The sequence below is a fragment of the Mesoplodon densirostris genome, chromosome 10, assembly GCF_025265405.1.
Source record: "Mesoplodon densirostris isolate mMesDen1 chromosome 10, mMesDen1 primary haplotype, whole genome shotgun sequence".
NCBI classification, from domain to species: Eukaryota; Metazoa; Chordata; class Mammalia; order Artiodactyla; family Ziphiidae; genus Mesoplodon; species Mesoplodon densirostris.
In genome coordinates, this window is record NC_082670.1 from 71,266,979 (window position 1) to 71,504,755 (window position 237,777).

At 51.0% G+C, this 237,777-nt stretch overlaps 13 protein-coding genes, 1 long non-coding RNA gene, 1 other non-coding gene and 4 pseudogenes across 37 annotated transcripts; 8 read left to right on the forward strand and 11 right to left on the reverse strand.

Annotated features, from left to right (window-relative positions):
* Positions 1-2,948: 2,948 nt before the first annotated feature.
* APEH (acylaminoacyl-peptide hydrolase) lies at positions 2,949-11,780 on the forward strand. Of its 2 annotated transcripts, XM_060110583.1 has the most exons (22): positions 2,949-2,998; positions 3,074-3,206; positions 3,683-3,809; positions 4,190-4,283; positions 4,383-4,458; positions 4,548-4,711; positions 4,878-5,015; positions 5,112-5,203; positions 5,286-5,326; positions 5,411-5,532; positions 6,008-6,068; positions 7,280-7,377; positions 8,018-8,069; positions 8,894-8,982; positions 9,419-9,557; positions 10,051-10,134; positions 10,219-10,299; positions 10,655-10,743; positions 10,837-11,027; positions 11,135-11,237; positions 11,322-11,428; positions 11,519-11,780. In XM_060110583.1, the coding sequence occupies exons 1-22, from the start codon at positions 2,987-2,989 to the stop codon at positions 11,622-11,624; spliced, it is 2,199 nt and encodes a 732-aa protein (XP_059966566.1). In that variant the 5' UTR covers positions 2,949-2,986; the 3' UTR covers positions 11,625-11,780. The 2 variants fall into 2 exon arrangements, with proteins under 2 accessions (XP_059966566.1, XP_059966567.1); XM_060110584.1 differs by lacking the exon at positions 4,878-5,015.
* Positions 11,781-12,234: 454 nt separating this feature from the next.
* On the reverse strand, positions 12,235-16,933 carry MST1 (macrophage stimulating 1). Its single transcript, XM_060110661.1, is given in 17 exon segments — positions 12,235-12,439; positions 12,543-12,682; positions 12,784-12,890; positions 12,971-13,117; positions 13,261-13,338; positions 13,511-13,631; positions 13,722-13,757; positions 13,850-13,986; positions 14,138-14,240; positions 14,647-14,815; positions 14,990-15,108; positions 15,263-15,379; positions 15,460-15,596; positions 15,675-15,789; positions 15,873-15,985; positions 16,065-16,212; positions 16,882-16,933. Coding segments are annotated over 17 exon segments (2,001 nt in total). The 3' UTR covers positions 12,235-12,277.
* On the forward strand, positions 15,283-47,511 carry RNF123 (ring finger protein 123). 7 transcript variants are annotated; one of them, XM_060110653.1, is made up of 40 exons: positions 15,283-15,923; positions 17,449-17,530; positions 19,432-19,549; positions 19,831-19,915; positions 23,275-23,363; positions 23,486-23,580; positions 24,001-24,055; positions 24,168-24,253; positions 24,554-24,640; positions 24,871-24,938; positions 25,130-25,255; positions 25,638-25,752; positions 25,836-25,940; positions 26,364-26,489; positions 26,641-26,733; positions 26,805-26,878; positions 27,680-27,797; positions 27,985-28,084; positions 28,296-28,357; positions 28,535-28,606; positions 28,808-28,928; positions 29,502-29,603; positions 30,930-31,036; positions 31,446-31,644; positions 32,004-32,149; positions 32,454-32,537; positions 33,330-33,437; positions 38,761-38,938; positions 39,860-39,934; positions 40,090-40,177; positions 40,266-40,353; positions 40,442-40,526; positions 41,890-42,029; positions 42,133-42,321; positions 42,413-42,488; positions 42,725-42,809; positions 46,547-46,689; positions 46,842-46,936; positions 47,063-47,148; positions 47,232-47,511. In XM_060110653.1, exons 3-40 carry the CDS (start codon positions 19,468-19,470, stop codon positions 47,350-47,352), a joined length of 3,954 nt encoding a protein of 1,317 aa, XP_059966636.1. In that variant the 5' UTR covers positions 15,283-15,923; positions 17,449-17,530; positions 19,432-19,467; the 3' UTR covers positions 47,353-47,511. The 7 variants fall into 7 exon arrangements, with proteins under 7 accessions (XP_059966636.1, XP_059966637.1, XP_059966635.1 ...); XM_060110650.1 differs by lacking the exons at positions 15,283-15,923; positions 17,449-17,530 and adding exons at positions 17,906-17,966; positions 18,235-18,376; XM_060110654.1 differs by lacking the exon at positions 17,449-17,530.
* On the forward strand, positions 20,574-20,646 carry TRNAE-CUC (transfer RNA glutamic acid (anticodon CUC)). Its single transcript has one exon. It is a non-coding gene; the product is annotated as a tRNA-Glu (tRNA).
* Positions 43,201-45,722, reverse strand: AMIGO3 (adhesion molecule with Ig like domain 3). The gene has a single exon (XM_060110657.1). The coding sequence runs from the start codon at positions 45,706-45,708 to the stop codon at positions 44,182-44,184; it is 1,527 nt and encodes a 508-aa protein (XP_059966640.1). The 5' UTR covers positions 45,709-45,722; the 3' UTR covers positions 43,201-44,181.
* GMPPB (GDP-mannose pyrophosphorylase B) lies at positions 45,739-49,966 on the reverse strand. Of its 2 annotated transcripts, XM_060110659.1 has the most exons (10): positions 49,589-49,966; positions 49,383-49,463; positions 49,243-49,291; positions 48,958-49,100; positions 48,580-48,738; positions 48,415-48,493; positions 48,213-48,340; positions 47,947-48,129; positions 47,771-47,867; positions 45,739-46,405 (listed from the first exon to the last, which is right to left on the reverse strand). In XM_060110659.1, exons 1-10 carry the CDS (start codon positions 49,715-49,717, stop codon positions 46,386-46,388), a joined length of 1,068 nt encoding a protein of 355 aa, XP_059966642.1. In that variant the 5' UTR covers positions 49,718-49,966; the 3' UTR covers positions 45,739-46,385. The 2 variants fall into 2 exon arrangements, with proteins under 2 accessions (XP_059966642.1, XP_059966641.1); XM_060110658.1 differs by lacking the exon at positions 45,739-46,405 and having other exon boundaries at positions 47,486-47,867.
* Positions 49,967-50,309: 343 nt separating this feature from the next.
* Positions 50,310-132,006, reverse strand: IP6K1 (inositol hexakisphosphate kinase 1). 9 transcript variants are annotated; one of them, XM_060109837.1, is made up of 7 exons: positions 131,826-132,006; positions 88,004-88,126; positions 71,317-71,667; positions 58,588-58,798; positions 56,610-56,791; positions 54,313-54,488; positions 50,310-53,756 (listed from the first exon to the last, which is right to left on the reverse strand). In XM_060109837.1, the coding sequence occupies exons 3-7, from the start codon at positions 71,537-71,539 to the stop codon at positions 53,223-53,225; spliced, it is 1,326 nt and encodes a 441-aa protein (XP_059965820.1). In that variant the 5' UTR covers positions 71,540-71,667; positions 88,004-88,126; positions 131,826-132,006; the 3' UTR covers positions 50,310-53,222. The 9 variants fall into 9 exon arrangements, with proteins under 9 accessions (XP_059965820.1, XP_059965821.1, XP_059965822.1 ...); XM_060109838.1 differs by lacking the exon at positions 88,004-88,126 and adding an exon at positions 93,165-93,257; XM_060109839.1 differs by lacking the exons at positions 88,004-88,126; positions 131,826-132,006 and adding exons at positions 93,165-93,257; positions 131,505-131,815.
* LOC132497007 (aminoacyl tRNA synthase complex-interacting multifunctional protein 2-like) lies at positions 66,555-67,284 on the reverse strand (annotated as a pseudogene).
* LOC132497682 (cytochrome c oxidase subunit 2-like) lies at positions 124,777-125,720 on the forward strand (annotated as a pseudogene).
* LOC132497114 (ATP synthase subunit a-like) lies at positions 125,953-126,633 on the forward strand (annotated as a pseudogene).
* A 2,007-nt stretch (positions 132,007-134,013) lies between the features above and the next one.
* CDHR4 (cadherin related family member 4) lies at positions 134,014-141,118 on the reverse strand. Its single transcript, XM_060111154.1, has 19 exons — positions 141,070-141,118; positions 140,533-140,717; positions 140,247-140,409; positions 140,085-140,167; positions 139,467-139,577; positions 138,725-138,828; positions 138,394-138,530; positions 137,930-138,113; positions 137,674-137,827; positions 137,334-137,427; positions 136,855-137,058; positions 136,635-136,774; positions 136,250-136,400; positions 135,949-136,169; positions 135,565-135,707; positions 135,020-135,076; positions 134,831-134,918; positions 134,574-134,601; positions 134,014-134,069 (listed from the first exon to the last, which is right to left on the reverse strand). The coding sequence occupies exons 1-19, from the start codon at positions 141,116-141,118 to the stop codon at positions 134,014-134,016; spliced, it is 2,352 nt and encodes a 783-aa protein (XP_059967137.1).
* A 9,261-nt stretch (positions 141,119-150,379) lies between these two features.
* INKA1 (inka box actin regulator 1) lies at positions 150,380-152,185 on the forward strand. The gene is made up of 2 exons (XM_060110216.1): positions 150,380-150,599; positions 151,344-152,185. Exons 1-2 carry the CDS (start codon positions 150,381-150,383, stop codon positions 152,142-152,144), a joined length of 1,020 nt encoding a protein of 339 aa, XP_059966199.1. The 5' UTR covers position 150,380; the 3' UTR covers positions 152,145-152,185.
* A 203-nt stretch (positions 152,186-152,388) lies between these two features.
* On the reverse strand, positions 152,389-161,251 carry UBA7 (ubiquitin like modifier activating enzyme 7). 6 transcript variants are annotated; one of them, XM_060109512.1, is made up of 24 exons: positions 161,057-161,251; positions 160,804-160,972; positions 160,572-160,688; positions 160,356-160,462; positions 159,948-160,038; positions 159,712-159,847; positions 159,415-159,512; positions 159,175-159,321; positions 158,578-158,760; positions 158,289-158,396; positions 158,052-158,132; positions 157,819-157,974; positions 157,560-157,725; positions 157,275-157,480; positions 157,112-157,176; positions 156,837-157,020; positions 156,669-156,743; positions 156,243-156,426; positions 155,626-155,708; positions 155,259-155,345; positions 154,976-155,167; positions 153,208-153,300; positions 153,032-153,132; positions 152,389-152,574 (listed from the first exon to the last, which is right to left on the reverse strand). In XM_060109512.1, the coding sequence occupies exons 1-24, from the start codon at positions 161,110-161,112 to the stop codon at positions 152,445-152,447; spliced, it is 3,015 nt and encodes a 1,004-aa protein (XP_059965495.1). In that variant the 5' UTR covers positions 161,113-161,251; the 3' UTR covers positions 152,389-152,444. The 6 variants fall into 6 exon arrangements, with proteins under 6 accessions (XP_059965495.1, XP_059965494.1, XP_059965496.1 ...); XM_060109511.1 differs by having other exon boundaries at positions 160,572-160,706; XM_060109513.1 differs by lacking the exon at positions 157,819-157,974 and having other exon boundaries at positions 160,572-160,706.
* Positions 161,252-161,302: 51 nt separating this feature from the next.
* Positions 161,303-163,935, forward strand: LOC132498023 (uncharacterized). Its single transcript, XR_009533653.1, has 4 exons — positions 161,303-161,388; positions 161,900-162,046; positions 162,644-162,759; positions 163,849-163,935. It is a non-coding gene; the product is annotated as an uncharacterized LOC132498023 (long non-coding RNA).
* Positions 163,936-164,767: 832 nt separating this feature from the next.
* On the reverse strand, positions 164,768-191,117 carry TRAIP (TRAF interacting protein). Its single transcript, XM_060109830.1, has 15 exons — positions 190,924-191,117; positions 184,386-184,443; positions 183,827-183,910; positions 181,395-181,434; positions 180,662-180,789; positions 179,346-179,440; positions 178,732-178,845; positions 177,886-177,973; positions 177,046-177,135; positions 176,510-176,598; positions 168,416-168,571; positions 166,139-166,187; positions 165,716-165,865; positions 165,558-165,608; positions 164,768-165,336 (listed from the first exon to the last, which is right to left on the reverse strand). Exons 1-15 carry the CDS (start codon positions 191,019-191,021, stop codon positions 165,211-165,213), a joined length of 1,416 nt encoding a protein of 471 aa, XP_059965813.1. The 5' UTR covers positions 191,022-191,117; the 3' UTR covers positions 164,768-165,210.
* On the forward strand, positions 189,900-190,088 carry LOC132497722 (small nuclear ribonucleoprotein G-like; annotated as a pseudogene).
* A 2,767-nt stretch (positions 191,118-193,884) lies between the features above and the next one.
* On the reverse strand, positions 193,885-196,994 carry CAMKV (CaM kinase like vesicle associated). 2 transcript variants are annotated; one of them, XM_060110408.1, is made up of 11 exons: positions 196,900-196,994; positions 196,659-196,790; positions 196,402-196,476; positions 196,049-196,187; positions 195,785-195,905; positions 195,553-195,628; positions 195,318-195,454; positions 195,079-195,157; positions 194,754-194,841; positions 194,346-194,457; positions 193,885-194,243 (listed from the first exon to the last, which is right to left on the reverse strand). In XM_060110408.1, exons 1-11 carry the CDS (start codon positions 196,992-196,994, stop codon positions 193,885-193,887), a joined length of 1,413 nt encoding a protein of 470 aa, XP_059966391.1. The 2 variants fall into 2 exon arrangements, with proteins under 2 accessions (XP_059966391.1, XP_059966390.1); XM_060110407.1 differs by having other exon boundaries at positions 193,885-194,457.
* An 11,310-nt stretch (positions 196,995-208,304) lies between these two features.
* Positions 208,305-212,059, reverse strand: LOC132497953 (uncharacterized). The gene is given in 2 exon segments (XM_060111484.1): positions 208,305-211,546; positions 211,549-212,059. Coding segments are annotated over 2 exon segments (3,753 nt in total).
* Positions 212,060-221,648: 9,589 nt separating this feature from the next.
* MST1R (macrophage stimulating 1 receptor) lies at positions 221,649-235,831 on the reverse strand. Its single transcript, XM_060110081.1, is given in 21 exon segments — positions 221,649-221,832; positions 223,596-223,732; positions 224,056-224,293; positions 224,556-224,665; positions 224,760-224,941; positions 225,093-225,173; positions 225,451-225,657; positions 225,733-225,834; positions 226,004-226,166; positions 226,247-226,393; positions 226,496-226,708; positions 226,863-226,956; positions 227,052-227,213; positions 227,632-227,768; positions 227,882-228,047; positions 228,404-228,561; positions 229,227-229,397; positions 229,571-229,699; positions 229,774-229,962; positions 232,881-234,182; positions 235,586-235,831. Coding segments are annotated over 21 exon segments (4,518 nt in total).
* Positions 235,832-237,777: the final 1,946 nt, after the last annotated feature.

Here is a 237,777-nt window from a genome sequence, read left to right on the forward strand (position 1 = left end):
CCACCATCCACTTAGTCCTTGGGAAGAGAGGGTGGTCTCAGGGCCCATGATGACTGGGCAGCAGTGGCAGCAACTACGGCCTGTCTTCTGGAGCCTGCGGGGAGTTTTCCAGGCAGATTCTTTACCATGACAACTAGGTCCTGGCCTGTTGGCCCCTCCCTTGCCCTCGTGCCCCCGTCCCCTATTCTGTAAATACTTGTCATTGTGGACTCCGACAGGGTCAGAGGGACAGGCCTGACCAACTGAAACTCCTCAGAGATACCATTTCTGTCTCCCTGGGTACCAGCAGCCCTGCTGCCATGTGCACTGGGGTGGCACTGGAGAGCCATGGAAGTCATGAGATACTGTGTGTGTATGCATGTGAACAAGTGTGTGAGTGTGTATGTGTGTGTGTGTCTGCCTCATTTGGCCTCTGGGATCAAATCAGCTCCTTCTCTCTAAGTGCAGTGCCCTGGAGAGTGGTGGCTGCCCAATGCCTTTCCTCTGCTAGCTTCCATGTCTTGTTTTTGCTTCCCCCTCACTCCTTCCCTGCCTCCCTTTCCTCTCTCCCTTTCTTTCCTTCTCTCCTTCTTTATTTGAGGGGGGAAGAGTGCTGTACAAAGTCAAACAAACAAGTTTACAGTTGTAAGTGCAATGAATGACCCGAGTCCTCCACATGACCTTGTGAATCGTGTGCCGTCCTCCTGTGCTCTGTGAGAACTCGTGGTACTTCAGTGTCCCTCCCCCTGTATTGTAACAAGGTAATTCTGTGGTATCAGAATAAAAGGACTTGATATAAACAACCTACAGACTGTCTCTGGGATGGTTTCTGAAACGGGAAGGCGTAGGCAGAGGAACAAATCCCCAAACTGTGACAGTCCTGTCTTTTCACAGTTAAAGGGAAAAGAGTGAAAAGGCAAAGTTGCAGAAGTACTGGCAAGGCCAGGGCTGAGTTCATACCAATCTGTCCAAAGACAGTGGGCCTCTCCACAAAGGCGCCCCAAGGCAGGTTTAATGCTTGGATCTGGAGGGAGCAGTTAGCTCACCGGGCAGACTGCTGAGGGACTGTGCCTCCACAGCCTTTGAGTGTCCGGGCTGCACAGACAGCTTTCTAGGGCCTGGTTCCCTGGGGAAGCAGGTGAGCAGGTGCTGCCCCCTGGTGTTGCCAACAAGCCCTACACCTGTCTGCCTTGCTGTGTCCACTCCAACCCCCAAACTCTTGGGGGCTGCTAGATCTTAGTCCTTCCCCAGGATGGGAGAGCCTCCTTATCAAAGTTACCCAGAGTTGCTAGAAATTTTTTAAAACACAGATAAATGAAACGAGTATCAGCCTCACCTCTGGCCTTCCCTAAAGTTAGTATCTTGATGCATGTCTTTCCCTCCTGTTTTTTTCTTTTTCATTTTAAACAGAAGCCAGGAGGCACAGTACTTACTGTTTTCTAGCCTCCTGTTTACTTCTACACATTCATTCCAAGTACTTAGATGTTCATCCTCCAGTGCCCGGCCTCAGAGAGCTGCACCATGAGTTTACAGCCAGTCTACTGCACATGCCCTCAAGGACAGGCACCATGTTCCCAGTTTTCCTGTTATAATCAATGCTGTAATGAACATCCTAGTTTCCAACTTTCCACCCAGATTGGTGGCTGGGGCCACTCTTTCTGCTCCCAGTTCTGGCCTTAACAGTCCTGTACACACTGGATGCTCACAAGTTAAGTGGCCTCAGAAAGTGGAAACTGTTTTTAGTTAACTAATCCAATGGAAGGAGAAGCTGCAGGCCAGTCAAGTGGGATCTCAGTCAAAGGCAAAGCAGGGCGCAGGGAGCCAGGGCCCTGAGGTGTGGAAGACCAGCCAGGCTCAGGGTATATGGAGGAGGGGACATCCGTTGCTGCTGGCCTGACTGCTGCCCAGCCTCTCCTGCCCTCTTCTGCCATTGTAACCTGCCCAGTCCAGTGCCACTGTCCTGAGGGAGCCTGCCTGCCCAGGTTTTTCTTTCCACAGGAAGCTCTCTGGTTCTGGGTGGAGCCTGACCCCCCCAGGCCCTCTACACCCAAGAACTTTGGCTGAAGCCTGGGAAGGCAGACAGAGGCCCACACGCTCATGATCCCCAGCAAGGTGCCACTGAGCGGGGCGGGTGAGGGCTGCAGGGGCAGATAGCTTCTGGGGTAGGCCTGGTGGCCGATAAGACCAGGAGACACCCTGTGAACTTTGCACCCGCCCTTTGCCCCACGCCCGGGAGCTCGAGCTCTGCGCCCCCCGCCAGGAGCGCACCTCCGCGTCGGCCTGAGAGCCCCTCCAGAGCAGGGCCTGGCACCGTTTGGTGAATGCTTGCCTCGTAATGGACCAGAAGGACCCGACAGTTAGCCTCCGGGCTGCGGGAGACCCCAGCTGGGGCTGACTTCGGCTTGCACCCTGCCTCTCAGGCCCCCGCCCCTCACCTCTCTTTTCCTCGACTTTACCGTCGCAGGGCTCAGCCTCGTCCTCCCACCCCACCCCCGCGTCTTCGAAGAGTCCTCGGTCCGCAGCCTCTCAGGACCCCCGGATGCTTAGGGCCCACCCCCGTCCGGCCTCATCTGCCTTCCTCCCGTGGGCCCTGTCGTTCTTCACACACCTCGCCCCTCCCTACAGACCCGCTCCTTTATTCCGTTTGCACAGCGCCACCCTCTCTCCTCGGAGACCCCATTCCCTCCCCTCCCCTCCCAGTAATAGGCCGGGGCTTGGCCCACAGAGCTCGCCTCTCTCCAGCCTAGCCCGCCCCGAAAGGCCTGCTCCTTTCCTCCGAGGTCCCTGCTCTTCCCCTCCAGGACTCCTGGGGCCGCAGCTTCAACTTGTTCCTCAGCAGGCCCCACCTCCTTACCATCGAGGCCCCGCCCCTCGGCTAATCGTCCTCGCTCATTCGTCGAAAGTCCCGCCCCTCTCACTGCGCAGCAAGGCCGCGGCGGAGACTGGCTGGCCTCTCACTTCCGGGCGCTTGAACGCCCCGCCCTCGCCCCGGCGGCCCAGAGCCACCATGGAGCGGCAGGTGAGGGAGCGGCCCGCGGTTCCCGTGGTCTTTGCAGCCCGGGCCGGGCCTGACCCTGCTGTGTCCCCTGCGCAGGTGCTGCTGAGCGAGCCCGAAGAGGCGGCGGCGCTGTACCGGGGCCTTAGCCGCCAGCCCGCGCTGAGCGCCGCCTGCCTGGGCCCGGAGGTCACCACGCAGTACGGGGGTTGTTACCGGACGGTGCACACTGGTGTGTGTATGGAGGGGAGTCGGTGGAGAGGAGGGGAGTCGGTGGAGAGGAGGGGGGCGTGGAGGGCTAGCTGCCTGACAGTGCACACGGGTGTGTGGAGAAGGCCGGGCTTGGAGAGTGTGGGTGTGGAACAGTGCATCCACAAGAGGTCTGTGCACACAGGTGTATGGGGGCGGGCTATTTGGGGTATTATGGGATGGTGCCCATGAGTGCAGAGTGTGGGCCTAGGGTCACCCCCGTCATCGTATCCCACACCTGCTCTCAAGATTCTAGGGTGGATGCTAGGAGCAGTAATCGTTTCTCTCCAAGACGTTGTCAGCCTAGGCTCTGGAGGCCTAGACTTGAGAGTTGTGGCCAAGTGTTGCCCATCCTACCCCCCAGAATATCTGGAGGCAGACTGAGGGAGGTGGGGTAGGGGAGGGGGTAGCCTGTGCTGGGACTGGTCAAGTTGAGCAGCCCCATGCCTCTCCTTGCAGAGTGGACCCAGAGGGACCTGGAACGCATGGAGAACATCCGATTCTGCCGCCAGTACCTGGTGTTCCATGATGCGGACTCAGTGGTGTTTGCAGGGCCTGCGGGCAACAGTGTGGAGACCCGGGGCGAGTAAGTTTGAAGGAGGAAGCTTGTAGGCAAGGCCGCAGCCATCTGCAAGCCTTTTATGAATGCCCACCCTGTGCCTTGGTGTGGGTAGGGCCCAGAAGGGAAGCCAGGAGCCAGATCCCTGCCCCTTGGGAGCTCAGGTAGTCTCTAGTGACATGGTCATAAGCATTGGAGGCTTGCTCCAAACTTGGGCTGGGACTAGAGTCCCTGCCCCAGGGAAGGGAGGCAAGGCAGCTGCCGTGGTAGGGCTAGAAGGGCTGCAGGGGCGGTTGTGGGCCAGAGCCTCAAGAATCTTGTCTAAGAGGTTGTGGCCAATAAGGGGAAAGGATGGGCCATCACTGGGTGGGAGGTAATACTGACCTGTTCCCCTGTATCCTCATCAGGCTGCTGAGCAGAGAATCTCCTTCAGGCACCATGAAAGCTGTGCTGCGCAAGGCTGGAGGCCCGGGCGCTGGGGAGGAGAAGCAGTTTTTGGAGGTAAGACTGCATAGGACCACGTGGTGGGTAACTGGGGGCTCAATCCCACAGATAAGGCTCTGTTGGAGGATAGGCAACCTGACTCCCAGATGTCCTTAGGTTTGGGAGAAGAACCGGAAGCTCAAGAGCTTCAACCTGTCAGCGCTGGAGAAACATGGGCTGGTTTATGAGGATGGTGAGGCATCTGGCTGGTGAGCAGGCAGGGCGGACAGGAGGGGCAGCCATAGCCCAGGGCTCCCCCTGATCGGCCTTCCTTGCACCCAGACTGCTTTGGCTGCCTGTCCTGGTCGCACTCGGAGACACACTTATTATACGTGGCAGAGAAGAAGCGCCCCAAGGCTGAGTCCTTCTTTCAGACCAAAGCCTTGGACGTCAGTGGCAGCGATGACGAGGTGGCCAGGCTGAAGAAGCCAGACCAGGCCATTAAGGTGCTCATGGCCATGGCCAGTCCATGAAGGCCCCTCAGGGCAGCGCTGGGGTCCACTATGCTGTCTGCCCACACTGTGCCTATCAGAACCAGGGAGGTACTGGCTTCTAGGGGGCAGGGCCATCTCCTGCAAGACAGGCTGGGCATTGAGTGTCTTATGTTCTCAGGGGGATCAATTTTTATTTTACGAAGATTGGGGAGAAAACTTGGTTTCCAAAAGCACTCCTGTACTCTGTGTGCTGGATGTTGAGAGCGGCAACATCTCTGTGCTTGAGGGGGTCCCTGAGAGTGTGTCCCCTGGACAGGTTAGTGCTGACTTGGCCTACATCACTCCGAAAGTCTGGGGCCCCTGCCTGAGCTACTGTCCCTTGTTCACACCTGCCCTGTGGTCTTGTTTACAGGCATTCTGGGCCCCTGGAGACACAGGTGTTGTGTTCGTGGGCTGGTGGCATGAGCCCTTCCGGCTGGGCATCCGCTTTTGCACCAATCGAAGGTGAGGACAATCGAAGGGGCAGGGCAGGGGGCCTTACAGCTCAGACCGGCCTTGAAGCTGAGTGTCTCTCTGGTGGTTCTAGGTCAGCCCTGTACTATGTAGACCTCATCGAGGGGAAGTGTGGTAAGTGCTGGCACCTACCTGTGCTTCACTGACACACACTGGTCCTGGCAGCCTGCATGATGCTCGCATTTCTGTCTGGTCCAGAGCTCCTCTCGGATGACTCTCTGGCTGTCTCTTCTCCCCGGCTGAGCCCAGACCAATGTCGCATCGTCTACCTGCGGTTCCCATCTCTGGTCCCCCATCAGCAGTGTGGCCAGTTGTGCCTGGTGAGCTGGGGTGGGGGTGGGGGGAGGTCAGCAAGAGGAGGGGATGGCGGATGAGAGCTGGAGGGTCAGCTTCATCTCCCCACGGGCTCCTCAGTGGACCTCCTGTCCTGGGTACAGTGATGGTGTGAGTTCTGCCTTTCCTTCTCTCCAGGCAAGGCCTGGAGGCTGAGAGTGCTGTCATGGGGGCTCTGCACAATCAAAACTCACCACCTTGAGAGCCTCCTCTGTCTACAAGAATGCTCCTCCCTTTGCTTCTCATCTGCACGTGGCCAGGCTCTGCAAGGGGCTGGGATATAATGGGCAGTTACAGAGTCTCAGTCCTTGCAAAAGGGCCCCTAGTGAAAGTCAAAGGCCTCTCCAGACATCTCCAGGTCACCAGAAAGGAGATACATCAGGCCTCTCTCAGGTCCTCCCCTCCCTGCCCTGAGGGCACTGCCAGTCCCCTGGTGAGCCTGACAATTGTGTTCTGTTGCAGTATGACTGGTATACCAGGGTCACCTCTGTGGTGGTGGACGTTGTGCCTCGGCAGCTGGGAGGTAAGGGGTGTCGGCTGGGTGGGTGCCAAGGAGCATGCAGTTCTGTTTTCCTGCCATCTGTTATCCCTGCTCCGGGCCAGCCTCCTCAGCTCTTCCTGCCTGGGTTCCTTCTGAAGCCTCCCTGCTGCTGGGCCAGCCCCAGGTTCAGCCTCCACAGGGGGTGGGGCCATCACCATAGGGAATGGTTCGGATAGAAGGAAGTCAGCTGGACCAAAGCTGAGATCAGAGTGGCCCAAGCTGGCTGAGGCTTGAGATTATTTCATTTGTGCTGCAGCCCATAGATTTATCTTGTTTTTCCAGTGGCTGCTTAAAGCCACTGCTCCTTCAAGGGGTCTCAGAAAGTACACAAGATTGGCAGGTCCTGCCCCAAGGGTGCTCATTCTCCCACTCCCAGCCCCCACACCAGCATTTGTCTAGTCCAAGCCCTTGAGGCAGCAGGGTCTCTGGGACAGTGGCTCTTGGCTGACAAGCTCCAGTCACAGTCTCGGTTGCTCACAACTCTGCTTGGGATCCCAGACTATCCCAAGGACGTGAGGGGTGAGTCTCTTGTTTTCTTAGGCCGCCTGGTCAGTTCCAGGAGTCAAGGACAAGGGATGGCCTCCTTTTCCTGTCTTTGGGTTACAGGGATGCAGCAGTGGGGACCTGGTCTGCATCCTAGCTCTGCCTCTTACTAGCTGTGTGTTCCTGGACAGTATCCTGACCCCCTGAGCTGCCATGTATTTATGTGAGGAGGGGGTGGTTGTTCCTGCCTTCTTTGTAGGATTGTAGTGAGGGGTAAATGAGTGATGATGTTAGAGGGTAGGCTTTATTCAGGCCCGAGTGCCAGGTACTCTGCTAAGTACGGTTAGAGACAGACAGGTGTCTTGGTTACAGCATCCGCTGCCTCCCAGCGGCCCTTAAGAGCAGCTCAGAGGAATGCCAGTGCATTCAGTTTCTCTCAGAAGCTCTTCAGCTCCGCCTCTCCTGGGCCCTCAGAGGCCTCTGCCCCTCCGCCCTCTCTTCAGGCAGCTCCTCATTGCCTAGGGTACCCCCATGTATGTGGCTGTTGTTCTGTCACAGTTCTGGGGCCCCAGGTGAATTCCCCAGCAACCTGGCCTGCCTCATAGTCTGGAGAGAGAGAGAGACACGCGTGCACGCACACACACACAGACACAACACACACACACACCTCTCCACTCTTGGACGTGGCCCCCAGCTCTCTGCCTTTGCAGAGAACTTCTCTGGGATCTACTGCAGCCTTCTGCCTCCGGGATGCTGGTCGGCTGACAGCCAGAGAGTGGTTTTCGACTCAGCTCAGCGCAGCCGGCAGGTGAGGAGCCCTGACTGTGTTGAGAGGCAGCCCTCGACCAACCAGGAGCTGTGGGCCTGGGACATAGCACACACACACTGCCAGGTGGACCGCCCAGCTCACAGGTCTCCCTGGCCCCTTAAGGCCCTGCCTGCCCCTGTCCTGGACTCATTTTTCCTTGAAGGGGCTGGCTGCCCTGGTACCCCACAACAGAGCCCTTGGCCCTTTCTCCTGAGGCAGAGATGCAAAGCCCCCACCACATTTCCATGTGGTGGGCAAGGGGGCTGCCACTGGGGCGGGCCCCTGAACACCATACGGGGAGCTGATGGAGATGGGACAGCAGCTTTCTCCCAGGGATTGGGTGGGGACACCACAGTGTGCCAGACTCCTTTGGGGTTAGATATCGTTTGGTCCTCAGGGTAGCTCTAAGGGGCTCAAAGGCATTCCTTATCTTGCCCAGGGTCACTTAGCAAGTTGTGATGGAACTGGGATTTGAACCCAGGCCTTCAGGCCACTCCCTACTGCACTGAGTACCTATCAACATAGTCACTCACAGCTCTGGCCTTGGCCCAAGGGTCCCCACGAGGGTAGAGAGGAGGTAGGGGCAGGACCCGTAGAGCTCTTGGATGTGGTACCACACGTGGCCTCCTCTCTGCTTCAGGACCTGTTTGCTGTGGACACCCAGATGGGCAGTGTGACCTCTCTGACGGCTGGTGAGCAGGGCTGGCGAGTGGGCCAGCCAGGCCAGGGGAGGGACTGGAGTTCAAGCATGTGGGGCAGCACTCTCGGCCACTCTGCACCACTGACTGTCCCACAGCCTTTACTGACAGTCTTGCGAGGACCCTACCTGTGCAGGACCCTTACCCAGCCCGTAGGCTGCCTCCTGGCTCTGCCCTGCTCCCTGTGTCCTGGCGCTGCCTCAGCACGGCCCCCACCCTACTTCTCAAACTCACAAAATTCTCTCTTGCCAAGATCTGCCAGAGTCATCCTTCCCTCTCCCCAAACCTCAGGCAGAGGCACCTCTGCCAACCGAGGGCGCAGAAGCCCTGGGTTGGCTCCCTCATCTTCCTCTTACCCAGACCTGATGATTCTGCCCCTAAAGTGTTTTTGAGTCCTCCACCTGCCCTGGCTGTACTTACCCCTCCACAAAGCTACCAAAGGATTGTTGCCAAACTGCATCTCATTGTATAGTACCTGCTTAGGAATCTGAATCTCCTTGGACCCCACTGCCTAGAATTAGCACCTCCCCCCCAGTCTCCTGGGCCTAGCTGCCACGTGGGCAGACTGCAGTCATCAGGTGGTGGGTGGATGTGCCCTGTGGTCTTGTGTGTCCCCGCATCTGGCAGTCCCAGGGGACAACCAGCACCTGCTGGATGAATGGACTGAGAAGAAGGCTCACCCAGAGCTGTGACAGTCCCTCTGTGGGCATCCCTTTGCTTCCCAGGGAATAAGGGGCACCTCACTATAAAGCCTCCAGCCTGGGACTCTGGCTCTGCAGTGAGTGGGTGGGAATAGTGGTGGCATCTGCCTTGTCCAGGGGGGTCAGGTGGAAGCTGGAAGCTGCTCACGATTGACCGGGACCTCATGGTGGCACAGTTCTCCACGCCCAGCCTACCCCCATGCCTGGTGAGTGTTGGTGGGCCCCAGGCCAGGAGGCAGGGATTCTGTGCAGGCAGAGTTCCCCAGGTCAGGGAACTGGCCCGAGTCTGACTGTGGCTGGTCAGCATGTGAGAGGCCAAGGTGTGGACCCAGCCCAGTATAGTCCACGAGGGTCTGGCACTATGGGGAGAAACTACTGGGTTAAGGTTTGCTCTGTTCAGAACAGGGTCCCTGGGAAAAGTGCTCAGTCCTCTAGCATAACAGCCTAGAAGCTGGGGAGGGAGGGGTACATATGTGTGGTTATGTGAGTACCTGTGTATATACCAGCTCATGACAGGAGTCCATGCTGGACTCTCTGGAGGTGGGCAAATGGCCCAGTATAATGAGAGCTGCCCACTCTCACACTGGTGGAAAGGCAGGGAGGCAGCCAGGCCACCTGTGACACACTCTTTCCCTTTGGCAGAAAGTTGGGTTCCTGCCTCCTGAGGGGAAGGAGCAGGCGGTATCATGGGTGTCCCTGGAGGAGGCCGAGCCCGTTCCTGAAATCTCCTGGAGCATCCGGGTACTACAGCCACCCCCAGAGCAAGAGCATGTGCAGTATGGTGAGCGGGGCAGGGGCAGAGGGCCACCTCCTCCAAGCTCCCCGGCACACAGTGTTTGTGGTCACCTTTCCCGTCTCCTGTCTCACATTTTGGGATTTTTTGAGATTACCTCTAAGAGGTTTTTTTTACCTCTTGTGGACGGTCAAGGGGAGTAGTGTCCAGGCATCTGAGCACCTACTCTGGGTATCAGAGCTGGGCATCACCAGGCCAGATCGTCTGTGGTGGGATAACAGAGCCCAAAGAAGACAGGCCTATGTAAGGCCTCTGTGACCACACCTCCTCCAGAATGTTGTCCCTGCAGAGACTGGGACTCCCTGACTAGGGCAGAAGGAGCATGAGCGTCCTGGGGTCCATGTGTCACAGTGTGGGCTACCTTGGCCAGGTCTCTTGTTGCAGAGGTCAGCTGCAGACCTGCAGCTACAGCTGAGGCCTTGGCTGGGGAAGCCCCTCGGCAGTAGAACTGGCTCTGCTGATTGCTGCTTTTTCCCTGCAGCTGGCCTTGACTTTGAAGCAATCCTTCTGCAGCCCAGCGACCCTCCAGATAAGACCCAGGTGCCCATGGTGGTCATGCCCCACGGTAGGCAACTGGCCTAAGAGTCCCTGCCCTTCCACAGTCCCTCCTAGCTGGCTCTTTCACCTTCTCTCTGTTTCCTATCTGCAGGGGGACCCCATTCATCCTTTGTCACTGCCTGGATGCTGCTCCCAGCCATGCTTTGCAAGATGGGCTTTGCAGTACTACTAGGTGAGGGAGCAGGGTGCTGCAGCTCTGGTAGAGCTGTGGGGGTGGTGGTGATGGTGTGGGCCTGGTCTGTACAAGCATTGTGGGTACCACCCTAGTCTCCAGGCCTCTGCAGCCTGGACCTGGTAATCACTATCAGAAACTGCCCTGGCCAGTCTCTGGCTCCATGGCATGGTGATAACATGAACTAGCTTGCGACTGCCATGGAAAGGGTGTGTGGTCACTGGGCAGTCTCAAATCTCTTGGCCCCTTCCCCTTGAGTCTGGTGCAGCTAGCCTCAAGGCCTACTTCACATATAGGTGAAAGGGCGCTGGGAAGGTCACTTGACCACCCTGTCTGGTCCCTCCCTGGCCTCCAGTGAACTATCGTGGCTCCACGGGCTTTGGCCAGGACAGCATCCTCTCCCTCCCCGGCAATGTGGGCCACCAGGATGTGAAGGACGTCCAGGTAGCAAGGGCTGGGGCTTCTGGACAGGCTGGGGGTGTGGCTCCATTCAGCTGGGCAGGCAGCTGGCTGCAGCATGATCTGCCCACCCTGTAGTTTGCAGTAGAGCAGGTGCTCCAGGAGGAACACTTTGACGCAGGCCGTGTGGCCCTTATGGGTGGTTCCCATGGTGGCTTCCTGTCCTGCCACCTGATTGGTCAGTACCCGGAGACCTACGGTGCCTGCGTGGTGCGGAACCCTGTGATCAACATTGCCTCCATGATGGGCTCCACTGACATCCCTGACTGGTAGGTGTTCCCAGAGGTCCCCGCCCTTCTCTCCCCTACTCCATACCCTCATGGAGCTCCCGCAGGCCCCAGAGCTCCTGGGCCTGCATCATCTCAGTGTCTTGTAGGTGCGTGGTGGAGGCTGGCTTCCCCTACAGCAGCAACTGCCTGCCAGACCTCAACATGTGGGCTGAGATGCTGCACAAGTCGCCCATCAAGTACACCCCTCAGGTACGCAGCCCTCCCCCTGCCCAGTGCACCACCAATCTGTCCAGGGCCCCGGGCCCTGCTCACCTCCACTCCCCACATACCTAGGTGAAGACACCAGTGTTACTGATGCTGGGCCAGGAGGACCGGCGTGTGCCCTTCAAGCAGGGCATGGAGTATTACCGTGCCCTCAAGGCCCGAAACGTGCCCGTTCGGTGAGTACAGTAAGACAGCCCTGGCAGCTGGTGGGCAGGTGAGCAGGGAAGGATCCTCAATCCTCAAACATTGCTGCCCAACCCTTACAGGCTCCTGCTCTATCCCCAAAGCACCCATGCACTGTCAGAGGTGGAGGTGGAATCAGACAGCTTCATGAATGCTGCGCTCTGGCTGTGCACACACTTGGGCAACTGAAGCCCTACCACTCTGCATGAGCTGGGTGACATATGCCACACTTGGCTCTTGGAGAGCCCCAGGGTCTGGCAGAGCGGCAAGAGGCTTCCTGGGCTCTGGACTTCATGGATGGGTGAGCCGAGGAATGTGGGCTATATACTCATAATAAATGAGGACACAGAGTCTAGTTCCTGCTGGTACTTTGTACCAAGCCACCCCTAACCCCAGCCCCACCCTTGGGGTTCAGAGAGTGTAGGCCCTGGGTATTGTAGCCATAAGGATGGCATCTACTTCCAGCGTGAGAGGGGAGGGGACAGCGAGAGGCTCAGCTGCTGCCTGTCCTGGCCAAGTAGGACTCCACCAGGCTAGTTCCCTCTGCTGCAGCCCCTTCTGTTAGAAACTGCCCTACACCACCCTTCTCCTCCCAACAGTTTATTTAGGGGACTAGTGAGGCCCTGCTCTTCACAGCACCCACAGGCTAAGGTAGTGCTAGGGTCAGATCGCCCAGCCCAAGTTGCGTTGGACCCTCCACTCAGGCGCTAATGAGGAGTTGACAGTTCATTCCCTAGAAGAAAAGGCTAAGAAGCACCCTGCACAGGCATAAAGAGGAAAGGTGGCTTTATGTCTGACAGAAAGCTTCGTCCTCCCCAAGGCCCACAGGATTGAGGCTGGGACTAGCCCAGCCTCATGACCTTGTGAATCCAGTCCACAAACACAGAGACACGCATGAAGATGGATGGCCAGCGGGGCCGTGCACACACTCGGTTGGGGATTATAATTCCCTCCAGGACCCAGCAGTCGTGAGTAAAGCAGGCAAGTGGGCCCCCGTAGTCACCCTGGTAGGTGCAAGAACTGGTGAGGGCCTGGACCATGGTAGAGACTAGCCCCCTTGGGGGTGAAGCAGTACATTTTCAGCTTGCCAGGGGCCCTGCCACTGACCTCACAGGCTCCAACAGGGGCCAACAGTCCTTCAGTGCACATCTCACTCTCGCGTACGCGACCTCGGTGCTTGATGTTACACTCCCGGTTGGAGATGACATTGAGGGAGGCTATGTTCAGGACCTTGTTGTCCCCTGTACCTACAGTGAAGAGAATGGGAAGAAGGATAGGGTCTGTGGGTAGGATCCAAGGCTGGGCCTCTTGGCCTGGAGCAGTCCATGCCCCTGCAGTGTACTCTTACCTTTGGTCTCGCCCCAGCCTGCGATCTCACACTTGGTGCCTGGAGGTACCACATACCACTCAGGGGGCAGGCAGATCAGGGCCACATGCTGGTTCAGGGTCACAGGTCTTCAGCAAGAATGATGGCATTCAGGGTCTGAGGCCACAAGGCCCAGCCCCACCTCACACCCTCTTGACTTGTCACACACCTCTCCAGCTTGAGCAGAACAAGCTGGGAGCCAGAGGGCCCACAGACCATCTTGGCCATTGAGATGCGCTGCAGGCCTGGCTCCCCGGGCTGTGGGTCCTGGAGCAGGGTGCCTAGCCACACCTCATAGCCAGTGAGAGGCCCATGGCTGAGAGAGAAGCTCTGTTACATCAGTCGAGACTCATAGTCTGCTGCGCAACACTCACCCATTGGCTTGCCTAGGGAAGGTGGCTAAGGGGGAGAGGAAGGCAGGGGGTTGGGGCTGGGTCCCCAAACCCAAGGAAGGCTCACCAAGAGGAGAAGCACTGCCGGGCAGTCAGAACCCACTGCTCCTTCACTAGGGAGCCTCCACAGAAGTGCTGGCCCTGCCTGGAGGAGTGCAGGTTAGGAAACGGTCCTGAGACACAGAGACACAGGCTGGACCTGCCATGTCTTGGCTAGGATCTGTGAGGCTGGGGCAGGTTCCCGCCTCCCTACTGGCACAAGCACAGAGGATGTAGCATCAGCCCCTGTCTTGAAGAATCTGGCGGTTGTGCCTCACCGGTTGCGCAAGCTGACTGTCCAGGGTGAGTTCCCAGGCTGGCCGCCCACCACACGCAGCTTGGAGCGCCATGGGTCCAGGTGGGTCACTCTCTTGCCACACTTCTCAAACAGCACCTGGTCTGGGGGATAGAATGTGCTGGATGAAACCCCGGACTGGATGGAGATGGCGGGTAAAGGGACCACGACGCATACCTGGCCCAAGTCCGTACCTGGGGGCTCCAGGATGGACGGCGGTTGGTCATCATCTGAAAGACCCAAGTTCAACCGCGTTAAGGGAGTCAGCCTTTGGTGGTGGAGGCTAGGGGCGGGGCCCCGGGGCTGTGTCGCAGGTGCTCACCGCAGCCCCGCAGTGCACAGTAGTCGAACGTAGTCCCCGGATCTGTGGTGTAGCACCAGGGCCCGTGACTATCCCCGTCTGGGTTCCTGCAGAAGTTCTCCTCCAGTGGTGCGTGTGGGGCGGAGGTGGGCGTGAACCTAGGCGGGAGGGGGAGCAAAATCAAAGCAGGGTAATCCCAAGCCCTCGCAAGCCTCCAGTTGGAGAGCCGAGGCATGCTGCCCTAGGGTTTGTCGCGGGCGGGGCCTGTGGCCTCGGTCTGGGAGGCGCCAGGCGCGCTGGCGGACTTACTGCGGCTTGTGCGGCGTCCCCTCGGACCAGCGCTGACATCGGACGCCCTTTCGGGTCTTGCTGACTGAGCCGCGGTACAGTTCCCCCGCGCCGTGATAGCAGTCTGCAGCGGGCGGGCGGGCGGACGGGGGCGACCGTCAGCCGGTTCTCGCCCCAGCCCTCCGGCTCCGTGCGTCCAGCCCCAGCTCAGGCCTTACCCTCGGGCCGCACGTCGTCGGTGCAGCGCCGGATCTGGTAGCAGAAGGCCACGCGCATGCCAGGCCGCGATGTGAAGCACCAGGGCGCCTCCGATCCGTCGGGGTTCCGACAGAAGTTCTCCCGAAGGTCCCTGAGCAAGCACGCAGCTCAGCCCAGATAGGTCCCAGGTCATGGGCTGGCCAGCCCGCCTGGACGGGAGCCCAGCCTCCAGCTCCTCCCCAAGCCCCGCCTTCTTTCAAGCCCCGCCCGAGGCCCCCCTCAGGTCCCACCCGCTGGAGTACTAGGCTCCCAGCGGCGGCCAGCCAACTCACTTGCACGCATACTTTTCCGGCGCAAAGCGATGCTGATGCGGATGCTGCGCGTCCCAACGCTGGCAGGGCACGCCCGCGGCGGTGGTGTTGACCGTGCCCCGGTAGCCCTCGCCTTTCCCGCGGAAGCAATTGAGCGTCGTGGCCTCCCGGCGCGGCTGTGCCTCGGACCCTTGGATGGACCGAGGCCGGTCGGAGCCCGAGTGGGAGGTGAGACCGGGGCTGGGGCGGAGCCCCACTGTCGTTGGGCCACCACCGGGTCACGCCCAGTCCCTCCTCTAGTCCCAGCCAGGCCACGCCCCCACGTGTCCCAGGTGCCCTCCCAGGCCCCGCCCTCGCGCTCTACCGCAGCGGGGGAGGTCGCAGAACTCTCGCTTCATCTGGGGGTCCGCGGTATAGCACCAGGGCCGCTCCGAGCCGTCCGGATTCCGGCAATAGTTGTCGTCCAGACTTTTGTCCAGGAACCTAGAGGCGGTAGTCGGGCGTGAACAAGAGCCTGGGACTCAGGCCCTGTCTGGCCCCAACCAACTATGTGCTGCCTTACATCGCCCCGCCCCTGGAGTGCTGGGCCCTCCCCTTGCCCGCCCTCCTCCTGCCGGGCCCGCCCATGCGTACTTGCGGGGCTCGAAGGGGTGAGGGTGCGGGTGCTGCAGGTCCCAGCGCTGACACTCGCGTCCTGACTCCGTGCGGTCCACTGAGCCGCGGTAATCCTCGCCATTGCACCAAAGGCAAGCGGCTGGAGACAAAGGGCCGATGGGTTCGTGGACGGGCGTGGGCATGCTCCTCCCGCCCCAGGCTTGACCCGGAGCTGCTTACCCTCCTGGCAGGACTTAATGCCGCAGCTCTGGAAGCGCACGGCAGGGTCTGTTGTGTAGCACCAGGGACCTCCGGGGTCCCTATCCGGGTTGCGGCAGAAGTTGTCCTCCAAGCCATTGCGAAGTGTGGGTGTGTACCTGTGAGAGTAGCAATACAGTGCGTACTGGGGGCAGGCACCAGGCCGGCAGGGACAGAGGGGAGCCGCAGTCTCTCACTTGTGGTCATTGGGGAACCTGTGGCTCCAGCGCTGGCAGGGTAGGCCACCTATGGTGATGGCCACGGTGCCCCGGTACTCGACCCCATTGTCCATGATGCAAGTCCGAACATAGACTGGGAGCAAAAGACCAAGGATCAACAAGGCCTGAGACCCCAGCAGCCCTCTCCCCAGCCCGCCCTTCTCCGCAGCCACTCACTTTTCTTTTGGAAGAGATCGCAGCGCCTGGAACGCTGCAGCCGTGTATGAGGTGAGTTCTGGGTCCATGGCAGCAACTGGCAACCATGGCTGCTCACATTGTAGTGGAAGGCCCTGGGAGGAGGAGCCACAGGGTAACTCAGTGCCCAGCTTCCCCTACCTCCAGTGTTATCTAGGTCCTTTGGCCACTCACCTGCAGTCCAGTAGGGGCCCACAAAGCCCTGCACATTCCTCAGCATTTGCCACATCTTCTTGCCAAGGCCTGGGCCCCACTGTGTGTAGCAGGTGTTGCAGCTCCGTACCCCGGAGCACCTGGAAGTCATTCAAGGGCGAGCGCTGCCCTGCAGGGTGGGCATGCGTGTCAGCACATATATATCAGCACGTGGACACTTTATTCATTCAGGGGATCAAACTACAAGGCCTCTGGAGTGGACGCTGTCAGCCCATTCAAGGGTCAGACCTCTGTACTGAGTGGGAGAAGCAGGCCCAGACATGATAATTATCACTAGTGCACCTGTTTAGTGGGCAAGGCACTAGGCTCAGCTGTAAAACATATACTCTGAGAGCAGTGGGTGATGGTGCTTGCCCCATGGAGCTTATCCCATCTCATTTCTCAGATGAGAATGAGAAGGCTCAGAGCTATCTTATTAACCATGCAGAGGCCCAACCCAAGCATTCTGACTCGAAGTCTAGGCTCTCACTAGCATAAGGGCATATGCTAAGTTAAAGAATTAGATCTGGCTCATAAGGGGTAATTGCCTGCACGTGTGCCTGCAACTGTGTGGTCCTAAAACTGCCCCAATGCTACAGCAGACGTTTTAAGGCAGGCCTGAATAGGCAATGTGTTTATGTGTTCCTGGGGCTGCCCAGCTCTGTGAAAGAAGCCAAGGTCACTCGCTGCTCCATGCCCAATAGGAAAGTAAGTTCCTGGCTCAAAGAGCGGAATGGGCCTGGGGCCGACCCCTTTCTGAACGCAGATGGGGATCAGGGCTGAGGGGAAGGGCACTCACCAGGGGCCCCTGAGAACCCCGTCAGAAGCAGCAGGAGTGGGAGCCACCCCATCCTCCTGGCTGGAGGCTGCACTGTGACCCACCACAGCCCCATCCAGGAAGTTGTGAAACCTGTCCCTACGGGATTGGGTGGCTCTGTCTCCACACCCCCACTCTAGACTTGCTGGGGCCTGACCTGAGACCCAGTGGCAGGAATGGGGGTGGCGCCAGGCCTCAGGCCCTATAGGTGAGGTACAAGGGTCCTCACTCTGGCACAGTTAGTCCCCCGAGAGGCCTCCCTATGTAGTGGGCAGTGTTGGAAAGGTTCAGTGGGGACACTTGAGGTGTTCTGGGGTGGGGCCCCACTGCCCCCCTCCCTTAGCCCCATCCCCTCCCCCTCCCCCTCCCCGCACCCTAGGCTGCTTGAAAGGGAAGGGCAGTGTGGACATGGTTGCTGCCAGAGGCCTAGGTTCCAGCCCGGTGGTGATATTAAACTTTTCTGAGCGTCAGCTTTCCCCTGTAAAGTGGAGAACATTCCCTGCCCCAGCCTCAAGCAGCCTGCCCCTTTTGCTGTCTTATCGGCCCCAGCTGGAGGCAGGTCTGCCCACGCCCCCGTCAGCAGAGCCCAGAGAGTCTCCCTCGCCCCGCCAGAGGTGCCATCCCAGGGAAGGTGAGTGAGGCCACCCTTCTGGCCTGAATGGAGGTGAGGGTGACAGGTGGCGGGGACCCTGGGAGGAACGGCCTTTCAGACATCCTAGGGGACCTGTGGGCCGGACCTCCAAGTACGGGTAGGAGTTGAGATAGGTGGCCAAGGTCTCTCCCAGGACACAGCGTTACGACATGGCTGGGCCAGGAGCTCCTCCTGCGCAGGCGGGGGTCGGAGGCAGTGGGGCAGTGGGGCGAGGAGGGGGTCGGGAACGTCCCGGCTGTAGGCCGCGTAGGGAGCCCCCCCCCCCACGCTGGAGGCTGTGGAGGGGGCCCCCTGGCGGAGGTCGGGCACGGGTCGATGCGCGTGCGCGGCGGCCGCGCGGTTTGGCCCTGGACAGGCGCCGTAGCTGAGAGCTGGGCGGATGTTGTGAGCCCGGACGCGGCGGCCGAGGCTGGGGGTGAGTGTGAGGGGCGGCGGGGCTCCGAGAGGGGCGGGTGCCCGCGGCTCCCCTTGCGGTCCCAGCCCGTCTAGTGTGAGGGCGCTCGCCGCGCGAGGGGTCGCAGCGAGGGGTGCCAGACTCCGGGCCGGAGCTGGCCTGGAGGATCCTCCGGAGCTTGGGGCCGGGCAGAGGCGACTGGGGGAAACAAGCGCTGCCCTCGCGTCCTTGGGATCCGAGATGGGGTCGGTTCGTTTACAAGCCTTGAACTCTCGGCGGGGCTGAACAGGATCGACGTGGCAGGGAGCCCCCGAGAAAAGTCAAGCACCGCCTCTCACCTGGGTCCTCAGCACCTGACACCCGGAGTGGATGTCTGGAAGGTTTGCTCATCAGTTGAGTGACAGCGTCTAATCTGTCCTGCACCTGCTCTGGTGTGAGAGGGCTGGTGGTGGGCGGCAGGGCGGGGAGTCACCTTTCTGAGGGGCAGGCGTGGTGCCGCCTGGGAGTGGGCAAGAGTGTGTGGCGGGAGCAGAGGACCTGTTTGGGGTGAGATAAGAGAAAGTTCTGTCTAAGGCAGTGCTGGAGGGCCAGCCTCTAGACCAGCACTGACTAATAGAACTTTATGTGAGGATGGGAATGTTCTTTATTTTCGGAGTCTAGTCCAGTAACCATTAGCCACATAGGGCCACTGAATCCTTGAAATGTGACTAATATAATTGAGAAATTGACTTTTTAATTTTAATTGAAATTTAAATACCCGTGTGTGGCTAGTAGCTGCTGTGTTGGACAGCACAGCTCTAGATCAGTGAACCAGGCACCAGGGACTTAGTGCAGCTTCTGAAGCAGCTGTAGCAACACCATGGTATGTGAGGGACAGACAGCAGTGGGGACACTGGGGCCTGTGAGGAGGGCAAGGGTGGTGCTCTGATGGGGTAGGAGGCTGTGTGTGTGACTGGGGGCAAGAAAGCTAGCAGGCCTTTGGAATAGAGAAGGGAGGATCCTGGAACTGAGGAAGAGGATCCTGGCCTTGGATGTAAGCAGGACTTGTAGCTGGAGATGGCACCAAAGCCTTGGATGGTGGACTGTACTTGATGTAGGGTTCTGTCTTCCAGATGTGGACCCAGTGTGGCTTACAACCGAGAAGGATACAGGGGCTCTGCTCCTGGGCCACCTCACTTTGGACCCTTGGGTCTGATTTCACACTTGGCAGAAGCATTTGGTTTAGTTTAACAAACATATATCTGGCACCTGCTCTCTGTTGGGCCCTGTGTGAGCACTGGGACATGGTGGGGCCCTGTCACATGGCCCCAGACCCCCTCCCCCCGCCACCTCCCTTGTAGGAAGCTGGAAGCCCCTGGGTTGATGTGTGTGTGAGTGTGCATGCAGTGGCTTCACCTGCTCCCAAGCCTTCCTGACACCGCAGGATTGAGGTCAATATGGGGGCCCTTGGCTGGCTTCGAATACACAGGCTCTGCCTCTGCTTCAGCCCCCAGGACCACTGGCTGCCCACAAGAGATGAAAGATGGCGTCCAAGGGGGCCGGCATGGCTTTCTCCCGAAAGAGCTACAGGCTGACCTCAGATACTGAGAAATCTAGGGTCACAGGTAAGGGTTGGAAGGGCTGGGATGAGGCTCCTAGTGCTGAGGGAAGAAGGAGGAAGAGAGAGAGGCAGCAAAGTCCCAGGTGCATTGAGCCTCAGGCCTTCCTGCACCCCCTGTACCTGTGAGTCAGCTCTTCTCCACTAGCAGCCATGGAGCAGGGCACCCACCGTGACTGCTCCTCTGACTCCTGTGGCTGGCCTAGGACCAGGAGCCTCTGTGGCCAGGAGGGGCTGGGAGCCACACTGACCATGTGTCCCTTCTCTCCCTTCTGACCTGTGGCACAGGCATCGTGCACGAGAAGCTACTGGACGACTACCTGCACCGCATCTTTTCCTCTACTGATCGTGCACCCACGGCAGCCACCAGCAGGTATGGCCAGGTGGATCTCCCTTCCTTACTCTGTGGGACCAGACCAGAGGCTGGAGACTGCATTGTGGGGAAGGAGGCTGGGGCTCTGGGTAGGCTGGCTTGGGTTCTGTTCTTGCTCTGCCACTCCTGGCTGTGAGACCTGTGGCCAGAGAGTCTGCCTTCTGGACTCCGCCTCTTCCTTTCCCCTGGCAGTGCTAGTACCTTCCTTCTGAGAGTATAGTGGAGGTCAGGGGCATGGTGTGCACTCAGCATGGCACTTCGCACCTACTTTACACTCAGCATCTGGTCCGTGTGCACCTGCCCTCACCTCTGTCACACCCTGGCCCTCTGTAGCCTCTGCTTGATCTGTAAAGCACAGACGCCACCAGCCCTTTATTCCTTGCAAATTTAATGTATTTAAGTTTAGCTCATATCAAAACTACAAGTGGGGGGGCTTCCCTCGTGGCGCAGTGGTTGAGAGTCCGCCTGCCGATGCAGGGGACACGGGTTCGTGCCCCGGTCCGGGAGGATCCCACATGCTGCGGAGCGGCTGGGCGTGTGAGCCATGGCCGCTGAGCTTGCGCTTCCGGAGCCTGTGCTCCGCAACGGGAGAGGCCACAGCAGTGAGAGGCCCGCATACCGCAAAAAAAAAAAAAAAAAAAAACTACAAGTGGGGAATTCCCTGGTGGTCCAGTGGTTAGGACTCTGCACTCTCACTGCTGAGGGCCCGGGTTCAATCCCTGGTCGGGGAACTAAAATTCCGTAAGCCACTTGACATGGCAAAAAAAAAAAAAAAAAAAAAAAAAAGTTACGAGTGTGCTTTAGCAGAAACTTACATAGAAAAAGAAAAAGCAACCGTCATCTTCTTATTCTCATATAACCATTTGAGTGTGATTCCTTTTTGTTTTCTTTACCTCACGATGTATGTAGTTTGGGTTATGCTGTGTGGAAAATTTTTTCTAGATTTTTGTCACTGTCAGTTTTTTTAAAGTTATTGAGGAATAATTAACATACAGTAAGCTACATGTATTTAAAACATACAATCTAGTAAATTTTAACATGGATAACCCGTGAAACCAGCAGTGCCATGAACATATCCCTCACCTCCAAAAGTGTATGGGAGTTTAAATCCTATTTTTGTCATCCCTGATGTTATCCCTGAATGTTTTTCTACACTACGGATTGATCTTGGTGGGCATCTTTTAGGTCCAGGAATCTGCCTGATCACTGCCCTAGTTTAGAGGGGCTTTTGTTTTTGTAAACAGTGCTGCATAGACGCCCAGGGTTGGAATCACAAGGCTAGAGTATTTAAATTGCAATCACTCTTAGGACTGTTGCTGAATTTCTTCTTCAAAGCCTTCTGTACATTCTTTTTTTTTTTAATACATTTATTTTTAAAAATTCATTATTTATTTATTTATTCTTGGCTGCATTGGGTCTTTGTGACTGTGCGCGGGCTTTCTCTAGTTGTGGTGAGCGGGGGCTACTCTCTGTTGTGGTGCGTGGGTTTCTCATTGCGGTGGCTTCTCTTGTTGCGGAGCACGGGCTCTAGGTGTGTGGGCTTCAGTAGTTGTGGTTCGCGGGCTCAGTAGTTGTGGTGCACGGGCTTCGTTGCTCCGCGGCATGTGGGATCTTCCCAGACCAGGGCTCGAACCTGTGTCCCCTGCATTGGCAGGTGGATCCTTAACTACTGCGCCACCTGGGAAGTCCTGGTCTGTACATTCTTTCTCCCTGCAGTGAGGCATGGGTGTCCCCATGTCTCAGCCCCCTTGCCAGCCAGGGCTATTCTGTCTTTCACAGCCTCTGCTCGCTGGGCAGACCCAAAGGGCAGCATCGTTGCCTGTTCCATTTAAGCAGCTGTGGTGACCAAAGGGTTTCTACTTGTGGAGGGCTGCTGCCCACCCCCACCCCAACCCCAGCCCTGGCCTGTTCCCAGGGCCACCGGATCCCTACCTCATGTGATACCAGAAATGATCCTGCTGCCACTGGTGCCGTGGCTGCCAGGAGGGAGAGCAGGTGGCAGAGCCGTTAGTCAGTGGTTGTGTGGATGCAGAACTCTGGGCTGGGACCTGGGCAATCCAGAAAGGGTAAGCAAGTGCTGGGCTTGGCCAAATGGGCAACGTTGCAGGCGTTCACTGAGGCTGAGTGTCAGGTTGGCCACCCGAAGCTGCTCTTAAGAGCAGGCACAGGACTAGAGCAGCCCTCCGAGGTGTGGGCCTGTAAGAAATGCTGTTGCGGAAGCCTGCTTGATCTCTGGGCGCATTGGGGTGTTGAGAGACAAGGTTGGCTACAGCCTTCCATGTTACTGGCGAGGCACCCCATTGCACGGCTGCCTCCTCGCCTTGGCCTGGGGCTCAGTAGGAGTAGGGAGGAGGCTTCATAAATCTCCACCTCCTGTAGCTCAAGGTCAGTTGTAGCTCACAGTGTGGGAACACGTGGCCCCTGGGCCTGGGTTGAAGCTACCTTGCCAGAAAGTCAGTGCTTTGGCCCATCTACGTGCCCTTTCAGAGCCTACTCTCTAGGGGGATGAGTGGGGTGGGAACTGGGATTAGAGTTAGAAGAGCAGGTGCCAGCAGTCTGTGGGCTGGATCCAGATGGGCGTCAGGCCTCTGCTCTTTGAGCCCTGCTAGTTAGCACCACCTCATTCCCTGCTATTCTTAGCAACTGAACTCAGGACCTAGCTGGCCAGTGTTAGAGCTCTTTCTCCTCTGGGCATGTGTGTTGGGAGGATGAGGGGCCACTCAGACAGATTTTCCTCGGCCCTTTGGCTGGGGCAGCTGGCAGATAGGCAGGCTGTGTGCTCAGCTCTCCTCTACAGGTGGGTCCAGGACAGAGCCAGCCAGAAGCTAAGAGGCCTGAGCCCTTCATCCTCCCAGGACATGTCTCATTCAACACACACACACAGGCTTCCCTGGCTGGGACCACAGACCTGGGGTCAAGGACTGGATTAGCTGATCTTGGTACTGCCCATCTTGGGGATCAGCAGTTCTCCCAGCCTTCCTTGCCCAGGCATAATCAACAAGCCACCTCCAAGAGTGGGGAGGTTATGGGCTACGGAGGGCGCATTATTCCTAGCCTCACAGCATCTCTGAGATACAGCTCTTGTTCCATTTATACAGATGAGAGGATTAAGGCTTAGAAAGAGTTCTTCCTTCTTCTTTTTTTTTTTTTTTAAGCAGTCTTGAGGTTCACCAAATTTAGTGGATAATCCAGTCTTCTGACCCCCAGCATGCCAGAATCTGGGACTGGCACAGCCCTTTTTCTGGAGTCTGGGCAGCCACCCTCCTAAGCTCAGGAGAAAGGGACTGGGAGAGGGATTTAGCATCATCTGGCTGGTTTCAAGGACTTTTGGGCCCCTCGCAGCCTCTCACTCTCCCCAGGAAACTCCTGAACTTCCAGAACCTGCCAGAGCATCTGGACCAGTTGTTACATGTGGACGAGGAGGCGGAGGAGGAGGAGGAGAGCCAGGGTCGGTGACAGCCTCAGGAATGGGACTGGGGGCCGGGGCTGGGCCTGGGGGGCTCAGTACCCTCTCTGCATCTGTCAGGCCCTGTGCCCGGCCCAACCCCACACCCCTTCTCTCCTTTCCAGGACAGGTTGAAGGGCGGCTTGGCCCGTCCACTGTGGTCCTGGACCACACGGGTGGCTTCGAAGGGCTTCTTCTGGTGGATGATGACCTCTTGGGGGTGAGCGAGGGCAAGGCGTGGGGTCCCAGATCCACGCCCCTCCTGACACAGCCCCAAGCTCCTCCTGATGTGGCCCTGGTCTCGACCTTTCTTGATGGAGCTGCAGCCACAAACCCCTCCTGATTGGACTATTGAGTCCCCAGCCCCCAAACCCTCCTGACATAGCCCCGAAACCCTCTTGGTGTGACCCCAGCCCCGAGGTCTTCCCGGCATAGCCATGAGCCCCTCCTATCGTGCTCCCAGCCCAGAATCCCTCCTGACATGGATCTAGGCCCTTCCACCCTGTTCAGGCACAGTACAGTGTTGGCCACGACAGGTGTCGCCACCAAGGCGAGCTGAGTGGGAGTGGGGTCGTTCTACCTTGGAGTGTGGCACCCCGTATGCCCGGGAGGAGGTTCACCACCCCTGCTCTCCACCCAGGTGATTGGACACAGCAACTTTGGTACTATCCGCTCTACCACATGCGTGTACAAAGGTGAGACCACGCTCTGCTGTGGCCCAGGGAGTTGGGAGGAAGTTTGAGGGCCCGGGCCAGAGGCAGGAGGCAGTCTTTGTTTCCCTGCTGGGTTTGACGTGACTTTTTCCAGGAAAATGGGTCTACGAGGTGCTCATCTCCTCCCAGGGGCTCATGCAGATTGGCTGGTGCACAATCAACTGCCGCTTCAATCAGGAGGTACATGTGGGAGAGGGACCCCTCCCAGGGAGACCTTCTCTGGCAGCAGGACTCATCAGGGCTCAGGCAACCCCCCAGCCCACATAGGGTCCGCTCAGCACCCTAATCTGGACTGCCCTCTGGAGGAGGAATGTGTCCCACCCCATCCCAGGGCAATCCAGCCCCAAAACAGCCCTCACTCCTTCCCTCAGAGCATCAGCCCCATTCTGCAGAGCCATGTGGGTCCAAGGCTGGTGGCTGGTGGGCTCTGGCCCTGCCCCTCCCCACCTCCCCCAGACCTCACAGACAGTTCCTCCCTAGGAGGGGGTTGGAGATACACACAACTCCTATGCCTACGACGGCAACCGAGTGCGCAAGTGGAACGTGACCACGACGAACTATGGGAAGGTGAGGCCCGGGCCCCCTGCAGCCCAACTGGCCCGTGTCCATCCCCACAGCTTGGTGGGGGCCACTGGCCAGCGGTGAAGGAATGTAGGGCACCAGGGGGAGGACAGGGACTGAGGTCCTCTGTCCTTGTGGCCAGTCTCCCCTGGGTGGCAGTGGAGGCACAGCTGGAGAGGGCAGAGTGGGCAGGCTGCTGGGCTTCTGCACATCTGTAAGGCTTCCTCCCCTGGCAGGCGTGGGCAGCGGGGGACATTGTGAGCTGCCTGATCGACCTGGACGAAGGCACGCTGTCCTTCTGCCTGTGAGTCTCCTGCCTCTATTCACAGGCCTGGCCTCTGGGGCATCCCCAGGCTGCCCTCGTGTTCCAGGCCCTGTAAGGGGCCAGGCTGGCTTTGGTAGCCTGAGGGTGGGCAGCCCCCACAGAGGCCTGCTCACTGGCCCATTTCAGCCACATCCTTAGCACTGGCTCACGGACCCTCCCTTCTGCTCCAGGAATGGTGTGTCTCTGGGCACTGCCTTTGAGAACTTATCCAGGGGCCTGGGCATGGCCTACTTCCCAGCCATCAGCCTCTCCTTCAAGGAGTCTGTGGCCTTCAACTTCGGCAGCCGTCCCCTGCGATATCCTTTTGTGAAGAAGGCTGTGGGCTGCTTGGATGCTCTTGAGGAAGCCAGGATGGGGGTCTCCCTGCTCCAGGAGCTCTGCGGGCTGGTGGCAGGCCCTGCTGCCGCGAAGAGTGAGTAGGGTACAGCTTAGGTGGTGCCGAGGACGATGCTTGCAGCAGCCTTGTTAGGTGGGTGCTGTCTCCACTGAACAGGTGAAGAGCATGAAGTGGCAAGAGAACTTTTGCTTCACAGAGAAACGGGAGGGTTGTGATGCAAACCAGGCAGTCTGGCCTCTCAGCCCCGCCCTGGAGCCCAGGCCCTTCTGCAGGGGTCTCAGTGGGAGGGGGTGGGTATTCTGAGCCACAGATCAGGTGTTGCTGGCTTAACTCTGTGGCACCTACCCAGTGGTGGGCTACCGGCCCCTGCAGGACCCACCAAGCGCCGACCTGGTTCGCGCACAGGAGTTGCTGGGCTGCTTCCAGTCAGTGCTGAGCGTGGAGCTGGACCCCGTGGTGAGCCAGCGTCTGGGCTGGGTATGCTGGGGGCTTTCTACAGCCCTCTGCCCCTCACAGTCCCTTCCTCCCCGCCCACACAGCAAGGGCGGCTGGTGGAGAAGGAAAGCTCTGAGTGGCAGTTGCAGGGCCAGCCCACCGTCCTCCTCACACTGGCTCACATCTTCCATCGCTTCGCACCGCTCCTGGTGAGGGGACATTAGGGAGGGGAGAGGTGGGCCATGGTAGAAACACCCCTGCTGAGGGCTGGGATGCTGAGGTGCATGAGGTCCAGCAGCATCACCAGTCAGGGGCCCCTGCGACCAGAGCCCTTAGACCCCAAGGATGTCACTGGGTGAGGAGGAGACACTTCCAGCTGAGGGTATCAGGGGGCTTCCTAGAAAGAAGATCGAGGGGTGGTGACATCACAGGCCAAGGGAATGGCACGTGCAGAGGTTGTTGGGTAGCAGCATTTCCTGTGTCTCCATCAGACCCCAGAAGGGCTCATCCATGACTTGGGGTTGCTTGACGGGGACCAAGAGTCCATCTGTGGCCTTGGCCACGTGCCAGGGCAGGGGGGCCCTGAGTGGGGCAGGAGGCTGCCACCTCACTGGCACCCGCCCTTGGTGCAGCGCAAGGTGTACCTGGTGGAGGCCGTGCTCATGAGCTTCCTGCTGGGCGTCGTGGAGGCGGGCACCCCCGCACAGGCGCAGTCTGTGGTGCACCAGGTCCTGGATCTCCTGTGGCTCTTCATGGAGGTGAGGTGCTGGATCTCAGGCCTCAGGCCAGGATGTCAGGCTCCACTGAGTCAGGGGACGTACAGGGAGGGTGTTGGAGAAGGCCGCACAGATGGCTGTCCCGGGCCCTGCCCTCAGCGGGTAGCTGTGCAACCTCACCTCCCTCTTCCAGGACTATGAGGTGCAAGATTGCCTCAAGCAGTTGATGATGTCCCTGTTGCGGCTGTACCGGTTCTCGCCCATCGTCCCTGACCTGGGCCTGCAGGTAGGAGCTCCTGCCCTGGCCCTGAGCCCCCTGGGCCTCACCTGCCCACTCTGAGCACCCTCTCCCCACAGATCCGCTACCTGCGGCTCACCATTGCCATCCTCAGTCACGAGAAGTCCCGCAAGTTTCTGCTTAGCCACGTCCTGTATCCTCTCCTTGCTACTAGGCAGGCCAGACATGTGGTGCCCTCTGGGGTCAGCAGAAGCCAGGGAGGGTGGTGTGCCTCTGCCCAGGGTTCCCCACAGAGGCTCAGGAAGACCAGAGCCACCCAATGTGTGAGTCCTTGTTCCAGGACCCAGCCTTCCCAGCGCTTTCTCTACAGAGCAGGGAGGGTAGAGCAAAGGATCCAGGCTGGCTGGCTGGCCTGAGCAGGGATTTCCAGATGCCTGCAGGCTCTTGGGCCACCCAGAGGTGGAGGGCGGGGGGCGGGGGGGAGCCATCAGCGCCTGCCCTCTTCAGCCAAAGCACTGCACTTCTATCTGTGCTCCGTGGCGGGGGTTCCTACGAGATCTTCTCGAAGGAGTCAGCTCCTCCTGTTTCCCTATAATGTTGAGACCTGCAGGTATAGGAGAGGGAGCATAGCTTTGGGCCCCTGGCTGGGAAGCCTGTGCTAGTAGCTGTCTTCTCTCTGTGGGGTCCTCAGCCTCTAGGAGGCAGAAACAAATAGAGAGGCTGCCAGGCCCTCTCTCCAGCTGTCCTACCGTCATCTGTTCCTGTGACAAGTCTTCATCGTGCCCTTGCTTGGAATTGGGCTTGGTGGGTTTGACAGCCACAAGCTGTTTCTCTGGGCTCACGGTCAGTGGTGACGGGCACACAGCGGCGATGGCACCCTGAGGACTGGGAGAGCTGTGGTGGGCATATCTGGAGGTGGGCAAGTTTCGGGAGGGCTCATAAGGGTGTACGGGGCACCCTGTGGTGAGCGGAGCTCTGCCTTAACGACCACCAGCTTCGACGTGCTCCGGTCCGTTGTCTTCTTTTACATCAAGAGCCCCCTGCGTGTGGAGGAGGCTGGCCTACAGGAGCTCATCCCCACCACCTGGTGGCCCCACCGCTCCAGCAGGGAGGTGGGCAGCCCTGACTTGGGTGGGCGGTGGTCACAGTGAGGGCTGACCCGGGGTGTCCGAGCCACCTGTACTTGGCACGCGAGGCCCCTTCCTGGGCTGGGGGTGGGAGTAGGGGTCTTTTGTCTGAAGTAGACCAGGGTGAGTCTTGCCATCTTTCACCCCCCTCCCCTGCCCCGCCCCTGCCCAGGGCAAAGAGAGTAAGGAGGTGAAGGACGAAACCTCCGAGGAGCGACTCCGGCGGCGTGCCTATGAACGGGGCTGCCAAAGGCTCAAGAAGCGCATCGAAGGTCAGCCCCGTTCCTCAGGCACTGGGTAGGGGGTGGAGGATTTCTGTGCCTGTGTACTTGGGGGCACTTGGTAGTGACCATGCTTAGGTTGGACTTGGGGATCCCTGGTGGTGGAGCCTCAGTCCAAACCTGCTCCCCCTGCCCGTCCCCGGGAGCCTGAGGGCAAGGCCCTGCCTGAGGAAGGCTGTTCTGTTCCCCACCCCACCCCCAGTGGTGGAAGAACTACAGGTCCAGATCCTGAAGCTGCTGTTGAACAATCAAGATGACAACGGGGTAAGTGACTCCCAGACCCCTGTGTGGGTCCCTGGCCAGGAGGGGTGTCAGACCGGGCCTGGAGACCCAGAGGGCAGGGCAGGCTCAGGCTCTGGTGGCAGGGTGCAGGCTAAGTTGAGTCCGGTCCGGGGCCAGGATCCTCAGCTCATCACAGCCTCGGCTTTCGTTCCCCTGAAGGGCGAAGCTTCTAGGTACATCTTCCTGACCAAGTTCCGAAAGTTTCTGCAGGAGAATGCCAGCAGCCGGGGGGTAGGTATCCCCAGGCCAGCCCACCCTGGCCCCCTGGCTTTGTCGCAGCATTTGCACCTGAAATTCTGACACTTCTGCATTTCCTCCCCGCCTGCTGCCCTACCCTCTCTGCTCAGCCCAGGGTCCTGGGGCAGGGCCTTGGATGAGGAGTGGGCTGGCCTCCGGGCTGCACAAATGCATGTCTTACACCTGTGCCTGCAGAACATGCCCATGCTCTGCCCCCCCGAGTACATGGTCTGCTTCTTACACCGCTTGATCTCGGCCCTGCGTTACTACTGGGACGAATACAAGGCTTCGAACCCATGCGCTACCTTCAGTGAGGGTGAGTGTGGCCAGGGCCTCGAGTTGTAGACGCTGGGCAGAGCCAGGCCCAGGGCAGCCCCTAATGTTGGTGTGGAGTGATGGCTGAGGGCAGGGCTGGGGGGAGCTGTCCCAGGCCTCCTGCCTAATTGAGTCCTACCCACTGGGCACGGAGGCCTTGCACTTGGACGGTGAGCCCGTGTTTGCTCTGATGGTTCCCCGGGTTCCTGTCCTCTATGGGCCCTGTTCCTCAGTCCTTGCCCGCTAGCCCTCTGTGCAGTCCTTTCTCGGGGATGCCTTAGGTGGGCTCTGAGGTGCTGGGGGCCCTGTGTTTGTGTGGGACGGAGTCCCCAGGGGTCAGTGGAAGCAGCCTGCATTGGGGGATCTCCCATAGGGCTGGGTCAGGGCCCTCTCTGATTCTCACCTGGGTGACCAGCAGCCAAGAATGCCCCCTTCATCCCAAGTTGTGCCGTTGCTGGAACTGACCTGAAATGGTAGAGGGCGGGGTGGTAGGGGAAGCCTGGTCATGTAGGTGGACTAGGCCAGGGGTCCTGCTGGGCTCTGACTGCTGGCCCGGCCTCCCAACTCCTCGCAGAGGCCTACATCCCGCCCCAGGTCTTCTATAACGGCAAGGTGGATTACTTCGACCTGCAGCGCCTTGGAGGCCTCCTCTCGCACCTTCGGAAGACCCTCAAAGGTGCGCGCAGGGCTGGGCAGTTAGCCGGGCCGGGTGGGGGGTGGTTCCTGAGCCAGCTCGGCCTTGGGTGCTGAGCTGCGCTGTGCCCACCAGAGGGCGCCCGAGTCTCCACCTGCTCTGCAGGGAGATGCTGATGGGCCTCCTCTGCCCCTGGTCTTGCGTCCAACTATTCCTTCCTTCCCTTGCATATCCACCGCAGAGGAGGTCTGGGAGCCCTGTGATGGAATAGGGGGCAGTGTGCTGTTGGAGGAGGGAACCATGGGATCTTGGTGAGGGAGTTGGGGGGCGCGGGGGCGGGTGGGGTGGCTCGCATTTGTTGCCTGAACTACTTTCAAGGATGAGCACAAATGTCTCCAGTGCAAAGGGCTGAGAGCACAGTGTGAGCGGTGGCAGGGATGCCAGCAACGGCCCAGCATGGCCTGGAGACGGAAAGCAGCTGGCATGCTAGAGAGGAAAACGAGAGGCAGGGAGTGATGGGAAATGAGGCCAGGGAGTCTGAAGGGCAGAGTCTGAGGGCTTTGTGAGCCACAAAGTGGCTGTAGGCTCCTTCCAGGGACAGTGGTAGCTTTGGAAGGTCCTGAAGCAAGGGTGCGAGGTTGGGGGGTGGTCTGCGTTGTAAGAGGCTCCCTCTAGCTGCTACGGTGTGGAGGGTGGAGTGCAAGGGCCAAGAAAGGAGACAAGGAAGCCAGTTGTCCAGGCAATAGAGGAGGCAGGGAGGGTAAAGGGGAGGGAACAAGGACGACCCCAGGCTTCTTGCCAGAGGCTGTGGAGATGAGGCACCATCAGGAAGAGGAGCTGCTGGAGAGGACAGTTTAGTATGTTTGAGGTGCCCAGTGATGCAGCCAGGACGAAGGCCTGGGCAGGAGGCAGCGGTGGTGTGTCCAGCTGTCAGCGTAGAGGTGGGGACAAGCCTGCGGTGAGGACCGGACCCCCTGGGGAGTGTGCAGAGTGAGGCAAGGAGACCCTCGGCAGCTCTGGATCTCCCTTTGTTTGTGGGGCAGGACAAGGAAGAAAGCAACGGAGCAGTCAGAGAAGTAGGGCCCTGGAGAGAGTGAGGTCATGCAGATAAAGACGGAGTGATGGGGTCGTGGTGGGGAGAGCCTCTGCCTCACTCAGCACGACTCGCCCTACAAGACACAGGGCCTTGGGATGCAGAGTGAAGGCTGGGTTGGAGCAGGTGGAGGGTGAGGCACAGGTGCAGTGGTGAATGGGGCCCTGCAGGGCCTCCTGCCCAGCCAGCTGGTGCCCTCTCACTGTCCTGAGTGGTTCCACCTATGACCCCTCTGCCCTCCACTGGCCTGAGAGCCCTCTTGTCATTCCTCCTAGATGACCTTGCCTCCAAGGCCAACATCCTGATCGACCCACTGGAGCTCCAGGCGGCCACCATGGATGACCTGGATGAGGATGAGGAGCCAGCCTCGGCTGCGGCCCAGGTGCCGCGGTAGGGGCAGGCAGGGGGCTTTGTGTTGGGCTGTTCCTCTATCATAAGGGCAGGAGTGTCACACGGGGCCATCTCCCCCTCCATGCAGGCAAGGAGCTTGTCCCCAGGCAGGTTCCCTTGCTGTAGGTGGAGGCATGAACTGACAGGTGTGGTGGGGCGTGCCTCCTGCTGCTGAGTCCCTACGAGACACAGGGCCTTGGGATGCAGAGTGAAGGCTGGGTTGGAGCAGGTGGAGGGTGAGGCACAGGCGCAGTGGTATCTGGGCCCCTGCGGGGCCTCCTGCCCAGCCAGCCGGAGCCCTCTCGCTGTCCCATTCCCCAGCCTCACAAATCAAGGGAGCCATAAGTGGGCCCGGGTCCTGAGATTGCTGAGTGGCGTCTGGCCTCCTCTCTCCACCACAGCGCCCCATGCAGGCCCTGGCCGTGGGGGGCGCGCTGCCCCTGCCTCGGCCCAGCTGGCTCAGTTCTCCAACCCTGGGCCGAGCCAACCGCTTCCTCAGCACAGCAGCTGTGAGCCTGATGACCCCACGGCGGCCTCTGAGCACCTCAGAGAAAGTGAAGGTCCGCACGCTGAGCGCGGAACAGAGGACCCGTGAGGACAGTAGGTGCCAGGCAGGACCGGGCGGGGCGCGCTGAAGGAGCCTTCTCTCCTGTACAGCACTCCCCCGGGGCAAAGCCAAATATACCCCGTTCCCTCCTGGTCCTGTGGCCTAGCAGTATCTCAGGGGTGTGGGAAGTGCACTCTGAGGGCAGGAAATTGATGCTACAGAAATAGATCCTGGAATGCAGGACCTTCCCTGCCCCCGCCCACACGTTCTCACTGCAGGTCCCTCCTTGGGCCCAGGCAGGGGGAGAGGGCCTCCTTCTCCTCCTATAAGGCCCATCCTGGCTCCATAGGCTTAGAAGAGAACTGGAATGGCTCCGACCCTGACCCTGACCCTGTCCTTCCCTATTCCCTAGTCGAGGGTAGCCAGTGGAATGAGGGCCTGCTGGTGGGGCGGCCCCCCGAGGAGCCTGAGCAGCCCCTCACCGAGAACTCCCTGCTGGAAGTCCTGGACGGTGCCATCATGATGTATAATCTCAGCGTTCACCAGCAGCTGGGCAAGGTCTCACGCCACTGGTCCATGCGCATGTTATGTGGTTCTGTGTGTTTGGATGCATGTGTGTGTGCGCCCACATGTGCCCACGTGTCTCCAGCGGCGCCTGGGCGTGACTGTGCGCGTTAGCATATGCCACAGCAAGACTAGTTTCTGCCAGCGCCGTTTGGGTCTGACCTGGTTGACTTCTGTGGGAGGGGGCTGTCCTGGGCCTAAGGTTAAGGGTTTGTCAGGGCTGGGGTCCAGACTGGGTGTGGAGAAACCTGTGCGAGGTGCCCAAGGGTCACCCTGGATGTGGTGTCTGGTACTCTAGATGGTGGGAGTGTCTGATGATGTCAATGAGTACGCGATGGCTCTGAGAGACACAGAGGACAAGCTCCGCCGGTGCCCCAAGCAGGTAAGGTGGATGGGCAGGTGGGTCTTTGGGAGGGCGGGGCATTAAAGAGGGCAGCTTGCTCGCTGGGGGTCCCCAGGGAAGCCCATGAGGGAAAGCTGCTGTCCTGCCGTGCCTCTGGGGTTGCCCAGCAGTTCTCCTCATCCCCACCCCCACCCCGGGCAGACCACGTCAGTGAGAGTGGGGCTGGCACCAGGGCTAGGCACGGCCTGAGCCCCGTCAGCCAGCCATGGCCTGTGCCCGGGTGCCCCCACCCTGGCCACTAAGTGCTGACGCACACCCACTCTCCTCATCAATTATGGATTCGACCCTGAGTACTTCCTCGGCCACTTGCAGAGTCAGCAGGAAGCAGGGCCTCCCTCCCTCCCTCCTTCCCTCCCCTGGAGCCCCTCTGCCGTAGCTCTCTAGCCTGGGGAACAGAGCCAAGAATGCCCAGTCTGGGCTTCCCTGGCAGCCCCTGGCTCCCACCTGTCCACAGAACCCTGTGCTTGTCCAGGGCAAAAGCAGCTGCCGGAGCTGCAGTTCTAGCATGGAGTCTCTGGGGTGTCCCAGCCAGGGGCTCATCTCACATGCCCTCAGCTGCGTCTCACTTCCACATTCTGAGGGGCAGCTGAGGCCCTGTCTTGCTCAGGCTCACCAGCAGGTCAGAGGCTGAGGAGGGTTTTGAAGAGTGGAGCTGCGTCCGCCCAACCCTTTGCCTGCCCTGGACACCAGTGGGGCCCCTGCTAGGCTGCATGGGTCTGGGCACGGGGCCATGTCCTGATTGTCCTCTCCTCCCTTCTCCTTGGCTGGCAGAGGAAGGACATCCTTGCAGAGTTGACGAAGAGCCAGAAGGTTTTCTCAGAAAAGCTGGATCACCTAAGTCGCCGTCTTGCCTGGGTCCATGCCACCGTCTACTCCCAGGTGAGCGGTGTGGCCTAGGCCAGCAGCTGCTGCCCTCCCCAAGCCCCCGGACTAGTCACTGATTGGGCAGGGTTGTGCCAGCCCCTCAGTGCTCCCTGCCCTCCTGGGCCTCTGGCACGCACGTGCCCCCTCCCCGCTCCTCATCCTCCCTCCTCCCACCTAGTGCCACATCCCCTGAACTTTTCATGCCCCATGAACTTAAGTAGATGCCATTTGTAGACCCCACTTCCCCACGCAGCTCATAACCCTCCATTCAAGGAACAGCCTGTCTCTACCTGCCTCCCACTCTCCGCTGCCCCTTCTCCTCTCTCAGCACGTCAGGGGCTCTGTGACCTCTCCCAAGCCTCACCCTGCATCTGCATCTGCTTCTCTCTGACTCCCCTCCCACTCGAGGCCACTGGCTTGTTCCCTTCTCACTCATTCACTCACTCGTTCATTTATTAACATGCCCAGAGCCTGGAGGATGCCAGGTGCCATCCTGACACTGCGGACACTCAGTAGTGAACCAGAAAGCTGAGTCCCTGTCCTCCCAGGGTAGACGGACAGACGGTGCACTCCCTCAGAGACCATATTTTGACCCCCGCCACCCCAGGCCCCGGACCCGCTGCACTTGTTTTATCTCCCCACCTGCCCTGGCATCTCCCCCTTCACAAGTGAGTGCCTTGGGATGCTCCCTAGGTGCCCATGTAGGGCATCTGTTCACCTTCTTGGGCGTGCCCCTCCCCCATCACTGGGTGATCAAGGCCCTTGGTATCCCTGTCTCTACTGCTCTTTCTTCTGGTGACTCCTCCCCAACCCAAACCACCTCTGCCTTTTACCCCTCTGTTCTCTCTTGCCACAGACCACCTTGCTCCAGCCCCACAAAGATGGTCACTGTCATCCCACCACCAGGATTTCATGCCTGTCCACCTCCCTAGGCGATCTTGCCACCCCCTCCCACACTGTCTTCTTAGGAACCTCACCCTCCCATCTTTGTACCTTTTAAAATTGTGATAAAATATACACAACATAAAGTTTACCATCTTAACCATTTTAAAAAGTTGCGGTAAAATACAATATGTAACTTATCATCTTAATCATTTTAAATGTATAGTTCAGCAGTGTTAAGTATATTTACTGCTGTGCAACCAGTCTCCAGAACTCTTTTCATCTCCCCAAACTGAAACTTATATCCACTAATTCCCATTCCCCCCTTCACCTCAGTCCCTGACAACCACTGTTCTGCTTTCTGTCTCTGTGAATTTGACTACTCTAGTACCTCATATAAGTGGAATTTTTGTCACTGGCTTATTTCACCTAGCATAATGGTCTCATGGTTCATCTATGTTGTAGCATGTGTCAGGATTTCTTTCCTTTTTAAGGCTGAATAATATTCCATTGTGTGTATATACCACATTTTATTTATCCGTTAATCTATCTATGGACATTTGAGTTGCTTCCACCTTTTGGCTATTGTGAATAATGCAGCTACGAACATGGGTGTGCAAATACCTTTTCAAGATCCTGTTTTTTAATTCTTTTGGGTATATACCCAGAAGCAAAATTGCTGGATCATATAGTAATTCTATTTTTAATTTTTTTGAGAAACTGCCATATTGTTTTTCATAGTGGTTGCACTATTCCCACTAGCAGGGCACAGTGTTCTGATTTCTGCCTATCCTTGCCCACACTTGTTTCTCATAATTTTTTTTATTAATAGTAATCCTAATCTGTGTGAAGTGGTATCTCATCGTGGTTTTGATTTGCATTTCCCTAGTGATTAGTGATGTTGAGCATCTTTTCATGTAATTATTGTCCATTTGTATATCCTTCTTTGGTGAAATGTCTATTCAGTCCTTTTGCCCATTTTTAAATCAGATTGTTTTTCTGTTTTTGATTTGTAGGAGTTCTTTATACATTCTGGGTATCAACCCTTTAGCAGATTATGATTTATAAATATTTTCTCCCATTTGGTCTTTTGATTGTGTCCTTTGCTGCACATTTTTTAATTTTGATGAAGTCTAATTTATCAATTTTTTTCTTTTCTTGCCTGTGCTTTTGTTGTGATATCCAAGAAATCATTATCAAATCCAAGGTTGTGAAGGTTTTCCACTATGTTTTCTTCTAAGAGTTTTTACCTCTTAAGTTTAGGTCTGTGACCCATTTTAAGTTAATTTTTATATATGATGTGAGATAATGGTCCAACTTCATTCTTTTGTATGTGGATATCCAGTGTTCCCAGCACCATTTATTGAAAAGACTGTCCTTTCCCCATTGAATGGTTTTGGCACCCTTGTCAAAAATCATTTGACCATATATGTGAGGGTTTGGGGATGGGGGGCTCTCTATTCCATTGGTCTGTATGTCTATGTTTATGCCAGTACCATACTGTTGGTTTTTTTTAAATTTTATTTTATTATTTTTGACTGCGTTGGGTCTTGGTTGCTGCGTGTGGGCGGCATGTGGGATCTTCCTGGACCAGGACTCGAACCCATGTCCCCTGCATTGGCAGGCGGACTCTCAACCACTGCACCACCAGGGAAGCCCTACCATACTGTTTTGATTATTGTAGCTTTGCAATAAGTTTTGCAATCAGGAAGTGTGAGATCTGCAGCTTTGTTCTATTTCAAGATTGTTTTGGCTATTTGGGGTCCCTTGAGATTCGATAGGAATTTTAGAATAGTTTTTTCTATTTCTGAAAAAAAAAATCCATTGGGACTTTTATAGGAATTGCATTAAAACTATAGATTGCTTTGGATGGTATTGACATCTGACAATATTAAGTCTTCCAGTCCATGAACATGGGATGTCTTTCCATTTGTTTGTACCTTTTAAAATTTCTTTGAGCGACATTTCGTAGTTTTCAGTGTTTATAGTGTTTCACTTCCTTGGTTAAATTTACACCTGTTTAATTAATTTTTTTTTTTTTTTTTTTTTTTTTTTTGTGGTATGCGGGCCTCCCACTGTTGTGGCCTCCCCCGTTGCGGAGCACAGGCTCCGGACGCGCAGGCTCAGCGGCCATGGCTCACGGGCCCAGCCGCTCCGCGGCATATGGGATCCTCCCAGACCGGGGCACGAACCCGTATCCCCTGCATCGGCAGGCGGACTCTCAACCACTTGCGCCACCAGGGAGGCCCTGTTTAATTAATTTTGATTCTAATGTAAATAGAATTATTTTCTCGATTTCCTTTTTGGATTGTTCCTTGCTTGTGTATAGAAACACAATTGATTTTTTTTTTTTTTTTTTTTTTTTGCGGTATGCGGGCCTCTCACTGTTGTGGCCTCCCCCGTTGCGGAGCACAGGCTCCGGACGCGCAGGCTCAGCGGCCATGGCTCACGGGCCCAGCCGCTCTGCGGCATATGGGATCCTCCCAGACCGGGGCACGAACCCGCATCCCCTGCATCGGCAGGCGGACTCTCAACCACTTGCGCCACCAGGGAGGCCCCACAATTGATTTTTGTGTGTCGATTTTGTATCCTGCAAATTTCCTGAACTCGTTTATTAATTCTAATAGTTTTTTGGTGGAATCTTTAGGGTTTTCTACATATAAGATCATGTCATCTGCAAACAGATAACTTTACTCTCTCCTTTCTTTTTTAAAAATTTATTTATTTATTTATTTATTTATTTGGCTCTGCCGGGTCTTAGTTGCCGCATGCAAGATCTTCATTGCGGCATGTAGGATCTTTAGTTGGAGCATGCAGACTCTTAGTTGTGGCATGCATGTGGGATCTAGTTCCTTGACCAGGGATCGAACCCAGGCCCCCTGCATTGGGAGCGTGGAGTCTTAACCAGCGGACTACCAGGGAAGTCCCATACTCCCTCCTTTCTAACGTAGATGACTTTTACTTCTTTTTCTGGCCTAATTCTGGCTAGAACTCCCAATACTATGTTGAACAGAAGTGGCAAAAGCAGACACCTTGTCTTGTTCTTGATCTTAGGGGAAAGCCTGTCGTTCTTTCACCATTGAGTATGATGTGAGCTATGGACTTTTCATAATACAGCCTTTATTATGTTGAACTGCCTTTTTTTTCTTCTACATTTGCAATGCTTACCCTCTTGCCTCCTGCTCATTCAGCTTCTCCCATTAGTAAAGGAAAAATCCTGTGATGCCTTTCCCTCACTGTACATCTGCTTACACTGCCGCTCTCTCCTTCCTTCTCTGTGTCTTGGCTTCCTCATCTTCCCTTCACTCTTTGCCCATATCAGGCTCCTCCACTTTTCTGAAATAGTCTTGCAAGGTGTCTACTGAGCTCCCCCGTCTCCCTTTGTGAACACATCTCCTCTCCCATTACAGTGGCCCCCTTGGCCGCATCAGTGCCATTGCCATCCTCTCCTCAGACTCGGTCTTCTCTGGCCTTCAGTGACGCCAGCTCCTGTAGGCCTCCCTGTCCGTGTGTACTCCCAGGCCCAGGCCCACCCTCTGACTTCTTGCTTACATCTTCTCGGGCTCTCAGGTTTGAGAGCACATCAGAGAGCTGGTGGAAAGTGCAACTGCTCCGGCTCCACTCCAGGAGATGTGGTGCTATGGGTCTGGACTGGGGCCTAGGGCCTCACTCTGGTTGGTGACCCCTCTTGGCCCCTTTTGTGGGATAGACTATCTGGAAACCATACTGTGGGGAACTGGGCCCTTGGCAGGTTTTGTCTGCTTTCCGTGGCCTCTGTTCCACCAGCAGTCACGCTGCCTTTGACTTTCACACCACCTTCTCCTCTGAGCTCCAGATCCATTTTCTACCTGCCTCCTTAACACCACCTCTTTGGGGGCATCGCTGGGCACCTCATGCTCCACATGTCCTAAGCCACATCCCCTCTGCCCTTCACCAGGCCTGCTTCTCCCCCAGGACTTCCAGCCTCCATGGAGGCTCCCACCATGCACAGAAATGTGGGCCCTGTTCTTGTTGCGACCATTCCCTTGCCCTCACAGCCAATCGGTGCATCCGCATGCCTGGCCATCCAGTCCCTTTGCTGTCTTGGGCCTAGCCAAGGCTGTAGCTTCCTCACTGCCTTGTCCCCACTTGTCCCTGCAGCCCCTTCTGCTCTGGGCAGTGTTCCAACACAGGCTTCTGGTCACATTGCACCCTCTCGCTTAACACCTTCTGTACCTTAAAAAATTGCAGCCCAGGATTCTGGTCGGGGTTGTACTGCTGCCCTATCCAGGCTGGTGGCCTGTCTTGCCTGCCCAGTACAGTGCTTGATTGCTCCTACCTGAGCCACTGCTCCCACTTCCTGGAATCCAGTTCTCATGTCACGTTCCTGGGAGGCCTTTCCTAATCTCCAGACCGGGCCACACCCCTGTGACCCCTCCCGTGAACAGCCCAGCAACACCCTGTGTGCCTCCCACAGGAGAAGATGCAGGACATCTACTGGCTGCTGCGTGTCTGCCTGCGGACCATCGAGCATGGCGACCGCACAGGTCCTCTCTTTGCCTTCATGCCCGAATTCTACCTGAGTGTGGCCATCAACAGCTACAGTGCTCTCAAGAATTACTTTGGCCCTGTGCACAGCATGGAGGAGCTCCCAGGTGATGGGGCCACTCAGGCTGGGAGGGGACAGAAAAGGGGGCCTCTGGACTGAGCCCTAGGAGCCCTGTTCTGAGCCCTCGTGGCCCAGCAGCACACATCCCACGTGGGGAGGAGGTGAGGCTCTGCCCAGCATCACACAAGCATTTGCAAAAGTCCCACATGGTGGAGAGCCCTGTCCTAGTACCAGCAGCCATAGGACCAACAGCTCCTCCCAGGTGTTAGGAGGGAAACAGACGAAATGGAGTACAGGGTGTGGGGATCACCCCCATCCCACCCACCCCGCCCCCCCCACCCCGCCCTGGCTTTCACTTCCTTCTTGGTTCTTCTGTGGCCCAGGAGCCGGCTGGCCTCTTACCCTGCTGCCCTGGCGCTGGCCATGGGGTGTGCCATCCCATGCAGGGGCAGAGTGGCTTGTCTTTGCAGATCACAGCAAGGAGTAGGGGGGCCCTGCTGGTGGCCACATAGGAGTCTGGGCTTCTTGCAGACCACTGATTCCAGGCTGGGCTTGGCAGTTTATGTCTGGACTAGGCTGTGGGCTTTTAGGCTCCTGGCCTGTCCCCTTGCCCTGCCCTAGGCCTCAGTGCAGGCTTTGTCCTCAGAGGTGGAGCTGTGGGTACCCAGGGGGCTGATTGCTGAGCCCTCCAGTGTGTGTGCTGAGATGGGTTTGAGCCCAGGCAGGACTCTTTGTCAGGACCTATCCTCCTGCTGGGACCCACCCAACGCCCACAATGAGTCTGTGCCTTTGCCTCTCGCCAACTGTTAGTGAATGCCCTGCCTAAAGTCCCCAGATGTCAGCTTGGGCCCAGACTAGCCCTTGGAGCTAGCTTTGGAGCCCACTACCCAAGCCCACCCACCAAGGGGTGTGCCTGCCTCTGGAGTCCACACTCCTGATCAGCTCATCCTACTACCCAACCCTGCAGGCTATGAAGAGACCCTGACCCGTCTGGCTGCCATCCTTGCCAAACACTTTGCCGACACACGCATCGTGGGCACTGGTGAGGTCCCTGACAGAGGGCTGGGGGAGATGGGGAGAGACGGGATGGCACCTCTGGCTGGCTATTTTCTGCGCACAATGCCGGCCAGGTGGGTATGAGGCATGGGCACCAGGGCTCATGCCAGGCACCTGCTGAGGCATGGCCTGTCCCAGCAGATATCCGTGACTCACTGATGCAGGCCCTGGCCAGCTACGTGTGCTACCCAAACTCCCTGCGGGCCGTGGAGCGGATCCCTGAGGAGCAGTGAGTGGGGGCCCGGGGACGGGGGGCACGCACTCTGCCCTGCACAGCACTAGCCTCACCCCGTGCCCACCACCCGTTGCCCTCACAGGCGTATCGCCATGGTGAGGAGTCTCCTGGCTCCCTATGAGCAGCGACCCTGGGCCCAGACCAACTGGATCCTGGTGCGGCTCTGGAGGGTAAGCCTGGCTGGAGAGGAGGTGGCTATGGCTGGCTGGAGGGAGGGGTTGCCCTGCCCCACTGACCCCCCGCCAACTCCACCCCCAGGGCTGTGGGTTCGGGTACCGCTATACACGGCTGCCACACCTGCTGAAAACCAAACCCGAGGATGCCAATTTGCCCAGCCTCCAGAGTGAGTATCCAGGTTTGGCAGGCGGGGGCCCTCACCCGCTGCTCTTGGGTTCTCGCAGACTTTCCCACTTCTTCCAGCCTCAGTCCTGGACTCATGTTGGGCCCCAAACCCCCTGTGTATCCCCTGGGGTTTCCATTTCCCTGCTTCCTCCCAGTCTAAGGACACTCTGGTCCTCTTGAGTCTTGCTTTCCAGTCCCATGTGTGCCCTTTGGTCCTGAACGGTCTGCATGTGTCACAGTGAAAAGGGGCAGCATCTTCCCAGGCTGCTGGCAGCTTATGCAAAGTGAGGACCCTATCCCTTGCCCTCTGAACCAGCTCCCTGACCTCCAGCCTTGTCCCAGCACCATGTCCTTCTGCCCCTTTACTTTCACTAGCTGGTGCCAGACCCTGGATACCTGAGTCAAGGCAGGGGCACAGACTAGGGGTTGGCCAGGGCCCCAAAGGGTGTCCATGGGGCTTCCTGGAGGAAGTGGCCTTTGGTTGGGAGCAAAGTCTGCATTTTCTGTCCTGGGCATATGGTCCAGCAAAGCCCTGTGAGCCTGAGGACCTTCACTGGGCCCAGCCCAGGGTCTTGGGCTGTCTTGCTTGCAGAATCTGCCTGCCACATGCTGTACTGACCCCACACAGTGGCTCTCTTTAGCCCACGTGGTATGTTTCTGCCCTCGTGGGAGTGTTTGGGCCTAAAGGGGTCCCCAGAGGCCAAGTTCCTTGTGCAGAGTCACACAGCAAGCCCTTGCCAGTTGCCTTGGTCCTGCCTCCAGGGTGGACCTGAGCTGCAAGTGGAAAGCAGCAGTGGGGCCAGATATGCATCCTGCTGCTGTAGGAACTATCGATTTGCAGAGGGGGGAGGCATGCCTAGCCCAGTGTGGCTGAGGGCTCTGGTTACTGCTGCCTGTCAGCCCAGACTTGGCACCCACCACCTCAGCCGTATGCTAAGGCCAGGCCAAGGGCAGCAGAGGACAGTGGAGGATGGCAGGGCTCAGAGGAGGCTCTTGGGAGAAATGGCCTTGATACGAGTGAAGAGGGGTCTAGGTTGCCCTTTCTAGGTCTAGCCCTTGCTGAAGGGCATGTGACTGAGAACTTTCTGGGGATCAGGCTGGGGCTTGGGGGCGGTTCTAGAACTGGGGGTGGGGGAGGCATTGGGAACAACTGCAGCCTATGGTTGGCCCAGCAGAGGGAGGGGACAGATTTAGCCCTGACCCCCAGGCAGCACTGCACCCTGTCCCCCTGCCTTCAAGACCTGAGTGTTCCCAGGGAGCTGTCTTTCTGCCCTTACACCAATGGCCTGTGAGTGAGGACAGAGGCAGACGGGCAGGGGCCGCTGACTGGAGTCCTGATGATGCCCCCCCCGACGTCCCCGCAGAGCCCTGCCCCTCCACCCTGCTGCAGCAGCACATGGCAGACCTGTTGCGGGAGGGTCCTGAAGTGGCACCCAGCTTCCTCAACAGCGTCCTCAACCAGCTCAACTGGGCCTTCTCTGAGTTTATCGGCATGATCCAGGAGGTGGGTCACGGAGGGACCTTGTGGGCCAGGGGGTTGCAGGGGATGAGGCACGATCTGCGGTGTGGCCAGACCACTGACTGCTGTCCACACATTGGTGGCTCAGATCCAGCAGGCTGCTGAACGCCTGGAGCGGAACTTTGTGGACAGCCGGCAGCTCAAGGTATGTGCCACCTGCTTTGACCTCTCGGTCAGCCTGCTGCGCGTCTTGGAGATGACCATCACGCTGGTGCCTGAGATATTCCTCGACTGGGCCCAGCCTACCTCTGAGATGCTTCTGCGGCGTCTCGCACAGGTGTGTCCATCTGGGCAAGGGTGGTTGGGACCCTGGGGACACCCCAGTGGTGTGAGCCCACCCATCCACCAACGGGCTCCTGCCCTCACAGCTGCTGAACCAGGTGCTGAACCGGGTGACAGCTGAGAGGAACCTGTTTGACCGCGTGGTCACCCTGCGGCTGCCTGGTGAGGACCTAGAAGCCCTGTACCCAACACACCACAGGCCTTGGTTCCTCTGCCAGGAGCAGTGCTGCCTGATTCTACATTCTGCACCGGGACAGCCTGGCTTGGCACCCCCAACCTAGCTCAGCCTTCTGTGGGGAGGGTGGTGGGAAGTGTGAATGATAATGATGTCAGCTGGGCAGGGATGGAGCCCCTGCAGTGGGAGCACTTGGATAGCTCATCCCCTTCCTTCCCTTTAGGCCTGGAAAGTGTGGACCACTACCCTATTCTGGTGGCAGTGACAGGCATCCTGGTACGACTCCTGGTGCACGGCCCAGCCTCAGGGTGAGTGTTAGGGGCTGGGGTCACCTGTGCGGGCTGGGCTTGTCTGATGGGGAGGGGGCTGGGCAGGGCCTTCCAAAGCTCATCTCTCACATGGACTTCAGCGTCAGGTCTGGAGCTGGAAGGAAGGTAGTGAGGTGTGAACTGAGTAGGTGGTGGCGGCGGCGGCGGCGGCAGCAGCAGCAGCAGCAGCAGCAGCAGCAGCAGCTCAAAGTAGGAGAATCCAGGAGCTCAGCAGAGCAGGGTGCCCTGGCCCACGGGCAGAGCCACTGGCTGTGGCTGTGCCTCAGGCAGGGGCAGGGGAACTAAGAGTGTGCTAAGGGCGGGGTGCCACCCTGCGATATCCAGGGACGCACTGCTGGGGTTAAGAGCTGAGCACACATACTGCCACCTGTGTCTGTGAAGGCTCCGACGACGAGCATGTACTACCTTTATTAAGAAATTCCATGATAGCTGGATCCAGGACACTTGTTGGCCCCCCAGCTCAGCCCTCACTCAGGAGGGGTTTCCAGTCCCCGCTTCCCTGCCTCCCTGCAGTGGGAGTGGTGAGATGCATATGAAGCCAGGGCACTGCTTCAGCCATTAGGCTGATACCAGTGCCAGCCCTTAAGAGGATTCTACCCTTGGGAGACAGCAAGTTCTGGCTCAGCCCTCCCATCTTATCCACGCTCAGCAGGCTTTTTACTGCTGAAAAGCTGGGGGAACAGGCCACTGGTGCCCCTTACCATTGTCTTGCGAGCCCATGGGAGAGGCTCTGCCCTCAGAGTGGCCTGCGGTGCCCCTGGAGGTCTCTTGAGGAGCCTTGCCTGCTGGTTGCCTTCTCACCAGACTGCATGGACTCGTGAAGCTTCAAATAGCTTGAATGTTGGTGCGTGGGGAGTCGCATTTCACCAGAGGGAGGACTTGTAATTCCTCTTTCCACCCTCGGGTTGCGGACTCAGTCTTCCTTTGAAGTCCTCCTTCTTTTCCCCTGTGGGCCACTCCCGTCCCCTTGGGAAGCAGAAGGTGGTCATGCTTCAATTCTTCACCACCACTCTCCTTGATGGCCGCCTTAGCCCCTGTGGGTGAACCTGGGGCTCTAATGCAAGAGCTCTTCCAGATGGTCCTTGGTTCCAATCCTCATGTGGGCACAGGTAGGCCCTGCTAGGTCCTGGGATGTTTTGGTCCTGTGCTGCTGGGGAGAAGCAGGAGAGAGTTGGGGACTTCAGCCCCTCTACCAGTGAGTGGTGTTGCTGTGCTTTATGTCGAGGCCCACACAGGAGTCTGGAGGACCAAGCCCAGTGCTTCCCACCAGCATCTGGCAGTTCTCTGGGCAGCAGCACGGAGCAGGGCAAGCAGCGGGCAGGCAGTGGCCTCGGTGGGGCCCCTGGGCAGCCTAGGTCATCACCAGACCCTCAGAGCCTGTGGAGCTGGCAGACTCAGAGCCAGCCTTGAGCCGCAGGCCCATGGGATTGTGGAGATCAAAGTCTTCAGCTACCGCTAGCTGCACACGACCATTGAGGCTTCTCCTGCCAGGTTCCAGAAAGACCACGTGCTTGTGGACACTGGCCTTGCGTCTCGGTGCGTCGGGCGGCGTGGTGCTGAGCACTGAGGACTGTGCGCTCAGCTCCTGGAGTGGGCTGGGTGTTCGGGGCCAGCGGCGGCAGCGGCAGGTGCGATGGTAGCAGCTGCGGCAGCCGGGGCAGGGTGGCACGAACAGGTAGAGCAGCACGAGCACCAGGCCCACGGCGCAGCCCAGCAGCGTGGTGAAGCCCGTGTTGAAAGTGTCAGGCTCAGGGTGTGGAAAGTGCACACTCACGTTGTACTCGTGTGTCTGGTTGTGATGCAGGTGGGGTCCAGTAGCCAGGCACACGAAGACACCCTCGTGCCATGGCTGCACGTTGCTGATGGCCAGGCTGCCATCAGCCCGCACTGCGATGCTGCCATTGCGAGATCCTGGAGCCACAAGCAGCTCCTGCTGCGGTGAGACCCAGGCAATGCGCACGGCTGGGGCGCTGGTGTTGCAGTGTAGCCTCAGGGACTGCCCCACCTGCACATGCAGCTGTTCTTCAGGCTGCTCTAGGCCCCGAGCCAGGGCAGCTGAGCAGTTCTCAAAGACACGGCTGTGCTCAAAGAAGCGCACGCGGGAGGTGGGTACCTTGAAGGCCAGGCATGTGTACTCACCGGCGAAGTCGCTCACAGCACTGAGCCCCCGCTGGTGCCAGTGCTGCAGCAGGTGGTAGAGACGGCAGTCACAGGGTAATGGGTTGTTGTGCAAGTAAAGGCCGTTCTTGAGAAAGGCTGGCAGGGAAGCCAGGTCAGGTACAGGGATGCGTCCTAGGTGGTTGGAGGAGAGATCCAGAGTACGTAGGTGGGTCGTGCCCAGGCCGTGCAGGTGATTGAACGAGAAGGACGCAAGTTCATTGCAGCCCAGGTAGAGACGACTGAGCGTGCCCAGGCCGTGAAAGGCCTGCTCGTCTAAGTGCGCCAGGCGGTTATTGAACAAAAGCAGCATCTTGAGCTCCCCCAGGCCGTCGAGGTCGTGGCGGCCGAGGGCTCGCAGGGCGTTAGATGATAAATCGAGCAGCCGCAGGCCGCTGGCATTGGTGAAAACTCCCGGACCTAGCGCATCCAGCTCGTTGTGATTTAAATGCAGGGCGCGGAGCCGGGAGAGGGGCGCCAACCAGCCGGGGCGCAGGCGCTGCAGCGCATTGTGGCTCAGGTCGAGGTCTGCAGCTGCAGCTGGTAACGCGCCCGGCACATCCTGCAGCCCCAGGCCGGCGCAGCTCAGGAAGTCGGCTGCACAGACACATTTGTAGGGACAGTTATGAGGCGCAGGGGACAGGAAGCCCTCGGAGTCCAGGGTGCTCAATCCGACGCGCAGCATGCACAGCAGTGTGCCCTGCAGCACCAGCCGGGCCATGGCGGCGGCTGCCAGGGGTGGGACAGGGCAGCTTGGTGCGGGGCACAGCTCCGAGACTCACCCACTTCACATCCGGCTAGAAGTGCGGGGCGCTAAATGGCCAGTGGCCAGCGAGACAGGATGCGGGGACCGTCCCGCAAGGCCGACCGCTCCAGCTGCCCGGCCCCAGGTTTTGGGTTGTGAGTTGGGGCCACGCTCTGCCCAGCACTCCCTTCTCAGGCTTCCCCAGCTCTCTCCTGAATGCGTTTCTGAGCACTCAGCTTCTAAATACTCTCCGGGAGGCGATTTCTCGGGGGCGGGGCCTCAGGCTCCCATTGGCTCACGTTGGAGGGGCGGGGTAGCCGCGTCCCCCGGCGATCATAGGCCCCCGCGTGGCCGCCAGAGGGTGAGCGAGTCGGGCCACAATGCCCCAGCCTGAGCTTGGCTGGCGGCTTTCCAGAGGGCTGGTCTCCCGGAACTCTGGGAAGCACGTCTTTAAGCTTCTTGTGTTCTTTGTGTTTTCTTTGAAGGGTTAACGTTTATGAGGGGGCAGGTGTTTTCTTTGAACGGTAAACGTGTATGATTGGGCAGCTGTTTCCTTTTAAGGGTTAATGTAAATGAAGGGGCAGGTGGACTTTCATTATCTTCTGGTGGTGCCCCTTAAACTGGTACCCGGCAATGTGGGTCCTTACTGGGATCTAGGACTTTACTGGGAGGACTGGAGAGAAGCAGGGAGATTGGGTGGAATGAACCAGGCAATAATGCAAGTAGGCTGCACTTTCCACCCCCACCCCTCCGACAGATACTGATTTCAGACAGGCCCAGCCTTCTGACTACCCTTGTACCCTCTCCCACCTAGGACAGAGAGAGCCACATCAGTGCTCCTGGCTGATCCCTGCTTCCAGCTCCGCTCCATATGCTATCTGTTGGGGCAGCCAGAGCCCCCTACCCCTGGCACTGCCCTGCCTGCCCCTGACCAGAAGCGCTTCTCCCTACAGAGCTGTGAGTAGGCTGGGGGTGGGTCAGGGGAGAGAGGGATTTGGGGCTGGGCCAGGTCAGTAGTCTTAAGAAGAGCAAATTCCCAGGCAGGGAGTACTCAAGAGGCACTGGGTTCTAGGGCCACACTTGGCCTGACACCTCCTACCACCCGCCAGACACAGATTACATCAGTGTTGAGGAACTGGCCCAGGTGGAACAGATGTTGGCACACCTGACCTCTGCGTCTGCCCAGGCAGCAGCTGCCTCCCTGGTGAGTGGGGCCACAGCATACGGGTCCACACAACCCCAGTACACATCACCACAGCTGTGCGCGTAGTGTACACCCAACTTGTCTGGGAACTGAACCCCAGCCCACCCTGCACTCTGCTCCCTGCAGCCCACCAGTGAGGAAGACCTCTGCCCCATCTGCTATGCTCACCCCATTTCTGCTGTGTTCCAGCCCTGTGGCCACAAGTCCTGCAAGTAAGTGGGCTGCATGGGCACAAGGGGCTGGGTGGGGAACAGCAGGGATACACAGGCCACCTTTATGCCCTCCCCTGTTGTAGAGCCTGCATCAATCAGCACCTGATGAACAACAAGGATTGCTTCTTCTGCAAAGCCACCATCGTGTCTGTAGAGGACTGGGACAAGGCAGCCAGTGCAAGTGCCACTTCCTCGGCTGCCTAGGCCTACCTGGCCCACACGGCAGGAATCTCTACCCTTAAACCCATGCTGGGCCCTATTTATGAGCCCCTTGCCCTGTCCCCCACGACCCCCCACCATGCCCTATTTGTGCCTGAGCTTGACTTTCAGTCAGGGCCACAGTGAGCATTAAATTATTATTCCATACGGTCCTGGCCCAGCCCATCTTGAGGGAGTAGGCTTTGTGGGGTATGCCCAGTAAGGATCTTGCCAGATTATGTCCACAGGAGAAGGCGGGTGTCCAACGGCTTCACCCTTGTCCAATCCTCCCCAGTCAAATGGCAATGAGTCCAGGGCCTCCTGATGTGTCGAGCCAGTGATCCCTTTGCCAGTGGGGAAATGGGGGCTCAGCCAGCCCCACAGCATCCTCACATGATGATGCGGGGCTCCGGCACCGACTCACCAATAGACTTGTGGGGCAGCACACTGGCCCCGTTGAGGTAGAGCTCGTCATTAACTATGACGTCCTCACCCAGCACTGTCACGTTCTCCATGCGCACCTTGGGGGGAGGGGCAGGCCTGTCAGCGAGGCAGAGGCATTCCCCCACCCTCCCCATCTGGCTCAGCCCCGAGGCTTACCCACTGGCCCACGCGGCAGCGCCAGCCTACAATGCAGGACTCAAGCCAGGAGTGGGAGCGAATGTGGGCGTCTCGCAGCACCGTGCACCGCCGAATGCACACACCATCCTCCACCACCACACCAGGACCCAGACTCACGTTGGGGCCAATGCTGCAGTTCTCGCCAATACGGGCACTTGGGTCCTGAGGACAGCGGGGAAAACACAAGTGGGCCATCTGTCCCCCAAGGTTGAGGGGGTTGACAATGCTCTGGGCAAGGGCCTCACCACCAGCACGTTGCCCACAATGCCAGGGCCTGAGCACAGCTGCTCAGGCTGCTTCTGTCGCAGCGACTGCAGGAAGAGGCACATGCCGGTGAGGAAGTCCTTGGGCTGCCCAATGTCCATCCAGAAACCTGTAGGGAGAGAGTGCATCAGGGGGCTCAGCCCAGCCACAGACCACCCCCACCCTGTGGCCTCCCTGCCTCACCCTGCAACTCCATGGCATAGAGCTGCCCCTCCTTGGCCATGACAGGGAAGATCTCCTTCTCAATGGATGTGGGCTGCAGCTGTGGGAGTGGGCAGCTCATCAGCAGGGTCATGGCAGTGGTGGCCTGCCCTACCCCAGCCCACCCAGCAGCTGGCTTCTACACACCTGGATGCGCCGTAGCACTGCAGGGCTCAGGATGTACATGCCTGCGTTGATCTTGTTGGACACAAACACCTGCGGCTTCTCCACGAACTGGTGAATGCGGCCTGTGTCCGCCTCACATACCACCACACCGTACTTAGAGGGTTCCTCCACTTTGGTCACCTGAGTGCAGGAAGACTTCAGGCCTAGTCCAGTGCTCCTGAGCCTTGATATACATGCTGTCCTAAATTTCAGGGGCTTTGCCACAAATGCTTAAAGGCACAAACTGCACAGCTCTGCACCCACAACACCAAGGGGCAGTTCAAGGCTGGAGGATGGGAGAGGCTGGGGAGGCTGCGCATGGGGACAGGAACATTAGAGCAGAAGGACGTGCTCGCTTACCAGAATTGAGCCTTCCTGGCCATGGTGCCGGTGGAACTGCACCATGGCTTGAAAGGGGAAATCGCAGATCACGTCACTGTTGAGGACGAAAAAAGGGTCTGCAGTCTCAGAGAGCAGGTCACGGGCCAGTGCCAGGGGCCCAGCTGGGGGAGAGGAACAGGTCACCATCATCTTGGGGGTCTGAGCCCCTGGATCGAGGCTCAGCAGTCCCCATCCAGGCTGAGTCTTGCCCCTTCCCTGGCCCTAAACCCTCCCCAAGGAACGGACCTTCCTGTCTCTACTGACCTGTCCCTAAAGGCTCCTCTTCATGGGACATAGAGATTCGGATTCCTAGCTGGAAGGAAGAAGCACCCCGTCAGGTTTCTCTCACCAGGGTGAAAAGTTGAGCGGGGACCAAGGGAAAGAGCGAGAAATCCGTGCCTCACCCTTCGCTCCTGCGCCTTCATTTCCTTCTCCAGCACCTGAGACATATAGCTCACAGCAAGAATCACGTGGTCCACGCCGGCCTGTGGGATAGAACGGCGCCGGCCGCCAGGCGGATTCAGCCGAAGGCACAGGTGTCCCCGATCCCCAATCGTTGGCCGTCCCTCATCCTATCAGGTCCTACCAAGACCCCGTCCCCAGGCCTTACCGCGGCCAGCGCCTCCACTTGGTGCAGCAAGATGGGCTTATTGCAGAAGTCCACCAGCGGCTTTGGGATGCTTAGCGTCAGCGGCCGCAGGCGCGTCCCATAGCCGCCCACCAAAATCAGTGCCTTCATTGCGCCTGCGGGCGGCCGGAGAGTGAGTCCCGGGCTCCGAGGTGTCCGCGGCCCGCCTGGCGGACCCCTGCCGCACACTCCCGCCGCTGTGCCCGGCCCCGAGCCCTTCACCCGCCAGAACTGACCAACTCTGGCTCTGCCTTGTCCGCCCAGTCCGCGCTGACGCTAGGTCCGAGACAGCAGCAAACCAGGACGCGACGCCGAACGGAGACCGACTGCCTCCCAACTCGGGCCGGCCGCCGGCGGGAAGTGACGTAAACTCCGGCGGCCCAATCAGCTACCGTATACGTGGCACACCGTCGGCGTCGAAGCGCCGATACGCGACGCTCCGGCCGACGCAGCCAATGAGAGCCGAGCGCGCCGGGCTGCCATGGGGACCGGGACCCGGACCTGCGGGTCAGCTGGCCATTGGCGGATCCAAAAGCGGAGCTGGCGCCAAGGGCGAGGCTTCTTTTGCGCTGCGCCACAGCCGCTTCCGGCCCCTCCCCGCCTCACCGGGCCGGCCGGGCCGGGGAGGGGCCGAGGACGCGGGCTGGCCGGACTAGGCCAGTCTCCCGGAGGCCGAGGGGTTTCTCAAAGACACGGACACGCCTCGGCTTCTAGCGGCTTTATTTTGACATACACGACCTCAGACACAAGCGGGGCGGGCAGCGCTAGGTGTATAGAAAGGGGCGGGCTCAGCCCAAGGCCGCAGCACCCCCTCCCCTGCACGCAAGGTCCCGAGAAAACGCAATCGCGCCCAGACGCGACCAGAGCCACGTGTCATATCCGGGCGCAGGGCTCGGGCGGCGTGGACAGGCTTAGGCAGCTTCCAGGAAAGTGGAGTAGAGAGCGGTCCTCCAGGCGAGGCCTTGCAGTTCCCCGAGAAGCAAAGATACCAGGCCCTTCCCTTGGTTCTCCCCAAACTTTTCCCCATTAAAACATTTTTTAAATCGGCACAAACAAAACCAAATTGAACAGCTTTAAAACTTCAAGCAATCTGCATCTGGGGGGGGGGGTGGTGCACGTGACGGGATGTGAGCAAGTGAGCAGAGGCTACGAACTAGCCCAAGCCTTTGGCCCCTTAAGGAGAATCCCCACGCCCACTGTACAGGCCCGGATGTGAGGGAGGGGTGGCGTCCCTGGCAAGCTGCAAAACTGGTCCCCTTCCTCTTTAAGCACCGCCCATCCCACCCCACTAGGGGGCTGGTGTCGACTTCACCCAGGGAAGCACTATAGAGAGGGGTCGCTTGAACACCCCACCCCGTGATCCCATCTTGCACTTTGGTCCCAAGTTGGGGCTGGGAAGGCAGGGCCTGGCAGGGACAGGGCTCTCTCTAGCACGCAACAGGGCGAAATGGTGGCAAAGAGCGAGTGCAGACACACATACCCACGACCCACCAGAAAACAGGGCTGTGTCTCCCAAGTGTTCAAAAGTGCTGAAAACAAGGGACCCTGCCCTGGGGGAGAAGCAGCAAATCCCAGCCCTGCTCTTTTAGTGCCAGGCAAACACTGAATTTAAGTCGGTACAGCCTCTCTCGCGATGAAGAGCGGAATGGGGCAGCATCTCCCATAATATACAAACTCAGGAAGCACAGCACATCCCCAGGCTGGAGAGGTGCCATCAAGTGGGTCCCGAGTGGCCCTAGACCCTTGCTTTAGCCCCTGCCTTACCAGGAAATGACTATCCACACTAATGAAGAGCTACTGCCCCCATGGGTGAAGCCACAGAATAGTACAGAAGATGGTCGTTACTGACTACAAACAGGCAAGCTGCCCCTCCTAGCCCCAAGGAATGGGAACCTGCCCACCAATGGCACCAGGGTCAGAGGGCCGAGAGAAATGGGATCCCATCAAGGAGCCCATTTAAGATGTGTGAGGCTGCATCTCTAAGGACCAGGAAATTAGTCCATCAGTTACCAAGGCCTCTCAGAGACACAGGCTGGCAGGCTTACCATTAATGCCCAAATAGGGACATGCCAAAAGTGACAATGACAGTGGCCCTAGACTCAGAGGTGAGGGCACTAACCTCAGCAATGGCTAGGTGAGTGCAGTATCACCTGGCTGCATGTGTTAGAGGTGGCAGGTCTCTATGCCATTAAGGGCTGGCAGCAAAAGTTACGCGCAAGGAATGGGTCACCCCCTGGGCCTTCACTGTGCTACTGTCAGTGTTGAGTGTTGAGGGGGCCACACTCCAGGCTCACAGAGAGGGTGTTGGGCCAGCAGGCAAACACCTCCTCCAATTCATTTTGCTACCAGTTCTTTTAAAAAAGGTAGCACCTGCTGAGGAAGGGCACAGGGGCAAAAGCTCACCTCAGAAATGGTAAAGAGAGTATTTTGCTGAGGGAAGCATGAAGGAAATCAATATTTACTAATGAACAAGGTTACACCCCAGGGGAGAGATCACAGGGGCTGGCAGATGGAAAAATGGACAGACTGATGGACCCCAGTACTGATAAGACAAAACTCTCATTAGCAGAATCTGGGCACCTGCACCCAGCGCCCAATGTCCCTATAAACAAACAAGCTTAAAGTTCTCCCTCACGAGCCTGGAGCTCCTCACAGTGGGCTGCTGCCTTGAGCTTGGCCTGGGGAGAGGTGAGACCCTGAGCGGACCACAGCCTTTGAGCCCTGGAAGGAGCAGCCCATCCAAGGCAGCACAGCTGCCCAAGCTAGAGGAAGAGGACTCCTAGCCACAGCACAAGGACTGCAAATACTAGCTGGGTCAGAGCCATCAGAGGCCCTGAGGCCTGCTGGAACACTGACTCACCTCAGCAAACAGAGCAGGGCCCCCTCCAGTGGGGCAAGAGGGGATGGCCTCCTTAGGCAAGGGATCTTGGTGAGAAACGCTGGCTGGGCTGTGCAGGCAGGAGGAGGAGCAGGTTCAAGTGCCAAATAGTGCCTGGGGATCCCAGGGCCTGCCCTCTGCCATTGCTGGCTTCAGCACAGCTTCATGAATCTAGCCTCATGCCAAGGTCAGAACCGAGAAGGGTCCAGCTGTGTGCAGTTGGCCCTGTGGTGCCCGGGGGACATCTGTTACAGACCTGGGTGATACCCACAACACAAGCTACAAAGTCCCCCAAGAGATGGGCACCCAATCCTCTACTACTGAGGAACAAGGGATGAGTGAGCATGGAGGGGCCCTGAGCCAACCCAGGGCTTCACCCCACAACTAGCAGGACCCTGCAGCCACAGACCCCAAAGACCTAGGCAAAAGAAACCGATGTCCAAGGGCAACATGTCCCTGCTGCCAAGCCCACCAGGGGCATCTCTTCCTTCCTAAGACAGCCTGGACACAGCAGTCAGAACCATAGAGCTAGGAAGCCTGGCTGAGAGGATGTGCTCTGCCCTCCTTCACTTTATATATATGGATTCCAGGCTACAGCTAAAAACATTTCTTTTAGTTTACACCAAAGAGAAATATAACCCTTTTAAAAGAAAGTCTGTGTGTCCTCATGGCGAGTTCAGAGCAATGGTCCCTGCCTGAGGGTGGAGAGGAAAAGGTTCTGGAAGCCCAGAGCTGGGCCTACTGGTTCTCGTCCCGCATCTGTTCCATGATGCTGATGAGGTTCTCCAGGCCAAACACATAGCCTCGGTCAGGCCCATCATGCACAGTGGGGTCATCTCGGAAGCCCTTGAATGTGCTGTGTGCAAAGTCGATCATGCGGACATCCACCTTGGGTGGAGAGAAGGGGCCCACCTCGGGGCTGGTGCTGCTGGGGCTAGTGCTAGGGCCACAGGATGGTGCCACCTCAGGGAGCCCTGTGTCCAGGTGCTTGACACGCATTTCGGACCGGCGGTCCAGGTAGGACTCAGACCGGCACTCCTTGCCATCATAGATGACAAGCAGGGAACTGGAGTAGAAGCGGTAGGAGGCCTGCCGCTCCAGTACAGCTTTCAGGCCTCGCAGTTTGCTCAGGATGGGCTCAAAAAGGTCACGCCGCAGGTCCAGGCCATTGTGCAGGTACTGATAGAGGGCATTGCGGAAGCCTTCGATGGAGAGCCCACGGCCATAGTACTTGTTCCTGCAGAGGTAATGCCCCGTGTCCAGCTGGTACACCTGAAACCCCAGGAGACAGACAGGTGAGTACCAGGGAGGTCTGATGACCTCACGGTGCCCTGGGCAGGCACTATCTGGAAAGTACTTCTGACCATCCTGAGCTTTTCTGCTCAACCCTACACAACTGGAGTAGGCAGGCCAAGTTCACCCTAAGTTTTCCTGTGGTAAAGCCAGCAATGTGCAGAGACCAGGCCTACAGGTTTTCTGGCACTACCTTTGGAGCCCTCCTCCACGTTGCCCCAGGAGACCAGCTGGACTCAAACTAGGAACTATCTTGCTGACAGACAAGAGTCTTAGTTGCCCCAATATCAAGGCAACAGGCTCTCACAGTGGTTCTGCACTGGAGCCCAGACCAAGGTCCCCAGGTAAGGACAAGAGGGCTCAGAGAACATGTCTACAAAAACGCACTCAGCACCCTGTAGGGGACTCACCCTCTCGGAGGAGATTCTGGACCACTGTGGGCCAGGAGGACACCTGGCTCGGATAGCGGGCAGACACACACACAACCCAAAACATGCAAGCAGGAGCACCTAGGCTCTCACCAAGGATGACTCACCTGCATGCCACAGACTCTGACACCCAGCGTAGCCGATGTACTTTGCTCGCACTTCTGCATCTGCCGGGCTGCCTTCTCAGCTGATGCATCATCACCATGCTGCCGGGTGCCCATCTTCAGGTCCAGCACACAGGGGTACTTGAAGTGGTGCACCACGTTCTCAAGCAGGAGGAACTCTGGGCCATAGTCAAGGGGAATAACCACCAAACTCACCATCAGCCCCAGCCAGAAAAGCACAATCCAGTTTTTCTATCAAAGGAGGTATTCCCTTCTAATGTAATCTGTATTCACCTCACAAACTCTCAAATGTGGATTTCAAACCACTGGCTTATTATTTCTTTAAAAAATTTTTTTGTTGTGGTAAAATACATGTAACACTTATCATTTTAACCATTTTTAAGTATACAGTTCAGTAGCGTTAAGTACATTCATATTATTGTGCAACCATCACCACCATCCAATCTCCAAAATTTTTTCATCTTCCCAAATAGAAATTAGAAACTGTACCCATTAAACAGTAACTCCCATTCCCCCCTCCCCTGCCCCCATAACCACTATCTACTTTCTGTCTCTATGAATTTGCCTGTTCTAGGTACTTCATATAAGTGGCATCATGTAATATTTGTCCTTTTGTATCTGGCTCTTTCGCTTAGCAAATTGTTTTCAAGGTTCATCCATATTGTAGCATGTGACAAAATTTCATTCCTTTTTATGGCTGACTAATTTTTCATTGTATGTATATACCACATTTGTTGATATCATCATTTTTATTTTATTCTTTAGATCTGTCTTGCAGGCATACATAAATAAACCAAAGAAGATTTGGCAGTTTCACATACATCTCTGGCACCATCAGTAAACCAAGGCCCTGCTCAATCCAGTGTCTCATTCAGGCCTAAGTAGTAAGGGACTTCCTTTGTAGCACTACTACAAAAATGATAAATCAGATTTAACATTCCCAAACAGGAATCTTTAGAAAAATCTGGATTTAAATTTCTATCTTGCCATTTTCTGACTAAACTTCAAACCAGTGGACCATATATTTAAACTTATCCCTTAGTACTTCTAGGACCTTCTGCTTAAAATGGCTCTGTGGTCCTGGCCTCCTGGCATTATATCCATGTCCTCATCTACATCTCCTGTCTGCAACAATCTTAAAGGTACAGACCTGTCATGTCTGCCAAAAGTCATCAGGGCTCACAGCCTAGCCCTCAATTCCATATTTGGGACTATGCAGCAATCATATGGTCTTGGAGGATAAGACCCTCAGCATCACTCTGATGATGAACATTTTTAATATCCCCTAATTCTTTAAGGAATAACATAAAAAAATCATTAAATATGGCTTTTCACTAGTCTCATCACCTGCTATAAGCTATAAACAAGTGACAGTAAAACTCAAAGAAGGTTGCAGAAATATCTCACAATGCCTGAGAGCACTGGATCCTGCTTCGGCCACTCACTGGCTCTGAGCACAACACTTAACCACCCTGTGCTTCCATTTACTTGTCTGTAAACGGAAATCATAACAGTTCCTCCCTCAAAAGACTTAGGAAATTGAGTAAGTACATATGAAGCGCTCAGCATACTTCCCCTCAGTTTCTCAGTAAGATTTATTTATTGTCTACTGCTTCAAAACACTAAATGATTTTAAGAATTCCTATTTCATAATACTTTTTTACCTTTGGTATCTTAAAAAACTGTTTTATATTGCACAGGTATAGTGTTTATCTTTAGAAAAAACATACTAAAGTCAAACATATTACTTTTTAATTAGTATCTTTTGGGAGGGGAGAAATACACACGTGTACACGTGTACATATGCACACGCGCACACACACCCCTCCCCCCCAATTCTAGACATGCACTGATAAATATGGTAGCCACTATCTATGCCTGGTGATTTAAATTTAGATTTTAATTAATTAAATAAATTAAAAATTCAGTAACTCAGTCACAGCAGCCACATTTCAGTTACAGTGTGGCTAGTGGCTACCACAAATTTCAGCACAGATTCAGAATACTTCCATTGACACAGACAGTTCTATTGGACAGCACTCTTCTAGACTACCAAGTTTAAGTTTCAGTCTTACCAGCCCCAAAACGCAGGAAAAAAACAACATGTTGATGAAAATAAGAAGGACAAAGAGGGAAGAAGAGCCTATGGAAAAGGGAGATGAGAACAAAAGATGAGCCCCTGAACAGAGAGGGCGCTGGCCATGGTACTGGTAGGTGCCTTGACACAGGACTCATGGTCCCAGTAGCAGGCACTGCTGGAGAAGCAGTAACAAGGATACTGTAGAGCTTTCGGTCCTTGGACTCGGAGCGCATGCGGCTCAGCTGCTGTTTGTGACAGCGCAGGCTCCAAGGGTTGTGGCTGATCTTCTCGGAACTCAGACCGCTGTTGCCATCCAGCATCTGGAAAGGGACGTCCGAGTGGCTGTGTAGCTCCACCTTCGGAGTCTTTGCCTCCTGGGGGCTAAGAAGGAAGAACATACCCATTGCTAAGGGGCTCAGACAAGTCACCCTCTGGGGTCTCACTACACAGGGTGGGGAAGGCCTGGATCAAGTCTAATGTGCCACGCATAGACCTTCCTGAGGGGTGACACAGGGCCCAGATGCATGAGCCCATTAAAGTGAGTAAATGGCATAAGTACTAAGGAGCTAGGGTGTGCGGCCTGTGCTGCTAAACTGATCTGATCTGATGTCAGAGACAAACTATGTGCTGCCACATCTAAGAAAAGTCCCAATTCCAACTTCTAGGTCAAGTCACAGAGCATCCTATTCACTGAATTTTTTTTTTTTTTTTTTTGGCCATGCCACACAGCTTGCAGGATCTTAGTTCCTGGATGAGGGATCAAACCCAGGCCCTCGGCTGTGAAAGTGCCGAGTCCTAACCACTGGACTGCCAGGGAATTCCCTCACTGAAACTTATTTTTGAGTTATATTAAATATATATAAAGTAATTTAATCATACAATTTTAGTTTCACTTTGGTTCAAAACGCTCATTTTTTATTTACATTAGTTTTATTTTTTTTACAATTCAGTTTTTTGGGTTTTTTTTTTTTAGTATATTCATGAGGTTATAAAACATCACCACTATCTAATTTTTAGGAATTTTCATCACCCCAAAAACAGACCTTATCACCATTAGCAGTCACTTCCCATCTATCCCTCCCCCTCAGTTCCTGGCACCCAATGACTTTGCCTTCTGTCTCTTGGACAGAAACGATGGATTTGCCTATTCTGAACATCTTATATAAATGGAACCATATAATATGTGGTTTTCTGTGACTGGTTTCTTTCATTTAACATAAATGTTTTCAAGGTTCATCCATGTTGTATCACGTGTCAGTACTCCATCCCTTTTTATTGCTGAGTAATATTCTATTTTATAGATATACCACATTTAATTTATCCATTCACCAACTGATGGACACTCAGGTTGTTTCCAGTTTTTGGCTATTAGGAATAATGCTGCTATAAACATTTGTGTACAAGTTTTATGTGTGAATATATTTCTTCAATTCTCTTGGGCATATACCTAAGAGTGCAGTTGCCAGGTTTAACTTTTTGAAAAACTGCCTAATTGTTTTCCAGAATGGCTGCACTATTTTACATTCCCATCAGCAGTGTAGGAGGGTTCCAATTTCTCCATATCCTCATCAAAACCTTTATTGTCTATCCTTTTGATTATGGCCACCCTTGTCGGGGTTCACATTTTTTTGCATGATATATGAAGAAAAATAATTCTTTGTAGACTATTTTCCTAATCTACAAGAAAAATCAATTTCCAATGCAATAAACTGAACTTCAGATTCAGGGAAAGGATTAATAGCTGATATCAGAGTCTCAGAGAGATCTGACACCCAAACCCTTAAGGAACACTAGTCTGGATGCCACTCATTGCCTTTGGGCTCTGACACCCTGCAGGTGAGAAAGGAGCTGGAACCTCATCGTGGACCAATGCATTTCCACCTCTGTCTTGGGGGTGCGAGACATAACACAGCTGGAAAAAAAGGGTGTCCTTGTTTCCAAAAAGCTGAAGGAACTTCATTCTCTCTTGACTAGCTACAGCCATACTCAGGAGGAGACATCACTGGGGTGATGTGACATACAGGCGGCAGCCTGCACCTATGTGGGTGGCCTAAGAACATCAGCCACCTTCCCCCAACCTTGAGCCTTACTTCCCCGTGATGTATCAGGACTCTAGAGATATTCTGAGTATATCAGGACCAGACATGAACCACCGGTCCTGCTTACCATCCCCTTACCTCTCTGAGGTTTCAAGGGACAGGCTGGCTTTCTCCTCCCTGTGGTCACTGCCACTGCCTGACCGGTGCAGGCTCCGGCGAGAGTGCTTACGCCGAGGTTGCTCCCGCTCTGGTGTGTCATCCTGCTCCACGGTCTCACTTTCCACATAAGGGTAGGCCACCAAGTTGATGTAACCATCACTGTCCCCCTCAAAGCAGACTGATACCACTCCTGTTGGAGAAAAAAAGGCAGCCAGTCAACAAATGTCTACAGAGATTGGGTCCCTTCAGTTCAGACTGCTGGCACTTGCTGTCCCTCAGCCCACTGACATCACCTGCCCTGAATCAACTGTAGGAACAATGACTAGCAGACATCTTTCCAAAACATAGCTAACCACTAATCCCCCATTCTAAGTCCACTATTTACCTTTGATTTTGGATAAATCTATATATATTTCCCATTCTCTTGTCTAACCCTCTCACTTTCTTTTTTTCCTTTTTAATAAATTTATTTATTTATTTATTTTTGGCTGCGTTGGGTCCTCGTTGCTGCGCACGGGCTTTCTCTAGTTGTGGCAAGCAACTACTCTTCATTGGGGTGCGTGGGGGTTCTCATCACTGTGGCTTCTCTTGTTGAGAAGCATAGGCTCTAGGTGCTTGGGCTCAGTAGTTGTACATGTGGGCTCAGTAGTCGTGGCTCACGGGCTCTAGAGCACGGGCTCAGTAGTTGTGGCGCACGGGCTAAGTTGCTCTGCGGCATGCGGGATCTTCCCGGACCAGGGCTCGAACCCATGCCCCCTGCATTGGCAGGCGGATTCGTAACCACTGAGCCACCAGGGAAGCCCACCCTCTCACTTTCAACTATTGCCTTCTGTACCATTCAAAAGAACTGTATTTTCTAGGTGACATCTACACTTGACATAATTTAACCCTCTACTTATTTAACTGCTCTATGATGCTGTCATTTCCTATGTCCTCCTCTAGATCTGGTTTCCTTCTGCCTGACAATGTCACATAGAGAGACATCAAGACTTCTCAAAGACAGTCCCCAAAATATGTCTTCTGCCGACACTGAACATCAGGCTACTCTAAGCTCAACAGGCAGAACTTCTGCCTCACCAAACCACCAGCATTCCTAAGTTGAAACACCTATTTTCCGTGCTGTACTCATGCAAAACAGTTTGTTGTGTCCATTTTTATCAAACAGGTTTTCATAATTTCTTCTGGATCATTACCAAACTAGTTGAAACAAAATACCTAGAAATCAAGGAGTTTTTTGTTATTTGTTCTTAAAAAGGTCTAGGCTGCCCTTCATCTAACTTCCATATCCAACTCTCTGTCAGCTACACTCCTCGTTTTACACTCTTGGTGGGCAATATCAGCATTATGTGAGAATCAGTGAGAAGCATTTAGGAATATGTCAGTATGCCAGACCAAGAATATCCTTCTCTTTGGCCCATTTCCTTCTCCAGGAGGGCATTGCCCCAATCCTTGGTCTCCTTTTAGGAAAAAAAATCCTTAAGACATTAAGGTGAAATAGATTCTTTTTTCTTACCTTCTCATTACATTGCTTAAATGTACACCTCACTTTAGTGAGCTTCACAACTGTGTCCTGGCTTCCTTACATAGATGACTGCCTCTCCTACAGGTTTTTGCCTTTGTAACTTCTTCTCTTTGTCTTTTCCAGAGCTTCAGTTATGTTCAAGTTTGAATGCCCTCTGGTCTACAATATTCTTTGTTTCCTGGGCTCCCCCTCGTACTCTCTAGAGTGTCCGCCAGGCCTGCCACACAGCTCCCATGCTGGGCCCCTCCTTGCTGCAGGTAACCAGAGTGAGAATTGTTCCTTCTATGTCCTCTCCTTTTCCCCTCTTTCTTGGTTTCCTCCTTATTTGAGTGGAATACATCTTCAAGTAACTTCCTAAGAAAGAGTGTTCAGGAGGTCAATTTTCCGAGTCCTTTGTAGGACTTTATTCTACTCCAACACTTGACTAATAGTTTGGCTGAAGACAGAATTCTACGTTGTCTGAAAATAAAGACAGTTTTACTTCTTCCTTTCCAATCTGGATGTCTTTTATTATTTCATTTTCTTGCCTAACTGCGCTGGCCAGAACCTCCAAGTTATATGTCAACTAGAAATGGAGAGCATGGACATTCTTGTCTCGTTCCTGATCTTAGGGGTTAAAGCAACTGTCTCATCACTGAGTAGGAAGCTAGCTGTAGGTTTTCATAGATGCCTTCTATCAGGTTTGAGAAACTTTCTTTCCATACCCACTTTGCTAAGAGTTTTGTTACTCTTGTTGTTTTATCAAGAATGGATGTTGATACAGATGGCCAACAGGTACATGAAAAGATGCTCAACATGGCTAATTATTAGAGAAATGTAAATCAAAACTACAACGAGGTACCACCTCACACCAGTCAGAATGGCCATCATTAAAAAATGTACAAATAACAAATGCTGGACAGGGTGTGGAGAAAAGGGAACCCTCCTACATTGTTGCTGGTAATGTAAATTGGTGCAGCTACTATGGAGAACAGTATGGAGGTTCTTCAAAAAACTAGAGTTGCCAGATGATTCAGCAATCCCACTCCTGGGCATATATCTGGACAAAACTGTAATTCAAAAAGACGCATGCACCCCTATGTTCACAGCAGCACTATTCACAATAGCCAAGACATGGAAACAACCTAAATGTCCATCAACGGATGAATGGATAAAGATGTGGTACATATAGACAACGGACTATTACTCAGCCATAAAAAAGAATGAGGGCTTCCCTGGTGGCGCAGTGGTTGAGAGTCCGCCTGCCGATGCAGGGGATACGGGTTCGTGCCCTGGTCTGGGAGGATCCCATATGCCGCGGAGCGGCTGGGCCCGTGAGCCATGGCTGCTGGGCCTGCGCATCCGGAGCCTGTGCTCCGCAACGGGAGAGGCCACAACAGTGAGAGGCCCACATACCGCAAAAAAAAGAAAAAAAAAAAAAAAAAGAATGAAATAATGCCATTTGCAGTAATACTGATGGACCTAGAGACTGTTATACTAAGTGACGTAAGTCAGAAAGACAAATACCATATGATATCACTTACATGTGGAATCTAAAATATGACACGAACTTTCCTACAATACGAAACAGAAACAGACTCACACACATAGAGAACAGACTTGTGGGGGTGGGGGGGGGAGGGATGGATTGGGAGTTCGGGATTAGCAGATGCAAACTATTATATATAGAATGATTAAATAACAAGGTCCTACTGTATAGCACAGGGAACTATATTCAATATCCTGTGATAAATCATAATGGAAAAGAATATGAAAAAGAATGTACATATATGTATAACTGAATCACTCTGCTGTACAGCAGAAATTAACACAGCATTGTAAATAAACTATACTTCAGTAAAATAAATTTAAAAAAAGAATGTATGTTGGATACTGTCAAGTACTGTTTCTGCATTTACTGAGATAATCATATGATTTTTCTTTTTTTAGTTTATTGATATGGTCAATTACATTAACTTTTGAATGTTAAACCTACCCTGCATTACTCCTATGGTAAACCCTACTTGGTCACGACATACTGTCCTTTTAATATATTCTTGGATTCAATCTGCTAAAATCTTGTTCAAATTTTTTAAATTTAGGTTCATCTAGGACATTAATTTTCTTGTAATGGCCTTATAGAATGAGTAGAGATGTATTCCTGCTTCAACTTTTTGGAAGAGTTTGTGTAGTATTTCTTAAATATTTGGTAGAATTCACCAGTGAAGTTGTGTGGGCCTGGAGTTTTCTTTGCTAGAATGCTTTAAATTCCAATTTCAATTTGTTTACTACATAGGGCTATTCAGATTATTCATTTCTTCTTGAGTGAGTTTTCATAGTTTGTGTGTTGCAATAAATTGTCTATTTCATCTAAGTTGTAGAATTTACTGGCATAAAGTTGTTCATAATATTTTTATTTTTTTAAATATTGGTAGAAACTGTAGTGATGACACATCTGTCTTTTTTTTAAGATTTCTTTTTTGATGTGGACCATTTTTAAAGTCTTTATTGAATTTGTTACAATATTGCTTCTACATGAAGCGTGTGGGATCTTAGGTCCCCAACCAGGGATCGAACCCACATCCCCTGCATTGGAAGGTGAAGTTTTCATCACTGGACTGCCAGGGAAGTCCCACATCTGTCATTTCTGATATTGGAAATTTATGTCTTTTCTTTTTCCTAATCAGTCTGGCTAGAGATTTATCCTAGCCTTTGGTCTTCAGTTTTCATTGATTTTCTTGATTTTTGCTCATTTTCCTACTGAATTGTCTTTTTTCCTATTGACTTTGAATTGCATACACACACACACACATTCTAGAAACAAATCCTCGGTCAGTTTTACGTGATGTAAATAGCTCTTAATTTTCTTTAGAAGTGTATTTTGATAAAACTTTTTAATTTTATATACTCAAATGTATCATTCCCTCCTTTAAAATTTCTTTTTGTCTTGCAGGGCCATCTAAAGCTATAATGGAAACCTTTAATTCTCTGCAGGCACATACCACTGAGCACCTTGACACAGAGCATCATAACTGATGAAGGGAGAAATGGTTATGCTATGGGTAGAACAGGAAGAAGAGCCTTCCATGAGTGGGTAAGATCTGGTAATTAAATGAGCCATGCAACCTACCACTAGTTTAAAAAATATATATTTTTTTATCCTGATTTTTTTTTTAACCTCATTACTCACACCTAGAAAGAATTCAGGTAGGAAAATGAAAATCAATGGTCCTTTACTTCATTTGATATAAGCCCTAATTTTCTTGGCATTTCTAAGATTGGCTTAAACACAGAGAATTACATTTGGGTAGAGGTTTTTGGGGGATTTTTAATACACTTTACTTTTTTAAATTGTGGTAAAAACATATTTAACATAAATTTGTCATTTTAACCATTTTTAAATGTAAAATTCAGTGGCATTAAGTACGTTCACAATGTTGTATAACCACTTTCGTTATCTATTTCCAGAACTTTGATATCACCACAAACGAAATCTCTGTACCCATTAAATAACTCCCCATTTCCCTCTCACCTGAACCCCTGGTACCCTCTAATCTACTTTCTGTCTCTACAAATTTGCCTACTATAGATATTTCGTACAAGTGGAATCATGTAATGTTTGTTCTTTGGGGTCTGGCTTATTTCACTTAGCATAATGTTTTCAAGGTTCATCCACCTTGTAGCATGTGTCAGAACTTCATTTGTTTTTATGGCTGAATACTATTCCAGTGTAAATATATGCCACATTTTGTTTATCCGTTCATCTGTTCAACCCAATCAAACACTTGGGTTGTTTCCACCTTTTGGCTATTGTAAATAATGCTTCGGTGAGTATTACAAGTATCTGTTTGAGTCTCTATTTCCAATTCTTTTGAGTATATACCTAGGAGTGGAACTGCTGAATCATATGGTAGTTCTGTGTTTAACTTTTTGAGGAACTGTCAAACTGTTTTTCCATAGTGGCTGTACCATTTGACATTCCTACCAGCAATGTTCCTATTTCTCCATATCTTTGCCACTCTTTCTTTCTTCCTTCCTGTCTTCCTTCCTTTCTTTTCCTTCTTTCTTTTAATGTATTTTTATTTATTCAAATTAATTTTTATTGGAATATAGTTGCTTTACAATGTTGTGTTAGTTTTCTCTCTTTTTAATAGCCATCCACCGGTTGTGAGTACTCTCTATTGTGGTTTAGATTTTCATTTCCCTAATGACTAATGATGCTGATTACCTTTTCATGTACTTATTGGCCATTTGTGTATCTATTCTGGAAAAATGTTTATTCAATTCCTTTGACCATTTATGAATAGGGTTGCTTCTTAACTTTTTTTTAAACATCTTTATTGGAGTATAATTGCTTTTGTTTCTTAACTCTTAACTGGCAAAAAGAGGTAGACTAGTTCTTAAAACTAGTTGTTGTTTTTTACCTCAGGGCTTTTGTTTATGAGTGGAAGCTTGGAATGTTCTTTCCATTGTCCTTTGCCCACAGCTGCTCCTCATCCTTCAGTCCTTTAAGTCTCCCCAGACACTCCTTCCCTGATCATTCTATATCAAGTGCTCTGTTTTGGAAGCTTTATTATTTTCAATTACAGAACCTGACTTATTTTATTCAAAGTACTTATCACAATCTATAACTGTTTTGTCTATAATTTGTTTATTCTTTATTTCTCACACTAGCGTGTAAGCTCTATAAAGGTATGGGCCTTTTTTGTCTTTTACGCTAATGAGCACAGGGCCTGGCATCTAGTAGATGCTCAGTAAGTACTGGTAACTGAAAAATGAATGAGGCAAAGTTTTGAATAACTATATAGAAGCCTAGAACCTCATATTTAGTACTATTAAGAAGTAACACTTGAGGGGCTTCCCTGGTAGTGCAGTGTTTGAGAGTCCGCCTGCCAATGCAGGGAACACGGGTTCGTGCCCCGGTCCGGGAAGATCCCACATGCTGTGGAGTGGCTGGGCCCGTGAGCCATGGCCGCTGAGCCTGCACGTCTGGAGCCTGTGCTCCGCAACGGGAGAGGCCACAACAGTGAGAGGCCCGCATACCGCAAAAAAAGAAAAAAAAAAAGAAGTAACACTTGGGATTTCCCTGGTGGAGCAGTGGTTAGGAGTCCAATGCAGGGGACATGGGTTTGATCCCTGGTCCGGGAAGATCCCACATGCTGCAGAGCAACTAAGCCCGTGCACCACAGCTGCTGAGCCTGAGCTCTAGAGTCCGTGAGCCACAACTACAGAGCCCATGTGCCACAACTACTGAAGCCTGCGTGCCTAGAGCTCATGCTCCGCAACAAGAGAGGCCACCACAATGAGAAACCTATGCACTGCAACGAAGAGTAGCCCCTGCTGGCTGCAACTAGAGAAGGCCCACACGCAGCAACGAAGACCCAACAAACTGAAATGGAATGGAATGGAATGGAATGGAATGAAATGAAATAAAATATTTTTTTAAAAAAGAAGCAACACTTGATAACTACCGCTGGTCATACTAAATAAATGAAAATCCCTCTTCAAACCTACTGCCATAATATAGAATATTACTGGCATTTTTCCTTAGCTGAATTTTAAAAATACCTGTACTTCTGGCAATAAAGAAATAGATGTGTAATTGTGGGTTAGTATTAATACATGTATTTTCTAAACCTGTGTATTCAAAGGGGCTAAATGCAAAGATATTCCAGTAGCAATCAGAACATCTAGCACCAAGGTCTTGTTTTTTCTAAATACCATTCCTAAAAGGAAGAAGAGCTTGCTGCAGAAGTATTTGGTTCCTGAATTGGGACAGGAAAAATACAAGACAAGCCTGGAAGATCTTTCAGTAACTGTAAGTAAAGCAATAGTCAAAAATGATGGGGGGAGCTTCCCTGCTGGCGCAGTGGTTAAGAACCTGCCTGCCAATGCAGGGGACATGGGTTCGAGCCCTGGTCCGGGAAGATCCCACATGCCGCAGAGCAACTAAGCCCATGTGCTACAACTACTGAGCCTGTACTTTAGAGCCCACGAACCGTAACTGCTGAGCCCACATGCCACACTACTGAAGCCTGCGCACCTAGAGCCCATGCTCCACAACAAGAGAAGCCACTGCAATGAGAAGCCCGCACACCGCAATGAAGAGTAGCCCCCACTCGCCACAACTAGAGAAAGCCCGTGCACAGCAATGAAGACTCAATGCAGCCAAAAATAAATAAATAAATTTATAAGTGGAAAAACAGCCAAAATTTGAATAAAATGTACGGATTAGTTAATAGTATTATACCAATGTTCCTTTCCTGGCTTTGGTAATTATAAATTATACTACGGTTATGTATTTTTTAATGATGCTTTTGCTTATTGATACTAGACAACCAGCCTAAGTAAAGACTCTGATTTTAGTATAAGTCCCTTTACTAATAATCGGCATGAAACAGCATCATACTTAAAATCTAAACCCTTTAAAATCAGGTACTGAAGTTCACTTAAGGAACTTAAGGGCAGTGTTAAAAAGGGCCAGGTTTTCACAGGCCCTCATCCACTTCTGCACATTGGCTGGCACCATCACACTGCAGCCTCCTGTCTGCTGGAGAACAGACCACAGCACAATTTCTGCCACAGTGAGTCCATTCCCAAGAAGCCAGGAGCTCTTCCCAAAAGCTGAATTCATGGAGCAGAACACAGTGGCTTCCCTCTTCTAGCTGAAAAATAGCTCTATCTACCCAGCTATCTATAAGGGTTAAACTTACAGCATTATGCTTCTGGCCAAACAGAAAACAGAAAATGTGCATGTTCCCTTCTCCTTCAACGGGATACATCATTTGGATACCGAACTTCATCTGAGCCTTTAGCACATTCTTCCAAATTAAGAGTAAAACCCAGCACTTAAGAAGGTTTTCTGGCGTGCTCTTGACTGCTGAATGTGTGTGAACAGTAGAGAGGACTCTAGTGGTCACAGAGCAGCCAGTGCAACACAAGCATAGAGAGAGGAAGGGAGGGGAGGCTGGGTTTGTGTTGATCTAGATGTCTTTCAGTGACCTGTAGTCTCTTCCAAACACTGAATTTAAGCCCAATGCATTGGTAGCTAAAGCAGTGAGTTCATCAACTTGGATTATGTTGCTAATATCCAAATCCACATCTGGCATCTGAATCATCTTGGAGAGACCATTGACTGCAGCTTTCAATTCATACAGGTACTTTAGAATATCACCTTGGTGGAAAAAATAAAGTATCTTGGCGGAACTCAAGAGGTTGAAGACTCTTCCTGCATCTAGCACGGGGCTGATGGTCCTGCCATGCACACTGGGGAGCCAGTATGTGCATCTACACAGAGAGGTGAGCCATACAGTGACAGGACTTTACTTGGTACATCAGCATCATGGGACCATTAGAGGAGCTCTTATTATTTTTGCAACTTTTCTGTGATTTTAAATTTATTTCAAAATAAAAAGTAAATGACTTCCCTGGCAGTCTTGTGGTTAAGATTCCATGCTTCCACTGCAGGTGGCACGGGTTTGATCCCTGGTCAGGGAACCAAGATCCCACATGCCACGTGGTGCAGCCAAAAACAAAACAAAAAAAGGTAAAAACCCTATGGTATCAGTCTTTGAAATACATGAATTGGACCCATCATATCTTCCATTTTCTCTGAATAAACTGGACTTCATTTGACTTAAAAAGAAGAGATCAATTTTAGTTTAATTGTATTTTTGAGAAAGTGTATTTATTCTTCCCTAGTGAAAATACAGCCTGAGGAAAAAAAAATCAGGTAGATACTAAGGATTTGCTATGGCTTTTAAAGACTTCTGGTTCCCCAGTCTGAGAGAAGGTTGGGGGAAAAACTGAACCAATATATGACTGACAATCCTTCCCTGGGTGGCACCTTGAAATTCTAACTTGTCCCAATTCTGGTGGTTGTGATTTAGAAAACATTTCTTTGGAGCCAGGGGCTCAACTCCATTTTAAGGGGTATTTTTTCCCTGAGCATCAGAAGAACTCCATGAGTTAACAGGGCTTGTACTTCTCTTTCTGGTTTTGGCATATTTATAGCAGAATATTTGGCCATGGATGTGTTGAATGTGGATGAGTAGGTGGCTAAAGCGACATTTATAAAGCATTTATAACTGTTGTTTCTTAGCCACTTAGGGACAGCAGTGTGTGTGATTCTGGCTTCTCTCTCGTTTTGCAGCCTTAGAATATTTATTCCTCCAAATTCAATATTATTCTGATTCTGTTTTGAAAATAATAACAAACCATATAATTCAAAACTGCACAAAGGACTTGAACAGATATTTCTCCAGAGAAGATACACAAATGGCCAATGGCACATCAACATCATTCATTAATCATTAAGAAAATGCATATCAGGGCCTCCCTGGTGGCGCAGTGGTTGAGAGTCCGCCTGCCGATGCAGGGGATACGGGTTTGTGCCCCGGTCCGGGAGGATCCCATGTGCCGCGGAGCGGCTGGGCCCGTGAGCCGTGGCCGCTGAGCCTGCGCGTCCGGAGCCTGTGCTCCGCGGCGGGAGAGGCCACAGCAGTGAGAGGCCCGCATACCGCAAAAAAAAAAAAAAAAAAGAAAATGCATATCAAAACAAAACAATGAGACACCACTTCACACCTACTAGGGTGGCTATAATTTTTTTTTTAATGGAAAATAAGGGTTTGTAAGGATGTGGAGAAATAGGAACACTGTTGGGAAGAATGTCAAATGGTACAGCCACTATGGAAAACAGTTCGATAGTTCCTCAAAAAAGTTAAACACAGAATTACCATGTGATTCAGCAATTCCACTCCTATATACTCAAAAGAATTGGAAACAGAGACTCAGATAAATACTCACAGAAGCATTATTCACAATAGCCAAAAGGTGGAAACAACCCAAGTGTCCATCAACAGATGAACGGATAAACAAAATGTGGCATATATTTACACTGGAATAGTATTCAGCCATAAAAACAAATGAAGTTCTGACACATGCTACAAGGTGGGTTGAACCTTGAAAACATTATCCTAAGTGAAATAAGCCAGACCCAAAGGAGAAACGTTATATGATTCCACTTGTATGAAATATCTACAATAAGCAAATTTGTAGAGACAGAAAGTAGATTAGAGGGTACCAGGGGTTCAGGTGAGAGGGAAATGGGGAGTTATTTAATGGGTATAGAGATTTTGAGATGATGTAAAAGTTCTGGAAACAGATAAATAGTAATGGTATATAGCACTGTGAATGTATTTAATGCCGCTAAATTATACACTTAAAAATGGTAAATTTTGCTGTACAGCAGAAATGAACAAACATTGTAAATCAATTATACTTCAATTAAAAAAAAGACAAGGTGCATCCACTTTAAAAAAAAAAGTTAAATTTTATGTTATGTGGACTTTCCTGATGGTGCAGTGGTTAAGAATCCACCTGTCGGGGCTTCCCTGGTGGTGCAGTGATTGAGAGTCCGCCTGCCGATGCAGGGGACACGGGTTCGTGCCCCAGTCCGGGAAGATCCCACATGCCGCGGAGCGGCTGGGCCCGTGAGCCATGGCCGCTGAGCCTGCTTGTCCGGAGACTGTGTTCCACAACGGGAGAGGCCACAACAGTGAAAGGCCCACGTACCGCAAAAAAAAAAAAAGAATCCACCTGCCAGTGCAGGGGACATGGGTTCAAGCCCTGGTCCGGGACGATTCCACATGCTGCGGAGCAACTAAGCCCGTGCGCCACACCTACTGAGCCTGCAATCTAGAGTCTGTGCACTACAACTACTGAAGCCTGTGCACCTACAGTCCGTGCTCCGCAACAAGAGAAGCCACCACAATGCGAAGCCTGCGCAACGCAACAAAGAGTAGCCCCCGCTCACTGCAACTAGAGGAAACTCGTGCACAGCAACGAAGACCCAATGAAGCCAAAAATAAATAAATAATTTAAAAAATGTTTATGTTATGTATATTTCACCACAATTAAAGATTTAAGGAAACAAAAGTCAATACCAATATGGATTGGTTTTTCTAAATCGAGGATCCCCCAAGTAAAGGGTGGTATAAACATGACTGAATTCATACTGCTTTGGAAAAGTTAAAAAACAGAACACAGGGGCTTCCCTGGTAGTGGTAGTGGTTTAGAATCCGCTTGGCCAACATGGGGGACACAGGTTCGAGCCCTGGTCCCGGAGGATCCCACATGCCACGGAGCAACTAAGCCCGTGCGCCACAACTACTGAGCCTGCGCTCTAGAACCCTTGAGCCACAACTACTGAGCCTGCGCTCTATAGCCCGTGAGCCACAACTACTGAAGCCCGCACGCCACAACTACTGAAGCCCATGCACCTAGAGCCCGTACTCAGCAACAAGAGAAGCCACCACAACGAGAAGCCCACGCAGTGCAACGAAGAGTAGCCCCTGCTCGCCGCAACTAGAGAAAGCCTGCGCACAGCAACAAAGACCCAATGCAACCAAAAATAAATAAATTAAAACAAACAAACAAACAAAAAAACCCAGAACACAGGGAATTCCCTGGCAGTCCAGTGGTTAGAACTCGGTGCTTTTACTTCAGTGGCCTGGGTTCAATTCCCCGTCAGGGAACTAAGATCCCGCAAGCCATGTGGCACAGCCAAAACAAAACAAAAAACAGAACACAAAAAACTTAACTTACACATGAGGGACAATCATAAAAATATATAAACATAGCGACAAAAATCAGATTTGAAAATCAAGTACCTTAAATTCTGGTATATATTCACGGGGTTCTAGTCTATAAAGTTAATTTACATTTTAAAACAGATTATTTTTCCTTTAAAAGTTAGGACCCTCCAGGCCCCAGTCCTTCTGTAGATTTCTTACCATCAATTCATCCCCCAGCACATACATACACAAGCTCCACAGAGCCTCCTCGACAGCTGTCTCATCGCCTTAGCCTGGAAAGCATCCAAATCTTCCTCCTCTGGGACCAGATAAGTGCTGCCCCTTCTCTCCTAGACCATTCCAGCAAACAGGGAAACCTCCTTGACAACAGCGTGCTCTTCACCAATGGGACTTAATGCTGTGAATTCTTCTCAGGTTTACCTATCAATGAATTCAATTTTCAAGATCTAAAGACCTTGCTGATGCTTTCAGCTTCAAATTTTGCTTAACAAAGTGACTCTGCTGCTTTGAGACAACAGAGACCTACAATCACACCACATGGCCATCAGAACAAGGAAAACTGAGCTGAGGGCCTATAAGCTGCTGCCATCTCCAAACTGGCCAGTGACTGACCTTTGTACTCAGGGGTGAACTCCTTCATTTCGGGAGGGAGGGACTCGTAGAAGCGCTGCTCCCGGGAGATGAGGGGCTTGCACACAGTGTGGTCGTCGTAGCGCATCATGCTGCTGTGTCCGCCCACCTGGTGGATGAAGGGCTCTAGGAGGACTCCCCGGTCTCCGGCCCGACTTGCGTTCTTGCCATACTGCCCCACTTCCATGGTTTGACAAACACACATTGCGTTGGGGGCCAGTTGCACACTGAAAGCAGAGGATGCAGCACATGAGCCACGAAAGGAGAGCTAGGTAGAAGGTCCTGGCGAGCTGAAAACCAACGGTCAGAGTCTGTTCAGTTTATTCTTCTCTCCTAACAGAGGGAAGAGAGGAAAAGAGGGAATCAAAACACCAGGCAAGCTACAGTTTCCCTGGAGTTCACAGAATATCCACTCCTGAGGAAAAACAGGGATTCTGTCTTGTTCCCTGCTATGTGTTCCCCAGTATGTACAACACTGCCTGATGCATGAGAGGTAGCTGAGTCAATTTCTGTTGAATGATGTAATTTTGGTCTCCTCCATCCATCTGTCTTTTTATGCACAGAAGCCCTTATTCTCTTCCTTTCCTAGTTCTCAGATCCCTTCTAAGTTCTCTAAAGGATTTGATTTTAGAGCTACAGTATGTTATAGCCATCAGGAAGCCAACTATCCCTGTTTACTTCACATTCAGTTAAGAGCTCAAGAAAAAAACAGAAAGCAACACCAACTCACTCTATTTGGATTTCTCACAATACTCAGTACTGGTAAGGGTCTCTCCCTGACTCAAAGGAAGGGTTTTTTTCTCAAAGGCCTGAGAAATCAGGTCACTCTAGATTCCCAACTTTTCTGCTGAAGGTGCCAAGGACCAGACAGGGGAAGCCATTCCTTCCTGAGTTGCAGAAGCATAAAAAGGTTTTGTTTTGGGACTTCCTGGTGGTCCAGTGGGTAAGACTCCATGCTCCCAATGCAGGGGGCCTGGGTTTGATTCCTGGCGGGGGAACTAGATCCCACATGCATGCTGCAACTAAGAGTTCACATGCCGGAACTAAGAAGACCATGTGCCGCAACTAAGATGTCTGCATGCCGCAACTAAGAGCCCTCATGCCACAACTAAAAGATCCTGCATGCCACAACGAAAAAACATGCTGCAACGAAGATCCCACGTGCCACAAATAAGACCTGGCACAGCCAAAATAAATAAATAAATATTTTTAAAAAATGTTTTGCTTTTCTGAAAGGAATTCAGGCTTCATATTTCTTCTACTTTAAATCTATGGCCATCAATTTATGACCAGGTCTAGCACTACATAGCTTCCCTTTCTGTTTGACTCTAGGGACAAAGAAAAGCTCTTTGTACTTAAATAACCTCCTTTTAATGTCAGTCTTCTCTCAAGAACGTTAATATAGTGGGCAACTTAATACTGAATACATTTTAAAAACTAGGAATGTAGTAGGTAGCGGGAGTCGGGGAGGGAAGGATTGGGAGTTTGGGATTAGCAGAGGCAAACTATTATATATAGAACAGATAAACAAGGTCTTACTGTACAGCACAGGGCACTATATTCAATATCCTGTGATAAACCATAATGGAAAAGAACATGAAAAAGAACATATATATATGTATAACTGAGTCACTTGGCTGTACAGAAAAAATTAACACAACATTGTAAATAAACTATACTTCAATAAAATTTTTTTAAAAATTAAAAAGGAATGTAGTAGGCAAGACAACATCTGAAAGATCAAGACTAAAAAAGAAAAAGAAAATATAGAGCAGAAATATGGTTTTATATGCAAGAGCTAATAAACTATTTTTTTTCTGAACCTCATAATTATGGGCAAAATGAGCTATACAAGAACACTGTTGCAAAACTGCAAAATTTTCTTAATCCAAAGCTGCCCAGGAAACTATGTTCTATTTCACCACTATCAACAAAAATAAATTATTCTCCATTCCCACTCCCACAAACAGATCAGCACCACTTTAAAGCTATTCATTTTTTAGTCCTCCTTCAGGATAGGATAAGGCAACTCCCTGCCCCAGGGAGTTTTTTGAGACTCCATTCTCTTGAAACAAGAGTTCGATGAACACCTCTGCGACTCCTACGGCACCCTGTGCCAACTCTAAGGCAGCAATAAATCACTGTACTGTCATCTATTTTGTCATCTGTCACCACCACCACCAAACCATTCTCTCTTAACTCCATCTAGGATCCAAGGCAGTTCCTGGCACACAGTAGTACTCAAAATGAGGTTTGTTAGAATGAATTAAAATAATTCCAGGAAAAGGACCACAGTGAGTAAAAGCACAACAATATGAAAATAAAATATGAAAGCACAGTGGCAGTGCTTAGGGCAGAAAGTGGGGGCAGGAAGCAATTGCGGAAGGCTTATCTCAGGGTTCCTAGAGGTGCCCACTGTGGCAGTGGACTCTAGTTAGCAATGTCAATCGGCTCCTGCCCCGGCTCCTCTTCACCCTGGGATTGCCTCTGACCACAGATGGGATACCAAAAAGGTGCCAGACTTTCTAGCCTGGGTCAGTGCGTATCTGGTTTAGGAGAGGGGTCAACAGTGCCAAGTGCCCCAGAAGAGTTGGACATTAGGGCCATTCCCTGGACTCTGAGAGATCCGTGGCATCCTCTGCAGCCCCCACAGGACTGAAAGGAAGAAGTTCAATCTCCAGTCAGATGTAGACTTTTGATATTTTGTTTCCCGTTGATGTCTACATAAAGTCATGGTACTATTTTTGTGTTTGAAATATTTTCTTAGAAGTAAACATGTAAAATATACCACATTTCTATAGCTCTGATTTGGCATTTCTTTTTAAATAAACTGGGAACCTGAAAAAGTGGAAGTGCCCAGAACTCTCTCAACCTCTGTGAAGAACTCTCTCAACCCCTGGCCTACAAGGTGTGGAGCCTTGTATGTCACTTGAAGTAAGAAACTTCAAGTTTCCTCATGAAGACATGCCCACTGCCAACCCTGTGGGATATGCCGACGTAGGTGAAGGGCTTGGGCTTGACTCACCTACTGCCCAGCCTTGAAAGTTCTGGAAATAGCAAAAGCTCTGACTTTTTGATAAACAACCAGAGGTCGTTCCTGAAGTCTGGTATCCACCAAGGCCCGCTGTAAAAACCGTGGACTGAGAGGGCTATGGATGATGGTGTCTGTCTCCACTATTCCTTTCCTAATAGAGTCCCAATCTTGTTCAGGCAGCCAAACCTCAAGGGAATGCGAAATTCCATTCTAGCTCAGGGAGAATCTTGAACAGTACCTCAGTTCTTACGAGCTTATTTAGGAAAAAGCATGTGACTCTCTTCTTCCCAATGAGATGAGGAGAAGTTGGCCAGGGATTCTCTGGGAAAATATACCTTGCTCTTAACACGAGAGAGGGGTACCTCCTCTTCCTCAGGATATTATTCTGTCTGCACGTGATATGTGAGACTACTGCAGCCACCTTGTGACTCTAAAAGATACTTGCCTAAGACAAGGCCAACATGCTGAGCATACAGAACAGGAAGAAACAATCAGGGCCCATGATGCTGTCACTAAAGTACTAGATATCCTGTTGTGTAACAAAAATAAATTTCCCTTTATGCTTTAAGCCAGTCGCATTAGGATGTTCTGTCACTTGCAGTCAAAACCATCATAAATGAAAGGACAGAAATAGCTGCATCAAAATCCCCAGATCTCCAGTTAATACACTTTGCACATAAAGAGGTCACTAACTGTTTTCTGATGACAACAAGGAAACTTCCAACAACTGAAGAACAAGCTCTTTCACTAATGACAAAGGGCATATTCTCCATAAGCCCCAAAATGAAAAATGTTGCTCTATAATCTTTAAAGTGTCCCTGAAGGCAGAGAATGTGAATTATGTCTGGTCCATAGCGCTGGTACCAAGATACTAAAAAAGAACCTGACCAACAGAAAATTCATTCTCTCACACGTAGAAATGAACCTGTCCAAATATCCAAATAATTAGTTTAGAACTGATTCTACTATGCTTCAACAGGAGGCAGACCATAAAAGAAATTTATACTCTTGCCACTTCAGGACCTTACTGCTCATTATTATTATTATTATTTTTTTTACAAACGGAGCTAAATACCATGTAGTCAATAAATCATATTTCCCAGAGTGTAAGTAATTCTCAAAGATTTTGCAGACTGTCCTCTGCAAATACACTGACCTGATTTCAAGTAGTTTATGCCATTCAAGGTGTCAATAGCTTCTGCAGTCTCTTCTAGACTTAAGAAACTACTAACAGTGACTTCCGGGTAAGATGGCGGAAGAGTAAGACGCGGAGATCACCTTCCTCCCCACAGATACACCAGAAATACAGCTACACGTGCAACAACTCCTACAGAACACCTACTGAACGCTGGCAGAAGACCCCAGACCTCCCAAAAGGCAAGAAACTCCCCACATACCTGGGTAGGGCAAAGCAGAGAGATTCCCGCACAGAGGAGCGGTGCCGAGCGGCACTCACCGGCCCGAGAGGCTTGTCTGCTCCCCCGCCAGGGCGAGCGGCGCTGGAGCTGAGGCTCGGGCTTCGGTCAGAGCGCAGGGAGAGGACTGGGACTGGCGGCGAGAACTCAGCCTGAGGGGGGCTAATGTGCCACAGCTAGCCGGGAGGGAGTCCGGGAAAACTCTGGAGCTGCCGAAGAGGCAGGAGACTTTTTCTTCCCTCTTGGTTTCCTGGTGCGCGAGGAGAGGGGATTAAGAGCGCCGCGTAAAGGAGCTCCAGAGACGGGCGCGAGTCGCGGCTGAAAGCGCGGAGCCCAGAGACGGGCGTGGGACGCTGGGGCTGCTGCTGCCGCCGCCAGGAAGCCTGTGTGTGAGCGCAGGACACTGTCCACGCCGCCCTTCCGGGAGCCTGTGCAGCCTGCCACTGCCGGGGTCCCGGGATCCAGGGGCGGCTTCCCTGGGAGAGCGCACGGCGCGCCTCGGGCTGGTGCAACGTCACGCCGACCTCTGCCGCTGCAGGCTCGCCCCGCACTCCGTGCCCCTCCCTCCCGCCCGGCCTGAGTGAGCCAGAGTCCCCGAAGAGGCTGCTCCTTTAACCCTGTCCTGTCTGAGCGAAGAACAGACGCCCTCCGGCGACCTACACGCAGAGGCGGGGCCAAATCCAAAGCTGAGACCCAGGAGCTGTGAGAACAAAGAAGAGAAAGGGAAACCTCTCCCAGCAGCCTCAGAAGCAGCGGATTAAAGCTCCACAATCAACTTCATGTACCCTGCATCTGTGGAATACATGAATAGACAACAAATCATCCCAAATTGAGGAGCCAGGAGTCAGTGCTGTGCCTCTGAGGTGGGAGAGCGAACTTCAGAACACTGGTCCACAAGAGACCTCCCAGCTCCACATAATATCAAACGGCGAAAATATTCCAGAGATCTCCATCTCAACACCAGCACCCAGCTTCACTCAACGACCAGCAAGCTACAGTGCTGGACACCCTATGCCAAACAACTAGCAAGACAGGAACACAACACCACCCATTAGCAGAGAGGCTGCCTCAAATCATAAAAAGTCCGCAAACACCCCAAAACACACCACCAGACGTGGACCTGCCCACCAGAAAGACAAGATCCAGCCTCATCCACCAGAACACAGGCAGTAGTCCCCTCCACCAAGAAGCCTACACAACCCACTAAACCAACCTTAGCCACTGGGGACAGACACCAAAAACAACGGGAACTACGAACCTGCAGCCTGCAAAGAGGAGACCCCAAACACAGTAACATAAGCAAAATGAGAAGACAGAAAAACACACAGCAGGAGAAGGAGCAAGATAAAAACCCACCAGACCTAACAAATGAAGAGGTAATAGGCAGTCTATCTGAAAAAGAATTCAGAATAATGATGGTAAAGATGATCCAAAATCTTGGAAATAGAATAGACAAAATGCAAGAAACAGTTAACAAGGACCTAGAAGAACTAAAGACGAATCAAGCATCGATTAAAAACACAATAAATGAAATAAAAAATACTCTAGATGGGATCAATAGCAGAATAACTGAGGCAGAAGAACGGATAAGTGAGGTGGAAGATAAAATAGTGGAAATAACTGCTGCACAGCAAAATAAAGAAAAAAGAATGAAAAGAACAGAGGACAGTCTCAGAGACCTCTGGGACAACATTAAACGCACCAACATTCGAATTATAGGGGTTCCAGAAGAAGAAGAGAAAAAGAAAGGGACTGAGAAAATATTTGAAGAGATTATAGTTGAAAACTTCCCTAATATGGGAAAGGAAATAGTTAATCAAGTCCAGGAGGCACAGAGAGTCCCATACAGAATAAATCCAAGGAGAAATACACCAAGACACATATTAATCAAACTGTCAAAAATTAAACACAAAGAAATCATATTAAAAGCAGCAAGGCAAAAACAACAAATAACACACAAGGGAATCCCCATCAGGATAACAGCTGATCTCTCAGCAGAAACTCTACAAGCCAGAAGGGAGTGGCAGGACATACTTAAAGTGATGAAGGAGAAAAACCTGCAACCAAGATTACTCTACCCAGCAAGGATCTCATTCAGATTTGATGGAGAAATTAAAACCTTTACAGACAAGCAAAAGCTGAGAGAGTTCAGCACCACCAAACCAGCTTTACAACAAATGCTAAAGGAACTTCTCTAGGCAAGAAACACAACAGAAGGAAAAGAACTACAATAACGAACCCAAAACAATTAAGAAAATGGGAATAGGAACATACATATCAATAATTACCTTAAATGTAAATGGACTAAATGCTCCCACCAAAAGACACAGACTGGCTGAATGGATACAAAAACAAGACCCATATATATGCTGTCTACAAGAGACCCACTTCAGACCTAGAGATACATACAGACTGAAAGTAAGGGGATGGAAAAAGACATTCCATGCAAATGGAAACCAAAAGAAAGCTGGAGTAGCAATTCTCATATCAGACAAAATAGACTTTAAAATAAAGACTACTAGAAGAGACAAAGAAGGACACTACATAATGATCAAGGGATCAATCCAAGAAGAAGATATAACAATTGTAAATATTTATGCACCAAACATAGGAGCACCTCAATACATAAGGGAAATATTAACAGCCATAAAAGGAGAAATCGACAGTAACACAATCATAGTAGGGGACTTTAACACCCCACTTTCACCAATGGACAGGTCATCCAAAATGAAAATAAATAAGGAAACACAAGCTTTAAATGATACATTAAACAAGATGGACTTAATTGATATTTATAGGACATTCCATCCAAAAACAACAGAATACACATTTTTCTCAAGTGCTCATGGAACATTCTCCAGGATAGATCATATCTTGGGTCACAAATCAAGCCTTGGTAAATTTAAGAAAATTGAAATTGTATCAAGTATCTTTTCCGACCACAATGCTATGAGACTAGATATCAATTACAGGAAAAGAGCTGTAAAACATACAAACACATGGAGGCTAAACAATACACTACTCAATAACGAAGTGATCACTGAAGAAATCAAAGAGGAAATTAAAAAATACCTAGAAACAAATGACAATGGAGACACGACGACCCAAAACCTATGGGATGCAGCAAAAGCAGTTCTAAGAGGGAAGTTTATAGCAATACAATCCCACCTTAAGAAACAGGAAATATCTCGAATAAACAACCTAACCCTGCACCTAAAGCAAATAGAGAAAGAAGAACAAAAACATCCCAAAGTTAGCAGAAGGAAAGAAATCATAAAAATCAGATCAGAAATAAATGAAAAAGAAATGAAGGAAACGATAGCAAAGATCAATAAAACTAAAAGCTGGTTCTTTGAGAAGATAAACAAAATTGATAAACCATTAGCCAGACTCATCAAGAAAAAAAGGGAGAAGACTCAAATCAATAGAATTAGAAATGAAAAAGGAGAAGTAACAACTAACACTGCAGAAATACAAAAGATCATGAGAGATTACTATAAGCAACTCTATGCCAATAAAATGGACAACCTGGAAGAAATGGACCAATTCTTAGAAATGCACAACCTGCCAAGACTGAATCAGGAAGAAATAGAAAATATGAACAGACCAATCACAAGCACTGAAATTGAAACTGTGATAAAAAAATCTTCCAACAAACAAAAGCCCAGGACCAGATGGCTTCACAGGCGAATTCTATCAAGCATTTAGAGAAGAGCTAACACCTATCCTTCTGAAACTCTTCCAAAATATAGCAGAGGGAGGAACACTCCCAAACTCATTCTACGAGGCCACCATCACCTTGATACCAAAACCAGACAAGGATGTCACAAAGAAAGAAAACTACAGGCCAATATCACTGATGAACATAGATGCAAAAATCCTCAACAAAATACTAGCAAACAGAATCCAACAGCACATTAAAAGGATCATACACCATGATCAAGTGGGGTTTATTCCAGGAATGCAAGGATTCTTCAATATACGCAAATCAATCAATGTGATACACCATATTAACAAGTTGAAGGAGAAAAACCATATGATCATCTCAATAGATGCAGAGAAAGCTTTTGACAAAATTCAACACCCATTTATGATAAAAACCCTGCAGAAAGTAGGCATAGAGGGAACTTTCCTCAACATAATAAAGGCCATATATGACAAACCCACAGCCAGCATCGTCCTCAATGGTGAAAAACTGAAACCATTTCCACTAAGATCAGGAACAAGACAAGGTTGCCCACTCTCACCACTCTTATTCAACATAGTTTTGGAAGTTTTAGCCACAGCAATCAGAGAAGAAAAGGAAATAAAAGGAATCCAAATGGGAAAAGAAGAAGTAAAGCTGTCACTGTTTGCAGATGACATGATACTATACATAGAGAATCCTAAAGATGCTACCAGAAAACTACTAGAGCTAATCAATGAATTTGGTAAAGTTGCAGGATACAAAATTAATGCACAGAAATCCCTGGCATTCCTATATACTAATGATGAAAAATCTGAAAGTGAAATCAAGGAAACACTCCCATTTACCATTGCAAGAAAACGAATAAAATATCTAGGAATAAACCTACCTAAGGAGACAAAAGACCTGTATGCAGAAAATTATAAGACACTGATGAAAGAAATTAAAGATGATACAAATAGATGGAGAGATGTACCATGTTCTTGGATTGGAAGAATCAACATTGTGAAAATGACTCTACTACCCAAAGCAATCTACAGATTCAATGCAATCCCTATCAAACTACCAATGGCATTTTTCACAGAACTAGAACAAAAAATTTCACAATTTGTATGGAAACACAAAAGACCCCGAATAGCCAAAGCAATCTTGAGAACGAAAAATGGAGCTGGAGGAATCAGGCTCCCTGACTTCAGACTATACTACAAAGCTACAGTAATCAAGACAGTATGGTACTGGCAGAAAAACAGAAATATAGATCAATGGAACAGGATAGAAAGCCCAGAGATAAACCCACGGACATATGGTCACCTTATCTTTGATAAAGGAGGCAGGAATGTACAGTGGAGAAAGGACAGTCTCTTCAATAAGTGGTGCTGGGAAAACTGGACAGGGACATGTAAAAGTATGAGATTAGATCACTCCCTAACACCATACACAAAAATAAGCTCAAAATGGATTAAAGACCTAAATGTAAGGCCAGACACTATCAAACTCCTAGAGGAAAACATAGGCAGAACACTCTATGACATAAATCACAGCAAGATCCTTTTTGACCCACCTCCTAGAGAAATGGAAATAAAGACAAAAATAAACACATGGGACCTAATGAAACTTAAAAGCTTTTGCACAGCAAAGGAAACCATAAACAAGACCAAAAGACAACCCTCAGAATGGGAGAAAATATTTGCAAATGAAGCAACTGACAAAGGATTAATCTCCAAAATTTATAAGCAGCTCATGCAGCTCAATAGCAAAAAAACAAACAACCCAATCCAAAAATGGGCAGAAGACCTAAATAGACATTTCTCCACAGAAGATATACAGACAGCCAACAAACACATGAAAGGATGCTCACCATCTTTACTCATTAGAGAAATGCAAATCAAAACTACAATGAGATATCATCTCACACCAGTCAGAATGGCCATCATCAAAAAATCTAGAAACAATAAATGCTGGAGAGGGTGTGGAAAAAAGGGAACACTCTTGCACTGCTGGTGGGAATGTGAATTGGTACAGCCACTATGGAGAACAGTATGGAGGTTCCTTAAAAAACTACAAATAGAACTACCATATGACCCAGCAATCCCACTACTGGGCATATACCCTGAGAAAACCATAATTCAAAAAGAGACATGTACCAAAATGTTCATAGCAGCCCTATTTACAATAGCCCGGAGATGGAAACAACCTAAGTGTCCATCATCGGATGAATGGATAAAGAAGATGTGGCACATATATACAATGGAATATTACTCAGCCATAAAAAGAAATGAAATTGAGCTATTTGTAATGAGGTGGATGGACCTAGAGTCTGTCATACAGAGTGAAGTAAGTCAGAAAGAGAAAGACAAATACTGTATGCTGACACATATATATGGAATTTAAGAAAAAAATGTCATCAAGAACATAGGGGTAAGACAGGAATAAAGACACAGACCTACTAGAGCATGGACTTGAGGATATGGGGAGGGGGAAGGGTAAGCTGTGACAAAGTGAAAGAGCGGCATGGACATATATACACTACCAAATGTAAGGTAGATAGCTAGTGGGAAGCAGCCGCATAGCACAGGGAGATCAGCTCGGTTCTTTGTGACCGCCTGGAGGGGTGGGATAGGGAGGGTGGGAGGGAGACGCAAAAGGGAGGGGATATGGGAACATATGTATATGTATAACTGATTAAATTTGTAAAATGAAAAAAAAAAAAAAAAAAGAAACTACTAACATAAAGAAAAACTTGTGGGGACTTCCCTGGTGGTCCAGTGGTAAACAATACGCTTTCCAACGCAGGGCACGTGGGTTCAACCCCTGGTTGGGGAACTAAGGTCCCACCCACATGCCACGGGGGAACTAAGCCCATGCACCACAACTACTGGGTTCGCGCACCTCAACCAGAGAGCCTGCGTGCCGCAAACTACAGAGCCCAGGCGCTCTGAAACCCACGCGCCACAACTAGAGAGAGAAAACCCACACGCCACAACTAGAGAGAAGCCGACGTGCCACAACTGAAGAGAAGCCCGCGTGCTGCAACGAAAAGATCCCACACGCTGTAATAAGACCTGACGCAGCCAAAAAAATAAAGAAGGGACTTCCTTCGTGGGGCAGTGGTTAAGAATCCACCTGCCAATGCAGGGGACACGGCTTCAAGCTGTGGTCCAGGAAGAAGATCCCACATGCCGCGGAGCCACTGAGCCGTGCACCACAACTCTGAGCCTGAGCTCTAGAGCCCACGAGCCACAACTACTGAGTCCGTGCACCTAGAGCCTGTGCTCCACAACAAGAGAAGCCACTGCAATGAAAAGCCTGCGCACCACAACAGGATAGCCCCCGCTCGCCACAACTAGAGAAAGTCCGCACGCAGCAACAAAGACCCAACACAGCCAAAAATAAATAAAATATTAAAAATTTTTTTGAAATAAAGAAAATATATAAAAATAAAAATATATAAAAAAGAAAAACTTGTGAATTCTTTAAAAGCTACAAAGTATCAAAAATATCACATAACAGCAATCATGAGGGACTCTGGTTTCACTGCCATGAGTTTCACTGTTAGTTTTTAAACTAAAAACAAACCAAAAAAAGCTCCCTACCAGAATATGTTTTTGGTTTGGTTTGGTTTTGTAAACAAAACTCCAAAGGTTTTCCCTGGGGAAAACCTTTTAAATGGTACTCTTTTTCCCTATGTGGCATCTTAGACCTGCATCACTACAGAAATCATGGCCAAGTTTCACTTTTCTGTGTAGATGTGTTCCCATGTAAATACGTTTCCAAGTTACCTGTCTTGTCTACTTCCCAGGTAACATAAAGATTTTTCTCTGGAAAGGTGGAATTCCTACAGATACAGACCTCTATGCTGGCAAGCATTGGTTTCCTGGGTGTCAAGGAAAGGAACGAAGAATAGTGCTTGAAAATTACAAATTAGCCACTTTTTTCCCCCTATTTTTTGGCCACGCTGCATGGCATGTGGGATCTTAGTTCCCCAACCAGGGATAGAACCCGTGCCCCCTGCAGTGGAAGCGTGGTGTCTTAACCACTGGAAGTCCCAGGGAAGTCCCACAAAATAGCCACTTTAATTCCACTACTCAGACCAGGGAAGTCCCACAAAATAGCTACTTTAATTCCACTACTCAGACAGACCCAGTAACCATACAGTGTGGAGGAACTTGTGAGTTGCCATCCCAGTTTCTAAGACCAGCAGAAAGCTGGCATTTAATAAAAGCATCTCCAGGACGCAAAGAGGCTCCCACTTTCCCCAGTCATCCCAATGGTCCTTTGCTGTGACTGACAAACATGCAGAAGTGAAAAGCAATTATAATTAGTATTTAATTCCTACAGCCTAATTCTTTGACATGAAAATCTGAAGTGGCATTTGCCCGGATTCAGAGTTGAAGGGAAGTGTACTATTCTCCTTCCTCTCTACACCTTTTTGTCCTTGGCAGAAATAGGGCATTTCTCATTTTGGGGGCATTAAGGAGTACTGAAAGGAAGTAATTACAAGGAGTTACATTCTTAGGGTTTTGAGAAGAATCCTTAGGAAACTGTCTTAATCCATCTGGGCTACTGTAATCGAATACCATAGACTAGGTGGCCTATAAACAACAGAAATTTGTTTCTCACTGTTCCAGAGGCTAGGAAGTTCAACACCAAGGCAATGGCAGGTTTGATGTTCGATGAGTAACTGTGTCCTCACATGGTAGAAGGGATGAAAGGGCTCTCTGGGGCCTCTTTTATAAGGGCACTAATTCCATTCATGAGGGCTCCACCCTTATGACCTAATCAGCCCCAAAGGTCCCACTTCCAAACACCATCACATTGGAAATTAGGTTTCAACATATGAATTTGTGAGGGACACAAACATTCAGTCTAGAGCAGAAATCACAATCAGTGTTTTAAGCTCTGCTGCCAGAGTACCTGTTCACTCTTTTTCTGATGAGACTTCACCATTTCTGCCATGACTTGATAGAATATTTGGTGAGGAAATCTTGTTTTTGTGAAAAGGAAACTGCCCTTTTCTATGGAAATAGTTTGTAGCATTGTGTGTATTGTATTGAAAATTATTTTACTTTAAAATATTTAAAAATAAGAAAATTCCCATTGTGGAAACATGATACATTTCAGTATTTAGTAGTAAAGCTCCTCTCTGATTAACACAACCTTGAATAATGGAAATTAATCAAGAATATCATTTAATATTATGCATTAGAGTAGACAAGACCACTGTGTTCTGACTACCATGTCTATTCTTACTGGGTTGTTTGCACTGGGGTCTGAATCAGGTTCTGGGGGGCGGGGGTAGGAAAAGTATAGCACCAAGCTAGGCTTTGGAATGTTTGGCAAAATAATGTGGTGATTAAAATTATATGACCCAGGACTTCCCTGGTGGCACAGTGGTTAAGAATCCACCTGCCAATGCAGGGGACATGGGTTCGAGCCCTGGTCCGGGAAGATCCCACATGCCACAGAGCAACTAAGCCTGCGTGCCTAGAGCCCGTGTTGCACAAGAGAAGCCACCACAATGAGAAGCCCGCACACCGCGACGAAGAGTAGCCCCCACTCGCCACAACTAGAGAAAGCCCACGTGCAGCAACGAAGACCCAATGCAGCCATAAATAAATAAATAAATAAATAAATAAATAAATTTATTAAAAAAAAAAAAAAACTGTGCCCAAATGAAAGGACCACTGGCTTAGCTTGTGGGTTTTTCAGTAATAGCTGCATTTTATTCAACACTGTCACCAGGCTCAGGAGCAGAGCAGAGGTCTAAATACTTGAGGAAAAGGAGCAGCAGACATTCTTCACAAATGTGGATGCTGGAGTAAAGGGGGGCTTAAGTAGCAGCAATTCCCTCCATATATCCTGGTGACTGATGTTCAGAGAGGAAATAATGTAGTTTGTTTGAATCAGTTATTTTAGATCATTGGAAGTTTATATTAAAATGGTTAAAATTTTGTCAGCTTATGAACGGACTGCTCCCCCAGAGGTCATGGAGTCTCACTGCTCTGCCTATGAATTTGTATACCACCAGCTAAAGAAGTCTATATTTGCTTGTCCTTCATTTTCTTTAAAAAACTTTGGTTCCACATTTCACTGCATAAAATGGGAAGGCGGCTATTTTTAAGAAGAACTTGCTGAGATTCTGAAATTGAATTTTTTCCACTGGTGAACAGCAAAAAATGGAAATAAATTTGCACTTTAAAGACACTAGTTAACAATAGTTAGGTTGACTTTCTGGTTATAGTTACCAACTCCTTGAACATATAATTGAACTCCGAAATGAATTATGTTCTAATTCAAGTAAAACAAAGTTTCTGATATTGCTGAAATTTATATATTAATTTGTTTTCCTTTTTCAAAGCAAAAGCTGTTGGTGAGGTAAAATGACTATCAGGTGTTATTATGGCTTATAAATTAATAAATGGGATATTTACTTCTGTAAAAAAATTAAAATGGGTGAATTGTGGTATATTAATACAGTGGAATACTACAGAAAAATGAAAAAGAACCAACTACTGCCAAACACAACACAGATGAATCTCACGGGTGTGATGTAGCAAGAAAGAATCTAGACACAAAAGAGGCCATGTGGTGTGATTCTATTTATATGAAATTCAAAATGATGAAGACCACAACAGTGGTTTCTCTGGGAAAATACTAACTGAGAAGGGGCACAAAGGTAGAGGTGACAAAGATGAGTACTATACATATCCACTGAGCTGTGTATAGCTTTACTGTAAGTCAGGACTTAATAAAAAGGAAAAAAAAATCAATAGTACTCTCCTACACTAGCAAAAAACAATTAGAAAATGAAAACTGTTTAAATATATCCCATTTACAACAGCAACCAAAACTATATAAAGTACATATGAATCTTTAAAAATTATGACAAATAAATAAAACTTTACTGAAGGATCTAAAAGAAGACATAAATACACCATATTCATGTTTGGAGGGCTCGATATTGAAATGTAATGCAATTTCAATAAAAATTCCAAGAGAGTTTTCTGACAAACTTGACAAGCTGACTTTATATTCATATGGAGGAGTAAAGACCAAGTAATGTAGCTAGACAGCAATGTCAAAGAGTAATGAAAGGGACTTCCCTGGTAGTCCAGTGGTAAAGAATCCGCCTTCCAATGCAGGGGACACAGGTTCAATCCCTGGTGGGGGAACTAAGATCCCACATGCCACAGGGCAACTAAGCCCGTGCGCCACAACTACTGAGCTCACGTGCCTCAACGAGAGAGCCCACGTGCCACAACTAAAGAGTAAACCTGCACACCACAACTAGAGGAAAGCCCAGAGCCACAACGAAGAGCCCATGAGCCCTCAATGAAAGATCCTGGTGTCGCAACTAAGACCCGAGGCAGCCAAAAAAATAAATTAAATAAATAAATATTAAAAAAAAGAACGTAGAAACTTATTTTAAAAAACTTAAAAAAAAAGAGTAATGAAAGATGACTTGCCTTCCCTAATAGCAAAGCTCTTTATGAAATTATAGCAATTAAGAAAGAGTATAGGGCTTCCCTGGTGGCGCAGTGGTTGAGAGTCCGCCTGCCGATGAAGGGGACACGGGTTCGTGCCCCGGTCCGGGAGGATCCCACATGCCACGGAGCGGCTGGGCCCGTGAGCCATGGCCGCTGAGCCTGCGCGTCCGGAGCCTGTGCTCCGCAACGGGAGAGGCCACAACAGTGAGAGGCCCAATTAGCTAAAAAAAAAAAAGAAAGAGTATATTTTGCAAACAGATCTTAGGAACAGACATGGGAGTGTGTGTGTGTGCGCGCCTGAAGTAATATTTAATTAAAATAATATTAAATATTTAAATACCCATTATTCAACTGAAAAAGATGATCTATGTCATAAACAGGCTACATATAGATAAAATTCTATCCCTACCTCCAACAATAATGCAAAATAAATTCCCAACATATAAATGGGCAAAATAAAACTTGAAGGCAATAAATACAAAATTTAAATGTGTTTTGACAATAGATTAGGTAAAATTCCGTAAGACATAAAACACACAAACCACAATAGGAAACACTGATGAATAAGACGCCATTAAATATTTTTTTAATTTTAACAGCTTTTATTGAAGTATAATCTACAAACCATAAAATTCACTTAAGTGTACAATGCAATTATTTTTAGTAAATTTACAGAGTTGTACAATTCCCACAACCCAATTTTAAAATATTTCTATCACTCCAAAAGATCCCTCATACCCACTTGCAATCCCCCTTCCTACCACCAGCCACAATAAAATTATTTTTTGTATAAGAGAATCAAAAGTGAAGATAAAAGTCAAAGAAATGATATTTGCAATATTTATAATTAGCAATATTAGTAAACAATATATGAAGAACTATAAATAAAAGTGGGAAAAAAAAAGAAAATGGAAAAAAGAAAACACTCAGATGGCTAATAAACATGTGATAAGATGCCCCCCTTCACAAGTACCAGAGAAATGCAAATTTAAACAGGAAACCATTTCAATTCTGTAAGATCAGCAAAAAATACAAAGTGTGAACATACCAAGCACTGGCAAACCAGGGAGAAATGGCTCCTCTCCTATTCTGATGATGACAACACAAAACCAAAGATCTGTACTCTCCACAACCCAGCATGTACCCAAGATGGCAGGTTCAAGGATGTTCACTGCAGCATTGTTGTAACAGAAAAATGGGAAACGATTTAAATGTTCATCAATGGGCAAATGGATAAATGAACGGGTATATTCATAAACTGTATAGTACTGAATTAATAATCTACATATGTCAACATGAATACATTTCAAAACAAATTGGAAAAGCATGTTTGGAAATCTTTCTAGTATGCCATCATTGTAAATTTTTAATACATAAAACAGTATTATACATGAATTTATGGACACACTTATGTATTAATAACAACAATGATATGGAATGGAAGAATGTGCATCAACTTTACAGGAGGAAAGGAAAGGAGGGGACTGGTATCTAGGAAGAAAAGGGAACTTCAGCTCTTTTAATAATTTTTAATTTCTTTTTAAAAAGTCTGAAACAAATATGGTAAAATGTTAACATTTTTAAATCTATGTGCCCAGTACACTAGTATTGTATTATTCCCTGAACTTACATTTCATTAAATAAAACAAAAAGCCTTCATAGTGCTAAAAGCCTGATGTCAATACACAGTACATGACAGGAGAAGAACATACTAGCAATGGTTCCCAAAGTGGAGTATGAATACCATCACAGTCCCCTGGAAATGGGAAAAAAATATTAGAACTCCTCGATCTGTTTTCTTCACTAGGCCTCCAAGCACCACACTCCCCTCATCTTCCTGTTACTCAATCTACTTTGCTGGTTCTTTCTCTTCTTCCCAGCCTAACGCTGGAGACCTTGGGGCTCAGTCCTTGGTCCTCTTTTGTCTAGCTACACTTTCAGTTCAGTTCTCTTTCTTGAACACCAAATTCATATATCCAACTGCCTATTTGATCTAGGAAGTTTAAATTTAACATTGCCGACAGAATTCATTTCCCCCCGCCCCCAAAAAACCTCTCCACCTGCAGTCTTACCCATCCCCAGCTCCATTTTCACAGCTGTTCTCACAAAAATCCTGACAGGCATTCTTGATTCCTCTTTTTCTCTCAAACCCCATGATATCAGTAGGGTATCATGTAATCCTACTGAGTCTATCTTCAGAACAAATCCAGATCCAACTACTTCTTACCATCTCTAATGCTACCACCTGGTGCGATCACCAATTGGTATCCAGCTTCTATCATGGCCTTCCTGCAATCTGTTCTCAACACAGCAGTCAGTGGCTCTGTTAAACTGACAGTCAGAGCATGTGACTTCTCTGTTCAAAATCCTGCAATGGCTCCCATCTCACCCAACACCTTGCCATAACCTGTAAGATCTGCATTCCTCCCCACCCCCATTTTCTCTCTTATCTGATTCCTACCCCTTTCCCCTTTGCTTATTACCTCACTCTGAGTCATACTGGCTAGACACACAGGAATATTCCTACTTTAGGGTCTTTGCACCAGCCATTCCTTCTGTCTGGACCATTCTTCCCCCAGATATCCAAGTGGCTAACTCCCTCACCTCCTTCAAAAATCTTGGCTCAGGACTTCCCTGGTAGTGCAGTGGTTAAAAATCTACCTACCAATGCAGGCGACAGGGGTTCGAGCCCTGGTCTGGGAAGATCCCACATGCTGTGAAGCAATTAAGCCCGTGCACCACAACTACTGAGCCTGCGCTCTAGAGCCTGCAAGCCACAACTGCTGAGCCTACGTGCCACAACTACTGAAGCCTGCACGCCTAGAGCCCGTGCTCCACAACAAGAGAAGCCACTGCAATGAAAAGCCTGCGCACCGCAGTGAAGAGTACCCCCGCTCACCACTAGAGAAAGCCCGTGCACAGCAATGAAGACCCAATGCAGCCAAAAAAAAAAAAAAAAAGCCTGTGCCCAAATGTCTCTCTCAATTAGGTCTACCCTAACCTCCCTAAGTTTAAACTGCAAACCCGCCTGGATGCTCCATCCCCCTTAATCTGCTCTACTTTTTCTTTTTTTCATGGCACTTATCCCCTTCTGACATGTTATATATTTTATTTATTGATGTCTGTGGTTTATTATTATTATGGTGTCAGCTCCATGAAGGAAAGGCTCTTTGTTCTTTCACTATATATTATCCAAACTGCCTGGAGCAGTGTCTGGCATGTGGTAGCCACACAATAAAAACAGCTGAATAAATGAATATATGTATATGATTATATAACAGATGTGTACAGTAGAGTAAGTACACAACATATGAAAAATGTTTATGACAGGACAAGGTCTTTCTCTTTTTTTACTATTAGGATTGTAAATCAAAAAAGTTTACAGACTTCTAACTTAGGGCTACCAAACCCAGAACAAAGAGTTAACGTGCCTTTACAGAGAAGTATGTTGACCAAAGGATAAAATTCTGAAGCAGAGAAATAAAAAGAATGCAAAATTCTGTGTTTTGACTCAAAAAAGAGTTGATATATGAAAGAAAAAGATGTTTAAATGTACCTGGATAAGAATACAACAACAGAAACTAAACAAGATATGGAAGGAGAAAAGAATCATCCTATGAGGGAGGATGATTAGATCATTTTCATTAATGATACAAAAGAGAAACAAGGGGCAAAAAAATCAGGCAAACATACAGATAATCTCAATTATAAAGAATAAACCACATCAAAGAACTTGAACCAAATTTAGGAGATATAAGTAGTTTTGTTTATTTTAATTCAACAACACAGCAAAGCTAAAAAGTGGCAATGAATAAAAGCCCTGGCAAAGAAAGAGAAATTGCAATCAGATATGGTGGTGAATGAGGTCCAAACTATTTTAAGAACTAGGAAAGCACTGTCTTCACAGCAAGAGAAAGACAATACCTGGTCACCAAGTTTGTCAGTCGGGCAAGCACAGACACACACTCAAAATGCAGACCAGCAGGCATGCACTCTAAGGAGCTTGGTTAGAAGTAGAAATTCTGGGACGTCCCTGGCAGTCCAGTGGAATACTCCACACTTCCAATGCAGGGGACACGGGTTTGAGACCTGGTCTGGGAAGATCCCACATGCCGTGGAGCCACTAAGCCCATGCACCACAACTACTGAGCCTGCGCTCTAGAGCCCGCGATCCACAACTACTGAGCCCGTGTGCCACAACCGTTGTGGCTCGCGGGCTCCAGAGTGCAGCCTCAGTAGTTGTGGCGTACGGGGCTTAGCGGCTCCGCAACATGTGGGATCTTCCCAGACCAGGGCTCAAACCCGTGTCCCCTGCATTGTCAGGAGGATTCTTAACCACTGCACTACCAGGAAGTCCTACTTAGTATTTTAAAAGTCTTTTAAAAGTAATTTAAACTTGATAAGACAGGAATGCTAAGTAAAATTTTGGCAATAATGTATCTTTCATTTGTTTTTTTATTCTCCGATACAATCCAAGGGAAAAACAGCAAAATCATTCGTAACTGAAAAGAACACAATGGACTGATAAGTCACTCTAACAGAAAAGAACAACACATAAAGCTCTCGTTACATAGCTCTGGACTTTATGAAAACTAATTTCTAACTATTTCAGAAATAATAAGCTGATACGGACTCTAACAGGAAAAGATACTGAAATACTCTCAAATTCAAGGACAAAAAAACCCAAAACTACAGCTGAAAACTAACATGAAAGCATGTTTGTTCTCTGAAGCATATAAAATCAAGGGAACCTAATGCTTTCCGAAATTCAAGTCAATTAGTGCTTTTACGTATGAGACCGTAGGTACTGATATAGATTAGGTATATTTATGAGGGTGAAAGAGAACAATCCTCCTTCCTTCACCCCTAAGGACTGTTTCAAGCAGATGCTCACAAACCTCTCCTTTAAGGAAGACGGAAATATAGGGAACGTTCTTGAGGTAAGTATGGCTGCCAACCTGAGCCTGCCCTTCCAATCTACCAGGGACTGGGACATCCCTCACCTAGAAACCAGAAATACGTGCAGAGGCCTAGAGCAATCTGGGGGGTTTGAAAAAAGGAGAAGGGGGAAAAGGCTTAAAGGTATCTATTTTGTTTATCCTCTTGTTTAGACATCTTGGTCCTATCCAGGAGCAAGGGACACAGTGGCATCCTCCTGAGGACACCAGGCTGAGAGCAAACAGGGAGGAAAGGAAACTTGGCAGGATGCCTGAGATGTGCCAGCCCATGAAGAAACAGCCAGAACAGAATTAATTTAGGACAAAGAGAGAAGCTAAGTAAAATCCAGTGAACCCCTTTCCTTTTTTTTACTGTATTTCTAAAGATTAGAAACTTGTGCCTCCCCAGACATATATATATATGTATATGTATATGTGTATATATATACACTTTCTTTTTTTTTTTTTTAGTAAAGATCCTTTTGAAAGTGTCTATTTCAACTGTGCTCAAAACAGTGTAAGTAAAGAGGTTTGAGGACAGAATTTTAAGAACACAGGTCCAAAGTGATATAGGGAAACCAAAACTAGAAAACACCAAAAAGAAAGGGGAAACAAAGGCGCCCCATCCTTCTCACCAGAAACAGTGTCTGCTCACAATTTGTATGGGATTATTCTTTAACAAGAATCGAAAGGAATACCTGTGCTGTGACTAGTCAGTTCAGGCAAGCCATACCTGGATTAGGTAAGTCTCTGCCTAGCACAGTTAGAACTGAATACAAACATGGTCATACCTAGAAAGCACACATGTAGAAGGATAGGAGAAATGGTTCAAAAAGGAACACAAAACCAAAGAACACTTAAAATGAGACTGTCTAAAATGCTAACGTATGGAATGGGGAGCTTTCCAGACTTATTATCTCATACTACTGATCCCACTGAAGACCCAAAGCTGAAGACAGAAGCTTCTGCACAACTGAAAGATGCAAAGGAACAGTACAAGGCTTGTTCTAGCAACCTAGGTTCCTGACATGACTGGTAACTCTAGTTCCTTTTCTTTACTACCATCCTATTGCAGCTCAACTAAAAGAGAAGCTGAGCACAGTGGAGGCAAGCTGACAGGACTGAGGCAGAGGTGAACACATCCTAAGGTGACTGGGAAACTGATGTAGACACCTCCCTACTTGAGATTTCCCCCCACCATAAAATTTTTTTTGAATAAAATCTGCTCTATTTCAGAAGAGAAACAAAAGAAAAATAATCCTTGTCACTCACCCAAATTTCAATTAGCTGTAACTCTGAGTTTATAACTGGGAGTCACTCCAGGTACAAATCCGCTACCTTGTACTACTGATAGTCACATGTGTCCTGTTAAAGAGGTAAAACATGGAAATAAAATCTCCTGTACCTAGGAGAGGTGAAGTCAAAGTTCTGGTCACAGCATTGAGCTTTTCAGATTACTTGGGGGCCTCATTTAGATCCCCCACCCCCTGCCATGAAAGATGACTACTAGCTCAAAACAAGAAAATCTCCAGAGTAAGGAATTAGGCAACCATAGAATAGCTCGTCTTTCCTGTGACATCTCAATGATACCACACAACTGTTAGAACTCCAAAGGAGTTTTAAATCACCAAATTCTGTACTATTTAAAAGAGGCACACCAAGAGGCAATATACACCTAAAAATCAAATATGGCTACAATCCAGAGGACTGCCTTTGGTGGTGAAATCACATACTTAAAGGTCTTGATACTATACTACTCTGCAGATTACCTGAAACTATAATCAAAAAACAAATTCCTCAGACATGGGCACTGTATTGTGTTCAGCTGTAGTTGGGGGATACAATGAAGTGTCCACCACAAAATATAGCACTGCTGAGTTTTGCTATTTTGGGATAATCTGCAGCTACTCCCACAAAGGGGCTGAGACCAACTTAGGTTCTCTCCTCCATGGACCATGTTCTTAGTATCCTATGTTCCTGACCTCCTGTGAGACCTCTCCCCTTCAAGGCCCACATAGCGTATTTCCTTATATAGTCAGACATTCAGAAAACAATGCAAGGAGATTTCAGAGCACAAATTCAACAGGTAGTTCCTCCACTTAGAACCACATACCATTCGCGGCCACACTATGACATATCTGAACATCTATCCTGTGGATAAAGATTTTATTAGCAAGTACCCAGAAGCGATGAGCAACACGCAAAATGACAGTGAATGTGGGGAAAACCTGTAAACAGAAGACGCAAATGACCTGTTTAATGCCTCACAAAATACAATAGAGTTTGACTGCTCTGTCAAGACAGATTCTGTCTTCTACCCTCCAGTGAAACACCAGAATTTTAAAAGGTACTTTCAAGCACCTTTAAACATCAGAAAAGAGGGACCTTCTGGTGGTCCAGTGGTTAAGACTCCGAGCTCCCAATGCAAGGGGCCTGGGTTCAATCCGTGGCAGGGAACTACATCCCGCATGCCGCAACTAAGATCCCGCATGCCGCAACTAAGATCCCACATGCCGCAACTAAGATCCCACATGCCGCAACTAAAGATCCCACAGGCGGCAACGAAGATCACATGTGCCGCAACTAAGACCCAACACAGCCTAAATAAATAAATAAATAAATGTTTTTTAAAAAAATCAGAAAAGAACTTCTATCTACCTCATAGATAACTCATAGTTCTAGATAGAGGAGGGACTAACTTTCACCCACACAACTACTTCCCAACTCAGAAGAGTGTAGAGATATCTCCAAAGAAATATCACTCCTTAAGGGCATGTTCCAAATCTCTCCACTCTCTCAGCTTCCTTTCCTGACCTTCATGTGATACAAGGAACTGAACAGCCTGGACATGTAGAGAGCTCTCATGATTCTGAGAGTCAAAAACTATATTTAAAAAAAAAAGTGGGGGCTTCCCTGGTGGCGCAGTGGTTGAGAGTCCGCCTGCCAATGCAGGGGACACGGGTTTGTGCCCCGGTCCGGGAAGATCCCACATGCCGCGGAGCAGCTGGGCCCGTAAGCCATGGCTGCTGAGCCTGCGCTCCGCAACGGGAGAGGCCATAACAGTGAGAGGCCCGCGTACTGCAAAAAACAAACAAACAAAAAAAGTGGAACTCAATCTGGAAGCAAGCATCAATCCCATGACTAATAAGTTGTGTACCCTTCAATACACCAATTCACCTTATTTTCCCTGACAAGAAGCTAGACTTGAGACAGTATGTCCTACTTTTCAGGGTGAGGTAATATATGAGAAATCTATTTAAAAATATGTACTACAGGGACTTCCCTGGCGGGCTACTGGTTAAGACTCCACACTTCCAATGCAGGGGACATGGGTTTGATCCCTGGTCAGGGAACTAAGATTCCATGCCATGTGGTGCAGCCAAAAAATTAAATTAAAAAAATAATTTAAAAATTTAATAAAATCAGTGTTCATTAAAAAAAACAAAAATATGTACTATCCTGATGCAGCTAAAGCAATGCTAAAGTTTTTTAGCTTTAAAAGTAGAAATATAAAATTAATGACTTAAGGTTCTCCTTGATAAGCTAGAAAAAGACCAAAGTAAGTACAAGGAAGGAAATAAGATACGAGAACTCAATGAGAGAGAGAGAGAGAGAGAGAGAGAGAGAGAGAGAGAGAGAGAGAGAGAGAGAATGAATAACAGAGCCAAAAAAAAAAAATCAATAAAGCTCATAAAAATTTCTACAGAGGGCTTCCCTGGTGGCGCAGTGGTTGAGAGTCCGCCTGCCGATGCAGGGGATACAGGTTCGTGCCCCGGTCTGGGAAGATCCCACATGCCGCGGAGAGGCTGGGCCCGTGAGCCATGGCCGCTGGGCCTGTGCGTCCGGAGCCTGTGCTCCGCAATGGGGGAGGCCACAACAGTGAGAGGCCCGCGTACAGCAAAAAAAAATTTCTACAGAAACTGATCAATGAAAAGAAAACACACAAATTACCACTATCAGGGATGAAGAACAGGGATATCACTTCGGATCCTACAGGCACTAAAAGAATAATAAGGTAATATTATGAACAACTGCATACCAATAAGTTCAACAACTTAAACAAAAATGGATAAATTCCTTAAAAAATACAACTTACCAAAATTGACACAAGATTAACATAAAATCTGAATAGTCCTATATCTATGAAGAAAACTGAATTTATCACAACTCCTTCCACAAAGAAAAGTCCAGACGATTTTACTAGTAAATTCTATCTAACATTTAAGGAAGAAATAACACCAATCTTGCACAAATTCTTTCAGAAAATGGGGAGAGAAAGAACACTTTCCAACTTGTTTTACGAGGTCAGGTAACCCTGACAACAAGAACTAAAAAAGAACCATACAGAAAGAAAAAAATGAATGCAAGAAAAGACAGAAAAAAAAATATATATATATAGACCAATATCCTTCATGAACACAGACACAAACATCCCTTTTAAAAGTTTAGCAAAACAGGGACTTCCCTGGTGGCGCAGTGGTTAAGAATCTGCCTGCCAATGCCGGGGACATGGGTTCGAGCCCTGGTCTGGAAAGATTCCACATGCCATGGAGCAACTAATCTGTGTGCCACAACTACTGAGCCTGCGCTCTAGAGCCCACGAGCCACAACTACTGAGCCCACGTGCCACAACTACTGAAGCCCGCGCACCTAGAGCCCATGATCCACAACAAGAGAAGCCACTGCAATAAGAAGCCCACACACCACAACAAAGAGTAGCCGCCGCTCGCCACAACTAGAGAAAGCCCGTGCGCAGCAATGAAGACCCAACGCAGCCAAAAATAAATAAATAAATAAAAGTTTAGCAAAACAAATTCAGTGACATACAGATGGAATAATATGACAAGGTGTGGGATGCAAGGTTGACTATCTGTAGAATCAATCAATGTAATCCATCATATTAACAGAAGAAAGGAATAAAACCATACAGGAAGACACTCAACAAAATCCAACATCCACTCATAATTTAAAACTCTCACAAATAAAAATTTGAAAAAAACTTCCTCACCTGCTAAAGAGCATTTATGAAAAACCCCAAAAAACTATAGCTGACATCACAGTCAATGTGAAATCCTGAACATTTCCCTCATATGATCAAAATAAGGCAAAGATGTCCATTCTCACCATTTCTATTCAAAGCTTTATCAGTCAGTATAGTAAAGCAAGAAAAATTTTTTAAAAGCATAAAGACCAGAAAAAAAGAAACAAGACTTTCTCTGTCCATAGATAACATAATAGAAATACTTTATACATACATAAAATACACAGAAAATACTTAGCTATCTACAAATAACTTCTAAAACTACTATGTGTATTTCACAAGATCATAGGATACAAGGTCAATATACAAAAGCCAATTATATTTTTCTATGCTAGCAGCAAACAATTAGAAATTAAAAGACAATTTAGTGGATTGATTTCATATAAGATGGCAGAGAAGGAGGCTTCAGGAATCCATCCCTTCACCCAAACAACTAATGAGCTGGCAGAAACTGTCTGAAGTAACTTTTGGAACTCTGGAGTCTAGCTGGAAAACATGAAACTTCCAAGGCAGAGCTTGATGAAGAGGCTGGTGAATACTGGTAAATTTAAGCCTTTTGTGTAGCACCTACCCAACCCCCAGCCTCACAGCAAGCAACAGTGGCATGGCTACCTTCATTCCGGATATAGCTTGCTGGAGGCTAGGGTGGACACAATAAAGATCTTGTCCTCCAAATATTGGGGTTGTGTGTTCTGACTGATGACGGCTGCTTTTGATCACTGAGAAGCAGGCAGAGGCTGGTGACCATTGTTCCAACACCCATAGGCTGAAGCAGCTTCCAAGAGATTTAAGAGAACAGTACTTGTTTTCATTTTTCCCCCTTTTGGGAGCCAGACATTTAAGGAAATCTTTGTCAAGTCACTGTCTAACTGCAGATATAATTGAACAGAAACTTCAATTATCACATACAATAAGGAATGCACATTTTGAAAATTTATCTGTAAAAGTCACAAATGGAAGGCTCTCATACTCAATGAGCAAAAACTAGCAACACCTGAGGAGTGGGAAAGTTACACTGCTAAAGTTACCACAACAGGGACTTCCCTGGTGGCGCAGTGGTTAAAGACTCCATGCTCCCTATGCAGGGGGCCTGGGTTCAATCCTGTGACCTAGTCAAGGAACTAGATCCCACATGCATGCCACAACTAAGAGTTAGCATGCCACAACTAAGGAGCCCGCCACCCGCAACTAAGGACCCCACCGGCCGCAACTAAGGAGAACGCCTGCTGCAACAAAGACCTGGTGCAACCAAAAAATACACAAATAAATAAATAAAAATAATTTTTTATTAAAAAAATTAATAAAGTTACCACAACATAATACTCAAATGTCGTTTTAACAAAAAATTTAAAAACATACAAAGAAACAGAAAATCAATGCCTTATCACAGGAAAAGGAGAATCTGACAAAAAACAAAAAACACCAAAAACAAAACACCGTGGCCTCTCACCTTCTGAGACAGCCTACACTCTGTCTGTGAAGGGTGTTTCTCCCTTTGCTGCCCTCACTTTCCAAGACAACCCCATGCCCTGGGGCCGCTCTTGCCTTTCAAGATGGACTGCATTCTGTCTACAGAATTTCTATCTCTAAATAAATCTACTTCTTACCAAAAAATCAAAACAAAAAAAACCTCCAAAACCATGAGGAAGCAAAGACACTGGAATTATTATTTTTTTATTAGTTATCTATTTTATACGTATTAGTGTATATATGTCAATCCCAATCTCCCAATTCATCCCACCACCACCCCCGAATTATTATTATTAGTCAAAGATGTTAAATCAACTGTCTTAAATACATTTAACGAGCTAAAGGAAATAATGGTCAAAGGAATTCAGGAAAATGATGTACATACAAAATAAAAATATCAGTAAAGAAATAGAAATTATAAAAAGGAACCAAACAGGAATTCTGCAGCTGAAAAGTACGATAACTGAAATGAAAAAGTCACTAGAGGGGCTTCCCTGGTGGTACAGTGGTTAAGAGTCCACCTGCCAGAAATTGAGACACAGATGTAGAGAACAAACGTATGGACACCAAGGGGGGAAAGTTGCAGGGGGGTGGGGCTGTGATGAACTGGGCGATAGGGATTGACATGTATACACTGATGTGTATAAAATTGATGACTAATATGAACCTGCTGTAGAAAAAAATAGATTAAATTTAAAAATTAAGGAGAGGGGCCTCCCTGGTGGCGCAGTGGTTGAGAGTCCGCCTGCCGATGCAGGGGATACGGGTTCGTGCCCCGGTCTGGGAGGATCCCATATGCTGCGGAGCGGCTGGGCCCGTGAGCCATGGCCGCTGGGCCTGCACATCCGGAGCCTGCGCATCCGGAGCCTGAGCTCCGCAACGGGGGAGGCCACAACAGTGAGAGGCCCGCATACCACCAAAAAAAAAAAAAAAAAAAAAAAAAATTAAGGAGAGGGCTTCCCTGGTGGCGCAGTGGTTGAGAGTCCGCCTGCCGATGCAGGGGACACGGGTTCGTGCCCCGGTCTGGGAAGATCCCACATGCCGCCGAGCGGCTAGGCCCGTGAGCCATGGCCGCTGAGCCTGTGCGTCCGGAGCCTGTGCTCCGCAACGGGAGAGGCCACAACAGTGAGAGGCCCGCGTACCGCAAAAAAAAAAAAAAAAAAAATTAAGGAGAAAAAAGGAATCCACCTCCCAATGCAGGGGACACGGGTTCGAGCCCTGGTCCAGGAAGATCCCATGTGCCACGAAGCAACTAAGCCTGTGTGCCACAACTACTGAGCCTGTTCTCTAGAGCCCACGAGCCACAACTACTGAGCTCGCGTGCCACAACTACTGAAGCCCGCACGCTGAGAGCCCGTGCTCTGCAACAAGAGAAACCATGGCAATGAGAAGACTGCACACCACAATGAAAGAGTAGCCCCCACTCACCACAACTTGAGAAAGCCTGCGCGCAGCAATGAAGACCCAACGCAGCCATAAATAAATAAATTAATTAATTAATTTAAAAAAAAAAGAATGAAGGGAAAAATTAAGATATTTCCAAATAACAAAAACTGAAGGTGTATATTACCAGTGGACTTGTCCTATAAGAAATGCTAAAGGGAGTCCTTCAGGCTAAAATGAAAGGGCAACTCAAAGCCATTAAGAAAATAATATACAACACTGGTAAACATGACTACATAGATAAACATAAAAGCCAGTATTATTGTATATTTGGTATGGTTTGTAATTTCTCTCTTCTTCCTAAATGATTTAGCAGACAAATGCATAAAACTTATAAATCTATGTTAATAGGCATACAATGTATAAAGATGTAATCTTATAAATATATGTACACATAAATAAATAAAAAGAGGGAGGGATAGAGGTGTATAAGGGCAGAGTGTTTGCATAAACTAGGTTGTTATCAGTTTAAGATGTAAATTTTAATCCCCAAGGTAATCACTAATAAAATAACTTTAAAACATACAGAAGGGCTTCCCTGGTGGCGCAGTGGTTGAGAGTCCGCCTGCTGATGCAGGGGACACGGGTTCGTGCCCTGGTCCGGGAATATCCCACATGCCGCGGAGCGGCTGGGCCCGTGAGCCATGGCCGCTGAGCCTGCGCATCTGGAGCCTGTGCTCCGCAACGGGAGAGGCCACAACAATGAAAGGCCTGAGTACCGCAAAAAAAAAAAAAAAAAAAAAAAATATATATATATATATATATATATATATATCAATCCATCTATATGTTGCCTACAACAGATTCACATTAGATATAAAGACATAAAGAGGTTGAAAGTAAAAGGATGGAAAAAGATATTCCATGCAAATCTTAATCAAAGGAGAGCTGAGGTGGCTCTACTAATAGCAGATAAAATAGACTTTAAATTATAAAAGGTTACAAGACACAAAGGATATTAAATATTGACAAAAAGTTAGATATAGCAAGAAGAAATAACAATTATAACATACATGCACATAACAGAGCCACAAAATATGTTTTTGGGAAAACTAGTAAAGTAGTCTTGTTCAGGCTTCAGAGGCAGAAGTAGGCCTCTGAATGACTTGTGACCCTGCCTGGCCTCGTGACTGCTTGCACACCTAACAATTGTTACCAACGAGTCAAGCAACAATTATGATAAGAAAGGGAGTAGGTTTTGGAATTTCTTGAGCCCTGGGGACCTGGCCAGTCCCCGGGGTCTGGAAAATCTTGTGACTCAAGCGGTGAAACCAACAGCATTGTTACAGTTAAATCAGAGCTTCATTTCTCACGCAAACTGATGATATCAGTTTGTGGCCTGGGATTATAAACGGAAGCCCCCAGAGCTGCAATCTGAAGTCTCACCTGTGGGGTGGACCCACCACCCAGGACCCTTCCCCACTGGGACTCCAGATTGCTATTACTCGGGATGTCTCAGCTGCTGTTTGAATCTGGATGTAGGTGTTGGCCCAATCTGGTGATGTACACTCTGTTATATCTCTCGAATACTTTTATTCATCCCCTTCTAATGACTGTATATTGAACTTAAGTAATCTTCTATTAAAAGATTAATTATATCTGTTCAGTTGTGTAAGACGAGTGGTTATTTTGCCAGCAAACCCAACGAACCCTGAAACTGAAAGCAGGCTTTTGGCAAAACATTAAATTCGCGCTGTGAGCAGGATTCGTAGAGCAAAATGCCTCTCTTTAAAAAGAAAGAAGTTAAAGTTAATCAGGTTTTTATTCCAGGATGGGACAAGCTCCCTTACAGCTCATTAGTGGCAGAGTGGGGCATATCGACTGGACTGTGTGAGAACTGGGGATCTAAATCAAAGCGAGCCGAACCTTTGGATGTGACTATTTACAGCTCGCGTTGATAGAGAAAGGGCAAGAATGTACCACGCTGGGACAGAAAGGCTGGATCCTCCTTTCTGCCTATCGTAAGATGCATTAAGCTAAGCAGAAACTGGCTGAAGAGAAAGCTCAATTGGAAAAAGATCTGCGTGACTTACAAGGACGACTGTCCATGATTCAATGCCAAAATTATATTCTAGCTGATTAGGTCTCCACTTTCCAGTTGGTAGCCGAAAAAGCCACTGTTAAAGATGCCCAAGCCACATATCGAAAGTGGCGGGGCAAAGTAAATAAAAGGAAGGTACATCTGACTATAGTAGCTAAAGCTGGAGTAGACTGGGACCCAGATACATGGGACAGAGATATCTGGGATGATAGCTCACAATCAGAATCTGATGAAAATGATGATTTGGGATGGAAGTCAGCCCCACAGCCAAAGGAAGAACTGAAACCACCTAACTTTAAGACACAGCAAGCTTGGTGGCGTAAAATGGAAACTGATGCTCAGAGGAATGCAATAAAAAAAGATACTCTGGAGGATTATACTCAGCATGAGATTAGCGATATTTTAAGACAGTTAACTCAGGAGAGCCTTTAATTACTTGGGCAGTTCGTATCTATGATGCAGGGGCCGCCAGAATATTAACTGATGATGGAGATGCTCATGAATTTGGCACCAGTAGCAATGAGTCTTTTGTGCAACAGGCTGTTAGAGATAAAGCTAATCACCCAGGCGATTCCAATCTATTGGAAATAGTCGCTGAAGGGTGCCTTAAGAAATATTCTATAGAATCTGCTTGGCCTGGAAGGGACCGTCCCTGGTACACTCTTAAAAACTGTGTCCAGAGACTAAAGGAAGACGCTATGAAAGGTGCTATTTTTATCGGACATCTAGATAATATGTCTGACATTCCCCTGACTGTACAAATGAGAAATAAAGTTTTTAAAACTGCTCCTTCTACTTACAAGCATGTAATTGTGACTCTCCTGCTAAATGAGACAGGTAATCCCATCTCCAAAGTCATCAAAGTACAACAATTGGGAGACTTGGGAGAGTGGAACTTTGAAAAGGAAGAGGAAGATAAAGAGCAAGACAAGCAGACAGGATATCTGGAAAGGACACGTTCCTGGCCCTTATTACAAATGGGGTCCCAAAAGACTGATGGAATAACTACAAAGGAATTATGGGAAATATTTTTTTTAAAAAAAGGAAAGGGACCAAGAGACATTTTTTTTTTCGCGGTATGCGGGCCTCTCACTGCTGTAGCCTCTCCCGTTGCGGAGCACAGGCTCCGGACGCACAGGCTCAGCGGCCATGGCTCACGGGCCCAGCCACTCCTCAGCATGTGGGATCCTCCCCGACCGGGGCACGAACCCGTGTCCCCTGCATCAGTAGGCGGCCTCTCAACCACTGCGCCACCAGGGAAGCCCCTAGCTGGCTATTTCTGAATGGGAAAATAAAGTGATGGATATAGAAACTGATAAAAAGTTTTGTGGAAAGTGGACCCCAAGAAAAGAGTTTTGTGCATGGTCAAAATTGACAAAGTTTAAAATAAATTTAATTGAGTAAATGAATTTTAAAAGTAAGCAGGTGTAAAACTTGAATTTGGCTTTTCTCTATCTTAAGAGGACAAGATTTCTTAATATGTTGAACTGCCTTTGATAACAAATTTTAAGTTTTCTTACCTTTTAAGTGATCTGTTCTGTATTTGCCTTTGAAATCTTGTATTGTTACTTCGGTAAAGTAAATAAGTATTAATTCACAATGATCTATGAAGATTACGGCACACGTAGATAAAGCTCATTCTCCTTAAAAAAAAAAATTAACCCCTCATTGTCAGACTTTTGCTATCCTGTTGTCCTCATAATATGGCAACGGGTCTACTCCTAAGTCAGAAAATTTTAAATGGGTAAACAATAGCTGTAAATCAAAGTCAGGGCTATGGGAAATCCAAGACGGCCCCTTGGCTTTTCCCGGCTCCCTGACAAACCTCATTCTTTATTTGATGGGATAAAGCCTTCCCTGGCAGCAGGGTTAATGCCCTCACAAAGAAAAAAATTATGTTTCACTGAATATTAAATTCTAGTTTTGTTAATTGAGGTCTGTGTTTACCAAGATTCACTTCCCAGATAGTTCCTCATTGTTAATGTTTTATTGGTAAAAAGTTTAATTGAATTATTCTAAAGCTTATTTCAGTAGTCTATCTTTGGATGGAGATCAGATGCCCCATGACCTACAACCAGGGCACACAGAATTACATATGTCAATCAATGAACTGTATACTAATTGGAGCTTATGACAAAAACAGCAAGGCAAAAGAGTACCTCTGGGGTTTTGGAACAGAAAATTCCCAGAAGCCGGAAAGAACTATACTACCTTTGAAAAACAGCTACTGGAGGGCTTCCCTAGTGGCGCAGTGGATAAGAATCTACCTGCCAATTCAGGGGACACAGGTTCGATCCCTGGTCAAGGAAAATCTCACATACTTTGGAGCAACTAAGCCTGTGCGCCACAACTATTGAGCCTGCACTCTAGAGCCCGCGAGCCACAACTACTGAAGCCTGCGTGCCTAGAGCCTGTGCTCCGCAACGAGAAACCACCACAATGAGAAGCCTGCACACCCCAACGAAGAGTAGCCCGCGCTTGCTGCAACTAGAGAAAGCCCGCACACGGCAACAAAGACCCAACGCAGCCAAAAGTAAATAAATTTAAAAAAAGAAAAACAGCTACTGGCATGTTACTGGGCTCTAATTGATACCAAACAATTGACTGTAGGTCACATAATTATATTGAGACCCCAAGTGCCCATTATGTAATGGATTTTAAGCTCACCAAAGATCCACAGAATTGGTCAAGCCAAAGAGTCTACTATAGTCAAATTAAAATGGTATATACAGGACTGAGCCAAACCGGGTCCACAGGGTGCCGCTGTTTTACATGCAAGGATTTCTGAAATTCCAATTGAAGGTCTTGAGCAAGAAGCTATGATTAGGGCTTCCCTGGTGGCACAGTGGTTACGAATCCGCCTGCCAATACAGGGGACACAGGTTCGATCCCTGGTCCAGGAAAATCCCACATGCTTTGGAGCAACTAAGCTCGTGTGCCGCAACTACTGAGGCTGTGCTCTAGAGCCTGCAAGCCACAACTACTGAAGCCCATGCGCCGCCCGCGCGCCTAGAGCCCGTGCTCTGCAACAAAAGAAGCCACTGCAATGAGGAGCCCACGCACCGAAATGAAGGGTAGCCCCCACTCACCGCAACCAGAGAAAGCCCACGCGCAGCAACGAAGACCCAATGCAGCCAAAAATAAATAATTAATTTTTAAAAAAGAAGCTATGATTAAACCCGAGTTAACCGAGTTGCCTGTACAATGGGGAAAGCCCCTTTGACGCTTTATCTGAGAAAGAAAAGAAACATGCCTGGTTTACAGATGGCTCAGCAAAATATATAGGATCTGTTCATTAATGGAAAGCAGTAGCCTACAATCCAGTCACAACTAAACTTTTAACACTTGAGAGGGAAAAAGCAGTCAATCTGCTGAACTATATGCAGTATATCAAGTTTTGAAAAAGAAAACTTAACAGAATGTCCTATTTATACTGATTCCTGGTCTGTGGCCAATGGATTAGCAACTTGGCTTCCAGCGTGGGTTAAAAATAATTGGCAGGGGGCCTCCCTGGTGGCGCAGTGGTTGAGAGTCCGCCTGCCGATGCAGGGGATACGGGTTCGTGCCCCGGTCTGGGAGGATCCCATATGCCGCGGAGTGGCTGGGCCCGTGAGCCATGGCCGCTGAGCCTGCGCGTCCGGAGCCTGTGCTCCGCAACGGGAGAGGCCACAACAGTGAGAGGCCCGCATACCGCAAAAAAAAAAATAATTGGCAGGGCTTCCCTGGTGGTGCAGTGGTTGAGAATCTGCCTGTTAATGCAGGGGACACGGGTTCGAGCCCTGGTCTGGGAGGATCCCACATGCTGCGCAGCAACTAGGCCCGTGAGCCACAAGTACTGAGCCTGTGCGTCTGGAGCCTGTGCTCCTCAACAAGAGAGGTCTCGATAGTGAGAGGCCCGTGCACCGCGATGAAGAGTAGCCCCCGCTTGCCACAACTAGAGAAAGCCCTCGCACAGAAACGAAGGCCCAACACAGTAAAAATAAATAAATAAATTTAAAAAATAATAATAATTGGCAAATTGATTCAATAGAGTTGTGGGGGAAAGAATTATGGGTGGATATTTAGGAAATTGTCCAGAAAACTAATGTTTCAGTTTTTCATGTAGACGCTCATAGTACTCCCATTCCACGGAATGATGGTATAATTCAATTACAGATGAACAAAATCAGATCCAGATGGTGGAAGTCGACCCACACTCTAGTGAATTCAAAGGTTTGGCACTTTGGGAACATGAAAAATGTGGCCACCTGGGAGAAAAAGCTACATACAGGTGGGCTCAGGATCAAAGTATTTCCTTGACTATGGATCTCATTAAGTCTGTTATTTTACAATGTCCAATCTGCCAACATGTTAAACATAGGAGCTTGCCACAACTAATAAAAGGACAATTGGCACGTGGCAAATTGCCTGGGCAGATATGGCAAATTGATTACACTGGCCCATTAATCTGTGATAAAGGCTGCCAATATGTGTGCACTGCAGTGGACACCTATTCTGGATATTTGGTGGTCATTCCATGTGGAAAAGCCAATCAAACTAACACTATTAAAACATTAGAAATAATTAATTTGTACTATGGTGTTCCACTCCAAATACAAAGTGATAACGGGTAACATTTCAGAGGTGAATTTGCCCAGGAACATAATACACAATAGATTTTTCATATTCCATATTATCCTCAAGCTGCTGGTTTAACTGAAAGAATGAATGGATTGCTAAAAGAACAAGTGATTAAATTGGGACAGAGTTCTTATAAAAATTGGAGGACTAACTTAAATACTGCCTTAAATATTTTGAAGAATCGTCCTGTTGGGTTTAATGAGAATGACTATACCAAATCTACAAATTCATAGGATGGATTTCCATCCAGAGATAACTGAATATTGGGAAATTTTACCTGGAGCATTAGCTCCTTTTCGAGCCTCTCCTGAGGCAGCAGGCCTCCATTTGCATTCTACGACTGAGCAGAGGCTTACTAAGAGAATAATTTGTACTGTATCAATTGGCATTGGTATGAAAATGCCTCCTGGACATTTTGGGCTAATTAAGGAATGCTCTAGTTTAGCCCTTAGGGGCATCTGTGTCCAAGGAGTAGTGACTGACCCTGAACTATCAAGGAGAAATTAAAATGATTTTACAAAATGAAGGTAATGATGATTTATTTATTAATAAACACAACAGGGTTGCTCAACTACTTATTCTTCCCTAATTGGAAAATCAAGAAAGGAGACCCCCCTACTTTGTTAACTGTCTGGGGAGATGGAGGATTTAGATCCACAACAGAGCACAATTCAATTGGAGCTAAAGGTGAAGCAACCCAATGGTCCTCCTACACCTGCTGATGTAATTGTGCAGGGAAAGGATGACACTGTGTTGCTGATGATCCCTGGACAAGAAAAATGAAAATATGTGCCATTAACCCATTGTTATTCTCGTGAATAGACTGTTTTTGGAAGCTTGACTGTAATGTGGATCACCCACGCCTTAATCCCAGGATATATACTACGGTTGAGAAAGGATAAAGAAGGAAAATGTTGGGGAATCTTCCGTTGGGAAAACATGAGCCACACCTGAACTCAAGACAACTTCATCTGCCCTTCAAACAAGGCCTGTCCTTCTCTAATTATGACTTTCTATGGCTGTCAATTTCATGTGTTGCCTATTTTTTTTGGAAATGAATATTGGTTGCCTCATTTTGCTGGAAATTACTTAGATTTTAATAATCACACCCACTTATTGACAGACTGTGAAAAGACTATTCAAGGATTGCTTTGTGGCCAGACTTCACACATCTGGGAACCCTGTTTATTAGAGAATTCCATTAACTACTGTGAATCGACTATATTTCCTCAATCCTATAGTATGTTTTTTGACGTTGCTCCCCAATTTGTATGTACTGTAACTGATGATATTAACACAACTTCTAATTATCAGCTAGGAAACCCTTTTTCAGGATGTCTAGCATATATAGATCACTTATATTGGAAAGGGACAACTTATTTCTTTTCCCCCATACACACACAATTGTTGTGGACTCAAAGTTAATTCCTACTTTACCTGTTCCTAATATTAGCCTACCACTTGAACCTTTAAAAAAGGTATTACAGTAAACAGCGTTACTACAGAAATTTATAGGTAAACATAACCGTACTTTGTTCGAACACTCTATTGTTACTACTAATGCAGCTAACAAATTAATAGATGTGGGAGTTAATGTACAAAAGCATAATTCTCATACTTGGTGGGACTTTTTCTTTACTCAATCCCCCAAGGCTCAACAATTGTTCTCTGCATTATTTAACCCACTGCTTGTATTTTTGATCATATTACTCTTACTCACTGTTTGTAACTGTTACTTATCTTACCGTATTCGAAAAACTGCTCGAGTTATATTGCCTTATTCTTATGCTCTTCAGCCTAAACAATCCTAGAGGCCAAATCTTGGGAAAACTAGTAAAGTAGTTTTGTTCAGGCTTCAGAGGCAGAAGTAGGCCTCTGACTGACTTGTGACCCTGCCTGGACTGTGTGCCTGCTTGCACACCTAACAATTGTTACCAACAAGTAGCACTTATGATAAGAAAGGGAGTACATCTTGGAATTTCTTGAGCCCTGGGGACCTGGCCAGTCCCCCGGGGGTCTGGAAAATCTTGTGACTCAAGCGGTGAAACCAACAGCATTGTTACAGTTAAATCAGGGCCGCATTTTTGCACGCAAATCAAAATCACAGTTTGCGGTCTGGGATTATAAACGGAAGCCTCCAGGGTTGCAATGTGAAGTCTCACCTGTTGGGTGGACACACCACCCAGGACCCTTCACCACTGGGACTCCAGACTGCTGTTACTCGGGACTTCCCAGCTGCTGTTTGAATCTGGATGTAGGTGTTGGCCCAATCTGGTGATGTATACTCTGTTATGTCTCTCGAATACTTTTATTCACCCCCTTCTAATGACTGTATATTGAACTTAAGTTAAATGATCTTTTACTAAAAAATTAATTAAATCTGTTCAGTTGTGTGAGACGAGTGGTTATTTTGTCAGTGAATCTAACGAACTGTAAACCAATTAGACATAACAGATATATATGGATATTCAACCCAATAACAGAAAAATAATTCTTCTTCTCAAGTGCACATGGAACATTCTTCAGGAAAGATCATATACAGGCCAGAAGACAAGTCTTAATACATTTTATAAGACTGAAATAATACAAAGTATCTTTTTCAATCACAACAGAAACTAAAAATCAATAAAAAGAAAACTGGAAAATTTACAAATATGTGGAAATTAACTAACATACAACCTTGAACAACCAATGGATTCAAGAAATTACGAAGGAAGTTCCTGCCAGAGCAATTAAGAAAAAGAAATATAAGGCATCCAAATTAGAAAGGAAGAGTAAAAACTATCTGTTTGCAAATAACATGGTCTTATATATAGAAAACCCTAAAATTATGTACATACACACAAAACCACTGTTAGAGCTAATAAACGAATTTGGCAAATTTGCAGGATACAAAATCAACACACAAAAAAGAGTTGCATTTCTATACACTAGCAAAGAACAATCTGAAAAGGAATTTTAAGAAAACAATTCCATTTACAATAGTATCAAAGAGAATAAATATACTGAGGAATGAATTTAACCAAGGAGGTGAAAGACTTGTATTCTGAAAACTATAACATATTGTTGAAAGAAATTAAAGAAGTAAATAAATGGAAAGAGAGCCCATTTGATAAACTGGAACTTTTACTGTTGTTAGATGACAAAGACTACCCAAAGAGATCTACAGGCTGACTGAAATCCCTAACAAAATCCCGATGGCAGTTTTTATAGAAATAGAAAACCCATCCAGAAGTTCATACAGAATCTCTAGGGACTCTGAACAGCCAAAATTCTTTAAGAACAAAGTTGGAGGAATCACATTTCTTGATTTCAAAACTTACTGCAAAGCTACAATAATCAAGACAGTATGGTACTAGCATGCAGACAGATATATAGACCAATGGAACAGAATAGGAAGTCCAGAAATAAACCCTCAAATATACGGTCATATGATTTTTGACGAGGGCGCCAATACCATTCAATGGGGAAAGGACAATTTTTTCTTTCTTTCTTTTTTAATATTTATTTGGCTGTGCTCTTAGTTGCGGGAGGCGGGATCTTCACTGCAGCATGTGGGATCTTTAGTTGTAGCATGTGGGATCTTTAGTTGTAGCATGTGGGATCTTGAGTTGTGGCATGTGGGATCTAGTTCCCTGACCAGGGATTGAACCCGGGCACCCTGCGTTGACAGCATGGAGTCTTAGCCACTGGACCACCAGGAAAGTCTCGACAATCTTTTCAATAAATGGTGTTGGGAAAACAAAACAGCCACATGCAAAAGAGTGAAGTTAGACCATTATTTCACATTATATACAAAAATCAACAAAATGGATCAAAGACCTAAACTTACTAGTTAAAACTCTTAGAAGAAAACATGGGCGGGGGGAACTTCAAGACCTTGGATTTGATAATGATTTCTTGAATATCACAACAATAGCACAAGCAAGAAACCAAAAAAATGGATAAACTGGACTTCATCAAAATTTAAAACTTCTGTGCATCAAAGACACCATCAAGAGAATGAAAAGACAACCCACAGAATGGGAGAAAATATATGCAATCCCACGTCTGATAAGGGATTAATATCCAGAATACAAAGAGAACTCCTACAACTTAACAACAACAAAAATAAATGACCCAATTAAAAACGGATCAAAGGACTTCACTAGACATTTCTCCAAAGAACATATACAAATGCCAATAAGCACATGAAAAGATGCCCAACATCGTCATTAGAGAAATGCAAATCAAAGCCCCAGTAAGCTACCACTTCACACCCACTAGAATGGCTATTATCAAAAAAGCAGAAACAAAAGTTGGTGAGGATGCAGAGAAATTGGAACCCTGTGCACTGCTGGTAGTATTGTAAAATGGTGAAGTCACTGTGAAAGACAATATGGTGGTTCCTCAAAAAATTAAACAGAGTATGTCCATATGATCCAGCAATTCTACTCCTAGGTATTCCACTCCTACCCCAAAGAACTGAAAGCAGGGATTCAAACAGATATTTATACACTAGTGTGCATTATTCACAATAGCCAAAAAGTGAATACAACCCATATCCATCAACAGATGAATGCATAGATAAAATGTGGTATATACATACAATGGAACGTTATTCAGTCATAAAAAGGAATGCAATTCTGATACATGCTATAACATGGATGAACCCTGAAAACATTATGCTAAGTAAACAAGCCAGGTACCAAAGGAAAAAAATTACATGACTCCACTTATATGAAATATCTAGAATAGGCAAGTTCATAGAGATAGAAGTGGATTAGAGGCTGCAAGGGGGTGGGGGGCGGGGAGAATGGGGTGCTACTATATAATGGGTACAGAGCTTCTATTTGAGATGATGAAAAAAGTTCTTGAAATAGACAGTGATAATGGTTACACAACATTATGAATGTACTTAATGCCACTGTGTTATACATTTAAAAACAGTTCACGTGGCAACTTTTATGTTATATGTATTTTACTACAATTAAAAAAAAATTCATTTACCAGTATGGAGTTTCCTCTAAATAAATAAAAACAGTAAAAAACTAAAAACAGTACTACCATAAGACCCAGCAATCCCACTACTGGGCATATACTCTGAGAAAAACATAATTCAAAAAGAGTCATGTACCACAATGTTCATTCCAGCTCTATTTACAACAGCCAGGACTTGGAAGCAATGTAAGTGTCCATCGACAGATGAATGGATAAAGAAGATGTGGCACATATATACAATGGAATATTACTCAGCCATAAAAAGAAACGAAATTGAGTTATTTGTAGTGAGGAGGATGGACCTAGAGTCTGTCATACAGAGTGAAGTAAATCAGAAAGAGAAAAACAAATACCGCATGCTAACACATATATATGGAATCTAAAAAAAAAAAATTTAAAAAAAGGTCACGAAGAACCTAGGGGCAAGACGGGAATAAAGACTCAGACCTACCAGAGAATGGACTTGACACAGGGAGGGGGAAGGGTAAGCTGGAACAAAGTGAGAGAGTGGTATTGTATATATGGACATATATACACTACCAAATGTAGAACAGATAGCTAGTGAGAAGCAGTCGCATAGCCCAGGGAGATCAGCTCAGTGCTTTGTGACCAGCTAGAAGGGTGGGATAGGGAGGGTGGGAGGCAGGGAGATGCAAGAGGGAAGATATAAGGGGATATACATATATGTATAACTGATTCACTTTGTTATAAAGCAGAAACTAACACACCATTGTAAAGCAATTATACTCCAATAAAAATGTTAACAAAATTTTTTTAATAAATAAATAAATAAAAACAGAACTACCATATGATCCAGCAATTCTGCTCCCGGGTATATATCTGGAAAAAATTATAACACTAATTTGAAAAAATATACGCACCCCCATGTTCAGAGCAGCACTAGCTACAATAGCCAAGATATGGCAGCAACCCAAGTGCCCATCAACAGATAAATGGATGAAGAAGATGTAGTATATGCATGTGTGGGTGTGTATATACATATGTGTGTGTGTATATACACATACACACACACACAAATGGAATATTATGTAGTCATAAAAGGGGAAGAATTCTGCCATTTGCAGCAAAGTGGATGGACACAGAGAATATTATGCTTAGTGAAATAAGTGAGAGAGACAAATACTGTATGATATCACTTATATGTGGAACCCAAAAAATAATACAAATGAATGCATACACAAAATAGAAAGAGACTCAGAGATACAGAAAACTAGTAGTTACCAAAGGAGAGACAGAAGGGAGGAGGGGCAAATAAGGGGTATGGTATTAACAGATACACACTATTATGTATAAAATAGATAAGCAAGAAGGATATACTGTATAGAACAGTGAGTTCTTGCCATTATCTTGTTATAACTTTTAATGGAGTATAACCTGTAAAAATACTGACTCACTATGCTGTACACCTGAAACTAACATAATATTGTAAATCAACTGTACTTCAATTAAAAAAAAAGAATAATATTGACAAAAAAACAATTCATTTACAATAGCATTAAAAGAACATTAAATATCTTGGAATAAATTTAACGACATATGTGAAAGACCTCAACATTGAAAACAATCAAACAATGCAGAGAGAAATTAAAGTCATAAATAAATGGAGATCTATATAATGTATATGGATTAGAAGACTCAATATTGTTAAGCTGCCAATTCTCTCCAAATGAATCTATAGATTCAATGAAATCCCAACCACAATGTCAGATTTTTTCACAGAAATTGACAAATTAATTCTAAAGTGTATATGGAAATACAAAGAACCTAAAATATCCAAATCAATCTTGATAAAGAATAAAGTTTGACAACTTACACTATGTGACTTCAAGACTCACTATAAAGCTACAGCGGTGGGGTACTGGCATATAGATAAACAGATCAATGGAACAGAGACCCTAGAAATAGGCCCATACCTATACAGTCAATTAATTTTCGACAAAAGTACCAAAGCAAACAAAGGAGCAGAGAAAGTTGTGGTGATTTTAAACTACATCAAATTTTTCAACAATTCCTTCCCCCAAAAGGCAGAGCCCTCCTCTCGCCTCTCCTTGAGTATGGGATGGACTTAATGACTTCATTCTAATAAACAGAATATGGCAGAAGTGACAGTATGTGACTAGATAAGAAGCTTCTTCCTTACTGTCTTGGATCATTCACTCTGGAGGACATAACTGCATACCAGGAGGGTACTCAGAGAGCCCATATATCAAGGAACTGAGGACTCCTGCCAAAAGCCAAGTAAGTCATCTTGGAAACAGATCCTCCAGCCCCAGGCAAACCTCTATCACTGGCAGCCCCAGAAGACATACTAACGGCAACTTCATGAGAAACTATGAACCAGAATCACCCCGCTAAGCCCCTCTTCAATTTCTGAGCCTCAGAGACTGAAGTAATAAATGTTTGCTGTTTTAAACTGCTGAATTTTGGAGTAATTGAATAGATAACAAATAAACAAGTCTTTTCAGCAAATGGTGCTGGTACTGGGACAAGATATCCATACTGGTGGAGTGTGGGGAGGGAGTTTGAACCTCAACCTCAATCTTACACAATACACAAAAATTAATTCAAGGAGGATCAAAGACCTGAATGTAAAAGCTAAAACTGTAAAACTTCTAGGTGAAAACACAGGCGAAACCTCCTGCACTTAGAGATAGGCAAGGGCACAGAAAGCAATAGCCATAAAAGAAAATATTGATAAATCAGACTTCAACAAAACTGAAAACTTCTAATCTTCGAAATATACTTATAAGAAATAAATAGGCAAGCTACCATGGACTGACAGAAAATTTTCACATACATATATCTGACTGGTATTCAAAATATAAAGAGCTCCTAAAACACAATAATAGACGGAAGTTAACAGTTCCATTTTTTTTAATGGGCTGAAAATTTGAACAAGTATTGTACTTCACAAAGGAAATATACAAATGACCATTAAGTAGAGACACCAGTGCTCAACATCATTAGTAATCAGGTAACTGCAAGTTAAAACCACAACGAGATATCACAATACTTTCACAAAAATGCCTAAAATTCAAAAACACTGACAACACGCTAAATGTTGCTGAGGATGTGGAACAATCACAACTCATACATTCTTGGTCGGAATTTAAAATGGTACAACCATTTTGAAAAAGGTGTTAATATTTCCTATAAAACAAGACATACATCTACCCTATGATCCAGCAATTCATTTCCCCTCAAGAGAAATGAATGTATATGTTCCCCCAAACCACTTGTACAAAAATGTTCACAGAAGCTTTACTCATAAGTCAAACCTTGGAAGCAGACCAGATGTCCATCAACAGGGGAATAGATCAACAAACTGGAATGTGCATGCGATGAAATACTTCACAGCAAAAAGGAATGAACCAATGATACAGGCAATAGCATGGATAAATCCCTAAACAGTATACTGCATGAAAGAAGGCCTACACAAGAGTACACAGGGTATTATTCCACTTCCATGAAATTTTAGAACAGGCCTAACTAACATGTGATGAAAAAAGTCAGAGAAGTTGTCTCTGGCTAGAACAGAACAGTGGTTTAATCACTTATATTAAAACAAACTGGAAACATAAGGTGGCAGCAACAAGAGAATTCTGTTAAGAAAATACTTATCAAATTATTAGTAACTTGGGACTTCCCTGGTGATCTAGTAGGTCAGACTCCTAACGCAGGGGGCCCGGGTTCGATCCCTGGTCGGGGAACTAGATCCCGCATGCATGCTGCAACTAAGAGTTCGCATTCTGCAACTAAGAAGCCTGCATGCCACAACTAAGAGTCTGCCTGTTGCAACTAAGAATCCCACATGCCACAACTAAAGATCCCACGTGCCACAACGAAGACCCAGTGCAGCCAATATTTATTTATTTATTTATTTGTTAAATAAATAAATTAATTAAAATTAATGACTTGTTATATAGTGCTGACAAACAGCAGTTTACCAGTTATCAATGTATTACCTCTTTGCTCCAAACCCAAACATCATGGCCTGCTCTGCAAAAATGGAGCTGAACCCATTAAATATTTTCCTTTGCCAACTGATGTTAAACTTTATCAGTAGAGGACACTGGAGAGACTCTGCAAAAAGAGGAGGCTTCTCTACATGGTTCCAGTATACTCCTATCACCAGGCCCCTGCCAGCCAGTCAGCTCCCTGCACTGTCCAGTCACTGATGGGTGCCTGACACCTGCAATGCATAGTGGTCAGCAGCATGCAGTGTCTAGTAGCTTCCTGACACCTCACTCAAGCAGTTTTGTGGCAGAGTGGTTCCAGCAAGACACCCCTCCATAAATGGCTTTCTCTGACATCCAAGAGGGCAGACTTCCACCAAGTTCTGAAGGATAGATTTCCAACACGTTCTGCCAGTGTGACACCACAATGACTTTCTCTGCCATCCAGTTAGTCATGGCCACCCTATCCTCCAACAAGATATGGATTTCAGTCCCAGAAGGGTATCTTCCTTAAGCACTCTGTATCAGCCCTACAGGTAGTAGCTATTCCTACATATGCTACTCCTATATTATTTAGAGTTCACTATACTTCTTTTTTTTTTTTTTTAAGATGTTGGGGGTAAGAGTTTATTAATTTATTTTTGCTGTGTTGGGTCTTCGTTTCTGTGCGAGGGCTTTCTCTAGTTGTGGCAAGCGGGGGCCACTCTTCATCGCAGTGCGCGGGCCTCTCACTATCGCGGCCTCTCCTGTTGCGGAGCACAGGCTCCAGACGCACAGGCTCAGTAGTTGTGGCTCACGGGCGTAGTTGCTCCGCGGCATGTGGGATTCTCCCAGACCAGGGCTCGAACCCGTATCTCCTGCATTAGCAGGCAGATTCTCAACCACTGCGCCACCAGGGAAACCCCTCACTCTACTTCTTACTAGCCAACCCATCACTACTCCAATCTCCTGTTACCTGTTCAAATTACTGTGTGGTTTCTGAATGGACCCTGAAAGTTGTTTCAATGAGTTGAAAAGGCTAAGTAGCATAGAATTAAAATGAGAAATTTTATTACCTACATAAAATCCACATGCTTCTAGTTTATTCACAATCTACCAATGAAAATACAACACTGTAAACAGTCAAGTTAAGATGTTTAAGGGCCTAAGGAGCCCTACCTGGTACACTCCGCTTCATGAAGTTACTCAAGCTTAATATTTGGCTCCCTGAAGCTAAAGGCAGCATTTTCTTTGGAGACACTCATGAAATAGCTAACACAACCACATATTTTATAATACACCTTCCAAAATACAGAAGAAACTTCTTAGCATTCATTTTACTTTCTATGCTAAAAAAATAATTTTATTTTTCATGCAGAATATCAAAAACCAAAACAGCCTAGGCATGCCCTGTGCTGGCCTGAAAAATCTAGTGTTCTACTTGGCCCTGACCCACACAATATCCTCCAGCTGAGCAGTCTTTATAAGTTTCAGAACACTTTCCACCAAATCAAGTTTGTGTCTAAGTCGCAATTATAAAGTCTCCAAATCAGTTGTGTGCCATTAAAATAGTATCTGCAAAAAAACCTTTTTAAAGTATATAATCAAATATATGCTGAGTACCCACAATGAATGAGACCCTGTAGAATACTGTAGTAATAAGACAAACACAGTTCCTACCCTCAGAAAACTGAAAGTGAGGATGGAAAGCAGGTAGAGGGGAGAGGCAAATAAGCAATTTTAAAAGAGTATGGGGCTTCTCTGGTGGCGCAGTGGTTGAGAGTCCGCCTGCCGATGCAGGGGACATGGGTTCGTGCCCCGGTCTGGGAGGATCCCACATGCCGTGGAGCGGCTAGGCCCATGAGCCATGGCCGCTAAGCCTGCGTGTCCGGAGCCTGTGCTCTGCAACAGGAGAGGCCACAACAGTGAGAGGCCTGCGTACTGCAAAAAAAAAAAAAAAAAAAAAAAAAAAAAAGAATCCGCCTACCAATGCAGGGGATGCGGGTTCGATCCCTGGTCGGGAAACCAAGATCCCCCATGCCACGGGGCAACTAAGCCTGTGCACTGCAACTACTGAGCCTGCGTGCCACAACTAGAGAGCCCACACACCACAACAAAAGATCCCGCATGCCACAACTAAGACCCAACGCAGCCAAATACATAAATTTTTAAAAATAAAATTAGAAAAATAAAACAAGCTATAGGTTAACCATTTGACAAGCTTCCCCTTTATCTGATCAACACCATAAGGTAAAGAGATTAGGTATTGTCAATCCAATATTACAAGCAAAGTAGTAGAGAAATCAGCTGACTTGTCTAAGTAAGGCTCCACAACTAATACTTGAAATACCAGCATTCACCTTCCTCACCTGGTTCCAAGAAGAGCTCCAAGATGGATCTTTTCAATCTAGTCTGGGGAGGCAGGCACCACTCCGTACAGGATTGAGTGAGATTAGTACTCTAGGAAGTACACAGGGAGGTTCATTTGCTCAGAAAGTTTACTGCATTGGGTTTCCCTGGTGGCACAGTGGTTAAGAATCCGCCTGTCAATGCAGGGGATACGGGTTCGATCCCTGGTCCGGGAAGATCCCACATGCCGTGCCGCAGAGCAACTAAGCCCGTGTACCACAACTACTGAGCCTGCACTCTAGAGCCTGCAAACCACAACTACTGAGCCCACGCGCCACAACTACTGAAGCCCACGCACCTAGAGCCTGTGCTCTGCAACAAGAGAAGCCACTGCCATGAGAAGCCCGTGCACTGCAACGAAGAGTAGCCCCTGCTCGCCGCAACTAGAGAAAGCTCCCGTGCAGCAATGAAGACCCAACACAGCCAAAAATAATAAATAAATTTATTTAAAAATTAAAAAAAAAAGTTTACTGCCTTAACAAAATGATGTGGGGACCCCAAACCTTTCAGACACTAGAGACAACACTCCTGTGCCTTTTTCACACTACAGGGAAGCAAGGCCACAGAATGTGAGGAAGAGAAACTAAATAGTCGGGACACCAAAAGTTTCAGAACCAGGCTTGCCCTTAAGAATATCACATATTCTCTCTACAACTTTAGACATCACCTAGAAACTGAATACAACATTGCCAAAATCCCCACACTCTAAAATAATGTCTAACACTCTGAAACCATCCCACCTGAAGTAAGCATGGTATCTGGAAACCTTCATATTATAGCTCCAATGTTTGGGTGATAATATAATCTTGGAGGGTTTCAAATCTCCCAGGAAATACTCTGAGTGCTGACAACCAGCATCAATGTCCATGGTCAGGAGAAAACTTTGAGAAGAGTGGTTGAAATTGTATCCTTAGGCAATATGTAAGAGAAAAACCCACAACATCTAAATCCAGTAGCAGTTGCTATCTGCATTATAAAACTAATTTATAAGCCAACTCAAAAGAAATGAGGTCTCCCACCTTCCCCCACTCTCTATCCTGGCAGAGGAGAAACCATATTGGCATCACCAGTTCAGCTCCCAAGACAATGCTATAGTTCAGATGCAAGGCCTCTATGGGGCTCCATTAACAACATCTGTTAAGACAAAATTTGAATTTATTTTTTGGGGGGGCCGTGTTGGGTCTTCTTTGCTCCACGCAGGCTTCCTCTAGTTGCGGCGAGTGGGGGCTACTCTTCGTTGCAGTGCGCAGGCTTCTCATTGCGGTGGCTTCTCTCGTTGCGGAGCACAGGCTCTAGGAGCGAGGGCTTCAGTAGCTGCAGAACGCGGGCTCAGCAGTTGCAGAGGACGGGCTCTAGGCGCTCAGGCTTCAGTAGTTGCGGTGTGCGGGCTCTAGAGCGCAGGCTCCGTAGTTGTGGCACACAGGCTAAGTTGCACTGTGGCATGTGAGATCTTCCCAGACCAGGGACCGAACCCATGTCCCCTGCATTGGCAGGTGGATTCTTAACCACTGAGCCACCAGGGAAGTCCAAAATTTGAACATTTTAATAGGGAAAACTGAAGTAATAATACATAAAAACAAAAAAATTGACTTGGGAAGAAAGTACAGCCAAGCAACGCTGTCAGTGTACCAAAGCCACTCATATAGTCTTCAGCAGACCCAGCAGTCAGACTGGATACAGGGAGCAAAGGATACAGTTATCAAAAGGCTCCAAGATGAGCCAAAAGAAGAAACAAAGTCCCCTGCATAGCTTTTAGGGCTTATCAGTCAAATGAAGAATATCAGAACCAATTATCTGAACTTTTTTCTAACAAAGGATTTTACCTTAATCTCAGGTTGTATGAGGACTAGAAAATCGACCTGCTTTGTTCAGGGGGTATGACCCTAACTACAGTCTTTTTTTTTTTTTTTCCTGCGGTATGCGGGCCTCTCACTGTTGTGGCCTCTCCCGTTGCGGAGCACAAGGCTCCAGATGCTCAGGCTCAGCGGCCATGGCTCACGGGCCCAGCCGCTCCGCGGCATGTGGGATCCTCCCGGACCGGGGCACGAACCCGTGTCCCCTGCATTGGCAGGCGGACTCTCAACCACTGCGCCACCAGGGAAGCCCCTAACTACAGTCTTATACTTGAAAAGATAAAATTCTTAAAGGAAAGTTGGTTTTGATTTGCTTTCATCACCTTCAGATAAGGATTTTTACCCTCAAAAAGTTTTACAAACAGCTCCAAGATCCTTCGTCCTTCCACAGGGCCAGTATTTCAATAAGGACCACATACAGCAATAAGGTTTGCTCACAGCACAGATTATAGTTTCCCAAGTAAAACGCTTACCTACCTAAAGCCCAATTTCCCAGGTATCAGGCCAGGGTGCACAGCTGTTGAGGTGGAAAGGAAAAGTTGTCCACATTTAAAAGATGAGGAAACTAGGGACTTCCTTGGTGGTCCAGTGGTAGAGTCCACCTTCCAATGTGGGGGACGCATGTTCGACCCCTGGTCGGGCAACTAAGCCCACATGCCACAACTATTGAGTTCGCGCACCTCAACGAGAGGGAAAACCTGCACGCCACTAGAAAGAAGCCCGCATGCCTCAACTCGAGAGAAACCCGAGCAGACGCGCACCGTAACGTAAAGATCCCGCATGCCTCAACAAAGATCCTGTGTGCCGCAGTGAAGAACCGATGCAGCCAAAAAAAAAAAAAAGGAAAATAAATACATAAATAAATTTAAAAACCTGATATATCATTTAAAAAATAAAAGATGAGGACACTAAAGCACACAGAAGATAATCAGATGAAAGCTAAAGTAGAAAAAGGAAAGCTTTATTTGGCCCACTTTATAATAGGTTATGAATCTAAACATTCGTCTAAGCTCACAACAAATATGAAATGCATGTTATTCTCCTTTAAAAAGAGCAAGTGAGGGAATTCCCTGGCCGTCCAGTGGTTAGGACTCCACGCTTTCACTGCCAAGGGTCCAGGTTCGATCCCTGGTTGGGGAACTAAGATCCCACAAGCCACGCAGCACGGCCAAGGGGAGGAGGACAGAACTAGCATTTCACTCTAGAAAAACAAACATCAAGATCTATTTTGTATAAAAAACAAATTATATAGTAGCTTTACTCATAATTGTCAAAACTCAGAAGTAACCAAGATGTCCTTCAACTGGTGAATGGATAAATAAATGGTGGTACACCCACACAATGGATTATTCAGCACTAACCAGAAATGAGCTATCAAAGCTCTGTAAAGACATGGAGAAATCTTAAATGCACATTACTAAGTAAAAGAAGCCAATCTAAAAAGGCTGCATACTGTATGACTCCAACTACATGACATTTTAGAAAAGGAACAGTAAAAAGATCAGTGGGACTTCCCTGGTAGTCCAGTGGCTAAGTCTCTGTGCTCTCAATGCAGGGGGCCCGGGTTCAATCCCTGGTCAGGGAACTAGATCCCACATGCCACAACTAAGAGTTAACATGCCACAATGAAGATCCCATGTGCAGCAACTAAGACCCAGCACAGCCAAATAAATAAATAAAATATTAAAAAAAAAAAAAAAAAGATTAGTGATTGCCAGAGGCTGGGGGAGAGGAAGGGATGAACAGAAGAACAGAGATTTTTTTAGGACAGTGGAACTATTCTGTATGATACTATAATGATAAGATATATGTCCTTATACATTTGTAAAAACCCATAAAAGGTACATAAACTACAGACTTTGAGTGATAATGATGTGTCAATGTACGTTCATCAACTGTAACAAATGTACCACTCTGGTGTGGAATGTTGATATGTATGAGTGGGGCCAAGGGGTATATGGGAACTCTCCATTCAATTATGCTATGAACCTAAAACTGCTCTAAAAAATAAAATCTATTTTTTTATCTTTTTAAACAATTTTTATTTATTTATTTATTTATTTAAGTTTTGGCTGCATTGGGTCTTCGTTGCTGTGCACAGGCTTTCTCTAGTTGAGGCGAGCGGGGGCTACTCTTGGTTGTGGTGCGCAGGCTTCTCATTGAGGTGGCTTGTCTTGTTGCAGAGAACGGACTCTAGGCGCACGGGCTTCAGTAGTTGTGGCGCACGGGCTCAGTAGTTGTGGCTCACGGACTCCAGAGTGCTCAGTAGTTGTGGCACATGGGCTTAGTTGCTCCGCGGCATGTGGGATCTTTCCGGACTAGGAATCGAACCCGTGTCCCCTGCACTGGCAGGCGGATTCTTAACCACTGTGCCACCAGGAAAGTCCCAAAATCTTTTTTTTTTTTTTTTTTCTGTATGCGGGCCTCTCACTGCTGTGGCCTCTCCCGTTGCGGAGCACAGGCTCCGGACACACAGGCTCCGCGGCCATGGCTCGCGGGCCCAGCCGCTCCGCGGCATGTGGGATCTTCCGGGATCGGGGCACGAACCCGTGTCCCCTGCATCGGCAGGCGGACTCTCAACCACTGCGCCACCATGGAAGCCCCCAAAATCTATTTTTTTAAAAGCCAGTTTTGTTGTTCTGTTTTTGCTCTTTTGTTTTTTTGTTTTGTTTTGTTTTTTTGGGCCACGCTGTGCAGCATGAGGGATCTTAGGTCCCCAACCAGTGATCGAACTCACGCCCCCTGCAGTAAAAACACAAAGTCTTAACCACTGGACCGCAAGGGAAGTCCCTCAAGAGCCAATTTATTCAAATGTTCTAATTTTTTATCTGGGTGGTTGTTAGGTGTAAAAAATCATCTAATTTTGTGTATTTTATATATATTTTATGCTTCAATAAGAGTTACTTTAAAAGAAAACAAAAATTTAACAGGGAAATCCAATCATTTGAGGGGCAAAAAAAAAAAAGTGCACTTAAATGAACACTGAGGCAGAGCCTATTTATCATGACAAGGCATGGGCACTGTCTGAGCACTGATACTCCCTGGCTGTGTGGCCTAAACGTTATTCTCACTTCATTTCATCAAATGTAAAGTGAATGTACTACTACTTGTCTCATAGGTCTATTAAAAAAGAAATTCCTTCTCTTATCCACTTAGTTATTCAAAAGAAAAACATGAAGACCAGGGAATAAAGATTCCAATCAAGCAAGAGGAATACTACATATGAGTTCTCTCTCCCAACAAACTATAAAAAATACAGTAAACTGGGGACTTCCCTGGTGGTGTAGTGGTTAAGACTCTGCGCTCCCAATGCAGGGGGCCCAGGTTTGATCCCTGGTCAGAGCACTAGATCCCACATGCATGCTGCAACTAAAAGTTCGCATGCCACAACTAGCAAGATGTGTCCTAAGGTAATTGTTTCTTCACTTTACGCTGTTTGGCTCATGAAAGGTTTCATAGGAGCACTCTACTTCCATCTGAAAGCACTCTACTTTCACTGGAAATCAAGGGAAATATGTATTACCAGCTGAAACAAGATGGCAGAGTGTCACCTGGTTCCACCTCAGCTGGGAATGTACACCAGGCAATTCAAATTTTTCACCATTTCTGGTCTGCAAAGGGTTTTCTCTGATCACTGGAGTGGCTCAAATTTTAATTCGTCACCAAACTTTAAAATCGGGAAATTTCACATGAAAATCCAGATTCCTGGTTTTCCTTTAAAAAAAAAAACAAAAATCACAAGATCTGGTAACACAACAACTGGCTAAAACTAAGAAACAGTGACTCTTTCAATAGGGCCTGTGGTTGCTATATCATCGAAGTCCCCACCACTCGCCACTGCCCTTACACTCTGCTTCCCTAATTTACTGCCAGCTAGCCCTTGATGTAAATTCATCGTTTACTAACCCAGACTTTTATAATATACTGATCTTCGTATGATCAGTCCTAGTCACAGCAGTATTACTCCTATTGTCACTACCAGCCTTAGCAGCTGGAATTACCATACTATTAACTGACCGGAACCTAAACACAACCTTCTTTGATCCTGCAGGAGGGGGAGACCCAATCCTGTATCAACATCTATTTTGATTCTTTGGTCACCCCTAAGTATATATTCTAATCCTACCTGGCTTCGGAATAATTTCACACATTGTAACCTACTACTCGGGGAAAAAAGAACCTTTCGGGTATATGGGAATAGTCTGAGCCATAATTTCTATCGGGTTCTTAGGCTTTATTGTATGGGCTCATCATATATTCACAGTTGGTATAGACGTTGACACCCGGGCATATTTTACATCAGCCACTATAATCATTGCTATCCCCACAGGAGTAAAAGTCTTTAGTTGATTAGCAACACTTCACGGAGGGAATATTAAATGATCCCTGGCTCTAATAAGAGCCTTAGGTTTTATTTTCCTCTTCACAGTAGGTGGCCTAACTGGCATCGTTCTAGCTAATTCAACACTAGACATTGTTCTTCATGATAGCTACTACGTAGTCGCCCACTTTTACTACGTACTTGCAATAGGAGCTGTCTTTGCTATCATAGGAGGATTTGTCCACTGATTCCCACTATTCTCGGGATACACACTTAACTCAACATGAGCAAAAATCCACTTTATAATTATATTCATAGGTGTAAACCTAACATTCTTCCCACAACATTTCTTAGGCTTATCCGGCATACCTCGACGATATTCCGACTACCCAGACGCCTACAAAACATGAAACACTATCTCATCAATAGGCTCTTTCATCTCACTAACAGCAGTTATACTAATAATTTTCATTATCTGAGAAGCGTTTACATCCAAACGAGAAGTATTAACAGTAGACCTCACCTCCACGAACCTTGAGTGACTAAATGGGTGTCCTCCACCATATCACACATTTGAAGAACCAGCATACGTCAACCCAAAATGATCAAGAAAGGAAGGAATCAAACCCTCTCTAATCAGTTTCAAGCCAATACCATAACCACTATGTCTTTCTTTATAAATGAGATATTAGTAAAACCTTACATAACTTTGTCAAAGTTAAGTCACAAGTGAAAATCCTGTATATCTCCATGGCATATCCCTTTCAACTAGGCTTCCAAGATGCAACATCACCCATTATAGAAGAACTCCTACACTTCCATGATCATACATTAATAATTGTTTTCCTAATTAGCTCCCTAGTCCTCTATATCATCACCCTAATACTTACAACCAAACTAACACATACCAATACAATAGATCCCCAAGAGGTAGAGACTATTTGAACTATCCTTCCAGCCATCATTTTAATTCTAATTGCCTTACCCTCCCTATGAATCCTCTACATAATCGACGAAATTAATAACCCTTCTCTCATTGTAAAAACAATAGGCCACCAATGATACTGAAGCTACGAATACACCAACTATGAGGACCTAAATTTCAACTCTTAAATAATCCCAACATCAGACCTAAGACCAGGAGAGCTACGACTACTAGAAGTGGACAACCGAATAGTCTTACCCATAGAAATAACAATCCGAATGCTAGTCTCCTCCGAAGATGTATTAACTCATGAGCTGTGCCCTCCCTGGGCCTAAAAATCGATGCAATCCCTGGATGCCTAAACCAAAAAACCTTGATATCAACACGACCAGGCTTATTCTACGGGCAATGTTCAGAAATCTGTGGCTTGAATCATAGTTTGTTTTTTTTTTTGTTTTTTTTTTTTTATTTTTTATTTTTTATTTTTTTTTTTTTTGCGGTATGCGGGCCTCTCACTGCTGTGGCCTCTCCCGTTGCAGAGCACAGGCTCCGGATGCGCAGGCTCAGCGGCCATGGCTCACGGGCCCAGCCGCTCCGCGGCATATGGGATCCTCCCAGACCGGGGCACGAACCCGTATCCCCTGCATCGGCAGGCGGACTCTCAACCACTGCGCCACCAGGGAGGCCCTTGAATCATAGTTTTATACCAATCGTTCTCGAACTAGTACCTCTAGAGAACTTTGAAGAACGATCTGCATCCATACTATAATCTCATTAAGAAGCTAAACTAGCGTTAACCTTTTAAGTTAAAGATTGAGAGCCAAAGCTCCCCCTAATGACATGCCACAACTAGATACATCAACATGATTCCTTACTATCCTATCTATATTCCTAACCCTCTTCACACTATTCCAACTAAAACTCTCAAAGCATTCCTACTCCCCCAACCCCAAGTTAATATTCACCAAAATACAAAAACAACAAACCCCTTGAAACATCATATGAACGAAAATCTATTTGCCCCTTTCACAGTCCCAATAATATTAGGCATCCCTATCACCATTCTAATTATTATATTCCCTACTATTTTATTCCCAACACCAAATCGACTAATTAACAATCGCACAATTTTCATTCAACAATGACTAACCAAGCTTACATCAAAACAGTTAATAAACACACACAACCTTAAAGGACAAACCTGATCTCTAATACTTATCTCACTTCTCCTATTTATTGCCTCCACAAATCTTCTTGGAATGTTACCCCACTCATTTACACCTACCACACAACTCTCAATAAATATAGGAATGGCTATTCCTCTCTGAGCTGGCACCATCATTACAGGTTTCTGCAACAAAGCAAAAACATCCTTAGCCCACCTTCTACCACAAGGCACACCTACTTTCCTTATTCCCATATTGGTAATTATCGAAACTATTAGCCTACTCATTCAACCAGTAGCACTAGCCGTACGACTAACTGCCAACATTACAGCAGGCCACTTATTAATACATCTAATTGGAAAAACAACTCTTGCACTAAGAAGTACCAGCCTATTCACAGCTCTCATCACATTCACTATCCTTACTCTACTAAACATCCTCGAATTCGCTGTCACCTTAATTCAAGCCTACATATTCACTCTCCTAGTAAGCTTATACCTGCATGACAATACATAATGACCCACCAAACCCACTCATACCACATAGTAAACCCCAGTCCCTCGCCCCTCACAGGAGATCTCTCAGCACTTCTTATATCAGGCCTAATCATATGATTAGGTACATTAGGAAGATTAGGTACCTGCAAAAAGGTACAAATCAGGATGTAATGCATAATCTCATTTTTGTAAAATTTAAAAGACACAGAAAAAAAGTCTGGTTGTACAATAAAACATTAACAGTAAAATTATGGATGGTCCTTTATTTTTATTTCTTCTTGTTACTCATATTATCTTTTTTTAAACTAGTGAATATATATTACTTATATAAGTTATTTCCTATAACAGCTTCGAGATATAATTCACACACCATACAAGTCACCCACTTAAAGTGTACAATTCACAGGAATTCCCTGGCAGTCCAGTGGTTAGGACTCCATGCTCCCACTGCAGGGGGCATGGGTTCGATCCCTGGTCAAGGAACTAAGATGCCGCATGCCACACGGCAAGGCCAAAAAAAATAAAATAAAATAATGAAGTGTACAATTCAATGGTTTTTAGTATATAAAAGATATGTGCAACCATCGCTACAATTTTAGAACATATTCATCACCTCTCCTCTCATCTACCCCCAAGCCCTAAGCAACCACTAATCTACCTCCTGTCTCTATAGATTTGCCTCTTCTGGACATGTCCTATAAATGAAATCATATAATATGTGATCTTTTGTGTCTGGCTTCTTTCACTTTGCATAATGTTTCCCAGGTTCATCCATGTTGAAGTATATATTAGTACTTCGCTCCTTTTCACTGCTAAATGATTTTCCATTGTATGTATATACCGTATTTTATTTATCCATTATCAGTTGATAAACATTTGGGTCATTTCCCCCTTTGGTTATTATGAATAATACTGCTATAAACATTCATACACAGGTTTTTGTGTGTACATATGTTTTCATTTTGCTTGGGTAGATAACTAGGAGTGGAATTGCTGGTAACTCTACGTTAACCATTTAGAGAACTGCCAGACCATTTTCCAAAGCGACCGCATCATTCTCACCAGCTGAGTATAAGGACTCTGATTTCTCCACATCCTCACCAACACTTGTCATTATCTAACTTTCTGATTATAGAGTAAGTTGTTTAGAAGTGTTCATTCGATCATAATACGCTCAGATTTTTATGGACTTCAAGGTGCTCTTATTCCCTGACATCAAAATTTAGACTTGAAAAGAGTCCAATTCTAGACCTGCTTCCCTAGCCTGTTCACCTTCTGGAAAATGAGGGGACAGGAATAAATGGGCTAAATCCCCACCCACAAATAAAACTTTTACAGAAATGATCAGATTTTCTAAGCACTCAACAAAATAAAGTCCCTAACAGGGATCCAGCACTGAAGTGAACATATGTTCCCATTAAAACTCATTTGCAATGCCTCTTACATAAACCCAGCTTCAAACCATAACAGCAGCAAACATGAATGAAAGTTTCAATCTATCACCTTTTGTAAAAGAACCAAAATGTCTTGGGTTTTTGCACTCAGAATTCATTGCTCAAATCCTGCTGTAGTATAAGAAGAGAAATGAAATCTGATTTAAAATCGGGGCAAAAGCACAGATCCACTGGCACAAACATACAAAATGCCTCTCTGCTCCAAGCCAGAGACAGAGTGCACTGTGTAGCCTTTCCCCAGCTCTACCCATCACTGCTCCTTATAGTCTCAGGGCAGCAGTGGGAGGAGGACAAGCAGCAAATACTACTGACGTGCTTACAGAAGCCCAAGGTGGCAGTGAGAAGACCCAACCAAGAAGAGAGTCTAAGAATCTCAATGCTATGCTCACCCAATACATGTTTTCCAAGAGTCAAAAGTGGCATCTTGGGCTTCCCTGGTGGCGCAGTGGTTGAAGAGTCCGCCTGACGATGCAGGGGACACGGGTTCGTGCCCCGGTCCGGGAGGATCCCACATGCCGCGGAACGGCTGGGCCCGTGAGCCATGGCCGCTGAGCCTGCGCGTCTGGAGCCTGTGCTCCACAACGGGAGGGGCTACAACAGTGAGAGGACCGCGTACCGCAAAAAAAAAAAAAAGTGGCATCTTAGCCAGGAAGCGGGTTGAGCCGCATAGCCCCTTCTGAGATGCAGAATTGCTTTCTGTTCTCAGGCTTCAGTCATGCACTTTGAGCAAGTTCTGCTGCCTCTTGCAGAATGAGGATGGGCCTCCATAAGGTGCTAGAGTGCAAGCACTCCAGGCAGGGTAGGAGGTGGAGATCCATGGCCAAATTCTCATTTCTACTTGCCCATTCCCTCCATTTCCCTATTTAATTAGAGGGTGTTCTAACTCAGACAAATTTAGCACATTTTTGTAAACATTTAGTCCTTATCTACTACATGCAGGTACAAGACACAAAAACACCATCTCTATAGGAAAGGGGTTAGGTCTAATCAGAGAAGACAATTATTCTCAAAAGAGTAAATACTGTGTTTTTTGTTTGCTTGTTTGGTTTTTTAATAAGGGCAATGATACTACTGCAGTTCAGAGGGAGTGGAGTATTCCCAAGAACTGGAATGTTTTGGGAGTGTTTCACAAAGAAGGTAGGAGGGACGTGAGCTGGACTCTGGAGAAAAGAGAAGTGACATTGAAGGCAAAGAGGGGCAAAAGCCAATGGATTAGCTGGTAAAAGCATCTGTGTAAGTAAATATCATGTATGGAATGTTTACCAAACCATTTGGTTAGTGGGGTTGGGACAAACTCTGAAGAGGTGGGTTGGGGCCAGCTGGGCAGCAGCACCTTAAATGCCACATTAGGACATCAGATCTCATCCCATAAGTCTGCAGCAGTTTGACTTTGGTGTAGCATCTCCATAGTTGTGAATTATGTCTGTTGCTCATAATAGTTAAAAGTGTTGACATTTACAGGTGAATTATGTAAATACAAAGTTAAAGTAGATGGTAGGGCCACTATTCTAACATCCCTACTCATCTGCACTTAAAAATGCCCAGCACAGGGCCTCCCTGGTGGCGCAAGTGGTTGAGAGTCCGCCTGCCGATGCAGGGGATACGGGTTCGTGCCCCGGTCTGGGAGGATCCCATATGCCGCGGAGCGGCTGGGCCCGTGAGCCATGGCCGCTGAGCCTGCGCGTCCGGAGCCTGCGCGTCCGGAGCCTGTGCTCCGCAACGGGGGAGGCCACAACAGTGAGAGGCCCGCATACCGCAAAAAAAAAAAAAAAAAAAAAAAAAAATGCCCAGCACAGAAGTACTGCTATTAACTATCTCTGAGTAATAACATACACTGAATCAAGCAAGCATCATCCAATACTCATAAGTATTCATGCGGCAGTAAAAGAATTAAACAAAGGCAATAAAGTTCTTGGATATTCTTTAACTTCCTTGGGGCAGCAGTTCTAACACAGGGTTAGACCACGAATGGACTTTAAAGGACCCCCTGACCTCCCTAAAATTGCATGCAAAAGTTAGTGTAGTGAAGTTGACTGAGTGGATCTGTCTCTTTCTATATCTCAAAGAGGTCAGATACGCAAAATATGCTAAGAGCCTAACTTAGGGTTGTTTTAATAGAAAACAGCAAGAATCTGGGGACTTCCCTGGCGGTCCAGTAGTTAAGACTTCGCCTCCCAATGCAGGGGGTGTGGGTTCCATCCCAGGTTGGGGAGCTAAGATCCCACATGCCTCACAGCCAAAAAACCAAAACAGAAAACAGAAGCAATATTGTAACAAATTCAATAAAGACTTTAAAAATGGTCCACATCAAAAAAAAAAAATCTTAAAAAAAAAAAAAGAAAGAAAACAGCGAGAATTTAACCCTGTGGCAGCCTTAACTTTCTAAAGGAAGTGTTAATCAGAGGGGGGGCTGGGGGGAAGTTAGATTGAGGCCATTTTGAGAAGTTCCTAATATTTTCATATCTCCCTCCTCTCTTGTAAAGAACTGCCCAAGGAACTAGTCTCACTAAAATCAAAACTCATTCAACATTCAAAAAATGGCCCAAGGGAGGGTAATGAAATATCTAAAAACTACTCACTCAACTTCTCTCTCTTCTCACAAGTAAGGGAAACAGCAACAGGCCACCAGCTGCCTCTGGTTTCAGCATCTTCTCCAAAAAGATCTCCTGACCAAACAGCTAGTTTCCTTCAAAATTACACATTCTGAGGTGACAAGATCCTGACACAAACCCACAAAGTACTGTTGCTTGACTTCTTAGTCGTCTCAGGCAGGCTTGCTGTAAGACCATATACAGGAGCCTATGCTGAGAAGCCAAAGGACCACAGGGAAAGAGAAATGTGTTTTGGAGCACTCAGAACTCTTCCTAGACCTGCACACCTTGCCCAGCGTGTCCAACCCTCCTACCCTCACAAGAAGCGGGGGCTGGCGGTCTGTTTTCATTGCGCAAGATACATTTACTCTATTAAAAGTTAATTTGGCATTCACGAGACAAAAAAGAAGTTTCATTTCTTTTTCTGATTCTAATACACTCCCACATTTCCTTTGTCTCCTGATTACACTTGCCAGATTATCTCTTTAGGAGATAAAATCAATCAACTCACCACCATAATATTCACTTTCTCCCAGAGCCAAAAGAGCCTTACCACAACTCCAAAGAGTGGTGGTCCAGAACCAAAGAAATTATGTCCCAAAATAAAATTCGGGCATGATGGACATTTAACCAGGCCCTTCAGGAAGAAGCAAACGGTGAGCTCCGAGAAGCACAGAAGGCAGGCGCCGGGCAGAGGGCCTTCGCCCTGTCAGAATCACAGGGCCGTCACACTGTCCTGCCTGGTTCGCGGGGGCTTTCGACTGTTTCGTCTAGTCTTAGTCTCAAGCGGTCTGAAAGTCAGTCGCAGGAGCGACATCTAAGAAAATGGTACGTGTGTTTCTCACCTGGGAACAACATAAGACCCCGGAGAGCATCAAGCTGGCACTGGACACGTTTCAGCGCTGCGGGTCAGCGGAGCCCAGGGCTGTAGTCACAGAAACTAGTTTCCCGCTACACCTCGGCAGCGGGGCTCTGGGACCTCCACCCCGAGGCCGTCCTCCGACCTCGGCACCAGCATCTAGGAGGCTCCACGGGCGGCCCGTCAGGACGATCGAGCGATGCTCAGCCGATACCCCTTCCCTGCGCGCGCCAGCTCCAACCCCGCGCCCGCCGCCGCCCGCCCCGCGGCGTCAGGCCGGTCTTTCGGCCCGGCTCCTGTCACTCACCGGCCGGCCCGGGCAGCGGGCGCCCACGGCCCCCCACGGGAGCTGGGCCCCCCGGGCCTCCAGGTTTCGACCCCGCCCCCTGGCAGGCAGCGCAGGCGGCTGAGCCCCGCAGCAGCGGCCCCACACCGGCCACTCGGACCACCTCCCGGCGCTGCCCACTAGGTACGGATCAACAACAAGATGGCGGCCAGCCGAGGGGGCGGGGGCCGGGTGTCATAGTAACGTGGACGGCAAAGAACCCGCCCCCGGCCCAGAATATCCCCAATCAACAACCTTCTTGCCCTACGCCCAGGCGAGTGCCTCCCGCTGACAGGCCGGCTAGCTTGTCAGTCAGACCCTGCCTCACGCGGCCCTTGCCGATCGCCTCAGCACGTGACTGTGACGGCACTGGTCGGCGCATGCGCGCCGTTCCCGGAGTTGCTGGAGGCAGAGCTTTCACTGGCTACTCCGAGTCCGTAGCGCCCTTGGTATCTCTGCGTGCGCGGCCCCCGTGCGCAGCCGGCAGCGTCTTCTCCCACGCATGCTTAGGGAATGTTTGCTGTGTGCTACATCCCCTTTTTTTTTTTTTTTTAATCACTCACCCTAGAAGGCAGGACTTGTCCCTCCCTAGTGAGGAAACTGAGGCTCAGAGGGGGAGGCCGGGCCAAGGTTACACCACCTCTGGAAATGTAAGCACCGGGTTTTGTGCCTCCTCTTACTGGCTCCAGTGTATAATGCCCTCTTCCCAGCGGCTTCCCTAGCTTTGCCCTTCATCAGCCTTTTGTGCTGCCCCAGCAGTCCCTGGCCTGTTGCCCACGTTTGTCCTTCTGCCTGGAGTTCAGTCCCCAATTCAGTCCCCAGCACAAGCCCTGGCACACAGCGGGCACTCTTTCTTCCTACCCTAGAGCATCTTGTCTTGAGTTCTTATAACATCTTTTGCCCTGGATTGTCATGATCTGCCCCCGAGACCAACTATGAGTCTTGGGAAGACCGTTACCCACCATGCAGAGAACCTAGCCCTGGGCTTGGCATCTGATGCAGTCGCACAGCCTGACCCACATCAAGTGCCTGGACTAGCTAGTTTTGTGACTATTGAGGCTTGGTTGCCCCACCTGCAGAATGAGGATAAAAATCAAGCTCCTCAGAGATGAGGATTTAATAAGCCCTTAGAGCAGGGTAAAGTGCTCAGGAAAAATCCACCTGCAACCCCTTCCAGTAAGGGCCTGCTGTCAAGTTGCTGGCCCTGAGGCCAACTCTAACACCCTCACTTTATTGGAAGCACCGTGAAGCATATTTTTCCCACAGAAGGCACTCAGCTTCTTCCTCCACCTGGGGTACCATAACTGGCTCAGTAAGGGAGGTCCTCTCGTACCCTAAGATGGTTCAAGTCCACAGACTTGACAGAGGGGCGAAGATTGAGAACCTGGGGACACCACAGTAAAGGTAGCCTCCACCAAGACAGCAGGGCCTCTGGGAGAGCTGGCAGTAACCTGAGACCTGATGCCAGGCTGGGTATGGGGAGTGAGCTAGCACTGCACCCAACAACCCACCCTCCTGCAGGCTACTGTAGGCCACCTGGCCACGTACAGCAGCTGAGCTCAGCACAGGGAGGACAGAGGGCCCTGGAACTAGAAGAAACAGATCAGGAGGAAATGGGAACACCTGCTCAAAAGGGGGCTACGCTCAATCCCTCCATGGCCACCCATGCCACAGGGTGCTCAAGTCTGCACCAACCCTCACCTCAATGCAAAAGTTCCAGATCCTTCTCAAGAAAACCTCCACATACAGTTGGCAAACTGCACTGGAAGTTGCTGGGGCTCTCAAACGAACAGTGCCCTCCTTTCAGTGGGAAAAGGAAGCTCTTGGGCCCTTCCCATCTGCCAGAGCAGGTGTCCTCTGAGGGGAAAGGCCAACTGGAGGCCCCCTCAGTCCCCCTCAGTCACTGGCAAGGATAACAGCTTCTTACATTTCAGAGCATTGTACAATGCCTTCTTAAAAGAAAAATAACCTTGCTACTCCCTACAATGTTCCCACAAGACAGGGCATTCTCCAAGTGAGAACAAGGAAGCACAGATCTCAGAGCTTCTCCCACATGTAAGTTACAAGGCTAGGACTCTTCTGTTTGTAATTTTGTTTATTATTGAATCAACTTGAAAACACATAATCATGTGAAGAAGAAATTCCACAAATATGATGCAGCTTCTTGGCCTCAGAGCCAGCGCCGGGCTCCTGTGTGCGTGTTGAACAGGTAATCTCTGCCTGTACCTGAGCTCAGATGGTCAGGGGAGAGGGAGGGTACTGCTGGCTTCAGCAGAACTGCCTCCCTCCCCTAAGGGCAGGGAAAGGTATCCCAGGACCCTTGGTGTGAACCCCTCCCACTGCTTGATCCAGCTTGTCCCCTCCCTCCTTTCTCAGCACATCCTTTGAGGTCTGGCTCAAATGCACAGGAAGCATCCATGATTCCCCAAAACGGGACACCAGCTCCCCTAAGCCCAGTGCCAGATTACTCTGCTATAATTCATGGTGACAGTGGAGCATTTGGGGGCCTCTTCCCTCACCACCTTCCCCCCTTTCCCCCACAGGCAGGAACCAGATCATGTTCACCAGGTGTTTGGCAAACACTGGCTGAGGGGTGAGTGGGGGTGAGAAGAGACCCCATTCAGGGAAACAGTAGATAGTGGATGCCTGGTGGGAGGCAGAGATATTGAAATGGGGTATGGAAAGAAAGTGGGCCCAAGTAGAGAATGGTTTGGAAAGAGGGGGACTCACGGGGGTCCTGTGCTCTGCCATCAAAATGCTGCTGAGGTGAAGAATGAGAGGGTGCAATGAGTTGAACCCTGCCCATGGGGAGCAGGTGGAGGCCTGCCCCCAGAAGGGTCAGGAGCCCACCTGCCTCCTCCATGCTGATGGTGCTGGTATGGGCCCTCCCACAGGGACAGCCATCCATGGGAAAAGGGGCAGGCTTGGCAGGGGAGCACTCTGCAGCAGCCTCAGTACCCACTGCACAGGATGGTAGGTTGACATACCAGGCTCATGACACTGCTGGGTGCCTGGGGTGTCTCCATCCTCGGTGCCTCCATGAACCCCTCAACGGACCCCTCAGTTCCCTGGATACTGGGGCAAAGTAGGAGCTGGAGTACAGGATAGGGCTCTGGGCCCCAGCCTGAGTTTAAGAGATGGGCTTCCAGGCATAGAGGTAGGCAAAGGAGGCTTACCTCTTTAGCAGTAGAGCCTGGGTTGGTTTGCTTGGTGCCTGTAGCACCTGGGCCAACCTAAAATGCCAGGAGGAGGGACCAAGCAGTGAGAGCAGCAGACCTGCTGACTCCAGAAACCAGCACCATTCATCTGCCCCTTTTATTGGGGATAGCCTATGTCTGTATGCAGTGCCCACATTGTTACTCCCACCTACCCCTGGGTTCAGTCCTGTGCTCACAAGAAACTCAGAGTCTTAGGGGAAGGTCAGGTTTCAAATGGAGGGCAGGGGTCAGAAATAGGGGTAAATGCCCAATGCATGACAGACTCAGATTCTAAAGCCCTGGGCCTCATCTCATTCCAAGACTGGGTTCTGCCAGCGATGGAGACAACTTTCTCCTAGTGTATCTCTGCCTCTAACCTGATGACCACTGGAAGGAGAGCAGTCCTCCTGAAAATCAGTTTGTCTGCTCATCAACTTGGGCAATCTTGGATAAAACCAGCTATCACAGATGCAATCCATTAGTGGGCTGGGGGGAGGCAGTCAGTACAGGGATAGCAACCCTACCCCCACAGGAGCCTGCTGAGGAGCCAGCCCAGAGCCAAGAGGAGAAGGGCACTGGTCACTGTCAGCACCACCACAAACCAGGGCTCCGGCTGCCAGAAAGTCTCCGTGTCTGTCACAAGCAAGGGTGTCATCATTGAAGTCACCTGAAATGGGGCCACAGCTTCACCACTGCCCTGCCAAAATGCCCTGATCATCCAGCCTTCAAAGCCCTCCAAGGGCTGGGCCACCCCACACCCCAGATTTCTCTTCTGTATTGCCAGGCTCTTTGCACTCAGCAGTTCCCTCCGAAATGCCTTCCCCCATTGTTCCACCTGGAAAACTAGGTCCCTTCATCCTCCAAGATCCTTTCTTCCCACCCACCAAGGGCCTGAAGACTCCCCTCACTGTGGCTCTGTGGGTGCTGGTGGCCACTGTGCTGGCCCTCCAGGGAACTAGATGCACAATGACAGTGGCCGTGGTGCTGAGGTGGGGGGTGGAGGGACCTGCATCGGCCACACGGATCAATAGCTCATAAGTATGGGGCTGCTCTGGCCAGGAGGGCCCCAACATGAGGTCGTTGTGCACCAGGACAGCTCCTTGCAGGCTGAATTGGCTCCAACTATTCCCTGAAAACAGAGTGGCAGAAGAAGGGGACCATTGCTGGCCTGCCTCTCCCCCACAGCCCACTGGTCCCCTTGGCCCTCACCTCTCACAATGCTGTAGGAGAAAACCAGGCGCTGTGGCTCTTGGGGCACCCGACATGACACCCTGGTCACCTCCATGCTGCGGCCCAGGTGAGTGTGGATGGTGAGCTCCTGAAATGGGGGCTCACACTCGGGGGCATGGTCGTTCACGTCCTGCAGGCAGGTAGTCAGATCACCCACTCCCAAACCCCCAGGCCAGCCCCTCAGCCTCCTCCCACCACAGCCAGAACCTCGGTATCAGGCAACAGGTTCCAAAACTTTCCACAGTGAGACCCCACCCCTCTCCAGCCAACCAGTGGAGGAACCTGAGGCAGAGTGCAAAAGCAGAAGGCCAGAGGGAGATATGAACTCTTTCCAATTCTTTCCAAGGCTTCGGGGCTCAATTACCTCCACCTCAATGGTAATGGTGCAAGAGCCTGAGCGGTGGCAGGTGGGGTCCTTGTCTTGGCTATGGTCAGTCAGCAGGACAGTGAGCCTGTGGAACTTCTGCAGCTCATAGTCCAAAGGCCCCAGGAGGCGAACCTCCCCTAGAAGGGGTGGCCACTGCCTCAGCTTGCAGAGTCAACTCTGGCTTCGCCCCTCCATCCCAGCCCTGGGGTGGGAGTACCGCTGAGACGGTCCACAGCAAAAGTGGCAGACCCGCCAGGGGTGGAGTACTCAATGCTGTCGTGCGGGTAATCCATGTCCTTGCCCACCACAGAGCCCAGAAGAGCGTGGGGCCCTGCATCCTCACGAACCCGGAATGTGCGTGGGACACAGGCTGGGGAGAACTCGTTGACAAGTGTCACCATCACCAGTACTGGCACCTCAGCTGGAAGGCATTTGGCGGTCAGGGAGCTGGTCTGGGTTGCCCAGCCCTGCCCTGGCAGCTTAAGGAGGTAGAGGCTGTGGAAGGAGGAAGGGCAATAGCCCTCCCCTGCCAAGGGGTCTCAGAGAGGAGAAATGTGCCTCTGCCAGGGGTCTTTGGTGGAGACAATGCTGCCCTATTGGTTTCTGAGGGAGGAGAGATGACCCCATCCTGAGAATAGGAAGAAGGGTATAGAAGAACCCGGTCCTGAATGTCCAGGCGTGGGCATGGTCACTCACTGGTCATCGGAGGCTGACCACTATCAAGCACCAGGATGGAAGCTGCATGATGAAAGCAGGAACCAGGAGCATCACAGTCCAGTGTGGCATTCACCTAGTTAGAGGGGCCAGAGGGTGAAGCCCAGCCAAGGCCTGGGAGAGCCTTGAGCCACACTGGGCTGCCTCAGGCCAGGTTACTCACAGATAGCCTACCCTGACCCTCCGTTTTCCAGACTGTAAAGCAGGGTGGCTCCACCACCATCTCCTTCACCCTCATGGTCTCGGCTCCTGCAGACCATTGGCCCACCCCCCTTCCTGTCCAAGCACTCTGCACATGGGTCTGGGGTCGGGGACTGGGCACCTCCAGGACTCTGTCTTGAAGGCAGAGGCTGGCTGCGCCAGCAGGGCTGTGGAACAGCAGCTGGTAGTCCAGGGTGGAGCCAGGAGAGTCCGGGTCAGTGCAAGTGAAGGTATTCAGCACGGTGCCCACAGGCGTGGTCTCGGGGATTTGAGTCCTGAGAGCAGAGGGCAGGGTGGCAGGGCGGGAGCTGGGGCTGGGGCTGGGCGGCGAACCATGGCTCTACCCAATAGCCAAGGTAAGGCTCCCATATACTCACACCAGCAGCGCTGGTGTACAGCGCGGGGGCCAGCGGTTGACCGACTGCACGTCCACCCTGAAATCAAGCTCGGCGCTGGCCCACGGCCGGAGCCGCTCAAAGGCCTTCACCCGCAGCCTAGTGACCGCGGCGTCTGGGGCTTGTGCCAGCTCCAGGGGCGAGGTTGTCCGGACCACTCCGTCGACTGGGCGGGTTGGGAGGGCGGGGGACGCAGAGTTCGGCCCCGCCCCCAGCTCAGTCCAGTTCCCACCCTCCCACGGATCCGCTGGCGGGGGAGGGCGCAGAGACTGACCACTTGGCCGCCTCCTCCAAGGCTCGTTTCTAACTTCGGGCCCCCAAACGCGACCTCGCCCCAGTTTCTGCCTCGGCACCAGGCTCGTTTCTCAAGAGAGCAAGGAGGTAGTGCGGGTCGCTTCTAGACCAGCCGCAGAGGCATCCCCTTACCCGCCCTCCGTGCCCCTCACCGCGTCCGATGGAGAAGAGCCGGCAGGGCACTGGGGAGAGGATTTCGTAGCGCACATCGAAGCCCCGGGCCTGGACCTGAACCACCTTACTTCCGGGGACCAGGTTCTCCGGGATGGTGATATTCTGGGCTTGCTGCCTGGACCAAAATGGGGGCACTGGCTCCTACTTTCTCCCGCCACCACGGCGGGGTGTGCGGACCCCTCCCCTGGGTCTTCCCTGGTACAGGAGCCAGCTGGGGATGCTCAAGCAGCCCCACACCTTAACCCTACTCCTAATTCCCTGGGGCTAGGTCCTGCCTTCCCCACTGTTCCCAGGGTAGGGGAGCCTTACAGGAAGGAGACCTCGCTGGAGGGAGCAGGCAAAACTTTCACTGTCAGCATCCCACAGCAGCTTCGGCCTTGTCCAAAGGTCACCAGGATCTGAAGCTGGAAGACCTGAGGTGCACACAAAACAAGAAGGGAACCACGGTGTGTATCTACCCGTATATCTGTGCCCAGTCGTCCCTTCAAATAGGCAGCGCCACCTCAGGACCTCCACAAGGAACCCCGACATTCACTCTTCCCTATGACCTGTCACTTTGCTGATAGATATTCCTTTGTGTCTCACTCTTCTGGGTCATAAGTCCTTCTCTTAGGATGCATACAGCCCCCAAAAGAGTAATATCTGAATCACTCACAATGTGAATTATCATCTTAGAGTTGCTAAGAGTCAGTCACTAAGACGTGGAAGTTTTAAAGAAGGAACTTCTCTAACCTCCTCCAGACTACACTAAGCACTGTACCCAGAGCTTTCACTTCCTGTGTGACTCCTCAGAACTTTCTCCTTTCTATAAGGGGCACCATGGGCTCCTGGAGCCAGGGATCCCTCTTCGTTCTAGAACTCCAGAGCCCAGCACAGAACCAGGCCAAGGTGGGAGTACAGCCAGCATGCGGCAGCAGGTACAGGTATGGGCTATGTCTGGAAAAGGCAGCATGATTGAGGAGGTCAGGAACAAACAAACCTCCAGGAGGTAGTGGCTCTGCCCATTTTATGCCCAATTCATGGATATCTCCAGGTCCCAAGTCATGCTTACCTTTTGAGCCTGGCCTTTGAGGCCCTGGGATGGAGCCTGCAGCCAACCCTGCCCATTGATAGAGAAAGGTCCAGGGAAGTATGGCGGATCCTGGGCACTGGTGATGCTCATCTGACAGGACAGAGATGCTGGAGGCCCCTTCCCCAACCCTCAGTGCCCCAAGCATCCCTGTCAAAGTCCCCCAACAACCCAGCAGGTACCTGCCCACTTTCAACTCTCCCATACCCTGCCACTGCCACTGTAGCCTGGGGTCCCCCCGGCCCTGATCCTCAATCCTCTCTGCTTTTAAACTAATTATTTTGTTTTTAATCTAGATTTCTTTGGGGGATTGCAAAAATGATACAGAAATTTCATGGAGAATTCAGAACACACAGAAGAACTTTAAAGAAGAACTCAGCCCCTGAGATGTCTCTATGGGAACAGCCATAGTCATTGGGGGTGGGCAGCCCTCAGTGGCTCTCTCCAAGAACATGCATCATTGCTGAGGCTCAGCTGTAGACTAAAGAATCCTTCTGCAGGCTATGCTTGGCCAGGCAGGGGCTGGGCTTGGTCTCCCCATCTCCCCCCGACCCTCCATCCTACCCCCGCCGACCACCACTGCCCATGTGCAGGGCTCACCTGGGCTCCCTGGCCTGGGAGCAGCAGAGTGTACAGCCGGGCCCCAGGTTTGACAGTTTCTGGCACCTGAATGATTTCCCCAGCTGGCCAGAAGGGAGGTCATGGAGGGTTCTCTTCAGGTCATACCTGCCCACTCCCCCTGCCTGCTGTCCCTGGCCTCACCTGGGCTGGCAAATCGACCAGCACACTGGATACGGCTGGGGTCCCGCTGCACATTCACAGAGAGTGGTCCCTCCATCACATGGTTGCCACATGTGAACCGCAGTTGCAGCTCATAGTGGTTCACTGTCAGGGCATCCAGCCGGGCCGAGCTGCTCAAGGTCATCTGTGGCAGGGGGCAGTGCCATGTGGGGCCTAGGATCTCCATCCCCCTATGCCACCTCTGGCTTTGTGAATTTAGGGTCTGTCCTTGTTCCCCCATGGTCCCCAGTTGTGCCCATGACCCTACCTTGCCCACATAGATCCCCTGCCATCTAGTTAGGCTAGGTGGGTTGAAGAAGGTGGTGGGTGGCTGCACATGGAGCAACTCCAGGGTGGGTGTGTGTGAAGAGCAGTTGAAGGAGAAAGACTGAAGGATGGTGCCAGGTTCCTGGCTCTCAGAGACATTTATGAACCAGGGCAGGCAGTGGAGGTCTGTGAGGAAGAGACGATTCAGGCTGGAGGCCCCCATTCTCATGGAACCATATACACAATCAGAGTCCCTCCTTTCTGCCTTAGGGCCTGGCCACATCCTGGAGACAAGCAGCAAAAGTCCTTCTTTGTCCTGCACATCCAACCATGGGTCAGCTCATTTCACAGACTGGGAGTGAGAACTTGGTCGAGGAAGCAGCCAAGATAAGGAATGAGGGTCGGGGATACAGATCTTTACCCTTTCCTGGCTCCACCCAGCCCCTGTCCTCCATGGTAGCTTATCTGAGAGGGATCAGGACTCCACTGTGGAGTCAGGGGGTGAGAACTGGACTTCCCCCACCCACCAGCTCCTCACCAGAGACAACCAGAGCAAGAAGAAGCACCAGGGGCCTCAGCAGCACCATAGTGGCCTGAAGATACAGACAGCAGAGGAGACTACAGAAAACCAGAAGTGTTTGTCAGGCCCACCCCGTTGCCAGGTCAGTTGCTCAAACAAAGCTGGGCCTCCAAGATTCTAGCCCTGCCCAGCCCTGGTGACTGAGCTCTAGACTCTACAGTCATCAAGAGGCCTGGAAAACTCAATTTTTTTCACTGCTCCCAATGAATTCTATTTATTACTAGAATTCAAAGGAGATGTGAGGGGAGAAGGATCAAGCTTCAGATAGGGAAACTGAGGCTCAAGGAAGTCTTGGTCATGCAGTCCTTGGAGACAGAGCAAGCACAGAACCCAGGAAAACTGGGCCCAGGACCTGCTACCCCACAGAGTCTGAACTCCAGCTGCCCACTCCCATTAGAACATTATCTGCCTAGGGACTTCCCTGGTCATGCAGCGGTTAAGAATCCACCTGACAATGCAGGGGACACGGGTTCGATCCCTGGTCTGGGAAGCTCCCACATGCCACGGAGCAACTAAGCCTGTGCACCACAACTACTGAGCCTGCGCTCTAGAGCCCATGAGCCACAACTACTGAACCTGTGTGCCACAACTACTGAAGCCCGCGCGCCTAGAGCCCATGCTCCACAACAAGAGAAGCCACTGCAAAGCCTGCACACCACAACAAAGAGTAGCCCCCACTCACCGCAGCAATGAAGACCCAACACAGCCAAACAAAAAAAAGAAAAAAAAGGAAAGAACATTATCTGCCTATAAAACCTGAGCCCAACCATCAACAAAATCTCTCAAAACCTGTGTACGTTCAACAAACAAAAGGTATCCTTGGTGATAGAAATAAAAATGGTGGTTACTTTTGTGGGTATCAATTGGAGGGGGCAAAAAGTGGCCTCCTGGAGTGGCTGGTGATACTCTATATCTTGATCTGGGTGACAGTTGCACAGGTGTCTACAGATTTTAACATTTATAGTGCCGTACCTTTGAGAGTTGTCTGTTCATTTTATTTACATTATATGTCAATGTTTAAAAGGTTGTCTACACACGCCCTCTCCAGTTCTTCACCTCTCACTCTCTTTTCTACCCACTATAGTTGAGCTTGTCCCTCTCTCCATAAAAATGCCCTTGTTGGGGTCCTCAGAGACCTGCAAACTGCAGTTTATTCTCTATTCTCACCTCCTTGGCAGCATTTGATGCTTGCTCCCCTTGGCTCCTAAGTGCCCACACTCTCTCAGCTTCCTCCCACTTCTCTGGCTGCTCCTGCTCAGTTCCTTTGCTGGTTCTGCTTCACCGTTCCTACCTCCACCCAGTGGAGTGTTCCAGGGCTCAGTCCTGACTGCTGCCATCCTCTGTCCACCTTCAACCTCACATACAGGCACATGGCCTTAAACACCATCCACTCAGATTGGTTCAAGATGGCGGAGTTGAAGGACATGCGCTCACTCCCTCTTGCGAGAGCACAAGAATCACAATTAGCTGCTGAACAATCATCGACAGGAAGACACTGGAACTCACCAAAAAAGATACCCCACATCCAAAGACAAAGGAGAAGCCACAGTGAGACGGTACGAGGGGCACAATCACAATAAAATCAAATCCCATAACTGCGGGGTGGGTGACTCACAAATGGGAGAACACTTATACCACAGGAGTCCACTCACTGGAGTGAAGGTTCTGAGCCCCACGTCTGGCTTCCCGACCTGGGGGTCCGGCAACAGGAGGAGGAATTCTTAGAGAATCAGACTTTGAAGGCTAGAGGGATTTGATTGCAGGACTTCGGCAGGACTGGGGGAAACAGAGACTCCACTCTTGGAGGGCACACACAAAGTAGTGTGCGCACTGGGACCCAGGGGAAGGAGCAGTGAGCCCATAGGAGACTGAACCAGACCTACCTGCTAGTGTTGGAGGGTCTCCTGCAGAGGCAGGGGGTGGCTGTGGCTCACCATGGGGACAAGGACACTGACAGAAGAAGTTCTGGGAAGTACTCCTTGGTATAAGCCCTCCCAGAGCCCGACATTAGCCCCACCAAAGAGCCACGTAGGCTCCAGTGCTGGTTCACCTCAGGCCAAACAACCAACAGGGAGGGAACCCAGCCCCACCCATCATCAGACAAGCAGATTAAACTTTTACTGAGCTCTGCTCAGCAGAGCAACACCCAGCTCTACCCACCACCAGTCCCTCCCATCAAGAAGCTTGCACAAGCCTCTTAGATAGCCTCATCCACCAGAGGGCAGAGAGCAGAAGCAAGAAGAACTACAATTCTGCAGCCTGTGGAAGGAAAACCACATTCACAGAAAGATAGACAAAATGAAAAGGCTATGTCCCAGATGAAGGAACAAGATAAAACCCCAGAAAAACAGCTAAATGAAGTGGAGATAGGGAACCTTCCAGAAAAAGAATTCAGAATAATGATAGTGAAGATGATCCAGGAACTCGGAAAAAGAATGGAGGCAAAGATCGAGAAGATGCGAGAAATGTTTAACAAAGACCTAGAAGAGTTAAAGAACAAACACCTAGAAGAATTAAAGAACAAAAACAAACAGAGATGAACAATACAATAACTGAAATGAAAAATACACTAAAAGGAATCAATAGCAGAATAACTGAGGCAGAAGAATGGATAAGTGACCTGGAAGACAGAATGGTGGAATTCACTGTCGCAGAACAGAATAAAGAAAAAAGAATGAGAAGAAATGAAGACAGCCTGAGAGACCTCTGCGACAACATTAAATGCAACAACATTTGCATTATAGGGGTCCCAGAAGGAGAAGAGAGATAGAAAGGACCCGAGAAAATATTTGAAGAGATTACAGTCGAAAAATTCCCTAACATGGGAAAGGAAATAGCAACCCACATCCAGGAAGCTCAGAGAGTCCCAGGCAGGATAAACCCAAGGAGAAACACGCCAAGACACATAGTAATCAAATTGACAAAAATTAAAGACAAAGAAAAATTACTGAAAGCAGCAAGGGAAAAACGACAATAACATACAAGGGAACTCCCATAAGGTTAACAACTGATTTCTCATCAGAAACTCTACAAGCCAGAAGGGAGCGGCATGATATACTTAAAGTGATGAAAGGGAAGAACCTACAACTAAGATCACTCTGCCCGGCAAGGATCTCATTCAGATTTGATGGAGAAATCAAAAGCTTTACAGGCAAGGAAAAACTAAGAGAATTCAGCACCACCAAACCAGCTCTACAACAAATGCTAAAGAAAGTTCTCTAAGTGGGAAACACAAGAGAAGAAAAGGACCTACAAAAACAAACCCAAAACAACTAAGAAAATGGTAATAGGAACATACATATTGATAATTACCCTAAACGTGAATGGATTAAATGCTCCAACCAAAAGACACAGGCTTCCTGAATGGAAACAAAAACAAGACCCATATATATGCTGTCTGCAAGAGACCCACTTCAGACCTAGGGACACATACAGACTGAAAGCGAGGGGATGGAAAAAGATATTCCATGCAAATGGAAATCAAAAGAGAGCTAGAGTAGCAATACTCATATCAGATAAAATAGACTTTAAAATAAAGAACGTTTCGGGCTTCCCTGGTGGCGCAGTGGTTGAGAGTCCGCCTGCCGATGCAGGGGACACAGGTTCGTGCCCCGGTCCGGGAAGATCCCACATGCTGTGGAGCAGCTGGGCCCATGAGCCATGGCCTCTGAGCATGCATGTCCGGAGCCTGTGCTCCACAACAGGAGAGGTCACAACAGTGAGAGGCCCAGGAACCACAAAAAAAAAAAAAAAAAAAAAAAAGTTTCAAGAGACAAGGAAGGACACTACATAATGATCAAGGGATCAATCCAAGAAGAAGATATAACAATTATAAATATATATGCACCCAACATAGGAGCACTTCAATACATAAGGCAACTGCTAACAGCTATGAAAGATGAAATCAACAGTAACACAATAATAGTGGGGGACTTTAACACCTCACTTACACGAATGGACAGATCATCCAGATAGAAAATTAATAAGGAAACACAAGCTTTAAATGACACAATAGACCAGATAGATTTAATTGATATTCATAGGACATTCCATCCAAAAAGAGCAGATTACACTTTCTTCTCAAGTGCACATGGAACATTCTCCAGGACAGATCACATCTTGGGTCACAAGTCAAGCCTTGGTAAATTTAAGAAAATTGAAATCATATCAAGCATCTTTTCTGACCACAACACTACGAGATTAGAAATCAGTTACAGGGGAAAAAACATAAAAAACACAAACACATGGAGGCTAAACAAAACATTACTAAATAACCAAGAGATCACTGAAGAAATCAAAGAGGAAATCAAAAAATACCTAGAGACAAATGACAATGAAAATACGTTGATCCAAAACCTATGGGATGCAGAAAAAGCAGTTCTAAGGGGAAGTTTATAGCAATACAAGCCTACCTCAAGAAACAAGAAAAATCTCAAATAAACAATCTAACCTTAAACCTAAAGGAACTACAGAAAGAAGAACAAACAAAACCCAAAGTTAGTAGAAGGAAAGAAATTATAAAGATCAGAGCAGAAATAAATGAAATAGAAACAAAGAAAACAACAGCAAAGATCAATAAAACTAAAAGCTGGTTGTTTGTGAAGATAAACAAAATTGATAAACCTTTAGCCAGACTCATCAAGAAAAAGAGGGAGAGGACTCAAATCAATAAAATTAAAAATGAAAAAGAAGTTACAACGGACACTGCAGAAATACAAAGCATCCTAACAGACTACTACAAGCAACTCTATGCCAAAAAAATGGACAACCTGGAAAAAATGGACAAATTCTTAGAAAGGTATAACCTTCCAAGACTGAACCAGGAAGAAATAGAAAATATGAACAGACCAATCACAAGTAATGAAATTGAAACTGTGATTAAAAATCTTCCAACAAACAAAAGTCCAGGACCAGATGGCTTCACAGGTGAATTCTATCAAACATTTAGAGAAGAGCTAACACCCATCCTTCTCAAACTCTTCCAAAAAATTGCAGAGGAAGGAAAACTCCCAAACTCATTCTACAAGGCCACCATCACCCTGATACCAAAACCAGACAAAGATACTACAAAAAAAGAAAATTATATACCCATATCACTGATGAATATAGATGCAAAAATCCTCAACAAAATACTAGCAAACAGAATCCAACAACCCATTAAAAGGATCATACACCATGATCAACTGGGATTTATCCCAGGGATGCAAGCGTTCTTCAATATATGCAAATCAATCAATGTGATACACCATATTAACAAATTGAAGAAGAAAAACCATATGGTCATCTCAATAGATGCAGAAAAGGCTTTTGACAAAATTCAACACCCATTTATGATAAAAACTCTCCAGAAAGTGGGCATAGAGGGAACCTACCTCAACATAATAAAGGCCATATACGACAGACCCACAGCAAACATCATGCTCCATGGTGAAAAACTGAAAGCATTTCCTCTAAGATCAGGAACAAGACAAGGATGTCCACTCTCGCCACTATTATTCAACATAGTTTTGGAAGTCCTAGCCATGGCAATCAGAGAAGCAAAAGAAATAAAAGGAATACAAACTGGAAAAGAAGGAGTAAAACTGTCACTGTTTGCAGATGACATGATACTATACATAGAGAATCCTAAAGATGCCACCAGAAAACTACTAGAGCTGATCAATTAATTTGGTAAAGTTGCAGGATACAAAATTAATGCACAGAAATCTCTTGCATTCCTATACACTAACAATGAAAGATCAGAAAGAGAAATTAAGGAAACAATCCCATTCACCATTGCAACAAAAAGAATAAAATACCTAGGAATAAACCTACCTAAGGAGGTAAAAACCTGTACTCAGAAAACTATAAGACACTGATGAAAGAAATCAAAGATGACACAAACAGATGGGGAGATATGCCATGTTCTTGGATTGGAAGAATCAATATTGTGAAAATGACTATACTGCTCAAAGCATTCTACAGATTCAATGCAATCCCTATCAAATTATCAGTGGCATTTTTTACAGAACTAGAACAAAAAATCTTAATATTTGTATGAGATACAAAAGACCCCGAATAGCCAAAGCAGTCTTGAGGGAAAAAAACGGAGCTGGAGGATTCAGACTCCCTGACTTCAGACTATATTACAAAGCTACAGTAATCAAGACAATATGGTACTGGCACAAAAACAGAAATATAGATCAATGGAACAGGATAGAAAGCCCAGACATAAACCGATGCACCTATGGTCAACTAATCTATGACAGAGGAGGCAAGGATATACAATGGAGAAAAGAGTCTCTTTAATAAGTGGTGCTGGGAAAACTGGACAGCTACATGTAAAAGAATGAAATTAGAACACTCCCTAACACCATACACAAAAATAAACTCAAAATGGATTAGAGACCTAAATGTAAGACCGGACACTATAAAACTCTTAGAGGAAAACATAGGAAAAACACTCTCTGACATAATTCACAGCAAGATCTTTTTTCATCCACCTCCTAGAGTAATGAAAATACAAACAAAAATAAACAAATGGGACCTAAGGAAACTTAAAAGCTTTTGCAAAGCAAAGGAAACTACAAACAAGACGAAAAGACAACCCTCAGAATGGGAGAAAATACTTGCAAATGAATCAATGGACAAAGGATTAATCTCCAAAATATATAAACAGTTCATGCAGCTCAATAATAATAATAAAAAAAAACCAATCCAAAAATGGGCAGAAGACCTAAATAGACATTTCTCCAAAGAAGACATACAGATGGCCAAGAAGCACATGAAAAGCTGCTCAACATCACTAATTATTAGAGAAATGCAAATCAAAACTACAATGAGGTATCACCTCACACCAGTTAGAATGGGCATCATCAGAAGATCTACAAACAACAAATGCTGGAGAGGGTGTGGAGAAAAGGGAACCCTCTTGCACTGTTGGTGGGAGTGTAAATTGATTCAGCCACTATGAAGAACAGTATGGACGTTCCTTAAAAAACTAAAAATAGAATTACCATATGACCCAGCAATCCCACTACTGAGCATATACCCAGAGAAAACCATAATTCAAAAAGACACATGCACCCCAATGTTCATTGCAGCACTATTTACAATAGCCAGGTCATGGAATCAACCTAAATGCCCATCGACAGATGAATGGATAAAGATGATGTGGTACATATATACAATGGAATACTACTCAGCCATAAAAAGGAATGAAATTGGGTCATTTGTAGAGACATGGATGGATCTAGAGACTCATACGGTGTGAAGTAAGTCAGAAAGAGAAAAACAAATACCATATATTAACGCATATATGGGGAACCTAGAAAAATGGTACAGATGAACCAGTTTGCAGGGCAGAAACAGAGACACAGATGTAGAGAACAAACATATGGACACCAAGGGGGGAAAGTGGTGGGGTGGGGTGGGGGGACTGGATGAATTGGGAGATTGGGATTGACATATATACACTTATATGTATAAAATAGATAACAAATAAGAACCCGCTGTATAAAAAAATAAATAAAATTCAAAAATTCAAAAAATATATAAGTGAAAATAAAAATAAAAGCATTGCTTGCTTGATTGGGCTTCCCTGGTGGCGCAGTGGTTGAGAGTCCGCCTGCCGATGCAGGGGACGCGGGTTCGTGCCCCGGTCCGGGAAGATCCCACATGCCGCGGAGCGGCTGGGCCCGTGAGCCATGGCCGCTGAGCCTGCGCATCCGGAGCCTGTGCTCCACAACGGGAGAGGCCACAACAGTGAGAGGCCCGCGTACCGCAAAATTAAAAAAAAAAAAAAAAAAGCATTGCTTGCTTGATGACTTCTTTTTTGGAAAAAAAAAAAAAAAAATCCCCTCGCTTTGCCTCCCAGATCCAAAGCTTCAGTCCTGATCTCTCTCCCAGGCAGCAGAGTCACACACCCAGGGGCTGACCCCGCATCTCCTCTTGGATGCCTAACAGGCATCTTAAGGGTCACATATCCATAAATGATCATTTGATTTTCATCTCCAAGTCCACTGTTCTCCAGTCTTGCTTGGATTGATTCATGGCCATTCCATCCAATCAGTTGTTCAGGCCAGAAATCTAGGAGTCATGCTTCATGCTTCTCTTTCTCTTCCCATACTCATGCATCAGCAAGGCTTGATTTTTAACTCCAAAACATTCCCCCAAGGGACCCCCTTCTTTGCAGCCCAGGTGATGCTCAAAAGCCTCCATTGCTCCCCATCACACCAAGAACAAAACCCCTTATTCCTTTCTAAGACTGCTAGGAGCCTGGCTTTGCTGACCTCTTCACTCCCCCAACTACCACCATCAGAGATATCTAGGTCTTCTTTACGTTATGTCCTGTCTAGTTCCTGTCCTCTCAGGGCCTTTAACTGGCTGATCCCACCACCTAGAATGCCCCTCTTCTTGATCTCCCCTTGATGGCTCATCCAGATCCCATACAGAATGCCACCTCCTCTGAGAGTCCCCTCTCCCAAGCTGGCCCGTCGCCCTCATTCCCTGGTATTTTTCTGTCTACTGACTCGTCTAGTTTGTCTCCAGTTAGTCTGTGTCCTTGAACCTAGCCTCCGACTATGGAGCGGCCTCAGGGAAGGCTCTGACCATTTGGGTCAGAGAGCCCCGCTGTAACCCCCTGTACTCAGCCTGCATGTGGTCTGGGGCAGAGGGGATGCGCGTGTCGCCGCCGGAATCGCAGCTAACCAGGCGCTGCCCACTAGAGGGCAGCCCTGCTTAGCTAGGCCGAGACAAGGGCAGATAGGGCGGGGTCTGGGCTTTGGCCGAGGCTCCTCCCCGGTGCTGCAAAGAGGTTCGGCGCTCCCGGAGTCCTCTGAGGGGCCGGACCCCTCCCATGACTTCCAGGGACTGTCAAGGCCGGCTCCAGGAGCGGATTCAGTGGGTCGAACCGCGAGTGGGCCACATCAGTACCAAATCCGACGATTGGGGGCGCTCTGCCCGCTCAAGGGCGCAGCCGGGGAACCCGCGCGGGAGGGACCACAACTCTATCCTGGGAAAAATGGGGAAGCTGAGGCTACCGCAGGGCAGCGACTTGTCCTGGGTCATGCAGCGAACCCGGAGGCAGCTCAACGGCCCGGGACTTTGGGTAGTAAGGGGTCGGACGCGGCCCAGCTTCCAGCTATAGTCCTGCCCCCTCCCCCCAGAGCTGCTGTGGAGTGGGTAGTGGGCGTCCAGCTCACCCACCCGGCAGAGTCAGGGGGAGGGGCCACATCAGCCCCGCCCCAGCCCCATTGGCTGCGGCGCTAGGGGCGGGGCGGGGCTGCCAGATGTTGGGGCGGCAGCGACGGCGGGAGCTAGGGAGAGGGAGAGGGAGGAGCCGCGGAGCCAGGCGGAGGGTAAGGGCGCCGCTGGCCGGCCCGCGGGGCCCTCTCCGCACCCCTCTCGCTGAAGTTCGAAGAGGAACTGGCAGGCCTGGCGGGGGCTCCCGAACGGGCATGCACAGTGCTCGGCTTGACAGTTTCCTGGGCCAGCTCCGCTGGGAACTGGTGAGGCTTGGGAGCGGGTGTGGCTTGTAAGGACGTGTGGGGTGCTCGGCTGCCTTCCTGCCCGAACGGCACTCGGGTGGGGGGCTCTCCCGAGTGCCCATCCAAGACAGGATGGGGGCGGGGCGACGCAGATGGCCCAGATGGCCCGCGTCGGGTTTCGGACGGTTGGAAGCTGTGCTGGGCATCAAGTAACAGCCGCCCAGCTGGCCGTGCTGCCGGCGCAGCGGAGGAAGTTGGTGGGAGAAACTTCTTGTGGGGCGGAGCAGGGGGCTGCGAGGGACTAAAGAGGTGTGGCGCTGCTATGGATGCCCCCTATTCCAGGCTGGCCTGTACCTCTGTCCTCTATACCCCACCTGGCAGGTGCTCTATTCTTCTCTGAAAGACGCTACGGGCTGTGGGGAGCTGAATCCCTCAAGAGTCACAGGATGCCCCCCCCCCAGCCCTGAACAGGACTTACTTCCCAATGCAGGCCCGCAACCCTGCCTCCCGCCCTGGTGGCGGGTACCGACTTGCCCGGCGCTGCGTGCTGCAGCCTGCTGGACTGCCACCAGGTCGGTCGATGGGAGCCACACGAGCTTCGTGTGCCAGCGCCCCATGCCGGCCCTGTGCCCACTAGAGGCTTTGCTGCCTAGGCCTGCAGGCCAATCCAGCCCTCCTGGGCCTTCTGTTTGGGAACTGGCCTGACCAGGCAGACAGGGGTGACAAGCACTGCTCCTTCGACTTCTGCCCTCTCTTCTTCCACAGCTGTGTGGCCGGGACACAGACTCACCCCCAATGCCTGGCCCTCTTCCGCAACCCCCCAAACCTGGCCCAGGCATGCGGCTCAAGCACCGGCTCAGGGCCTCAGATGCCTTGGAAGAGGACTCAGCCTGTGGTGTGGAGGAAGAGGAGGAAGAAGCTGTGGTGACAGGAGACAGGGGTGCAGCCTTGGGGGGCCCCAGGGAGCATGCCCTAGACTGGGACTCTGGCTTCTCAGAGGTGTCAGGCAGCACATGGAGAGAGGAAGAGCTGCCTGTACTCCAGCATCCAGCACCCTCAGCATGGCCCCCCCGTAGACAGCGCCTCTCGGCCAGTGGCATCCCCCTGCCTGACAGAGCTCCTGCGGCCAGTGTACCACCTGCCCACCGACCACGGCCCAAGTCCACCCCAGACGCCTGCCTGGAGCACTGGCAGGGGCTGGAAGCTGAGGACTGGACAGCAGCCCTACTTAGCAGAGGTCGTAGTCGCCAGCCCCTGGTGCTGGGGGACAACTGTTTTGCTGACTTGGTGCACAACTGGATGGAGCTGCCCGAGGCAGCAGGTGAGGGGGACAGTGGGGGTGGGCCCCGTGCCCGTGCTCGGCCCCCCCAGTTCCTGCTTGGCCTCTCTGAGCAGCTGCGGCGCCAGCTGGCCAGGGCACGCCGGGCAGCAGTGGCAGGAAAGCGACTGTCATGCCCACCTCGCCCGGAACCCGAACTGCCTGCAGACGTCTCACGCTTTGCAGCCCTCATGAGTTGCCGCAGTCGCCAGCCCATCATCTGCAATGATGTTGTCAGCTACCTCTGACCCTGCCCTCCAGTCTGGGACAATAAAGGCCTTTCTCTGCACTGTCCTGGTTCCATACCCCTGAGGCTCCAGGAGGCAGCCTCAGTCCTGCAAGGCACAACTCAGGCAGGCGAATCTAAAGAGCCTTTTCCCTCCCTGCAGGGGTCCCTGTCATGTCCATGTCACACCCCATGTGTCTGCCCCATGTTCCATCATCCATCCTGTCCACTTACACCTTACTTCAACAAGCATTTATTAAGTGCCTACCGTGGGCTTGGGATGCATGGCTCAACAGAGCTGGGTGGTGGGGCTGCTGCCTTGTTACAGCTTGTAGTGCAAGGGTGGGAAGGTAATGTCCTCCTTCTCACCCTCATAGCTGGGCTCCAATACCAACACCCGCTGCCCAGGCTTAGGCACCTGGCGTGTCACCTCCAGCACCAGATCCGTCACCCTGGTGGCATGGGGGGGAGAGGGGTGGGGAGATTGGGTAGGTGAGCAGTGGCAGGCAGAGAGTGTCCTGGCATGGACTATAGGGTGTTGGCGGGCCATAAGGAGCCCAAGCCAGGAGCAGGAGCAGCCCAAGACAGGAAACATCTGAAACTATTTTAGGAGCGGCTGGCGGGGTGGGCAGGAGGCAGGAAGCTGTGAGTCCTCTGGGAGTGGGCCGTGAAAGGGGAGCTGAGCAGGGCGTGAGCTGGTGGGGCTGGCCAAGCAGGCAGCTCCTAGAGGCCCCTCCTCAGGCTCTTGGCCCTCACCCCACCCCCAGCCCATTTGCTGGCTCCATTTGGCAAAAGAAAACTTCAGGAAGGTGTGAGGGGCCCAAATGGGATTGGGAAGAGGAAATGCTGCTTGTCCCCCACCTCCAACCTCCAGGGACAGAATGAGGTTAAAGCCAGGTGTGGGCTCACCTGCGGGACAGGTGCTGGCCCTGCTTTTCAGGAGCCCATCCTGCAGAGTAGAGCAGGGCCTTCCCGTGCAGCAGCATCCTCACCCTCAGCCCATTTAGTTTCTAGAGAGAGACAGGTTAGGTGCCAGCTGGGCCAGGCTGGGCCAGGCCTGGGGGAAGGGCAGGAATGGGGCACACCTGGACATGGGCCAGCAGTGACTCCAGGGTCCTCTCGGGCTGCCCAGCAGGCACTTCCAGGCGGTCCCAACAGGTCCACTTCAAGTGATGGAACTGGGGAGCGGTAGTGGGGAGGAGTGAGAAGCTTCTTACACACATACCCTCCCCCTACCCCAGTTACCAATAGCTTATGGCCCCTTTCCTAGGGGAGGAGCTGGACTAGAGGCAGGAAGCAGAAGCCAGGGGGTGGGGGTGGAAGGTGGGATCTGGGCCCAGAATCTCAACACCCTCCCCGCCCATGCTGGGGCCAGCACAGGAAATGGGGCTACAGGGCCCCCACACAGGGAAACAGGCGATCCATCACAGGGGCTGGGGTGTGTGTGTGTGTGTGTGTGTGTGTGTGTGTGTGTGTGTGTGTGTGTGTGTGTGTGTGTGTGTGTGTGTGTGTGTGTGTGTGTGTGTGTGTGTGTGTGTGTGTGTGTGTGTGTGTGTGTGTGTGTGTGTGTGTGTGTGTGTGTGTGTGTGTGTGTGTTGGGGGGGCAATGCTTCCTGAGGAAGCGGGAGCAGGGCCGCTGCAGTCTCTGATAAAGCTGCTTGTTCCTCAAATGCAAGGCTGGATGCTGGGGGTGGGGTAAATCCTGTCCCCTAATCCTTTACCACCAGGGCCTTGGACTACTCATGGGCACATGGCAAGGGGCACAGTGACTCTAGCAGGAACACAGTCCACAGAGGACTCCTCTTCCTGTCCCTTTGTTCCTTCCTTATTTCTGGAGTCTTGGGGTTCTGGTACCCAGAGCTGAGGGCATAAGGGTGGCAGGCAGCCAGGGACCAAGACAGGAGGAGTTCTGCCAGCTCCCCAGAAAACACAGTGGGGTCAAGCTGAGACGAGGCCAGAGGTGAGATGGGGGACCCTTCCCCTCCCCCTCCTCCACAGACAAAGGCAGCTTGTGTTCTAGCTAGAGGAGGGGCCCCTCACAAAGGGGCTCTGTGTGCTGTGCCCTGAGGGACCCCAGGGCTGCTCAGCAAAAGCCCAGTGCTGGCCCATGACCTCTCCCCTCTCCCCTGATGAGGGAATTCTCTCTGTACCCTCTCCTCTGCCCTAAGGAAATGCCAACTATTGCAGAGCCTGGGCACACAGCCAGGGGCATTCACAGCCCTACACTTGAAGGAACACACATGTACACAAGCCCACGTGTGTACTCACATGCACACACATGCAAGCCCACATTGTGAAAGAGCCCTGCAGTCCCATCTGGCACACAGATGTGCAAGCATGCTCCCTCCATGCCCATACACCACAGGGCCAGGGATGCCCAGACCTGTGTGCACTCACACCTGTGACATGAATGCACACATCCCCACAGGGCTGCACACCCCACACCCGTGGTGGTGAGCTCAGTGCCCTTTAACTCAGGTCGAGGGGGCGGGCCAGGATGCCCATGCTTTGCAGGCCGATATTAAGCTCTGTTTGGGGCTAGGGCCCTAGTCCCCCCTCCCCCTCAGGGGCACTCCTGGGAAGGAGGGAACTGCGGGGGATGTCTGGCTCCACTAATGAGTTAAAGCTGCAGCTCCCCCAGACCCTGACTCTTGGGGGGTGGAGGTGGCTGATGGCTGCTTCCTGTGTCTGACAGGTCCCAGCCTGGCTTTGCAGCAGGGAGGCGACTGGAGGGAGTCTTGATGACTCCCCCAGAGTCTGGGTCCTGATGAGAGCCTGAAGCTAAAGTAGGGTCTGTTTGGGTAGGTGCAGGGAAAACTCAGGTCTGGTATGGGTGGAGCGTCAAGGGCTCACCTTCTGGATGGCTGGGGCGTGAGGTACCCAGCGGCTAAAGTGGTTTTCAGCCAGGTTCAGGTAGCTGTGGCGAAAGGCACTGCGGGGCCGTGGGCTGCTCACCACCTTATACAGCTCCAGGCCCACCAGGCCAGCCACAGCTGCCGTAGTAGTGGCAATGGCTGGGGTAATCCGGCCCACTATTCGCCTGGTCTGCCAAGGACAGGAGATTTGGTCTGGGCCCAAGGCATAAGGCTAGGGTTTGACCCCCACCTCCAGGCCTGAGCCCCAAGGGGCAGGGTACCTTGGTGCGGTCGGCTGGTGGGATCCCATAGTTCTGAGCTCGCAGGCTCGCCGCTGCCGCCACAAAATCCACATGGAAATCATCGTCCTGTGAGGCCCAAGGCACAGTAGTATTAGCATTGTCCCAGTGCCCCTCACCTCGGCCGACCCTGTGCCACTGCACAGCTCTTCACACAATTCGGTGGGGTGGATGCTCACATCTCCCCACTTAACAGATAAGGAGGCTGAGGCTCGGGGAAGGTGAGCTGCTTCTGGGGTCCTTCTGGGAGGAAAACTGAGGCCAAGGGGCTTCAAATCTACTTTCTTAGCTCTTGACCTTCCCCAACAACCTCTCTAGCCCGGCCCTTCACCCCGACTTGGGCTCCCACCTTCTCAAATGTCAAGGGTTCCAGGGGAGGGCCCACAGTCCAGATTTCCAGGGCTTCATGCAGTTTCTTCGACTGCTCAGGGCCTGTCAGGGGAAGGGGGTGTTGGGGCAGTCCTTAGCCCCCATGTCCTGCACTCTTCTGGAGCCTGCTGCCTATCCTTGGTCCCTGCCAAGCCTATCACTTACCACTTTCAGGGAGACCCCTTGATGGATGGTGCAATCTCCTGTCCAGCAGCCCCAGCCCTCGTGTGTGTGTGTGTGTGTGTGTGTGTGCCCATGCACACCTATGTGACTCTGTTCTCATCTGGGGGCCACAGCTAGCTGCTCCCTAGGGTCCAGTGGTTTGTGTTTTTTTTGTTTGTTTTTGGTTTTTGTTTTTTTTGGCTGAGAGTCTGCCAAAGGAATGGGGGTGGGGGAGTGGGGTGGGGGTGGGTAGGCAGCAGGGAGAGGACCTACTGAGGGGCCAGAGGATGAACCCGAGGCTACAGAGAAGCAAGGTCAGAGGGCCTGAGAGGTATTGAGTTGGCTTCAGGGCCCCCAGACCCCATCTTCTTTCTGCAGCACAGGCTGAGGAGGGTCAGGCCTTTGGGTGGCAGCACGGGGGGCCAGGGACCTCACCAAACTCAGCATAAGCCGAAGCCAGCTCCAGGTCGCTAGCAAAAATGGGGGCTAAGTCCTGGGGGTCAGGAAATGGCAGCAACTTCAGCAGTCGCCTGAGCGCAGTCTGGTCCCGTGAGCCAGGCAGCCCATGCATCTTGGCATACAGGTTGGCAGCCGCCAGCACGTAGAGGAGATGCGTGTCCTGCAGTGAGACCAAGAGCAGGGGTGGCTGCATGGGCTTGAGCAAGCTTGTGTGGGTGCATGGGGTGGGGGTCACTGCCCATTTGTGGATCTGTTTGAGTGCCTGCCTCTGCATCCCGTTTGGACACCCACATGTGCACAAACATGGCTCTCTCCCTCTCAGCATCTGTGCATCTCTACAAAATATAGAGGTGCCCACCTCCACTCTGAGGGGCCATATTCCCATCTCAGGGCTGCACTCACTTGGCTGGTGTCAAACTCCAAGGGCCGGGGACACTGTTTGGGACCCGACCAGAAAAGAGTTCCATTCTCTAGCACCTAGGGAAATGGAGGCTGCTGGGCTCAGTCGGGTCACCCTGAGCCCTCAGCCTCCTGAGGAGGCCCTCAGCCTCCTGACCCCTAGCCACCCACTTTGTCGGGTGGGAAGCGGCTCAGCAGCTGTGTGATGCCATAATGGAAGCAGAGTTGCCACTGGCCAAGGGCCCAAAGCACGCAGTCTCGCCAGGTCTGTGGACGCTCTCTCAGGACACCCAGCACCACCTGCTGTAGGGTCAGCACCTGTGACTCATCCAAGTGTGCCAGAGACGTGAGTGCCCTGCGGACAGAGGAGAAAGTCTGAGGCTAAGCCCTAAGCCTCTTGGTGTTAGGGAGCCTGGACTCCCATTCACCCTTGTTGGCGGTCTTACTGTTGGTGACAGTTGATGGTCTCGGCAGACAGCCGGAAAAGTCCTTCAAACTCATCCCGGGCCCACTGTGAGGGGAGGGAGGAACCATGAGGTGCCGGTTGGCAAAGAGGTCTGCAGCTGAGGACTGAGCCAGGTGGGTAGGAGTCTCTGGGGTTCTTCTCACCTGCAAGGTGTGCTCAGTTGTGCTGGGGAAGTGCCGTATGGTGCAGACAGGGTAGGAGGCATCCTCAGAAGCTGCAGCGGAGGAGGGGGCTCTGTAGTCCTCAGTCACGTGTGGTATGAACACACAAGCACTGCCCAAGGTGCCCTCTGTGCCCGCCTCCAGTAGTGGCTTCAGATAGTGGGTGCAGCGAGCAGCCACATAGCGCCCTGGCGAAGGGGGCAGAGGGTCAGAAGTGGGGCTGGCACAGCCTCGGACAAGGGGTGAGTTCTAGGCTTGAGCACTCACGGGCCTGGAAACTGTCCAGGGCAGCAGCCACGCCATCCACACTGGAGAAGAAGTTGTCCCCATAGATGTGCTCTGTAGTAAGATCCAGCTGGTAGGTGAGCGGGGTCACCTGCAAGTCTGGGTTCAGGCGGCGAGCAGCCTCTGCAGCCACCTCCGCCTTTGGCCTCTGAGAAGAAAGCAGGAAGACATTGGGTGGGGGAAGGGGAGCATTGTGGGAGGACAGTCCAGGACACGGGTGTGGGGACGGGTCGGCACTCACACCAAAGTCCTGGGGCCTGAAGAGAAACTGCCGGCTGAGGTTGGAGCGCTCCACATGGTCCATGTCAGCAACAGCCACGCCCCCACTGCCGCCAGCACCCAGGCCCACTAGGGCAAAGCCTTTGAGCAGCTCGCAGCCGATAGCACCAGCACCCACCTGCCAGCAGGAGCAACCTTAGCCAGAGGGCCAGGACTTACCCTTCCACGTACTCCCAACCTCACCACATAGCTCACCAGGAGGTAGTGCTGGTGGCTCAGCTTCTCCTGAAAACCGGCCCCAAACACTGCAATTTGCCCGTCATAGCGGCAGTCTCTCTAGGGGACACAGACAGGGGTCAGTGATGGCCAATGGCCTGTGCTGCATCTCCCTCCTGCACCCCGTTTTCCAGGTCAGGACCTTGGGACCATTCTTCCTCTTTTCCCCCAGTCCTGAGTTTGGATAAGGCTTGCACCCCTACCCTAGGTTCTCACCGGTGCATAGTCCTCAGGATTGGGAAAGGGCTCCTCATCTTCTGGAAGGCAATCAAGGGCATCAAAGTACAGCCACTGGTCCAGGGGCATAAACTTCTTGGAGACTGCCTAGAAGTCAGCACTTCAGTCTGGGGACTCTTCCCACCTCCTAATCCCCTCAGATCCTGGCTGAGGGCTGCACCCAGGTTGGTGAAGCCCCCAGGGACGCTATCTGGTGTTGGGCACCCTGTGGCACACACACCGACCTCTGCACCCTTCCCAGCCCCGCCCTGCTTCTGCCTGTGCCCACCTTCAGCACTTCCTGAGCAGCCACTGCACCCAGCACGGCTGCCATGGGGCTCAAGCCACCAGCACTGCTCAGGGCAACTGTCCGCACCAGAGCCTTATCCAGCTGCTCTTCCAAAGGCTCTCCTTCTGTCCCCTTCACTGATTCCAGGGCCTGGGCTAGGTCCACCACCATCTCTGCATCAACCTATCGGGTAGAACTCCGTGGGTAAAGCAGCCCCAGCTTGAGCTCCACTCCCCATTTGAATCCTTCAGGCAGCCATCCACCCTGTTCCACAGAAGAGGAAGCAGAAGCCTGAGTGGGAGGGCCCCACTAGCGGATGCCCGGTGCCAGACAATGGCCCTGGAGGCTTCCCCAACCTGGGGGCACCTTCCAGGCCAGACCTTAGGGGTTAGGAGTAGCATGGGTCCCCAGGCTTTGTGCTTGGCCCTTTCATGGACCCAGCCTCTGGTCTATAGATGGTGTTTATCATCTCCTTTATATGAGTGGGAAACTGCTTCTGGATTCAGTCTTGGATCTGTAAGACAGTCATTGTTGCCTCCTGGTAGGTGAGGCCCCGTTAAGACAGAGGCTGGAGGGAGGGGCATCGGGGCCACTCACAGGATCCCAGGGCTTAGGAGGGCGGCCATGGAGCTCCTGAAACTTGTGCAGTGCATGGAAGGCCTGATGCAGGCAGTGGGCACGGTGAACTTCCTGAGGACTCTGGGCCACAACACGGGGCTGAAGCAGGGCTGTGTCCAGGGGCTCCTGCAGGGGGCACTTGGTTCACGTTCATGTCCAGAACACTGCAGGTCCCTCAAGGCGCCCAAGCTCCCCAACCTCAGATGCACTTGAACTCACGTGGCTCACAGTCTTGGGTCTCTTGACCTCAGTGACAGCCCCACCACGCAAGTAATGAGAGAAAGTTGTTGTGTCCCCAATCTCCAAGGTCCCATCCCCTGGGGGAGATTGAGCCTGGTCAGTATGCCCTCTGAACCTGAGTAGTTCCCCACACCCCATCCTGTCTTGTATCTACATTCTTGATATTGCTCCACCCTGAGAAGGGGGAGGGAGAACTTATCTCCAAGGACCAGGTTGTGTCCACCCCCAGTGGGGACCTGGGCACTGAGCCTGGAGTTGGAGTGGGGTTGACTTAACTCTGCACGTGGAGAGGCCGAGGAGCACAGCCGTTGAGCTCCACCATGCCCTCAATGCCTGAGAAAGTCACCAAATCCCCATTGTTGAAGCGGTGGGCATCAGCCTCTTCTCTCAGAGTGAGAATGCCAGGGGAGCCCTGGATAAGAGGTGGCTTGCTCAGGGCTGCCTGTCCCTGCTTTCCACAGGCTCTGGCAGCCCCTCCTTAGTAGGCGAGCACCCCCCACATTAGCACCCACCTGGGAGATGTGCTGGATGGCAGCCATCAGGGGTTCTGCCTCTGTAGGGTCCTGCACAGTGAAGTCCTCACCAAAGTCACAGAACAACTGCCTGTGGTGGGGTGGGAGGGGTCACTGAGATGGCTCAGTGGTTAACTGCCACAGTTGTGGTGAAGGGTGACGTACACTAGGGCAAGACCAGAGGAATCAGGAAAAGAATGCTGGGAGAGGCTTGAAGGATTTACTGGATCAAGTCTGGAGGCTGGGGTAGAGGAAGCAGACAAATGGGACTGGGGACTGTATAATCAAGAGGGGATGCTGGGACAGGCCTGAGGTTGGGTGGAGGGGCTCTGGAGCAAGCCTGGAGCTGGGGACAGCACTGGGACCAGTTGCTGCCTGTGATGTGGCAGGCTAGGTAAGCCATCTCACCCCACGAGGCCTCGGGTGTCAGCCACCAGAAAGCAGACTCCGTGTTTATGGCAGATGGTGCCCACCTTCAGCTGCTCCTGTAGGTCCGAGGCAGTCAGCACCACCACCTGGGTGGACCTCATGATCAGTAGGGCCAGAAGCACTTCAAGCCCACCCTGCTGCTAAAGGCTGGAGGGGGACACTGGGCTGGCCTGGAGAGTAGGGATGGGAGGGCACCTGGAAGTCCAGCAGCAGGTCCTCGGTGATGTCACCTGTGTGGATGCACACCTGAACAGCTCCATTGAGCTTAGCCAGAAGTTCTTGAGATGCCTCAGCCCTGCTCCTTCCCAAGTCCTGCTCTGAGAGGAAAAACTAAAGAGAGACCCAGTCTGGCTTTAGCAAGGAGTTTTCTTGGGCCCTATCCCCAAGGGCTATGGTCTGGAAACCCATAGCCCCCCAGGACCCTCACCTGGGCAGACAGGTCAGACCAGCAGGTAGGGTGGGGATCATGAAGAGTGAGGCTGCCCACGCCCATCAGGACCAGGTTTTTGGCCACCTCAGCCCCCACGCCCTGCAGGCCTGACAGTAGCACCTTGGCTCCCTGAATCCTCTGCATGGCTGGCAGGCCCAGCACATACCTGTGGGTGGGAAGTAAGAGGGCAGGCGATTGGAGATCAGAAGTCAGAAGGCCACCCCGCTCTCCTCCCCACCTCGGGCCTCACAGCTGCCGCGAGTACAGCTCTTCATCCAGCGACTTGGAGGTCTCCAAGACATCCATCCTGAGGCCTGGGGCCGGAAAACAGGCTGCAGCGCTTACAGATAGGGTCTCTGTGTGGCAGGCAGTGCCAGCAGGAGCCAGTGCAAACAGGCACTAAGGCTAAGGAGTGAAGCACACTGCTGGTCACAGCTTTCTTCCGGGCTCCTCTGTCATTTCGTGGGAAATCGAAAGTGAAAGTGCAACTAGACTGAGCAGGCTCCTGGTCCTGCCTCCAGCCTGTTCAGCACAGCCTAGCCTGGCAAAGAAGAGTTCTGACAGCCCTAGGGCACTGGCAAGGTAGGACAGAATTCCTGGATCTGTTCCCCCTCTGGGAGAGCAGGTATTTCTCTTGAGGAAGGGGGCAGGGCCAGAGGAGGGATCCAGGCGGTCTCCTGTAGCTCCCTAGATGTCCTGAACCTCAGGCCCCTATCCCCCTCAGGGCCCTCTGCCTGGATGGGCTTCCTGCCCACAGAGTACTGGTGGGAACTCCCTTGTCCTGAGGACTCGCCTGCTCTCCTAACCACACACAGACTTAGAGACCCTAGAGGGCAGAGCCAGTCCCATCCCAGAGGCTGTGAGAGCTTATGGATTACGTTGTCCCACATCCAGGGCTTCAACTACAGACTTGGGGTGGAGCCTAGCATCTTTGAGAGTACCTGCGTGCCCCTGAGCCATCTCCTCAGGGATCAGGGATTCCCCTCTGCCCACAGCTGCCTGGTCAGGACAGCCCTGAGAGTGGGAGGCATGGGGCAGCCATGATCACGTGTCCTTATTTGTCATTTAAACTTTTATTTTGAAATAATTATAGACTCAGAGGAAGCTGCAAAAATAGAAAAGAGAGGTCCTGTGTACCCTTCACCCACAGATGTCCCCTTCTGCCTTCTTAGGAACTTGGGGCCAGTTCTTTAGAGGATGGACCACAGCTCCCCACAAAACTCCACAATAGCTAAACCAGGTGCTATCATAAATTCTTTTTTTTAAATTGAGGTAAAATCCATACAACATTAAAATAACCATTTTAAAGTATACAATGTAGTGGCATTTAGTGTACTGACAATGTTGTGCAACCACAATCTCTCTCTAGTTTCAAGACTTCATCACCCACTGAAAAACACCACAACCATGTTAAATAATTGCTACCCATCCCACATCCCACATCTCACCCCCTGGCAAACACTTATATGCTTTCTGTCGCTAGGCATTTGCCCATTCTGGATATTTTATATAAAAGGAATCATACAAAATGTGACCTTTGGTATCTGTTTTCCTTCACTTAACATAATCTTTTTGAGGTTAATCCAAATTGTAGCATGTATCAGTACATCATTCCTTTTTATGGATGAATAATATTCCATCAGAGGCATATATCACAATTTGTTATCCAGTCACCTGTTGACATTTGAGTTGTTTATACCTTTTGGATATTATGAATACTGCTACTATGATTGTTCTTGAACAAGTATTTGAGTACTTGTTTTCAATTCTTTTGGGTATATGTCTAGGAGTAGAATTGCTGAGTCACATGGTAATTCTGTGTTTAATTTTTTGACAGACCAACAAGCTATTTTCCACAAGCGATATACAGAAGTGATCTCCACATCATGGCCAAACTGGTTTTCCTTTTTTTTTTTTCAATTTATATCCATCCTAGAGGGTGTAAAGTAGTAGGTAATTGTGTTTTGTTTTGTTTTTCATTCAGTGAACATTTATTGGCTGTGTTATACATACTAGGTACAGAAACCAGGGCCAGATTCTGAAGTGGTATCTTCAAATAGATACCAAAAGGCATTTGATGAAATTCAACATCCATTCCTGATTTTTTTTTAACTCTTATTGAAATAGAAGTAGATAGATTTTTTAAAATTGTGGTTTTAACCATTTTTAAATGTACAATTCGGTGGTATTAAGTACATTCACAATATTGTGTAAACATCACCACTATTCCCAGAACTTTTTCTTTATCCCAAAGAGAAATACTGTATCCATTGAACAGTAACTCTTCAACAATCTTAGATCCCCTGTTTCCCTGGGGCTTCTATTCTATTTTATCTCTATGACTTTGCCTGTTCTAGGTACCTAATGTAGGTGGAATCATAAAGTATTTTCCCTTTTGTGTCTCATTTATTTCACTTAGCATACCTTTTCAACATTCATCTAGGTTGTAGCATATATCAGAATTTCGGTCCTTTTTTTTATTGTGATAAAATATGCATAAAATGAAATTTACCATTTTAACATCTTTAAATGTACGGTTCAGTAGCATTAAAGACATTCACATTGTTGTGCCACCATCACCACCATTCATCTCCAGAACTTCATCCTCCTAAACTGAAACTCTCAACCCATTAAACAATAACTTCCCATTCCCTCCTTCCCCACCCGTGGCAACAACCATTCTACTTTCTGTCTCTATGAATTTGACTACTCTAGGTATCTCATATAAATGGAATTATACAGTATTTGTCCTCTGTGCCTGGATTATTTCACTTAGCTTAATGTCTTCAAGGTTCATCTATGTTATAGCATGTTTCAGAATTTTTTAAAAGGCTGAGTAATATTCCATTGTATGTATAGACCCAGAGTTTTGTAGTTTTCCCTCACAGAGATCTTGTACATATTTTGTTAGATTTATACCTAAATATTTTTCTTTTTTCTTCTTCTTTTTTGGTGCTGAAGTAAATGGTATTGGGTTTTTAATTTTAATTGTTGGGACTTCCCTGGTGGTCCAGTGGCTAAGACTCCATGTTCCCAATGCAGGGGGCCCAGGTTCCATCCCTGGTCAGGGAACTACATCCCACGTGCCGCAACTAAGAGTTCGCATGCCACAACGAAGATCCCATGTGCTGCAACTAAGACCTGATGCAGCCAAATAAATATTTAAAATAAATAAATAAATAAAAATAATTTGAATTGTTCATTACTGATCTATAAGAAAGCTATTAGCCAGCCACTGCACCCTTAACTTGATGCTACACTTCCCCTCACTAACTGTCCTTGTCTCAAGGCAGCACCAGAGGGGTCCAACTCCCATAACCAAGAGCGTCACTTCCTCCCCAAGAAGCCCAAGGCTCCTCCACACCTGCTGGAGAGCAGCTGGGCACTGTCAGCCTGAAGCATTCTCCCCTGTACCAGGTCCATGCTGGGATCTGCAGAAACAGGTGAACTCCCATCCAGTAGTGAGAGAGGAAAGTTTAGGGGTCCTCATCCAAGCTAGAAGTTCAAAGGGAAGTCTTTTGGGAGAAAGTGCTTTTGAAGCTAAGATGCAGAGGCTAGCAATTTGGCTGGCAGAGTTGAAAGGTGGAGAAGAGGGGGGTGTCACTGGTCATTTGTTGTGCTTGCTGTGAGTTCCCTGTGTGTCTAGACCCTAGTTCACCCATTTGCTTTCCTGCTTATGGCCTTTGCACTGTGCCCAGGTTAGAGACTGTGGACAAAGCTCAGGTGATGTCACTCTTGCTAGTCTCCCTGTGCCCTATGAGAGGGCAAATGCCTAAGGGTGAAGCTGCTGGGTCTGGGTCTAGGTGAAGGTCCCGCTTTAGAAAATGATGCCAGACAGTTCTCCAAAGTGAGGGCAAATTTACACTCCCAGAGTCAGGAAGAAAAGACTCTATCTTTTTTATTTCACAAAGAAATCTGGCCCCCCTCCTCTCCCTACCACCATCCCCCATTCCCCACCCTGCTTGGCCCAGGCCAACAGCAAGTCAGAGACAGGCAGAAGCTTGGGCAGGCTGAGGCTGCCTGAGAAGCCTCAAGCACTTTGGTCCTTACAGTCAACAAAAAAACCTGGTCTGGAGGACCAGAATCAGCCCAGCCACATCTGATCATGGCTATAAATGGGAGCCTGGAATAAGGAGCAAGCCCTGCTGGCGGGAACAGTGAGCTCATCACATCAGCTCTCACAGGGAGACCCAGTATGATGGGGGGGTGGGGCAGGGCGTGTGTGCAGGAAAAGCACAGTTTCTGGGCCTCACCTTCACCCCCATCTTCTTGTTTATCCTTGTCCTCAGGGCTGGTCCTAGAAGAGGGGCCATGCACCCCAAACCATCTGCCAAGCCAGTCAGCAGTCCTCGGCCTATAAGTCAGAGGCATGTATCTGGCCACTGATCAGACTCACTGTTCTCACTACCACGGGAAGGTGCGCATCTTGGCCTGGGGGGGAGGGAGCCCTGTCCTGGACCCCAGTCTCTGCTTAGCGCTGGCCTTGGGCTTTGGTTTAATGGGCAGTGAGCGGATCATAGTCCTGTCAGTCTGAAGGAAATGTCAAGGAAGAGGCCTAAAGAGGGGACTGGAATGGAATGCAGGGCAGGAAAGGCTCAGACTTGGTGGTGGGCAGCCCTGCTATACTGAGTAAGGTCTGGCTCTGCACACCTGGGGCTGCAGCCACCGGTGGGCTGGGGTCTGGGGGTACAGGTGAGGGATGATGTGGGCACCACAGCTCAGCTCAGCCCAATGCTACAGAACAAGGATACAGGCTGGATGAATTTTGTCCGGCCTCCAAGTCCATCGAAGCCAGTCCTTACCTAAAGCAGAAGAGGTGAGTGGGCCAGGCTAATGGGCTAGGGGGCTGGCCACCCAGCCCCACCCCCAAGGAGGCTGGCACTTGCCACTTGTAGGAAACCACACTCACTGCATCTGTGCTGTGACAGGGCTCTGCCCTGGTCTCCTTGGTCTGTTTGTGGCCCAGGACAGCATTCCGGATGAAGACAGGGAAGGCACCAGCCAGCTCCTCATCAGGCTCTCCCAGACAGCGCTGGCCACCCAGCAAGAGCTGGGACTCCTGCAGAAGAGACCCCAGAGCCAGGCTTGATAAGCCGGATGGCAGCAAACGAGGAGGGTAGGAGGTGTGTTGGAACAGAATCAGGATCTCTGATGCCTCACCAGGAGGCAGGAAGGGCAGTGAGTAGGGTTCCCAGGGTGGCTCCAAAGTGCTTCAGTCCTTCAGGGGTGAGAGGGCTCTAGCAAGACCCTGACCTCTCAGAAGGCCAGATTCATACTCAGTCCGGGCCAGAGTTGGAGGGTGATTGCCTGAGTTTCTTCTGGGAAGCCTTACCTGCTTGGGGCCTTTGGGCATCTTCTTGAGAACGTCCTGAACGGGAGAACTGCAAGAGCAAAACGTGAAGACAAGAGGCAGGTGAGCAAAACATAAGGGGCAGGTGAGGGACTTCCCTGGTGGCACAGTGGTTAGGCATCCGCCTGCCAATGCAGGGGACACGGGTTCGAGCCCTGGTGCGGAAAGATCCCACATGCCACGGAGGAACTAAGCCCGTGTGCCACAACTACTGAGCCTGTGCTCTAGAGCCCGTGAGCCACAACTACTGAGCCTGTGCTCTAGAGCCCGTGAGCTACAACTACTGAGGCCCACATGCCTAGAGCCCCTGCTCTGCAACAAGAGAAGCCACCACAAGGAGAAGCCCGTGCACTGCAAGGAAGAGTAGCCCCCGCTCACCGCGACTAGAGAAAGACCCCCGTTCAGCAAAGACACAACGCAGCCATAAACAAACAAACAAACAAACAAATATAGTTTTAAAAGGGGGGGCAGGCGAACTAGGCTCAGCACATTCCCCTTGGGGAGCCACCGTGTGGCATGGCTGCGTGCTGGGCAAGGCACCTCAGTAATCCCCACCCCAAGAGCAGGTCTGTGAACAGCTGGATAGCCACAGCCACCAGAGTGGTAGAGGCAGGGGAGGTTGGGCCATATTCCAATCTTGTGGCTTCCACTCAGGGACAAACCAATTCCACTGGAATGCTCACCATTGGAATGATGGGCCCTCAGTCACCTCACTGCATCCTGGGCTGTACGTGGGGCTGGAGAGCCCAACAAATTCACTACCCACAGAAGGAAGGCCACTCATGCCCTGAAAATGAGCTCAGGCCTAGCCCCATCTGCCCAGAGAGGGGCCACCACCTCCAGAGGACCCTCAGTAAGTTAGAGAGCCCATAAAGTACTCTCAGAACACAGGGTTAGGCCATCTCCCTAGATAAATCTGTGCAGGGAGAGTCTGGGGCAGAACAGATCACGGCCCCAGGCCCTGGTCTGCCACTCCTAGTTCCAGAGCTGGACACAGTGTTTCCATCCAACTCCTGGGGACCCTAGCACCTGGATACCCTCTTCTCATATCTTCCCAGAAGAGTGGGAGAATGGTGACCTAAGGCTGACCCTGTGGATTCTCAAAACCATAAGGACAGGGGCAGGATCAGGGCCTGCAGATACTGAACCCCACTGTTCCTGCCCCCATAGCCTGTGGTGATGCCACATGATGACCATGGGAAGAATCTCCTCTTGCTCCACTTGCAAGTCTGGTTCTGGGGAGGCTGGGCTCACTCACCTCCCTCACAGGCACTGAAGATGGGAGAAATGTCTCTAAAAGGTATGGTAGCCTGCAGGCCCCAGGTGCCCACTTTCAACCTTTATAGCTAAAGAGGCAACTAGAGGAAGCCAGAGTATCGAGCAGGCACTGATAGGCCCTCTGACTGTAGCCCACACGCTCTAGGTTTGTTTCTCACTGCTACCAGGCCTGGCCCTATACAGCATTGGTGTCTCTGCCCCTGAGTCTGGGGAGGGGTGGATAATCCAGCTGGCTTTCCCTTTTGTCCTCTCCCTGGGCCTCCTCTACCTCCACTGCCTAACATCTCAATTTCTTTCTCTCATGTCCAAAGTCTTTGATTGAGAAAAAACTTGCTCAGCCCGACTCCCTTACCTGAGCAGCGTACACCTACATGGATGTACAGGAGTAGCTCTTGTCTCCATGATGAACTAGTGGCCTGCCTGGCCAAGGAGACAGCCTCCCCACTCCCAGTCCCACTGCACCGCTAGTGCAGGTCCCACCTATCCCACTGCAGCTCCTCACAGCTTTTCATGTCTGCCCCTGTGGGCTACCTCCTTAAGTGGTAGGGCTCTGGGCTCCATGGTCTGATATGGTCCTGCCTCAAGCATGAGCCTGTGGCGCACACAATGGAAGAGGAAGTTCAGAGTCCTTGACTTAAGACTCCAGCGAGCCCATTCAAGGTACTGGGAGCACCCTGCCTCCCAACAGCATCAGCCCAGACCTGCCCCTACTGGGACCCCCGTGTTCTCTCTAATTCACATCCCCAACTTTGCTTGAAGGGTGACTGTGAAGATTAATGAGACAAGCAAGAGAAGGGCTTTGTACAGATTGAGTACTCAGGAGAGGGCAGAAAGGTAGCTGGAACCAAAGCCATGGCCATGGCCAAGCCCAGGTGACCCTCACTACCCTGTCAGCCACTCAGAGCTATTAGGGCAGGACCTGCAGAGATCTCTTAGCCATCCTCCCTCCAGGCTGTGGAAGGGCCAGGGACTACCACTTACTGTGCCTTCTCTGGGAAGAGCCTCTTGGCATGGCCATGCTGGGTGCTGGAGGGCTGGGCTGGGGGAGTATCCACATTAAAGGTGGCATTGAGGTCAATATCATCGCCGAAGGCTGGCCGGCGAAGCTTCAGGTTCAGCATCTCCACAGGAGCTGGGCTATAGGCAGAGATGGCCTGGTTAATCAAGACCACAGTGGCAGCCCAGAAGGACAAAAGCCCCTCAAGCATCAGAGATGGCTCAGCTCCAGGGGCCTGGAGCCCACACCTGGTTTAGAGCCATCCTGCAAGGAAGCCCAAATCTCTACAGAAAAAACCACTTGGCTCAGTCCTTCACACAGTGGAAGTCTGGAAGACATGGAAGGAAGCAAGCAAAAACTCACACAAAACCCAAATGTACAACTAAAAGGCCTTTTGTTCACGTAGCCTCATTTCTCAGAATGCAGTGCAAGGATCCTGTCAGAGAGGTGACCACAGACTGAAGTAGAGGGATGTCCCTTCCAGTGCTATGTATTATGACAAATGGCACAATATTAGAAACTGTCAAAATGACTCCCCTAGGGGGCTGGTACTTTCATAGCTTGAATATGATATACACATTAAAGTAGCGTTTCTAGAGAGTAAACTTAATAACATGGGAAAGTGCTCATATGTTAAATTTAAAAAGCAATACAAAACTCTATAGTCAACAAAAGAAAAAACAGAAAAATTAGACTTCACAAAAATTAAAAAATTTTCACATCAAAAGATACTATCAATGGAGTAAAAGGGCAATCCACAGAATGGGAGAAAATATTTGCAAATCATATATCTGTTAACGGATTAAAATCCAGTATATATAGAGAACTTCTAAAACCCAACAATAAAAAAGCAAATAACCCAATCGAAAATAGGCAAAGGACTTGAACAGACATTCCTCCTAAGATGATTTATAAATGGCCAATAAAGGGGAGTTCCCTGATGGCCTAATGTTTAGGACTCTGGGCTTTCACTGCTGTGGCCCGGGTTTAATCCCTGGTCTGGGAACTGAGATCCCCACAAGCTGCAGCATGGCCCAAAGAAACCACCCCCCCAAACAAATGGCCAATGAAGACATGAAAAGACCCCCAATACCACTAATCATTAGGGAAATGCAAATCAAAACTACAAGAGACACCCCTCACACTCATTAGGATGGCTACTATAAAAAAAAAAACAGAAAATAACTGTTGGTGAGGATGTTCTGAAATTGGAACCCTGTGCACTGTTGGTGGGAATGTAAAGTGATTAAATCACTGTGGAAAATACAAAGACAGTTCCTCAAACAATTAAAACTAGAATTATCAAGTGATATAGGCATTCCATTTCTGGGTGTATGTGCAAAAGAACTGGAAGCAGGATCTCAAAGAGATATTTGTATATCCGTGTTTACAGTACCATTATCCACAATAGCCAAAAGGTGGAAGCAACCCAAGAGTCCATCTACAAAAGAATGCATGAGCAAAATGTGGTATATACATACAATGGAATATTCAGCTTTAAAAAGGAAATTCTACAACATGAATGAACCCTGAGGACATTATGCCAACTGAAAGAAGCCAGTCACAAAAAGACTGTATGATTCTACTTACATGAGGTATTTGGAGTAGTCAAGACCATAGAGACAGAAAGGAGAATGGTGGCTGCCAGGGGCTGAGGGGGAGGGGGAGGAAATGGGGAGTTACTGTTTAATGAGTATAGAATTTAAGTTTTACAAGACAAAAATTCGGGGGATGGATGTTGGTCATGGTTGCACAACCTTATGAACATCTTTAATACCACTGAACTATACACTTAAAAATGTCGGTAAGGGACTTCCCCAGTGGTCCAGGGGTAAAGAATCTGCCTTCCAATGCAGGGGACACGGGTTCGATCCCTGGTCGGGGAATTAAGATCCCACATGCCGCGGGGCAACTAAGCCCATGCGCCACAACTACTGAGCCTGCGTGCCTCAACTAGAGAGAGAAAACCCGCACGCCACAACTAGAGAGAAGCCCGCGTGCCACAGCGAAAGATTCCGCATGCCACAAAGATCCCACGTGCCGCAACTAAACTGGATGCAGCCAAAAAAAAAAAAAAAAAAGTTGGTAAATTTTATGTTATGTATATTTTGCCACAATAAAATTGGGGGAAAAAAAAACAAAGAAAACTCTATGTATAGTAAAATCACATGACTTGTGCACACACATCCCCCACTCTACCACATACAGAGAAAAAGGACTTGAAGGGAATATACCACTGGTCAATGGTGACTACCTCTGGTATAAGTCCATATTTTCCAAATTCTCAACAATGTGTTTTTACTTTTTTTAATGGGGGAGGGGTATAATTCTATTAGAAAGTTTAAGCCAACAGGATTTTTTCTAGCCCATCCAGACCTGGTGGGGCTCCCCAGCTCCTGTGATCAGAGAGCTCCGGGGAGTGGCAGGGGAAGCCCCAAGAACACTCTTTCCCTCAGGAGCCTTTCAGAGCTGCCCACAGCCCTACTCTCACTACTCAGGGACAGAGGGATGAGCTGTGCTGTATTAGTCTCTGGCCAGGAGCCAGATGGGGTGTGCAGATCAGAGGAAAGGAACTACCTGCACTGACTTGGGTAGGTAAGCAATCTGGGAAGCTTGGACTCTTTCTTTCCCTGGCCAGACCCCTGGAAGCTCTACCCTTTCCTTGCCTGTAGGTGGAAGCAAAGGCTGCATAGACCACCTCAGCCCGACTCCATGCGTTGCTTTGCTTCCCCCTCTGGGAAGTACAGCATAAAGCAGCAGTCAGGACCACTCATGCCAATCTTTTTTTTGCTTTTTTTAAAATAATTTTTTTAAATTTATTTTTATTTTTGGCTGCATTGGGTCTTTGTTGTTGCTCGCAGGCTTTCTTTAGTTGTGGTGAGCAGAGGCTACTCTTCATTGCAGTGCTCGGGCTTCTCACTGCGGTGGCTTCTCTTGTGGAGCACAGGCTCTAGGCACGTGGGCTTCAGTAGTTGTGGCTCAGGGGCTCTAGAGCACAGGCTCAATAGTTGTGGCACGCGAGCTTTAGTAGTTGTGGCTCGCAGGCTCTAGAGCGCAGGCTCAGTAGTTGTGGCGCACGGCTTAGCTGCTCCGCAGCGTGTGGGATCTTCCTAGACCAGGGCTTGAACCCGTGCCCCCTGCATTGGCAGGAGGATTCTTTTTTTTTTTTTTTTTTTGGCCATGCTGTGTGGCATGTGGGATCTTAGTTCCCCAACCAGGGATCGAACACATGCCCCCTCCGTTGGGAGTGTGGAGTCTTAACCACTGGACCACCAGGGAAGTCCCGGCAGGAGGATTCTTAACCACTGCGCCACCAGGGAAGCCCCATGCCAATCTTCTGTAAGATCTGTTACTCTGCCACTATTTACCAACCTCAGCAAGTCCAGGTCCAGGGTAGGAGAGGTGCACTCAGGAGGCAGGCAGGGTCTGACTATGAGAGCCATTTTGCCCTCCAGGTGGCTCAGGGTAGGACTTCCTGCTGCCATTGCCTCAGACCTTGCCCAGTGGTGTTCATGGCATGTGCTCAGCCTTGGCTCAAGCCAAGCCAATCTTTTTCACTCACACCTCCTGGCCATCCCCAACACTAAATTCAAGACTCAGGAGGTTCTCTCAGTGCCTCCCGCACTCCTGCATACCATCTGGCTCATATGAACACATTTCTTGTTCCCTCAGACACTTCCTGGTAAATCCTTCTTTTATAAGCTCGAACCCTGTTTTTCTTCCTGCCAATGGTCTTTCTTTCCTTCCCACCTTCTGTCTGTCTGACAAGGTGGAAGAGTCTAGAGCTCAGTGGCCACATACACCCCCCAACTGGTTGAGGGCCTGGCTTTAGGTCCTCCTGGGTGATACCATCATCTTTGGGATAGTCACCCATGGCCAACATACAGGGCTTCATGCCAGAGGACTGTGGAATTGGGGCAAGACACCCCTCTTTCCAAAACTCAACCAAGGCCCTGGGCAGACCTATTACCTGTGTGGCACGGGAGTTAGTCAGTGTGTCCTCCATGAACTCATGGCAACCGGCAGGCCTACCCTAAGCAAAGGCCTCCCCAACTCCCTTCAGCTTGGAGGTCAGGGGCTCTTGGGGTCCATGGGAGAGGTCTTCCAAACACCTCCTCTGTGGTTGGGGGTGATAGCTACCTCCTGAGGCCTCCCTAAAATGACAGGAGTGAAGGATAACCCTACTGCAACAAATGGAATGGGCAGCCATCATCAGTACCCATAGATTTCCACAAAAATCTGGGAGAGAGCATGGCCAGGGGATAGGAGACTTACACAATAGCCAGAACCCACCAGGAGAGGGCTATGGATGCAAGGGAGGAACGCGGAAGACCTGGATTTACAGATGCATTAAACAAGCCTGAAAATGGGGGTACTGATGGAAGGTGCAAGCTTGGTGCCACCCCTCCCTACATCGGGGAGTGTGCACCAGGAAGTCAGCCTGGTACCTGGGGCCAAGAATGAGAAGGGCCTTTCCTAAAGTCACCTGCAAACCATCCACGGGATCTTAGGGCAGCCAGTACTGGACCTGATGGCAAATCCCCCTGCACCTAGGTTCAGACATGATACCAGGTGACTGCACATTCCCCCAATCCCTGCCCATAAAGGTTGGGTTCCCAGGACACCTTTCTGTTACTCCTCCTCAGAGGGCCACAGGCAGCCAAGGACCCCCAAGCATGAGAGGGAAGTCCAAGAGAAAGGCCATGATGTGCAAACACTGGCCCTGACAGAAATGAAAATGCTAGACCATAAAACAAGGGGTAGCATATTTTGCCAAGGATGCATTCAGTGAGCGAGAAAGAATGTGTGCAAATTTAAAATGCGATTGCTGATTCAGCCTTAAAAAGGAAGGAAATTGGGACTTCCCTGGTGGTGCAGTGGATAAGACTCCAAGCTCCCAATGCAGGGGGCCCAGGTTCGATCCCTGGTCTGGGAACTAGATCCCACATGCATACCACAACTAAGCGTTTGCATGCCACAACGATGGAGCTCACCTGCCGCAACTAAGGAGCCCACGTGCCACAACTAAGGAGCATGCAAGCTGCAACTAAGGGGCCTGCCTGTTGCAACTAAGACCCAGTGCAGGGCTTCCCTGGTGGTGCAGTGGTTGAGAGTCCGCCTGCCGATGCAGGGGACGCGGGTTCGTGCCCCGGTCCAGGAGGATCCCACGTGCCGCAGAGCGGCTGGGCCTGTGAGCCATGGCCGCTGGGCCTGCGCGTCCGAAGCCTGTGCTCCGCAACGGGAGAGGCCACAACAGTGAGGCCCGCGTACCACAAAAAAAAAAAAAAAAAAAAAAAAGACCCAGTGCAATCAACTAACCAACCAAACAAATAAATAAAAAGAAAGTAAGCGAAAGCAGGAATGGAAAGTCCCTGGGCACCTAGAGGAAGCCTCTGTGCTTGTGCTCCCCCTTACTGTGGACGCCAGACACAGATGACAAGTGTGTGGAAACACCAAGGCCCATGGAATAGAGAGTGGAGGGAGCATGATGGGGAGCTTGCAGACAGCAGCCTTGAGTGATATCCTAAAAAAAAGCATTTTTACTTTCTGCCTTGACCCAGTTTGGGTTCTAAAGGTCTATCTACATGAGATCGTCACTGAGACTAACAGCTCCCTGAGGGTGGGTACTATACCTGCCAAGCTCCTGACAGAGCCTTCATGTTACCTGGGGCGTCCAAGGTGGCTGGGCCGATGGGCTCTGAGGGTAGAGTAGGTAGGAGGGACCAGAAACAGAGCTTAGTTTGTCAAAATCAGCCACAGGCTGGACCTCACAGAGTCATGTGCCCATCACACTCCCACAGCCCTCAGACCTAAACTGGGGCAGGCAGGCAGCCCTGGTTCCATAAAGACACACTGGAAGGGGCTTCCCTTGAGACACAGTGGTTAAGAATCTGCCTGCCAATGCAGGGGACATGGGTTCAAGCCCTGGTCCAGGAAGATGCCACATGCCGCAGAGCAACTAAGCTCGTGCACCACAACTACTGAGCCCACGAGCCACAACTACTGAAGCCAGCACACCTAGAGCCCATGCTTCACAACAAGAGAAGCCACTGCAACGAGAAGCCAGTGCACCACAACGAGGAGTAGCCCCCGCTCACAACTAGAGAAAGCCCGCGTGCAGCAACGAAGACCCAACGCAGCCAAAAATAAATTAAATAATTTAAAAAAAAAAGAAACACTGGAGGACCTGAAGTATGAAAGGAAAGAGAAAGATTGAGGAATGAAAGGTAGGAGAATGAGAGGAAACTGGCTTGCATGCATTCACTGCCCACCTCAGACGATGACCGGGTACTATGGTGTGGGGGAAGGAGCGTGTGTGTGAGGAAACTGATGGTGGGGACACAGATTAGGAGGCAGCTCCTGGTCTACTCACAGCCGAGTGTGTACACAGTGGGTAGACCAGGCGCCAGAAAGCCTCTAGAGCACCTCTGTGGACCCTAGCAGCTGACGGCATCTGAATAAGAAGTGCTACCTGTGCAGAGGACAGTGAGCTTATTTCTGCTGAGGAGACTAGGGAAGGCTCCGCAGGGCAGCTGACACTTCAGTGTGGAGAAGAGCAGAAACACAGGAGGGCATAGGAGCAGGAAGGCAAGGGGTGTTCTGCTGCATTGGGCAGTGTGATTTGGCTGAAGCCTGAATATCCACCGCAGCCCACAAGGCCAGCTCCCTGAGTGCCTGAGGCCAGTGCCAAGCGTCCTGGGAGATGTTTGGCAAGGGAGTGGCATGATGCCCTGGGGCTGCTATACAGGACAGTGGGGAGGAGTGGGACGATGGGTCACAAGCCTCACACGGAGGTGGGAGCAAGGAAAAGGGTCAGGAAGGCACCACAGAAGTTAGATGGGCAGGCTCTAGCAACTGAGCGGATGTGGGGAAGAGGGAGCATAATGATTTTCCAGCTTCGAAACGTGGCTCAGAGGGACTTCCCTGATGGTCTAGTGGGTAAGATGCCACACTCCCAATGCAGGGGGCCCGGGTTCGATCCCTGGTCAGGGAACTAGATCCTACAGGTATGCCGCAACTAAGAAGTCCACACACTGCAAATAACAGCCTGCATGCCACAACTAAGAAGACTGCATGCCACAACTAAAGATCCCTCACGCTGCAGCTAAGACCCTGCGCAGCCTAAATAAATAAATAGTTAAATTTTAAAAAAAGAAAAATGGCTCAAATAAAAGTGGCTGGGGGGCTTCCCTGGTGGCGCAGTGGTTAAGAACCCGCCTGCCAATACAGGGCACACGGGTTCGAGCCCTGGTCCGGGAAGATCCCACATGCCATGGAGCAACTAAGCCCGTGAGCCACTATTGAACCTGCGCGCCATAACTACTGAAGCCCACGCACCTAGAGACCATGCTCTGCAACAATAGAAGCCACCGCAATGAGAAACCCATGCACCATAATGAAGACCCAACGCAGCCAAAAAAAAAAAAAAAGTCGTTGGGGATTACGCTGGTGGTCCAGTGGTTAAGGATCCGTGCTACCAATGCAGGGGGCATGGGTTCGATCCCTGATTGGGGAACTAAGATCCTGCATGCCGTGTGGCTCAGGAAAAAAAAAGTGGCTGGGCTGCTGGGTTGTGTTTTCTGTCTGGACCATCAGGAGGGCTGCTAGGCAGGAGATTGCCCTGAGGACCCTCTCAGCCCATTGGCTTCTGTGGAACACTCGGGAGGAGGACACCCATCCCTCTGCCTCTGGCTCCCTCTGCTGGCAGCTTTAATGTGCATATTCCTGGAACCAGAAGAGAGTTAACAGTATTTCCGTGGTTGTTTCAGAACCTGGGGCAGACGGATACATTAGGTGAGCCATTCCATAAACAGGATGCCCTGAGCTGGTGCTCCTGCCCTTTCTCTGACCAGCCCTAGGTCCTTTCTGGCCTCCCCTGGCCTCTCCTTGTCAGAGCCCAGAATCTACCTCAAAGCTGCTTTCCAGCTAAATCTTGGCTGTCTCCCAGGGCAGGGGGTCCACAGCCTTCAGGCCCACATGGGCCACCCACTCACACAAAGCCAGGAGGAGTGAGGACACCCTTACCAGGGAGCTCCTCCAGCCTATAGCCCTTGCACCACCCCAGAGGGTCAACAAACCTCTCTAAAACCAAGCGGTTGACAGTCTCACTGTCCACTGGTGGCAGGTTCAGGGTTTCCTGCAGCATCGTTAGCTTTTTTCTCAGGCTCTTGGGGAAGGAAAGAGAAGAGAGTGAAAGAGATGCTGAGGCACCAAGTCCAGAGGGACTGCCAAGGACTGAGCACCACACACGAAAGGCAAGCCCATTGGGAACAGAACAAGGCCTGAAACCCAAATATCAGGCTCAGGAGGCCAGGACCACCCGACCTCAGAACCCCTCTCTGGTGAAGCCCCTACTCTGGTGGTCTCAAGGATGTAGGCACAGGACAGACTGTGAGGAAGACCCAGGTGCTCTCTGTCCTCTGCTGAGGCGGCCCCGGCTCCAGACCAAGGGCCAAGGCACATGTCCTGACCCACCCTGACCCAGGAGGATGCAGGGCTCCCAGAGCCACCACCACTGACTGGTGCGAGGTTTCGCGGGCAGAACTAGCCAGCCCTGTTCTTGGAGGGCACATAAGCCACCCCTCGTTCCCGCCTGGCCAGAGATGTCCCTCACTGCAATTTCCTTGTCAGCATTCTGTAAGTCCTTCTGGGCCGACCTCAGCTCCAACTTGGCCTCGTCCAGTTCAGAGTAGACTGTCTGCAACTACAAGAAAGTGTAAGGAGAAAAGGATGAACCAAGGGGTGCCCATGTGCCCTGCCCGCACCTGCTGCTACACCAGCTCGTGGTAGCCCGGCGTCCAGAAGAGCTGGGAACACGGGAGGGAGACCCTAGCTCCATGGGGCTGGACCTTAGGCCGGCAATGTCCATCTGGAGCTGCCCAGGAGCAAGGTCTACTTCCTACACCCTTGCCCATGGACGCACCATGCCCAGAAATAAAAACTGCTGTGCTGACTGAATCAGGTTCCAAGATGCCTTCTACTGGGTGTCCCCTGGTGGTCTAGTGGTTAGGATTCCAGGCTTTCACTGCCGTGGCCCAGGTTCAGTCTCTGGCTGGGGAACTGAGATCCCACAAGCCGAGCGGCGTGGCCAAAAAACACAAACAAACAAAATAAAACAAAACAAAAAATACCCCAAAACAAGAGGCCTCCTACTCTGGGCCTGGAACAAAAAACAGGCTCCTGAAGCTGTCACATTTGGGACCTGTGTGCTCCAGCCAGCTGAGAGGTACCCAGAAGAGCAGAGGGGAACAGAAGTGTGCAGAGGCTGGGGGGATACCTGCCTGATCTGCCACCCTAACTGGACAAGCCATGTAGCCAGAGTCAATGCCCAGTAAGGATCAGAAACCAGCCTGTGAGTCATCCAACAGCCCCATGGCCTTGCTTAGGAGACACACATGAGCATGACAAAAGAACAGCCACCTCTCCCCTCACTGTCAGCTCCCCACTGAATTACCTTGTTTCTGGAAGAAAACAAGTCCTTCTTCAGTTTGTCGGCTAGCTCCCCTGAGGCCTTCCGCACCTCTTTTAGATTCTCGTACTCTCTACAAAGGGGCCATGGAAAGACATGTCAGCACCAGACACCTGCTGGTCAGACTGAGCCACAGCACCAACCAAACACAAAGACCAGCCCAAGCCCTCAGCCCTTCTCATTCCTACTCTGACACCTGAGCCCAGAGGGGACCAGGTGGTGCTGTGGAGGGTCCGGAGTCCAATGCAAGGAGAGCTGGTGAGTCTCTGTTCCCTGCCTGCCCGCAGGCACTGGCGATTTGAGAGGGTGCACAGGAAGCCCCGGTCCCACTACGAGGCCCCCTACACCACCTGACCCCTACACGAGGCATCTGGGATCCTCCATGCCTGTCAGCCAAGTGGTCCCTTTTCTCCCACCTCACACCCATTGTAGTGAACATCTGAGCTGAGTTTCTGATGCAAGCCAGGCAGGGTCAGTAACAGTGCTGATGGGAAACAGGCTCCAGATATCACGATGGGGCTCATGGCTCAGAAAGCTGTGCCAACGTCTTTAGAAATAACACTTATAATTCACACTCAATTCTCTCAATAATCCTGTGAGGCAAGTTATTATTACCTCCATTCAGGAAGCTGAGGATCAGAGAGGTTAAGAAATTGGCTCCTGGCCACATGGTGAAAGGGGTGAGGGTTCAAACTGAGGCAGCATGGCTCCAGAGCCTGCCCCTTAACTCCACCTGCTGTGCTTTACAAGAGATGGGCAACAGACGGAGAGGCATGGCTGGGGTGCCATGGCTTAGCTCCTGGGCTTGGATAGAGGGGCCAGAGTACACACTTCTTGAGGGACACGCAGTACACAGCCAACTGCTCCACCGCTGACTGTCCCACACCCATGTCTCGGATCATCTCCTCCACCTCGGGCCGCTGACTCTGGAGTAGGAGCTCAATCCTGAAAAACACCCAGCCCACGGCATTTAAAATCTGGAGGCTGATGGGTAGATACCCAGTGCAGCTCTGCTTCCCTTTGCTGCCGTTGCTATGGTGACAGCCTGAGCTGCTAGGATGCTTCAGCAGGCAGGTCTGTCCAAAGAAAGGCCCCACAGCAGAGCTAAGCACAGCTGCAGCGATGCTGCTGAGGAAGAAGGGGTGTTGACAGAGAGCCTCAGGTCAGGGATCCCCAGAGAGAGGTTCCTGGAACAAAAGCCCTGCCAGGTCATTTGGCCACAGGCAACAGGGACAGGGAGGAGTGTGGCAAGAGCCCCCATGGAAAGTAGAGGAGCCCACAGAGGCTGAGTAAGACCTGTGCCCATACTCAGCTGGCCTGAGCTCCCCATGGCCTATGGAGAGTCGAGCTACAGAGGTGAGTCAGCCCCTGCTGCAGTCCTGAGAGCTGTGCCCCAGAGGGCCCTAGGTGCAAGGGCACAGGGCAGGCCCCAGATCCAAGCTCACCGCTCCATGGTCTTCATCTTGTTCCGGAGCCGGCGGGCCTCCTCCCGTGCTTGTTTGGTCTCATCCTGCTGCTGTTCCAAGTACTTCATCTGCTTCTGAAGAGCAAACGTACCCCTACATATCTGTTGCCTGGAGGCTCCCAGGGGCCAAGGCTAAAGTCATTGGGAGAACACTACCCTAGAAATGTATACTTTTGAAAATGCTGATAAGCATATGCTCCAACCCCCAGGAGGTAAGGCTCCTGGGCCCCACTCTGGCTTGTGCTTTTTCTGCTAAGAGGCCCTAGGCCAGCTGCTTCCTCACCTCCCTGCTTGCTTCCTCCTGAGATATGTCTTACCATAGGCACAGCCCACTCCCAGGATCTATAGGCCTGCTGGGGGCTGCCAGGGTCCTGTGGCCTGCTGTGCAGGAAGCTGAAGAAGCCTGGAGCACAAATCCAGGCTGTGCTATCCACCATCTAGACCTATGGACAGTTGCCGGGGTAGGAGAGCTGAGCCAGAGGCAGCTGGCCAGGCTGCCCTCAGTACCTGGCCACTTCATCTCTGACCTGGGACTGCCAGCAGACTCCTGCTCTGCAGCCAGGTGCTGGTTCACTCCTTCCTTCCCACTGGCCAGGCCACGTGATCCAGGCCAGCCACGAAGCAGAGACAGAAACAATGAACACACTGGGGCCCTATCTGTTCACAAGGATGGCTCCCTTTCCCTTTCAAATGGCATCCAGCAAGGACTGCTCCTTCCTACGAGGCCAGAATATCAATTGTGGATTCAAATCAATCACCTCATGCCCCTTGGAGAGCAAGAGGCTCACCAACCCAGGCTGATACAAAATTCATTTGGGTCTAGAGCCATGTGCTCTGCAGGCTTTGATCTGCCCGGTCAGCTCAGCACAGCCGACTTCAAAGGCCCCTGGGATGCTGCTTGATCTGGCTCCAGAGAGCAGCCCAGCCAAGGACTAGAGTGCTAATGGAAGGTTCTTCAGGCTGGCTTTGTCAGTGGAGTACAAACCACTTTTGGAAACACGGCCCAGCCTCACTGAGGTCTTGGCTGAGCAGCCCCTCCATGAAGCACTGGGCAGGCCTCACCTCTCGAAACTACCTAGTACAAAATCCATAAGTGCAGGCAATACGACGCTTTTCTCATGGGCTGGATGGGTACAGCATGGGAAGCCTGGGGAAGATGGGATTTGCCTCCATTTTACAATTGCACAAACCAAGGTATTGACCAAGGCAGAACCAAAAGAGAAGCCCAGAGTGATGAGTCCAGGACTAAAACTGTATCTCCCCAGCAATCTGTGTCCACAAGGCCTGGGGACCCACCTTGAGGGTGGAGCACAGCATCTCAGCCTTGTCTAAGGCCTTCTGCAGGGATTCAACTGTGGCGTTGCGTTCTTCCAGCGTGTCCCGCAGAGTGTCAATGATGAGCTGGCTGTCTCGTTTTTCCTTCTCTGGAGCAAGGGTGGGGGATGGAGGGAGAGGAGAGGCCCGTCCACACTGTAGTATGAGAACCAGGGCCTTTGGGCTCCAGCACACCACCCCAGAGCCAGGTGAGGAACAAGTCTCAGGCCAGAAAGTTGGGTGGCCCGGTTCTCTCTCTGGCAGACACCAAACCAGGGACGCCCAGCCAGAGTCTCTTCCTTCAGGGGATGAGACCCTCTTTCTGATGCTTGGAACTACTTGAGTAAAGATTTCACTGCTCCGTGCTCCTGTGGGTCCAGTTAATTCATCATCCCAGAACCCAAACAAGTTCCTGCCAAATTTGGCAGTGGAACCCTCACCTACAAATACTTTGTCCTATCAGATAGCCCCCTCCCAGCCCGGGTCTTAGGCAAGCAGCCTCAGACAAAGAGAAGAGGCTCACCTGATCTAGGTGGACAGCTTCGGTCACCTCCCTTTCCTTTTCTTTTCTGCCAATCACAAGAGCTGATAGGACTCTTGGACATATGAAGCAGGGAGAGCCCCTGGCTCTGCCAGAAGGTTGGAGGCCTTCCTCCCAGGGCCTCTCCCTCCACTACCCAAGTCAGGGTCTTCCCAGGGCCCCTTGGGAACTCACCTTTCTGGGAAAGCAGGGCTCTGGTATTATCCAGTTCATTCTGCAAGGCAATACCCACAATAAGCAGCAAGAAGGCATCAGAGCTGGCCTCCACTCAGCCTCCCATAAGGCTTGTGGGGAGCCCCAGGAGGGGACAAGGAGGCCTATGGGCCCAGGGAAGCATGAACCCTACGTACCTCAAGGCCAAGCTAAGTCAACAATGGAGAGAGAAACCTTGCTTTATCTCTGTGTGCCTTTTTAAAAAGTAGGTAAAATGGACGAAAATAATCTCAGGTACAAGACCCTAGGACAGGAAAAGAGGCATAACAGGGGCAAAAGAAGTGGAGCTACGCCTGTGCAGTCAGTCTCATGGCAGAGGCTTCCATCGCTTCCTTGGACCTGTGCTGGCCTTAACCCTCTCTGGCATTAGCTGCACTCACTGGGGACACAAAACTGGGATGTCCAAGCACCTTGGGCCACCACTGCTTCCCTCCACCCTGGGTCCTGCCTGCTTCATGGTCTGCCCCTCTCCAAGCTCTAAGCTGGCTCTGTGCACCATGAATCTTCCAGCCCCAGAATCCAATAGGTAGGTGAACCAGGACAACTTTGCACCCCTGGATGAAACCTCTAGGCTCTAACCAGACTGTTGTGAGGGTCAAATGGGCCTCTCAAAGTGCGTGCATATGTTCCGAAGCCACTGCCACAGAACCACTGAGAGGCTGAAGCAGAACTGAGCCCAGCTCCCATTCAGGAGTCCCATGTACTCAACACCCCTGTGGGCAAGAGACATGCCTACTCCATAAGCAGGAAAACCAGGCTCAGCAGACCTGAAAGGCTTGGCCTAGGGTCCATGGTGGTAGCTAGATGCAATCCAGAAAAATCCTCTTCCAGATTACCCTTCCCAGGTCAACGCAAGACTCACAATATTGGGCTTCCCTAGTGGCGCAGTGGCTAAGAATCTGCCTGTCAATGCAGGGGACACGGGTTCGAGCCCTGGTCCGGGATGATCCATGCTGTGGAGCAACTAAGCCCGTGCGCCACAACTACTGAGCCTGTGCTCTAGAACCGGCAAGCCATGACTACTGAGCCTGCGCTCTAGAGCCCACGAGCCACAACTACTGATGCCCATGTGCCTAGAGCCTGTGCTCCTCAACAAGAGAAGCCACCACAATGAGAAGCCCGTGCACCGCAACGAAGAGTAGCCCCCGCTCAATGCAACTAGAGAAAAGCCCTCACGCAGCAACAAAGACCCAACGCAGCCAAAAATAATAAATAAAATAAAATAAGTTTAGAAAAAAAAAAAGAATCAGAATATCACATGTGACCAATACTAAGGCCTAGCCCCAGTGCATGGATAAGCCCCTGTTGTCAAACTCTCTACCCAGGACTCTGGGGCAGGAGCTCTTGGTGGCTGAGCTGGTCAAATAGGCCGGACATCTGGGGTGGAAGTGGTGGGTAGAGAAGGGCACACACGGGCTGCCTGAGAATGGCTGCCAGCCCAAAGCTACCGCTAGTCCCCTGGCTCCTTCCACACCCAAGCAGGGTGCCTTCCAAGCCCTTGCTCCAAACTACTCAAGATTTTGCCTCCCTGTCTCCTAGATCTGGCTCAGAAGGCCAGAAAGAAATGAAACTGCCTTTGTTGCCTTTATCACAGGGAGGACATGGCTTAAAACTGGGAGCAGTTACCATGACGATGAACATGTTAGCGTTAAGCATAAAAGTTCCACGTTCTTGAAGCAGTGAGGTTCCAAGGACATCACAGCACCCTGGGACCAGGGCCAAATGAATCCTGATCTGACAGATGACCAGCAAATTAACCCTCAGAGTCCAGGTTCACTTGCGAACCCCAATCCCACTTCTTTGAGAGGTTTCTGCTAATCCAATCCCTTTGTGCACAAAGAAAGCTAAACTGTACAATTGGAGGGGAAGCAGTATAAGTGTAGGAGGGAATCCACCCATCCTCCCCTGCAGTGTGGGTTTCTATCCTGGCTGCATATCTTGATTCCAGGGGCTCTGCCCTCCATTCCTGCTCTGAGAAAGACTCAGGCACCTGGATATATACCAAGTTCCCCAGGCAGTTTTGAAGCACAGGCAGGTTTGTGAACAGTAGGTTCACACATATTCCCTGGCTGAGGACTAAAAAGATGGTTGTAGACCCTTTGCGAGGTGAGGGAACTTCAGGAGAGGCACTCTGAACTACGGTCAGAATTGCTCTGAAATCCCCAGGGGAGGGCTCACAGTCAAGTGGCCCCCCTCCCCACTAACAGCGTATTTCTCCAATGACTGTAGCATCATCACTTGTCCTCTGTTCTCTCAGCCTCTGCCTTGAAATCTCTACCAAGTCTTCCCTCCAGAACTCCATCTCCATACTCGAGGTACTCTCCCTGGGTAGGAGCAGAAAGTGAACTCTCAGAGGGCTTGGGGTTCAGTAGAATGAGATAAATTCTGGGTACCTTTAAGTATTCTGCATCTAAGACACTCTCCTCCTCCTGGGCAAGGTCAAAGAAGAGCTTATTGATAATGGTTCTTTTACCGACCTGAATGAAAGAACAAGATACAGTATGACTGCACAGCTGGGTCATGGGCAAGGAGGACAAGGGTGTACATTCAGCCTAGCCCATCTCAGGCCTAACCTTTCACAGCACATCCCTTGGAGTGAGAGGACCTCTGTAACCCTGTAGGTGGCCCAAGCTTGTGCCACTAGCTTGGTGGTTACTGAAGTTATTTCACTGCAGACCCATGTGGTAACTGCTCAAAAGAAACCCCAACTCTAGGTGCTGGGCATTGCAGGGGAAAGGCAGGGAAGGAGACCAAATCTACCCAGGTGAAGATTGGCCCAGGCAATGAGTCCATCGCCTGCTATCCTTGGGCACAAGTGAGGCTCGACCAGCCTCAAACCATGAGGGTCCAAATAGGTCAAAGACATTGCTTAGCTTCAGAGATCTTTCCTCATTCCTGCTCCCTGGCAAGGAGCTGTCTTCAGCTGAGGTGTTTTCATCCTACCACCCTCACCTGGATTCGGCACTGCGGGCAGGTCCGACTTGGTGCTGTCTCGAACCACTGAATTAGGCTGGAATGAGAAACAGAAAAACAGACTTGTGAGCCATGGCTTGGAGCGAGACATACAGGCCAGGTAGCCACCCCGACCAGAACAGCGCCTGTCCTGCTCCTCCTCAACCCAACGCCTGCCTACCCAGGAGGGCAGCACCACAGGCCATGACGGTATATCCCACAAGGCCTGACTGGTACAAGCACTCCAACCAACTGGCCCTTTTTTGCGCCCTGTTGGCTTGGATTTCCCTACCCCTGAGCTGCAATTTTGTCAACGTTCTAGGCTTGGAGCGGGGTGTGGGGGGTCAACAGTCAAAGCCAGACTCCCTCAGAGATGGGGATTGTAATAATAACCCCATGTAAGCTGGGGCTCCAAAGGGGTACACTTTCAAATTAAGGATAAACTAGAGGTAAAAGCAAGTAGCAGTAAAAGCAAAACACAGCCCAGCTATGCACCATCTGCTTTAAACTTTAATTAAAATAGTCTCCTGCTAGGGAATTCCCTGGCAGTCCAGGGGTTAGGACTCTGTGCTTTTGCCAAGGGCCTGGGTTCAATCCCTGGTGGGGGAACTAAGATCCCACAGGCTGTGCAGCATAGTCAAAACAGAAACAAAAACAAAACATAGTCTCCTACTGGTAAACAATCCCACCCCCAGGGACCAGGGAGAAACAGAGTCATTTCAGGAAGATGATACCATAATCCTAGGCCTCAATTTTTTTTCTATAAATAATTTTTCAAATACCTATAATACAAAGCTAACAATGCACAATGGAATACTACACAGCAATGAGAACAAATGAGTCTACAACTAAGAACAAATTATGGATGAATTACATAAATATAATGTTGAGGAAGAGAAGCCAGATACAAAAAAAGGTATATTGTGTATAACTCCATTTACATAAAGTAAAAAAGTAGGCAAAACTCATCTATGTTGCTGGAAGTCAAGACAGTGGCTATCCTTATGTGTGGGGGAAAGGCGGGCAGGTGGGAGTAACTGAAAGAGTGCACTGACCTGGGTCGTTGGACTCTTTAATCAATAGAAACTGATAAGAGGCCAGAGGAGAAATTCAGGCAAGGCTTTACTGGGACTTGTGTTGCACCTGAGGGAGCAAAAACAAGCAACAGGTGCCCTTGCTTGCTCACTGTGGGGCAGTGGGGGAGCTGGTTCCTTAAATGGGGTGAGTGTAGGGGGCGGGTCAGCAGATTGAGCCACAGGGGTGGCTTAGGTAGTCTGCCCACCCCTTTGGTGGTGCTGTGTGCAGGGGTCATGCACAGTACCCTGCTTTTGCTCCAGGCACTTCAGAAGCGACAGCTGGGTTTGGGCCTTTTTGTACTTTTTGTTTGTAATTTGCCCCAGCTGCTGCACACATGTAGTTATTTTTAGTCCCCTATAGTTTCTCTGTATTCTGTTGCTTGAGGAGAGGTTTGTCTAGGTGCAAGTGCAAGCACTCTGGCAGTGTCCCAGGTCCCAGCCTGTCTCAGGAGGAGGTTTCTGGAGTGCTGATGTCTAGTTTCTTGTTCTGAATTCTGGTTGCAAGGGCGTGTTCAGTTTGTGAAAATTCTGCAAGCTACACACTTATTATATTTGTACTTTTAAAGGTTTTATTTATTTATTTATTTATTTAATTTATTTTTGGCTGTGTTCGGTCTTTGTTGCTGTGCGCAGGCTTTCTCTAGTTGCGGTGAGCGGGGGCTACTCTTCGTCACGGTGCATGGGCTTCTCACTGCGGTGGCTCCTCTTGTTGCAGAGCACGGGCTCTAGATGCCCGGGCTTCAGGAGTTGTGGCTCGCGGGCTCTGAAGCGCAGGCTCAGTAGTTGTGGCACACGGACTTAGTTGCTCCGCGGCATGTGGGATCTTCCCGGACCAGGGATGGAACCCACGTCCCCTGCATTGGCGGGCGGATTCTTAATCACTGCACCACCAGGGAAGTCCCTGTAATGTATTTCAATAAATTTTTTTAAGTAAACAGTTATACAAGGAAAAAAGCACTACATAGTGCAAACCAGAACATATCCACAAAGACTTAAGATATTCGGATTTTCACAGACCCATAATAAACACATTATGCTGAATAAATAAAAATTAAGATTGAAAATATCAGCAGAGGGCTTCCCTGGTGGCACAGTGGATAAGAATCCGCCTGCCAATGCAGGGGACACGGGTTCGATCCCTGGTCCGGGAAGATCCCACATGCCGCGGAGCAACTAAGCTCATGCGCCACAACTACTGAGCCTGCGCTCTAGAGCCCACAAGCCACAACTACTGAAGCCCGTGCGCCTAGAACCAGTGCTCCACAAGAGAAGCCACTGCAACGAGAAGCCTGCGCACCGCAACAAAGAGTAGCCCCCGCTCGCCACAACTAGAGAAAACCCACACGCATCAACGAAGACCCAGCGCAGCCATAAATAAATAAATAAATAATTTTTTCTAATTAAAGAAAAAAAGAAAGAAAATATCAGCAGAGAATTCGAAAATAAAAGGTGACATATCAGAATTTAATAAGGACCAAACAGAAATTCTAAAACTGAAAAAAGGGCCAAAATTAAGAATTCAATGGATGAGTTTAATAGCAGTTTAGACACAGTTGAAGAACTGGTATATTGAAAGATAGGTTAGAGGAAACCCCAAGAATTAGAAAGATGGAAAATACATGAGAAATGATAAGAGATATAAAAGATACTGAGAGAAGGTCTAGCATACATATAACTAGGAATTCCAGAAAGAAAGTGTTAGGTAGAATAATGTCCTCCCCTCAAGAAGTGTACGTCCTAATTTCTGAAACCTGTGAATATGTTACCTTATATGACAAGAGTAATTTTGCAGATGTGATTAAGTTAAGGAGTTGGGCAGATTATCCAGGTGTGTCCCATGTAATCACAAGGGTCCCTGTAAGTGCGACAGGAGTATTGGAGTCATACAGAGAGAGCTGAAGATGTAACGCTGCTGACTTTGAAGATGGAGAAATGGGCCATGAGCCAAAGAAGGCACAGCCCCACTTCCATCTTGATTTTAACCAAGCAAGACCCATTTTGGACTTCTGACCTCCAGAATTATAAAATAATAAATCTGTGTTTTTAAGCCACTAAGTTAGTTGTAATCTGTTATAGCAGAAATGAAAAACTAACATAGAAAGAAAAGAGATAATGGAATAGAGGCAATACATGAAGAGATAATGGCTGATAATTTCCCAGAACTGATTAAAGTAATTGTTCCACAAGTTAAAGAAACCTATGAATCTCAAGCAGAATAAAAATAGTAACAAAAAGAGAATTGAGGGCTTCCCTGGTGGCGCAGTGGTTGAGAGTCCGCCTGCCGATGCGGGGGACACGGGATCATGCCCCGGTCTGGGAAGATCCCACATGCCGCGGAGAGGCTGGGCCCGTGAGCCATAGGCTGCTGAGCCTGCGCGTCCGGAGCCTGTGCTCCGCAACGGGAGAGGCCACAACAGTGAGAGGCCCGCATACCGCAAATAAATAAATAAATAAATAAAGAGAATTGAGGTAACTATATTAATTTTTTTTTCTTTTCTTTTTTTTTTTTTTTTGCGGTATGTGGGCCTCTCATTGTTGTGGCCTCTCCCGTTGCGAAGCACAGGCTCCGGACGCGCAGGCTCAGCAGCCATGGCTCACGGGCCCAGCCGCTCCGCGGCATGTGGGATCTTCCCAGACCGGGGCACGAACCCGTGTCCCCCGCATCGGCAGGCGGACTCTCAACCACTGCGCCACCAGGGAAGCCCGAGGTAACTATATTATTGTCAGACAAAATAGACTTTAAGTCAAAAACGTTTACAAGAGACAAAGAACGACTTTACATATTGATAAAAGGTTCAGTCCGACAAGACATAACAATTATAAATATATATGCACCTAACAAAATATATATGAAATATATACATGGAAGAAAATTGTACAGAATTGAAGGGAGAAACAAAAAGTTCTCCAATAAAAGTTGGAGGTGTTGGGACTTCCCTGGTGGCTCAATGGTTAAGAATCCGCCTTCCAGTGCAGGGGACAAGGGTTCAATCCCTGGTCCGGGAAGATCCCACATGCTGCGGAGAAACTAAGCCCGTGTGCCACAACTACTGAGCCCGCACTCTAGAGCCCACGAGCCACAACTACTGAAGCCCGTGCACCACATCGCAAAAAAGAGTAGCCCCCCACTCGCCACAACTAGAGAAAGCCTGAACGCAGCAACGAAGACCCAATGCAGCCAAAAAAATAAATAAAATTTAAAAAAATTATTTAAAAAGTTGGAGATGTCAGTACCCCACAATTTCAATAATGGATAGAACAATCATACAGATAATCAATATGGAAATAGAGGACTTGAACAACTCTTTAAACCAAATAGACCTAACAGACATATACTCCCCCCAACAACAGCAGAACACACATTTTTCTCAAGTGCACGTGGAACTCTAGGAAGGTCATATGTTGGGCCACAAAACAACTCTTAAATTTTAAAAGGCTGAAATCACACGAAGTATCTTTTCTGATCAAAATGGAATGAAACTAAAAATCAATAACAGAAGAAAAATGGAAAATTCACAAATGTGTGGAAATTAAACAACACACTCTTAGACAACCAATGGGTCAAAGAAGAAATCACAAGGGAAATTAGAAAATACCATGAGATTAATGAAAATGAAAACATACCAAAACTGTGTAATACAGCAAAAGCAGTGCTAAGAGGGAATCTGATAGCTTTAAACACACACAATAAAAGAGAAGACACCCATTAGGATAGCTTTTATGGAAAAAAAACAAAACAGAAAATAAGTTTTGGCAAGGATGTGGAGAAACTGCAACGCTTGTGCATTGTTGCTGGGGATGTAAAATGGTGCAGCTGATGTGGAAAACAGTAAGGCAGCTTCCCAAAAAATTAAATATAGAATTACCGTATGATCCAGCTATTCCACCTCTGGGGATAACCCAAAAGAAATGAAAGCAGGAACGTGAACAGATACCTGTACACCAATGCTCATAGTAACATTACTCACAGTAGCTGAAACATAGAAACAACCCAATGTCTATTAACAGACAAAGGGATAAACACAATGAGGTATTTTCATATAATGAATACTAGTTAGTCATAAAAATGAAATTCTGAAACATGCTACAACATGGATGAACCTTGAAAACATTACACTTAGTGAAATAAGCCAGACTCGAAAGAACCAAATGTGCGATTCCACTTATATGAGGTAGCTAAAATAGAAAAATTCAAGGAGACAGAAAGTAAAATAGAGGTTTCCATGGGCTGTGGGAAGGGGAGAATGGAAAATTATTGTTTAATGGATACAGTGCTCTGTTTGGAATGATGGAAATGTTTTGGAAATAGATAGTGGTGATGGTTACACAACGTTGTGAATGTACTTAAGGCCACGAATTGTACACTTAAAAATGGTTAAAATGCAAGGCATCTTTGAGCTCACTGAGTAGACACCCTTCTGATACATTTTAAAATTTTATGAAGAAGTTATCATTGAAATTAAATGGTGGCAGACATGTCCAAGGAATATTGCAGGAATTTGATCCCTTTATGAATCTTGTGATAGGTGAATGTGTGGAGATGGCAACTACTGGGCAACAGAACAATACTGAAATGGTGGTAATATGAGGAAAGAGTAGCATGTTAGAAGTTTTGGAACAAGTATAAACAATGGCTGTGTTCACCAGAGAAATCAATTGTTTCCACGTGCTCCCTTTCCAAAGGGCCTGTTTTACTATGATATAAAAATCAGGTTGTGTACATTTTCATACTGAACTTTTTTGTTAAGTAAACTTTTGCAAAAGTTTTAAAAAGGTTAAAATGTTCAATGTTATCTTATATATTTTTTACTATAATAAAATAGTGTAAAGTAAAAAAAAGGAAAATGAAAAAATGGTTAATTTTATGTTACGCATATTTCACCACAATTAAAAAAGGAGCTCGGAATCAGCCTGTTCACAGCTGCTAGAGGAATCTCCCCACTAGCTGCACACTCAACAGAACGGCTTGATTAGAAAGCACCTCCTTACCCTTCGATGTTAACTTGGGTTTGCTGGGGTCAGTGAATACACTGAAGTGTCTGACCAACGAGATGACTCTGGACAGAATCATTCCAAACCATCAAACAAACCACAAGAAATCGGGTAGCCAGTAGTCTACTAGGTCTCGAAGAAACAAAAGTGCTCGCTAATGTGGTGAAAGTTCATTTCTGCCCGCGGTAATAATTTTGAAATCGCATCTCTTTGCAAGTCGATCAAAGAAACCCCTACTCTGTCTTCATTAGGCCAATCCTGTACCCCCGACCTCAGCTCAGCTGTCACCTCCTCCGGGAAGCCTGCCATAACCCGCCTCTGCCCAGGTCAGGAACTCTCGTGGGACACCGTTTAATGCCGTCCTCATCACCAGTCTGGGCTCCGGGGTCGGGTCGCCCGGAGGCCCGACACCCCACAGTCCTGTAGCAGTACGGGGGCGAGTGCCCAGCTCCAACAGAGCAGTCACTCACCACTGCAAGTGGAAAGTGTGGCCGCAGTGAATGGCGGCCACGTCGCGGGAGTGATCGAAGAAGTCAGAGCAAATGGTACACAGAGCACGGATAGGCATGATGACTGGTCTCAAGTGGCCAAGGTAGCCAAGTAAAACGCGACGGGTTCAGCTTCGTGGCCGTGCCTCCGCGTCTCAGCTTGCTTCAAATTTGGCTCCGCAGCGCAACTTCCGGGAGCGGATCGGAAGTGGCAACAAGGAACGTGAAGGCGCGTACTGAAGGTTGGGTCCGGATTGGCCGAACCCTCAGGGGCGGGGCTTAACGGCCCAGCGGCCGTAAAGAATCCTGGGGCCGAGCGCGGGCCTGAAATAGTTAGCGGTATTTCTCAGGCGGCTCGCGGGAAGACCGCCGGTACCGCAGGAGCGCAGCTGCGCCGCCGGCCGGGCCCTTTTCTGGGGCAAGACTGGGAGTTATGGTCCCAAGCCAGAGCTGGTGCCAGGTGCGCTGGGCACGGGCTTCTCAGCCTCGTTCTCTCGGCGCAGCCTCCTCTGCACTTCGGGGGAGTCGAGAAGACCGCGGCCGTAGGGGAATGGGACGACGGTCCCGATGGAGAGCGGGTCCCCTGGGCTCTGGACAGTGCTCGACCATATGGTGGAAGCCCATAGTTCCCAGACCAAAAGAACGCTCCACCCTCTCAGCCTTCCGCTCTGAGTGGTCCTAGAAAGATGGACACAGGTCCAGACACCTCAAGCTCACCCTGGCTCTATACAAGCAAAGCTTGATGATCCCTAAGTTTAGAGGTGGCAGGGCCAGTATCCTGACTTTAGCTCCTAGCTCTCAAGAGGATCAAGTTTTGCCTCGGGGCTGCAGTAGGGTTGGAATTTTGGAGGCCCAGATGCTTCATAGATGAGTGACTAACAAACCTTTTTCTTATTCCCACATCAGAGAAGTTATCTTTGGGGTCCTCTCTGAGAAAGAGCAGCATACCTGGTGAGTTCACCTGGGCTGATCTGGGCTGGAACAAGTATTCTAGGAGTTTTCATGGTTAATTATTTTTAGCAGTGTTGCTCCCCTCTCCCCAGAAAAAACCTTGTACAGAGCCCCATAATATAAAGCTGATCTGTTCTACCTGAAGTAGACCCAGAGTGAAGTCCTTGGGGCCTATGTGGAAAGCAAAGGTGTTGTTTACAGGAAAGAGGAATCAACACAAAGGGCAGGCTAGAATCTTTGTGTAATGCCCACCCTGCATCCACTCCCCAACCCAGGGAAGCCCAAAGGTCTCTCCCTATGGTGGATGACACTTGGTGGGTTCCAGGTCTAGGCCTAAGGCAAGATAAGGGCTCCTTGTTCAACAGGACTTGTCAGAACAGTAGACCAGAGGTTATTCCTCGGCACACGCCCAGCACGGTACCCACCACCCACATGGATTTCTGGAGTCCAGAGGACCCTGCCACACCATCAAGGAACACCCTGTGGCAGGGATGAACTGTACTCTCAGCCCAAGCAATCCGCATGGCACTGAGCACAGACCACTCACTACCTGTGAACCTAACTCCCGGCCTCTCCCCTCCCCACTGCCTTCCAGGGGCCCTTCCCCAGTAATATAGAGGAAGCAAAGGCGAGAGGGTGGCCAGAGGCTTTGGCAGAGTGACATTTATTTGCCAGGTTCAGCAGGTACACAGCCCACCGACCTTCATACACCAGAGCAGACCCACAGGCATGCAGGGAGAAGGGCAGGACTACCCCCAAGTGCCAAGCGAGGGCCAGGACCAGTGCGGCTGCCTGCCCAGGCTGTAGTGGGGTCTGACAAAGGGCACCTGCCGGGAGCCTCCATTAGGAAACTGGGGAGCTTTGTTCCACTCCCTCATTCCAGCAAAAGCAACTCAGCATGGCTCAGAGGCACCTGGGCCTCTCTCCAAGCCTTGATAGAAGGGAAAGTGGGTCATAGACATAGAGGGGGTTCCTCTCTATTTTGTTGTTGAGTTGAGAGAGCAGAAAATCTGCCCCCGTGAAGGGCAAACCCCGAATCAGACTATGGGACACTTGCCATACAGCAGGCCCCCAGGTATGGAGAGGACTGTGGACTGAGCCTGAGGGAGCCCATGTGGGAAGAGCCAGGGGCAGCACTCCTTGTTTGGCCCAGGGTAAGGACCCAGCTAGGCTGATACACTAGGTGCTGGGCCTGCACTCTGCCCTCCCAGATCTCATTGCCACATCCTCATTGCTCCTCCTTCCCCGTATTACTGGCTCAGGCAGTTCAGGGCACAGGGCAACCCACTGCAGGACCCAGGAGGGCAGGAAATAGAACAAGAATCTTGAGAGTGACTTCCCAGGGACAAAGATGGAGGCTTCTAGCTTCCAACTCATTCTCTTTCACTTCTGAGGACCCCCATGGCTACCAAGCAGTGCTCCCAGCCATGTGACCCGTCTTGTCTTAAAGCATACTGCCTGAGATTATAGCATTCTCTATACCAACCTGTTTCCACACCTAGAGCAGCCCACACACCACAGGCACATACCTTCATGTGCAGGAGCCTAAGACCGCTGACAGGGCCTCGCTGGAGGACCAGCTCTCAGGGCAAGGCCACCCAATTTAGGGCCTGGGAGAGGATGGGACCTGCAGGGCCTGCCTGGGGGAATTGTGAGGCAAAAAGGGAAGGGGGAGGGGTGCAGGGACCTCCTGAGTATCCCTAGAGCAGCATCCCACAAGAAACAGAAACTGATGAAGCTAGCAAGACAGAAAAGCCACAAGGAATCCATGCAGGGGCTGGGGCTGGTCCTGCCTCTGGCCTGCCCACCACTCACACACATACACACAGGAGATGAAACTGCTCTCCTGTGGCCCCCAGACATGCCCCATGCTGGGAGGCAGGGCCTGGGGAGAGCGAGGGCATCATGCCAGTGACTCTCTGTACAGTGAGAAGCCCCTCATCCACTCTCCCACCCTCCTGCCCATCCCCCGCCCCCCCACAGCCTGCCCACTCAGCTGGTCTCCTCCCTCCGAGACTCCTGGGCAGAGCCAGCAGCCTCTTCCCCTTTACTAGAGGGTGGAGCCTGGCCTGTTGCGCCCCCTGGGGCTGTGCTGTCCGGCTGGGCCAAAGCCGACTCAGGGGTGGCAGCAGGCTTGGTGGCCGGTGTGGCACTGCTTTGGGTAGTGGGCATGGTGCTCTCTTCCACGGCTGGTGTGGCTCTCCCATCAGTGGCTGGAGTAACACTTCTGTCGGTGGCTGGGGTGACACTCCCATCAGTGGCTGGGGTGATGCTCCCATCAGTGGCTGGGGTGATGCTCCCATCAGTGGCTGGAGTGGCACTGCCATCTGTGGCTGGGGTGGCACTACGGTCTGCAGGGGCTACATTATCGCTCTTCGTAACATCACCCGCTGTGGCTGGGGTGGCACTGCCCCCAAGGGCTGGGGCAGCTGCACTTGCAGCTGTGGCCCCGCCTGCAGCCCCAGAGGTGGCAGTGTCTGTGGCTGGGGCAGACTGGGCTGCAGCCGTGCTGGACTGCTCCGGTGCCCTGAGCCGTTTCATGAGGGTGGTCACTCGGACAGCCTTCTGAAAGAAGGACAGTGGAGAGAGGCTCAGAGCGAGGTTTACAGAAGCTGGATCCATTCCTTTGCGAAGGCCAAACCCAGACCATTCCATCGTGCCCTGGCTGCCTCTGACCAACCCAGGGCCAGGGACCCAGCTGCTCAGCACACCTGCCTAAGGTAGTAACAGTGGCTACAGCTACACCTGACGGTTGAAGAAAAGCCTGTGTGTGGCTGCAGGGGTGTGATGCAGGCAAGAAACTGTGGTGCCAGAAGGAGCACTTGGGATCAAGCCAGGAAAGGGAGCCATCCAATCCTTACCTTCCACTTAGCCCTGGCAAAGTTCTTTTCAATCTGGGCACAGACACCATCCTTGATGTTCTTATCAGAAGCAGCATTGCCAGAAATCCTGGAAAGGGTGCAAGTGCGTGTGGATCTGAGGGGGTATGGCCTTCATGGAGACTGTGCCCAGCCCTTTCCTTGTAAGATCCAAGGATTACCAGGCAGACCCTCTGGGCTGGCCTGAGCTCTGGGTGCCCCCTGAACCCCAATTTGAGGCCTCAAGGATAGAAGCTGCTAGGTGCGAGGAGGACAGAGGCCAAGGGACCCCTGGCCTCTCCTCCCATCCTCCCTGGGCCCTGCTCACCACTCATGGGAAATGGCCTCTTCCGCGGTGATCCGCTGGTCTTGCTCCACCTCCATCAGCCTTGTGACCAGGTCTTTGGCTGGGGACAAAGCCAGGGAGAGGCTAGGCTTGGGCACCCCATTTCACTGTCTAGAGGTGATGAATGGGCTCGGGGATAGGATCAGAGTCCAACAGAGAAGGCTGAGAGCAGTCCCCCATGCCAACCCTTCACTCTGCCCTCATGCTGGGCACCTCCTCACCCGCCTGCGAAATGTCATCCCAGTATGGAGAGTCAAACTCATAGTCGCCAGCCAGGATCTTCCGGAAGAGATTCTTGTCGTGGTTCTCATAGTCATCTTCCTCCACCTCCTCATAGAAAGGTGGATTCCCTGAAAGCCTGCACAGGGGCCCAAGGACAGGGTCACTCAGAAAGGCCATGGACACAGACCCCCACCCCACCTGGCTGCCAGGCTGTTTGCCGGCTTATCCACTCACAGGATGTACATGATGACTCCTATGGCCCAGCAGTCCACAGGGCGTCCATACCGCTGCCGGCCTACCACCTCTGGGGCTGCAAACAGTGTCCACCTGCTCGTCAATATCAGGCCTGGCCAGGCCTTTTACCGCTCACACCCATTTGCTGGGATAGGGACTTCCTTCCCCCCCACACCCAGAGCCACTCCTTGAAGTCTGTGTCCCACCCTGCCCCGCCCCACTCCCTGCTTGCCCAGGTACTCGGGGGTCCCACAGGGCTCCTTGATGAGGCCATTCTCTAGCTTAGCCAGGTGAAAGTCGCTGATGACGATCTTTGAGTTCTTCAACCGGTTGTAGTAAACCAGGTTCTCCAGCTGCTCCAGCCAGGAATGGCATGTGGGTGGGCAGAGGAAGAGACCATGAAACCCTCAGAGGCTGGACCACGGCCCTGAGGTGCTGCCCACCCCAGCCCCAGGCCAGCTGCCAATTGACCCTTTGACCTGATTGCTGGCCTCACCTTGAGGTTCCTGTGCACGATCTTGAGTGAGTGCAGGTAGGCCACCGCCTCCAGGACCTGCCGCACCACGTTGCTTGTGTCTCGCTCCGAGTAGTAGCCCTGGTCCAGGATCCAGTCAAACACCTCCCTCCCCGTGGCCCTGAGGGACACCAGCCCCTGAGCCCGGCGTGGGCAGGATCGGGGGTGGGGCAGGAGCACGTGGGCAGGCTGCCTACACCAGGCAGCTGGCTGGGCAAGGCACAGGGACCTGGGACCCCAAGGGTCCAGAAGGGGGGCCTTCCCTGGCTGCAGAGGGCAGAGCAGGTAAAGACCTGGGGGACTGAGGAATCCTGGAACCCCAGACCCACACTCACAGCTCCAGGAAGATAAAGTACTCCTTGCGGGTCACAAACACATCCACCAGTTGCAGGATGTTGGGATGCTTCACCCTGGCAACAGAGAGAAGAGCCAATAGATAGGGCTGGGTGAACCCCTAAGAGAGGCTCTGGTCGCCACTGTGAGCCACAGCAGACTAACTGGCCAGAGGCTGGTACTGCTTGAGGCCTCCAGACCTCGAAGCCCTTCCCGGCTACCTCCCCTACCCCACCCCACCTCTGGGCCTCATACTCACATCTTGAGGATGCCTATCTCATTCTTGGCTGCCTTCCGCACCTTGCGGCCATCCCGCTTCTGGAATTTCTTACAGGTGTGCAGCTTGCCTGTTGTCTTGTCCTTGGCCCGGAAGATCTCACAGAACTCCTCACTGCAGCCAGCAGGCACTCCACTCAGCCCTGGCTTCAGCGTGGGCTGTACTCCGCTCCCCTTTCCCCAGCCCTTGCCCACCCACCCTTGCCCAACAGACCCGCACTCACGTCTTGATGACCTGTCCCAAATCATATCTGTCAGTCACCTCCGATGGCTGGTTATAGTTCTTCTTGTCACCCAGAGTCACACACCCAAACGGCATTGCCAGGCTCTGAGCTGAGGGCAGGATGGGGTCTGGTTCAGCTGTACCACAGCCCACTTCTCCCCACAATGTAAAGGTTGTGTTTGGGAAACCCCAACCTGTCTCAGACCAAGTCAGAGGCAGAGTCTACACCAGGAAGGGCTAGAGGGTGATCAGGCTCAGATCCAGTGCCTGCTTTTCTGGCTGTACCTCCAACCGCTCAGCTTGGCTGCCCGAACTACAACAAGCCCCTGCGCTTATGAAAAATATAGTAAGCTGACATATCCGTGAATCACTTTGCATTATATACAATCAAAAGAAGATTTATCAAATGATTTATTTAAATTTCAGTAATTCCACAGATGAAAGGGGTTGTATCTACCCACCCATCAGAGAATCATCTCCGCAAGTCTGAAGATGCCAAGTGTTGGCAAAGATGTGGAGAACACGAGCACTGCTGGTGGAGGGCAAGTCTCCCCTTTGCAAAACAGTTTGGTAAAACTACTGAAGTCGAACATATCCTGTGTACCAACAATTGCACTGCTAACTATGTACATTTGTGCAGTAGGACACTCGTACAAGAGTGCTCATGGCTGCAATATTCAGAATTGCCCCAAACTGGAAACAGCCCACATATCCATCAAGAGCAGGATGTATTGTGGTAGAGTCAGTCACACAATGGAATATTGTTACAAAACAGTGGAAATGAGGAGCTACAGCTCTACACAAGCACATGGTCAATCTCACCGATACAGTGTTGAGTGAAAAAAATACCAAATACATATAGTGTGATTCTATTGATACAGAGTTCAAAACAGGCAGAACTAACCTATACTGTTTAAGGATACAGACATACTGGTAAAATTATAAAGAAACACTAGGAAGTAAACACCATGAGTCTTTCTAAGAGAAACAAAGAGGTTGTGATTAGGGGTGGGGGGATTCTGGAGGATCTATTTCTGAACCTGAGAACCACCTGAGTCATGGTTTAACAGGTGTTCAACTTAATAATAATTTGTAAAAATGTACATACACATATTGGCCACATTCCTAGATCTTTCTTATATTTCACAATAAAAATGTTAATAAAAATTATGGCTATCCATACTGAAGAATACTTGATAGCTATTAAAAAGCATAAAATAGATCAAAATGTGCTGCTGTAGGACAGTCTCTGAAAAAAAGCAGGGGACAGGATGGTGGGTAAAGGGTGCTACATTGGGGTAAATTTTTTAAAGTTTATATACCTGTGTACACTCACAGACTCTTACTTTTTTTTTTTTTTGCAGTACGCGGGCCTCTCACTGTTGTGGCCTCTCCCGTTGCGGAGCACAGGCTCCGGACGCACAGGCTCAGCGGCCATGGCTCACGGGCCCGGCCACTCCGCGGCATGTGGGATCTTCCCGGACCAGGGCACGAACTCGTGTCCCCTGCATTGGCAGGCGGACTCTCAACCACTGCGCCACCACGGAAGCCCCTCACAGACTCTTTTCTGGGAGAAAATAAGAGTTCTCTTTGGGGGAAAGAATTGGGTGTCAGAGGGGCAGATTTATATCTATTGTTTATTAATTTTCTGTTAGTATTTGTACTGTGATTACTTTTACTGATTTAATAAATACTGCAGGACTTCCCTGGTGGCGCAGTGGATAAGACTCCACGCCCCCAGTGCAGGGGGCCCGGGTTTGATCCCTGGTCAGGGAACTAGATCCCACATGCATGCCACAACTAAGAGTTCGCATGCCACAACTAAGGAGCCCGTGTGCTGCAACTAAGGAGCTGATGAGCCATAACTAAGGAGCCCGCCTGCCGCAACTAAGACCCGGTGCAACCAAATAAATAAATAAATAAATAAATAAATATTGCTTGGGGGATTCTTCAGAGGGAGAACCCCCATCTGGGTGGAGAAATGAGGAAAGGCTTTGAAGAAGAAGCAGCATTAGGGCTGGGCCTTAGAGGGAAAGGATTTGCCAGGAGGCATGAGGGGTAATGGTCCAGAAAAGCAAGACAAGCCTGCCTAGTGCCTCACTGCCAGGGCCCACAGGAGACCTGGACCATCAGGTCCAGGGGAGAGGCCCCTGGCCAGGGGTGGCTATTCCAGGCACAAGGATGACCACATGCAGCTGACTCCAGTAGGTTCCAGGCACTCTGGCACCCGGACCATGGCACCCCCCAGGTCTGCAACTCTGCCAGCCCAATCCTCAACTGTGGTGCTGAGTGGACTGGCTCCAGCACCCAAAGGAAAATGCACTCACAGCCCTTGCTCAGAGGTAAACTTCAGGAGGGGAATTGGTGACAGTGTCTGGACCTTTCCAGACCTGACCCAGAGTCAGCCTCCTTAATGCCTGGTTGGTGTGACACTGGGATGATAACACACTTCACACTAAGGCTGCATTGAAACTGCTCTGCCTCTGCTGACTATGCATAGTCTCCCTCCACCCCGATTAGCACTTGCTATGCAAAGGGGCTGGGCTGGGGCCTTGGCTACCTAGATGCCCCCCTACTTGAAGTGACTCATAGCCACAGGTAGTGAAGGAGAGAGGAAGCCACCACCAGAGGAAGCAGCTTGGTCAGAGGGACTCTGCCAGCCAGGGTCAAAGGCCAGGACCCACACAAGCCCCCTGGTCAGCCCTGGCTGCTGCTTGCTTCCTCCCTGGCGGAGGTTACCCACTTCCCAGGGCACCCAGTCCTGAAAGTTATCCCTCAAATTTGCCCTCCGCTTTAGGGAACAAATTCCATCATTCCCGCATCCAGGTTCTTTGGGCTCAGGGAATACAAACGCATTTCATCAGTGTGATTCAAGCTAGGGCTTAAGCCATCTTGTGAGGCACTGCAGAGGCAAACAAGAGAAGCTTTGAAGATCGTCCCTGACTGCGTATCTTTGCCGCCATGGTCACAGCCCTGCTCCTGCATCTGCCGGGAAGGAGCTTGTGGCTAGAATCCCACTCTCACAGCTGAGAGCAGAGGCATGGCCACCCACCACTGCCGGCCACCCATCTCTATGCCCAAACAATCCGGGGGAGGGGGCTTGCATCAGTCCCCTCATTGGTCTTATGTGAAGCGATTCCCTTCCCAGGCTGCAATCCAAGGGCCCTGTACTGGGTGGGAGGGTTGTAACTCAGCCTACAGGTCCCCCAGGAGGGCTGGGAAGGACCTGTGTCCCAGCTCTGCTGCTCTGCTTACACCATTCCCTCTGGCAGGAATGCCCTTCCCCCAAAGCCTCCCATCAGTATCCTATTTGTCACGGCAGAGTTATTTTTAACAGTAAAAAAATCAGCAACTACCTAAACAACCAACAACAGGTGACTCGCCAGCTCAACTGTGTCCACCCAATGGCAGAAATTGTGGGCACTGGCAAGGGCACTGCCCATCCTGGCCTCTCTGTGGAGCAGCCTCCACATGAGCTAGGTGCTGAGACCAGGGTTAAATCTCTTCTTTCATTGTGATTTCTGACATTATAAGGTTATTTGTGCCACAGATTGGCTGCAACGATCCTGAAGCTCGAGGCTCAAAACCACCCTTCGCTGAGATAACTTCCACAAACTCCACCTCCACCCACCCCACACCAAGAGCTCCCTGCTCAGCCGCATGGCGTGGGAGGTTTTGTACGTGCCTGTCCCTGATCTTGGCCCAGCTTTTGGCCGTGCACAGGCACTCGTACCCGCAGGGACCCAGGGCTGGTCATAGGGGTCTGTCTCCACCATGGAAATCCGGGCCTCTGCTCAGTCACATCAGCCTGGAGCCATGTCCTGAAGCCTCATGGCAGGGGCAGGGACAGATCTGTCTCCTCCCTCCCACAGTGGCCCTGATCTCAGCCAGTCACTGCTTCTCCTCACCAACCTAACTGCACTCACTTGCCTCCACCCCCAACATGGCCCCAGGGCGAAGAGAGGAGAAAAGGGGGCCCTGCTTCAGATTAGCATCTTGGTCCCCTCCACCCCCACCCACTCTACCATCTGCTACCCACTGCTGCTGCCTAGGAGGCTGCCGGTGTGCGTACCAAGCCCCTGGCACCTGCTTGCAACAAGGGGCCCCTGGCCCCAAAGCAGGGAGAAGCTGAGGGACGGCTTCAAGAACAGTAGAAGGCCAGGCAGAAAGAGAGCGTGCATTTCTCACCCCCATGGCCTGGACAGCCCAGACTCAACATCCAACAATAGAGAGCTCCCCCCACAACGACACGGGACCTGGGCTCGGCCTTAAGTCCACACGGGACATGGGAGGGCACAGAAGTCCCATAGCTGCCGTTTCTCTAAAGACATGGTTCCTTCCATTCTCTGCAGAGAAACTGACTGGTGTGCACAGGGGGCGGTCCAAAGGGAGCTTGGGGGAAGTGCAGAGCCTGGGGGAGCCTCTAAGGGAGCCTGAGGGCCAAGCATTCCTTAGCTACTGCCTGCTCCTCAGGTCTGGCCCCTCAGGCAATGCTGATGGAGCCTCTGCCTTGGTAATAAAGGGTCCCCTAGGGACCCTACTGTAGCCTAAGACAAGTCTGGCCCCGGGGAGGCCGGAATAGGACAGAGGCCAGCTCCAGAGGCCCAGGGGTCCCACAGAGAGTCCTGGCCCCTCCTCTACTGGGGTCAGCCTGATTCAAGCCCCACCTTTCGTAGCCATAAACAGGAGTTACCTGTCACCGTGGTCCTCTGCCATGTGGGGCTTCAGACCTTGCAGTAAACCTAGGGAGGCCAGTGGGGGCCCAGGAGGCCTCCAGCTGCCTCCCAACAACTGTGGGCAACACCTCCCAATTTAGTGGCAGCTGTGAACACCAGCCTGCAGGCAACCCCTCCCCTTCCCTGCTCTCCTCTCTCAGGGACTGGGGCTGGGTTTCCTGCTGTAATAGACATGCCTAGGCCCAAGCTCTGCCCAGCCTGCCGCAGAGACCTCACTCGCAGGATGCAGGACCGGCAGAAATAGAGACCTCATTCTCAGGTCTGTGTCAGGAGGCAGAGTCAAGTTTCTCGCCCACTATCCAACTGCTTTAGGTAACTTGGGCAGGGCGCTGCCCTGGCTGGGCCTCAGGCTCTAGCTAAATCATGGTCCGTAGTTCCTGCTGCTGACTCTCTCCCATCTAATGAGGGCGCAGGCAGAGGGCGGGGGTGCTCTCCAGTCTCAGAGGTGGGCATACGATCAGGTGCTGCCTCCAGAAAGTTCAGCCTTCAATAAGCAGGCAGAGCCAAGAGCCAGCTGGCCCCTTCCAGGCACCTGGGGTCCCAATCTTTGAGCCCCTGAAGGAAAATTCACTGGGGGCCCTGCTTCCCTGTGAGCGGAGGAGGGGAAATTCAGGGAAGGCCCCAGAGTAAAGGGTTGCTATGGTGATGGAAGTTTTTTAAAAAGGAGAGGAGAGGGGAGGGGAGGGGAGGGGAGGGGAGGGGAGGGGAGGGGAGGGGAGGGGAAAGGAGAGGTGTTATTAAAATTCTCCAAGAATTCCCTGAGACTTTGGCCTGATTCCTTCCCCATGGGTTCTGTGACCCTGGTCCCCATCAAGGAAGGGGAGGTGGGGAACTGAGAGACTTTAGAAAAGAGAGGGGCAGGGACACAGAGAGACAAAGGCAGAACCTCTGATGGAAGGGGAGTAAAGAGTTGACACAGTAAAAAGGATGCAGGCACAAGGACACAGGAGGGAAGGTGGGCAGGGGGTTTCAAAGGGGCCTGTGGATGCCCAGCAGAGCCCTAAGGCCTCCATGACCATGTGCTCTGCACACCGGGACCAGGAGCTGCCCCTGATGCCTGAACCATTGAGACTGACCCCTTCTGTATTCCCCTAGACATGCACTGAACTTGGTGTGGGACAGCCATAGCTCTGGGAAAGAGGCCAGCTGTTGCGGTCCCCTCAGAACAGTTCCTCAGCCTCTCTCCCTGTCATCGCAGCAGCTTAGGTGAGGCAGGTCCAACATGTCGAAGGCACAGGCTTGGGGGGTGGAAATGAAGCTTGGAGACCTGGTTGCTTCCCTTTACAGCCCCTCCTCTCAGCTGACCCAGCTCTGCCTAGACTCCCCAGCCACCCCCCCCATCTGCTGTCCTCTAGAGGCCCTGGGTCCCCAGGGCCTCTCTTGCAGCTCAGCCTAATTCCCTGCCACAACCGTCCCCCTCCCCGACAGTGGATCCTGTCTGAGGGCCAGAAACAGCACCCCAAGCAACCTAGAAACAAGATAACAATTGCACAGCATCCCTCCACTATGCCTCAGTTTCCCTGGATGGAGATCACTGACTCTGTGGTCTTCTCCCAGGGCAAGTACTGCCCACCTGCCAGGACAAGGGCTGGAGAGGAGGGCCAGAAGCTGATATGGGAAAAGCAGCCTATGGCACCTGGGGGCCCACACCACAGGGCCCAGCGCCTGACACCGAGGGGAGTGGAGACGCCAATTTCCCAGCTGAGGAAACTGGGGCCCAGCAGGTGCCTAAAGCTGGCAGGAATCAACTGGGAGTTGGGGCGGGGGGCAGGAAGGGCACCAGGTCTCCACGGGTGGTCCTGGGCGGGGTTGGGGGGTGTTGCTCAAAGCCTGGGCCTTGGAGGAGGGTGGCAGGACAGGGGCTGGACTGCTGCAGACTGAGCTTTTGGTGAGGGACAGAGAGCCCTGCTCCCTGGGAGGGAACCTGGTGAAGCAGGCTCTGCCTAGCAGTGCGGACAAAAGCAGTTTGGCAGAGCTATGGGGGGCTGGGAGAGTCTAGGGTCTCTGCCAGGCACTACAGGCTGGGGAAAGCAGAAACTCACTCGCTCATTGTTCACCCTGCCAGCCGTGGGCCCTGCTCCCCACTGTGCTGCCACCCTGACCCCCTTCCCCAGTGCTGCTGACTCGCCCCCGCTGGCACAGCAACACACATGCGGGAGGCACACGTGTGAGCACCCAGCCCCGCACCTCCCAGCAGAAACATGTGCGTCCCCCAGCTGCACCGCGCAGCGCTGGGTCGGTGTCCTGGACCCCCGGCGGGCCCTCGAGTTCAGGCTTGGAAGATGGATCTTGGCTAGGGGGCTGCTGGTCCCCAAGGGTTTGAGCCTCCTCCCCCACCCCGCGGCAGCCCCGCCCAGCCCCCTTCAGGTTGTCGCCCATAAAGAACTCTCGTTGTCATGGAAATTAGTGACTGCTTAGCGGGAGGGAGGGGGCCCGGGGGCAGTTGGGAGGGGCCGGAGGCTGCTCTGGGAGTCCAGAGGTACAGCTGAGCCCTCCGGCCCTACCCCCACGGGGCACCACGAATGTTGGAGGGTTAATGTTTTCACAATTAGGAGCCCAGCGAGACGTAGGTGGGATGGGGGACAAGGAGGGGAGATTGGCCTGGACTTGAGTCTCAGAGGCTTCCCTTGGGACCCCCTACCCGTCTGAGGCGATGGGGAACTTTAGCCCAACCCCGCACGCCGAGCCCTGCATCTGCAGAGCCCGCGTGCTCTGCCCCCGCCGGGACCCTAAGCCCTTGCAGCGCCCCGGCGCACTCGGCTACCCGAACCTCGAGCCAGAGACTCAATCCCCTAAGACCCCACAACGTACGTTCCGGGGGCGCCACCCCCTCCCGGGTCACCCCGCACCTGCAGCGCTGGTCGGTCACAGGGAGGAAGCGATCGCGGGTTCAGTGGGGCGCCGAGGGCTCCGGGGGCGGCGGGCAGAATCCGCTCCGGGCACGCGGGGCAGACGCGGCGCCAGCTGCAGCCACTTCGGCTCGCGAACCTCCAGCATCTCCCGCCGCTCGTCTGTTCGGATTCGCACCCCGGGCCGGGGGCGGGCTGGGGGCGGGGCCTCCCTCAGCCGGCTCCGCCCCGACCCTGGAGGAGCCTGAGCCCGGAATCTCACTCGAAGGAGGGCTGAGGAGGGGATGGCAGCAGAGAAGGTGAGCACTGGCCTGCCCGGCCCCGGCCAGGCTTTCGAAGGCTCCCTTAGGCCCTTGGACTGACCGGGCAAGAAGGACCGGAGGGGCCTTCCTATGCCCATTGTAGAGGGTGCGGAGTAGAAGGTGTGGGGAAAGCCTGAGTCCTGGAGCTGCACAGGAGTGTCTTGGCAGGTAGTGGTCCCCAGGGGACTGGCGTTCTGCCCAGCTCCCCAAACCTGACCCAAAGAATGGAACCCACTTAGAACCAAGTGGGCAGTCGCTGGGGCAAGCTGTGCTACAGACAGGCCTCCCCTAGCTAGTAAACACACTGGGGTGTGTGTGTGCAAGTGAGGGCTCCAGACCTTGGTGGCAGAGTCTCCTACCCAACCTCCCCTCCCCTCCTGCAAGGTCCCATCCAGGGTGGCTGGCTCAGCCTGCCCCCTCCTGTGTGGCACTGAATTTCTCAAGCTCTGAAAGTTACCTATGACATGGCATAGACTCTGCTTTCTTGACAGTTTAATCACCCTCGAGCCCTTCCTGAACAGCATCACTACTGTTGGCCTGGGCTGGGATATGGGGATACAGGAGAACTACAGCACCATGGTGCCCCACCAGACATGGCCCCTGACTGGAGGAGGCTGAGAACTGCCGGGAAGAGCCTCTGAAGGAAGTCTTTGGCCATTTCTCTGTCCCTTGTCACAGAGGCACATGGACCAAATGCTTGCCCCGCCCCCCCACAAGCCTTGAGGCCAGTATCTGAAGGCCAGATTTAGGCTTCTCTGTGCCTGAAACTGGGCTCCACCCAACCAGAACCCTCTCAGTGAATCTTCTGACCCCATCCTGGGTGGGGTCATCTCCCAACCCCTGGCCATGTTGAGTGAGTCTCTCCTGGATGGTTCCCCACAACTGCTGACAGGAGTGACTGCCCAAGTGAGGAAGTTGGAGCTCGTGCTGGGGCTGGAAGTCTAGCCTGGGAAATGACTGCTCGAACAGGACCCCTCAATATCTTTCTCCAGAGGGGGTGTTGAGGAGCCCTTCACATCCTTCCCTGGTTTGGTCATTGCTTCCAGGCCAGGTGGGTGTCACCTCTGGGCTCCCTGGGCTCTGGGTGGTCTCATTCATGGCACCAACTCCACCACTGGGTAGGAATCTTCTGGCAAGCTGGACATCTGCAGGGCAGAGCTCTGTGTCTCATCTCAGTATGCTAAGTTCATGTCTGCAGAATGAATGAATGGCCTGGCACTCAGTCTTTCCTGCTGTCTGCCCACTGTCATTAAAACAATGGTTCTCTGCATTGTATGGTGCATCTGATCCTTGGCTTGCTGACCCCACACGTGGCACACACATTTTCTGCCTTTCCTGAAGATCATGGCTATCCAGGCACAGAAAAGCTGGGCCAAGGAGAAGCTGGAATGTGGGGGATTTAGAGGCAGGGGAAGAGGTGGCTCGCTACAGCCCTGCCTGCTGCTGGCAGTGCTCCACCTCTTCTTGGTCCTGTGCACACTCCATGTGCCTGTGGGTGAGCACGTGGCAGGGTGTATGTGCGCACGTGTGATTATGTCCGTGTGTGTGTGTGCTCTTATGCCAAAGGAGATGGCAACAGCACAGTGTGTGCAGCAGTGCCCAGGGGCGCATGTGTTTGCATTCTGTGTGCACCCAGGCATGCTTGCTTGCATGTGCACATGGACGCTGTAGCTAGCTAGTCCCTAGAGCCACTGGTCCTCTTCCTACCTAGCACAGGCCTCAGGATCGTGGAGGCTGACTCACAGTGTGAAAGCTGGACATGGGAAGAGGGTGGACCATGCCCAGGGGTGGGTGGCAGCTGTGATGACCTTATATCATTGGCCATTTATAGTCTCTCCACGAAGGGCAGCCCCTCACTCTCAGGTGTGTGTGGGAATAGCCAGGTCTTTGCCCTTTGTGGAGAGGACAAACTAAAGATGAGAACCCGGGGTTGGGACAGGGGCATGGCTTGTCCCTCAGCTTCCAGCCAGAGGGGCACCAGCAGGGTAGGGCTTCAGTGTCTTTTTTTTTTTTTAATTTATTTATTTTGGCTGCGTTGGGTCTTCATTGCTGCAGGCGGGCTTTCTCTAGTTGTGGCGAGCAGGGGCTACTCTTCGTTGCGGTGCATGTGCTTCTTGTTGTGGTGGCTTCTCTTATTGCAGAGCACAGACTCTAGAACGCAGGCTCAGTAGTTGTGGCGCACGGGCTTACTGGCTCCGCGGCATGTGGGATCTTCCTGGACCAGGTATCGAATCCGTGTCCCCTGCATCAGCAGGTGGATTTTAACCACTGCACCACCAGAGAAGTCCTGGCTTCAGTGTCTTGGCTTCAACCTCCAGCTGCCCTCCAGGCAGGAAGTAGCAACATGAGGTGAATTCTTCCTCTCAGCTCTTCCAGGCCATGGAAGACATGGACCTTTATTCCTACCCCCACTATTCAGAGCCAGACAAGGTCAGGGGCCGTGGCTTCTAGCCACTCCCCTGACCAGAGGGACAGCGGGAGGCCCTTTAAAACGGAGTGGGGTTTGGGACAAGAGCAGGGCAGTTGGCACTGGCATTGCCCCATAGTCTCTATGAAAATCTCCTGATGAGGCCTTTACCCTGGCCACCCTGTGGGCAGAGGCTGCCCATTTTGGGAGGCACAGGAGGCGAAGGGAGCCCAAAGTTGACAGTTCTGGCTCCCACCAAAACTAGATAGTCAGAGAGGCAGGATAAGGTATGGGTCTCCATGTCCACAGAGACTACGAAGCAGGCCAGAGCCTCATCCCCCAGCTCAGGTTGTATCTCCCACCCAGGATTCAGGATTTATCAGCCCCCCACCCTGATTTCCTGCCCCAGGGAACCAAAGGCCAGCACTCCTATACCTTCATATTCTGACTGGCTGACAGAAGCACCTGCCAAACCAGCATAGAGCTCCAGCCAAGGTTCTGACTTTAGGAGGTATCTGCATTATCAGGCCAGCTCCCCCCTGGAAGCCCAGACTCTGACAGGGACCCTCCTTTGGGGTAACAAGTGCTCCAGGGCCCCAGCCATCTGTAGAACTGTTTGGCTGTTGTCAATGTTGCTGGCCTCAGCACCCCGTAGAGGGCCCAACATGGGGGAAGGCAAACAGTCTTTTCCTCTGGAGCTAGGGGAGGGGGCTGCCCCCCCTTCATGACTCACTCCAGGCTGTGTGGGTTATTACATTATGTTTGAAATTGCCATGGCAACGAGCTGGCAATCAAGGGTAATTGAGCTTGTCACCGGGGCAACAGGGCAAAACCCGCAGCCGCCACTCTCTGTGGATGCCCTTGGGGTGCAATAAAGGTCAGGCTAGACCAGGGCCAATGTCAGCCATGGGGCTGCGGGGCTCTCTGGAAAGGATAGGATTGCCAAGGCCCATGGAATTCCAGTGTGTAGAGGCAGGGTGTGCCTTGGGAGTGCCAAGGTCCCCATCCCTGACCACATCCCTGGATCCCTGCCCTTCCCTCCACCACCACCCTGTGCCTAAAATATGCCACAGTGGTCAAAAGAAGCAGAACCAGAAAGAACTTTTATGTGCTCATAGATGGTACTTATATATGGCCCATGGGCCCTCCTCCTCGTACTCACGGCGGCTGAGCCACAGGCTCTGGAAGGAGTCCCAGGACGCCATGATGGAGCCTCCAAGCCAAGCAGCAACAGCACGGTGCGGAGAGCCCAGCACAGTGGCACCAGGGCCCAGCTCCTGTCTCAGGCGCTCAGGAAAGCCACTCAACAGGGTGCCGCCACCGTCCAGCACCACATTGGCCAGCAGCTGCTCCTGTTGCTTGGCCTCCAGCCAACTGATACTTAGGAGGGCTAGTTGTGGAAGGCCTGGCTGATTGAGGCCTAGCAGATTGGGCTGGAAGAGGGCCTCGGGGCAGCAGAAGTGCTCAGAGCCCAGTGTGATAACCTGCTTGTCTGGAAGCAAAAAGTCCACCGGGGCCAGGGCCTGGGCACGGGCCATCTCAGCTGTCATGTCCATGGTCACATAGCAGCAGGCCTCTTTAATCTGGTTGACCAGCCATACCTTGAACAGTGACTGGCCACCTGCCAGCAACAGCTGAGCCAGGTATTCAGTGAGGTCAGCACCCGCCACATCCAGCTGGTAGGTGTCAAGTGGGGCCAGATCCCCAGTGATGATGGGTGCCACATAGGAGGTGCCATGGCCACTGCCCATCACCAGCCCAGTGGTCCACCCATAAGCATAGAGTGCCAGCAGGGCCTGATGCACCATCTGCATGGCTGGCACATGGAAACGCTCAAAGAGTATTTCAGCCACCTTTTCTCGGTTGGTGCGTGGTGAGGTGGGTGAGTCCGCCACAAGCACAGCCAGCTCCTCGGGCTGCACACCCAGCCTGCAATAGAACAGGTGCTGCCACAGCACCTGTGCATCCCAGTTGGAGACCACTCCTCGATTCAGCACCGAGTAGGAATCCTCTTGTTTCTCAGGCACTGCGTACCTGGGCTGGCCCTGGACTGGATGCTGGAGCAGCTGGACACGTGAGGGCAGCACACTGAGGACATGGTCCTCTCCAGCCAGTCCACATTTGGTGAAGCCTGTGCCTGTGTCAGTCACCATGGCTGCCATGTCCTGGTAGGGGCCCCGTGAATGGTGGCAGAGCACTGGGGACCGTACTGGCAGAACGTCCATGGTGGGCGCCAGCTCATAGCAGGCCCCTCGGAGAAGGCCAAGCTGTTCGACCACTGGCGAGTGTGTAACGTCCTCAGCTGTCAGCTTGAACCAGGGACCGTGGGGCTCAGTGCCTACCATGGCCGTGGGCAAGACCTTGCAGCTAGGACCAGGTGTGGTGAATGTGAGCAGGGAAGGCTGCTCCTCCCACTCCCTGGGGCAGCCGCCAGCTTGCCATGATGAGAGCCGATGTGAGCTGGAGCTTTGACCAGCACTGACACCAACATTTTCTCTGTTTACATAGACACAGGTCTCCTCAGGGGCCGGGGTCACCCGAAGTACCCCCACATGGGTAGGCGGGCCCAATGGCTCACCTTCCTGGCACAGAGTGGAGGCCTGACCATGCTCCCTAGTGGTGGGAGGACCTCTTGAGAGAGTGGGCTCATTGGAGATGGGAGGTTCTTGGGAAAAAGGAGGCTGTCTAGTGAGAGAAAGCTGCCTGGCAATAGGGGCTTCAGTGAGAGGGGCCCGACCAGGAAGGGGGTGCTGCTTGGTGGAGGGGGCCTGCTCAGCTAGGGGTGGCTGTCCAGAAAGGTGGGTCTGCCTGGGAAGGGGACGCTGCTCTGCAGAGGGAGGCTGACTGGCCAAAGGGGGCTGTCTGGAAAGAGGATGCTGCTCAGCTAGTGGGGGCTGACCACCGAGGGAGGCGTGCCCAGCACCTTTGACCTGAGGGTTGTCAGGGTGAGCAGTAACGACCTCTTTCTGATTGTGGTTGCCTACATCCTCCTGGAGCAGGGGTCTGGGCACCTGCTGGGTTTTGGCTGGTGGTACAGGCTCTGCGGTCTGCTCTGAGTTCGTCCACTGCAGTTTCTTGGCCTGGACCATCGAGGTGTCCTGCATCCCGGAGGCATCCTGCATCCAAATGGTGTGACTAGTTTCAGTTTTTTCAGCGTCAGGTTTGGACCAGCCAGGATCATGGGCATGGCTCAGTATCCTCTCTCCAAATTGGAGGGACATTCCCAGTGGAACACGCCCAGTGAGCATCCCCATCCTGATGGGTGTCTCAGTACCAGGGGAGCCTCGTGACTCCAGGTTGAGCCTGGCCTCTTTGGGAACCAGGGCCACCTCTCGGTAGCTTCCAGATGAAAGGCTGGAGGACACGGGGCTGGACACCATGGGTGTGGTGGACCAGAAGCTGGAGCCATCACTGTCAAGGGAGAGGATGGGCATGGCCAACGGCCGGGTGGATGGCGTATTTTCAGAGGCATAGATGGATGGGTGGCTGGGCATGAGGCCCACCAGCACTGCCCTTGAGCCCATGGGGTCATGGCACAGCAGCCCCATCCTGGTGTTGCCCGTGGCCATATCAAATACCAGCACACGGTCTTCCACAGCATCCCGGAGCTGGCAGGTAGGGGCACTGGAGGGGGGTATCTGCGTGGCTTCCCTGGGAGGATGTACTGGGGGGGAGTTGTGGCAGGTTACTTGGTAGGCAGATGGCGGCACGTTGGAGCAGGTGTTGCTGCAAGCATTGAGGGGCTGCTGACCTGGCTGAGAGCTGCAGATCTCCTGGTTACCCCTCTTGGACTTGGGGGTTTCTGGGGGCCCTGAGCCCAGTTTGGGGCTGCCTGGCCTGGAGGTACAGACCATGGGCTTCTCCACTTGGTTCTCAGGCTGCCTTGGTAACACCGGCCTTTGGGCAACCTCAAGCTCCTGGGCCTGGTCTGGGGAGTCTTTTGGAGTGCGCGCTGGGGTGGCAGGCTCATCCTGAGAATGGAAATTCACTTTGTCCTGGCAGGATGTGACCCCTTTGGGAGACTCCAACTGGATTGACCATTGGTTGCCACATTTCCTGGGCAAGAGGTCTTGGGACAGGCCCTTGGTGATGGCATTGGTATCCATCAGGTGGTCAAGGTTGCAGGTGTAAGATTCAACTGCTGCTGACATTGAGATTGTATCCAGAGCTGGAGTATTTGCCCGAGTTGGAGTTGGAGTTGGAGGCACCTGAGCCGGACATGGACACTGGCCCTGGCCCTGATCTTGGGCCGGAACCAGAAGAGGACCTTGGGCTGCAGCTGAGCCACCCTCCCCTGAAAGAAAATACGGTAGCCACCGGCTCTTCCTAATGCCCAATGGGGCTATCTGTTGGGGCTGCAGGGGCCTTTGCCCCAGCCTACTAGGACTTTAGCTGGAGCCTTGCCCTCCCCCGCCATCTGCACCTGAAGCCGGAAACAGCAGAGTCCATGCTGGGCCATGTCACTGGTGCCGTCACTGCGCCTGCACACCAGTAGGGCCAGGGTCCTGTTCTCTGTGACAAGATGTGTTTGGGCTCCCACGATAGAGCCTGGAAACGAGCTAGTGGAGGAGAGTCTCAGGGAATCCTGGGAGGCCCGCTCACAGCCACGTTGGGAGCTAACCTCAGCAGGGTCCCAGAGTTGCTGGTGACTGGGCTCGTGGGTATGGGCCTGGGAGGCTGAGCCATAGGCCCCATCAAGGGTGGCCTCGGTCGACAGTGACAACCCCAGCCTCGAGTATACAGATCCTGAGTTTATCCATGGTCCCTGGGACCCTCAAGGGCCACCGCCCAGCTGCTGGCTGCCAGCTGAGGGGTGGCCCTCGGAGCCCGATAGATCAGGGCCCCCCACTTTCTTGGTGACTTCCATAGTCCTGCTCCATGCCCTAGGTGCCCTGCCCGCACTTCATTGCCATGGCAACCCCACACATCACAGCCCCCAGTGACCTGGGGGAGGGTGAGAGAGTGTGGGAAACCAGGGGCCCCACCCCCCTGAGGAATGGGGGCCTGCCCAGGGAATCTTGAGAGGTAGAAAGGCCAAGGGACCCCAGTGAATTCTACCAACCCTAGACTGGCCTCCTCTCTCCTTGCCAGCCAGGTGGCCACTCTGCCCAGGCCAGCCCTAGAGGGAGGGCAGTGCTCCTAGAGGCAAGACTGTGTATAAGGCCAAGGGAAAAAGGTAGGCAGGGGAGATACTGAGGAAGTCCCTGGGTTCTCAGTTTACCTCAGATGCCAGACTTGGCTCTTTCTCCCCATTTCCCACATGGCAACTTGAGACTTAAGCCCTGACCCAGGGATGCAGTTCCAAGTGTGTGACCCGAGGCCCTTGTGGGGCGCAAAGCCCCTTCACCACTCAGTCCTGAGAGGCAGAAAAGTGGGTGAGGGGCCCAGGCTCAGGCTCTAACTCCCCTCCCCCATGTTCCCCAGCTCCCGCTCCAGGGACAGCAGCTCCTTGGCAATCTCTCTGCTCCAGATGGTTTTCCTCTGCCTGTGCCTCACAGAGCCCCCTCCCCAGAGCCACATGTCCTTGAGGCCCAGGACCAGTATCCCACAGAGGTGGGGATGGGGATGACACGGGTGGGAGTGGGGCCTCTGCTCAGAACCCTCAAGTCAGAATGTTCTAGCTCTTGTCATATTGTGTCAACTTCACCTTGGCCAGAAGGGGGGCAGAACACTGGGCATAGGGCTGGGCCACCAGTGGAAATTACAGGATGGGGCACAGTGGGGACACAGTGGTTAGGGGGCTGTCCACACAGTGGGCACAGGGCTGGCTACACAGTGCGGGCATGGTGGGTGCAGAACTGGGTACACATTGGGCACAACTGCATACGCAATTAGGACAAGTTGGACAAAGGACTGGACTTGGGTAGCACACAGAAAAGAAAGCTATTAGACAAGGTGGGCAGTACTGCCCTCCATTTTGTAGATGGGCAGAGGGTCAGGGAGGAGTGGGACCTGCCTGGACCACCAGCCGAGGCCCAGATGTGCCCTGCAGCCACAGAGGACAGGCCTAGTTTGGGGAACTGACCAGTGCCACAGGCCTGAGTCTGGAGGTTCTGACTGGGGCGGGGTCAGACCTTCCTCCTTCCCCCAGCTATAAGCTCTGGGCCTCCTCCTTCTGTCCTCCAGGGCTATCCTTTGAGGCCTCAGTCTTTCTACCCAGGAAACAGGTTTGTGGAGAACGAACCTGTAGTCTTGTCCTCTGAAGCGGTGTATTTTCACAGAAGTTAAAAATAGTGCTTACGGTTGGCCGTGGGGTGTGCAGCAATGTGACCAGGGACCAAAGCTAGCTCTGTGCTTCATCTGCACCTTCCTGACTCGGCACTGGGCAAAGCCTGACTCAGCCATGTCTCAGGCCCCCCGACCCCCTCCCCCTTCCCCAGATGCTGCCTTCAGTTAAGAATGGGGGGCTTCCCTAGTGGCGCAGTGGTTGAGAGTCCGCCTGCTGATGCAGGGGACACGGGTTCGTGCCCCGGTCTGGGAAGATCCTGCATGCCGTGGAGCGGCTGGGCCCGTGAGCCATGGCCGCTGAGCCTGTGCGTCCGGAGCCTGTGCTCCGCAACGGGAGAGGCCACAACAGTGAGAGGCCCGCGTACCGCAAAAAAAAAAAAAAAAAAAAGAATGGGGATAGATGTGTCTGGACACTGCTGCTCACCACACACTATGGCCCAGGATGGTGACAGAGCCCAAGGGTCTGTGGCCTGCACATGTGTGCATTCACACACACGTACTTGCTGAACACTATTAACTTCATTAATCTCTGGCCCCAAGCAAACTTTTTAAATTTTGTTTTGTTTTTCCCCATGACAGAGATGCTAGTAGCAGCCTCCTGTGTTTGTGGGAGGGCTGGAGAAGCATGGAGGGAGGCCCTGAAAGTCCCTGCCTGTCCGACCACTGAGCCATCGCCCCACTCCTGCAGAAGTGAGGCATAATCCTCCCTTTCAGGGCTGGAGTCCTCATGAACAACAGATCTGACAAGGGTGTGGCCCACGAAGGAAAGACCAAAGAAGGCAGCCCGGAGAGAGGAGAAGGCTTTTCCCACCTGGGAAGCAAAACACCCCTTATAGCAATAAGAACAGTGACTGCTATTGACTGGGCCCTTCCTCTGTGCCAGGCAATGCTGAGCACTGTAACCCAGCCTCACAGCAACTCAACAAGAGCCGGGTGCTGTCACCCTTATTTTATAAATGATGAAATCAAGGCACAGGGAGGAGAGAGAATTCACAGAGGTTGCAGCTAGTGAGTTGTAGAGCTAGCCTGAACCCACACTTCAGGAAACTACAGTGCCATCACAGGTGTCATGCGCAGGGCTACGTTGGCATGGACCCTGCTGGAGGGGAGCCAACATGCCTGCCTTCCGAGTGCTGCAGCCCCAAGCCCCCACCCAAGCTGTAACCCACATGGCCCTGTTCCTCCTCCCAATAGCTTGGCAGGTGGATCAGGCATGCAAGGGGGCATTTTCCTGGGGGGCACTAAGCCAGTGCCTCCCAGGAAGCTGTCAGTGCTGAGTAGGGGGCTAGTTACATACCCTGGGGGAACTGGCTGAGTCTTTTGTGCTCAGAATTCTTGGCTGGCTGAAGCCCCTCTGCTTTATCCAGCTGAGGGGAGGGGCAGCAGGCAGTTAGAGAGGATCCCAGGCTGGGCCCCTTCTACCCAGCCCCCTCCTGCACCCACCCCCCATCCCCCCATCCCCTCCCCCCTCATCAGGCAGGGACATTGCCCCTGTACCCCTCCCCCCAACATGTTTTTAAATAGTCTCTCACCAGGAAGAAGGGCATCCAATTCTATTTCTGATTCTGGAAAGTGAGGAGGGCCAACATGTTACCATGGCAACCTGGAGAGCCCCTCCCCCAGGCTGAGCCCATTCCCCAGGCTGAGGGCTGTCTGGGATGGAGGGGCCAGGAAGCAACAGGAAGGAGCTCAGTATGAGGGCGAGGCCGTACAGAGGCTCCTCTGTGAGGGCGGGTTCCAGCACTGCCTCCCTTCACACTTCACCTGACCCGCTCCCGGCAGGCTTGGGGGAAGGCCCCAAACCCTGTGGAGAGGGTCAGACTTCAGGAGATGGGGACGGTCACCTCAGTCTGAGAAACCCTCCTTCCCAGTGGATCAGGCTGGAATCCTCCTACCTAGGAGACCTTGAGGATGGTGGGCAGGAAGGACATCAAGAGGAGAGGCACAGAAGGCCCCATTCTACCTCATGACCAGCCAAGTCTCCCAGACCTGCTTCTCCAACACAGACATATTTGGGGCTCTGTTGTGTTCTCAGGAGTCAGCTCTGTCAAGTCCCTGGCCCTGCACTCTTCCAGTCTACCTGCCTTCCCCTCCCTGTACTCTGGGAAGACTCGACATCCCCAAAAATCTAGGATCAAAAGGAGCCTTAGGGACTTCCCTGGTGGCGCAGTGGTTAAGGAATCCGCCTGCCAACACAGGGGATATGGGTTCGAGCCCTGGTCCAGGAAGATCCTACATGCTGCAGAGCAACTAAGCCCATGCACCACAACTACTGAGCCTGCACTCTAGAGCCCGCGAGCCACAACTACTGAAACCTGCGCGCCTAGAGCCTGTGCACCGCAACAAAGAGTAACCCCCGCCCGTCGCAACTAGAGAAAGCCCATGTGCAGCAACGAAGACCCAACGCAGCCAAAAATAAATAAATAAAATAAATAATTAATTAAAAAGGAGCCTTAAAGGGCTCCCAGTGCAGCTAACCACTTGATAATGGAGTGAAAAGCAATGCCTGTTTCCCCATCTCTGCCTACTGTCCAAGGGCTCAGACACCAGCCCTCTGTCCCAGAGGCTGCACGTGGGTAGCACTTAGTTCTGTGGAGGGAGGGCACTCCAGGTAGGAGCACAGCCCAAGCAGAGGCAGGCTTCTGAAGAGACCCACAAGGACCTTGTGATCAACATTCTCTGGGCCCTGATGGGAAACCAAAGCCCCCCAGAAGGAAGGCTGTACCCTCTGTCTGTCTCTCAGCTCTATTCCCAGCACTCCGTCTGTGTTTTCCTCTCCCCACTGTGAACTCTAACTTCCTGCTTCCCTGGAAGTCTCTCCTGTTCAGGGTGCACCCATTCCACGGAGGCAGCACCATGTTTGAAGGAGCTGGCCCCTTCTCCCTGCCCCGCTGCTTCACCCCAAAGAAAGGCAGTCACGGTGCAGAAAACCCCAGTCCTAGAGGAAACTATGGCAGGGTGAGGGGTGATAATCCACTCCTCATCTGGGATGTGAACGGCAGAACCCGAGAGTGCAGGAGGACATGGCTTTTGAGCTTTAAGGCACAGGGAAATTTAAATAACAGATGTTTAAACAACCTTCTCTGCAAGCCATGGTGCAGTGACCCCTCTGCTGTGATGTGTTACAGCTTAAAAATAGCCCACAATGAACCGCTCTGAGCTCCAATTGACTCAAGCTTACGTAACTCTGCGTGAAAGATGGCCAGCCGCACCAGCCAGGAGGGAGGACAACAGCACTGGCACCCCCCTGACTGCTGTCCACAGCTGGCTTAGAGGCTGCGGCCAGCTCCTCACCCTCCCTGGGAGCAGCCTCCCATCCAGGAGCCAGCAGCGGGGAGTGGGGGGAGGAGGCAGGACTTCATGCCCAGCAAGAAAAGACCTCCAACCACACCTGTGAAGGGGATGTAAGGAGAGCTGCCCTCCCTCAGGGTCCCTGAGGAACCCGGGCCCAGTGGAGGGTGGGGGCGACTTTAAGAACAGATGGCTGGACTTCCCTGGTGGTGCAGTGGTTAAGAATCCGCCTGCCAATGCAGGGGACACGGGTTCGATCCCTGGTCCGGGAAGATCCCACATGCTACGGAGCAACTAAGTCCATGCGCCACAACTACTAAGCCTGCACTCTAGGGTCCGCATGCTGCAACTACTGAGCCCGTGTGCTGCAACTACTGAAGCTCGTGCACCTAGAGCCCATGCTCCGCAACAGTAGAAGCCACTGTGACGAGGAGCACGCACACGCGCACCACAATGAAGAGTAGCCCTCGCTCGCCGCAACTAGAGAAAGCCCACGCGCAGCAACGAAGACACAACGCAGCCAAAAATAAATAAATAAAATTAAAAAAAAAAAAAAAAAGGAACAGACGGCTGTGTCAGAGAGACAAGGGCAGGAGCCCACATGGGCAGAGTGACTGGGGTAGCCCAAACAATTCCTTTCTCCCTTTGAAGAGGGCCCTCCCCAGCTTGGAGAGACATGTCAGCAGGACTGATGCCTCTCTGAAGCTGTCACTACCGTGGAGCCCAGGGGTGGAGCTGACTCTTTGGGGGTCTCTAAGTCTCCATGGTCCAGGCCGCATGGAGCCAGTCAGGGGGATGGACTTGTAGCATGAGAGAGGGAGCTCTGACTTCAAAGCTGATTAAATCCTGTGATCTTGGCCACCAGCTGCTGCTTTTGAGTCCCCTGCCTTCCCTGATGCATTCCCAGATCCCAACTGCCCAGTCCAAGACTGACCGCAAGTGTGCAAGTGGCTAAGCCAACAAGAAAGGCAACAGATTGGAGAGAAGGCAAGGATGCCCCTGGCTCTCGTGCTCCCTCTGCCTCTCCCCATGCTGAGCCCCAGGGATTCAGCAACTTCCTCAGCTCCTACCACCTGAGCTCAGAATAGGAACCGTCATGGGCCTGGCCCTCGCCCTCAAGCTCCGACAGAGCAACAGTGAGACAGGCAAGGGCCAAATACAAGGGCCCTCCTGCCACCTGCCCAGCAAAGGCTGGCTCTCAGGACCACTAGTGCTTCTGCTTCCCTTCCAGGGTTTGGGCTGCAGGATGGGTGGAGCAGAAATTGTGGGGGAATGGGTAGCTGTGGAGGGACTGGAGCTGGTCCTGGGCTCTCTTGGCATCTAGGCTCATTGGGTTAAAAACCCCAACTGGAACAAACCCCAAAAGAATGGAGGGAGAGACTGAGGCTCAACTGGCCCCCCTGTGCCGGATGGGGAATGCTGGGGGTGGTTCATCAAGTCATCCCCCCTCCTCCAGGCTGGAGTAGCTCCACCTCCAAGCTGGTTAGACCCTCACATGGGCAGAACAGAGGCTCTGAGTGAAGAGATGCTTGGTTCCTGGGGTCTTCATGGAGGAGAGTTCTCCAGCCCAGCATTGAGTAAACGGTGTTTTTCATCAGGGCCTGGCAGATACCGGATCAGCGCTCAGCTACCGATTCCTGGGGCTGCTTCTCTCTGGGCAGAGGCAATAAGTGTGAGAGGTGCATCCCAGGCCTTCCTGAGCCTCAGACACTTCCAGCAGTGCCCACGTCCCCCAACCCCACCCGGCACTGGAGGGTCCTGCTCTCTCCTACAGGTGCAGGGAGTTAGTTAATGAAATGGCACCAGAGGTGGACCCGGGACCTCATGGGCTGAACCAAGGGAGTGACGGATGAAGCCACTGTCCCAGAAAGTTCTCAGGATTTGAAATGGAGCTGTGTCTAGAACCCTCAGGTGTGACCCCCTAGAGAGCCTTTGGATCCCTGAGGAAATTCTCTGATAGGCTGGGGCTTTGGCATAAGGGGAATCTCAGACCAGACTCATGATCCCCTATCAAAGCAGGTCGGTCTACCCCATGCTTGCCCTCCAGGGGCCAGACAACAGCGACACCAGTGGGCAATCAGGAGGATGTGAGTCATCTGCTGCTTCCTCAGCCCCAGCTTCCATCCTGGCCTTCCTCCAGCCTTTATTGGCTCCTGCTGGGCCCCAGACCCACTGGAGATGAGGAGAGGAACTGACACCCGCTCTCCACAGCTCATGATGGCAATGCTGGACTCCCAAAGCCCTGGGAGAAAACTGTGCTCACCCCATTCCACCCTAGTGGCAGGCCCAGGCCCACCAGGGCCACCAGCAACCTTCTCCTTGGACCAACCATTATTCAGGCCTCCCCCAAGGCAAAGGCAGTCCAGGCTTCATTAGCCCTGGAAACCACTCAGAAAACTCCTGGTCCCCCCAGCCCATCAGGGGGCCTAGAACCTATCCTCCCTTCCTCTCCTTCCTGGTGGCCCAGTCAGGAATTGGAACCCTGAAGTAGTTCCAGCTCCCAACACTCCAGATGGACTTAGGACTATCAGGTGGCTCTGAGAAAAGAGTTCAGAGCTTGGGGGCTGCAGCATCAGGGAGAGAGGGTGCAGCTGTGGCAAGCACCTGCTTAACTGTGTCCCCTCCCTCGAGAATCCTGGCCCTGGAGGCCCTTGGCCCAGAAACAGGCCCAAAGCCCCACATTCTGGCTACACAGGAAACCTGACATCCCCTGAGCTTCTTCCGTCTCCCTTCTCTGGGACTCCACTCCTCGCTAAGCTTCCCTCCCAGCCAGAGACCCCCTTCTCTCTGAGTCCCTCTCTTATGGACAGAGAAGCCCATGGTCCATAAGCTGCAGAGGCCCAGTGGGGAAGGAGCCTCAGTCCAGCTTCAGTGAAGCCTCTGAGCCTTCTTCTCGCTCCCCACCCAGCTCCAAGCCCTGGGTGACCCTTAGATCCCAAAGATGAGGTTAGGGCACAAGGACTACTAGTTGGAGGGATGGAGACAGTCCTTTCCAACTGGTACAGGGACCACAGCTGTGGGAGTGCTCCAGGACATTCCACTCACCTCTCTCCCAGCCTCAGGGGTGACACAATGGGGGAGAGAGAGCCCAAGGGTCCCTGACAGAGCATGCAAGGCTACAACCTCCTCTGTGCCTGCACTCATGGGCATCAGAGGTGCAGGGGTAAACAGGCAGACAGAGTCCATCTCTTCCCCTCTCCAGCTCATAGGGCCCTGATCTTCAGATCCTTGCACTTGAGCGTGAGAGTCTCCTTTTAAGCTTTACTCCTGTCCTCAGAGTCCTTTGGGTCCCCATATTTGGGCCTCCCTCTGGCCTGAGGTGACAGAGTAGGCAACAGATGGGTAGAAAACAGCTAGGCAGCTCCAGTCCCAAGGAGACCCCCACTCTGCTTACCAGGGGGCTCTTGCCTAATCCCAGCGTTCCATGCATGACAGGGCAAAGAGCTGGGGACTCAAAGGGAAGGGAGCTTACGCCCCTTAGGATGAGCCAGGGTCTCCCAACTGATGAGATAGAGGCCATGGGGGACCTGAGCAAGAGAGAGGAACCAGGACTTCCCTGGTAGCACAGTGGTTAAGACTCCATGCTCCCAATGCAGCAGGCCCGGGTTCGATCCCTGGTCAGGGAACTAGATCCCACATGCATGCCACAACTAAGAGTTCGCATGCCACAACTAAAGAGCTCATGTGCCACAACTAAGGAGCCTGCCTGCTGCAACTAAGACCCAGCAAAACCAAACAAATAAATAAATAAATATTTTTTTTAAAAAACGAGAGAGAGAGAGGAACCGCCACAGTGCATGTCCCGGGCTCAGTCACTCTGATACTCCAGTTATCCACACCAGCAGAGCCCAGCGGCCCCCTCAGCATTGAGGGCACGGGGGAGGGATAGTACAAGGAGGAAGCTGTTCTCCTTCTCTGGTGGAGCCTGCCCCTCTAGTGGGTATTGTACAGTGGCCTTGACGAGTATAAATAGCCCAAGCAGTCTGCACCTTGAAGCTGGTGCCTTGAAAGTGTGGAGCTGAGGCCTTGCTGCTGGCTCATCTCTTTCAAGGCTGCAAGAGCAATGCTGGCAGGATTGGGGGGAAGGGGAGCAAGTCTCCATGACTTATCAGTGGGGTGGGGGTGTCGGGGGGAGTTGGGGGAAGGCTGCAGGTAGAGCAGGGAGCCCTGGGGTGGGGTTAGGGCCTGGGGAATGGGACAGGCAGACTGGGCAATAGGAGAAGCCAACCTGGCTGCTGCATATCTGGGTATTCAACCCACCCCTCTCGGTTCCATCCAAAAGCCCCCAGGACCCTGTAACCTGGATTTGGGCCTGGCCTCCTCTTCCTGCTCTCTGGAGCCTTCTTGCTGACTCAACCCCTTTCCAGCCTCAGGGTATTTGCATGTGCTGTTCACTCTGCCAAAAACTCTCTTACCCCGACCGCTTCTGGCACAGTTCCCACCTGACAAAGTCTCAGCAAAAATGTCACTTCCTGGGGTGGTTTCCCTTACCTCTCTATTCATCTCTCTAAGGCTGTCCTCCATTCCCTCAAAGCAGCCTGTCTTTTTCTTTCATAGCACTTACCACAATTTGTAATTAAGTATTTATTTGTTCACTTACTGATTTAAGGGCCAGTGGTCACCACTGAGTCCCCTGTGCCCAGCAGCCAGTCACACAGCAGACACTCCATACATACTCACTGCATCAAGGATCCCCTCACTGGCCCCCACTGGGAAGTGAGAGACCAATGTGCCTTGCAGCCCTCCTGTGCCCCTGAAGGTTAAGGGGCAGGGACAGGGACAGGGCAGAGGCTAGTCCAGAGGCAGCTTGGGGTTAACTTCCACCGCTACGCAGGTCCAACCCCACGATGCCTGCCTGGGGCTGAGGTCACGTGGGCCTTTGTGGCTCTGAGAGGGGCCGGGCCACCTATACTCCTGTGCACTGGTGGGAATGGCGACTATTCCGAGGGCATGTCTGCCTTGTCCGGGGCACCAGGGCCCACGTTCACGTAGGCCACAGGCAGCTGCACGTAGTGGTCCCCTTGCAACGCGGCCACCAAGCGTTCCATGTCCCCTGCCAGTGCTCCAAAGGTGGGTCGTGCTGCAGGGTCTGCAGCCCAGCAGTGCTGCATTACTGCATACCTACCGGGTAGAGGAAAACATGAGGAGCACGGTGCACCCCTACCCAGAGATTCTGCGCTATCCACCTGCTGTTGGCCCCCTGGCGGGCCACATGGGATGGAGAGTGGGTGACAGGGCCTGGTGCCTTGCATCAGCCAATTAAGGGCAGCTCTTCTCGACTGCCTTCCCACCCTGGCAGAGGTCGAATTGCCTCAGGGGTTGAGAGGCTGGACTCTTGTGTCCTGTGACCTGGGCTATGTGATCTTGAGCAAGTTCCTTAACCTGTCTGTGCCTCTGGAGTCTTCTCTGATCACAGAGCTATTGGGGCATAAAGTGAGAGGATGCCTGTGAAGTTCTTAGCTTAGGGCCCAGCTCACAAGCTATCATGGTTATCATCATGTCTTCCAGGAAGGAAGCCCAGGTCCAGTGAAATGGGGATTAAAAGCCCTGAGATGTGTGGGGCAGCTCATGGCACCATGGATTCCAAGCAGAGTTTCTCTAGGTTTGTCTGTTGGGTCCTAATACATGACCCTTTATCTTGGAAATGTCATCCCTGCCTTAAATGATACTAAAAGTGACCTACACACAATAATCTCGTATAATTCTCAGACCTCTGAGGGTGGTACTGTTATCATTCCAGCTTTGCAGGTGAGGAAACTGAAGCCCAGAGAGAAGGGACTTCCCCTGGTATGGAGGCTGCTATGGTATGCCACCCAGTTTCCCCCCTTCATTCTCCCTGTGACTTCTGATGGCTCTTGGCTGAGGCCCCCTCTAGGAACTGCCCTAGGCAGAAAAGAAATGCCTCCTCCAAGCTTACACTCCTTCCTCAGGGACATCTGTAAGCAGTGACTAATGGATGTCTGGAACAAAGACCTGGGCCCCTTGGTCTCAATTTCAGAAAACTCTGAAGGGCCATCCCAATTCCAGAGGTCCCCAGGGGATGGACTGCAGCCTCTGTTGCATCTGCATCACAGCCCAACTTCTCCCCCTACCTAGTCCTGCTTCCCTCGCCCCCAACCTACCAATAAACCCCCTGCATGTAAACCTCCATCTCAGAATCTGTTTCAGGGAGCCTGACCCGGAGGCAGATAGGCAGTGAAGTTAATTTCCCTTACTTTGAACCAGGTTCATTAGTGAAATAAATAATAAAAAGCAAAATCAAGGCAGGCAGGGCTGTGAGGAAGGGTTACTCACACCCTTCTGGAGCACAAGCTGAGTGAGACAGTAATCATCAACCACCTTCACCTACGACCTGGCTCTTCCTGTTCTAACCTCAAAGACCTCAGCACAGCTAAGGCATGCATGCTGCTTATGAAGCTGAACCACGCAACAGGCACTGATGAAACACAGCTGCTGCCATGCCTCTGGGAACAGGGAATCTGAAACTATATCCAATGAAAAAAACATTCTGATCTGGAGACGTGGAGGGGGCTAGTATGAGAGCTAATGGAACCTTTCCTTGAGGTTAAGTAAGAGGAAAAGATGGAAAACAGCCCCTCTTGGCGGGGTGAGGGGAGAGGAGTGCTAGGAAATCAAATCACTGGCCTCAACCCAGACTCTGAGTTGGGAATGGTGTTACCATGGCAACCGTGATATCCCTCCAGCACCAAGCCTCGAATGGTTGTGGAACCACAGATGAGGAAACTGAGGTCCAGAGAGGGTCCCTTTCTAGGTCAACCAGAGAATCAGTCAGAGAGCCAGGCAAGAACTCTGTCTCTGGCCCCCTCCTCCCCTCCTTGTCTCTGGGGCCCAGCTCCCTCCCATTGCCATTTCCACATACTCACAGAGAATCAGGGCAATACTCAGGCTGGGGCAGGCGCCGACCCTGGGCCAGGAAGTGCATGAGGTCAAAAGGGTGGATGTGGGGGTACGGTGGGGCACCCCGTGTCAGCAGTTCCCATAAGAGGACACCAAACGACCACTGTGGGAGGGGACAGGTGAAGGGACTCAGCTCTCGCCCTGGGGGGGACAGGTGGCCCCACCCAGGTCCCCTACCTCCCAGAGCCCTCTAGCTGGAAATGAGGGGCTTGACCCCCAAGTCAGAGCCCATTCCTCAATACCTCACAAGCATCTTCCCTCTGTCCCCGCCCACCACCAGAGCCGTCCAGAGCTGGGGCCGGGCAGGGCCTGGATTGTCTGTGAGAAGCCAATGAGTTCACAGCCTCCTCTTGCCCTGACACCTGCCCAGAGGTGGGTGAATGGGCTGTGGGGCTGCCCAGCGTGGGGATTCCCTGGGTTCATCACGATCCGGAGATCAATGGGCAAGGCCAAGTGTTCTCAGAGGCCCTGTGGACTCTGGGGCAGGTGGGGCCTAACCACGTCGGACTTGGTGGTGAATCTGTAGGTCTGCAGGCTCTCTAGCGCCATCCATTTGACAGGTAGGCGAGCATGGCGGCGCTGTTGGACACTGTAGTACTCCTTGTCCAGGACATCGCGGGCCAGACCAAAGTCAGCCACCTTGACTGTGAATGACTCATCCAGCCTGGGAGGGGAGAATCACACTCAGGACGGGCTCCCACCAGGCCCTGAACCCACCTGTTTCAGGCCCTTACAAGGTTTCTGAGCCACAGTGTCCGACTCAAGCCTGCATTGGGCAGACAGGAAAACTGAAGCCCAGAGAGGGAAAGACATGCCCAGGGCTGCACAGCAAGGACTGGAGCATGGGCCTTCCCTGAGGCACCTTTAGCTGCACGCCCTGGTGCTCTGCCCCTTGGCTTCACCCCAACCTCACTCTGGCTGCTCACATGCAGTTCCGAGCAGCCAGGTCCCGGTGCACAAACTTCTGCTCTGCCAGGTACGCCATGCCGCAGGCCACCTGCAGGCCAAAGCTGATGAGGTCCTTCACTGTGGGGTTCTGGGGGCACAGGTGGGTCAGTAGGTGAGGACGGAGCAGCTCCATTCCCAGCTGTTGCCCAAGCCCCCCAGTCCAGGGCCAGCTGAGCACTGACCCGCTGGGGTGAGCGGATGAATTGGAGCAGGTCTCCATGGCGCATATAGGGCAGCAGCACGCGGGGCAGCCCTTCAGGTGGCAGCACGATACCAATGAGAGCCATCACATTTGGGTGGTGCAGACTGCGCATGAGCAGCCCCTCACGCAGGAAGGCCTCCACCTCCTGCACCTCCGTGATGCCTGCAGAGAGGCTGGAGTCAGGCCCAGGGCATGGAGGCCCTTTACAAGGGTCAGATAGGGAAACAGAGAAGAAAGGTCTCCTGCTCAAGGTCACTCAGCGAAGTGGTAGCACAGCAGGGACGAGTATCCTGCCAGCCTCTGCTCCACTTACGACTCAGCGACTTGATGGCACAGTGGATTTGATTCTGGGCCTCATCTGTGTATTCTCCATGGTAAACAACTCCAAAATGACCTGATGAGGGAGAGACAGTGAGAGGGGCCCCAGTGCCCAGGGCTCACACCACAGCCTCCCACTGGCAACCAGACCCCAGAGCCCCAACTGGCCAACCTGACATTAAAGACAAGCAGCAGCCTCATGATGGCAGAGCCTGCAGCCCTTCCACACCCACTTAATCTGCACCAGAACCCATGGAAGACAGAACTCCTATTTCACAGATGAGCAAATGGAGGCTCAGAGTCCTGCCCAACTATCCCTTGAGCCCCAACCCCACCTGGCCTGGCCCCCATACCTTTGCCAATGACTCGGTCAGTGTGGGTGACTACCCGCTCGTGGGGAATCAGTACATCCTTGACCTCGGCCAGGAGCTCAGAGTTCAGGTCCCCGAGCTGGATGGACTCTTTCCGCAGCAGTGGGACATGGGACCCATCCCCGTTGCCTGAGAAGGACACTCTGTGGACCTGAGTGGTGGAATCCCGGCCATCAATGGCAGGGGCTGCTGAGGAAGAGAGGGAATGAGGGGCTGGTGGAGCAGAAAGTATGGTCCCAGCTTCTAGCACCTCCACCATCTCACCAAGGCCATTTCTATAGTCAGAGCTTGAGCGGAGCAGAGGCAGAGGCATGGCTCCAGTGGTCCGGTCAAGGGATGCCAAGTCGTCCAGGTTCGTCGAAAGGACTGTGGAAAAGTGGCTCCTGGTAGCCAGCCACTCCAAGCTCCTAGAGGCTGACCCTTACCCAGGAGGTGTGGGCAGACCCCTAAGGCCTGGGCAGAGAGAGGATATAGGGACTTGGAGATGTCAGAGTTTGGGGGTGGGGTTGGGTCAGGATGGGAGTGGAGAGCTCACCTAGCTTTTTTCTCTGGTGGTAACTGAAGACCAGTATGGTGGCCAGTACAGCCACAAGCAGGAGCAGGGCCAGTAGGACACCGAGGAGTATGCTCTGTGGGACCCCTTCCAGACCTGGCCGCACTACCTTGCCCAGGATGTGACACCCACCATCCACGCAGACCTGGAGGCACGTGGCAGCTCAGGCCCAGCCTGTAGGTCCTCAACCCATGTTTCCCGTAGAGGGCTAGCTGAGCTGCCTACCTGCAGTGGAGCACCGTCCTTGCCAAGTTGCAGGGAGGGGGGAAGGGGGCAGACAATCACATCCCCCCGCAGCTCATGCTGGCAGCTCTCACCGCCCACGGTCACGTTCACATCCACACAATCAGCCACAGCGCCCAGCCCAATGTACTGCAGAGACAGTCATGAGGGCTGGCCATTGCCCCCATCTCTTTCGGGCAGGGTGCAGCCTTAACCCTCCACTGTCTCCACCCCCTATCCCCCCCCACTTACCTCAAACTTAATGGCATGCTCCTCAGGCTTCAGTGCGACCAGGTCCATGCTGGGTGGGTGGGGTGGGGGCAGGAAGCGAAAGCCAGGCAGTGTGAAGCCAGCAGCTCCATCCCCCTGGGCACTCAGGTTCCCCGTCACCCACCCCTGCGGTCCTCGGACCACGTATTCGGGCAGGCGGCACCACTGCTGCTCCGGGAGCTGCCCCTCACACTGCTGGGTCCATGCAAGAGTGGTTAGCCCGGTATCCTACCTACAGCCACCCCAGACCCCTCAGCCCAGCATGGGCTGGGGCTGGAACTCAGGGGACTGGTGTGGCCTTCCTCCCTCCTGGCCAGTGCCCACTCAGCAGCTACCAGTGCCCACTCACCCTGTTCTCCACTGCCCTGCGCCCATCATGGAATGACAGCACGAGGTGCCACACTGAAGTCAGATGCTGGCCGTGGATGGTGACGTGGGAACCACTGTGGAGGAGAGCAGGGTGGTGGACTTGGGGTGCTCTCCGAGGCTGGATTCCTCATTCTCAGGAGACCAGAGTGGGCAAGAAGGTGGCACTTACGTGTAGCCACAGTTGGGGCTGATACCCAGCATGATGGGGTCTTCCTGGTAGTGGAAGTTCCAGGAGCCAGGCACTTCGGCGCCCCCCACCTGCAGGCGAATGGGAACGCGGGCGGTAGCAGCCCCGGGGGGTGTGGTACATAAAAGTTGCCCCTCGCTGACCCTGCAGAACAGGGGGATTAGGCTCAGGGGCACCCTCCATGTGATGGCTAGGCCCGACTCCTCCAGGGGCCTGCTGACCCCTGCCAGTTCCTCTGTTGGTCATCTCCTCAACTTGCCCGTACTCCATGGGTCTGTCTGAAGATAGGGTGGTCCTAGAAAGGCCTCCAAGAAGTCAGGGAGGGAACAGGTTCCCCCCACAGCCTTGGCTGCAGCCAGTGGACTCTGTAATGGGCTCTCTTGCCATCCCAAACCACCTCTGGGCCGGAGGGAGCAGCAGACACTTCTTCCTGGACCTGTTCCCTACATTGAGTGACTGAGCCCTCCTTCCCCTGCCCTGTCGGGGATCCAAGCACCACCTGATGAGGGCTCCCCTATGTGGGACCCTGTGGCCTCCCATCCCCTTTCCCACCGGCACTTACCGTTTCAGCAGGCACTCAGTCCCATTGACCAGCACAGCCCGGCTGGTGCCAACAGATAGGCCTTGGCCTTCAAGGGTGAGGCAGGTACCCCCTGCCCGTGGACCAAAGAGGGGTTGTACTGCTGTCAGCATGGGTTCCTAAGAGGGCATGGAGGTGGCTTAGCTTGGAGCAGGAGGCACTCCACTCCAAACTCTTCCCTGCCCGAATTGCCCAGCTGGCCAAGGGCACAAACAAGGAAAGGTGGCCTCACCATGAAAGAGAAGCCTCGCAGCATGGAGGTGCCATCTACCCGGAAGTGCTTTCCCAGTGGCATGTTGGTCACAGTGAGGCTGACGTTGGCAGGCCCGGCTTCCTGTGTGCCCAAGGGCTCCAGTTCACACTCAAGCTCCTCTACAAAGTCCTTCCGGGGTACTTGGCTGGGACATCAGGGGAACTCAAGGTCAGCCAGGGGTCACACAGGCCTGGTTGCATGCCCACCAAAAATCACAGGTCTCATCTGAGCTTGAAGATAGCATCTCTCTACCCATGGCTTCATCCAGGATCGGCAGGATCTGACGGGTCAGGGACTAGCTTTGCCATGACTCAACAGACAGGTAGGGCATATGTAGGCTCAAGAAGGGACAGAGATGTCTTCCCAGACAGAAAGCAACCAGAGCTACTACAGCTTGCCTCATACCTCCTTGCCCCATACAAGCAGAGGACAGGGTCTCACAGGGAAGGGGCTGCTTGGTTATCCCCATCAGGGATAGAAAGGGCAGGGACCAAGTCATACCTGACTGAGTTGCCTTTGAGCAGCAGTCGGCAGGGACTTTGACCCACAGTGACCTGATGGGTGCCCTCAGGCACCAGACCAGGAGGATGCAGGTAGAAGTTGGAGCCACACAGGGTCAGTCTCGTGCTGCCCCTTAGGGGTCCACTGTGGGGGCTGAACTGAGAGGGGAGGAGAAGAGAGCCTGAGTACTTTCATGCGTCGGGACTCTCAGCCCTGTCTGCTTTCCCCTAAGTTTTCTGCCACACTCCTTGCCTGCCTCACACTCCAGTCACTCTAGATCACTTGCTTGTCCTCACTCAATACTTTTCTGCCTCTAAGTCTTTGCATGTGCCATCCCCTCTGCCAAGAATACCCTCCTTGGGACCTCCCTGGTGGCGCAGTGGTTAAGAATCCATCTGCCAATTCAGGAGACACGGGTTCAATCCCTGGTCCGGGAAGATCCCACACGCCGCGGAGCAACTAAGCCCGTGTGCCACAACTCCTGAGCCTACGCTCTAGAGCCCGCGAGCCACAACTACTGAAGCCCGCGCGCCTAGAACCCATGCTCTGTGACAAGAGAAAACACCGCAATGAGAAGCACATGCACCGAAATGAAGAGTAGCCCCCGCTCACCACAACTAGAGAAAGCCCCGTGCGCAGCAATGAAAACCCAACGCAGCCAAAATAAATAAATCAATTTATTAAAAGTTAAAAAAAAGAATGTCCTCCTTGTAAATACTGAAGACATCCCAGGCCTGAGGAAGATCATGGTTAAGACCTGCTGACCTCCACCCCAGGCCCAGTTTGTCCCACACTTACCTGTGCCCTGCCAGGCAAGCCATACCTTAGTAAGCTCGGGTGGGCAATGGTCCTGTTGCCAGGAGCCAGGACACTCCTTCTGTCGGCCACACATGCCCCCACACCATCCACAGCCCATGAAACGCTGTGCCCGCAGGCAACGCCCACAGGTGAGGAAGTGGCGGCAGCCAGGGCCCTGGATAGGTACCTGGAAGACCTTGGACAAACAGGTGGCTCAGGGGTGGCTGAAGGGGGAGACTAAGCCCCTTAGACCCCCTGGTCCTACTGTAGATCAGGGTGGGGGGACCTGTGTGTCAATGCCTCCTTGGATCTGATGGAGAAGCTGTGCTCCCAACAGCCCAGCCCCGGGCCCTACCCTGCCCACCTTACCTGGTCCCCAGAGGCAAAGAGCAGGTGGTCCCCAAGGCGACTGACATCCCGATGCACAGGCTGCCCATTGCTGCCCAGTGAGAAGTTGGACACGTACAGCAAGTAGTTGAGAGACCTGGCCAGCTCCACCTGGGACAGGTCGGCTGTGAGCAAAATGGGGACAGGGATCCCGGGACAAGGGGCTGTGGAGATGAGGGACCTACCTGCAGGATGCGCCCGTCGGCTGTGCCCATGTGGGCCACTGTGACATTGTCGAGACGTGTCACGTGCAATGCAGTGACCTGCGCTGGTCCTAACAGCCCGTTGAATAGGTCCACCCGTAAGAGGCTGCTGCTGACCAGCAGAGGGAAGTGGCGGCAGCTGGTTTTGGGGCTGGGAGCCACCAGGCCAGGCTGGGGAGGGTCAGGGAAGGAGTCAGGGCTCATCTCCATGAACTGACCCCTTGGGGCTTCTGTCAGTGACCACAGCAGCCTAAACTCCCACCCCTCACCTGGCTTGGCTGGAGAAGGCCCCAGTCCTGCCAGTTACCCCACCGCCTCCATGGGGCTCTCAGATGTAGCAAGGCCAGGGAAGAAGGCCAAGGCTGTAACGCTGGCTCCTCCTACACCTAGCCCTACCCTGCCATGGCCATTCTGATAATGAGTTACTGAGTTTTACAGAGCCAACCCCATTCTGTCCTCACAGCCACGCTGTAGAGTGGGTTCTCTCATCACCCCCATTTTACAGATAAGGAAACTGGCTCAGAGAGGTTTGCTCACCTGTCAAAGGCCTTATCGCCTCTCAGGAGACGAGCCAGGTCGCAAGTCTGAGTTCCTGACCAGAGTCCTCTCCTGCCCCCTGCTGGTCCTGCCCTGCACTTCAATAAACCCTGTCCCCTCTTCAGGCTTCAGTCTCTCCACCTGCTTAAGGGGCTGAACTCTGAGGTTAACTGGCCAGCACAGGGTTGGTAACGTCGTCCTTCTCCCTGAGATGCCAAAGGTCTTCCTGTACCTCCAGCTGCTACCTGTACCTCCTTCAGGGTACAGGAGGGATAAACCAAGGCCTGAAGGTCCAGGTAACAGGAGACACTAATTTCTCCCCTGCTCTTAGCAGGGGGGTGTTCGGGGGACACTCAGTGCCCCAGTGCCGAGCTGTGGAAGCTTCTGGGAAACCAGGAGGTGAGGGTATGGATGCAGGGTATTGGAGCTGGGTGCAAGGTGCAGGCAGGGCTCTGTGGCCCAGTAGCTTGGGACCCTCCTTTGCCAGCCCTAAGCGTACTCCTCAAGGCTGATGGAAGGCCCCTATCAGACTAAGTATGCTTAACCCAGTCCTGAGACCTCAGTGCTGATTATAAGTCTTGGGAACAAGACCTCAGCATAGAGCTGAGCCCTGAAACTCCACACACTGGATCTATAGGGTGAGTGGGTGGGGACTGAGACTCTGTCCTCACTGGAGGTGAGTAAAAGTCCTGGCCCTAGCAGGAAGCCAGCCAGGTGTTTTCAGTATGACTCAGGGACAGGTGGGGCTGTGGGGTGGAAAAGAGGCCCTACCCTGGTCAGAGCTGCACCGCTGTCTGTTTGCCCCTGGGCTCCAGGGCTTTAGCTCTGAATTTCCAGGCTTGTCTGGATTTCCAGGCTCCAGCCTCCTGAAAAGACTCAAGTATCCAATGCCCCATAGAGGAGGGTGACTCCACCAGACTCAAACCCTATCTGAACCCATGGAGGGCAGGTACCAGCTCTGAGCCCCTCAGGCTTCGTGAAGGCAGCCAAGATGAGCACACAGTGGCTTTCTTCCTGGAGGCTGCATGCCCAGTCACTGGACAAACACTGTACAGGCTGGTTCACACACTGCCTGGGGTCCTGGCCAGCCTGTGGGCAGGGCTTGAGATTAGTCCTTTTGGAGCCTTGCACTGCCAAGTCGTGCTGGGTGTCTTCTGATCCCCTGACCACTAGCCAAGTCAGGGAGAGGTTCTGACTCCCCAGAGAGAAGGAGAGGAGGGCAGTCAGGGCTGCCCAGACCCAGACTAGGGATCTCAACCCCTAGGGCCTCCTCAACCCAGAGGGAGTGAGTTGAAGGAGGGAGGCAGAAGATCCCCCCATCCCTCATTGTGTGTAAATTCTCTCCCACCACTGGGGCATCAATCAGAGCAAAAGGAGTCAGTGAAGAATGTCACAGCAGGGCCAGAGCCACAGGGCAGCCAAAGACTCAGAGAGCAGTGACTGTGGGTTAGCTCCCTGAAAGGCCACTTGTCCAATGCCATTTGTTTGTTCGTTCACCCCATTTCCTTGGCTTAATCTCTTGTAATGTAGGGTGGGACTGTTTCAATAGCTTCAAGGGATAAGTTTTGGGTTTGTCATCAGGGAAGCATTTTAAGGAACGTCCTCTTAGTCTCTGCTCTAGCTCCCTGACACCATGGCTGAAGAGAACCTGGGTAGGGTCTGCAGGAAGGAGCACCTAGTTCAGCATAGGGTGGGAGACCTCCTGCCTGGGGTGAGAAGGGCCCCAACTATGGTAAAAGCCTGGGACTGCTACATGGTGAACCAAATCCAACCAGCCCCTCCTAGGCCTTTACTCATCCCCAGATGTTTAGTTGCTTGCACAAGACCGGGGTGAGCCTCCTGGAATTTACTAGAGCCAAGCCACCTTCTCACTACGTCCTGAATCCTCCCCCAATCACCCCACGAAGAACAATCAGGGATGAGCGGGTCAGGAAAGCCCAAGGCATGCAGGCTCCCTGACAAGCCACCAACTTCCAAGGCCTGGAAGGCTCTCTGGAACAGGGGTGGAGGGGAGCATTCTCTGACAACTCCTGCCCCACCCTCTTGAGAAAGCAGAGCAAAACAAGTATTCCCACGGGGAAAGCGAAAACATGTTGGTGAGTAGATGTGAGTCTGGGTGAATTTGTGAGTATCTGCCTGTGGGGGGGAGGGCGCTGTTTTTTTGTGTGTCCCTAAGGGGGACAGGTATGTGGTGGGCAGGTAGGAAGGGACAACCATTATTGTACCCAGAGTTTGGAAGTGTGCCTGGTAGAGAGACAGTTATGATGTAATCCAGTTTTCACACAACAAGGGAAATTACCTAAAAAAGCAAGGGGCCACGGTAAGTGAGAGGGTTTAAGGAGCAAAATGGTGTAGCAACGGGGTCTAGCCTGGCTGGGAGATGAGCTTCCAGTGTGGCCTTTGTTTGGCTGATTCCCTCACACCACCCCCTAAGAAATTGGGTGGAAGAGAAAACTTCTCCCTGCCTGCCCTCCCCATCCCAGACCCTCTCAGTGCTGGAAGAGAAGCATGTGCACACTGCTCACAAGTGAGGGCCCTTTCTTTCTGCTCACCGGGTCAGGGCAAAAACTGGGCAACTGGAAGAAGTCGAGGCCTCGCCGGAGGCCAGGGTGGACAGGAGGCTCACAACAGCGCTCCACACCCTGCTCGATGAGAGTGTCCAGCAAGTCTACAGGGAACGCACAGACGACAGAGTTGGGATCCACACCTGGGCCGCTGTCTCTGCTAGCCGAGAAGACCCCGAATAGCACTTCCTGGCCCTCAGCGATGCTCAGCTCAGTGGCCAGTCGCCCGCCCACTGGAGCAGCGTGGGCCGCCCGCAGCACTGGGTAGGGCTGCGCGCCCTCACGGGCCGCGCGCCGCCGGCGTTTAGGTGCAAAACGGCAGTCGAGGACCAGCTCGCGGTAGTCTCCCAGGTCAGTCTCGACAGCGCTGAGCCGTGCCAGGCGCGTGTGTAAGGCGCCAGGAGCGTCTACCACGTTGGCTGGCTGCACAGTCAGGAAATAGACGAAGGCTCCTGCACGAAAACTGTACACGTATTCGATGCGGTAGGAAGCCAGGTGCTCAGGCACCACTGACAGTGCTGCAAAGCCTGGTGCAAATCCTGAGGCGTCGGCCTTGAGGCGCCGGATGGACACTGAGCGTGGGCTGAAGCTGGCGGCCACCGCCGAGTCCAGTGAGGATGCCACGTAGAAGTAGGAGGCATGGCCCTGATCAACCACGGTTACGAGGGTGCCCAGCGGGCTGGCCACACAGTCGGGACAGTCCTCCGGATGATTGTGGTGCGCCGAGAAAAGGCAGACTGGCGGAGCCAGGTGCAGGGCTGTCCCGCGGGGCTCTAGCTCATGCAGGAAACAGCGTCCCTGAAGGCTGGAGCCACAACTGATCAGTGCGGGCAGCACCGGTTCCAGCACCAGAACCTGCGCATCCGTGTCTCCCGGCGGGCCGTGGGAGCCTGGGCCACAGGCCGCACACGTCTGGCAGTCAGGGGCCCCAGCAGGGCCGGTGGCCAGGCTCTCAACTGGCTGCAGATCAGGCCCAAGCACATGCAGGCGATTGCGTGTGGCCACGAAGACGGCACTCCCTTCCCTGCCGCCCTCGTAGGTTGCCACAGCCTGTACCGACCGGCCGGCCGAGAAGCTGGGCACCAAGTACTCCACGTCAAAGTCGCGGGAGGCAGCATAGGGGATGCGCGGGCACTGCCAGGACCCTCCCGTCTCGGGCACCGCCGGTAGCAGCGGCGGCAGCAGCAGCAGCAGCAGCAGTAGTAACAGGAAGGGCTGCAATGGCGGTGGGTGGAGCTCCATCGAGGCCCAAATGGGGCCCCGCGGAGGTTCCTGCAGGCCTAAGCCTGGCTGGGAGCCGATGAGAAGTCTGGGTTCGGACAAGCGTCGAGCGCAGGTCCTGGGAGCCCTGGGGCACCGACCCCACCGGGACTCCTGAGATGCCCACCGCCTTCTCCTGCCCTCGGGTCTGAGCACCTGGCGCGGGCGGGGACACACGCAGAGAGGCCGCCCCACCTGTTGCCCCAGCTGCCGTTCCCAGCCGGTGCTTGGAGCAAAGTCTGTCTGAGTGCCAGGGGCGGGGCGGGCGGGGCCAGGGTGCGGGCGCGGGGCCTGTGGGCGGGGCCTGCTCTATGCCTGGCCTAGCCCAGCCCTTCTGCCTGTTCGACTTTCCTGGCCCTCGGAAGCCTGGGTCCTACAACTATACTCGGTCCCCTTTTTCTCAGTGGCCTGCGGGTGGGTGTGCGTGGAGTGGCCTGGAGAGAGGTTAAGTAGATCTGAGCTGTCCCGTCCCGCCCCCCACGACCGACTGGGCGAAGTGAGGGGGCGTGTTGCCCCAGCGCATTTGAGGACCACCTGGCCTATTTCTTCTCTTAGCGCCAGGATACAGCAACATCCTCAGACACTCGTTCCGGGCAGGGCCTGGGGGACCCACCGTGTGGGGAACAGAGGCCAGGAATGTGTGGAGAACCAGAGGGGAGGTGTGGAGAGACCCCAGGAGTGGCACTAGCTTCTGTGGGCAGGGACTATCCCTCTGTGGGCCTGCCCTGGGCTGACAGTGACAGGATGGTGTCAGGATGGTGCATTGCATCCCGCCTGCCCAGGGCAGGTGGGATTTATAAGATGGGGCCAGCCCTGTTGGCTGGACTTTAGAGTCAGAGGAGAAGCAACTTATGTGGAGGCCCATCCCTAGCTCTGGTCTGTCCACTGCTGCCGCAGTAGGTGGCAGCTGTAGGATGGGGACAATAAAACACAAAAGGTTGGCCTTCATTCCTGGCTCTGCTCCAGGGCCTCCCTGATATGAGGGAAACACGGGCTTTGGCTCTCAGGGCACCTCTAACCTGCTCTGTAAGCCATGCTGGGCCTCAGCCTCTCAGTCTCTGAAATGAGGGTGTAGTTCTCACTAGGTGGTTACCCAGAGTTCTCTCTCCGGGCTGTGATATGTGCGGGGCAGGGGTAGGGGAGTCAACTCAGGTCTGCTCTTGCCATCTCTCAGCATCTGCTCCTTGGTAACTGGCTCCCCACAACACTAGAGGGGGGCCCTGGGGGATATCCTTAGCCTGACATCCCCTTCAGCCAGGTGGGCCTGGACCCTGGAGGGAGGGAAAGCATCACAGGGTGGCCCATGGCTGAGGTCTGAGGGACCTGTGAACTGTGAGTCCCAGAGCTTTGGAGGGTAATGGGTGGGGGTGGGGAGAGGAGCCCTCAGCCCAATGGGATTCAGCCTGATTCTACGAGTTATCTCCTCTACTCACCATCCAGCCCATACTCCTTGTTCTTCCTTCCAGGAGCACGCTTTTCCCTTCCTTCTCTTGCAACTTAGGTGGCATCTCCTCCAGGAAGCCTACCTGATCCAGGCGGTGACAAGTCCATTCTGTGGGTCCCACAGACCCTGTGCTACACCTACCCCAGCACAGTTTACTCTGGATACCTGACTCCCCCCATCCCCCATTCCTAATGCTGGACTCCCCTATCCCTCCAGGCTGGAGCTTAATGAGCATCTGGTGACAGGGTGGAAACAGCACGGGGGCGGCCACACCCAGTGCTGGGAGTATACCGTGCCTGAGGCAACATAAAAGGCACTCCTTTCGCTAACCAGAATTGACCCGGAAATGAATAAACACACATCAGAAATTATGGCACCATTCCTGTGTTCCACAGTCAACATTTCTAAAGATAGTCATGCAGGGCAAAACTGATATGAAACATTCCCTGCCCAGAGCTGAGACATGGGTTCTTGTGACCCCTATTCTGCCTCAGGACATTGGGAGAGACTTCTAGGGGTTGGGAGGAAACTTGAGGGGTCCTCCCCATTCACCTGTTTTGGGGGTGGGTGTGCAGCAGTCAACAGTTGGTTCTCTGCTGCCATCATGTGGCCAAGCTGTTGGCTGCCCCCAGGCTGGCATCTCCTCTGAGGTAGCCTTGGTCTTTGACAGCAGGCATCCACAGAGTGCCCTTTCCTCCCTCCTCATCCACTTGGTCTGTGGGAGGGGGGCAGGCAAGCCAGGTGGGGGAAGTCAGCTAATGGAGCCTTGCAGTGCCGAATACAAGAGCTTTCTCAAGGTGAATTCACAAGGCCTGGCCCACGTTCAGCTAAGGACCTACCCCACTGCCCTTGCATTTGTCACCTTGAAGGAGTGCTAGCCACTTTGCCCTCTTTGGGCTCTCACTCCCCTCTGAACACTACTCCAGAGAACTAGTGCCAGCCTCTTTCTCCAACGCAAAGAGATCATCCTAGTGACAGCAGGGGGACCTCTGTAACCACAATATGACCATGTCACTCTGCAGCTTTAAAACATTTTGTGGGGCTTCCCTGGTGGCGCGGTGGTTGGGAGTCCGCCTGCCGATGCAGGGGACGCGGGTTTGTGCCCCGGTCCGGGAAGATCCCACATGCCGCGGAGCGGCTGGGCCCGTGAGCCATGGCTGCTGAGCCTGCGCATCCGGAGCCTGTGCTCCGCAACAGGAGAGGCCACAACAGTGAGAGGCCTGCGTACCGCAAAAAAAAACCCCAAAACAAAAAAGCATTCTGTGGCTCCCCACTGCCAGACTTCTACCTGGAGTTTGAGAACCCTAGGCTTTAAAGACTCCTCCAGCTTCACTGTTACCCAGTCGGACAAGGTTCTTTACCATACCAGGTTTCATACCAGGTTCATCCCTTTGCACATGCTCGTTGCCCCACTAGGAACACCTTTCCTGTTTGCCTGTTGTCCCTTCCTTGCTCCCCAAACAGGTAAACCCCGCACTCCTAGGTGCCTACTGTCCTAGGTATACACACTTATCTAATTGTGACTATCTCTTCCCACCCCCACCCAGAATAGGTGCTGGACGGCAAGAAGCTGGAAGCCCTACAGGGATCAGGGTAGCCAGCAGGGACACCTGGAGGCTGACCGCTGACCAGAAGAACACTGGTAGCAGTCAGAGACAGCTAGCCTGGCATCACCCTTGCCCCAGAGTCGGTGGTTTGGTGCCCTTTCCAGGATTCAGGGAAGGAACAGAAACAGCAAGCAGACAGAAAAGAGACCCAGGGCATGTGGGCAGTGTGAGCAGCACCCACCAAGCCTATGGCTGCTCCATAGGGGCTTTGGGGTCTGGGCAGGTGGCCTGCTGGCCATACCCATTCTAATGTGATCTGGGGTGGGGCCAAGGGCAGGGGCTGTGCTGCCATTTCCTGGGACAGCAAGTAACTCATTCCAGTGTATCCTTGGCCTATGCCACCTACAAAGACATTCTCCAGCATGGGTTGGTTTTAGTGGCAGAGTATCTTGGTCCAGCACTCAGAGACTGCATGAAGGTGATTCACTCTATAGTCTGAAGACCATATTCCATGGAGACTATTCTCCCAAACACTTCCTAGGTCTTCTGTTTCCCTGGCCAATGAGATGGTTCAGTTGTGGCATAACTGGGAGAGCCCCCAGCAGGAAGGTAGAGGCTTTCTGCACTGTGCCTT

What these genes read in the sequence shown, in the direction of transcription:
- APEH (XM_060110583.1), top strand. An exon ending in AGAGTGTGTCCCCTGGACAG is followed by an intron (nt 5,016 to 5,111) that starts GTTAGTGCTGAC and finishes TCTTGTTTACAG; the next exon opens with GCATTCTGGGCCCCTGGAGA. An exon ending in CGCTTTTGCACCAATCGAAG is followed by an intron (nt 5,204 to 5,285) that starts GTGAGGACAATC and finishes TGGTGGTTCTAG; the next exon opens with GTCAGCCCTGTACTATGTAG.
- RNF123 (XM_060110653.1), top strand. Translation starts at nt 19,468, where the DNA reads ATGGCGTCCAAGGGGGCCGGCATGGCTTTCTCCCGAAAGAGCTACAGG. An exon ending in ACTGCCGCTTCAATCAGGAG is followed by an intron (nt 24,254 to 24,553) that starts GTACATGTGGGA and finishes GTTCCTCCCTAG; the next exon opens with GAGGGGGTTGGAGATACACA. An exon ending in CCACGACGAACTATGGGAAG is followed by an intron (nt 24,641 to 24,870) that starts GTGAGGCCCGGG and finishes CTCCCCTGGCAG; the next exon opens with GCGTGGGCAGCGGGGGACAT.
- AMIGO3 (XM_060110657.1), bottom strand. Translation starts at nt 45,708, where the DNA reads ATGGCCCGGCTGGTGCTGCAGGGCACACTGCTGTGCATGCTGCGCGTC.
- GMPPB (XM_060110658.1), bottom strand. Translation starts at nt 49,717, where the DNA reads ATGAAGGCACTGATTTTGGTGGGCGGCTATGGGACGCGCCTGCGGCCG. An exon ending in TGAAGGCGCAGGAGCGAAGG is followed by an intron (nt 49,292 to 49,382) that starts GTGAGGCACGGA and finishes TCTTCCTTCCAG; the next exon opens with CTAGGAATCCGAATCTCTAT. An exon ending in AGAGGAGCCTTTAGGGACAG is followed by an intron (nt 49,101 to 49,242) that starts GTCAGTAGAGAC and finishes CCTCTCCCCCAG; the next exon opens with CTGGGCCCCTGGCACTGGCC.
- IP6K1 (XM_060109836.1), bottom strand. Translation starts at nt 71,539, where the DNA reads ATGTGTGTTTGTCAAACCATGGAAGTGGGGCAGTATGGCAAGAACGCA. An exon ending in GTTCACCCCTGAGTACAAAG is followed by an intron (nt 58,799 to 71,316) that starts GTCAGTCACTGG and finishes TTTCTCCAACAG; the next exon opens with GAGTGGTATCAGTCTGCTTT. An exon ending in TCCCTTGAAACCTCAGAGAG is followed by an intron (nt 56,792 to 58,587) that starts GTAAGGGGATGG and finishes CTTCCTTCTTAG; the next exon opens with CCCCCAGGAGGCAAAGACTC.
- CDHR4 (XM_060111154.1), bottom strand. Translation starts at nt 141,118, where the DNA reads ATGGTGCTGCTGAGGCCCCTGGTGCTTCTTCTTGCTCTGGTTGTCTCT. An exon ending in AGGGGATCTATGTGGGCAAG is followed by an intron (nt 140,410 to 140,532) that starts GTAGGGTCATGG and finishes CCCCTGCCACAG; the next exon opens with ATGACCTTGAGCAGCTCGGC. An exon ending in TCAAAGGCCAGGCTCAAAAG is followed by an intron (nt 138,829 to 139,466) that starts GTAAGCATGACT and finishes TGTGCACCTCAG; the next exon opens with GTCTTCCAGCTTCAGATCCT.
- INKA1 (XM_060110216.1), top strand. Translation starts at nt 150,381, where the DNA reads ATGTTGGGGCGGCAGCGACGGCGGGAGCTAGGGAGAGGGAGAGGGAGG. An exon ending in GCCAGCTCCGCTGGGAACTG is followed by an intron (nt 150,600 to 151,343) that starts GTGAGGCTTGGG and finishes CTTCTTCCACAG; the next exon opens with CTGTGTGGCCGGGACACAGA.
- UBA7 (XM_060109511.1), bottom strand. Translation starts at nt 161,112, where the DNA reads ATGGATGTCTTGGAGACCTCCAAGTCGCTGGATGAAGAGCTGTACTCG. An exon ending in CCTGGACAGTTTCCAGGCCC is followed by an intron (nt 157,481 to 157,559) that starts GTGAGTGCTCAA and finishes CCCCTTCGCCAG; the next exon opens with GGCGCTATGTGGCTGCTCGC. An exon ending in GCCGCTTCCCACCCGACAAA is followed by an intron (nt 156,744 to 156,836) that starts GTGGGTGGCTAG and finishes CCATTTCCCTAG; the next exon opens with GTGCTAGAGAATGGAACTCT.
- TRAIP (XM_060109830.1), bottom strand. Translation starts at nt 191,021, where the DNA reads ATGCCTATCCGTGCTCTGTGTACCATTTGCTCTGACTTCTTCGATCAC. An exon ending in TGCTGTGCTCCACCCTCAAG is followed by an intron (nt 179,441 to 180,661) that starts GTGGGTCCCCAG and finishes TTTGCTCTTCAG; the next exon opens with AAGCAGATGAAGTACTTGGA. An exon ending in TGCCCAAAGGCCCCAAGCAG is followed by an intron (nt 165,866 to 166,138) that starts GTAAGGCTTCCC and finishes TCTCTTCTGCAG; the next exon opens with GAGTCCCAGCTCTTGCTGGG.
- CAMKV (XM_060110407.1), bottom strand. Translation starts at nt 196,994, where the DNA reads ATGCCGTTTGGGTGTGTGACTCTGGGTGACAAGAAGAACTATAACCAG. An exon ending in GAGATAGGCATCCTCAAGAT is followed by an intron (nt 196,477 to 196,658) that starts GTGAGTATGAGG and finishes CTCTGTTGCCAG; the next exon opens with GGTGAAGCATCCCAACATCC. An exon ending in TTGCCAGGGCTAAGTGGAAG is followed by an intron (nt 194,458 to 194,753) that starts GTAAGGATTGGA and finishes TCCTTCTTTCAG; the next exon opens with AAGGCTGTCCGAGTGACCAC.